The 288,358-nt window shown below is 40.1% G+C and overlaps 1 protein-coding gene and 1 long non-coding RNA gene across 8 annotated transcripts; one reads left to right on the top strand and one right to left on the bottom strand.

Annotated features, from left to right (window-relative positions):
- Window positions 1-45,685: 45,685 nt before the first annotated feature.
- Aoah (acyloxyacyl hydrolase) lies at window positions 45,686-287,031 on the top strand. 7 transcript variants are annotated; one of them, XM_087591331.1, is made up of 22 exons: window positions 45,688-46,119; window positions 76,417-76,512; window positions 77,720-77,780; window positions 98,776-98,842; window positions 109,755-109,854; window positions 140,795-140,854; window positions 145,992-146,062; window positions 150,325-150,385; window positions 151,464-151,534; window positions 152,399-152,447; window positions 155,178-155,226; window positions 157,300-157,394; window positions 206,343-206,434; window positions 233,404-233,486; window positions 248,057-248,093; window positions 255,470-255,544; window positions 260,986-261,158; window positions 264,535-264,593; window positions 264,795-264,854; window positions 266,977-267,073; window positions 274,924-275,000; window positions 284,651-287,031. In XM_087591331.1, exons 5-22 carry the CDS (start codon window positions 109,768-109,770, stop codon window positions 284,777-284,779), a joined length of 1,425 nt encoding a protein of 474 aa, XP_087447457.1. In that variant the 5' UTR covers window positions 45,688-46,119; window positions 76,417-76,512; window positions 77,720-77,780; window positions 98,776-98,842; window positions 109,755-109,767; the 3' UTR covers window positions 284,780-287,031. The 7 variants fall into 7 exon arrangements, with proteins under 7 accessions (NP_001178869.1, XP_087447457.1, XP_087447461.1 ...); XM_087591335.1 differs by having other exon boundaries at window positions 155,178-155,325; NM_001191940.2 differs by lacking the exon at window positions 77,720-77,780 and having other exon boundaries at window positions 45,686-46,119; window positions 284,651-287,027.
- LOC148000159 (uncharacterized) lies at window positions 108,741-115,754 on the bottom strand. The gene is made up of 2 exons (XR_015641685.1): window positions 115,590-115,754; window positions 108,741-109,267 (listed from the first exon to the last, which is right to left on the bottom strand). It is a non-coding gene; the product is annotated as an uncharacterized LOC148000159 (long non-coding RNA).
- Window positions 287,032-288,358: the final 1,327 nt, after the last annotated feature.

The raw sequence follows: 288,358 nt of genomic DNA, 5'->3' as shown, positions 1-288,358 counted from the left end.
TTAAATTCTAAAAAGTTTTTAATTTCTTTCTTTATTTCTTCCTTGACCAGGTTATCGTTGAGTAGAACTTTGTTCAACTTACACGTATATGTGGGCGTTCTTCCCGTATTGTTATTGAAGACCAGCTTTAGGCCGTGGTGGTCTGATAGCACGCATGGGATTATTTCTATCTTTCTGTACCTGTTGAGGCCCATTTTTTGACCAATTATATGGTCAATGTTGGAGAAAGTACCATGAGGAGCTGAGAAGAATGTATATCCTTTTGCTTTAGGATAGAATATTCTATAAATATCTGTTAAGTCCATTTGGTTCATGACTTCTCTTAGTCTGTCTACATCTCTGTTTAATTTCTGTTTCCATGATCTGTCCATTGATGAGAGTGGGGTGTTGAAATCTCCTACTCTTATTGTGTGAGGTGCAATGTGTCTTTTGAGCTTTAGTAAGGTTTCTTTTACGTATGTAGGTGCCCTTGTATTTGGGGCATAGATATTTAGGATTGAGAGTTCGTCTTGGTGGATTTTCCCTTTGATGAATATGAAGTGTCCTTCCTTATCTTTTTTGATGACTTTTAGTTGAAAATTGATTTTATTTGATATTAGAATGGCTACTCCAGCTTGCTTCTTCTGACCATTTGCTTGGAAATTTGATTTCCAGCCTTTCACTCTGAGGTAGTGTCTGTCTTTGTCTCTGAGGTGTGTTTCCTGTAGGCAGCAGAATGCAGGGTCCTCGTTGCGTGTCCAGTTTGTTAATCTACAGACATACAATTCTTAAATTCCTACCAAATTATATTCGGTCGTATGTAAAGGGAATCACATAGCACAGCCAAGTCTACTTTATTGTGTGGAAACAAGCCTATTTAAAAGTCCATTTGAAAAAAATACAAGCAGTATGAGTGATCATTTGGACAGAAAACACAAGATCGTATGAGTTCATACTTAAAATCCTTGACAAAGTTCAACATTCATGATTTTAAAGCTAAGAACATGTCTAACATTGATTAAGCAATTCCACAAACACATGTCTTAAAAAGCATTAGAATCCTTTTTTTTTCCCACTTTGGGAATGCACAACCCAATTACTAGAAATAATGTACATTTTCCGAAGCAAGGTACTGTTAAAGAAAACACCAGAAGATTTTTCATGTTTAAATTCTCATTTAAATAAGAAATGTAGTTGTTGACATGAGGAAAATTATTTCTGGAAATATTTAAAAGAAAATAGTTTATACACATTTATGAAGAATATTTTTATTTTAAAAAGCCATATGCATAAAATATCAAGAAGAATATATTGAGCTGTAAATTATAGTTATACTCACAATAGACTTACTAATGAGGGTGTTTGAGAACATGCTGACTAGTTTTTTTAATCTTTGAGTAATAGAATGATTTACTATATAATACAGTTTAAAAATAAATGAAATTTCCAACCTGAGTATTATTTATTACTGAAAGCTAAGATTTGAGAAACTTAAATTCAAAGTCAGAGACATACTTAAGTCTAAAAAACAGAGGGGCTGGGGATTTAGCTCAGTGGTAGAGCGCTTACCTAGGAAGCGCAAGGCCCTGGGTTCGGTCCCCAGCTCCGAAAAAAAAGAACCAAAAAAAAAAAAAAGTCTAAAAAACATTTATTCCCCTCCCAAAAGCCAGGTATGGAAATTTATATTACAATGGTAATTCACAGTTGCTTAAATAGTATAAAATCCAGAGTATGAAAATTTGTTTTGATTTATGAATTTGACTGTGATGCCAATGTGATTTTAGTGTGGATTAGGTTAATTAACACATAGAAAATACCTTTAAAATTAAAATGGCATATTTACATGAGTATACACATCTGCCAAACCTTATCAAACTGAAGTTAAGGTCTGAATATTTTGCTATATACAGCATAACTCAAAGAGGTGAAGGCAGACAAAAAGCATGCATATAAATGACACAAATATCCTTCCTTTCTGTTTAAAATTTCCATGCATTTCTAAGTCTACTATATTGATTCCATTACAAAGTAAGAGCACTGAGAATTTTTCTTCTGACTGTGATGGAATGGTTGGTGCCTCAGGAACATTCCACTGGAAATAATTACGAAGACTGGGCAGAAGAAAACAGCTCACCTTAAGGTATTGGAGAGACATGAAGGAAGCTGAGTTTCCTTGGCTCTGGTTGAGGGAAAGTCTTCTGAGAAAAACGTCCCCCAAGATATTGACGGTCTTTAAATTTTGAGACTATATAAGAAGAAAGTGACTTCTGAAAGGGCACATATTCAGCAGAAATTTCAATTTGAGATGCATTGGAGAGGGAAAAGATGTGTTGAAGATATGAATGCTGGACGGGGCCCTGCAACGTTCTTGACTTCTGTTTGAAACTCTCAAAGGATGCCACCAGCAAGAGAAGGCCAACGCCAACACTAACCTGTAGGCAGAGGACTTCTCCCTCTCATCTGTTTAACAAAGAACAGAAGAAAACAACAGCATGCAGAAAATCACCATTTTCTACTTTTATACAGTTCAATATTAGTGGGAAAATTAGCAAGCGTGGCAATAGGAAGTAATCATGCAAATTTACAAGATTAAAAAACCCAGAAAACAGAACAACAACTAGAATACTGTCAGTATATAATTTATCAAATATCAACTTTGAGGTAACTTTAATGTAAAACCAAACCAAACCAAAATGAATTATATAAGGCTCCTCACAATATCAGAATGTACGTGTAAACTCAAGTGGAATCCTTGGAATGTGGACTGGAAATTCATAGGCTCTATTAGTTCAGCAGACTACAAAAGAGACTAAGTTTACTAAGATAGCTGATAATGAAGAACGAAGCAGATACCAAAAAGGTGGCCAGCAGAATATATCCAAACTGAAAAGGAAACAAAGGGAAAAAGGAATAAAAATTAGAAAAACAAAAACAACAAACAATCAAAACCCCCAAACCTTAGGAAGTATAACTAATGTCAAAAACTGCAGAATAAGCACAGGCAGATACAATATTTGAGTACATTATCAAAACTAACTTCCAAAACTGATGATAAAAAAATCAAACATCAACAACACAAGTAAAAATAAAAAATAAAAACAGGTTTTCAAAGTCCAGCAGCCTCTGAGTAGGATTTACACAATGAAAACCAGCTCCATACCCATACAAATAAACTATAGGAAACTGTAGACATAAAAACATCTTCACCGCAGTCAGAGAATAAAAGTAGCATTCCATCCAAGTGAAATACCACTCGCCTGTAGCTTTTTCAATAGAAACTAGAATCCAAATTGCAATGGGATAATATCATTAAAAAGCTGAAAGAAAATAACTGACAGCTTAGGACATTTCTTTCAACATAGAGAGTAAAACAGCATTGGTGGGCATGCAAAACCGGGTAGAATCGACACAAGCAGGGTAAGCTTTCAGGCAGAGTACAAATGATTCCATAGGAATATTAATAAAGGCAGAAGGAACTGAATTCAGGTTAACCTCAATAAGTATTATAGAAATTAATGTTAATGTTTATGAAATTTAATATGTGATATATATGAAATTCAATATATTATATATGATATGTAAGGCAACAGACTTAACAAAGCATTTAATGGGTGTCCTTGAGACACTAAAACAGGAGGAAGGAGGAGTCAAATTGGGTTAGTAGCGTAAACTGTCCTTATATCAGATGAAACCTGACATCAGTAGGAATTAATGCATAACATAATCTTTAGATCAATAGCTCTCAACCAAGGGCATGTTTGCTCTTCATGGGACATTTTGAAATGTCTACAGACTGCAAATGTCACATGTAGTGGTGGGAGTAGTGAGATTTCAGAGGGCATTTACTGGGTAGAGGTACAAGGTGCCACTGAACATCCTGTAGAGAACACAGCAACCCCTACCAACAAATTCACCTGGCTCAACATCTCAGCATTCCTTGGGTTGAAAAAGAATTTATTCACCCAAAAGAAAGGGAAAAGGGTTTCAAAGAAATAATGCTGAAAAGAAACACAAAACAAGAAAAACATATTAGTATCAAAATGCTGATTCATCAGCAGATAGAATCTTTCCAGTAGCTTCATCTTAACACAGGCTCATTTCCACCTGGCTCTGCTCATCATGGGGGAGAGCTGAAGGAGCCTAGAAGAATGGATCTCAACTTGAAGTCTGTGAGCCCTTTGGGGGCCGCATACAAAATGCCCAGCATGTCAGTCATTTACCTGATGATTCTTTTTTTTTTAATTGAATTTTAAAATTCACATCTCAAATGTTATGCCCTTTCCTGGTTTCCCATCCATAAGCCCCCTATCCCATCCTCCCTCCTCCCCCAAACACTCCTCCCCCTAGCATCCTGCCCTGACATTCCGATACTGGGATTCTAGTCTTGGCAGGACCAAGGGCTTTTCCTCCCATTGGTGCCCAACAAGGCCATCCTCTGCTACATATGCAGCTGTAGCCATGGGTTTGTCCATGTGTAGAATGGGAATGGTGGTTTAGACCCTGGGAACGCTGGTTTGTTGGTATTGTTCTTATGGGGTTGCAAGCCCCTTCAGCTCTTTCAAACCTTTCTCTAACTCCTCCAATGGGGAGGAGTTTTCAGTTCAATGGTTTGCTGCTAAGCATTCGCCTCTGTATTTGTCATACTCTGGCTGAACCTCTCAGGAGATAGTTACATCAGGCTCCTGTCAGCATGTTCTTCTTGGCCTCATCAATATTGTCTACATTAGGTGGCTGTATGTATATGGGCTGGATCCCAAAGTGGGGCAGGCTCTGAATGGTCATTCCTTCAGTCTCTGCTCCAAACTATGTCTCCATACCTCCTCCTATGAATACTTTTGTTCCCCCTTTTAAGAAGGACTGAAGTATCTACACTTTGGTCATCCTTCTTCAGCGTTTCATGTGGTCTGTGGATTGTATCTTGGATAATTTGAGATTTTGAGCTAATAGTTAATGCATACCATGTGTGGTTTTTTTTTTTGTCATTGGTTTACCTCACTCAGGATGATATTTACAAGTTCCATCAATTTAACTATGAATTTCATGAAGTCATTGTTTTTGATAACTAAGTAGTATAACAATGTGTAGATGTACCACATTTTCTGTATGGATTTCTCTGTTGAAGGGCTTCTGGGTTGTTTCCAGCTTCTGGATATTATAAATAAGGCTGCTATGAACATAGTGGAGCATAAGTCTTTGCTGTATGTTGGAGCATCTTTGGGTATATGCCCAGGAGTGGTATAGCTGGGTCCTCAGGTAGTACTATGTCCAGTTTTCTGAGGAATCTCCAGACTGATTTCCAGAGTGGTTTTATGTTCCTCTTTCTCCATATCCTCAACAGCATCTGTTATCACATGAGTTTTTGATCTTAGCCATTCTGAGGTGTGAAGTGTTTTGATTTTCATTTCCATGATGACTAATGTTGAACATTTCTTTAGGTAAATCTCAGCCATTCGATATTCTTCAGCTGAGAATTCTTTGTTTAAGCTCTGTACCCCATTTTTAATAGGGTTATTTGGTTCTTTGGAGTCTAACTTCTTGAGTTATTTGTATATATTGGATGTTAGCACTCTATCAGAAGTAAAATTGATAAAGATCTCTTCCCAATGTTTTGCTTGCCATTTTGTTCTAATGAGAGTTTCCTTTGCCTTACAGAAACTTCGCCATTTTATGAGGTCCCATTTGTTGATTCTTTATCTTAGAGCATAAGCCATTGGTGTTCTTTTCAGGAAATTTTCCTCAGTGCCCATGTGTTCAAGGTTCTTACCCACTTTTTCTTCTATTAGTTTGAGTGTATCTGGTTTTATGTTGAGGTCTTTGATCCACTTGGACTTAAGCTTTACACAGGGTGAGAAGAATGGATCAATTTTGTTTGTTTGTTTGTTTAAATGTGAGTACACTATAGCCGTCTTCAGACACACCAGGAAAGGGCATCAGATCTCATTACAGATGGTTATAAGCCATCATGTGGTTGCTGAGAACTGAACACAGGACCTCTGGAAGAATAGTCAGTGTTCTTAACTGCTGAGCCATCTCTCCAGCCCCGAAATTTCTCCCTATTATTACGTGAGGTGCAATGTGTGCTTTGAGTTTTAGTAAGCTTTCTTTTATGAATGTGGGTGCCCTTGCATTAGGAACATAGAGATCCAGGATTGAGAGTTCATCTTGGTGGATTTTTCCTTTGATGAATATTCAGTCTCTTTCCTTATTTTTTGATAACTTTTGGTTGAAAGTCGATTTTACTCAATATTAGCATCACTACTTGTTACTTGTTAGAATGTGCTTGTTACTTCGGACCATTTGCTTAGAGAATTATTTTCTGAGGTAGTGTCTGTCTTTGTATCTGAGGTATATTTCCTGTATGCAGCAAAATGCTGGGTTCTCTTTACATATCCAGTCTGTTAGTCTATGTCATTTTATTGGGGAATTGAGTCTAGTGACATTAAAAGGTATTAAGGAATAGTGATTGTTGTTTCCTGTTATTTTTATTGTTAGAGGTACAACAATGTTTGTGTGGCTTTCTTCTTTTGGGTTTGTTGCAAGAAGATTACTTTCTTGTGTTTTCTAGGGTGTAGTTTCCCTCCTTGTGTTCGAGTTTTCCATCTATTGTCCTTTGTAGGGCTGGATTTATGGAAAGATAGTGTGTAAATTTAGTTTTGTCATGGAATATCTTGGTTTCTCCATCTATGTTAATTGAGAGTTTTGCTGGATATAGTAGCCTGGGCTGGAATTTGTGTTCTCTTGGGGTCTGTATGACATCTGCCCCTCATCTTCTGCCTTTCATAGTCTCTGGTGAGAAGTCTGGTGTAATTCTAATAGGTCTGTCTTTATATGTTTCTTGACATTTTTCCCTTACTGCTTTTAATATTCTTTCTTTTTTGTGGGTGTGTTTGGTATTTTGACTATTATGTAATGGGAGGAATTTCTTTTCTGGTCCAATCTATTTGGAGTTCTGTAGGCATCTTATATGATTATAGGCATCTCTATCTTAGGTTAGGAAATTTTTTGTCTATAATTTTGTTGAAGATATTTATTGGTCCTTTAAGTTGGGAGTCTTTACTCTCATCTATACCTATTATCCTTAGGCTTGAGCTTCTCATTGTGTCCTTGATTTTCTGGATGTTTTGGGTTTTACATTTTCTTTGACAGTTGTGTCAATGTTTTCTGTGGTGTCTTCTGTCCCTGACATTTTCTCTTCTGTCTCTTGTATTCTGTTAGTGATGTTTTGCATCTATGACTCCTGATATCTTTTCTAAGTTTTCTATCTCCAGGGTTGTCTGTCTTTGTGATTTCTTTATTGTTTCTATTTCCATTTTTAAATCCTGGATTGTTTTGTTCAATTTCTTCACCTGTTCAGTTGTATTTTCCTGTAATTCTTTAAGGGATTTTTGTGTTTCCTCTTTAAAGGCTTCTACTTGTTTACCTGTGTTGCCCTGTATTTCTTTAAGTTATTTAAGTCCTTCTTAAAGTCCTTCATAAAGTCACATCATCATGAGATGTGATTTTAAATCCAAATCTTGCTTTTCCATTGTGTTGGGATATACAGTATTGCTTTGGTGGGAGAACTGGGCTCTGATGATGCCGAGTGTCTTGGTTTCTGTTGCTTAAGTTCCTGTGCTTGCCTCTTGCCATCAGGTTGTCTCTGGTGTTAGTTTGTCTTGCTGTCTCTGACAGTGGTTTGACCCTCCTGTAAGTCTGTGTGTCAGCACTCCTATAGATTTGTTTTCTTACAGCTGGATCTGGGTACAGAGATCTGTGGAACCAATTCATCTCTGGGTGCCTGCAGAAACCAGAAGGGTCCTGTCCCAGACTGCTCCTGGGTTTGTGTATCTTGAGGCCTGCAGGAGGGTGGCTCAGTGCACAAGAGTTGGTCTTACTTCTGCTCTCAGTTGTGTCAGCACTCCTACTGACTGGCTTTTAGCTCTGGGCACAGGCAGAAACCATACCTGATGATTCTTCATAGTAGCAAAATTATAGTTAAGAAGTAGCAATGAAAATAATTTTCGGGTTGAGTGTAGAGAAAATCTCCTATATACTGTGCAGATACAACACCTCTCAATGGTAGCTAACTGTAGCAGAGACAGGAAATAGAATGTGGGCCATCCAACAGGAGTAAGGATTCTAGGACAGAGGTATGCATGGAAGGAGTCAACCTTCATAGTGAGAAGGATTGTGACATTCAGCTCAGGATCAGGAAATTAGCCAAATGGCAGAACTTAGATTAGGATGAATGGGTGATTAACTTAAGAGCTATTGGGGAACTATACAAGACTAATTGGCCAAGGTATTTGTTAATGTATAGTTTGAATCTCAGAGTTGTTATTTCAGAAGCTTGAGGCCAGGAGGCAAACTCGGATTTAGAGTTGGGGGCCAAACAACATGAGGAACTGTATGAAAGGGTTGCAGCACCAGGATGGTTGAGAACACTTGGAAGCTATAATTTATGACCTCACTTCTTACTCCACATGTTACTGGAAAGCTGCAGCCTGCCTAAAATCTTCACTGAAGATTCTTTTTTTTCCCCTCCCACAAGCATGAAGATTTTCATTTGATATCATTACAAGCTAACAAAGTTAAACATATAGGCTATGTATCAATTAGTTTTTGTTTTTATAAAGGTATTATTAATATTTGTGATGACAATTCTTAATTAAATATGCTATATAGGTAAAATGATTAAAATAAGCTAATATATCAATCACCTCACCTATTACTTTTTATCTAGAGACATATGAAATTTGTTCTAATTATTTTGAAATAAATGATAATCTCTTATTTACTAATATCTTTCTGTGAAAGTCTCCACTCATCCATATGAACTACTCTGCTAGGTGATTACCACTCCCTCCCTCTCACTTCAGCTCTTAGTAACCATCATTCTATTCCTTACTTGTCTGTCTAACCTGCCTGTCTCCATGCCTTGTCTCCATGCCTGAAATCATGTATAATTTACCTTGATCCTTGGCTTACTTACATTCCTCAGGTTCACTCATATTGCCACAAACAATAGGCTTCTCCCTCTTAAAGACTGAATAGTATGCCATTGACTATTTCTACCACACTACCTTTAGGGATTGATCCATTGATGGACATTTAGATTGTTGTCATAGCATGGACCATGTGATTAGTGATGCAATATACATGGAAGCATAGGTATCTCATTGGTGAACTACTGTTATGGTGTGAGTGAGGCATGTCACAATTGGTAACATATTTGAACACTTGCTATCTAGTTGGTGGTGTTTAGAGAGCTTATAGGAAGAATTTATTTATTTCTCCACTAATTTATTTATTTACTTTATAACCTGATCAAAGCCCACCTCTCTCCACTGCTCCCAGTCTCACCCTTATGCCCCTTGTTCCAGAGAATAGGAGGCCTTGCATGGGTACCCAACTCTTGGTACATCACATCACAGCAAGCCTAAGCATATCTTCTCCCACTGAGGTCAGACAAGGAAGCCCACCTTTGGGAAAGAGATCAAAAGAACCACAACAAAGTCAGAGACAGCCGCCCCCCCCCCATTATTAGGAAACACATATGAAGATAAAGCTTCTCATCTACTACATATGTGTAAGGGGTCTAGGTCCAGCTTATTCTTTGGTTGGTGGTTCAGTCTCTGTGAACCACCATGGTCCCAGGTTAGTTTATTCTGTAGATCTTCTTGTGGTGTCCTTGACCCTTCATTCCTTCCCCTAACTCTTCCACAGGACTCTCCAAGCTCTGCTCACTGTTTGCCTGTGGGTCTTTGTATCTGTTTCTATTAGTTACTGGATGAATTCTCTCAGAAGACAGGCTAAGCCCCTACCCCATTTCTGTTCTCTATCCCAGCCCTCCCCTACCCCCACATCTGACCTCCACCCTGTTCCCTTCTCTACCCCTTCTCCTGTCCAGTTCTTTCCTTCCATCTATTTTATGTGACTGTTTAATTTCACCTCTGAGCGATATTCAGCATCCTTCTTTGGTCCCTCCCTCTTACTTCACTTCTTTTGTTCTGTCTATTGCAGCATGGTTAACCTGTACATTATGGCTAATATCCTCTTATCAGTGAATACAAACCATGCATGTCGTTTGGGTCTGGCTTACCTCACTCAGGAATGATATTTTCTAGTTTGATACATTTGCCTGCAAATTTTATGATGTTCTTGTTTTTAATAGTTGAATCGTATTCTGTTGTGTCAAATATAACACATTTTCTTTATCCATTCTTTGTTTTAAGGACATCTAGTGTTGGGTCCAGGGTGGAAGCTAAGAAAACTCACTTCAGAGATAAAAGCTTGAAATAAAAGGTTTAGTTTCTGTTAGAGCAACGAGACAGAGATGTGAACTGCACCCCCAAAGGGAGATTGGACTGCATTTTTAAAGGATGGGAACACACAAGACAAGGGGGAACAGGGTAGGATATTGTGAGGTTAAATTGGTGACTGGGCCTTATATGGGTCACCTACTTTCAGGGTCCTTGAGTCAGTTTTTGCAGTTAGGTCTTGGACTCTGACCTGGGATCTAGAGTGATAAAGGAACAAAGGAATGGGCAAGCAGCATGTAGTCAGTTGAACCAAGAGACTCAGAATTCAGAATGATAAGGGAAAAGGGGAGTGGCCAAAGTACATGTAGTCAGTTAAGTCAAGACAGGCAGCTCATTTATGACAGAGTCTTACGTATGTAACAGGATAACAGCATCTTCCTTCTTTGCATCCTTTACTGGTTAAAAGACAAACATGAAACATCTGAAGAAGCAGGATAGAAGTTGAACTCCAGGGCCTAGGAATATGAACTCAGTTTTGTCCCCGCCAACAAGGTGGATTTTTTTTTCCTGAGATGGATGAACTCAGCAAACTATCTCCTAACACTAGGTTGTTTCCAGTTTCTGACTATTACAAATAAAGCTGCTTTGAACATAGTTGAGCAAGTGTCCTTGTGGTATGGTAGAACATCTTTTGTGTATGTGCCCAGGAGTGCTATAGCTAGGTCTTGAGATAAAATTTTTCATGATTTCCTGAGAAACTGACAAATTGATTTCCAAAGTAGTTGTACAAATTTGTATTCACCTTGATCCACATCCTCACCAGCATGTGATGTCACTTGAATTTTTGATCTTAACCATTCTGATGGTATAAGATAAAATCCCAGAGTCTTTGATTTGTGTTTCCCTGACGACTAAGGATTTGAACAGTTCTTTAAGTCTTTCTCCTACTAAGGATTCCTGTCTGTTTAGCTCTGTATCCCATTTTTAAATTGGGTTATTTGGTTTGTTGGTATAATTTCTTGAATTCTTTATTTTGGGTATTAGCCCTCCATCTGATGTAGGGTTGATAAGGATCTTTTCCCATTCTGTAGGCTGTCTTTTTGTGCTAGTGATAGTGTCCTTTGCCTTACAGAAACTTTTTAGTTTATTTACCGTTGATCACTGTGCCTGAGCTCTTGATGTTCTTTTCGGTGTATCTGGTTTTATGTTGAAGCCTTTGATTCACTTGAACTTGCATCCACCAGGAAGAGATGCAAAGAAGGAAGTTACCATTATCCTGTTATGTAACCAAGGCACACAAGTCAAAAATGTGCTGCCTGTCTTGACTTCATTAACTACATGAAGCTTCCCCACTCCGTTGTCCCCTTATCTTTCTAATTCAGTGTGCAGACTGATAAATATGATGGTCTGTTTTCATTTTTCTACAAGAAGATATCCCTTTTAGATCAGCAATATGCACTCATTTAGTGAAGATGCTCTCATGAACTTAGTGGAGCATGTGACCTTGTTATATGTGGGAGCGTCTTACACTCTTACCCTCTTCCCTGTTTCTTCTCTCTCAACGTGTTCATGGCCAGCCTCTACTCTTCTCTCTCTCTCTCTCTCTCTCTCTCTCTCTCTCTCTCTCTCTCCCTTCCTCCCTCCCTCCCTCCTCCAAAATGAGGCACCCCCTTTGCCTGCATCATACTGTGACCCTACCAAGCATATCCCTGGCTTTTATTTTCTTTTTTATAAAACGCAACATTGGTGTTAAGTGACTCGGATTTGGAAACTTGAAGGTTCACATCCCCTGCTACCACATGGACAGTCACTGGATTGATTGCAAGACCTATCCACCCAAACTTCAGGTAACTGGTAAGTTCCCTCCACCTACTGGTCAGCATAAATATCCCCTGGTCCCAAGGGAGAGTTATTGAGCTCACAGCCATCCTTGTGCCCTCCTTGAGAACAGAGACATTCAGTCTTTATGACTGGTCACTGATCTTCATTCTAGGAACTCTGACCACTCTTCCTCTCAGAAGCAGGTTTTCTCTCTGCCCACCCAGCCACTAGCTTCCATGTGATGACTCAGCAACTCTAGACCTGACTGCTCATTCTCATTATTTTGTTCTTGAGACACTAGTAGGAACATTTTGATAACATCCACAACCAAAGGGAAGATCTTCACTTCCTTGTATCTACTTACTGGGATATCTCTAGGTCTAATGCACAGTACCCAGCAAGTCATATCTCTACATGGCCACTTAACTGGCACTTTAAAAAACAACTCTCTCACTAGTGATCTATAGGCTTTTCCCTTCCCCCTTGATTTACCCTCATTCCTGGTTCCCTACCCCATTGATTCTGCCTCATGGAAAAAGTGGCCATTCCACCAATGCTCTTGTGCTCTGCTTGGGACTCTGATCTGCCAATCCTCTCCTCCGTTTCTTGTTCCTGCTCCTGAGGCTCCTGCCTCAGCTCTCCACATTATCTCTAGTCCTCATCCCACTCAATCTAGCTGTCTGGTGTTTCATGGCATGGACATGAACTTCCTTGCACTCCCTTGAGACCACTCAATAGGGGAACCGAACATTACTTTAGGCACTTCCCTTCCTCTGAATGCCATGGATACAGATGAACTGGGCCTGGGATTCTTCAAGGAGGGAGGGAACTCAGCCCTGCGGTACCAGCCCAGAGTTGCTCTGAGCACAACCCAACTTCGTGAGGTATTGGGCCACAATTCAGGCTTTAGCTCTCACCTCGGCCTGCTGTGCACATTTCAGATTCCACGACTTCGATTCAAGTGGATGTTCGGATCTGTTGGTCCTTTCTAAGATACTTGGACAACTGTCTCATCTTCTCTTGCAGTTCGTCCTGTGCACTTGCTTCTTCTGCCACTTCTGCTCTCATGGCACAGGAATTTCAAGGAAGATGGTGCTAAGGCTGAGATTTCTAAACAGGAAAGAGTTAAAGATCACTGCCTTAAATATAATGCTTAGCCTTGTTTTTGCTACTGCCATTAAATTACAATCAATGTGCTCTCTTTGTGAGATGCACCTAGAACAAGTACTTAAACAAATACAGGTTGTCTAGCTTGATTACACTTAATAGACCTGCTCTCAATCTTGTCAGAAATCTGCTCAACATAATAATGTATAATCTTAATGGCAGATAGAAACTTCCAAAACCTAACAGTAAGCACCCCCCCCTTCCAAGTCTCTGAGAAGATAATGGGCACAGAGATAAGACTGGGTGGATTGTGGTATGATAACCACTGAGAAACACTGCTCTATGCTTTGCCCACTGCCAGGCTTGGCCTACACTGTGAACAAACAAAGTATACCCAGAGAGTTAAATGTCTCATATTTCCCAAGTCAAGGTGGGTCATTTTTCTTGCATTTACCTATTCCACTGGGAAAAAAGCTTTTTGTCTTTGGCCAGACTGACTCTACCCAAGTGGCCATGGAGACAACAGGGTCTTGGGAACTGTTTAGGGAGTGGACTATAGAGCAGCCTCTGTCATTTTAACTAATACATGACTCCTAGATTTTAATTTATTCTTCCCAGATTTCTGATTACACTGACAGCTAAGTTAACTGCAGCTTGATAGCTAGAAAACAGACTTAGCTCCTTGCCCTAAGGTAATCCATCACTATATTAGCTCATTAGTCAATTTGTTAATTAGCTAAGGCTACCAGATTGCTTATCAAAGTCAGATTGGTTTGCCTTAGTCATAGACTTCATGATAAAGGATACACAAGTTCAAATGTAAGTTTTCACATATGTAACCCTCTGTTACTTCCTTATCTAAACACAGTTCCCACTGACTAAATGCTTCATATTTTCCTCTCCTTACTATGCCATTGTCCTAACATTAACCAATATAGTTCTTATAAATTAGCCTAACCCAAATAAAACTTTGCACAATATGATCCAACTATATAATCATACATTCAAATTTTAAGTTTCCTTTGATTGCCTTTTAAGATAAAGTTTTTCTCATGCTGAATCTATACTATCAGCTATGTCATACTCAAATATGAGCTTCCTTTGGTTGTCCTCTTAACTATAGACTTAAGGTGTTTCTCATACTAAACTATATGGTCAACTATATTCACAAGGTCAAAGTTTTTCATTTCCTTTGTCTTTTAAATGTAAACTTAAAATTGTTTCTCATTATGTTAAATTTTTGTATATTCAGTCTCCTAGACAGGAGAACAAAGCCCTTCTTGGTCCTTCTGCTCCACAAAAGTTTTTGTCTTCCCTAAGCTCATGTTAAAGACTGTTCATGTTGTTAACAAATTTATCTCTTTTGTAAACTTATAAGCTACAGGAAACCCACTCAGATCTACCTCTCATGGACCAAATAGACTCCATCCAGATAAGTACACCTGCCAATCAATAGCCTAATGTCCCACTTGCTACCTATTCCAGAGGGTGGGATTCCTTGCCTGTGCCCTGGGATTGGGACTTCCCTCACCCCCAACTACCAAGACTTAAGGGTTTCAAATGTATACCTAAAGAAAAAAAATTTCTACCAAACGTACTTAACTTTATTCTCTACTTGTAATGTGTGTGTGTGTGTGTGTGTGTGTGTGTGTGTGTGTGTGTGTGTGTATGTTTCAGCATCTTGTCAAGACCTGACATTTACTACATCCAGGACAACTCCAGAGAAGCAACTCACAGATGCCAAATCTTCTCTCACAGACACAGATACTCCTTCTAGACCTTCTCCTTCTTACTTATCCACAGACCCTGGACAGCAAGGAAATAGTCAACTTTCCTAAGACTGGACCAACATCCCCATACCCATTTTCTTGGGTATCCCAGAGACATGTCACCCCAAAGTCAGCAGGAAGTAGCTAAAGATCATGATGACCACATTCCTGTTTAACTATCACCTCTTTCTAAATTTTCCTTTTTCAATCAATCTAAAAGAGGGGAATGTTAGCATTTCTTCTAGGAATGTTAGCCTCACAGTTACCTAGTAACAGCCAGGTGTGCCTGACTCATGTTAAAAGGGGCTGCTTGCCCCATCCTTAGTATATTCTCTTGCACTCTTAACCCTCTTCCCTCTCTGTCTTCTCTCCTGATTCCCCCCACCCACATGTTCACAGAGGGCATTTACTCCTCTATTCTCTCTCTCTCTCTCTCTCTCTCTCTCTCTCTCTCTCTCTCTCTCTCTCTCTGCCTTTCTGTCTCTACTACCCTGTCAACTCCCCTCCCCATGTCCTAAATAAACTCTATTCTATACTACACTCTTAGTGTGGCTGGTATTCAGGGGAAGGGATGTCACGGCTTGTGTCTGCAGAGACACTTCCTTCCCCCGAAGTGTACCATGCCTCTACCAAACATATTGCTGGCTTCTTTTTCCTTTTTAGAACACAACAGGCCTTTCTTACCTCTTCCCTTTTCCTAACTCCAAGGCCTGCTCCAACTCATGGACTTCCCTCCCCCTGCTACTTATCCTCCTTATAACCTACTATTCTCCACTATTCACTCTCCCTTGCTCTCTCACCACCTTGCTATTCTCTCCTTTTCTTACCATCACTTGCTAGTCTCGGCTATCCTTGCTTGCAATAAACCCAGACTTGTCCAGTCTGTTTCTTTTTCTCTCTGCTTTGCACTCTTCCAGATACTCAGGATATTCTCTCTCTCTCTCTCTCTCTCTCTCTCTCTCACACACACACACACACACACACACACACACACACACACAGTAACACACTCACAATAATGGAGTGAGCATTTCAATAGTTTCTTGACTATGCCTCTCACATACAGTAATCGATACTCTAGAGTTCACTGAACATTCTTGAAAGAGGAAAGAGAAGTTTATCTTTAACTGTTCTGATTTTGTATCCCTCACTCTAACTACCCATGACTATACAGCATCTGCAACTGCCCTTCAGAGAAGCATCCCTTAAATTATTTCATTCTAGCACTACCCAGCCTCTGGCCTCAGCTTTGGACAATGCCCCTTTACTTAGCATGAAAATGTGGTTTCCTTAGCCCTCAATACCTACCATCTGCTGATAATTGCTTTCTTTTTATTTTTCTTTTTTCTTTTGTACTGGAAATTGAACCCAGGTTATCACACAGGTTAGAAAAGTGATCTCCACTGAGCTATGTCTCCTGACCACTTCATATTTTATTTGGATTCAGGGTCTAAGTTCTCTAAATTAGCCTTGAATTTATTGTAGCTCAGGTAATGGTTAAAGTTGCAATTCTTTGCCTCTGCCTTCTGAGTAGGTAGAATTGCAGGTGTCCCACCACATGCCATGCACTTTTAATAAGCTTTACATTTATGGTGAGTTGCATATAACCTGAAAGTTACCATTTTAACCGTGTTTAAGTCTCCAACATGTTGTTATGACACATTGCTCATTTTAGCACAACCATTGCCAGCTTCATCTCAAGGATAACTTCTTTCCCAAATGAAATTCTACACTAGTTCATAACTCTCCTCTTTCCTTTTTCAGCATTCTATCTGCCTGAGCATTTATCTGTCCTGTATATCTCCTTTATCTGAACTCATATATGTGTCTTTTGTGACTAGCTTATGTCACTTAGCACAATGTCCTCAAAGTGCCTATATGCTATAACATTGCCATTGAAGTGATGGGACATTCCCTGTATGGTTATTCTGCACTTTGTTTCTCTATTCAGGAATCAATGACACTTGTCATGACCAGTGTCTGGCTGTTAAATACTGGAACTATTAACTGTTAGTGTGAATATGTAAGTATATCTTAAAGATCCCACCTCTGATCTTTTAGGGTATACCGAGAATGGTGCTGTTGGATCATGTGCCAATTTTACTCATAGTATCTGTACTACTTTACATTCTTCTCAGTTTACAGTGGCCCTGATTCCTTCACATTCTTTCCAGTAGCTGTTAGTTTTGTTTTCTTAGCATATCAACCCTGCAGTGAGTGTGTAGTAGTATCTCACTGTTGTCCTCCCAGCTATTTGGTTGGCTCACTTGCCACAGGATACACTTCCAGGAAGGTATCTTGTTGGGACTCCAGAAAAAGTCTGAGTGGAAGGAGACAATAATTCTTGGAGTTCATTCCATGTCCTTGACATTGTCATCTGTTGAACTGCATTGTTTGTTAGGACTAAGAACATCTGCCACACACCACTATAGGATTTTGAAGGAGACGATGAAATGGCTTATGGAGCAATAGGAGTTTCTGAATGAGAAATGTGAGAAGGAGGCTATGTGGCTTTAAGTCTATTTGTGTTACACACTGGGATTTCAGAAGAATAACCATAACTACCCAGAACAACAACAACAAAAATGGTGACATTAAAAAAAAAAAAACAAACCTTTGGCAGCTAGCCTGGAGTAGGGGGCAGTGAGAGCTAAGAATAAGAGTTTGATGAAGCAGAAGCTACAGTTTCAAAAACATAAGCCCCACTCAATCACAAAAGATGACTTAAGCAGATTACAGGCACTCTAAATCCCAAAGTCCTTAAATGCCAGCCTGTTTAGACCTGGCTCCAACGTAGGACCTGAGAGTAATTGATTCAGTGGCTCCTGCACACAGTCATACACAGCAAAAATGGGATCACTTGCTTTCCAGAAAGCCTAACTTATAAAACTTGTCCAAACCATGCCAACTAACACCGCTTGCCTGATCCTCTCTTTGAAGATTCCCTGAGCTCCCTCAGTGTATAGTGGACCTTGCAACTAGTTTAATAAGTCTAACTTTATAGACTGAAGGTATGTTCCAGATAGTCTTGGCTGAAGGGTACTGATTGCCTAGGACACTTGAAGTCAGCTCTCTCAATGTTATGATTCTGGAAATGATCAAAGCCACTCTTTCTAGCCACTTGTTCCTTCTCCTTTATTATCACCTTCTCCTTTCCCATCCCCTAAGATCTTTAAATGCCACACTGGACACTTAGGTACTTCACTTCTATTTATATGTTTTTCTTATAGAAATGAGTAATTTAGTATCATAAAAAAGTTCAAGCTGACCTAAGAACTAAGCAATCAAAACTACATTAGAATAAGAATTTCTCCCCTAAGACTCGTTAATGAGATGAGAAGAAATCAGTCTAGACACCTATTGTCAAATCCCAGTGTAAGGGTTAAACAATTTTCTGCTTTTGAAATAATATATCCACCATTTGTTACCTTTTTCCTTGCAAATTTCCCTTAATTTCTTTATTATAATATAATGAAAGTGTGACAGAATTGGGCACAGTGAGCCAAGCTGCCTCTCCTCCCCTGATAGATCCCTTTCTTGACTAAAAACCCAGGAGAGTGCTGACTTAGCTCTCTTAAATTCAAGTCCAAGAAGAAGAAGGTCCCAGATTTCTTCTCCTTATGCCCACTCTCACTTCTCTTTCTAGAACTTGTTTAATGCTCCAGGGAAAATGTCAGCCCTTTTGAGCAGGCTGGTCAAGGAGGATAGACTCCCTAACTCATGCTCTATACCAGCTTTCCCCCCTATTCTCTAAGAGCAGGCTTGTACTCTTGGAGCCCCTTTCTCCTTTCTACAGTTGACCAGTGTCACAGAGCCCAAAGAATCTCTTCATGAGAATTTTGAACTAAGACTGAAAACATTGGCCCTGAAACATATAAAAAGTTACAAGCTAGTGTGTCCCAAGCATTAGATAGTTCAAAGTCTAAGAGAAAAACAAAACAGAAGCTCCAAGAAAACACGTTGCTTTGCTCAGCATTGTGACAAAAGACTGAAAAAAAACCAAGTTAAGGAAAGAAGGGTCTATTCTGATTCATGGTTTGAGGACACAATTCTTTCTTGCACAGATGTGCAAGTCCTCATGACAAGAACAAAAGGCAGCTGTTCATTCTGCACTCACTGTCCAGAAGCAAAAAGAGATGAACATCTGTGCTCCGCTCACCACTCTCATTTTCTATAGCGTGAACCCTTGGTGTTACCCATGTTTGGATTTTTTGGATTGGGGAGTCTTCTTTCCTCAATTAAACTTCTCTGGAAATCACACACACACACACACACACACACACACACACACACACACACACACACACACACACACACACACGTGCACACCCAGATGTGTATCTCTTAAGTATTTCTAAAATTCATTCACACTGACAATAACAGCCATCACAAGCACCCTCATTGCTAACACCCAAACATCATTTTTAAACCTTTATATCTCACTCCTGCTCCCATAGTAAAAATGATTTTATTCCTATTTCAAATCCAGGCAGTCTTTCACAGTGGTCATAAACCTCCCTAATGCTGTGTCCCTTTAATACAATTCCTCATGAAGAAATAACCTCGACCATAAAATTATTTCTGCTGCTACGTCATGAATTTGGTACTGCTATGAATATTTATATAAATATCTGATATTCAAGATGGTCTTAGGTGACCCCTGTGAAAGAGTCATTTGACGCCCAAAAGGTAGTGACCCACAGGTTGAGAACTCCTGGTCTAAACATTTCAACACTGATTATAAGTCCAAAGTCTCTTCTGAGAAGTCCTGTGTTTTCTTATAAAATAAAAATTAGAAATCATATAATTCTAATATATATATATACGTATATATATATAAACACAATAGACTTCCTGATTTACAAAAGGGAGGGTCAGAAAGATAGCAAGAAAAACTAGACTACATCAATATTGAACAAAGCAGAGAAAATATCAAACTCTTCAGCTCAATATTGGATCCAATTCAATGCTGGATGCTTATGGTGGCACCATCTGGACTCCAATAGGCTTGGGTATCTCTGCCCTTCCAGTTCTACTTCCTGCACTACATATAGTCTCCTCTTGAGCCAACTGCATTTGGTGCCTTTAGCCTTTCTCAAAAGACCCCTTTGAGTCCTAATATTTTCAATATTATTGTGGTCTCCATTGCAATTTGGGGCTCACTCTCACAGGTTTGTGCAAAATGACCTCTCATAGCTTTCCTGCAGGGAATTCAACTCTGCTACACATTTCCTGGCCTCAGTGTCTTCCTTAACTTTGTCCAACCCTCCATGAGCTTGTATTCTCTACATTTGGCATGTATGCATAACTGTAAGGATGATGCTACTAGGTTTTCTGCTATCTCAGAATGTTGTCTAGTCCCTTTCTACAATAGCTATAACTTTAATTTTTTTCAAACCTTATTTTTAATGATGGTTCGTAAATGCTTAAACCTCCCGTTTAGCCCACCACCCACTAGAGGTAATAGGAAAGAAAGGATATGGGGAATTGGACCTGTTTAGAAAGGTTCTTTGGAGCAACTCCCATCTGTGTTGTCTGGAAATCAGCAGTTTAGTTTACAGGTTAGCAGCAGCAGCAGCTTAATCCACTCACAAACACTTTATAGATACACCACTAGTCCAGTTCAGTAGAGTCAAGTTAGCAACAGTGGTGAAACAACCTAGCGGAGACAGCCAGGTCTCAGCCTCAGCTTGAGTCAGCATGAGGGACCAATAGGAACACTAGAAAGGAGTTCTCGACTGTGCCTCTCTTGGGGAAGGGAAGATCAGCAACCCACAAGTGCTGCATAGTTAGCTCTACATGCAAGCTTAGCTCAGCCTCCATCACTGTGTGTCAAGTCCTATTTATACCCTCCAAACATTGCTTGTCCTCCACAGTTCTTGTCTCAGGATCTGAGTCTGTCTCAGCTGACATCACTCTATCAATCAGCCCAAGTCTTTGGAACTGGCAAGAAACTACAGCATACCACCAGAAGCTTTTTAGTGTGTTTCTCTCTGTGAAGTCCTGACAACTACACAATGTAAGGCAGACCAATACATACATGTTGTTAGCAAGGAACCCTTCATCATATATCTTTTTAGGTGTTTGTTTTAGCAGAATATATTTTCCTGTGTCTGCTTTAGCTAAATGTTTGTTCACAAGTTTGCCACAGCAAAATACCATCTAACTGACTTTCCAAAGAACCCTTCAGTTTATACTTCAAATAGCCACATTTGCCTCTATGTGCCTTACCAGCTGCATATGGAAAACAGTTGCCTAAGGTGTTGTTTTGAGCGGGGTAGCATTGTCTTTGTTGTCAAATAGATTTGACACAGGGGCTTTGAAGGATGTTAGGCTTACTCTTAAGGAATCTTTACTATTGTCCCAGTGCAGATGATAAAGTGTCCTTTTCATGATGCTGATGTGTGACTTTCCCCGGGAAAACCTGAATAAATCTCTATTTACACTGATATTGCACAAGCAACAGACAATAAATAAGGTGAATAAGCCCAAACTTGAGTTTATAATAAAGAGACCCTAATGTAATTACATCAGCATCATCTCCTTGGTGCTCTTCTGGAGTTCACAAATGCTTCCTGGGACAATACCTACAGAAACATGGGTGGGTCAAAGATCGCTGTCTCACTGGAAAGCCCATCCAACATAGATGATAACACATGAGAACTATATCCCTGGATATCCTCTCAGGACTTGCAGACAGTTTGGCTGTGTGTCTTCTCTTTTCAACACCTGTTAAATATTTGTACAACCTTGGGGAAAAAAACCTCATGAATTTTGTATGTTTCAGTAAATTCCTGAAACTTGTGAATTTTGTTTACTTCCTGAGTCTTATTAGCCTCATTTTTCCTCTCTGGAAGTAGATGTTTCATTTAAGAGGAAATCACTTATCAAATGGATGCTAACTCTTTCATAAGTACATCTGTCACTTGCCTTATATGCAACTTTAAACTTGCTTAAACACCCTTTTAACAAATCAACTGCACATTTTTTTCATATATTTTGCTTCTTTTCCATGTAACTCTGACCAAACACAGTCAGCAGCAAACATGCCACAGCCTGAACACTATTATTCTTATCATTCCCTCTGCCAACAACTTAGTCTATTGCTTTTGTATTTAGCCTCAATCAAACTCTCAGGACATGGTCAAAGTACAGCCAGTGTTGTTACTAGAATATAACCTAAATGTCTCTTAGCTCAGTTCCTAAGTCCTTGTTCCACACTAAAGCCTCATGAGACAGGGCTCCAATGTCTAGATTTCTCATACAATTCTGGCATTTTAAATTCCTACCAGGATGGTCATTTAAATCTGTTCACAATACCTATGGCCTCTCTATTCCACAACCTCAAATCTTTCCAAATTCTTCTCTCAAAGGTGCCCCAAAGGCTTATGAGCTGTACACAATGAGCTTTACCATAAAGGAGCGCCACTCCTTGGTATCAATTTTCTGTATTAGTTTCTTTCCCCGTTGCTGTGACAAAATACCTTCAAAAAGAAACTTCAAGAAACAGGTCTCATTTTGTCCCACAGTTTGAGGTTGTGGTCCATTGTTATGGAGGGCAAGGTATACTTGCCAGAGTGTTTACAGCTGGAGCAGCAGGAACATGAGCATGATGGCCACCCTGCATATGCAGGTAGGAAAAGAACACACTTGTTCTGCCTGCTTTCTCATTTTTCTTCAGCCCAGGACCCCGGCCCAATAAGCTGCTGTTGTGCCCTTTCATGGTGGATTAACTCATACTGTTCTTGGATAATTCCAGTCCCATGCCTCCATTAGGACTGAATGATCTCTCTGTTCTTGGAATCCCTGAGTTTGTGTGTCATTCTTCGACTGAGATTTCAGTTTTCCTAAAACACTGCTTTTGTAACTTGCTAATGGCATGCCTGGGAAAGGTTCCAGGCTTCTGCAGCTAGATTTAATATTTTAGAAGATGCTCACATTCACAAAATTTGAGAATGCTCCCTGCTGAGTAACCCAGCCATCCTCTTTGGGTCTCTTCCTACTTACCATTTCCTGAGCTGAACAGCCTCTCCTGGCTTTGTTCCTGTCTCTTTTTGCAGGTTTCTGTCAGCACTCGACTCAGTCACTCAGAAGTGTGGTTGAAATTAAAGGAGGGCAGGCACAAGACAAAACAAGGCCTATGATTGGACAGTAAAAAGTAAGGCAGGGAAGAATTTTGGAAAGGGGAGAGAGGCCAGGAGAGAGGGAGAGGCAAGATGGGGGAGGAAGAGGAGGATCATTCTCCATGTGGCTTTAATTAGACACAGGTAGCTATGAATATCATGTAAGGGATGGGTTATTATAGGATGGTTTGTCTAACTGAGCAAATCATATCATATCAATTGGCTCTGACTTTATTGTGTAGGCGTTTTGTGGGGTGTAAACTTACTGAGATAAATTACTGAGATAAATCTGATTGTTAAGTTACAAACTTCTAGAGTTTTGATTTGGTTGGGCTGGTGTGGGTTGTGATTCCCAGGGGGTAGTTGCTGGGAATGTGAGCAGAGTTTGGCAGCAGAGCACCAGGAGGGCAACTGCCTCTGGGGCCAGGGAATAACTAGAGGTAGCATGGAGTGGTACCCTAGAACTAGCCGCTGCTGAGATGAATATACCCTTCTAATGCCATATGGCTTGACAATATATGGCTAGCGAGGGTTTGTGGGTTTTTTTAATATTTAAGGCTAAACAGAAGTTTTATCAAGACACACCCCTTGAGGACAGGGTTTATCCGCTCTAGATCCCTTATTTTTGTCTCTATGTGTACCGGGCTCAGAAATTCTACAAATAGCCTGGCTGCTTAGGTTAATAAGATGTGACTTCTTTATTTCTTTCTAATGATTGAAGTCTTTTTCCATCTTTTAGAAAGGTACACTTCTAAATGGGATATAATAACATTTGTTATCAGAAATTACTGTGAAGGCTTTGTTGGACTCTGCTATTCATTAGGAATATATTAAGGTCTGTGTAGACATTTTGACAGCACTTTGCTATTCATTCTTTCATCATCTACTTTGTCAATACTAATTGAACATGATCCACATAGCAGCCTGAGCAAGGAGGAGCCCAGATACCCAGTAGATAATGAACAGCCCTGGGAATCTCTGAGTCTGAATCCTGTCCCTGTGATCTTGCAGGTTAAACTGTCTGATCCTCATTTCTTCATCCATGAAATGCTGTAATGACACCCATTTGGTCTTACTTCTAGTTTCACCTTTCATCCTTATGAAATTAGATCAATGACCATATTTTTTTCTGTTCTTATTATAATAAATTACAAAAGTATGCTAAAACTCAAACTTTTCATTTTATACACTTGGATGTCTGAAATCCTAAAGGCTCTTGTACACCAAAATCAAGGGATTGGTAGATCCATCTTCTCCTGGGAGGTACTCTGTTTTTCAACTTTTAGAGGCCTCCATGTTCCTTGGCCTACCGCACCTTCTTCTTCATGCTCCAAAGTCTGTTTTTCTGGCCACGTTTCCTGCTTACTGTGGCTCTTCTGCCTCTTTTAATAATGCCAATTATACTGCTGCTGTGGCTCAGTGGTAGAACTCCTATCTAGCTTTTGTAAGGTCCTATGTTTTATTCTCAGAACTGCTGAAATAAAAACACTTAAAATGGATAGATCCAAGGTAGTCTCCTGACTTCAAGACAGAAATTAATATAAAATCAATAAATAAATCTTTTTTTCCAGTATAGTAAATAAATGTCTTCGGGGAACCATTGTATAGGTTCTCACATTGATCAATAACTTTCATAATCAATTATAAATTATTTCATCCTCAGAAATCATCCCACACAGAACCAGGGAAACTGAGACAACCTATAGTGGTAGGCAGGTACCAACAGTCAGTAGATTTTTCTCAAAAACAAAACGAGGAATACAAATGCACAAGAGTATATTCAAATATGTGCAGCAAGTATACAGAAGAACGTTTTTTATTACCCCAACTGAGAAGTAAAACTGAAGTGAATGCACCTGCAGGGCATCTAGCTTACAATAAATAAATAAATAAATAAATAAATAAATAAATAAATATTAAAAGAAAAGAAGAAAACAAAACAAACAAGATCAACAACAAACCTTTGGACTGACAATAAACCATCTCCTCAACAAACACATCACCATGTGCTATCTGGTGGTTCTGCTCAACAAGAAGGGACTATTCCACAATCGAACAGCATTCCAAGGAATTTTACACAATGTCTTCACTCAAATTACTAACTTTAAAGAGAGGAATTTTATTCATGGAAGTTTCATATCTGTGACACAGAGGAAAGATGCTTAAAGTAAGGCCTTCCAGGCAACAGTTCTTACCTAGGTGAGAACTTAGACCAGTAGGGTGGGTTGGAACCCCTTTGGGGTTCATATATCAGATATCCTGCATATTAGATATATCATGATTCATAGCAGTAGCAAAATCACAGTTATGAAGTAGCAACAAAATTATTTTATGATTGGGGGTCAACTCAACATAAGAAAGTATATTAAAGACACCCGCGGATCCCGGCCCGCAGCAGCTCTCTGCTCCCAGACCCGGTGAGAGAGAGACCCAACCACCTGGTCAGGTGGGCACTCCTGAGGCTGCAGAGCAGAAGAGACCACCAACTCTGCTCACCCCTGCCCACATCCCTGGCCCAAGAGGAAACTGTATAAGGCCTCTGGGCTCCCGTGGGGGAGGGCCCAGGAGTGGCAGGACCCCTGCCTGAGACACCGCCAGAACCTGAAAGAAACAGACCGGATAAACAGTTCTCTGCACCCAAATCCCGTGGGAGGGAGAGCTAAACCTTCAGAGAGGCAGACAAGCCTGGGAAACCAGAAGAGACTGCTCCCTGCACACACATCTCGGATGCCAGAGGAAAAAGCCAAAGACCATCTGGAACCCTGGTGCACTGAAGCTCCCGGAAGGGGCGGCACAGGTCTTCCTGGTTGCTGCCGCTGCAGAGAGCCCGTGGGCAGCACCCCACGAGCGAACTTGAGCCTCAGGACCACAAGTAAGACCAAATTTTCTGCTGCAAGAAAGCTGCCTGGTGAACTCAAGACACAGGCCCACAGGAACAGCTGAAGACCTGTAGAGAGGAAAAACTACACGCCCGAAAGCAGAACACTCTGTCCCCATAACTGACTGAAAGAGAGGAAAACAGGTCTACAGCACTCCAGACACACAGGCTTATAGGACAGTCTAGCCACTGTCAGAAATAGCAGAACAAAGTAACACTAGAGATAATCTGATGGCGAGAGGCAAGCGCAGGAACCCAAGCAACAGAAACCAAGACTACATGGCACCATCGGAGCCCAATTCTCCCATCAAAACAAACATGGAATATCCAAACACACCAGAAAAGCAAGATCTATTTTCAAAATCATATTTGATCATGATGCTGGAGGACTTCAAGAAAGACATGAAGAACTCCCTTAGAGAACAAGTAGAAGCCTACAGAGAGGAATCGCAAAAATGCCTGAAAGAATCGCAAAAATCCCTGAAAGAATTCCAGGAAAATATAAATAAACAAGTAGAAGCCCATAGAGAGGAGACACAAAAATCCCTGAAAGAATTCCAGGAAAACATAAATAAACAAGTAGAAGCCCATAGAGAGGAGACACAAAAATCCCTGAAAGAATTCCAGGAAAACACAATCAAACAGTTGAAGGAATTAAAAATGGAAATAGAAGCAATCAAGAAAGAACACATGGAAACAACCCTGGATATAGAAAAACAAAAGAAGAGACAAGGAGCTGTAGATACAAGCTTCACCAACAGAATACAAGAGATGGAAGAGAGAATCTCAGGAGCAGAAGATTCCATAGAAATCATTGACTCAACTGTCAAAGATAATGTAAAGCGGAAAAAGCTACTGGTCCAAAACATACAGGAAATCCAGGACTCAATGAGAAGATCAAACCTAAGGATAATAGGTATAGAAGAGAGTGAAGACTCCCAGCTCAAAGGACCAGTAAATATCTTCAACAAAATCATAGAAGAAAACTTCCCTAACCTAAAAAAAGAGATACCCATAGGCATACAAGAAGCCTACAGAACTCCAAATAGATTGGACCAGAAAAGAAACACCTCCCGTCACATAATTGTCAAAACACCAAACGCACAAAATAAAGAAAGAATATTAAAAGCAGTAAGGGAAAAAGGTCAAGTAACATATAAAGGGAGACCTATCAGAATCACACCAGACTTCTCGCCAGAAACTATGAAGGCCAGAAGATCCTGGACTGATGTCATACAGACCCTAAGAGAACACAAATGCCAGCCCAGGTTACTGTATCCAGCAAAACTCTCAATTAACATTGATGGAGAAACCAAGATATTCCATGACAAAACCAAATTTACACAATATCTTTCTACAAATCCAGCACTACAAAGGATAATAAATGGTAAAGCCCAACATAAGGAGGCAAGCTATACCCTATAAGAAGCAAGAAACTAATCGTCTTGGCAACAAAACAAAGAGAATGAAAGCACACAAACATAACCTCACATCCAAATATGAATATAACAGGAAGCAATAATCACTATTCCTTAATATCTCTCAATATCAATGGCCTCAACTCCCCAATAAAAAGACATAGATTAACAAACTGGATACGCAACGAGGACCCTGCATTCTGCTGCCTACAGGAAACACACCTCAGAGACAAAGACAGACACTACCTCAGAGTGAAAGGCTGGAAAACAACTTTCCAAGCAAATGGTCAGAAGAAGCAAGCTGGAGTAGCCATTCTAGTATCAAATAAAATCAATTTCCAACTAAAAGTCATCAAAAAAGATAAGGAAGGACACTTCATATTAATCAAAGGAAAAATCCACCAAGATGAACTCTCAATGCTAAATATCTATGCCCCAAATACAAGGGCAACTACATATGTAAAAGACACCTTACTAAAGCTCAAAACACACATTGCACCTCACACAATAATAGTGGGAGATTTCAACACCCCACTCTCATCAATGGACAGATCATGGAAACAGAAATTAAACAGTGATGTCGACAGACTAAGAGAAGTCATGAGCCAAATGGACTTAACAGATATTTATAGAACATTCTATCCTAAAGCAAAAGGATATACCTTCTTCTCAGCTCCTCATGGAACTTTCTCCAAAATTGGCCATATAATTGGTCAAAAAACGGGCCTCAACAGGTACAGAAAGATAGAAATAATCCCATGCGTGCTATCTGACCACCACGGCCTAAAACTGGTCTTCAATAACAATAAGGGAAGAATGCCCACATATACGTGGAAATTGAACAATGCTCTACTCTACTCAATGATAACCGGGTCAAGGAAGAAATAAAGAAAGAAATTAAAAACTTCTTAGAATTTAATGAAAATGAAGGTACAACATACCCAAACTTATGGGACACAATGAAAGCTGTGCTAAGAGGAAAACTCATAGCGCTGAGTGCCTGCAGAAAGAAACAGGAAAGAGCATATGTCAGCAGCTTGACAGCACACCTAAAAGCTCTAGAACAAAAAGAAGCAAATACACCCAGGAGGAGTAGAAGGCAGGAAATAATCAAACTCAGAGCTGAAATCAACCAAGTAGAAACAAAAAGGACCATAGAAAGAATCAACAGAACCAAAAGTTGGTTCTTTGAGAAAATCAACAAGATAGATAAACCCTTAGCCAGACTAACGAGAGGACACAGAGAGTGCGTCCAAATTAACAAAATCAGAAATGAAAAGGGAGACATAACTACAGATTCAGAGGAAATTCAAAAAATCATCAGATCTTACTATAAAAACCTATATTCAACAAAATTTGAAAATCTTCAGGAAATGGACAATTTCCTAGACAGATACCAGGTATCGAAGTTAAATCAGGAACAGATAAACCAGTTAAACAACCCCATAACTCCTAAGGAAATAGAAGCAGTCATTAAAGGTCTCCCAACCAAAAAGAGCCCAGGTCCAGACGGGTTTAGTGCAGAATTCTATCAAACCTTCATAGAAGACCTCATACCAATATTATCCAAACTATTCCACAAAATTGAAACAGATGGAGCCCTACCGAATTCCTTCTACGAAGCCACAATTACTCTTATACCTAAACCACACAAAGACACAACAAAGAAAGAGAACTTCAGACCAATTTCCCTTATGAATATCGACGCAAAAATACTCAATAAAATTCTGGCAAACCGAATTCAAGAGCACATCAAAACAATCATCCACCATGATCAAGTAGGCTTCATCCCAGGCATGCAGGGATGGTTTAATATACGGAAAACCATCAACGTGATCCATTATATAAACAAACTGAAAGAACAAAACCACATGATCATTTCATTAGATGCTGAGAAAGCATTTGACAAAATTCAACACCCCTTCATGATAAAAGTCCTGGAAAGAATAGGAATTCAAGGCCCATACCTAAACATAGTAAAAGCCATATACAGCAAACCAGTTGCTAACATTAAACTAAATGGAGAGAAACTTGAAGCAATCCCACTAAAATCAGGGACTAGACAAGGCTGCCCACTCTCTCCCTACTTATTCAATATAGTTCTTGAAGTTCTAGCCAGAGCAATCAGACAACAAAAGGAGATCAAGGGGATACAAATCGGAAAAGAAGAGGTCAAATATCACTATTTGCAGATGACATGATAGTATATTTAAGTGATCCCAAAAGTTCCACCAGAGAACTACTAAAGCTGATAAACAACTTCAGCAAAATGGCTGGGTATAAAGTTAACTCAAATAAATCAGTTGCCTTCCTCTATGCAAAAGAGAAACAAGCCGAGAAAGAAATTAGGGAAACGACACCCTTCATAATAGACCCAAATAATATAAAGTACTTCGGTGTGACTTTAACCAAGCAAGTAAAAGATCTGTACAATAAGAACTTCAAGACACTGAGGAAAGAAATTGAAGAAGACCTCAGAAGATGGAAAGTTCTCCCATGCTCATGGATTGGCAGGATTAATATAGTAAAAATGGCCATTTTACCAAAAGCAATCTACAGATTCAATGCAATCCCCATCAAAATACCAATCCAATTCTTCAAAGAGTTAGACAGAACAATTTGCAAATTCATCTGGAATAACAAAAAACCCAGGATAGCTGAAGCTATCCTCAACAATAAAAGGACTTCAGGGGGAATCACTATCCCTGAACTCAAGCAGTATTACAGAGCAATAGTGATAAAAACTGCATGGTATTGGTACAGAGACAGACAGATAGACCAATGGAATAGAATTGAAGACCCAGAAATGAACCCACACACCTATGGTCACTTGATTTTTGACAAAGGAGCCAAAACCATCCAATGGAAAAAAGATAGCATTTTCAGCAAATGGTGCTGGTTCAACTGGAGGGCAACATGTAGAAGAATGCAGATCGATCCATGCTTATCACCCTGTACAAAGCTTAAGTCCAAGTGGATCAAGGACCTCCACATCAAACCAGACACACTCAAACTAATAGAAGAAAAACTAGGGAAGCATCTGGAACACATAGGCACTGGAAAAATTTCCTGAACAAAACACCAATGGCTCATGCTCTAAGATCAAGAATCGACAAATGGGATCTCATAAAACTGCCAAGCTTCTGGAAGGCAAAGGACACTGTGGTTAGGAGAAAATGGCAACCAACAGATTGGGAAAAGATCTTTACCAATCCTACAACAGATAGAGGCCTTATATCCAAAATATACAAAGAACTCAAGAAGTTAGACCGCAGGGAAACAAATAACCCTATTAAAAATTGGGGTTCAGAGCTAAACAAAGAATTCACAGCTGAGGAATGCCGAATGGCTGAGAAACACCTAAAGAAATGTTCAACATCTTTAGTCATAAGGGAAATGCAAATCAAAACAACCCTGAGATTTCACCTCACACCAGTGAGAATGGCTAAGATCAAAAACTCAGGTGACAGCAGATGCTGGGGAGGATGTGGAGAAAGACGAACACTCCTTCATTGTTGGTGGGATTGCAGACTGGTACAACCATTCTGTAAATCAGTCTGGAGGTTCCTCAGAAAATTGGACATTGAACTGCCTGAGGATCCAGCTATACCTCTCTTGGGCATATACCCAAAAGATGCCTCAACATATAAAAGAGACACGTGCTCCACTATGTTCATCGCAGCCTTATTTATAATAGCCAGAAGCTGGAAAGAACCCAGATGCCCTTCAACAGAGGAATGGATACAGAAAATGTGGTACATCTACACAATGGAATATTACTCAGCTATCAAAAACAACGGCTTGATGAAATTTGTAGGCAAATGGTTGGAACTGGAAAATATCATCCTGAGTGAGCTAACCCACTCACAGAAAGACATACATGGTATGCACTCATTGATAAGTGGCTATTAGCCCAAAGGCTTGAATTACCCTAGATCCCTAGAAATAACGAAACTCAAGACGGATGATCAAAATGTGAATGCTTCACTCCTTCTTTAAATGAGGAAAAAGAATACCCTTGGCAGGGAAGGGAGAAGCAAAGATTAAAACAGAGACTGAAGGAACACCCATTCAGAGCCTGCCCCACATGTGGCCCATACATATACAGCCACCCAATTAGACAAGATGGATGAAGCAAAGAAGTGCAGACCGACAGGAGCCGGATGTAGATCGCTCCTGAGAGACACAGCCAGAATACAGCAAATACAGAGGCGAATGCCAGCAGCAAACCACTGAACTGAGAATAGGTCCCCTGTTGAAGGAATCAGAGAAAGAACTGGAAGTGCTTGAAGGGGCTCGAGACCCCAAAAGTACAACAATGCCAAGCAACCAGAGCTTCCAGGGACTAAGCCACTACCTAAAGACTATACATGGACTGACCCTGGACTCTGACCCCATAGGTAGCAATGAATATCCTAGTAAGAGCACCAGTGGAAGGGGAAGCCCTGGGTCCTGCTAAGACTGAACCCCCAGTGAACTAGTCTATGGGGGGAGGGCGGCAATGGGGGGAGGGTTTGGAGGGGAACACCCATAAGGAAGGGGAGGGGGGAGGGGGAGGTTTGCCCGGAAACCGGGAAAGGGAATAACACTCGAAATGTATATAAGAAATACTCAAGTTAATAAAAAAAAAAAGGAAAAAAAAAAGAAAGAATATTAAAGGGCTGCATCATTAGGAAGGTTGAGAACTACTGTCTTAAAAGATTTTTAGAATTCATGGGTTACTTTGGCTGCAAGACATACAGCAAGCAAACGGGAAATTATCTGGGCACTTCCTCCTTGCTGGTAGCTTTCACTGTGCCGAAGTTCCTATGCAGGCCACTAAGGAAGAAAAACTATCTATGGGTTTACTCTGTGGTAGATGCCAAATGCAAGAATGCTACAATATTTACCTACCAGTCAAGATGTCTACCAGTAAAATTGTACATACATACATTATAGGCATAACCAAACATTTTCTGATTGAATTTGAAGCTCATTCCACAGCAGTAAGTTCATTCCTGGCTGGTACTATAAGTTTTGCCCAAGAACTCATGGCTGGGAAAGTCATAGGCTCTATGGGAGAACAAATGCCTGTTGTTTTGTCACACAGACATGTTGCTTGGGGGTCTGGAGGAGAACCACAAGAGAGAGAAGGAGGGGGAAGGAAAGACCACAATGGGTCAAGTGTGTTCATGAAAATGTGGCCCTGAGAGCTGGCCAATTGGAGTTAAGAGCAGCTCAGACGAAATACAGCAAGTAATAACTCAAGGTTATTGATAGGAAATAGATTTAATAACATAGAGGGTAGATAGTTGCCCAGCTCTTGTGCTGTTTAAAGCTTATTGTAAATATATAGGTTGTGTGTGTGTTTTATCCAGGAAGTGAATGATCAAAGGAGGGTAGAAACCCCAGATATGGGTTAAACAAGTTCTACAACAGTAAATATTTAATGTTAGTCTCAGATTAGTACTGTGTAGCCTCAGACAGAGAAATTTCTTTTTTACAGTGGGCAGTAGTTAATGCAGAGACTCATAACTGGTCAATGCTGAGAAAAAATGACTGTTGAGTGCTGAGCCCTAAATCACCCAGAATCTTAGGGAGCATCATAGAAGAGGGGGCAGAAAGAGTGTAAGAGGCAGAGGATGGGCAAGAGTAATGTGGAAAGCTTCCTCCTAGATATAACATGATCATTGCAGCCATGGACTCACAGTCTCTATGGTGACATGCATGAGACTGAGTCCATCAATGTTCTGTCCTGGATGGGCGGAGGAGTATGTGAGGCCTCACCCTTAGGCAAGTAGCTATTGTAGTTAATAATGCTTGGGAGAAGATGAATAAGTTTACTTCAGAGATGTAGCCCATGATCCAGTAAATAACCTCACAGCCATGTACTTACTATAAATTAAACTCCATGGGTTATACTTTTATAAGACACAGAAGAGGGGATATGTGTTGAAATGAGGCCTACAGAAAGAGTAGGAAGGAGAGAAGAAAATGGAGAGAGCAGTGAATATAATCAAAATATAACAAATAACTATAATGTTTACATGCCATTTTATACATGTCTGAAATTGTCAAATAACTTGAAAATTAATATTTAATGTGTTTGTAGTATGTTCATTTTTTTCCAGAAGGAAGACAGATAGCTTTCATAATATTGTCAGAGTGAGTGGTTTGTGACTACAATATAAGATGCTTTTCCTGAATAATTATGAATACATTAAAAAGTCCAGAGATTAGATTTTCCTAGGAGGTTGTTTTGTTTTATTCTGGCTCATGCTGCAACATAGGAATAATCCTGTTCACAGGTACTAGAGGCCAGCCACAGTCACAGCAAAACATACTGACATCTAAATTCAGCTTTCTGTTTATGGCAGCAGTAGGCTCTTGTCTGTCCCTGGGTCAGGCTTTGCATGCAACTGTCAGCTCTGATCATGTGGCTAAGTAGTGACAAAAATGCAAAAGTGACTCAACTACATTTAAATGAATCAGTTTGCCAGATGGCACCGCTAGTAATGGCAGACATCTACGCAAATTTTCTTAACTTTCCTGCCTGTGACAACGCCTACCTGGAGATATTCAATAAGTTTGCATTTGGGTGAATGAGTCAGTACAGACTGTTGAGCCAACTAAATTAGGCCCATTTCATGGTTTGTTTTCCCATTAGTAATAGATAAATAGAGTCTTAGTCAGGGTTTCTATTCCTGCACAAACATCAGGACCAAGAAGCAGGTCGGGGAGGAAAGTGTTTACTCAGCTCACACTTCCACGTTGCTGTTCATCACCAAAGGAAGTCAGGACTGGAGCTCACGCAGGGCAGGAAGCAGGAGCCGATGCAGAGGCCATGGAGGGATGTTACTTACTGGTTTGTTTTTCCTGGCTTGCTCAGCTTGCTCTCTTACAAAACCCAAGACCACCAGCCCAGGGACAGCACCACCCACAATGGTCTGGATCCTCCCACCTTGACCACTAGTTGAGAAAATGCCTTACAGCTGGGTCTCATGAAGGTATTTCCACAACTAAGGGTCCTTTTCTGTGATAACTCCAGTTTGTGTCAAGTTGATACACAAAACTAGCCAGATAGATAGATAGATAGATAGATAGATAGATAGATAGATAGATGATAGATAGATAGATAGAATATACACATAATACATATATAATACTTAAAAGCTACATACTGACATTGAACACAAAATTACAAGTTTTATTCATAATAAATAATTTTAATCCTGTAAGTCTGAAAGCTGTCCACTGAAACATATTGATATTTCAATGTACAGTGTACAATTCCCTAGGATTTATACTAAAAATTCACAGGTGAAAAAAAATGAGGGGGAAAAGGTCAGTTCTTGTTCTTTCCATTAATAACCTAAATATAAGACATGTGACCTAGTAGAAAACAAAATGTAAACATTTTGAGTTGTCAATGACAGGATAAGCGTCTGTGCTGTCAGAACATTCTACCTTGGTACCCAGGGGCTGCTAAGCATACAGGTGTCCAATCCTGCCAGTGCTGAGCTCTGAAAGTTGAGATTAGGCCTTTGGGGTAATTGGTAGCAGCTGGTGTAGATTGCTTCTCCACATGTATCTCCATGTAGGTCCCTCCAAAAGCAGCCTTCCAATCTATATTTTTTTGAAATCTAAGCAATTCCTCATCTTAAAGAATGGCAGGAAATCTTTTAAACCCCAAATAAGATTTCTTATTTTACAGCTGAAGCCTCAGGCATTCTTCAGTGGTACAGAAGAAAAGTCTTCTCAAATACCTGAATCGAATTTCTGGTTGGGTATTTTATTCACCATGCCCAGTTTGCAGGGAGACATCTTCCTAAGAGTCATTCTCTAGAAAACATTGGGTGAATTGAACCATTGTCTTTTGGCATGAGCTATGGAGCAGGAAGTCACAAAGGCCACAGATCAAGGGACAGAGCATGGCTTTGGCAGGCTACAGCACTCCCACAGTATTCTAGCTGTAACATTAGCATAAGGATGACTTAGTTACCATAAGTCACCAAAATGATGATGGTTTTTCAGGCTTTACTACAAACTCCAAATTATGTCTCTAACTTGCAGTGACTCCAGTGTTTGGAACATCCCAACTCAGACAGTATGAGCTTCAAATAAACAGTCAGAAAATCCAGGGATCACCTGGACTTCATTTGTGAAGACCAATGAGATGAAAAAAATATCACAAGCCCAGGTAGACAAAAAACAGGCCACCTCAACACTGCTACTGAGATGAGGCTCTATCAGAAAAAAACATACAACATGACACAGTCATGTGTTATCTGAAGGAGCCTCCATTAAGAGTTACCTAGCTCAGACTGCCCTGTAGCCATGTCTGTGGAGCATTTTTTAAAATGTTAATTGATATAAAAAAAAAGCCCAGCCCACTGAAGACAGTGCTACCCTTTAAGTAGGTTCCTGGGCTGTATTAGGAAGCCAGAGGATAAGTCAGTAACCAGTGTTACTCTACAGTTGTGCTTCGAGCTCCTACCCTGAGTTCTGGCCTTGGCTTTTCTTAATGAAGGACCAGGATGTAAAAGTTAAATAAACCCTTTCCTCCTCCAACTTGGTTCTAGAGGCTTGCTCGTGGTGTTTGCCACATCAACAGAAAGCAAACTAGAACACGTGCAAAGTTGGGTGTGCAGGAAGGTGTAGTCTGAGAGATCAGACCACTCCAGTGAGACTCCAGGAACACTTGTGGTAGAGGGTAGCCACCCTAGCTTCATGGGAAAGGACAAGAGCTCTATGGTGGCATAAATATATTAACAGGAGGATTGGGCCTGATTGGCAAGAGCTGAAGCAGTTATTCCCAGGTGCTGATTCAGCAGGTAGAAGCTTCCTGCAAAAAGACTGACCATCTCAGACCTCTCTAGCATGAATATCTGATGTCTTCCTGCTCTGGGGTAACTGAGGGCCAGAGGCTGTCTTTTCCTACAGCTGACTAACCAGTAAGGCTGAAACCAAACCTTGACTTTTGCCTAGGTACAAAATTCCAACATAATGGCCACATATTTGGAAGCAAAAGAAAGGAAAAAATTCAGTAATTGTTTTAACAAGGCATACCACAAGAACTTTACCACTTGTGAAATCTAACAAGACATACCACAAGAACAATTTTGCAAATTGTGAAATCCAGCATCCACACAGATACAAAAAGCCTATTTCGTTGTGATTATAACTTGACATGTGATTTTTTATTCAGCCACTAGTTTTGATATTACTTTTATATCCTCTTACAAAATACTTATTCAATCGAAGTGTGAGTGACTAATATCATAATGGTCTTTTGGGAAAAGTGAGAAGTGATAGCCCTGGAAGGGACATGAGAAGACACAGCATGTACTCTAGCTTCAGAATGAGGACCAGGGCTCCCAGCCAGCACTTTGGCCCTAGACAATCATCCCCTACTCTCTAGCATCTGTTCCTGTAGTACTCTGCCCATGTTTTCAGCTGCTAACTTGATTCAGGAGTCATGGTCTCCTTGAACTCTGGAAAGAATGGAGTTAAGGCAAATGCCTCACTTGCCAGCTTAGAGATGGTGCGCCAACTTCATTGTGACTGTCCACTCCAGCTGCAACACGCTTAAACAGCCCTCTCTGGTCAGGTGACTTTGTGACCCTTCTCTCTCCCTTCCTGGTACCCACTGCAGTAATGACAAGCACTAGCAGTGCTATTTGGAGACTGGATAGGTAAGAGATCTGTTGGACAGTGTCTTTGGAGGTCTATATATGTAGTTCTTTCCTTAGTCTGACCTATCATCTCTGTGGGACATGCAAGGTCACCTCTGGTCACTAGACATGGCCTATGTTTTGGGGTTTCTTTAGCACAACATTAAATAGGCCAGATTGAAGAAAACTCTTAATAACCTAGATCTGGCACAGACTGGTGAACCCTATCTAATTTCAAGGCTACAGCCCATCCTCATTATCTGTTGTTACACACACACATTCCCAAAAGACAGGGATATAAAACAACCCCCAATTTTACATTGTATTGTGTTATCTGAGCTCAACTGTGCGATTCTTGAATTCTATTAGAATTATCTAGGGACCTGAACTGTATGTCCTGGCAACTCAGCAAATCTAGAGAGCCAAAAATGGATTCTCTCTGGTCTGGGAGGTCAAAGGTGGAATTCAATCACACAGCAGGTTCCCTTGGAGGCACAGTGAGAGATCAGATCAGCATGCCCTCTCCTTTTTCCTGTCACCTCAGAGTCCATATGATCTCTGAAACAGACAGACTTCACACACAGAGGTCTGCACTTCAAAACACCAAGGCAGGGGCTTCTACTTAGAATGACAAGGCCACAAACCCAGGCATTTGGCTGCAGGCCTGTACAGACTTGGGGAAAGTCAAATTCCTAGTAGGAATACACATGGTGACAGATTCTGTTCTTTACCAAGGGTAACTGGGACTCCATCTCACACCGCCACCATGGCCTAAGGCCAAAGTCAAAGGTAGCTCAGATTCTGACACCACAAGTCTTCGTCCCTAGGGCCACCTTAACTAACTGCTCACTTGTTCTCTTAAGTATCCACCTAGGAAGAATCAAGGCTGCATGGAGAATTTGTTTTGTTTCAGCTGTGACAGTGTCTGCAACAGAGGAGAAGACATTGGAAAGTGCTGGTTAGCATAGCAGATGGACTCCATGTGGACTGGACTCCTGTCCCTTTGGTAATTTTTTACTTCCCTGGTTCTGTCAGCCCTCATCTTCATCCTCTGACTCCCCTTACTCTCTTTTTAAAATGCATTAGTACAAGGCTAGAGATAAAAGCAGTGCCAGAGCACTTGCCAATCGGGCACAAGGTCCTTGATTTCACCACCCATGATACAAACATTCGTTTATCTCTCTCACACACACACACACACACACACACACACACACGCAAAGAATTAAATGTCTCAAGATAAATAAAAATAAAAATATCTTTGACCTATACCTTGAAATTGGATTTAATTTATATTGTGCCCTATTCACTGATCAAAACCTGTCCTCCATTGATTCTCTTGAACAAACATGTTTAAAAACTACAGTAGGTGCTAGAGTGTCTTTTTTAAAGTTCTCTTTGGGGAGAGGGTGGGAAATAGTCCTCTCAGATCAACTCCAACCCTTTCAACAGGGTGCCACCTGGGTCTCAGTTAGCCACTCTCTTCTACCACACATGACTCTCATGTCAATTGAGCACAACACATGTCATAAAAACATCTCTATGCTGAAGGGGACCTGCACCTGCAAGTCTACATATCTAGGCCACCGTTTCTTCTTTCTCCAGACCAGGGATCAGCCTGCATGCCACCTTCCAGCCCCACAAGTAGCTTGAATTCACAGGGTCTGAGCTCAGCACAGTGTGAGCGGGGCTGCCTTTCATCCTGCCTGGACTGACCAGGTACAAGTCTTTAAGGAAATGAACTTTGCCATCTTGATACAAATAGTGTGACAGACCTTGAGGAAATGATGAAACTTTGGACTTTATCCTCCTGCGCTGCTGCACTCTGGCTTCCTGTTTTCTCTCTGCACAGAAGTTGGGGCAGCCTCTGGAGTCCCCTGTGGAGTTCCCTGTGGAGTCCCCTCTTGATGCTCAGCCTGTACTGCCTCCAGTGCTGACCTTTTTCTTAGTATTGACTCAGCTTTAGTTCTGAGGCCCAAATTTACTGTCTCAAATCTTTTTCTTTTAAATAATACTCCCCCAAACAAAACAAAGCAAAAAACCAGAAACCTCTTCTCCTGCTTTGCTGACGGCAATACCTAACATATGTATTCTTTATCTTGCTCTTTTCGCTTTTGTCCTACTAACATTCCCTGAGTGTCTGCCTAGAGTCCAGTACATGCACTGCAGTGATGGTGCCAAATCCGCTGCTATCCAGGAACACACAGCTACTGCGAGACCCAGATGTACGCGGATGCCAAAGCATCTGGGGAACACTGAGATTGGAGCAAAGAAGGCTTACCCAAGGACAGGGAGCCCTTCTAAGAAAAGTGAGCTTGAAGGGAAAGGAGCAGTCTGCAGGGAAAGGTTATTACAGGGGGGGAGGCACATGCAGAGGCAGGGAGACATGGGCAGCTGGTCATAACTTGGGGCATCAACATGTTGTTATGTATGAGGCAGACATAAGTCTTTATGGACACAAGTGTCATATGCAAACATAAGTCTTTATGCAAACATATATTTATGCAAACATATACTCAGTAAGTAAGTCGTTCCATATGATCAGAATGCAAAAGACCCTAGGGATGATTAGAAACGTGAGCGGAAACATAAGCAGGTTCCAGATGACTCAGAGGTCTGTGAGACTCTCTGAAACCTTCACTCTTGATGCAATGGGCACCAGGGAACTCTGGGGTCCTAGACAACAGACTGAAACACCCATTTTTCTTTCACTCCAGTGCCATCTCTAGCTGTGTTCCTGTGGCTTTCTTTTTCTCAGAGTCTATGTGATCTCAGCAGAAGGTCACATGGGCTGATCTTTGTACTAGATATTGACTTCCCCAAATCTAGGAGTTTATCATCCCTACCCCCACTTGCTTCAACTTTTCCTGCCAGTGGAAACACTGGGGCTGAGATGGAACTTAAGTTCTGCATTTTGACCACCTGCTCTCTCTTACCCAATATGCAAAGCAGTTTTGTGACCATCTTACTCTTTCTCTTCTCTAAATCCAATTGTAAGGACTTATAAAGCCAGGAACACAGCCCGAGACCAACTGGTCTAAGCTCTCATGAGCATTTGAACAGATGGAGTGAAGTAGTCACTGCCCACTGGAGTGCAGACATGTCCTCATCACTGTCCACTGGAGTGCAGACATGTCCTCATCACTGTCCACTGGAGTGCAGACATGTCCTCATCACTGTCCACTGGAGTGCAGATATGTCCTCATCACTGTCCACTGGAGTGCAGACATGTCCTCATTTATCTGGAGGCCGCATGGCCCAAACCCCTTGACCACCACCACTCTGGCCAACTAATTTAAGGATCCCATACAATTTCGGGGTTCTATGTCATCTACCTGAAAAACAGAGCATTTTCTAGCTTTCTGTTAATTCTTAATTTCCAGCTTTCTGTATAAACATATTATCAGGAAGTATGTAGGTTTATTTTTTGAACTGTAGATGCAAGTCCCCAATAAGACAGGGACCTACTTACACATAAGACCCTACCCAGTTGACCCTCAACAGTCAGACTTCAGCTGAGGTTGTCACCTGGACTTTTGACAGCTTCATTTCTGTGAACAATCCAGGATCTGGGTTAAAATGCTTTGGAGAGTACCAATATCTGCCCATCATTCAAAAGGGAGGAAAAAAAAGATATTCATGCTTGCTTCCCTTGCAGTTGTAAGTAAACATGTGACTCCATTTCCCAGCACCCTTTGTAACTAGGTGTGGCTAGTGAAATGTAAGCAGAAATGTTGAAGGAGATCTTGCTCCTTGGGAACATGTGAGCTTGCTCTTTTCTGCTTCTTTAGTCTGCTAACCTGTAACATAAACACAATGTCTGAGTTGCGAGCAGCCATGTGAAGCCACTACTGAGGACAAAAGCCCTAGGGTAGTAGGATAACCTCTAGATTTCCTTTCTCTAAGATGAATTGAATAAACCCCATTCTTAATAAAGCTGCATTTATTTTATTTAGTTATGAGCATTCAAATTTACCTTTATAGCTCAGCAAGGCAGGTGAAGATGATTAAAGCCGGCCTAGTCTTTGTCTGACACATATGAGGGTCTGCAGGCCTCCTAAGTTAGTCAGTGAATCCCCGAGGACTGTGTTTACATAGCTTGCCCATCTCTGTACTTGCTTCTGCCAGTCTCTCTTAACTCCATCTTTCTCTGTTCCACACAGGAAACTCAACTATTCACCAATCTCCACACACTCTACACAAGGCCAGGGCACCTCATCTTCTCTCTAACACATGCAAAGTAACATCACAGATCCATCAGACAGACTCCTGTCAGCGTTGACCCTTTGCCACGTTGCCTCCCACTGCCACATCATGTCTGTCTCACCAACAGCACAGCGGCACAAGTGTGTCCTCCACCCTTGCTCTCCTCCTTCCGCTCTACCTCAGCTCCTTTCCTTAAACTAATGCCGAGGAGATGAAAAGGCCTCTATTTAATAGAACTGATCCTCCTTATAGACAGTTTGATCATAAATGGCTCACTTTTCTTATAAATATATTTCCAGGGAGGTATATGTGCATATGTGTGTGAGAGTTTACACACACAAAAGGAGGAAGATATTGAGTTCTTTCTCTACATCCTAGCTTTTGAGATACAGTCTCTCACTGAAGCTGAAGCCCCTCCCTCACCCCCTGCCTTTTTTGGCTATGCCAAAGGTCATCAGGTCCCCAACATCAGCTGGTTATATCCATCTGTCTCCCAGTGCTGAGATTCTAGAAAAGCATAATTATATGCAACTTTCATATATGTGTTGAGGATTTGAACTCAGGTCCTCTTGCTTTCACAGCAACCACTCTTACCCACTGAAACATGTCCCAAGGTTCCTCTGATGTGTGTGTGTTTCTGAAAATTGACCAAAAGCATCATAAAATTCCATTTTTTAGAACTCTAAACAAAAACTCCATTCTAAAGCTCTAACCTAAAACTCAAGTCTAAAGCTTTAACCTAAAACTCCATTCTAAAGCTCTAACCTAAAGCTCTAGAATCTCAGTGTGAATGACTGGGTGAGTAGTAGGTCAGAGGGAGGGACAGGAATATCAGAGCACAAATCCTATTGGCTAGTTTTCAGGACCCTCAATCTACTGCTACATTTACAAGGTGTGGAAGAGCCCTGGCTCATTCCTGATAACTGGCTCTTAACTGTTATGCCTAAGAGAAGTGGGTTTCTCTGGTCTCCACATTTTTCTACCAGTAAGAGTACCCATAGTTGACATCCCATGAACTCGTCAATAAGAATTCACCTTTTAAGCATGAGGGTAACTAACACTTACTGAAACATATTTCTCTTGGCCTTTCTGAATCCCTATTAAACATCATGGTTTTGATCCTGTATTATTAAAGCAAAACTTTTGAAGTTCTGAGTTAATGTGTAAAATATTAGAATTCAGTATATGACTACAGAAAGGCAGTGCTGATTCATTGCCAGCTCTACATTTTAAAAGAATGAATTTTTAATTGATGCATAGCACTTGTACATACTTGTGAGGTACTATGAAACATTTCAATATGTGCATACAGTGGGTGATGACCACATCCTGGTAGCTGGCACGTTTATCACCTCAGGTCTTTGTCATTCTTTTTTGATCCATTTACATTTAACTACCGTTAAATTTTAGGGTTTTAAAATACACTCTCTTAATCCTCATTATCTTGCTATAATATCGTCATGATAAGCAGAATTTTGTAGTTAAATAAAGGGTTGGAAAGATGACTCTGTAAGAACATTTGTTACTCCAGAAGAAGGCCCAAGTTTAGTTCCCAGCACCCACATTAGATGGAGAACAACCATCTGAAACTCAAGGAATGCAGCACCCTCTTCTGATCTGATACATAGTGTTCATATGTATTCAGGCACACACTCATATACATAAAATATGAATAAATATTTATAGTTAAATAAATAGATGGTTTCAGGGTACATAGTTACTAAGCAGGAAGCCATGGCAATGGGTTACTTCCCCATCTGACCTCTGGAGCTCTTTTAGAAAATCCACATGCTTCCTGGTCAGGATAAATTTACCAGCTCCTGAGCAGAGCAGGCATGGTATAGAATGGGGCTCAGACCAGGGAAAGTGCACTCTACAGGGGGTCTGGGTCTAGCCAGTCAGCTAGGACAAGTCTGCAGCCAGACCAAGGAGAGAGCAGTATAAACCCAGGCACAAAAAGAAAAGGCCAAACCCAGGAGCTCCTTGTAGCAACACTAGCTTCTATCCTGTCTTTCTTCACCTACATTTTTGTCTACTTCTTTTCTCGATGAAGATCTTGGTATGAATGAGAGGTAGAGGCAATTGCTGCTCAGATGTAATTCCTGATTCCTGCACACAAGCCTGAACCGCAGTTGCAGTTTTCAGGATCACAAATCCCCAGCCTTCCTCTGCAGAGAGAAAGCCTGAGGTTTGCCTCTGAGCAGAGAAACAGAGTGCAGCAAGGAACAAATCTAAGGAATTCTCAGGAATCAACTTAGAGAAAATCAAAATGGGAGCATCTGACAGCAGTGCTTCTCTGGGGGTATCAAGCAGGGGTCTGAGTTCTTATAAACCTCAGACGACCCCAAGATTTTTCACCGGTTTGGTCGGAAGTATAAGCCATTTGTATTCAGTACCTAAAGAACAAACGGAGTTCTGGTCGGAAGTGTAACCACCCTTCTGAGAGCCTTGACTTTTGTGACTAGGACCATTGAGGTTTGGTTTCAGGGGGTTGGGGGAGGCGGCATGTATATGTCACTTCTAGTGTCAGTAACACCGCTTGCTAATTTCTGTGTTCCTTTGATATTGCCCAGTAAGAACTCAGTTGTCAGGTGTGAAAAGCCGTGTATTGAATTCCTGCTAGATAGTAGGCACTTCGCTGCCATACCTCTCTGAAGAAAACTCTCCTCTTCCAGCAGAGGTAGGTCACCCACAGAGAGGGTAAGGGACCTGCTTACTGCTGAAGAGATACAGGGTCATTTACTGTGACAACTCAAAGCCCAAACTTACTGGATGTATTCAATGCCCCCAAGGTTGCAGGTGCAGCAGACTGATCACACCTCAGTGGTGACGAATATACAACTTGCACTGCCCCTGACCCTGAGGTTGTCCATGTTGAATGCAGCTGTGCATTCTCAGGCCTTGAGACTGTTCCAAATGCTTTTCTGGAACATTTCTTCAATCTCTGGGTCAGACAGACCTGATCATGCACTTGTGAAGATTGACTTGCCCAGAAAAGATGTTCAATAATTTCTGCCTTCTAGTGTTTTTGTCATTTCCCCAAACATTACATGTTGCCCTGCAACTATCATAGAGCCTTAGAATGTCACCTTTGCCCTGGGCAATAGATGTTGTCACATCTCCACGTAGGATATAGCCAGGTTGTGAATTTACTATACCTTTACTTCTTGTCTGGCATGGTGCTTTGGGTTCAATGTCACCTGAATCCTCATAGTAACCCTATACAGTAATACTACCATTACCCTAAAAATTTGAGAAAAATAGAGAAAGAAAATTGGCTTGCTTGCCTGTTACATTCCCCATGTAAAAGTAGATAGGAGAGTCAAACACTTTATTTTTTCAGTCACTCCACCATTCCATCTAAAGCTTCCCTCAATCACGTCAAAGATCAAAAGCAGCAGCGCTTGGTCAAACAAAGCACCTGCACTCAGATCAAGTCATTGTCAACTGGCAGGGCTAATTGTCCTTGAGAGAGGGCAGTGAGGAGAGGACATATTAGGGGTGACCACAGAGAGTCTGTATGGAGTAGGGATTGAGGACAGGTATGACGTATTGAATACATGTGAAACTGTAAAAAAAAAAAAGCTATTCTATTAAACAAAAAATGCTAATAAATTTAACTAACTTGAATAATTCTAAGTCTGCAGTAAGTTTTTCTCAGAGCCAAAGCAAGAAGGGACAATCATATGACTCTTATCTGGACTGAGGTACTTTAGCCTCTGAGCTCGACTTAGTGTTGCATGCAACTTTGGTATATCCTATTGAAAAAATGCCAAAACATTCCAATGTATCTTTTATTTTCAAGTCCTTCTCCCCAGATTGCTTTCCTCAGAAAAACAGTGCCAAATGCTGAAAAATCAGTCTCTTAAATGTGAGCAAATGCCCCTCAGGTGGAAAACATAAACACATCTTCAAATTCTCAAGGAAAATGATGCAGCTTGCCCAGGCAAGTCAATACGAGGTAGCTAGCTCTCACGTTTTCCCTTCTTATTAGATTGAGGATCTAGCCCTGCTGACAGTTCACTGTTTTCTGCATATCAAATAGAAGACTTTAAGAAAGCTGGGTCCTGCAAAGAATATTCTCTATTTGTCTGAGGAACGTCACCACTGACCAGAGGGTTCTCTGACAAAACAAGGAGTCCATCCTCACATATGCAGCCAGTTAGAAGAAAGTTAATAAGTATAAACATAATTCTGCATTACACTTTATAATCTTAATTGTTCTACATTACAACTGTAACTTCTTCACTATGTGGGTGCTGCCAATCTGATTGCTGAAGGGCTGTGTGCAGGTGGTGTTATGTTTCTTCTTAGGTTTTAGTTTTTATTTAATTTCATTTTGCAAGAATGAAAGGGGAAGGGCCTCTCTCTTCCAACCCAACAGGGTGCTTCGGGCAAACCTCAAGGTTCACGTGGTTTATGGTCACTGACTGCAATCAGAAGCCGGAAGTGCTGTCGCTGTCAATGTGCAACTTGGGTATTTCTTTTTCCTGAAGGCTTTACTCAGAGGGACTGTCCACCAAGGACTTCTCTAGCTCTTCCCAGATCTGGACATCTGAGCCTTTCTCCAACATCTCAGAATTGCCTCAGTGTGTGTGTGTGTGTGTGTGTGTGTGTGTGTGTGTGTGTGTGTGTGTGCGCGCGCGCGCACATATGCACATGCTCACTTGCATCATACTTGCTGCACAGTGTGTTCATGGCAGTGTGTATCAGGGTGTGGTAACTACAGAGGGGCCAGGCAGGGTTGAGAAGTAGCGTCATCTTGTAGCCAAGATCATAGCTCCTTGTACACAGCTCAGGATGAAGCCCCCCAGGAAAGTCTTCAAGACCACCCTTCTGTTTCTTCTGCTCTCTCACTCATTGGCCTCTGTGCCCTATGAGAGCCAGCCGGGTGCCAGCTCCTCCCACGGCCAAAACTGTGTAGGTATGTACATTTTAATTTTTTTCTCTGTGTTTGTGACAGTGAGTTCTGATACTTTGCTTGCACAATAATTCCTCAGCATCAAAATTAGATGTGGTAGCAAGTACCTGTCTATATTCCTAGCACTCAAGGAGATGAAGCAGGAAGATGACCAGATAGAAGATAGCCTGGGCTACATAGTGATACCCTGTCTCAAATGTAAACAAACAGAAACGCCTCTTCTGTGCTTGAGAAGGTTTTCTTTTGGATCAGCTCCCTTCATATCTGAAATTCTCAGTTCTCGACATGGTACTGAATTCAGACATCTGGACTGGATTACTGTCTTCTTTCTCTTCCTCTTGCTGATTCTTCTGCCCTTTACCTAGCCTTCTCCCTACCCTGTGTTCTCCTTAGTCAACATGGATAATAACATGTCCTTCACTGGGGAACTGACAACTAAGACCCTGCATGCGTGTCTATGACATCTGTACACAGTAAGAGTTCAGTCCCTCAGCTTCCTTCATTCTTTAGGGAATTTAGCTATAGTGACCTGACAGAAACTCTGAACACTGACTGAGATATGGCTTTGTGGCTTCTTCATAAAAACTTTTTATTTCCAAATTCTCTTCATATTTGCTTTGTATCTTCTGAGGACAGTGGGGAATAAGGTGAGATCTTCTATGCTGGCCAGTTGTATGCCAATTTGACACAAGCTGAAGTCACCTGAGAGGAGAGAACCTCAATTAAGAAGCCTCCATCAGATTGTCAAGCCTGCAGGGCATTTTCTTAATTAAGAATTCATGGAGGAGAGCCTAGTTCATTGTGTGTGGGTTGTTTCCTGGGCTTGGTGGTCCTGGGTTCTATAACAAAGCTGGCTGAGCAAGCCACGAGGAGCAAGCTCCCAGAGTCCAGATTCCTTCCCCATTTGAGTTCCTGCCCTGGCTTCCCTGAGTGATGGATATTAGCTGGAAGTGTAAACTGAGATAAACCCTTTCCTTCCCAAGTTGCTTTGATCATGGTGTTTCATCACAGCAATAATAACCTAACCAGGACAACTTCTATATTCATATTATACATGGGACACGTAGCAGTAGAGAGAGCTGAGATGGCATGGGCAGTGGAATCACATAGACTCAGAACAAAGAAATAATTACTAGTAAACAGACTCAATATGGACTCCTGGCCAAAAATCACTCTAGAAATAACCGTGATTGACAAGTATTACACACAGAGAACCTGGCACATGTTCTCTACCTAGGGGTTCTATGTAGAGGCAATAACAAAAAGTCTGACTTAGTCAGGTTTTGACAAAACCATGATCTTATTATGTACGTCAGGGAACACATCTTTAGAGACAAAGCCTTCTTTTAAAAATAAAACTCAAGGAACCTGATTCATTGGTTCCTTTGGAACCAGATCTAGAAGGGGGAGAGGTCATCTTTACTCAGTCTTTAGTTTTCTAAAATCACAGCTTACTGACATTCCATTTTCTCGCAGCAAACCTGCAAGCCTATCAAATGAAATGCACCAGGGAAAGTCTCTGAGAGTCACTTCTGTTTCCAGGGGGCTACAAAGGGACTTTGTGGGGTTAGTCTAGCAATCTACTGTGATGTCCCCAGATCTTCACACCAGGAGAGTAGACACAAGGTTACCATTTCTTTCCATGCCAGTTCCCCAGCAAGGCTATAGTATATTGGAAGCTGTGCTAAGAGAATTCCAGGAATATGCTCTGTATATTTACTGTTGCAGAACAAATGAAAATAATAACCATCTGTTGCAGCAGGATTTTTTTCAGTAAGGAATTTGGACACAGCCTGGATGGTGATTTTATGTGTCATGTAGGTAGGGACACTGGGTTGATGGGTCTGAAACTAAGATAGCTTCTATGCGCGTGCACACACACACCCACACACCTGGTCCTTCCCGCTTCCATCTCTACCTGCCCCCAGCCCACCATCAAAATCTACTCTATTTCCCTTTCCCAGGGGAGTCCATGCATCCTTGCTAGAGTCCTCCTCTTTACCTAACTTCTCTGAGTCTGTGGGTTATAGTTTGAATACCATTTATTTAACAATTAAAATCCAATTATAGGTGACTATATCTTATATTTGTCTTTATGGGTCTGGGTTACATCACTCAAGATGATTTTTGTATAGTTCCATTCATTTAACTGCAGATTTCATCATGTCATTTTTTAAAACCACTGAGTAATACTCCAGTGTGTAGATTAGCACCTTTTCCTTATCCATTCTTCAGCTGAGGGACATCTAGGTTTTTTTCACTTTCTGACTATTATGAATAAAGCAGCAATGAACATGATTGAACAAGTGTCATTGTGGTAGGATGGAGCATCCTTTGGATTATGTCTAAGAGTGATATAGCTGTGTTTTGGAGTAGACTGATTCTCAATTTCCTGAGGAACGACCATATGTATATCTATAGTGCCTGTACTAGTTTGCACGCCCCTAGCAATGGTGTACAAGTATAGTCTGTGGTCGAACAAGTTTGCATGCCCCTAGCAATGGCATACAAATATAGTGGCTGTACAAGTTCGCATACTCCCTGCCCTGCATCCTCACGAGCTGTCGCATGTGTTATTGATCTTAGAAGTAGCTGTCTTCCAGGAAGTTACTGCCCAATTTAGAGAAACATCTAGAGATTGCTCCTTTTCTGCAGCTCCCAGCACTTCAAAAAATACATGTCCTGTGCATATATTTATAACATATGTAATTTTGGGTAAATATAAAAATAATGACTCCTATGTCTTTTTCCAAGGCTCCTTAATATATTTATCTGTCCTTCCTCCCTCTCTTTTTGTATTAACTTCCATCCTCCCTTCCAAGTTAAAGCCCCCCAATTACCCATTTCTCCCTTCATATAACCTATGTCCTGATGTTCCCCACTCTCTAGCGCCCCACTTCTTCGTTCTTTTTTACTTTCCTAGTTCCAGTGACTATGCTAGGTTTCCTATTCACATCCCAGAGCCAAGAACCACAGATGAGAACCTGCAGTGTTTGCCTCCTACAGTCTGAGTTACACCACTCAGTACAATATGCTCTACTTCCATCCATTTACCACTGAATGCCATGATTTCTAATAGAGTTTTCTTTTTGAGCTTCATGTACAGGTCCCACGTCAGATGACATCTGGTGAACTATACATGTTTTTCTCTAATCTGTGTGTTTCTCTTCACTTTTATTACAGGGTCCCCTCTAGAAAAAAATTGTTTTACTTGATGAGTCCCTATTTTTTATCTCTTGTGCTGCTGTATCTAATAGATCCATTTTAAGTTGCTTGTGTCCATGTATTACTCTATTTTCTGCATGTTTATTCCTTTATCTTTGTTCCCAGACACTGAACCCCTAAGCAGCACATGGCAACCAGGCACGTGATCCCTGTTAAGACTGTAAGTGAGAGGAGTCAAATCAGGCCTGAGACAAGCTCAGGGACTGGATGCATGGATGGCAGGTGTGTAGTCCTAGATTTGATTCCCACTGCTCCCAAATAAATAAAAGAATCCAACTGATTTAAGATGAGTATGAAAAGAAGAAACATTTCTTAGGGTAGTCTAAAGAATGTGGCTTAGAATCAAAAGTCAGAGAAGTCATAAATCCTATAAATCAAGCCAGGAGTCAGGAAACAGTAAGCTCTAGAGACCTGGACATCATCGTCTCTTCTGACCTTTCAGTGCTCGCCCTGAGTCTGTTCTGCAGATGAGCTGTTTTCCGAGCTCTCTGAGCTTCGGTCAGCTCTCTGTGGCAGTACTCCATCTGCTTACCAATCTCAGATTTATAGCAGAGAATACCTGGGCTGTCATTATGCACTGAATAAGAGGCAAATGGGAACAAGGAAAGATCTAGGTGCAGATACAGATGCCAGAGGGGGCAGGGCTATTGCAACTGAGCAGATACTCCAAAAGGAATCATCACAGAAGGTGCCAGGCTACTGAGAGACATCCCATCACTGGTGAACTCCCATTAGCCTTGTACCATGGTATCAAACACTATACCTGGGAACACAGGTCTTGACTTCACCCTGAATCAGAGCTAGCTGTGGGAATTCCATGTCATTCACTAGCTGTCCCATTTGCCCTCTGGACTACGTGTTGCCTTACCAAAGGTCATAGAATCAGTAATAAGCCAGGTTCCATTTTGTAAAACATTAATTTCAGTCTGGGATGATTTACAGGCCACATAGTCCTTCTGCCTTTTCATTGATACTTAAATTAATTCACTGAGTTTTGAGGGTTTTAAGGTACTATTTAAGTCTTAGGTAGCCATAAGGTTTTTAAAGCTTCATTCATGCTCTTGTTCATGTTTTGTTAAGCATGTTCTCAGAGTCAGGCCATCTGCCCTCTGGTACACCCACAGAGGTTTCAGAAACTTTGGTTGGAATAAGAGACAAAGGTGTTTCTGTGGTCTTAAAATAGTATAAATGGGAAAAGAGTTTCATCAACAGAAACCAGAAAGGTTTAGACAGAGCTGGCAGGGAAGGTTGCAAATTCATGGTCACAATTTGGGTACGCACAGACTACAGTCTGTTTCTCTGTAACTGGGCAGTAGTTCACAGACATAGTTCCTGTGGGTAGCAGAAAGCATTTCCTTTTGCCATTCACATTTCCTGTGGATAGCAGGGGCTCTCCTCTTCCATCCCTCCCCTCTCAACAGTGACTTAGTTCTCAAATTATCACAATATTCCCAAAGGTCAGACTTGGAGTGAGGGATTCTCACAGCTCATGGGAGTCCCCAGAGCTCCATGAGCAGCAGCCAGGGCCTCAAGGCTGTAGAGTTCACAGGGCCATCTGCAGCAATCCTATGTCCCACCCTGCTGTTCTGCTTCCTGCCTGCAGCTCAGGACTTCCAGACCCTCAGAGTTTAGCAGATCACTCTGGTTCTGTGGGGGCCTCTCTGCTCGGTCCTCACTCTGGTAATCTTGCAAATCCTCTTCTCCTGAGTGCTCTGCCTTCGGTTCTAAGTTATCACTGACTTCAGTCCAATCTTTATTCAAATGGAAGCTTCCCGATCAGTTGAGTTGTTCACATCCTGTCTACTTTCTTTTCTCTGAAGTGTCTTAGAGTCAAAATCTTGAAAAGAAAAAAAAACAGATAAGTACAACAGAAAAAAGAAAGCATCTGTGACTTTGGGACAAGGTTACATGGTGAGCATAATTTCAGAAAATGGATAAGTTAATAATAATTGTTTACTCTTTATGAAAGTTCCATGGGAAAGAGGAAGGAAAAAGAGTTGCAGAGTATTAAGTAAAATCCCCTGTGGTTACAATGCGATCTACACTCTCTGTAGATCCTCCTAGACAGACTGAACCCAGAATTGTCTGTTACCAGTGCTCTCACAGTTGTCTCTGGATGCTGAGATCACTTGTGGCCTGTATTTTCTGTCCAGCGTTACTGAAAGTTCTAGCTATTCACATGGAAACAATTAGAAGAGAAAGGAAAGAAAGTCTAGGCTCTTAGACGGATGAGTCTGGAATCTGCCGCTCTGTACATGTGGCATTGGAAACATTGCTAAACCCTCTGCCCCTTCCTTCCCAGCAGGATGAGAATCACACAAGGTAAGGGATCAGGTTACACATAGCGATGCCACATCACGAGTACTCAGAAAATCAAAAATGAAATATGCCAAAATTGTGTTCTAAAATGCCCTGAGATTAAACCTATTGCAAAGCAGACACCAAGGAAACTGAGAGCACATGTGGAACATGCATGGTGTGTAAATCTGAGGGGTCTGAAGCAGAGATTCTGCTACAAAGAAAGATTTCACAGTGTTTTCTGGAAGATGTGAATGAGATATAGATGCAACATCCTTGAGTCTCCAATGGAAAAACTGAACAGTTGTGGTAACAGCTGCCTGAAGAGGTGGGAGATGGGTAAAACTGTAGTTTCATAGCTAAGCAAACAGGAAACTTCACAAATCCAGGCTCTCTTTTGGAAGGATTCTCACAGTCTGGGGAGCTTCTCCATTGCAGTGAGAGGAAGCAAGGAGAGCCTCTAAGACAGCTCAGGAAGTCCTTGAGGGACTCACCGTAGCAACGTTACAGTCACCACAAGGTGAATGAAGGCAGAAGCTTTGCAGGGCAACCGCAAATCTCCCCTAGGCACTCAGCAGAAATGCTGAGGAAAAGATGTTTTTAAAGAGACACATCTGCCAGGGAAGGCAGCCTGCAGTTTGATCCTCAGAGACCACATGCTGGCAAAAGAAGATGTGATTGATATGAGTTTTCCCCTGACCTTTGTACACAACTGTGGTATGAAAACTGACAGCACAGTTCTTACTCTTCAATGAACACACACTACGGAATTTTTCAATTAAATAATAAAATGTTTTCATTGCATGGCTTTCTATAGATACGTAATAAATTGTTCTCCACTATTAAGCTCGAATTTACAGGTATTTGTTGTCTCACAGTTTCTGTATATCAGAAATCTGGACATAGTGTAACTGGGTTCTTTGCTCAGGATTGAAAGGCTTGAAATCAAGATATCAGATGGGTTTTGTCTTAGATACTGGTCTATCACTGTGAAGAGACACCATGACCATAGCAGCATATAAAAGAGAGCATTTAATGCGAGACTTGCTTACAGTTGCACAGGGTGAGTTATGACCTTCAAGGCAGAGAACATGGCAGCAGGCAGGAAGGCATGGAGCTGGAGCAGTAGTTGGGAGCTTACATTTTGATCTGTAAAGAGAGCTGCAGGTTGTGATAAGGGCTTTTGAAACTTGAAATCCCACCACCTGTGATGCAAGTTCCCTAAAAAAGGCCACCTCTCCGAATCCTTTTCTAACATTCAAAAATGTGAGCGGGAATTGGGAGGAAATGGGGGTGAAGTGAGGATTCTCATTCAAACCACCTCAAGGCTGAACTCTCTCTCTCTCTCTCTCTCTCTCTCTCTCTCTTTTCAGTTTGAAAAGTTCTAAATTTTATTACTGGACAAACTAATTCAGACACAAATAAGTCTCTATGTTAAAAATGTTGAAATCCATCTGGTCAGACTGATCGACGACCTCAATTCAGTATAAATCCTCAGTCTTGCCATAGTGTGACTCCTTATAGACTATGGCTTCTCTTAGAGTTGTACCTGATTTTGTTACCAGTTTTCATCCAAATCCATTGAGGAATAGTTCTTACGGCCTGAACTCTCTTTTAAGACTCATTTAGGTCCGAACTTTCACTGGTTGCTGACCGTATTGAACAGCTCCCATTTGTAGAATCAGGGTCCCTTTGCTTAAAACCACCAGCAATAAGTGACTAAAGACTGCTATTCAGTGTAAAAAGTTAGTAGCACACTGATTTCTTTTCTGTCCAGCACCATCTAGAGAAAACTCTCCATTTAAAAAGATTTGCTGATTATTTCAGGCCTACTCAGGAAAAAATAGTAACTCAAAGTAAATTGGCTATCATTCCAATTACATTCACAAATCACTTTGTTATTGTGAACAAAGTAACATCAAACACACCAACCCTCCCTCAGAGAGCTACACCAGGAGCCCTGTGAAACTGTAAGCAAGTTGCCAATTAAATGCTCTCTTTTATAAGTCTGCCTAACAGACATCGAAATGCCCAAAAGGTAGGGGAAAGACCACCAAACTGAATACTATGGTATTATCACATAAGAGGATCTCTGACTTATGCCCAAAGTCATTCTCCAAATAGACATTACAGCTTAGAATATGTAATAGAGATCAGAAAACAGAGAATGGTTTCTCTCTGGATAAGATTTACTCATGGGTTGGGGATTTAGCTCAGTGGTAGAGCGCTTGCCTAGCAACCGCAAGGCCCTGGGTTCGGTCCCCCGCTCCAAAAAATAGAAAAAAAAATTCTTAAGATTTACTCGTGAGATTTCTGTATGTTTTATGGGCTTTTTTTTTCTTTTCAGTTTCAGACTGTGTTGACTGGTTTTGTGTGTCAGCTTGACACAAGTCAAGAGTTATAAGAAAAGAATAAGCTTCAGTTGAGGAAATGTCTCCACAAAGTTCAGCTGTAAGACGTTTTCTCAGTTAGTAAACTGTGGGAGAGCCCATTGTGGGTGGTGCCATCCATGGACTGGTGGTCCTGGGTTCTATAAGAAAGTCGGTTAAGCAAGCCAAGGGAAACAAGCCAGTAAGTAAGTAGCACTCTCTTATAGTTTCTGCATCAGCTCCTGCCTCCAGGTTCCTGTCCTGATTGAGTTGCTATTCTGACTTCCTTCAATAATGAACAGCAATATCAAAGTATACACTGAATAAGTCCCTTTTGCTTTTTGGTTATGGTGTTTAGTTGCAACAATACCAACCCTAACTAAGATGGGGCTATTATGCTAAAGCTTTTTTTATGTTAAAGCTTTTATGAATAAACTTCATTCTGCAAATTTGGAAAGAAAAACAAATTGCTCCAATGCCATAGCCTTTTGCTGATAAGCTTACTGTTTACCACTCTCAAGTTGTGAACAAAACTCCTAGACAGAGGCTATGTCTGCAGAGACTGATTGATTAAAAGTTCAGTACTATGGGGAAATTGGAAAGTTACAAGTCCAGAGGCTAATTGCCTTATCTTGAACTAGGTTTAGCAAGAACTTGAAAGTAATCACAGAAATCCATAGGAAAGAACTAAATTGAAAGTATTTTGCTGACGTTCAGCAAATTGACTTAGAACAGACACGTAAGATGATAAGAAAGGGCCACATGAGAAGTCTAGACTTGGAAAGCAATAATAATTCACTAGATGGGCCAGGCAGATTTGAATTCTCAGAAGAAAAAGTCCTTGAGCACAGATCAATGGAAATTATCCCCGACAAAGCTAAAGGAAAACAAGACTTGAAAATAATCCAAGCCTTGGGAACCAGTGTTATGATGTCCAGTTTCTTAACATCTGTGAAATGGGTGTGCTAAGAGGAGAGGAAAGAGAAAGAGGAAGTTTGTAAAGCTGTCTGAATATAAGGTAAAAGTCAACAGCACTTTAAAACACAGAAAATATTAACCCACAAATCCAAGACTCTTCATAAACTTCGAGCAGAATAAATTCAAAATGAATCCTGACACCTCATAGCCAGTCTCCCGAAACCAAATACAATATGAAGCCCTTGAACGCAACAACAGAAATGAATGATATCTTCTACACAGGAAAACTGTATAGCTGATGGCTTGCCTCATTTCAGATCTGTGCAGGCTGAAAGAGGTCAGATGACATAAGGTACTGAGAAAGGACAAAAGTTAGTAACCAAAATTCTATGCCATATTAAACTACAACTTAAAATGAAGAATATAAAATATATTAATATACATGTACATGTGTATATGGTATGTGTACATATGAGCGATTTCATATATGCACACAAATGTGTGTAGAGGCCAGGGACTGACTTTGCCTGTCTACTTTGATTGTGCTCCACCTTATATGTTGAGGTAGGGTCTGATTAATAAAACTGAGAAGCAATTTAGTAAGAAGTACTAAAGGGGAGCTGGAAAGATGTCACAGTGGCTATGAGAACTTACTGCCCTTGCAGAGGACCCAAGTTCAATTTTCAGCACCGACATGATGGCTTACATTCACATAGACAGACAACAGGTACACACACACACACACACACACACACACACACACACACACACACACAAACTGCACATACATACATGCAGGCAAAGCATTCATACAGGAAAAATGAATAAATAATATAAAATAAGTACTATAAAGACTACAGAGTTGCTCAGTAAGTAAAACCCTTGCCACATAAGTGTTAGGACCATCATTAGCCTCTAGTACACAGGTAAATACTGGGCAAGTGTGGCCTTTAATCCCTCTGCTTGGAAGACTAGAAATCCCAAGAACAAGGTGATTACCTATACTAGCCAAATCCTTGAACTTGTTCATATAAGAGACCCTACCTCAACATATAAGGTGGAGCACAATCAAAGTGGACAGGCAAAGTCAGTCCCTGGCCTCTACACTGATTTATGTGCATATATGAAAATGCTTATACACACACATGCCATAAACACATGTACATGCATATATTCTATGCACACATACACATATATTAAAATTTTAAAAGGACTAAAAGAAGTGTTTTAAACAGAGATAAAGCATACTGTATTGTAATTTGGAGTCACAGGAAGAGATGGAAAGCATAAATTATGGTAAATAAAAAAGGAGATAATATATTCATATACACAAATATGCTTTTGAATATGTGCAATGAGACTTCTTAAAACAGTATTGTCTAGTCTACAACATGAAAGAATTAGCCCAAAGGAGAGGGGAAGAAATAGAACAGTATAGGAGCAAAGCTATAAACTTGTGTGCTAATTAAATTGCTATTAGCTTGATATACATTTTGATAGGTTGAAGCTATACATTATAATTCAGGAACCACAAGGAAGGCAAGCATTCAAATAAAACTCTAATTTTAAAAAGTAACTAGGGATAAAAGGGACTACCCTTGTTTCCACACATAAAAAGAAAAAAAAGCAGTAAAGATAGAAGACCAAACAAGAACACATGTGAACAACACAGGTAGCTAGAAATCTCACAGAGCAGCATTCTCTGTGCGGACCACATATGCCACTGTAAGGTCAAGATAATCAAAACTAGGTTGTTCTTTCTAAAGTAGAATCCAACTAGATTGTGTTACACTGAAGACATGCCTAGATTTAAAGGCATAAATAGGTTGAAAATACAAGGATGGAGAAAGATTTGACAAAAAGAAACTACAAGACTTCTTACTTTGTGTTACAGAATAATGCTTTAAGCTGTAGAATAGTATAAAAACTAAGAGGCATATTTTAAAATAATAAGGGAGCCATTATACTGATAAGAGTTAAGCTATTATATATTTCTATTGTGTATTGTATTGTCCCTATGTATGTGAATTTAATAGAGGCCTTAAAATATAAGATATAGTCACAAAATTGTAAAGAAAATCATGCAAATCAGAAATATACCTTAAGATTTAAACAGTTCTTACATCTTAATCCATAGAATTAAACAAAAATGAAGACTATGGGTCTGGACAGCACAAAAGACCTTGACAACATCTCAGAGTCCTCCACCTAATGACAACAAAAGAGATGTGCTTTAGTTCCTTTTGCGTTTGATTGTTTGTTTGTTTGTTTGTTTGTGTATAACATGGGTTTTAGGGGTCAAACTCAGGTCATGCTTACCCAGCAAGCACCTTACAAACTTAAGTCATCTCCCCAGTTCCATTTTTAATTTTAAACATTTTTCTTAGTTCTTTGAGAATTTCCTAAAAAACGTTTAGATTATTTTCACCCTTCTTACCTTAATTCTTCTAGATCAAGACCCTTCTCAACCTACCCTTATATCCTTTTCTTTTCTCTTTTTTGAACCCATCAAAAAATTTGTGTTGCCAAAACATTCTTGGATGTGTGGTCATCCACTGACCAATGTGCCATGGGGCTATGCTCTTAGAGAAAGCTTAACTTTATTTGTTCTTACCATTTGCCAATGCCTCCACAACGAGGAGTAGAGTTTCATGTCCAACTTTCCTCTCCGTGATCAAGTTCAGTGTTTCTTTGACATATAAAGGACTTATGAATGCTGTTCACAACTACTGTGAGTTAGTGTGTGCTTTTGCCCTTCCGTTTCCAAAATATACTTATAATCATCACCCATATCAGGCTCAAAATCTCCTATCATCCCCTTTTCATCAATGATCCCTATGCCTTGAAAAAGAGGTCTGGTAGATAGGTTACATTCAAGGCTGAGCACTCTGGCTTGTGATTCCTTGTTTCACTTCCTCTCTTGGGTGTCCAGGCTCCACTTGACACTGGTCTGGAAGGATGGAGCATAGCTAGGAACGTGTGGAGTCTGCAGGATCATGATCTGGCTATAAGTGCTGTGGGGAGAAGGTATGCCCCGAGAATTTCAACGTTACAGCTCTTTTGGATGATATTCAGTGAAATAGCTTGTGTACATACACTTTATTTGGGGTAAACAAGGGCTATATATAAACCTTGGAAGAGTGGGAAGTGGTTTTTAGGGTGAACATAAATCATTGACTGGAGGCTAAAGTACTGAGAAATGCCTCATTTGCATAAAGAGGCATCCCAGGGAATCCCAGGTACTTGCTGGGCAGGTTCTTATCAGGAAAGAGGAAGTTGAGTTTTGCTAAGGACTCCATGACCTGCCTAAAGTAGTGGGTATGGGGGTCTGACCCCAGATACAGCCAGACAGAGAAGAGGAAACCCTGATGGAAAAGAGAATCTTCCATTTTGTTCTGAGCTCAGAGGAGCTATCTGGACATAGTAGACTGCAACCTTAAATAGCAGGGTTTCCCAACACTGGCCAATTGTGGATATCCATGCCATATGCTGCAAACAAAAGATTCTATGCTGAGGACTGATAGATGCATTATTCTACTAGTATAATGATAAATCATAGATATCCACCTAGCAGCATAATGTAGTAAGGTCTTTCCTATGTCCTATGAGCTGTCTAGTCATAGGGTCTTGACCTGATAATGGTTCAAGGTATAGGTTTCACCTTGTGGATCAAGGATAAGTTAAATCAGAAAGTGCTTGGGTACTCCCATGGCATTCATGCCTCTGTTGTACCAGTGGCATGTCCTATCAGTGCTGTACGCCACAGAGCTCACAGCTGAGTAAAATTAGTGATTATTTTCCTCTTCCGGTAGCTTTTCTAGCACCGTCTAGCACTATGAAAGCTAGTGCTTCCATCCCCAAACATTCAGGATGGAACATTCAGGTCTGTAATAGTTTGACTTTTCCATGTTCTATGATTCAAGTATACAGTGTCTTACCATTTCGTTGTAGAGGATAACCAAGTACATTGACAATAGTTTGTGTAATTTGTGTGTGTGTGGGGGGGGGTGGTGGTCTATGGTACGTTATTGGCCAACAGCCCTATCATAAAAGCAGCCCATTCTTAGCACTGGTCTTTTCAGTGATTAGTCTCTAGTGTCTAGTAGCAGCATTGTTGCCAAATTATAAGGTAACTTTGCCTTAAAAATATTCATATACATATATGTGTGTATATGTGCATACATATGGAATAGTACATTTCATATGCCATGTTGAAAGGTCTTTAGCATTACTGATCCCTCTCTATACTTCCTCTTCTACTTTGTTCTCCTCTCAATGAAAAATTAACTCTTTCTATTCCACTATTCCTTTTTAACCCTTACACCACTGTGCCTTATATCCTCTTACTTGAAAGCCCTTCCCTGTAACCTGTCAGTGGTTTTCTAATCTATATGGGTATTACAAATGAAACACAAGTATTTGAAGATTCAAAGCTAGCATCCAGCATGAAAAACTATAATGTTAATCTTTCTGAACCTGTGCTACCTCATACACAATGATTGTTTTCAGTGCCATTCACTTACATAAAAATTCCACAATTTTTATTAAAAGATAAATGATAGTGTATTGTGTAAATATACCACGTTTTCATAGTTTATTCATTAGCTGATGGGCATCTAGGCTGTTTCAATTTCCTGACTATTGTGAATGAGGCAGCAGTGAACATGGATGGGCAGGAATCTTTAGAGTAGAATATGGAGTCCTTTGAATAATGTCCCAGAGTGGTATAGATAGATTTTGGAGTAGATCTATTTGCAGCTTATTGAGCAGCTTCCACATTGGTTGCCATAACAACTGCACTAGTTTGCATTCCCACCCATATATGTTCCCCTTGAACTACAACCATGTCAGCTTTTGGTGTCATTTGTTTTTAATCTTAGCATTCCGACTGGAGAAAGCTAAAATCTCCAAGTAGTTTTAATTTTCATTCCTTTGATAGGTAGAGATGTTGCACATTTTCAAAAATGTTTCAATGCCCCAGTTTTTAATTAGCTTGGTTGTTTTGTTTTATTCTGTTTTTGATGCTTAGTCTTTTAGGGGGTCTTTTTGTTTGTTTGGTTTGTTTTTTGTTTTGTTTGTTTAAGGCTTTTTTTATATAGTTTAGATACAAACCCTCTGTCATATAGATGTGGTAAATATTTTCTTTTCGTATTCTGCAGAGTGCTTCCTCACTGAAATGATAGTTTCCTTTGCTGTACAGCTTTTTTGTTCCATGAAGTTACCATTTTGTTGTTGATTGTTAAGCTTGTGCTATCAGGATGCTATTCAGAAAGTTATTTCCTGTGCCAATGAGTAAAAGGATATTGCCTACTTTCTTTTTTTTTTTTCATTTTTTTTATTAACTTGTGTATTTCTTATATACATTTCGAGTGTTATTCCCTTTCCCGGTTTCCGGGCAAACATCCCCCTCCCCCTCCCCTTCTTTATGGGTGTTCCCCTCCCCATCCTCCCCCCCTTGTCGCCCTCCCCCCAACAATCTAGTTTACTGGGGGTTCAGTGTTAGCAGGACCCAGGGCTTCCCCTTCCACTGGTGCTCTTCCTAGGATATTCATTGCTACCTATGAGGTCAGAGTCCAGGGTCAGTCCATGTATAGTCTTTAGGCCTACTTTCTTTTAAATTCAGAGCATCAGGTCTTATGTTGAGGTCCTTGATACATTTGCAGCTGAATTGTATGCAGGGTAAGAGATAAGGATCTAGTTTCATTCTTCTACAGGCAGTCTCCAGTTTGACCAACTTGATATACTAAGGATGTTCTCTATTTTTCCAATGTATTGTGACTATAGTATTGCGGATTCATAAAATGTGTCCTTACTTCTATTCCATTGGTCAATGTGTCTGTTTTTATACCAGTACCATGCATGTTTCATTGTATTCAACTCTAGTATAGCTTGAAATCTGGAATGGTGATACCTCGTACAGTTTTTTTTGTTTGGTTGGTGTGTTGTTCAGGATTGCTTTAACTATCCTAGGCCTTTGTATTTCCATATTAAATTTAAGATTATGTTTTCAATTTCCATGAAGAGCTACATTGGAATTTTGAAGAGAATTCCATTGAATTTGTAGATTGGTTTTGGTAGGATGGCCATTTTCATCTTAGTTCCATGAATGTTGGAAGTTTTTTCTTTTCTATTTCTTTTCTCACTAGCTTTAAGTTTTCATTGTACTCCTTGGTTACATTTATCCTGGGATGCAGTTTTGAGGCTGTTGTAGATGGTATTGTTTAAGACATTCTTGTGATAAAACACAGGTTATTCAGGAAAGTAAGCATACATTTATTTTAAAGGATTGAAATCATATAGTTATCTATCAAATTATAATTCAATAATGAAAAATGTGAAAGTAAAGTAACATTTTATGTCTAAAACATGAAAAAGCTGACTTTTAATACCAGCTAAATTATGCGTAGAGAGCAACGTAATTTTCTTTAGAAGAAAGATTTAAAATCAATAACCTGCATTCTACCTCAAGAATCCCGAAGAAACAATGTTTCAGGCCCAAACTATGTAAAATAAAGAAAATAAACAACAGAATAAAAAGTAATAAAATAAAAACAAGTGCACTAATGAAAACCAGATACTGTTACTGGAAGAAATACACAAGATCAGTGAACTTATTTAAAATTGATAAAAATAATTTTCAAAAAGTTCAACAAAAGCATCACTACATACCCCAAAGAAACTAAAATGATTGTAATAGAATATTGTGTTATGAAACATAATGTGGTAAGCGGTGCTTTTGGTGATCTAAGCCAAGGAGCATCCCTGAGAAATTATGCCATGCAACAGACCTGGTGTAAAGTGGGCTTATTGGGGAAGGGATAAAGCAGACGAGTAGATACGTAGACAGGGAGAGAGTGAGAGAGAGAGGAGAGAGAGAGAGAGAGGAGAGAGGGAGAGAGAGAGAGAGAGAGAAAGAGAGAGAGAGAGAGAGAGAGAGAGAGAGAGAGAGAGAGAGAGAGAGAGAGAGCAGAGCTGCCGGTGGGTCTTTTTTATTACCCCCATCCCGACACATACACACACGCACGCACGCACGCACGGACGCACACACCACACACGCACCCGGGGTGCCAGGTGGTTGGTTGCAGAGGCAGGTCATGACATAAGCAACTGCTAGGTCCCTGAGGGTAGTCCAGTGGAATTGCCTGTACACTAACATTATGGGCAATTTTGTTTTATGAAAGTCAACAATTAAGATACAATGGGGGAAAAATGTAAAGAGGACCGGAGTACTGAAAGATTACTTAAGAAATAAAAGGCCTGAATGGACCCGTATTAAATTAATAATTAGAAATTATATTAGTGTTCTTGGGCGGCAAACAAAACAATAAAACTACCACAATTAGACTGACTACAAACACAAGAATGAATTCTCTCATAGTTGTGGAGGTTGGGGTCTGAAGTCACTTATGTTTGTCTCCTGCCGTCTAGGGTTGCACGTCTTCCTGTTCTTTGTCTTACAGCTGCATAACCCCAGCATTCTTAGTCATGTGACCTTTCTTCTCTGTGTGTCAGTGCCTTTTCTTGTGAGAACACTTGCTTTATAGACTATGGGCCTGCTCTAGTCTAGCATAACCTTATCCCCACTGATTGCACCAGTAATACCCCATTTCCAAATAAGGAGTATGATCAAATTCCAAGAAGAACATGAATTTAAGGGACATTAGCCAAGTTCACGAGATCTCAAGACTTGCTGTTTTCATCAGCGAGTTCTATAAAATATTAGGAAGGAAATAATTTCAATAAAATGTAATTAATTCCTTTCATAAAATAAAAGAGAAGGGAATATATACCAGTTTGTGTTATGTTTTGCTCATGTTAAAGTCAGACAGACACTCCAAGAAAGAGTTAACAGTTCATGCTGTTACATAACATTATTGTAAGAATATGGATTTTTAAAAAAATCTCTTAAAACACAAAATAAATTCACCAACATATAAAATTAAACGAAAACTGGGTACCCTCTGACCAAATGGTATCTTCGTTAGAAATGTTCGGCTGACTTATTATCAGTATATTGATTAATAGAATGCACTAAATTAGCAAAATAAAGGAGATACATTATCAATCCAGCAGAAATGTGAATTATTTGATAAGATCTCTTAGGATATCCCTCGGATCCCGGCCAGCAACAGCTCTCTGCTCCCAGACCCCGTGGGAAAGAGACCTCACCGCCTGGTCAGGTGGGCATTCCTGAGGCTGCAGAGCAGAACAGACCACCAACACTGCCCACCCCTGCCCACATCCCTGGCCCAAGAGGAAATTGTATAAGGCCTCTGGGCTCCCGTGGGGGAGGGCCCAGGATCGGCAGGACCCCTGCCTGAGACACCGCTGGACCCTGAAGGAAACAGACCGGATAAACAGTTCTCTGCACCCAAATCCTGTGGGAGGGAGAGCTAAACCTTCAGAGAGGCGGACAAGCCTGGGAAACCAGAAGAGACTGCTCTCTGTACATACATCTCGGATGCCAGAGGAAAAAGCCAAAGACCATCTGGAACCCTGGTGCTCTGAGGCTCCCGGAGGGGCCAGCGCAGGTCTTCCTGGTTGCTGCCGCTGCAGAGAGCCCGTGGGCAGCGCCCCGTGAGGGAACTTGAGCCTCGAGACCACAGGTAAGACCAACTTGTATGCTGCAAGTGACCTGCCTGGTGAACTCAAGACACAGGCCCACAGGAACAGCTGAAGACCTGTACAGAGGAAAAACTACACGCACTCTGTCCCCATAACTGGCATAAAGAAAACAGTAAAACAGATCTACAGCACTCCTGACACACAGGCTTATAGGGACAGTCTAGCCACTGTCAGAAATAGCAGAACAAAGTAACACTAGAGATAATCTGATGGCGAGAGGCAAGCGCAGGAACCCAAGCAACAGAAACCAAGATTACATGGCATCATCGGAGCCCAATTCTCCCACCAAAACAAACATGGAATGTCCAAACACACCAGAAACGCAAGATCTAGTTTCAAAATCATATTTGATCATGATGCTGGAGGACTTCAAGAAAGACGTGAAGAACTCCCTTAGGGAAACACAGGAAAACATTAATAAACAAGTAGAAGCCTACAGAGAGGAATCGCAAAAATCCCTGAAAGAATCGCAAAAATCCCTGAAAGAATTCCAGGAAACACAATCAAACAGGTGAAGGAATTAAAAATGGAAATAGAAGCAATCAAGAAAGAACACATGGAAACAAACCTGGATATAGAAAACCAAAAGAAGAGACAAGGAGCTGTAGATACAAGCTTCACCAACAGAATACAAGAGATGGAAGAGAGAATCTCAGGAGCAGAAGATTCCATAGAAATCATTGACTCAACTGTCAAAGATAATGTAAAGCGGAAAAAGCTACTGGTCCAAAACATACAGGAAATCCAGGACTCAATGAGAAGATCAAACCTAAGGATAATAGGTATAGAAGAGAGTGAAGACTCCCAGCTCAAAGGACCAGTAAATATCTTCAACAAAATCATAGAAGAAAACTTCCCTAACCTAAAAAAAGAGATACCCATAGGCATACAAGAAGCCTACAGAACTCCAAATAGATTGGACCAGAAGAGAAACACCTCCCGTCACATAATAGTCAAAACGCTAAACGCACAAAATAAAGAAAGAATATTAAAAGCAGTAAGGGAAAAAGGTCAAGTAACATATAAAGGCAGACCTATCAGAATCACACCAGACTTCTCGCCAGAAACTATGAAGGCCAGAAGATCCTGGACTGATGTCATACAGACCCTAAGAGAACACAAATGCCAGCCCAGGTTACTGTATCCTGCAAAACTCTCAATTAAAATAGATGGAGAAACCAAGATATTCCATGACAAAACCAAATTTACACAATATCTTTCTACAAATCCAGCACTACAAAGGATAATAAATGGTAAACCCCAACATAAGGAGGCAAGCTATACCCTAGAAGTAGCAAGAAACTAATCGTCTTGGCAACAAAACAAAGAGAATGAAAGCACACAAACATAACCTCACATCCAAATATGAATATAACAGGAAGCAATAATCACTATTCCTTAATATCTCTCAACATCAATGGCCTCAACTCCCCAATAAAAAGACATAGATTAACAAACTGGATACGCAATGAGGACCCTGCATTCTGCTGCCTACAGGAAACACACCTCAGAGACAAAGACAGACATTACCTCAGAGTGAAAGGCTGGAAAACAACTTTCCAAGCAAATGGTCGGAAGAAGCAAGCTGCAGTAGCCATTCTAATATCAAATAAAATCAATTTTCAACTAAAAGTCATCAAAAACGATAAGGAAGGACACTTCATATTCATCGAAGGAAAAATCCACCAAGATGAACTCTCAATCCTAAATATCTATGCCCCAAATACAAGGGCACCTACATACGTAAAAGAAACCTTACTAAAGCTCAAAACACACATTGCACCTCACACAATAATAGTGGGAGATTTCAACACCCCACTCTCATCAATGGACAGATCATGGAAACAGAAATTAAACAGAGATGTAGACAGACTAAGAGAAGTCATGAGCCAAATGGACTTAACAGATATTTATAGAACATTCTATCCTAAAGCAAAAGGATATACCTTCTTCTCAGCTCCTCATGGTACTTTCTCCAAAATTGACCATATAATTGGTCAAAAAACGGGCCTCAACAGGTACAGAAAGATAGAAATAATCCCATGCGTGCTATCGGACCACCACGGCCTAAAACTGGTCTTCAATAACAATAAGGGAAGAATGCCCACATATACTTGGAAATTGAACAATGCTCTACTCAATGATAACCTGGTCAAGGAAGAAATAAAGAAAGAAATTAAAAACTTTTTAGAATTTAATGAAAATGAAGGTACAACATACCCAAACTTATGGGACACAATGAAAGCTGTGCTAAGAGGAAAACTCATAGCGCTGAGTTGCTGCAGAAAGAAACATGAAAGAGCATATGTCAGCAGCTTGACAGCACACCTAAAAGCTCTAGAACAAAAAGAAGCAAATACACCCAGGAGGAGTAGAAGGCAGGAAATAATCAAACTCAGAGCTGAAATCAACCAAGTAGAAACAAAAAGGACCAAAGAAAGAATCAACAGAACCAAAAGTTGGTTCTTTGAGAAAATCAACAGGATAGATAAACCCTTAGCCAGACTAACGAGAGGACACAGAGAGTGCGTCCAAATTAACAAAATCAGAAATGAAAAGGGAGACATAACAACAGATTCAGAGGGAATTCAAAAAATCATCAGATCTTACTATAAAAACCTATATTCAACAAAACTTGAAAATCTTCAGGAAATGGACAATTTCCTAGACAGATACCAGGTACTGAAGTTAAATCAGGAACAGATAAACCAGTTAAACAACCCCATAACTCCTAAGGAAATAGAAGCAGTCATTAAAGGTCTCCCAACCAAAAAGAGCCCAGGTCCAGACGGGTTTAGTGCAGAATTCTATGAAACCTTCATAGAAGACCTCATACCAATGTTATCCAAACTATTCCACAAAATTGAAACAGATGGATCACTACCGAATACCTTCTATGAAGCCACAATTACTCTTATACCTAAACCACACAAAGACACAACAAAGACAGAGAACTTCAGGCCAATTTCCCTTATGAATATCGACGCAAAAATACTCAATAAAATTCTGGCAAACCGAATCCAAGAGCACATCAAAACAATCATCCACCATGACCAAGTAGGCTTCATCCCAGGCATGCAGGGATGGTTTAATATACAGAAAACCATTAACGTGATCCATCATATAAACAAACTGAAAGAACAAAACCACATGATCATTTCATTAGATGCTGAGAAAGCATTTGACAAAATTCAACACCCCTTCATGATAAAAATCCTGGAAAGAATAGGAATTCAAGGCCCATACCTGAACATAGTAAAAGCCATATACAGCAAACCAGTTGCTAACATTAAACTAAATGGAGAGAAACTTGAAGCAATCCCACTAAAATCAGGGACTAGACAAGGCTGCCCACTCTCTCCCTACTTATTCAATATAGTTCTTGAAGTTCTAGCCAGAGCAATCAGACAACAAAAGGAGGTCAAGGGGATACAGATCGGAAAAGAAGAGGTCAAAATATCACTATTTGCAGATGATATGATAGTATATTTAAGTGATCCCAAAAGTTCCACCAGAGAACTACTAAAGCTGATAAACAACTTCAGCAAAGTGGCTGGGTATAAAATTAACTCAAATAAATCAGTTGCCTTCCTCTACACAAAAGGGAAACAAGCCGAGAAAGAAATTAGGGAAAGGACCCTTCATAATAGACCCCAATAATATAAAGTACCTCGGTGTGACTTTAACCAAGCAAGTAAAAGATCTATACAAGAAGAACTTCAAGACACTGAAGAAGGAAATTGAAGAAGACCTCAGAAGATGGAAAGATCTCCCATGCTCATGGATTGGCAGGATTAATATAGTAAAAATGGCCATTTTACCAAAAGCAATCTACAGATTCAATGCAATCCCCATCAAAATACCAATCCAATTCTTCAAAGAGTTAGACAGAACAATTTGCAAATTCATCAGGAATAACAAAAAACCCAGGATAGCTAAAGCTATCCTCAACAATAAAAGGACTTCAGGGGGAATCACTATCCCTGAACTCAAGCAGTATTACAGAGCAATAGTGATAAAAACTGCATGGTATTGGTACAGAGACAGACAGATAGACCAATGGAATAGAATTGAAGACCCAGAAATGAACCCACATACCTATGGTCACTTGATTTTTGACAAAGGAGCCAAAACCATCCAATGGAAAAAAGATAGCATTTTCAGCAAATGGTGCTGGTTCAACTGGAGGTCAACATGTAGAAGAATGCAGATCGATCCATGCTTATCACCCTGTACAAAGCTTAAGTCCAAGTGGATCAAGGACCTCCACATCAAACCAGACACACTCAAACTAATAGAAGAAAAACTAGGGAAGCATCTGGAACACATGGGCACTGGAAAAAATTTCCTAAACAAAACACCAATGGCTTATGCTCTAAGATCAAGAATCAACAAATGGGATCTCATAAAACTACAAAGCTTCTGTAAGGCAAAGGACACTGTGGTTAGGACAAAATGGCAACCAACAGATTGGGAAAAGAGCTTTACCAATCCTACAACAGATAGAGGCCTTATATCCAAAATATACAAAGAACTCAAGAAGTTAGACCGCAGGGAAACAAATAACCCTATTAAAAAATGGGGTTCAGAGCTAAACAAAGAATTCACAGCTGAGGAATGCCGAATGGCTGAGAAACACCTAAAGAAATGTTCAACATCTTTAGTCAGAAGGGAAATGCAAATCAAAACAACCCTGAGATTTCACCTCACACCAGTGAGAATGGCTAAGATCAAAAACTCAGGGGACAACAGATGCTGACGAGGATGTGGAGAAAGAGGAACACTCTTCCATTGTTGGTGGGATTGCAGACTGGTAAAACCATTCTGGGAATCAGTCTGGAGGATCCTCAGAAAATTGGACATTGAACTGCCTGAGGATCCAGCTATACCTCTCTTGGGCATATACCCAAAAGATGCCCCAACATAGAAAAAAGACACGTGCTCCACTATGTTCATCGCAGCCTTATTTATAATAGCCAGAAGCTGGAAAGAACCCAGATGCCCTTCAACAGAGTAATGGATACAGAAAATGTGGTACATCTACACAATGGAATATTACTCAGCTATCAAAAACAACAACTTTATGAAATTCGTAGGCAAATGGTTGGAACTGGAAAATATCATCCTGAGTGAGGTAATCCAATCACAGAAAGACACACATGGTATGCACTCATTGATAAGTGGCTATTAGCCCAAATGCTTGAATTACGCTAGATGCCTAGAACAAATGAAACTCAAGACGGATGATCAAAATGTGAATGCTTCACTCCTCCTTTAAAAGGGGAACAAGAATACCCTTGGGAGGGTAGAGAGAGGCAAATATTAAAACAGAGACTGAAGGAACACCCATTCAGAGCCTGCCCCACATGTGGCCCATACATATACAGCCACCCAATTAGACAAGATGGATGAAGCAAAGAAGTGCAGACTGACAGGAGCCGGATGTAGATCGCTCCTGAGAGACACAGCCAGAATACAGCAAATACAGAGGCAAATGCCAGCAGCAAACCACTGAACTGAGAATAGGTCCCCCGTTGAAGGAATCAGAGAAAGAACTGGAAGAGCTTGAAGGGGCTCGAGACCCCATATGTACAACAATGCCAAGCAACCAGAGCTTCCAGGGACTAAGCCACTACCTAAAGACTATACATGGACTACCCTGGACTCTGACATCATAGGTAGCAATGAATATCCTAGTAAGAGCACCAGTGGAAGGGGAAGCCCTGGGTCCTGCTAAGACTGAACCCCCAGTGAACTAGACTGGGGGGGGGAGGGCGGCAATGGGGGGAGGGTTGGGAGGGGAACAAGCATAAGGAAGGGGAGGGGGGAGGGGGATGTTTGCCCGGATACCGGGAAAGGGAATAACACTCGAAATGTATATAAGAAATACTCAAGTTAATAAAAAATAAATAAAGAAAAGAAAACAAAAAAGATAAGAACACACACACACAAAAAAAGATCTCTTAGGATAGTTCAACAAATTATGAAAGAAAAGTGGGTTTCCTCTACTTGATAAAAGGCGTCTATAAAGGCTCTGCTACTCATTAAAGGTTTGATATGGTTTCCTTCCCAGTTCAGGGGCAAGGTGCCCCCTCACCATTTCTAATGCCACACATACAAAAGTATTTGTTAAGGTCATATATATAAAATGAAAGGAAAACAGAAATATCTCACTTTCTTATTTTTTCAGTTTTAACAAGTATAAGCAAAATAGTAATAATTAAAAGGAAAATGTTAGTTAACTTATGGGTATATTTATCAAAAAACAAAAAACGTGAAAGACTTCATTGATGAATGACACATCAATTTCAAGTCAATTGATTTTTAGTTCTTTCAGAAAAACTAGAGAAGACAATAAAGTTGTCAGGTTATAGATCATTTCAAGTAATTTTCAATGATATATCATTCTAGATTTTTGGCGTGTAACTCTGAGGAAATTCAAATGACTGAGTGATTTTTCTATATGAAAATTATTACCTTTACCATTTATTTATGTAAATATCTTTCTTGGCACTTGCATGTGTAAAAATGAAAACAGACACATATGTTATATGGGTAAATAATATTCATTATCAGATATGTGTATTAATTTAGGAGACCAACCATTTCATTAAGAAATAGAATTATTATAAAATTTTACCTTATCATTCAGTAATTTCTCATATGTTGGGAATGCATTTTGTTTTTATGTTAGCTTTATTAATTTTAAGTCACATTTATTAAAATTTTAATTTTTATTTAAATTTTTATAAAAAATTCATGTAAAATTATAATAATTAGTTCAATAAAGTTTTTAACCATTGAAACTTATTACACTGGGATAAAATTTTTAATGGTAGGAAAACCAAATAAAATAGAGCTGCAATTGAAAAAGAATCCTAGGTATAGAATTATCAACACTAAGTTGAAAGGAGAACTTGGTTGTATATTTTTAAGCAAATGTGTATAAGTGCAAATCACTGATTCATGCTTACTTATATCTCCACGGGGCCTAATTTTTCTGGTTGCCTTGCTTGCCTACTGCTTGCTCTTCAATGCCTCAAGCTCTTGTATTCACCAGTAACTACGTAATATGGTGCTCTCTGTTGCTAATGTTCTTGGCACAGTCAGCAGTTTGAAACTTGCTGGACATTTTCTCATCGAAAGCAATGTTCGAAGTGGCAGTTAGGTTAAGGATCCTTAGAATCTACCCAATTGTAGGAAAAGGTTTGATATTTGCAACAAAAGTAAATTCCGCCCTAGAAAAGACAAAACACTCTTAATGTCACACATTTTCATAGATAAGATTCTGAACTTCCATCTCAATAAGTATTCATGAAATGTCTGTCTGTCTGTCTGTCTGTCCCACATGGCCGCCCCAGCAGATAGGAAGGGGAGTAACATTTGTTAAATGTGTCTCTGCTGTAGGCACTGTGTCCATGTTATTGGCTGTATCACTGTAGCTCTGCACCCCTGTGGTATAAATACATGGGAATCATTTACTTGCTCAGGATTTTTGGGTTAGGTCTCACTGAATGACTGCAACTGAAAAGCTTGGGAACACGTGGGAGCTGTACATAACTGGTAGATGGAAAAATGGTAGGAATGGATAATCTAGAATGGCCTCATTCATAAAACTGTTAGTTGGCAGGCCTCTGGCTGGGGTATCCTAATTCCCCTCTGGCAGGTTAGCTCCTACTTGTGGCTACAACCTAAAAGAGGTCAAATGTCAGAGAGCCACAGAGCCTCTTGAGGGATGGGTTCCATCCCAAGTCATTGTCACTTCCTGAACATTCTAAAGGTCTATGAAATAAGTTTCACCCTTCTTGAGAAGCAGATTTGTTGATCTGGTCAATATTCCTACTGTACTACACAGGCAGAATTCCAGGTCTCAGTGAGCTGTCTGCTTATGGTACAAGGCCAGAAGTGGACCCCTGTTGCAGGTAGTTATACTCAAACCCATTAGCTCCTCTCCTCACTAGATTGGGGGTGTCTGCTTCTGTTACATTATTTTCAGACAACAGATTAAAAAGGGATTTTCTATAGATGCAATCTCAGAGACCACTGAGTAAACTGTATAATTCTCCTGTGTCCTCATTTACAAATTCAACACTCACTTCAACAGAGCCAGGCCTTTTATTAGTGGCCAGAGAGTAATCTGTACTGGGAGAGATTACTCAGCACACATGTCTCTCCAGGAAAACAATCAGCTTGTCGAGGTAGTGAACTCTCTTATTAGACTGTAGGTGAGCTCTCCATGCTTTCAATGGTTTTTCAAGCATAGTATCTTTATTGATTATTTGGGAATTTCATACAATGCACCATGGTCACACTTTCCATTACTCCCAGGTCCACCCTCCCACCCTTGTGTGCCGCCCCCGAAATGCACCAAGTATAATCTGGTTGCTCACATACTCAATGGAATATGGTCAAATTCCCAGTGACCAGTCCCTTAAACATAACTCAGTCCTTTCCCATCCCTCCATTCTTGCTGCTGAAGAATGTGATGCATTCACCACAGACCCCAAATTAATGATTCAACTGGAAGGGAGTATAGGCTACTGGAGGGAGGTGGAGATGGACCTCTACATCAAAGCTGTTTCCAGCCAGTGTGTTCAGTGCTTCAAACCCCATTACCTGCATGTCTGTGGGGTCCTTTTGATCACAACTCTTCACTAGGCAAAGTGATGCGTGTAGGAGGATTTGCTGGCACTTCAGAGACAACTGGCTTTTATTGTTCTCTATCTTTTTTCTCCCCTACCCCCGGGGCCTGGTTCCTTTTTATATACCTAATGATTTTCCAATTTTAGCCAGCAGTGCTAAGGCACTGCAACCGTCTGTCTTTGATGGAATTTCTCTAAGTCCAAGTCAAAAGGAAAGCCTGTACCTATACTACAAAGAAGCAGACTGCTCTCCAGGAGCCCAGGGCACTTTGTATACATCCTTTTAAGCCATGGTTTAAAACAAATGCAAATAAGCGTTGGAGTGGATCTTTCAAGAAAGAGAAATCCCAATCTGTGGGTCCACTGGAATGGACATTCTGAAAATCAGACTCCAAAAAGTGTCCCTTTGAGTCCCATGTTCCCCAACAGTCATGCTGATCTCACTGATGGTCTGGTTTCCACACCTTGCATCCTATCCTGTCTATTAGGCCATTAATTATAACAAACTATAATGTTCAATTATAAAGGAGAGAAAGAAAATCTGCTGCTAATTAAATTGTGAAAAACACAGAGTCTTCTGTCACATTCTTTCAGGCTACAGGTCATGATTCTTTGTGGAGAGTGCTTTTTCTCCCTGCTGCTCCGTATGGTCTCTTGCAAAGTTGCCTCTCACTAGTTCTTCAGCTGCTAATTACCTTAAAATTGTTATAAATTTGGAAAGTATATTGTGGCTGCCCCATAGATAGGGGCCACACTGTTTATCTGGGAACCCATCAAGTTCCAGGTGTTTGTTTGTTTGTTTTTGCCTAGGACAAGTTTCTTTAGTTGAATGCATGTTACCTCTGTTAAAGCAATGTTACCAGAGTCTTCTGATTTGAGAGACTCTGTATGCAAATTTTGTCATCTCCCCTCCTATGCTGGCCCAATACTTGGAGGGAAGAGAGGAACATGAAGTAGTTCCTCTAGCCACAAAATAACCCAATGTAGGTTTCTCATGTAAGTCTTCTTTGAGAGGCAGTCTATTACCCACAAGTGCTAAGGATGCTTCTAAGATTTTCTTTACTTCCTCTTTTAGTAATCATATGTGGTGCTCTTTCATGGTGCCCCTGAAATGGAAGAAAAATGAAACTATCTCTTCTCTCTCCAGGAAGCTGGTGTCAGAGCAGTAGCTAATGCCAGTCCAAGGTCACTAGTACAGTGGGCCCATATGTCCATGGCTCACTGACCTGTGTATTCAAGCAACCTCTGATCAAAATGTATTATAATTGTCTCTCTTGAACATGTACAGACTTTTTTTTGGTCCCATTCCCTGAGCAATAGAGTTTAACAAGTATTTGCAAACTATACAGGTCACATTAGGTACTATAAATAACGAAGAGGTGACTTAAAGGATCTAGGAGGGTATATATGGGTTAAGAGTCTTGAACATCTGTAGATTTTGGTACCTGAGTGGGGTCCTAGAAGGCATCTGTCACAGATAAGGAAAGATGAGAAAAAGAAGAGTGTGTGGTTACTGATTGGGTAGAGAGATGAAGAGACCATTAACAAAGGTGGGGGGATGGAAAACAACTTACAAAACCAGGGCCTTTGAGAAAGGGGTGGGACCAAAACAAGCTTACTTCATGATAGAGATTTATTGGAGGGGAGTAACATGCTAATTTTGGATTCCTCTTAAAATTCATCATCTCAAAGAAAGGTATCTTAAAGGAAACTGAGGCAGCATGACAATTCACAAATGTTTTTATATTCCTTTCTCACCTTATTTTTAAAAAAGAAACCATTATCAAGGTAAGATAGTTCTTAACCATTATTCCTTTCATAAACATCTACTCTACCTTTGCAGGCAATCTGGTCTAACTTCTAAATTCAACACTGCAGTCATGAAAATCACCCATAGTTCTTTGTTATCTGCTTAAGGGTTCAGACTGAAAATATTTTTAATGAAAACTATAGCAAATTATTTTGTGGGCAGTAATGGCATTTCTTTGTATTTAAGGTGTTTGGAGTCACAATAGCAGCAAGCTGAGTATTGGAGACAATTCTCAATGAAGTCTCTGCTTGGTGACAGCATATCACTCATATCACTTCTGAACCCCATGTGCACCCTGCTTTGAGTCCACTCCAGCCATCAGTCAGTGCAGCTCACTGATGAGCTTCCATAAGAAGCGATCCAGAGCAGTGCATGCTGCTTTGATGGAGAGCTGAGCATTTGAGCATGTTTGAGCATAGAATCTGCTTCAGGCTCAAGGGAAGCTACCTGTTGCCCAGAAGTGGGAACTGAAATAGACCAATAAGATAGCAGAGCTGGTAAGTAGCTGTAAATGTAGGCATTAACCGTCAAGGCTCACTTCAAGCAGGGAAACAATTCTTGCTCCTATTTTATGAACCAGACCCTGTTCCAGTCACAAAGAAAGTGAGACTCCATTCCATTGTTAAGGAACTTGGAATTCACTTGAAACTCAAGAATAAAGTTTCAAAAGGTAGGCAGATCATTCAAGGTCACAGCATTTGCAAACGGCTGATCCAATATTTGAACCCACGCTTTGCCTCATTCAAAGCCTTTTTCTTTTCAACTGCATTGCATCAAAACTACTTCTCATGTTCCATTTGCACTTTACCGTTTTTCATATACTTGATATACTCAAAAGGAAGGTGCAATTGGTCATAACAGATAAATTGAGCAGTTGCTGTACTGTTTCATATTCTGTTTTCTAAAATGAGATTTCATTGTGTTTCTATTTTAAAAATAGAACAAATATACATGAAAATGCTTTTTAGGCCAGAGAATATTAATCAGTACCAGCTACTAAATTCATGGTGATAGAAGAAAACCCTCAAAGGTAGTGAATTCATTAAAAATCTTGACGGTTGATGTTACCGAACACACCAGCAAGTAGGTTCTATCAGCACAAGAAGCTGTCAGCTACACAGGTCTCAGTATCTCATGTCTAGTGGGCACTACCTCCCCAATCTGAGGAGAGAGAACGATTGTAAGCAAAGTGCTATCAGGCACTTCAGTCTCTATAGAGAGGTGGATAGCTCTCATTTCTTCATCTCCTTTCATAGAAGGTTTTATTTCTTTCTGTCCAGAAATGCCCAGTTTCATTGTTCACCTTCTCCTGGGGGCCATGGTGGGAATTTGGTTTTAACAGCACTCATATGTAAGTGGGGGTCCTGCTTACTGATCTTCTTAGTTTCACTTTTAATCAGCTTCTTCATATGGAACTTCTATGCTACAAATCTGCTAACATATGCCCACTTTTCTTATATGAATGAAGTCTAGCAACTTCTCAAACACTTACATATCTTGGACCAAAACAATACATTTTATACAAAGAAGGAGTCTCTTCTTTTAAGAAAGAGGATGTTTCTATCTCTCTATCAGTTTGCTAGATTGAGGTAAGTAACAGAACTTTCTAGCAAAGTGGTCTTAACAACCCTGGGGAGTCATACTTATCCTATGCTAAAGTAAGAGAAAGAATATATTCCTACTGTGCCCATGTTTTCTTCTTGACACTCAGCATATTTGGTCCATACTTAGTAGTGTTAGCTTCATGGCTTGTGGTGTTTCACGGGGTGTCAAATTTCAAGGCACACTCAGTTGCATTACCGTTCCTATTAATCAGAACAGTTGCACTTGAGAAAATATCTTATTTCCTGCTTCATAAGGAAACAAAGGCTTAATTAAACATGGGAGATATTGAGTCCTGGCAGGACTCAATCCCAGGTTTTCTGAAAAATTTCCACTACTGCCACAAAATTAGAAATATGACTCTAGGTTCCAGGTCAGGATTTTGTGGGCTAAGATAATGAAAAGAAGCAAGTGGAGATTTGAGAAGTTAGAACCTATGTAGTATGTACAACTTTTCCTTGCCCTATCTCATGCAAACACATTTTTTTCTCTTAATTTCTATCACATTTTTTCTCTTAATTTCTCTGGAGGGTAAACCAAGTTAATTACTACCCATAGGTCACATAATTCACTAGTAACCAAGCTACTCTGACACCCCTAACTTTCTGAGCCCTCAACCCAGTGTTCTCAAAACATTTCTCATTTCTCTGTAAATCCCAGTGTATTTAGGTATGCAATAGATATTTAAAAGCAAAATCAAGGGAAGTTTTGCACCTCACTTCATGTTCTTAAGCATCCAGCCTTTCTACTTTCCTACTCTAGACCCTCCAGCCCCTGACGAACTGCTGATATGTTCTTCTGCTCCCCACAGGGTGTGTGGTGGTGATATCATTGATTGAGCAACTGGCTGAAGTTCACAACTCTTCAGTTCAAGTGGCAATGGAGAGGCTCTGCAGCTACCTACCTGGTAAGTCCGAAAGGGCCCTGGTGCTGTGTCTGCTTGTCTCCTCCTCTGTGAATCACCAAGAGGGAGTTTGCACCCTGTGAAGTCTTATGGAGAAGAATTTGATTGTGCTGTCCTTAGATTGCTATTTCTGTGGCATTTATAAAGACTGAAATAAAATGTCCACTCTAGGTAGTTTCTGTCTGACATTTCTCTATCGTGGCAGACATCGCTGTAGCTATTTAGGGAGAAAATGTTAAATGACTAATTATCATTAGTGTATCGCAATAATAATGATTTCGCACCTGATGATAATCATCTTAAATATTAAGAAGTCAAAATAATAAACAATTCTATGTTTGCTTATACTCACATTCACAGACACACACAATTCTACCAATACAGGCTGAAAGGATTCCTGATCTCCAAACCCCAAATTCGAAAGTGTCAGGGACACCCAGCTTCTTTCACCTGGATCTCGATTAACCATCTCATTCATACTAGAAACCAAGACACCGATAAGTGCTTTTAGAAAGCTGTATTTGTGTTTCAGACTGAGTAGAAAGAAAATATTTACTCTACAGTTATGTATTCTTTTTCTTAGCAGAAACTAATTCATCAAGAAGGCTGAAGCTAGTTTTTCTCAGTTAAGTACGGTATTGTGCCTAATGGTGATTGTATCTTTGAATTATTTAGTACCCCATGTCAGTAGAAAAAAATCATTTTCTGAGAATATTATTGTTCATAATGTGAACAATACTATTCAAATTTACACATTTACATGATAGAATATTTAGAACTCAAAGAGAAAGGCTTAGAGAGAAGAGCATACACCTGCTTAAAATGTCCTGAGTGGACTATTGTCTATCCCAGTACTAGTTTCTACCAGCTCCCTAGAAGGAGCAATGAACCTAATGTATATTGGTTTTTGGGGATTTAATATTTACATATTGACTCACATGAATCTATAAGTAAGTTGTAGTTATTTTGTTAATTTTTAAAACCTTTCTGCCTAAAACAAAACATGTAGAAACTACATAAAGCAAATGCGTAGTGTTCCATTTTTGAAAGGTAAGCTCCTGTGTAAGTAGTCCAGGTCAGAAAGAAGAGAGAATTATCCCACTCAGATGTCCTATCTATGTGCTTCTTATAGCCAGGGCTCTTCTGCTGACCTGCAAAAGAAAAATCTGAATTTTGTAATAGTTTTTTCTTCTTTTTTTCTTTTTTACAGTTTTAACGTAACTATCTTCTTGTCCTCATTTTGCATTTCTGAGGTCTCCTACAATCTACAGGTTAGCTTTTCATCTTTTCCTTTCTCATAAAATTTAGCTGTGAATTTTGTCCTGTAACATTTTCTATATCCTGGAATTGACTTACTTCATGTATGACTACAGTGTAACAGAACATGTTTCTTCTGAGCTTTTCAGTTTCTCAATTAAACCTGGGTCCGGAGCCTTGAACAGAACACTCCAGTTTGATTCCTTTACCAAATGATACATGATGTTCTCTCTCTCTCTCTCTCTCTCTCTCTCTCTCTCTCTCTCTCTCTCTCTCTCTCTCTCTCTCTCCTCCCTCTCCTCCCTTTCCTCTCCCCTCTCTCCCCTCTTTCTCTCCCCTCTCTCTCTTTTCTCCCATCTTTCTCTCCCCTCTCCCCTCCCCCCTCTCTCCTCTCTCCTCTCTCCTCTCTCCTCTCTCCTTCCCTCCTTTCTATAATTGTAGTGGCTGTTGATGCTTCATGGTTGTTGATGCTTCATGGTGAAATGTATCAACTTATTGAATGGTATATCACTGGATATTTCAACTGATCTTTTCCTAATTGAAGTACATTTGACCTGTCTCCTCATCTTATTTTAATATGTTCCTACAGTACCTAGTTCAATTTTAAAAATCAGGATAAATTATTCTTTTTCTTTACTTAACAATTTTCAAGAGAGTACATTGGTTTTCTATTACCATCCCAAAATACTCATTTTTTAAATGCTATACCAAGTCATGATTTAAACACACCATGAAGATTTCAGTCAATTGCAACCATTATCCTATTGAAGCACAAATAACCTCTTCTTCCACCAGAAGGTCAGAATCTCCTCTTCAATTTGATCATGAGCTTAAATAACCTCGAACATCTTTCTCAGTAACTGGAATAGTCGGTATTCCAGCCGTATCTGGAACATTCCTAAAGCTTGAAATCAGTTGTTTTTCTTGAGAATCTATTTTTTGTTGTGCTAGTATTTCGGTTTTTGCCTGTTTGTTTGTTTGTGGCCAGTCCTATATTAAGACTAAAGCTGGATACTTGGGGATTTTAATTATACTGAATAGTTAATCTTTCTAGGCCTATTCTGTGGACACATATATACACACATGTACATACAACAAATAAACACATATATACGTATAGACAAAAAATTCCTTGGTATATGATTTCTTCCCAAGAAACTCTTAATTATCAAAAGACCTAATATGGAGCTGGAAAGATGGCTCAGCAGTTAAAAATACATGCTGCTCTTGCGGTGGACCCAGATTTCGTTCTCAGAACCATATCAGGTAGCTCATAACTGTCTGTAACTCCAGTTTCAGGGGCTCCAACCCCTCTTCTGACTTCTCTGAGCATCAAGCACACACAAGGTACACATACATACATTCAGGCAAAATTCTCATACACATAAAACAAAAATAAACAAATATTTTTAAAATAAAAAATAAATAAAAGGCTTAATGTCAGTCAAGTCTTTTTCCTTCAGGTCAACTGCTGTGCTTACCAATCATTTCAAATGATACTTTTGGTTTTGTTTTCTGTGAAAGTTAGTTATGTAGAGAAGTGTTTCAGTGTTCATTATTGAGTGTTCAAGTTCTTTTTGTGGGGAGCAGCAAGCTTTATTCATGGTATTCAAGAGAGTAGGGAGGGCTCCCCAGGCCCTTCCTATTATTATGGGGATCTGGGGTGGAAATAGTGATGGAGATGTTCAGTGTTGGGGACCCAGGTGGGATAGGGACTCCTCAGCAACGAAGGGCCTCTCTCTTGCACTCAGTATCCTTTCTGGGGTGGATGGTCCAGGGTTTCTTACTTTTTGGAGGCCATGTAGGCTATGAGGTCTACCACCCTATTGCTGTAGCCATATTCATTGTCATGCCAGGAAATGAGTTTTACAAAGTTGCCATTGAGAGCAATGCCAGCCCCAGAATCAAGGGTAGAAAAGTGGGAATTGCCATTGAAGTCACAAGAAACAACCTGGTGTTCAGTGTAGTCCAGGATACCCTTTAGTGGGCCCTCAGATGCCTGCTTCACCACCTCCTTGATGTCATCATACTTGGCAGGTTTCTCCAGGCAGCATGTCAGATCCATAATGAATACTTTGGGGGTAGGAACACAGAAGGCCATGCCAAAGAGCTTCCTGTTCAACTCTGGGATGACCTTGCCCACAGCCTTGGCAGCACCAGTGGATGCAAGGATGTTGTTCTGGGTTTCCCCATGACCATCACACCACAGCTTTTCAGAGGGGTCATCCACAATCTTCTGAGTGGCAGGGATGGCATGGACTGTGGTCATGAGCTCTTCCATGATGCCAAAGTTGTCATGGATGACCTTGGCCAGGGGTGGCTAAGCAGTTGGTAGTGCAGGCTGCATTGCTGACGATCTTGAGTGAGTCGTTATATTTCTCATGGTTCACACCCATCACAAACATGGTGGCATCGGCCGAAGGGGTGGAGATGATGACCCTTTTGACCCCACTCTTCAAGTGAGCCCCAGCCTTCTCCATAGTGAGGAAGATGCCAGTAGACTTCATGACATACTCAGCACCAGCATTACCCCATTTGATGTTAGTGGGATCTTGCTCTTGGAAGATGATGGTGGGTTTCTTGTTGATGACAAACTTCTCATTCTCAGCCTTAACTTGGACTTGTCATGGGTAGAACCATACTGGAACATGTAGACCATGTCGTTGAGGTCAATGAAGGGGTCATTGATGGCAACAGTCACCACTTTGCTTGACCCAGAGAAGGCAGCCCTAGTAACCAGGTACCCAATATGGCCAAATCCGTTCACACCAACCTTCACTATCTTATCTACAGGACAAGGCTGACACTGCTCAAGAAGATGTAGCTGTCTCTAGAACGGGGAGGAGCAGAGAGCTGAGTGCTCAAGTTCTTGGGCATGTAGTAGTTTCAACTATATGGGTTTCCTAATTGAAAGAAAGGCTTTTTATGTTTTCAATTTCTTTGGTTTGGGTTTCTTCAGGGATTTCCTTTTATCTGTATTACTTTTTCATTGCCTGATACTTTACCTCCCTCTTGAATTCCTTCCCATCTCTGTGCATGGGGGTGTGTGTTGAGTAAACACCCAGGATAGCATGCACACTAGTGACGTGTTCTCACTGCACTGTAACACCCACTTTGATGTCATATCTTAAATCTCTTCCTCCTTCATCTTTATTTCTCCGAAGACAATGTATATTCTATTTGTTCTGTGTTCATTCTAGTTTAAACTTCATTTCTTTTATAATTTCTATTCCTTCCTGATTTCTTTTATTCCTTGTTAGAGGCTTCCTAACTTGGATTTCTTCCCTTTTTTCATGTCTTATATCATTTTATTAATGACTTCTCTCATTTTAAATGAGAGTTTTAATCTCTTCTTTGGCATGATTTCTGGCATGCCTTTACTATCTGTAGGACTGTTACTCTTTTTTTTCTTATAATAGCTTTGTATGGGAGTTGACCTAGATACATTTCTGTTGCTTAATTTTTTGTGAAATTAGTCTTCAAAAGCTCTTAGATAGAGGTGGCATAGTGTTCCTGAATGCTCGGAGCACCATCTCTGTTGCTTATTGCTCAAACTGTGCATCTTTCCCCTGGCCGCTTTCACCAGGAGCTTCTTTTAACACTATTTTTTTCTTGTTTTTTTTAATATTGGATATTTTATTTGTTTACATTTCAAATGTTATCTTCTTTCCTGGTTTCCCTTCTGCAAACCCCCTATTGCACTCTCTCCCCTGCTTATATGGGGTCTTGAGCCTTCACAGGACCAAGGAGCTCCCCTCACATTGATGCTTCAACACTATTTTTAAGCAGCTAAGCCACTGATTGTGGGCCCTGCTCAGAAGGGATCTGGAAGTCCAGTTCCCATAGTTTATGGGTATCATATTTCTCTAACTCCCTTATCCTAACCTTAACTGCTGTGGCTACATTTCTCCTGAGCTCAGTTGTCATCTTCTGGTTGGATCACTAAGCACCTAACACCATTGGTCTCTCCTTGGGAGCATATACAGATAGGTCATCTTTATATACATTCATGGAAGTTCCTAATTTTAACTGTTTACTGTGTTAACTGCTAGCTAATCTCTCTCTGTCTCTCTCTGTCTCTGTCTCTGTCTCTGTCTCTGTCTCTCTCTCTCTCTATTCTCCCCCACTCTCCTTCCCCCTCCTTCCCTCCCTCGGTGTGTGTGTGTGTGTGTGTGTGTGTCAGGGGTAGGAGGGGGTGGTGGTGTGCTGGGGTGCCACAGGGCTCAGAGAGATTCTGAAGCTCCACTGCTTCCCTCATTACCTTTTCAGTATTTTCCCTTGAAGCTTTTAATTTTACATCAATAATTAGGCATCACTTTGCAACATCCTGTTTTCATTCAGCATTATGTTTTTAAGATCGATATTCTTTAAGACAATGCCTCAATTGTTTATATAGCCATGTCTTTGATTTATACTACTATTTTTGGAGATTCAGACTCTACCCAAAGTCTTGCTTCTATAGTTTGGGGATGGTTTGAGTGTGTCTTGTACTGGAGGCTTGGTTTCCAGTGTGGTGGTACATTACATGTCACAGCCAAATACAGATGATTCAGCTGTTGGCATCACCCTGGGAAGCTCTGATATTATGGAGAGAACTAGCACCTAAAAATTGTTAGAAAAAAAGAACAGCTGTACTAGGCATTTTAGCATATATCTGAGCTGTCTGTTATTTGGACGGTTGAGGTTGTAGAAGCCATGAGTTAGTTCTAACGCACCTTGTGCACTATGTTAAAATACTGCTACAAAATAAAAAGCAAGTGGAAGCCAGTGAGATGGTTCAGTGGGTAAAAGTGCTTTCAGCACAAGCCTCACAATCTAGTTGAACCCCTAGAAGCCACATGTGCACCCTCACCTCATGTACCTACATGAACACGTACAAACACACACACACACACACACACACACACACACACACACACACCACTATACACATCAACAATAACAACTCTAAAAAGCAAGTAAGCAAGTTCCGGTCTATCTGTGTAGGTGTTGACTCCTTCCTATTCTATTGTGTTGCAGAAAAGAGACAGAAATGAATAGATGAGGCTACCCTATCTTAACCTCCTGCTCCCAAACAGAGATCTGGGCAAAAATGTCTCTCCACAAAGTATATACCACCATGTGTTGATTAGAGTGACACATTTCACATCTCTGGGTTAAAGAGAAAAACACTGCTACTGTTTTCTGAAGGAGGAATTGGTAGAGTCACAGACATCACTAACCCTGTCTGGCCACTTGACTGTTTCCATGTAACAGGTCTCCATGTAACATAGAACCATTTACACCTTGAGTTTGATTTTTCTAGGAAAAGCTCTTGTCCAAAGGTAAGAGAGTGAAAGCCTAATGAACAGAAAGCCTACCTATCACAGGAGGAAGAAAAGCAGACTATGGGGTTTGGACGGTTGTGTTTCCTACTCAACAGGAGAAACTCCAGTGAATAAAAAAGGCTTTGGGAGTCATTTGATCTTATCAGAAAATGGTGGACTTTTGGATGGAAACCAGGTGCTCCTGTTCAGCTTAAACAGCTGCACCACTTGATAAACTTAAAGGAAGGCTGTACATTTTATTCTGATTTAGTGACTATGCAAAACCTGCATAGAATAACTACGTGAATTATACAGAATAATGAAGAGACTGTCTCCTAGCTAAATATTTCTCCTAGAAAATGTAATAGGCCCAGCCTATAGTGTCTCCTTGGGTCTAGTATTGGCTTCTGCGTGATATAGCAAATGCAGAAGAAACAGATGATATCATGCACATAAAACACACATTCATTTAAAAATTGATTTCTAAGTATTCTTTTTGCCTCTAAAGCTAAACTAACACAGAATCCCAGCCTTAATGGTCATAACACAAGAGCCATGCTCTGGAGAATAATCTCTGCATTGATCACATAGCACTTTCGATGCCTGAGAGGACCAGTGTTTTTAAATTGTGCAACATCTTTCTGACCTTCGCTTCCACATGAGTTTTTACCTATGATTTGAATGAAAAGAAAAAGAAAAACAATTAAAAAATGAAAAAGGCATGATTGGTAGTGAGTTTCAGAACTAGATGAATGAAAAAAAGAAAAAGAAATAAAACAGGAAAGGAACATGACAGTTCCTAGGTTGATGGATGAGAAGGTTTATCATAGACCTGTGAGAGGGCACAGCCAGAGGCAGGAACATCTGGAAGAATCCAGAGTGGACATGACCACACTGAGCTGTGCCATGTGGGGAATCAGGAAAGGGAGAGAGCAGGGGAACTGCCTTGAGGTCCAAAGGCACAAGACGGCAGGTGACCAGAATGATTAGACTATACAGGGAAGACCAGACCAACCCCCTGATGAAGAGCTAGGATTAGGGATTGAGGTATGCCATTTGGGAGGGCACTGAGGGGCTGAGGGATACAGGAAGAATCTGGCAGCCATGTTCACTTTGATATGTTAAAGATGCACCTCAGCCATTTGTCCCAGGTTTGACACCTAACATGTTTCTCTTTAGAATGATCTGAGAATCATACATGGGGAATTAATTAATGGAATCTCTGTGACCAGCAGTCAATAGAACTTCACATTTTGAGTATCATACAAGAACTTCACTTCCCTTCTATCTCCATCAAATATGATAGGAAAGAACTCATATAATCTTAAAAGGAGCAAAGCAGCACATGCATCCTGGAATATGCAGCCACAGTGGGACTAATTGGCCTCTGTCTGTGTGCTTCAAGGTACTCACTAACAGTGATTAACAGTATCTGCTCTGCCTGAGATCGTGAAGGTATCAGACAAAATGTCCTTAGCATATTGAAATGTACACTACAAATAATATTGGCCTTCAGAATCTTTAGGAAGGCCTTTAAGAAAGGAAGTCTTTAACTTCTGCTGGACTGTTACTGAGCAAGGCAGTGACGGCCAATGTGAGCGTGACTGATAGAAGAGGTTTCATTTGCAAATACACATGTGTTTCTAGTGCATAAGGACTGCACAGTGATCCTTTGAAAGCCCCCCTTTGACTTTGAAATGACCATGTGTTTTTTCTATTATTGATGTGCTCATTCTCTAGATCTGTAGAAATATTTTCCTATCTGCTAGCTCACAAACATGATCCAATAGTAAAGGTTCTGATGCAGATCTTATCTTCAGAGTTAGGAATGTAGCTCAATAATACAAAAATGTGCCTAGTATGCACAAGGCCCTGGGCTTGTGTCCCATCAACACACACACACACACACACACACACACACACACACACACACACACACACATCTATACATGCACACGTATACCCACCTGATAGCATTTGCCTAAAGTATCCTCCACTATCTGGTGATACTAATACAGGCTAGAATGGACAGACATATATTTGTCTCAGAGTTGTGGAAGTCCAGAATCCAAGGGGATGAGCCAAGTGTTATGCTCCCTGCTGTGCCACCCCGTTACATGGCATTAATCTATTCACAGGGGCAAGAACGTCTCATTAGGCCCCAGAGACCAACACCATGGCATGAGGACAAACTTCTTGACACAGGAACTTCAGGGACACATTAGAACCACAATTAATTCCTATCAAAATTCCTATGGCAGTCACCACTTGGGTTGCAGTGACAATTGGTACCATCTAATTGTAGTTTCCTTGGTAAATCTATCTCTTGCCCAGAGGTTTTACATGTTTCTGCTCCTCATTCTCCCACGCTGAGCTTCTAATTTAGCTCTGGGAACATCCTCTTTTTTCCCACATGTAGTACTGCTCCAGGGGCCTCCTGAGTTAGCAGAATCACAGAATCCAGTTGAAGAAAGAGATTGCAGAGGGGCCTGCTCCAAATGAGAACCCTGCAGCTATTCGCTTTGAGTGGAGGAACACAATCACAGAAACACACGCCTACCGCTTCTCATCAAACCAAAGGGAGATGGATTGTCTCTGCCTCTTAGCCAGTAATGCAAGTTAATCAAAGAACACACTAATGTCATTTTTAAAATTGCTTTGCTCCAGGCTAAGCTACTTCAACATTAGCATTACTTTAAACATTTCCAGGCTGCCTCCCTCCTCATTTAATTATGAACTTCTCTTCAAAACATTCTTTAAACCATATGATGCTACAGTAAACACCACCAAACACCATGGCCACACTTTCATTTATTTCTTTTGTTTTTTTGTGAGACAGGGTTTCTCTCTGGGTGTTTTGGAATTAGCTGTGGAGACCAGACTGGGCTCAAGTTCATAGAGACCCATCTACTTCTAGCCCCTGAGCAATAGGATTAAAAGTGTGTCCCACCATGATTGGCCTGGTCACATTGTCAGACAAAGAAGGCAAAGTCTGTAAGGGGGGGGCACTTTACCAACTCTGAGGTCAGAGAGCTGGTGGTAGAATTCACGTTTCTTGAGTTCAGTGACATCAGAACATCTAGACCCTCTCCACAGTGGTAACCCCCAAAACAAACAGTATGGAAAAGGACAGTGGATATTGACTATTATGTTGAGATAAAATTCACATGTATTACAATTCATTGATTAAACCTGTAATAACAGTGGTTTTCTATATGTTCAGACTTATAATCCATCACCATGATTTCAGAACATTTTCACTACACCAGTGTTGTAGGCAACACTTCTAAAAGATAATGTTTATTTGGGGACTTGCTTACAGTTTCAGAGATTTAGTCCCGAGACAAACTGGATTTATCAAGCTCACCCTCACTTCCTGCAACAAAGCCACACCCACTCCAGCATGACCACACTTCCTTATCCTTCTAATCCTTCTCAAACAATTAGTCCCCTGGTGAATAAGCATTCCCATTTATAAGCCTATGGGACCATTCTCATTCAAACCACCATAAACTATACACACCCCTTAGCTATCATGCTCTAACACCCATCCTCCCCAACATCTAAAATCCACTCGTTTACTTCCTGTCTTTTATATCTATCTGTTATAGATATTTTATATAAATTGAACCACATAATGTTTGCTCATTTGTGATCAAGTGATTTCTGTCACTTCGCATAATTTTAAATATGATTTTAGAATTACATTCATGTGACATGCATCAGAGCTTCGTTACTTTTTAGAGCTGAGTAGTATTCCAGTGTATAGACATCAATGTTTTGGTTATCTGCCTGTTAGGTCACTCCAATGTTTGAACATGTATTCTGGTTTCCATGTAAGAGTAGAATTTCTGGATCCTATCAAAGCTTTTCTAACTTTATGCTAAATAATTTATGGAACTATGTGGTTAGTCACTAAAGCGTCTGCATCATTTTACACTCCACTACTGTATAATACTTTTTCACTTTGATTCACTTTCAACACATATTTTCAATTTATATTGTAACACATGGTAGATATGAACTGTATCTCACTTGAGTTTAGATTAAAAACAAGCATATTTGTGTATCTTTAAGAAAACATCTATTTAGATGCTTTTCATATTTTTAATTATACTATTTATCTTCATTATTAAATTACATTAAACGTTTATCTAGAAACTTCCATGCCATTTATAGCCAGCTAACTTACTTCTTCTTAATCTTGGGTGAACTGTTTATTAAACGAAGCTATCCTCCAAATACAGCAAAACAGTGTGTCCGTTTATTAGGTTCCAACTGTACAAATGTTCTAATGTGGCTAAATGTAGATCCTAGAAAGTCTTGGGTGTTACCAAACCTCTATAAATAACACTTATCATAGTATTAGCAACAACAAGGATTAGAGAACTTCATCTTTCCCAGACAAATATTACTATCAATCAACCTTTGAATCCATTCATATTCCTACAAAACCATTTATTCTGAGTATTTTTAAAGCTTTCTGATGTATTTTACTCACTTCAACAAGAGAGTAGAGTCAAGGAACTCTTGCCATTTTCTGGACCTTTAGGAATGTTTGGTTTTGGACCCCAGGACAAGGGACTATGGTGCTTTATTTTACATATCAAAGCAAACCTGGTATCCAGGTCCTCCCAGAATCCCTCAGTCCCCACCTGGCATACCCTGTCCCCAGCCCTGAACTTTCTATCCCAGAGGTTGGATGTCCCTCCTCCAAAGGCTTCTCCCTAAATAATCCAGACATTTGACTTCCTTCTCCTCCTTGTCCTTCTCCTCCTTCTCCTTCTCCTTCTCCTTCTCCTTCTCCTTCTTCGTCTCCTTCTCCTTCTCTTCTCTCTCTGCAAGTGTACCCTTTGTTTCTTTCCCTAACCCTCCTTCCCCATGGCAACTCTCCTTGCTTTAAGCCTTGGGGCTAGTGAACTTGCCTGAGAGCAGCTTCTCAACAAACCTGCCTTTAATATGATCTAATCTGGCTTGAACTTGCTTATTTTACCAGCAAAGACATAACCTATCATTGATTACTGCCCTAAACTGCTATTAGCTAGTTACCTGTTAGGTTTCAGTACTAAAACCATCCCCTGCCAAGACATTGAAGAGCTGAGTAGGAATGCTTTGCTACTATGACGAACAGTCAGAGAAGAGTGCGAGTCCCGCATGGCGTCTAAGGAGCTTCCTGACACCACTCTACCCCTGGAGCAGAGCCAGATGGATGTGGATCTTCATGAGTGCTGATGATTGCTATTGGCATGAGGCTTGTTTGTATAGTAATGTGCATATTTTCATGTCTTTCCTTCAAGGAATGCTCTTCCTGTTAAGCTTAATGACTGTGATAATTAGAAACATGAGTCTGGGAGGTGAGGATGTATTTACATTCCTTAGTGCTATGAATTTTGGGACAACCCTTAAGGCTGTGGGAAGGAACTCTGAAAGCACAAGTCAAAAACTATATAATTTCTCACCTGTGCAAAATATAAGGATGCAATATGAATTATATGTGAGTCTCTCTGGCCAAAAGAATGAAGGCAGCTGCACTAATGAGCCAGCTTGTCAGAAAGATAAAAGACAGACAGATTTCTGAGTTCCAGGTCAGAGTAGGACAGAACAAATTTTGATCCTGGTGTGACGGAAATAGTGATCTTGGAGCCAGATCTCAGAGTTTATTGTCTGTGCATACAAAGGCAGGCAGATTTCTGAGTTCATCTGCAATGTTTTTTGTTTTTTCAAATATGTCAGCTGCAGCAGCCATCTTCCAGAAACTCACCAAAATGACTAACACAATGGGAAGCGGGAGGAGTACTCACTGTATGTTCTCTAGGCTTTTTAAGAAACATGGAGTTGGTACTCTCATCATATACATGTGAATCTACAGGAAGGGTTATACTGTAGATATTAAGCCCCTTAGTGGTACCACAGAAAAACGAAGAGTCTACAATGTCACCCAGCATGCCATGGGCATCATTGTAAACAAGCAAGTTAAGAGAAAGATTCTGACCAAGAGGATCAATGTGTGTATTGAGCACATCAAGCCCTTGAAGAACAGAGACAGCTTTCTGAAGCAGGTGAAGGAGAATGATCAGAAGAAAAGGGAAACCAAAGAAAAGGCCAAGAGGGTCCAGTTGAAGCATCATTCTGCACCACCCAGAGAAGCACAGTTTGTGTGGACTAACACAAATGAGTCCGTTCCATACAAATTTATGGCCTAATATACAAAAAAGGAATAAAGGACCTGGACTAGAAAAAAATGTACTTGCCGTCTTTTCTAAGAATCAAGGGGCTAGGGTCATAAAATGCTGGTTCATGAATAAACAAAAGCAATGGGACTGACAATTGAATTAATATGTAACTAAAAGACTGGGCTTTGGTCTGTAAGAGCTGAGCTATCCAAAGGGAACTGCTTGGAGTACTGTCTAGGGCAGAGGGCAGTCAAGCAGAGAGCTGCCTCGGGCAGAGAGCTGCCTCAGGCAGAGCTGTCTAGAACAGAAATCTATCTGGAGAGTCATCTCAAGCGGAACACAGGCTATCAGCTTGTACCGAGATTTTCAAATCATTCTTTCACCGATCCCAAACATCCCTTCCTCAGGAATCTTTCCAAGCTGAGGCTGGTTCTTGGTAGAAGAGGCTTCTCACATAGACCCTGGGTCATTGAAGAAGCTTTCAAGGACAGACTCTTCCCTTCTTCCAGGTACAGAGAGGGAAATAACATTACAAGTGGACATTTCTTTTGTAACTCTTGGAAACAGGAATCTGGAGGGCAGGGCAAAACCTCTGAAGGCAACGAAGAAGTATGTAGTTTGGCAGATAGATGAGAATTGAGAAAGGTTGTGCTGTCAAAGAATTTCTATGAGAAGCAATTAATCAAAGCTCTAGTGCTAATTAAATTAGCTGATCATTGCCTAGGGAATGAAATCTCTGAAGAGTCCTGTGGAGGTTTGAATAGGTCTGGCCCCCATAGACTCACGTATTTGTTTGTCCCATAGAGAGTGACACTATTAGGAAGTGTGGCCTTGTTGGAATAGGTGTGACCTTATTAGAGTAAGTATGTCACTGTACGGTTAGGTTTTGAGGTCTTAATATGCTCAAGCTATGCCCAAAGTGACACACAGTTTCCTTCTGCTTGTAGACCAAGATGTAGAACTCTAAGCTTTCCAGCGTCTTGTCTGCCTGTATATTGCCATGCTTCCCACCATGATGATAACCTCTGAAAGTATAGGACAGACCCAATTAAATGTTTTTTTCTTTGTAAAAGTTGCCCTGATCATGGTGTCTCTTCACAGCAACAAAAACCCTAACCAAGGCAAGTCCTTTGGGGAGTCTCTGACTCTCTTATGATGTACCTAGAGAATAAACAACTTCATTTGGATTAAAATAGCCCCACAGCAGCAACCTTGATTCCAAGATAAGTTTCCCATTTGCAGTCTTTGAGTTGAAAAATTATTTCTAGACTCCTTACATCAAGATGAACTTCAGTGTTCTGTTTACCTAAGACAGAGAGTTGTAGACTCCTTCAGTCCAAAAGATCCCATGATTGTCTCCCTCCTCTATATGCTGTCTGAATTTCAAATGTTATTCTTGTTCTTTTAAACCCAACTCAACTTCTGTCTGAACTGGTTAGATGCCATATATACTTCAAGGTCATGTGCTCTTTTACGGCATTGATAAACCTTCAATATGGGTTCAATGCACAAAGAAAGATTTATTTCTTTATTTATTATTGGAGAATCACTTTCAAACACACTTTGAATTTTTAAAAAATTGTTCAAACAGATTAGCTCAAAGCATGAATTCATAAAGTCTCAGAATTCCAGAGAGAACTTACTCATGATCCCTTGAGGCAGCAAACAGTCTCAAGAAGCTGTTCCTGGTTACGGGGTGGGTATTCCTTGGGTCACGAAGTTCTGCTGTGCTGTGGATCCCACTGACTGAAGAAAAGTTATAAAAACATCTATAAAGAGGAAAATACTTCATACCTGTTAAATTAATAGTTTCCTTGGGCAATTATCTACAAAAAAGAATAAAGTAAAACAGAATAAGTAACAATTCATGAATCGGCATTCAGAACTAAAGCTAGTTCAGAGGTACTCATCTACCAGCCTTTACTGAGAGTGGAAAGAAGCAAGGTGGGGTTGGGGATTTAGCTTAGTGGTAGAGCGCTTACCTAGCAAGCGCAAGGCCCTGGGTTTGATCCTCAGCTCCGAAAAAAAGAAAAATCATTAGGGAAAGAAGCAAGGTGAAGAAACAATTTATTGGATAATTGGCCATAGTGCATCCTATGCATAACTTAGGTTCAGATATTGTACTCAGCTCCATGTTGATTTTGGTCTAATGAAGTTTGATGTAGGAGCCTGGTGTATATCAATTGATTTCCATGAGTTTTATCTGTCAGCTGTCTATTTGATATTTCTTGTTCTCTTGATGTTATCTTTGAGGAAATCCTGTCTAAAACAAAAGACACAAAGATTTATACCCATGTTTTCTGTGAAGAGTTTTATCATTTTAGCTCTTACGCATAGGTTTTTGGTCCATTGGGATAATTTTGTTTGTGTACTAGTATGAGGAGGATGTGTTAGTTACTTTTCTATTGCTGTATATAAAAAAGCACCATAACCAAAGCAACTTAAAGATAGACTGGTTTATTTGGACTTAAGTTCATGAGGGCTCAGAGTCTAATACCATAATGGCAGCAAAGTGTGGCAGCAAGTAGGCAGACATGATCCTGGAGCTGTAAGTTGAGAGCTCACATCTTAAGCCACAGCCAGGTAGAAAGGACAGTGAATTGTGAGTAGTGCATGGCTTTGAAAACCCTGAAGTCCACATTGAGTGGTGTACCCCCTTCAGCAAAACTATTGTCTTAGGGTTACATTACTCTGAAACATTAGGGCCATGGCAACTCTTATAGAGGAAAACATCTAATTGTGGCTTGCTTATAGTTTCAAATATTTAGCCCATTATCATCATGGCAGTATTCATGCAGGCATTGTGCTAAAGAAGAAGTTGAGAGTTCTACATTTAGTTCTATATCTAGGTTAACAAGAAACAGGAAGTAAACTGGCTTGAACTTCTGAGACTTCAAAGCCTGCCCCCACAGTGACATACTTCCTCCAACAAAGCCCCACCTATTCCAACAAGTCCATACTTCCTAATAGTGCCATTTCCTACAGACCAAACATTAAACACATCATTCTGTGGGTACCATTCTTATTCAAATCACTACAGCTTTACTTTCTAATCTACCCAAATAATGCCACTAACAGGAGATCAAATATTCAGATGATCAGGCCTGTGGGGGACATAATTTACTTTCTAATCTACCCAAATAATGCCACTAACAGAAGATCAAATATTCAGATGATCAAGCCTGTGGGGGACATATCATTTAAACCACCACAATGAGTAACTGCATTCATTCTTCTGCTTATAGCTGTGAGTTTTTTCAAATTCTCCCATCAAAATTGTCTTGGCACATTTAAGTCTTAACTATAGACTCAAGATTTCTAGCCCCTTCATTCTATTTCATTGGTCTACATGTCTCCCACTTTAATACCACACTGTCTTGTTGACTATAGTTTTGTAGGTTGCTAATTGTGAAGCATGAGACTTCTAACTTTGTTTTTCTTTTCAAGATTTAAAGCAAATCTATTCTGTGTCACGTATAGTTAGGATCAGTTGATCAGTTTATGTAGAGAAGTTACAATTGTTTTGGAGTAAAATTGAACTAGTAGTTCAGAATAAAGAACATTGCCATCTTAATACAATTAACCATGAACTCACTGATCCATCAACATGGTATGTGTATCTGTTTATTTTGGTCATCTTTAACTTCTTTGGATAAAATCATTTCAAAGAATATATTTGCATGTTTTTAAGAAAGTGTCTCATACAATAGCCAGGGTAGCCTGGAACTCACTGTGTAGCATAGATTGACCTTAAAATTATGACATTCTTACTGTCACGGGCTTCCAAGGTCTGGAATTACTGGTGTGCAATACACACCAAACTGTTTTTGTTTTTGTTAGTTTGCTTCCTTGTTTTTTCTTTTCTCAAATTTATTTTTTATTTTGTCAAATTTATTTCTAAGTATTAATTCTTTTTGATGTTATTATAAACAAAATAATTTTCTTAATTTCATTCTTATTTGCTCATTTCTACTTCAGAGAAAAGCAATTAGTTTTGCATTATTGGTTTTTTATTGTGCAATGTCATTAAATTCACTTATTGGTTCTCAACTTTTATTAATGGGTTCCTTAGGGTTTGCTACCTACATAATAAAATCATCTGTGTAATAGCTCGTTTGTCCTTTCTAATCTGGGTGCCTTGCATTTCTTTTGGTTAACAAGTTATTGTGGCTAGTATTTCCACTGTAATGCTTATGGGGAAAGGGTTCTGGCTCTTGTCATTAAATATCATGTTAGTAGTTTTGTGAATAGCCTTTATCAAATTGAAGACTTTCCCTTTACTCATTGTGTTCTTTTGCAGGGAGTGGGCGTTATCAAGCATGTGTCTAGTGTTCTGTCATATATCTTCTTCATCTATTGATGATAATGTGAGCTCTGTCCTTTATTGCTGTAGTGTGATATGATAGCTTATTTCAAATGTCACACCTTGCATTTTTGGAACAAATCTCACTTGGCCAATGTACAACTTTTTCTACATTGTTGTATTTGATTTGTATCATTTCTGTTGAATATCTTTGGGGTTATATTTACAAGAGATGTGGGGCTATATTCTTGAAGGGATATATTTTGATAATAGTCTCACAGAAGTTAAGAAATATTCTGTATCCTTCCATTTTTAGAACAGATGTGGTGAGTGAGACTTTACTAGTAGAGATTGATCATTATTTCAGAGGGTTTTTTTTGGAGAAGTTTTAGATTAATGTTTAAGTCGCTTTATGTGCTATATGTTTACTTAGTCTCAACACCAATATGACATTTTTCTCTATTTCTGATGATATCTCCTTACTCCATCTAATTTTTTCTTTATTGTCATATAATTTTTTTCAGTTCAGGGTTCCTCTTGTAAGTGTCATGTTAAAAAAAATCAGCCAGCACAGAAAGTATTCTTATTACTAGACATGAATATGTGTTGTGTGTGTTCTTAGACATTGATGCAGTGTAGCAACCCCTATGAGACTGGGTCTTCTTCTGCTCTGTAGCAAAGACTAATTGTTGAAGTTGAACTCCTCCTCCAAGTAAACAACAGAAAGGAATATAAGCTGTGTTTCTTTTTAACTCCAAAAGATAACTTTTTAAAAACAATTATTCACATTTTTTCATACAGTTAATTTTGATCTTCATATATCTTCTCCCCCTACTCCTTCCAGATCCTTCCTACCTTAATACCCAGGCAATTTCAAATCATCCTAAAAACAACAACAACAACAAAAACAGAAAAAAAAAAAACAACTACAACAAAACAGAAACCTCATAAAAGAAAATTAAGAGAAGCTTAAAAAGGAAATAAATATGATTTTAAAAGTAATAAAAGAAAACAAAAGGTGTGTGTGCTCATGCACACACACACACGCATGCATGCATGCATGCATGCACACACACGCATGCACACACACGCACACAATGTAAAGTCGAATTTGTATTGGCAAACTACTTCTGGGTACAATATCTTTCCAAGAGTCAAACTTCCCAGTGAAACCCCAATGGAGAAAACTGATATTCCCTTTGCTAGAAGATATTAATTGCCAACAAAGCTTGTAAGTTAGAGTTGGGACTTTGTTTCTACTTCTTCTTCTCCTTGCTGTGATTTTGTCTGTTTTGAACCTGTAAGGGTCTTGTGTGCTATCACAGTCTCTGGGAATTTATATGTGTATCAGTCCTGTTGTTCCTGGAAGACATTGTTTCCTTAGAGTCACCCAGCTCTGGTTCATACAATCTTTTCGCCTCTTCACGGAGCCTTAAGGGCAGGAGTGTAATAAAGACATCCCATTTAGGGTGGGGTTTTCCAAGGACTCTCACTCTCTGCATATCATCAAGCTGTGAGTCTGTGTATTAATTACCATGTATTACAAGAAACTTCTCTGATAAGCATTGGGTGATGCTCTACTCTGTGTGTATACCAATATGTCACTAGAAGTCACTTCGTTTCTTTGTTCATTTAGCAGAAGAATAGTAATATTGGTTTGGCTCTAGGCTCATGTTCTAAGTAGTGTTGGGTTCTTGGCCACTTTAGTAGTGTCATATATGGGTTTCATCTTATGCAATGCACTTTAAATTCAATGAAAAAAGTGTGTGATTACTCCCATAACATTTGTGCCACTATGCGACGCCATTATATGTTGAGACAGGTCACTGTTGTAGGACACAAAATGGTTAGCTAAGAGAAATTGTTTACTATTTTCACCTTTTCCTGCTCCCATTTAGGGGTCAAGCTTCTAGTTGTGGAGCGGCTCAATTTCTCCATGTTTGATAACATAAGTAAATTGTGTCTACACTAATAGGGTCTTACTATCATCTTGGAAATAACCTGTGATATTTGGATGAGACTCTATGAGACCCCTTTGGCCAACAATTCCACAAAATATAACCCTGGCACTGGAAATTTTACTTGGTGGCATATGCTATCTAGTTGGGGCATTGTCTTTCACATTATATGCTGACTTCACTTACTTTCTTTTAAATATGTTTATATTTTAGGAGGCTTCTACAGTGTAGGTTTCCATACCACGTAAAAAAAAAACTGTGTTAGTGTTAGTGGCTCCCTCCATTTCCTCCTCTATCATGCCCTCCCATCCCCTTGCTATGTAGTCTGCCTATCTAGTTTCCCCTGTATCTATTTATGACACTATACTTTATTACTCCTTCCTTGGAAGATTCCTCCTCCTTCTTGGTCCCTTACCTAACCTCTGTGGTTTTTGAAATTGAAACACTTATCTCTAAAATTTAAAACTGACATCCACATATGAAATAAAACATCTACTCTTTGAGTTTTCTTTGGGGGTTTTAGATCACATCACTCAGGATAATTGTTTCTAGATGTATCCACGTATCTGAAAATTTCATAATTTCAATTTTCTTTATAACTGAATAAAGTTGATGGATATCTAGGGTATTTCAAACTTCTAGCTGTTAGGAATAGAACAGCAATGAACATGAACGAGAAAGCATCTGTAGCAAGTCATTTAGGTGTACTGCCTAAGAATGTTATAGCTGGTTCTTGTGGTACTTCAATTTTCAGCTTTTTAAATAACCTTCTCACTGATTTCCATAATGGATACACCCATTCACACTCCCACCAGCAATGAATAAATATTGCTCTTTCCTTACATCCTCAGCATCATATGCTGTTATTTAGTCTGTTGATCTTGGCCATTCTGACTGAGAAAAGAAGAAATATCAAGTAGTTTTAATATATATGTATCTTGTGTGTGTGTGTGTGTGTGTGTGAGAGAGAGAGAGAGAGAGAGAGAGAGAGAGAGAGAGAGAGAGAGAGCTTATTGGATATTTTATGTATTTAAATTTCAAATGTTACCCCCTTCCCCTCTCTCCCAGGCCCTCCCCCTCTCCCCCAGCTTCTATGAAGATGCTTTCACTCCCACCCATCCACTTCCACCTCAAAACTCTGGTATTCCCCTATAGTTGGAAAATGAGGCTTCACAGGACCAAGGGCTTCTCCACCTATTGATGCCAGACAATGCTATCCTCTGCTATATGTACCTGGAGCCATTGGTCCCTCCATGTGTACTCTTTGGTTGGTGGTTTAGTCCCTGAGAGCTCTAGGGGGTCTGGTTGGTTGATATTGTTGTTCTTCCTATGGGGTTGCAAACCCCTTCAGCTCTTTCAGTTCTTTCTTTAAATCCTCCACTGGAGTCCCCATGTTCAGTCCAATAGTTAGCTGCAAGAATCCTCATCTGTATGAGTAAGGCTCTGGCAGAGTCTCTCAGGAGACATCCATATCAGGCTCCTGTCTGCAAGCACTTCTTGACATAAGCAATAGTAACTGGGTTTAGTGGCTGCATATGGGATGGATCCCCAGGTACGGGAGTCTCTGGATGATCTTTTCTTCAGTCCCTGCTCTACTCTTTGTCCCTGTATTTCCTCCTGTGAGTATTTTCTTCCCTTTCAAGAAGGACTGAAGCATCCTCATTTTGGTCTTCCTTCTTCATGAGCTTCATATGGCCTGTGAGTTGTTTCTTGAGTGATATATAATTTCTTGATGGCTAAGGATATTGAATATTTTGTGTATCTCAGTCATTCATGTTTCAATTTTTGAGTACTCTGTTTAGTTCTATACCTCTTTTAAAATTGGATTGTTTTCTTGATATTCAGGGTTTTAGTTCTTTGTATTTTCTAGATATTAATCATTTACCAGATGAGTAATTAATAAAGATGTTTCCCATTCTGTAGGCTGCCATTTTGCTCTGATGATGGTGTTCCTTTGCTGTACAGAAACTCTTTAGCATCATGAGGTCTCACTTATTAGATTTAATACCTGTGCAATCCATGTCCTGTTCAGAAAGTTCTTTCTTGTGACAATGAGTCCAAGTGTATTCCCTACTTTCTCTTCTATCAGGTTCAGAGCCTGGTTTTATGTTAAGGTCCATGGTCCATTTGAGATTGATTTTGATGTACAGTGATAGATATGTATCTATTTGCATTTTTATACATGGGTACATTTTTATCAGCATCACTTGTTCAGAATGCCATCTTTTCTCCAACATGATTTTCTTCAACTTATGAAAAATCAGTTATCCATGCTGTGTGGAATTACATCTTGGACATTAATTCAATTGCATTGATCAATGTGTCTGTTTTTATGCAAATACCATGCCTTTTTATTACTACAGCTCTTTAGTATAACTTGGAATTTTGTTATTCAGGATTGTTTTACTTACCGTTTGTCTTTTTTTTGTTTGTTTGTTTCCACATGAGATTTTTGTTTTTCAATTTTTGTGAAGAATTATGTTGGAATTTCTTGTGGGAATTGTCTTGAATTTGAAGACTGTTTTGGGTGGACGGCCATTTTCACAATGTTACTCCTACCAATCCCAAGCAAGGGAGATCTTTCCATCTTCTGGTGTATTTTTTAATTTCTTCCTTTAGTGTATAAAAGTTTTTATTATATAAGTTTGGTATTCATCCACTTGAAATGCTGACATTATCTTAAGATATTTCATTTTTTGAGGCTATTGTAAAAGCTTCAAATCAAAGTAGTTTCCCTTATTCTTTCTCAATATGTTTGTCACTCAACAAAAGAGATCTTAGCCAACATTTTTATATTCCTCTCTGTAAAAAATGAAATCTACAATTTTATAAGAAACTAATTATCTTCAAACATCTGGAGAAAAATAGTATTCACACAAATATCCTATGAAAAGGGTTACTTCTTATAGGTCTGAATATTTTACCTATGTGCATGTCTGTGTACCACTTATGTGCCTGATGCATGAAAAGTCCAGAAGTGGGTATCTGATCCCCTGGATCTGAAGCTACAGATGGACGTGAGTCAGAATGCAGAGCCTCTGGTCCATTGCCCAAATCCAGAAGTGATACTTTAATAGCTGTGGTAACTTTAAAATTACCAAATCATTGCTTTTCAGCCTTTTGGCTAAGATCAAGTGTAAAATTACCAAACCCTCAAACCTAATACTCAGTACTAATCATTTAATCTTAGTTCTTTATAAACACTGACTCATGTTCTAAGCTATGATAATAGATAAAATTTATTCTATTTACCTTTTCATTTTTCTTAGAAAAGCTGTTCTTGAAGCCCTCCTGCTATTTCTTGGTTCAAACATTTGGCTCAGACATCATAAAACTGTGAGTATAGTGTATAGTCATATATGATTATAGATGTATAGTATGGAATCCGGCTCTGTTTCTTCCCAAACACTTTGCACATAAGATTTACAGACAGCACCACCAACAAATAACCCTGTGCTATCCACTGCCTAAGCAGGTGGCTGACTCTGTCTCTGAGCCACAGTATGCTTCTCTCTTCCAGTAGCTTTCAGCCCTCTGTCCTCCAGAGTTCCTAGCCTATTCGCCTCAGTGCCTCTGTGCCACCTTTGTCTGCTTGCTTGCTTTCTTTCTCATTCTTTTCCTTCTGCTTTGATCACTCTTTGCAACACTGGATAGGATAAGAGGAATCATGTTCATGTTCATGACAGTCTCTCAACAATGATCCATATTACTCAACTTGAGGTTACAGTCTGTGCCCCAGTGCAGTCACTGGTCCAGACCATCCATCTCCAAGCCAATTAAAATGGCCAAGTTAATAGTAAAGAAGTAGAAAGGGAGGTTTGTTCAATGTGGCCACAATGGGAAGAGGAAAGAGATGGTAGCAATGCCCTCCAGTTCATCTTCTGTTTTGAAATGAGACTAAAGTTTAAATAGAGGGCCAGCGATGTGGACATCTAAGCCATTGACCCATCATTGTCTGGGCTTCAGTTTCATTCTGTGAAGCATTTTTTTTTATTAACTTGAGTATTTCTTATATACATTTCGAGTGTTATTCCCTTTCCCGGTTTCTGGGCAAACATCCCCCTCCCCCCTCCCCTTTCTTATCGGTGTTCCCCTCCCCATCCTCCCCCCATTGCCGCCCTCCCCCCAACAATCTAGTTCACTGGGGGTTCAGTCTTAGCAGGACCCAGGGCTTCCCCTTCCACTGGTGCTCTTACTAGGATATTCATTGCTATCTATGAGGTCAGAGTCCAGGGTCAGTCCATGTATAGTCTTTAGGTAGTGGCTTAGTCCCTGGAAGCTCTGGTTGCTTGGCATTGTTGTACATATGGGGTCTCGAGCCCCTTCAAGCTCTTCCAGTTCTGATTCTCTGTGAAGCATTCTTATAGGTGGTGAAAACTGGGAAATCTCTTTTCTAGGAAACAAGTTCCCCTCTGGCTACATCCAGGCTTCCAGTGTTTTCATTTTCCCAGCATGGGATTCCTGGGGAAATTTGCATTATCGAGATCCATTTTTAAATAATCTGATATGACAGTAAGATTGAGTGACACAAGTGTCTCTTTAAAATAGTTTCATTTCTGCCATGCTTACATCCATACATCCATATATGGTTTTCTCATGTTTGTGACTTATTTACCCAGTCTGAATTATATAACACGCACCCAAAACCATGCCACAAACAAATCATAGGACTGTGACAATAAACTGAGTCTAACCTTATAAACTCTTTTATCTTGCCTACTCCCAAGAATAGCATCTTAGGTTCTGTTCTGCTTTGTGTCCTCTCTCTCTCTCTCTCTCTCTCTCTCTATATATATATATATATATATATATATATATATATATATATGAATGACAGCAAGATGACTTAGCAGATAAAGGTAGTTATCACACAAGCCAGACCACCCGAGTTCCTGAGACCCACGTAAAGGTTGAAGGAGAGAACTGATTCCACAAAGTTGCCTTCTGAGCTCCATACCTGTGCCACAGCACATGCCTTCTTCATCATGCACACACAATAATAATAATATATACTATATTACATGATATGTATTATGTATAATACTTTAAAGTATATATTTTTAGTGTTATTATGTTTCACTTTTTATATATGTCATTTATGTACATTTATGATCACCTATATAGCTGCCATCACTATAGCACATTCACTGTGTCTGAATGATACTGAACTGTGTCTCTAAGTTGCTATTCATGTACTCACTCACTAATGGCCATGTAGGTTGTTTTCTGGATCCCTCCACATATATAGTACTCCTTTGAATACCTCTATAATGAATGTGCTTTTAGCCTGAGAGTTGGGTGTATAATGGTAAAGCTCAAAAGACAATGTCAACTCCTACAATAGCATAACCTAGAGCCAGAGAAGTTTAAAAACAGAAGCGTAAAATCATGCAGATCTGAGAGATGATCAGTGCACCTTGTGTGCACCTGTCTCTATTAATACAGAACTCATCTGTTACTAGAAATGGTTTATTCTGGATTCTGACTATGAATGCAGAAGGAACCCCTTTACCCAATACCCCAATTATTATTATGATCTATGAATTAAAGTCAGGCCATGGGCTTGACAGTTGTCCTTACATTTCAAAATCTACCAATCTATCTATTTTTACAGGAAAAAAATAGTGTGTTTTTAATGTAATCCTAACTATGGCATCACCTTATATAGTATTCTTTAAGATCTGCACTTCCTTCTCAGGATTCTAACTCCATACACGAGTCTTCATGAACTGGCCCTAATAGCCCATCCAAACATATCCCTTGCTACCTCCCAGCATGCCACATTCCATAGTGTTTTGCTCACACTACAAGTTGCTTCTGCCTAAAGACCTTTACAATTGTTTCCTGTGTTTCAGACACCTAAAACCTATCCCAGACACATCATCCTACTTCTTTGGACCCCTAGCTCTTGGTCACCTCTTCTGGAAGTTTCCCTGATCCTCTCCAAGCTAATATGAACATTCCACTCTTACCACATACAAGAAAATTAGCACACACACATTCACAAATGCACCAACAACATGCTGTGCAAATCTCCAGAACAGCACTTAGGACTTGTGTTTATCATTTAATTACCACTCTACTATAATATGGAAACTTTTGTTTCTTTGGAAAGTAAGTTAGGTCAAATGATGGTTTGCTGGGGCACACAGGTTAAAGGATGTCTTGCTAACACAAACACATCAAAGACTGTTTTCCTGAAGCAGATACACAGGAAAGGATGTTTTGATATAGCAAACATGTGAAAGGACCAAGGATGAAGGAGTATAAATATAAGCCCACATACAGTGGAAGACAATCATTGAGCTTTGGTTTGGTTTGCTCTGCCTTGCTATTCTTCTCTAAAGACACACATTTAACATAGCGTTGTTGAGCTCAATTTGTGATAATTTGCCCAAGAACTCATGAGATTCCTGAGGCAGCTTGTCATGTCTGCGGCCTCGCCTCAGGCTAGTTAGTGAGCATGGAAGTTTCTTCAAGATTGAACTACACCTGCCTGGTGTCTGTTTGCTGTAAAGACTGAAGTGTAGCAGCTAGTTAGTGCCTGGAGTCTGCCTGCATAGAGGACTGTTCTGCAGCTGCTAAGTCGTGTTTGCTGTTTGCTACAGGACTGAACTGCAGTCAAAGAAGATCAAGTTCACCCCCAAAGAAATATTGCTGAACAGATCCACTTCCCTTTTATCCTAATAACTTTTCTCTTCCACTATCTTTGCTGGATGGTGGGGCTAGAGGAAAGGTTAAATCCTTATTAAAAATAGGTTCCAAAAATGTATGCTAAACTACTGAGTTTTGACATATATATATATGTCAAAAGAAGAAGGATGCAAATAGGATGGAGGAAAGGAAGGAAGCAGAGAAAGATGAAGGATAAGATTGTTTTGGAGAAATACAGTTGTGATGACTGGGTTTGTTCACTACCTGTTTGCCCATAAAGGCATATTATCAGTGCCAGCACCTGCATCTGTCAGCTCCAGTGCTGTATCAGTTCCAGCCTGCTGTCAAAACCAGCATCCTGTAGCAACAGCATCCCTTCAGTGCCAGCACCCTGCCAGATCCATGCTGATAGGGATCTCTCTGTTCATCCTTTTCTTGAACCTTGTTTTAAATAGTCAGAAACTGCTTTGAGTTGATTCAGGTCCTGAAAATGACAACTTCATGATTTAATTTTACCTGAATAGCCACCTTCCAATATTAAATACATTTCCTGACCTGGAGGGCACCCTTCCTATTACCTCATACTAGTCAGTTCTCAATAATTCATGGACTAATTATACAACAATTGAATTTCTATCATAGCCATAGCCATGGCACGCAAAGAGGGAACCTGAGAAACAGACATTCCCTCCAAAACTTGCCATTTAGTGTCTTGATTTGTTTTAACTTTTATATAAAAACACCTGACATTGAAAAATTTAAAAACAACAGAAATTTACCACTTACGGATCTAGAGAATTGGGCTACAGGATCAAGGTGTCAGTAGACTAGATGCCTGCTAGGGTCCACTCTTTGCTCTATAGATGCTACCTTCTTCCCCCTAAACTCATGAGACAAAATCAGCAAAAAAAAAAAAGTTCCTTGAGCCTCCTTTATAAATGGGCACTGATTCTATTCATAAGCACAACCTCTTCCTACACTCTTAATATACTTCATGAAGGTTAGGTCTTAACATGTAAATTTTGAGAAGTGTATTAAGGGACTTTCTTATCTACCTTATATGCAGAAATTCCATTTAAGGCCATATACAGATACAAGGTCTCCTGTCTGCTCCTGAACTCTGTTGTTCTCAATGGTGCTTCAGAAAATCCAGCTGCTTCCCCTTTTAGTCTATTCGCACTTCCTGGTACTCCCTGTTGCTCCCCTGTAACACATAAACCCTGCTTTTCAGGTGCAGTAGCCTTCAGAGATCAGGAAAGGACATTTTCATAAGAAAACTAAAGAGCAGAAATTATAATAATTATAACACAGCTTAAACATAATAGCTTTTATTGGCATAAAAAGTAGAAAGCATTGTAACACTGTTCTTCACAAAATAATTACAGAATTGATTAAACTCAAACTGGATATACGGGCTCACACCTGTAGTCCCAGCTCCTACAGAGCAAGGCAGGCTCCCTCTGTGAGATCAAGGCCAGCCTGGTCTACATACCAAGTTCCAGATCACGAAGGTGATTTTCTCAGGGCAGGGCTTAGCAATGAGGATGTGCTGAGCCCTGAGATTTCCTCAAGTGTGGGAAATCCAATTGCATGATTTGTGAACATGGAGAAAAATTTTTACCTCATCCTTATTTTTAAAAAAATTAAAGATTCATTATAAAGACCCATAAAAGAGTAAAGGCACCCAAGTACCTGCTGCAGGCACTGTTATGTTAGATGAATGTGTGGTGGAGCAATAGGAAAGATAGAGTACATGGTGAAGAGAAGGAAAAGAAAGCAAAATGGAGGGTTTGTACACAGTGGAGAAAGTTGGAGATTTGATAAGAACACGATGAAGTCCTGGCCCAGGGCTGCTACCAAGGGCCATGTCTGGGGCTGTGGTCCTGCTACAACCATGTCCGTGTTGATGTCTGTGGCCCAAGTTACCACCAAAACCCAAAGGGATATTTATGGTCTGGGATGCCAATGGAGACTACATGGATATCTGAGGGCCATACTGCTTGGTGGGGGAGAGGGAGGTACAGGGTGAGGGAGTGGGGGATCATGCTGATCTGAGAGGCCTGCACTGCCACATGAGGCCACAGGAACATCCAAGCTCATGCTGCTGCTGGGGGCCATATCTGAGTCTATGGTTCTATGGCAGCTGGGCTCTGTTTTATGTTCCAGGCCCAGGTTACCAGGAAAGGCCATGAGATGTCCCTGGTCTGGACTGCTACCTCAGACACTATATTGAGCTGGCCCCACCCCTTGCCTGGGTAGCATAATAATGCTAATCCTGACACCTGGGGAACTGATAAGCTAACCCCAAGGATGTGAGGGAGAGCTGAACCACCTCTAGTCTGATGGGGGTGTCTTGGGCTAAGGAGAAATGCCCTTATCTCCTTGCTCATTATTTCCTGAGGCAAGTAGCCTTCAGGTCAAGAGAGTGGAAGAGTTGGTCCTGCCCTTCACCAGCCTCAGCACTTGAGGGAGAAGACCTTGCACCTCACCCTAACAGTACAGTACAGCTGGACCTGGAGGTGGAGGAGTGAGGGACCTGGACCCAAGGGTGTGATCTCAGGAGAGCTGGCCCTGTACTTCACCTCGGCAGCACAGAAGAGCTGATCATGGTGGCAAAGGTACAGGTGAGCCTGCCCTAAGTAATTGAGAGCAGGAGAACTGCCTCTGCCCTTGCCAACTGTAGCATTGGATGAAGTAGCCAAACCAGTGCTGGAGAGCTCACCCTGGTGGCTTGGGCACAGCAGAATTGACTGTCCCAGACCTATATCCAGGATTTTGATTTGGCACACCCCAACATCCATCCCATCTATAATCTGCTGGAGTACATGAAAGGACCAGACCTACAGAACCAAAGCGGCATGATCTCCATGACACAGGGCAACAACAAATTATCCTAGAGGAATCCTCATGAGGATCCAGTATAGATAGTGTAGCAGAAGCCAGAGTCCTCAAAACAGATCAATGACTCATTGCAATGAACATTTGCAAGTAAGGATGTGTGGACAAGTTGGTATACTGTGTTATACCCTATGACACACGGCAGCTTCCATGACAAGATATTATTATCATTCTACCCTTTCTTTGGATAAAGGGAGGTTGCAAAAGTAGAAAGCACATAGAAAGGGAAGGGGAGATGAGTGGGATTGGGGTGCATAATGTAGAATTCACAAAGAATCAATAAAAATTGAGAGAGAGAGAGAGAGAGAGAGAGAGAGAGAGAGAGAGAGAGAGAGAGAATGAATGAGGCAGGCTTTCTCCCCTCTCCTGTTGTTCCCTACTAGCTCAGCTAAAGGATGCTTCTCAGGAGCTCTGGCTCAGACACAATGCTTCATCCCTGTCCCTTCCATTCTTTCTGCCTTCTCTTCTGCATAAGTCTCTAGCCTTGAGGAGAGGGCTTTGATAAAGATATTCCATTTAAGATTGAGTGTTCCCAGGTCATTTATTGTCTTTGCACTGTCTGGTTGTGGGTCTCTGTGTTAATTTCCATCTACTGTAAGAAGCTTCTCTTTTTAGGATTGATTGGTGCATTGAACCAGTAACAGTGAATGTTTAATGAAAATCTTTAACATAAATGGCCTTAACATATGAATTAAACATGTAGAGTGACTGGATGTAATTAATGTTTTTATTCATGAAACTCACAAAATGAAGTAGGATGTCCAAAATAAATGAGAGTTAAGTGTTGGAAAACAACCTACCAGGCAAATAGAAGCTGATCTGATTCTCATGTCTGATAAAGTGAACTGCAAAGCAAAATTAATCAAGAGAGATGAAGATGGCCGCCACACATTAGTAAGAGGAACAATTCACCAAGATGATATAATTATTATAAACAAGCAAGTACCAACTCAAGGTTGCCCATTTTAAAAAAAAACTTGAACACTAAAAGGCATAAACTGCCATGTGTCCTAATATAATAACTGAAGCCTTCAAAAACCTCACTCTCACATTTAGATATGTCTTCAAATTAAAATTTGGAAATAAAATTTTATAAGTGTACCCCATATCAACAATCTTTAATAAATATCTATCAGATATTCCATGCCACAAGTAATAAATAAACATTCTTCTTAGGGACACAAAGAATACACTCCAAAATTGTTCCTAATAGAATTCACAAAGCAAGTCTTATGATACATATAATAATTGAAATACTTCCCTGCATCTTACAAAACTACAGCAGATTAAAACTAGAAGCACTAGCAGTGCCAATCTCAGACAATACATAAATACCTGCAGACTGAACAATATAATTTTAAATAACCAATATGCCATAAAGGAGAATAAAAAACAGATGTTTTTTAATTCCTAGATTAAGTGGAAATGAGAATATAGCCTACCAGAAGCTCTAGGATATAGAAAGGTAACTTAAAAGGAAAGTTTGTACCTCTAAACGTTTATATTTCTTAAAAATCAGAGAGCTCTAAAAGATAATCTAATGTTAAACATTAAGGCTCTAGAAAACTTAGAAACACAGTATATAGAAAAAAATAAACATCGACATGGGAGAAATTAGTGGATGAGAGACAGAAATAACAAACAGCATTATGCAGAGTTTGTTCTTTAAAAATATTAACAAGGTTTACAAATCTGTAGACAAACCAAAAGAAAGAGGAAAAAATGGCCAAATTAATGCAATGAAAGACAAACAGGGAACTGTTACAACAGATCCCAAAGAAGTCCAGAAGATCATTGAAGAATACTTTGAAATCTTCCATCCAAGACAATGGAAACTATAAAGGCAAAGGTTAAATTTCTAAATGCATATTGCCTACCAACTTTTAATGTCTGTAGACACAGTTTAATAGATCCATATTAAGACTAGGGCAACTATTAAACGTCTCCTCCAAAAGAAAATCCCAGAACTAGACAGATTCATGTTGAATTCTAACAAACATTTAGAAAGATCTAAAGAAAACACTTCATAAATATCATCTGTGCCTCGGTGGAGTTGACTAGCCTTCAAGTATCATTACCGCGACAATTGTGACTTCCCACTTAGATCAACCTCTACACAATAGTGCTTATTTCCTCAATAAATGTCACATGCACCATATTGGTCTCTTCCATGCCCTGGAGACTCCAGTGCCAGTTAGGCTTTACCTCCATCACTTCATGAACAGCTTATTCATGACTCTACACTCATAATCTGACTCTACTATTTATTGTCTGACCTTGGCATCCTTCTTTTTTTTTTTTTTTTTTTGGTTCTTATTTTCGGAGCTGGGGATCAAACCCAGGGCCTTGAGCTTCCTAGGCAAGCGCTCTACCACTGAGCTAAATCTCCAACCCCCACCCCTTGGCATCCTTCTAAGGTATTGTTACAAGCTTTTATGACTCTGTAGCTCTTATGTTGTGCATATGAACAATGCAAATTTCTGTTGCCATTTTAAAACTTAGTCTTGGCCCCTGGTACCACAGATGTAGCAGTATCTAAGAGGATGGCTGAACCTAGAAAAATATTTCCCTAGTCTGCCCTTGTTTTCAGGATACTGACCTGATGTCTCTAAGTTTCAGATGTCTTCTTTTAAAATTAATTTACATTGTTACTCCATGGAGCGTTTAATAGGAAGGATATTTATACCTTTCTTGATGTCACCATGAAACTCGTATTTTATCTTCAATAGCTTCAATTGCTATTCTGACAATTAAAGATGCTTTGTCAACAACCACCTTGTCTTTAACCATAAACTTTCTAATATTCCTTTACTCACCACCAGAACATGTTCCAGAGCATTTTGCTTTGAACTCTAAACCTCTCTAAATGAAGAGCATAACAACCATGTCACAGCCTGAATGAAATAATGAAATTTCTCTCACAAAACAATGTATTTCACTACTTTTGAATTCAGTCTCACTCGGATTTTTGAGGGATGAACAAAACCCAACCAGATTATTTGCTAGAATACACTATAAATTATCTTTAATTTCAGGTAGTACTTATTCCTCTTTAAAATCTTTTAGAGTCCTTTCTGAATTACTTCTATAAGCATTCTTGTCATTTGAACTCTCATAAGAATTACCCATTATTCTCTGTTTACCCAGACCCACAGCTCTAACCTCTTCTACATTTCTACTATAAACAAGTTCAGAAGGCCTATGAACTATATTTTTGGAAAGTCACAGTAATGGACTCACTTCTCCATAATAATTTTCTGTAATAGTTACTCTTCTAGTTGCTCTGACCAAGTATCTGGCAAGAAGCAACTTAAAGAAGAAGAAATTATTTTCGCTCATGATTTGAGGGGATACAATTAATAACTATGATGAAAGCATAAGTCAAGGTCATGTTACATCCTCAATTCATAAGCAGAGGGGGATTTGCTCTCTTAGCGATCATCAAGCTTTCTCCTTTACTGTCTCTCATTAAGCCTGGACCACAAGCCCATCAGATAGCACCACTCTATGACCTCTCTGTGGATGCCCTCATGGAGGATACTTCTCCTAGATTGTTTTAAGTATACTAAACTTGACAATGAAGATGAACCATTCTTCATGTTGTAACTCTTTTGAGTACAGACACAACCATAGTATTTGAATATCCCTGTCCTTCTGGCATCTACTAGAAAAGAAACAAATCAACATTAATGTTTTTTTTATTTACAAGACTAAAAGATATGTTAATTTAAAAGGGAAGAGGTGATTTAGATTATCTCTAGAATAACCATACTTTTGGGCTACTTTATTGAGTTCTTATATCTTCCACCCTTCTCCATCCTAATGCCTTTCAACTTCCCAAGGTAAGTGAGAAAGAAGGTTAGAGGGGAAAAGGGTTACAAAACTCTTTAGACTTCTTCCTGCTGATTGGCAGTGTTGAATTCCTTGGTGTAAGTCCAATCTTTGTCATCAGTGTATCTCCAACAAGCAACCAGCAATCCAGCAAACAGCAAATGCAGCAGCAGGAACTATCACCAGCAGCAGAGGCAACAGCAGGGGGAGCAGCAGGCACTGCCGCCCCTCAGAGCTCTGGCATTTTTCATACCCTCTCAAGAGTCCCCAGAACTCAAACTGAAAATTATCTTCAGCTGGCAGAATCATGCCCCCGCCAGAGCATGAGACAAATCATAGTCAGCTGTGGACAGTCTGAAGAAGCCCCATGTCCCAGACCTGGGTTAAAACAAAACATATTCACATAGCATAACTGAGTTTTTAAAACAAAAACAAAAAAACCCCAAAATTTGTAATAAATCTAAAAAAACAATTTTAAGTGTATAAAACTACATATAGCAATATAGTTTTTCCTATTAGGTCCAGTAAACTTTAAATGTTTCTCCCATCTAATTATATTCTTTCTGTTTTTCCTTTCCCAGTAATTTTTGTGGCTTCTCCTGAAAACACTGGCATGTTCTTCTGAGGGGCTAACTCATAGCTCAGTAATTGTGTGCACTGTCCGGTTTTCAGGACTTCATGCAAGAAACAGGAGAGAGAAGGGTTATAGGAAATCACAGTCCAGTAGATGGCCAGGTGATATTCTAAGGCCAGGTTGTGAGAGCATCAGAATGCATCCTGGGGATTTAACTTTCCCTGATAGAGCTTCTGCTTCCTAATTCCTGAGAGATCTTAATAGGTTTTACTTTGTTCCATTTCCTGCCAGACTCGGTGAAGCTATGAAGGCTGATGTGGTGTGCTATGCTCTGGAATTTTGCAAGCAGGATGCTGTCCAATCACAGTGTCATCTCTACTCACTTCCCCAGGTGAGTGGGGTCTGCTCTGAATGCCACTTTCCAGGAACCTCTTCAGACACTGGAAATGCTATAAAGGGAGACTGGGATTTGTGTGCTCAGTGGTTTGTGGACTGGCAACTTATGTATACACTGCCCTCAGTATCTAAGGGTTCTCTTCTTTTCACATCCATAAGTTTGTTGCCATTTGTATCATGATCATGGCTTTTCCTTTTGCTATGTATGAGGGATACTGATATTTATATAAAGATTGTGTATCCTACTTCCTTATTGATAATGTTTATCAGATAGTATCTTCAATTATATAAAACATTTATCTTACTTCATCTTTGATCTCTCCTCCCATTAGAAAAAGCCTAGGTTATTCCACTATTAACAATAATCTTGAGCTGTATTGGTAATAGATAGGAGAACCAAATAAATAAATCAGGGATTTAAGCCCATCTTTACCCATCAAAAAACAAATGAATTACACTTATAGGACAACTAACTCACCTTAAGATGTCCAGAGCATTTCAAGGGTCAGTATTAAAAATTCCACATCCTAAGAAAATCTGACCAGCTGATTGCTGTCCTCTGAGCTTATCTTCCTTACTCATAAGATGACTATAATAAAGTATTGCCCTCACAGGTTTCTTAAGTAAAGCAAGCAAATAGATATACAATGCTTAGCATATCAACAATACTACACACAGATAATGCATTAAAATATTACTAAAATGACATCTAATAAGATTATTTTCACTGTCATGATTATTTGACATGGTTTTTGAGAGTATCCTGTGTCATATCATTTTTGAAAATTTTTAGTTCGATTGTGGTTAGGCAAGGCTGTAAATGTTGACCTAATTATGTTCACACACTGTAGATCAGAGTACAATATAAAAGTAGTTAGGGCTCACAGTATTGATTTTCATGAGCTTCCTATTGAAATAATTGTATACCCCTTTCCCTAGAATTATGACTTTCCTGTATATAATAACAAGTTTGGATTTTTAAACATGTTATTTGTGTTTAAATAAAGCCAACTATAATACTTTGTGGCTTAAACAATACACATGATTTTTCGGAGTAAAAGTATTAATTACTAGGGGTTGGAGAGATGGCTCAGTTAGTAAAGCATTTGCCATACAAATATGAGGGCCTGTGTTGCAAACCCTGGACCCATATATAAGCTAAACATGGTGGCACACAATTGTTCTCACTGTTCTGGCAGACAGAGACAAGCGAATCCCTAAAGCTTGCTCTCCAGCTACCTTCCCTAATCAGACTTTCAGCCCAGTGAGAAACTGTGTTAGTTGCAGTTTCTCTTGCTGTAATAATATACAAAGAAAAAAGGAATTTGTGAAGGAACAGGTTTAATTTATCTTACAGTTTGTTGTCTAATAACCAGGAAAGCCAGGACAGAAACTCAAGGCAGGAACCAAGTGTTGAGAACTGAAGCAGAAGCCATGGGGTAGTGCTGCTCACTGGTTTTCTTACCATCTGCCCAGGGTATCACTACTCACAATGGTCTGGGATCTTCCACATTAATCATTAGCCAAGACAATGCTCATAGACTTACCAACAGGCCAATCTTATGGAGATACTTTTTCAGTTAAGATTCCTTCTTCCAAAATGACCTCATTTTTTATCAAGTTGACATAAAATCTATCCATCACAGAGATCCTGTCTCAAACAAACCAAACCAAACAAACAAACAAACAAAAAATGTGAGCTGCATCTGAATAGCAAAACCTAAGGCTTACTCCACCTCTAAAAAGGGAGGTGGGGTGGAAAGGAGGGAGGGCAGAAGAGAGAGAAAGAGGGGCATACCACAGAACTGGAGTTTTGTTTTTTTTATTAAGAAAAATTAAAACAAATGCCCAGGACACATGTTTCATGCTTCTTCTGTGATTGACTGTCAGTGAAATTTTCTTAATTCCTCCAAAGAAATTGTAGATTCTACTGGTTTTTAGAAAAGGAAATTTTTAAGTAGAAAAAAATTCTAGTGGTCAAATAGCCCATTAATATTGTCTTATCATAGCAACTATTTGGTATTGGAAGAAAGCAATGTATCTCTGTGGAGGACAGCAAACATATTAGTCAGCTTTTATCAGGTTGACAAAAGACCTATGAGAAGCAACTTAAAATGAGGAAAGGATTGCTTGGGCTTATAGTCCAAAGGTTTCAATTTATGACTACTTGGCTTTGTTCATGGGTTTATGGAGGGACAAGACACCAAGATGCGGAGTTGGGAGGGGGAAGTGCAAAGCAACTCATTATGGTGATACATAAGCAAAGAGAGAAGGGGCCAGAGGAAGGTTTCCTCCCTCAAGGACTCTCTGCCTTCAACTAGATCAGGGATTTTCTTCACTCTATAGTAGCCTGTCAAGTTATGAGCTCACCAGTAAGTGGATTCATTGATGAAGTACAGCCCTCATGATTGAGTCACATCTCTGAAGCTCCAACTCTGAGCATTACCTTGGGGGACAAAGCTGTCAGCTGACAAGTCTTTAGGGACATTTCTGATTTCAATCCTAGCAGCAAGTGATTTGGGTTTTAGTGACATCCACAATCACCATGATATATATGTACCTTATCCACAGTTATTCACACAATGTTCAACTTGATCTGATCATAAATAACATACCTGATTTAAACATACTGTCTGCAGTTATTTTATACACCAGATTTCATTTCTTCCTCTCCCCCAGTTTAACCTCTTGCCTTTCCTTGTGGTGCTGCAATTTCAACCTTGGGCCTTTAAAATGCCAGCCCTCACCCTCCATTTTAGCTGCTGATTTAGGAAAATTTCAGCAACCCTTTTTGGCTGTGGCTGAACAGGAAGGATTTCATCTAGAAGTGCCCAGCTTCCACTCATTCTGAGCTGCTAGTCAGCCTGAGCCCCTGGCTGCAGCTGTCTCAGAAACTTTTTCCACTCTCCTCAGGGACTGCTCCAGATTGTCTCCCTCCACCATAAATGTCTATCACCAGCATTTCTGCAGGTAATCCCGAAATACGGGTTATTCCCTCCAGATTCACAGTTCTCTGCATTAAACTTTTCTTTGACATCAATAACTGGCATGTCCTGAGGGCTTGCCACAGACTCTGGGGGAAGAGGCTATGCTTCATCTTGTCTAGATGTCTACGCAGTCCTAAGACACAGGCTCCATTAGCACCTCTTGCTCACAGGGAGGAAGTGGGACACTGAGGGGTTTAGTAGAGTGCTTCAAGTCACCACCCCAAGAATTAGCAGAAGTAGGACTGGCAACCTTGCCTCACCCATCAGAGATGCAACTGTTGTTTCCACACCCCTGACACCAGTTGGGTTTTTGAAGCTGCTATGTGTGTTTCCAAAACAACCAACTGGAATCCTGTCACCGGGAACAAATAGCATTAAAATGATCACTTAATTTTAAAAATTAGATTACACTGCAATGTTCCCATAAATCTGCTCTTTTATATAAAATTTTATTCTTGAATTTCATGTTGGTGGAATTATTCAGAACAGATAGATGACTCTCAACTTACTTAAATTTCCTACTTCATCATAGTAAAAAAAAACCAATATTCAGTCAGTAGAAATTGAATTCTAGATCTTGAATTTTTTTTGTGTGACTGTCCCTCCCAATTGGCTATGCAATCATGAAAGGAAACACTACTATCGTTCTTTGTCACTAGCAGATGTGTGTGCGTGGTGTTTTCATATCTCCTTATGTCTACAAAACACCCATCCTTGTGTATACAAGATACTCAGCCCCAAATTATACAGCAGGCTCTGGTTTAGACATCTTTGCCCATTGTAGGCACATATAAGTCCCCGGAGATTCTTAAAATGATGAAACTAAGTTTGAATGCTGAGTAAGGTAGGGTATATATAGCACATGCACTGCAACCTTCTCTATAAAACAATTCCTAACTCTCCACCTTAAACTGCTGATTATCTTCTTAAGCACCATCATAAACTAACAATAAATAAACTAACAATAAACTTAAATGTGCTAATGACTGACACAAGTGTTTCGTATGCATCAATTCAGTTGATCATATGAAGTAGGTATTGTTGTCTATATTTTATAGACTGTGATAGTAGTTATATGGATTTCCTTATTAGGATGTAAGCACATGGGAAGTGGCTTGGGTATAAGTGATTGGTGAAGGGGGAATGAGAGAAGGCAGAAGTAAATAAAATGAGCTGGTCTGCATTGCGAAGACCACACGGACAGTCTTTTAGGGGTGTATTCCATCACCCTTTCTTTGCATTCAAAACAAAAATACAACTGGCATTGTGGGGTGTGTGTGTGTGTGTGTGTGTGTGTGTGTGTGTGTGTGTGTATGCTTGTGTGTACAAAGCCTCCCTCTCATGCCACAGTTTACAAACTAATATTCAACTGTACCTCTTCCTACCCCAACTGTACCCTCTGGGATCTTCAGTCCAGAAACTCCTAGCAGACTGTCACCTTTAGTAGACCAGTCTCAATTACAACCACTGTAAATGTGCTACAGACACCTTTCACATTTACCAACATACCAAATGCGCATGCAAGTTTGACCTCCTTGTCCCCTGACTCCAATCCACATTAAAAGAAAATTACATTTAAATAGCACACCTTCACCACCTCCATGGAGCTATGTCCTTCTCATTCTCTGCCTGGAAGAAGCTCACTGTCTTAGGAAGCAGGCAGACTTCCAAGAAGCTTCCATGGTAATTCTGTTTCACAGGAGCCAGAAGCTCTTGGGTACTGAAAGGATGAAGTTGGGTACACAGGGAGTTCTTTTGGGATCTCGTTTCTGAAACTATGGCATACATTGTTATGGGGAGGAGTGAGTCTGAACTTCAATTATATGAAAGTGACGTGATAAATTCTTGCGTGGCTGGAAAATAAGCACATTGCCTGAGGACTTTATTTTATGTGCAAATATAGGCTATCTCCTCTAATTCAAGTTCTTGGGCGGCACAGACTTAGGACTAAAATCAGAAGCCTAGGGCAAGCAAGATGTAAACCTTAGGAGCTCCCTGGGGAGGGAGATGGAGAAGAGAAGAGAGAAAGCCATAGCACTTGAGTTAGTCCTGGAATGCAGTAACCAAACATTTATTTCCAAGCACATTCTACAGATGAGACTGAAAGTCTCAAATCAAGTTGTGAGTAGGAAGTGAACCCAGCTTCCCTGTGTTTAGCATAGACTGGAACATGTTCACAGTAGTGGCTGCTCAGGGCCAGAGGCAGCTTTGGCTTTAGTTATAAGAAAATAAACTGAAGAGCTTAATGTTTAGTAATTTTACACAAGCATACCAATATACCACACTCATCAGTCTACTCGCCAGTTATCCATTTAGTCATGCTTCAAGGAACATTTCTTGAGAACTTACCATATACCTGGATGTTGATCCGGTTACACTGATATCTCCTTAACCATAGTCAATAGCCAGGACAGTTAGGATTTCTGTTTCATAAAGACTTCTCAAAAGTCTCTTAGCTTCTAAAGAGTAGTCTTTTCTTTTACTACAGTCAAAAATTATTGATGTAAAAGGAATTTTGTAGAGCAGTATTCCTCAGACAATAGAGATGCAAATGGCTGTTGGAGGGGGCTGCTAGTAAATATATAGAGGACAGACAGTTCTTTCAAAAGAGTTCAGGGAGGAGAAGGAGCCTGAGAGGAAGGATAAGCTCCAAGAAAGTAAGAGAGCTGCCTGCTGAGCTCTTCCACAGGAAGCCAGAGATCTTAGAAGAAAAGTAGAAATTGCCCTCTTTCCTCCACCTTACCTGCTGTAATAGAGTTGAAGGGGATGGTCCTCTGTCTAAAAATGTCTCTTAGCTCCCAGTTTAGAGGATACCGTGTCCTGTAGCTCTGTGTTAAAGTACTCCATCTTCATCCACCACCAACCAGACCAGTCTGATTGGGAAAGGTCTCCTTTTCATCTCCTTCACAGCGGCATCTTAAATCTTTCACAGTCTGGAGGTGGGAAGATGTCTTTCCTCCTCACTGTCTCATTCCTGGCAATGGTGACCTGTAAGCATTTTGCAATGTTTGTTGATAAACTCAATCAGATAGGAAGAGCAGTGCTGAATAAATGTTTGCTTCTTTGTGAGGATTACTCCAGTCTTGGTAGAATATTCCAATGTTCAAAATAGTCAGCTTACACTAGAATGGGAATCAGGTTTGGGGCCACATCTCAGGGCCTACAGCCCCGTGTTCTGACTCTTGAACATCACTAAGTGTCTTCCTTGGCACTCTATCTGCAGTCTACACAGCTTTTTCTGAGCACAGAAAGGTGAGAGCTGTTGTACTGGAGCCTAGGTTTGAAAGCTATTGTTGACGACTTGAAAGCATTGTCCCTTTCAATATCCTTCCTTTTGTTTATTATCTGCTAACATTCCAGATATCCAAAATCAAATCTTCACTTACCCTCATCATCCTTTCCCCAAGCCATTCCTTGATTTCCACTCAATCACGAAGGCTTTGCCAAACTCTTCCTAATCCTTCCTTGAACAGTTCTAGTGGCTTCCTAATTGTTAGATGCTGGGTTATGAGGGTGTAAGGCTGGAGCTATACCTGTTCAGCTATGTGTCTCTACTGTCTAGCATGAAATGGCACACTAAAGATACCCCCATAGGTAAATATTAAATAAGTGGGCTACTGAACCCAGAGTTATCTGCAAAATATGAATACCCAAGCTTTCATGTTGCTTGTATTTCTCTGCTTCTTGCTCAAACATGTTGGTGTTGGTACTCCCAGCACATCCTGCATTTTCATAGACTCAGTGTGGCCCAGAAAATGTTTTCATTGCAGTCTTAGATTTGTGCCTTCCTGCAGCTAAGCTCCTAGAAAATCTATGACCATCTATTCTTCCCTTTGTAAGAATGACTTTTGTGAGTCATTTTGACCCAGGCCACAGTTAGGCCTTCAGAGCCTATCTCCTTGTTATTTTCCTGTTGTGGTATCCAGTGCACTGGGAAGCCTACACTTGAACAAGAACTTTCTGAAGCATATTCACAGAGCTGCAGCAGCTCTTAGAATCTAATAGGTGTTCAATAAATGGTGATTGGAGAAATGAAGCCATGGATCAAAAAATAAAACAAAATTGGCAAGGATTGGAAAATACTATTCTGCTTATTCACAACCAAAGACTTTTCTAGTAATCAGCAATTGTTCTTTGTTCTGAATCAAGAAAATGTATCTCTGATTCTAATATCAGTTTTGGGACGTGTGTGTGTGTGTGTGTGTGTGTGTGTGTGTGTGTGTGTGTGTGTGTTTCTTTAACTCATGTCTGTTTTCTAAGACCCAGTCTCTCATGTTTGCATGTGTCCTTTCATCACTGTAATCAGGACTTTCCATCTTGTGATAGATGCTGAGAAAAAAATGAATTAAATGTTCTCAGCTTAACATAATCCCTATGTCAAGGAAACAGAATCAATTCTCTCATCAACATCACACTGGAAGCTGCATGACTTCCCTACACACAATCTAAAAGATAATAGCTCTAACCCCAAACTAGACAGAATCATTTTCTCTGTCCTGTTTGATATTTGATGACCCTCTCTGACTTCTATTTGTTTTGCCTTTAACTGTGCACAATGACTGAGGAGGATTTTCTTATGCATTGAAATGTGAAAATATACACTATTAAGTATGAAAAAAGCTAAGTATCTGACCATCAGCACTGGAGTTTCTTCATGTGTAGTAGCTGCTCACTACTGTTGGCAAAATATTTTAAAAAATCCAATGACATTTCTAAAAGGAAGAGAAAACATAATTTACAACCCTTGGACTTCATTTGGTTCCTTAATATTCTAGCAGAGTTAGTGTTTCAAATTAAATTGGGCCGAATTAACTAAACCCATGACTATGCCTGAATGCCTGCTAGACCTCTGGGTACTGAGACCAGAAATAAGACTAATCGAAAGCATATTGGAAGAAGCCAACTGGTTTCAAGACATACATGGTGACATTTTTTTTCATATAATGGACATTTCCAAAGCTGTTACTACACAATAGGTACACATTAGGAGTCAATAATAAGAGGCAATCCAACCTCTGTTTATCAAAATCTTCCATAAGGTTTACAGTGCCCTAATTTGACATGTGAAGAAAATGTTGAGAAAGTTGTTTGCTGTGTTTTAATTGACAACATTTTAAAACTTCCCAAGTATTTTAAAACAATGTAATAGACAAAGAAATGGCATTTAGAAACAGAAGGTCAGCCTAAAATAGAACAGAATATGGTGTCCAGAACTAAATCCCAATATGTTTTGGATATCTTTTTATTAAAACAGCATTTGAAACCAATGGTAAAACATGGACTCTTTACTTACATCTTAGAATTAAATACTAGATGTGGTGTGTGTGTGTGTGTGTGTGTGTGTGTGTGTGTGTGTGTGTGTGCATATGTATTAGGGTAGCATTAAGTTATATGTTTACTTGTTCATGATACCAAAACAAATTCCAGATAATCCAAAGTTTGAATGAGAAAGTTTGGAGCCATACCATAAACAAAGAAAAACCTGAGAAGTTTTACTTATATTGTGTGACCAAGAAGTCTGAAAGAAAAATATTAATATATCTACCATATACGCAAAGCCAAAGGACAATTGGAAAACCTGAAAGATGTTTTTATAATATGCACAGAAAGAAATATTTTTCTGTCATCCAAAGCACTCTTAAAAATCAGTAAGAAGCAAAATGGCTAAGTACCACCCACAGGTCATTTATTGGAAGAAAAAAATTCAAAGAACCAAAACTTAGAAGAAAAAATTCATTCACTTTTTTTTCCATCATTAAAAGGCAAAATTTAAAATGAGAGTCCCTTTGTTTCTCATGTATTTGCTGCCACATAAGTCTTTGATGATCATTAAGCAATACGTTATCTCAGAAATACCAAAAGCTACTAAATTAAACTGTTCCATAAACATTTGAGGAATGCTTGTGACACAGCAAAAAAACACTGGTGGGACATGCTTCACTCCTCAATCCTTTCTCTAAGCATCTGAGGGATCTCACTACAGAAGCCAAGACGGATTTTTTTTTAAATCCAGATTTGGAATTTTACAGAATTTATCCACTAAGATTTCCTTACAGGCTTATTTGGATGTCACTAAACTCAGGAAAATGTTAACAATCTTGGAAGAAAAACAATGATACCAATAATTTATCCTTGACTTCATGTATGTACAAGAAATCAGAAGAACTCAGGGGAGAAAGTTTTTATGTAATATTCAAGATTTTTCTAAAAATCATTTCTTGTTTTGACTCATAATTTTGGTGATTTCAGTCCATGATCAATTGACTTTGTTGCTCTAGGTTTGTGGTGAAAAATCATGACTAGAGCACACAGTAAAGCCATATGATGGCCAGGCTGTCACAGGGTCCTAGAGATCAGGGTCCTGCAATCATCCCTTTCAAGGGTATGTCCAAAACCACCTAAAACCACTCATTATATTCCAAGTCTTTAATACAGTGCTCTTTAGGGGTATTCTACAACTAAGTGTAGCAGCACTTGGTTACAATTCTGAGTAAATTGCTAAGTACTGGTAATGCCACAGTGTCAAATAGAAAACACTCAAGAACCAGAAGACATAAGAGGAGGTCACCAAATCTATAAAACGAAATGGTAAAAAGTAAATCCTAGGTAGTCAAGTGGGGCATGACTCCAGTACTCCAGAGGCAGAGGCAGGCAGATCTCTGTGAGATCAAGGCCAGCCTGGTCTTCAGAGCAAGTTCCAGGGCTACACAAAAAAAATCTCTGTCTCCAAAAACCAAAAGAAAAAAATAAATCCCACCTATATCTGAGAAGTGAAAGTATAGTTTCCATAACCACTGTGTATACATTACTGGAAGGTATGATTGTTTTTATTTGTAGTCATTGTGAATGTAATAATTGGAAGGCATGATTGTTTATAGTTGTAGTCACTGTGTACATATTACTGGAGGGACTTTACTATTTTTACTTCTATGTGAATAATAAAAAGACAACATCTCATGAAGGAAAAATGTTCCTCTCTTGTTCTTGAGGATTTCAGGAATGAAAACTACCTCTAAGAAAACTGTTTCCCTTCTTAGCTCCAGAAAGCTTATCACCATGATAAATTTGAATAGTTGTAAAAGATCTTTTGAGCCTTAGAATTTTAATGACTTCTCTTGTTCCTTGTCTTCTCATGGCGAGTCATCTACATTTGAGTTCCAATTGCTAATCATCTCCTCCTGGAAATTTATTCTAAAGCACCAAGTAGAGCCAGGTCCTGTGTGATACCTTCCCATTGTGTTCAGTCTACCTTTCTACCACTTACTAGGAATGTATTAAGTAATCATGTCATTATTTAACATCTGTCTCCCATTCAGGTATAAACTCCATGAGAAGAGGCAGTCTAGCTGTGCCATTTCTAGCAATTTCCTAACACAGTTCCCTGAATATATTAACCACTCAACAGTTATTAACTGAATAAAGAGCAGGGTAGAAATGATAATCCCCTTTCTGTACCTCCATGAAGAATCCGTACCCTAGTACATAGAGACTGTAAGTATGGTGCATTTTATGGAAAAAGGAAAGTTTTGGATGTGATTTAGATCTCTGGATAGGAGGATTATCTTGGATTATTTGTGTCAGTCCAACATAAGCACAGGATCCTTACAGGAGGCAAACATCAGAATCAGAAATGCTTGCCACATAAAAATGAAAACTCGAGAATGCATGTAAGGCCTGGCACACTACGGCTGCAATACGGTCACGAAAGAGGCAAGAACAGTGGTTCTCTGGTGATCACTGACCAGGAGGCCTAGTCTAATCAGTGAGTGCCATCGAATAAGAGACCTTGTCTCAAAAGCCAAGGCAAATAGCTTCTGAGACCAGGCTGTCCTCTGAGTCTACATGTAGAGACACATGAATAGGCACACATACATGTATATATACACATACAAGAAAAGAAAAAAAAACAGAGACTAGAGAAGGGGAGGAAAATGGGTCAATAGAGGTAGGGAATGAAGTGATGAGGTCATCAGACAATATGTCAACACTAATAGCTGGAAGAACTAAAGAAAAGGTTCTCCTTGGGTCTGACAGAAGGCACATGCCTTGCTGACACTCTAACTTAGCCTGAATTTCAGACCTCAAAAACTTCAAGAGAATAAATTCTCATTCTTAAACCACATTTAAGGTAATTTGTTACAGTAGCAATAAATAAATAAATAAATAAATAAATAGCCAGAGTGGTAGGTCAGCTGGTAAAAGTTCTGGCCTCCAGCCTGATAACCCATAGGACCCACATGGTAGAAGAGTTGAACAGACTCCAACAAGTTTTCCTCTAAACTGTACATATGTACCTTGACAACTGCTCATACGTACACACACGCACACACGCACACACACACACTCACACGTGCACGCGCACGCTCCCACACACGTGCGCTATGTACAAAGCTTAAGTCCAAGTGGATCAAGGACCTCCACATCAAACCAGATACACTCAAACTAATAGAAGAAAAACTGGGGAAGCATCTCGAACACATGGGCACTGGAGAAAATTTCCTGAACAAAACACCAATGGCTTATGCTCTAAGATCAAGAATCGACAAATGGGATCTCATAAAACTGCAAACTTTCTGTAAGGCAAAAGACACTGTTGTTAGGACAAAAGGCCAACCAACAGATTGGGAAAAGATCTTTACTAATCCTACAACTGATAGAGGGTTTTTATCCTAAATATACAAAGTACTGAAGAAGTTAGACCACAGGGAGACAAATAACCCTATTAAAAAATGGGGTTCAGAGCTAAACAAAGAATTCACAGCTGAGGAATGCCGAATGACTGAGAAACACCTGAATAAATGTTCAACATCTTTAGTCATAAGGGAAATTCAAATCAAAACACCCTGAGATTTCACCTCACACCAGTGAGAATGGCTAAGATCAAGAACTCAGGTGACAGCAGATGCTGGCGAGGATGTAGAGGAAGAGGAACACTCCTCCATTGTTGGTGGGATTGCAGACTGATACAACCATTCTGGAAATCAGTCTGGAGGTTCCTCAGAAAACCCAGCTATACCTCTCTTGGGCATATACCCAAAAGATGCCCCAACATATAACAAAGACACGTGCTCCACTATGTTCATAGCAGCCGTATTTATAATAGCCAGAAGCTGGAAAGAACCCAGATGCCCTTCAACAGAGGAATGGATACAGAAAATGTGGTACATCTACACAATGGAATATTATTCAGCTATCAAAAACAATGACTTTATGAAATTCATAGGCAAATGGATGGAACTGGAAAATATCATCCTGAGTGAGGTAACCCAATCACAGAAAAACACACATGGTATGCACTCATTGATAAGTGGATATTAGCCCAAATGCTTGAATTATCCTAGATGCACAGAACACATGAAACTCAAGAAGGATGACCAAAATGTGAATGCTTCACTCCTTCTTTAAAAGGGGAACAAGAATACCCTTGGCAGGGAATAGGGAGGCAAAGTTTAGAACAGAGACAGAAGGAACACCCATTCAGAGCCTGCCCCACATGTGGCCCATACATATACACCCACCAAACTAGATAAGATAGATGAACCAAAGAAATGCAGGCCAACAGGAACCGGATGTAAATCTCTTCTGAGAGACACAGCCAGAATACAGCAAATACATAGGCGAATGCCAGCACCAAACCACTGAACTGAGAAGGAGACCCCCATTGAAGGAATCATAGAAAGGACTAGAAGAGCTTGAAGACCCCATGTGAACAACAATGCCAAGCAACCAGAGCTACCAGGGACTAAGCCACTACCCAAAGACTATACATGGACTGACCCTTGGCTCCAACCTCATAGGTAGCAATGAATAGCCTAGTAACAGCACCAGTGGAAGGGGAAGCCCTTGGTCCTGCCAAGACTGAACACCTAGTGAACGTGATTATTGGGAGGAGGGTGGGGAGGGGAAACCCATATAGAAGGGGACGGAGAGGGGTTAGGGGGATGTTGGCCCAGAAACCAGGAAGGGGAATAACTATCGAAATGTAAATAAGAAATACTCAAGTTAATAAAGATAAAAAAAAAGCAAAATCGTCCTATTCCTCAATGGATTATGATGAAAATTGATAATAAAACAAAACAGGTACAAAAAAAAAAGAAAACAATAAGCACACAAACTGCTTAATTGTCTAACAATAGGCAAGGTTTATTTAACAGTTTGAGGGCAAATAGAAAAATGGCATCATCATCATCATAATAATAATAACAAAACACTACTATTGGAAAACTATAATGGATCATACAATCTGATGACCTGTTTTTTTTTTACCAGAAATCATTTGTTTAGGTAACATGCTAGCATCCTATCAATATGGTTAGACCTTGGAGTGAAAAATATTTGCACTGGAGAGTTGTGTGTATGCTCAAACAGTACAACAGAGGGACTCAAAGGAAACAGATATTGTCTATAAAGCCTTTAACAGCTTCCTTGGCAACACTGGGTCTTCGTGGTCTCATTTACAAAGTGGTGTTGAGAATTGTTTCTTCGGACTTTGTAAATTTAATATATCTGACTTTATAAAGTTTATCACTAAGTTTAGTAATAAAATATATGCCATGTTTTCTATATAACAGGAAGTAAGGTCTACAAGATGATATGGAAGCCCGATGACCCAAGTTCGATCCCTAGAATTCATAGTGGGAGGAGAAAACTAACTTCCAAAAGTTGTCCTCTGACCACACATGCACATGCCACTTACATACCTGCCTCCATATACAAATCACACACACACACACACACACACACACACACACACACACACACACACACACACACACACAGTATACCCATACACATAGAATTGAACATTTTTTTAAAGTCATGAAAGTGGGGAAGACAGTCTATCACAAAGTAGTACTCAGTCGTACTGGTGGTTATATTACCTATTTTCTCCTTGAGATATGCTTCTCCTTGAGGAAGAAAGGGGTAATTTTGGCTCATGGTTTGAGAGGATAAGGCCCATCCTGGCATAGAAGGCATGACAAGTGCAAGCATGAGGTAGCCTGTCATTCTGTCATCAATCAGGAAGCAGAGAATCGAATACTATTGCTTATTAGGTTTTATCTTTTGTTTTAGTCTGAGACCCTACCCAATAAGAATACCCACCTCCACTACTCAGTTAAAACTCTGAAGAAGGGTCCTCACAAACACCCTAAGATGTGTCTTCTGGGTGATTCTAAATATGGTCAGGTTGACAATATAGATTAACCATTAACCATTACAGTGGTATTAGTGGTAAAGTCAATGAATAGTTTAAAAGAAGGAGGGTCGATAAAGTGCTAATTAAAATAATTTTAAGGCACTGCTTAAGGAAAGAAAGCAATAGCCAAAATTAAATATGCTAATGGTACTCATAGCTATCAATACAGTACAATATGGGCAGCAAAGAAGCAAATATAGATATTGATGAAATTTGTATGAAGATGAAGCATTGTGCAATGATGAGAGAGCCCTTTGAAAGAAGTGGCCTTTTGTCTTATTTTTATATTTCTTTATTCTGGAAACAAACAACATGAATCTGACTCCCTTTTCTATTTATATTAAAGCTATAAATGCCTTTCAGAACTGGAAAATGTCAGAACATAAAACTTGGCTTTGTCGAAGCTAAATCCTGGTTATTGGCAAATAGTCCCTGTGTGATACCATGGAACACAGGTGTAAATATACCTGAAAATTCCACCCAAAGGCTGGGTTGTCTATATGTGATGGAAATTCAAAATCAAAAAGTATATAATGCCTTTTCTTCATATTTCTACTTACTGGAAATCACCTCACAGCTGTTTTGTAGTTTTTTGGTTGGCTTTTGGGTTACAACTTGAGGTTTTTAAAAAATGTATAATTGTATATATGTATAAAGTTTACAAAGAATTAAAACTATCATGTAAAAGTATTATACATTATAAATAACAGAAACCTTCTTTTTAGTTGTGTAATCTAGAAGTCATGTATCAAGATAGCAGCTCAGAAGGACTGGGTCTTAACATACAGATTCATTTTGCATCATGTTGGAGAGAGTAAGGTAGCTTGATGAAATGTTCTTCAATACTATTTGTTTGATATTGTTCTTTTAAGACAGGTCCTTTCTATGTAACACAGGTTGGTCTCAAATTCATGATCCTCCTTCACCTACCACCTAAGTGCTGAGATTACAGATCTGAGCCACTATGCCTGAATGCCTTCTTCTTGAATTACAAAGTCTCATGTCAGCTGCACTCTCATGACTTAATCACATCCATAGAGCCCCACCACCAAATTGGCATAAGAGTTTCAACCTGTAGACTAGAGGAGAGAGCACACAAGCATTCAGTATACTGAGGTGCACTATGCTAGTATTATCTATGTGCTTATCTCTTCAAGGGGACAGCAATGACCTTGAACACAGTGTCTTCTGAATGTTGCACCATTTTAAAGGTAAACTTATATGTTGAATTTGAAAAAAAATTTCAAATTTAGAAAAAAATTCAGAATAAATGAATGATCATTCCCCATCCCCCAAATCTCTTCTTTCCAACATTCTCTTGCCAAAAAAAGAAAAAAGAAAAAAAAGAAAGAAAGAAAAAGAAAAAAAGTTAGCCATCTCAGTTATCATCACTTCTTGTCCTAGGAGCTTTCTTCTTTGTGGAAATCTTTCATCGCTGTCAAAATCAGGAAGAGAACAAAAGGCATTTTGGGTACTTTTCAAATCTATTGCTGCTATGATTGATAGCACAGAACTAGATCACGAAAAACTGTGGCTGTAGAAACTTGTGCCTAACAACACTATTTGTCTTTACTTCCTTCACTCTCATACTCCAGAGTCTAGGTCTTTAACATCATGGAGTATAAGAAGAATGAGTTAGAGACCTAATCTTCTCCAATTCACCAATGCTTTTACAGTGTCAAGGAGCAGAATATAGATGCCTAAGAATCCCTAGTCACTGTCTTCTCTTCATACTTCCCCATCACAGTTGATGAGGCCAAGTGCTATTGGGTGAAACCTTCCAGTTAGGGAAATACTGCATCTATACAATATCTATCCCTACAAAGCAATGCAAAACAAAAACAAAACATATGCCATGACTCTTTAGGAAGAGGATAGGGTTACCAGAGTTCCTAAACTTGCTTTCATTATTTTGTTTTAGCTCACCTACTAAGATCTCTCAGAGCAAATGAAAATCATGGGTTATGCACAAAGGAAGTCTGAATAGAATTTGGACTGTATCATTCATCATTTCTGTGACTTTGGATAAAGTTTTATTCACTCTAAGTCTCAACTAACTTCAGATATAAAATATAATACTAACATCACTACTTACCACTTTCTGAAGTGTATTCTAATATAGTTCACTGTCAACCTCACCCCATAGTATAAAATCTCAGATGTACCATTATGGCCACAATATACAGTTTGTGAGACAACATAGCATAGATCCAGTAAATATATTTAAGATGGGCGAATACAGTGACATAAGAAATGACTGGTAGACAGGAAGCTGTGTTCCTTCCACACTCATCCACGAGCTTGCTGCCACATCTGCATTTGGATCACATGAATTTCTATGCCTGGTGCATAGCTTCTTGACAAAAGAAACCAGCCTTCTCCCTTGACTATGTGATCTTTTGCATTAGACCCTTCTTACTCCCTGGGAGTTGCATTTGATATTCATCATATTTTAATGAAACCTCATTGGTCTTATTTTTTCCTAGAGTTAAAATGTCAGCTAAAATTTTATCCTTGAAAAACAGTATGGTAGTGGTGGGAAAGATGCTGGGTATAGAGACCTGAGTGCCTCTTCCCACAGAAAGACACTCATTAAATTATGAAATCTTTCTGTCTCTTTTTCCTCATTTGTAAAACATGAACTATAGTGCTGGTTTCTAAGTAGCTTCAGGATCATTGGAAAAAATATCATGAGTTTACACAGATTGACATAATTGTCTTCTTCCAGTTGTATATTGGTATCCTAACAATCCAAAATAAAAACCACAGTTGTCATTAGGACTGATGCCAGATTAATGTCATGTTTTCTATCTTGTTCTTATCATCTCCAGATTACAGAGGAAAAAAATTGCAGGACAAGACACTAAAGTTTCTTGCCCAAGAATCCATCCATAACTAGCCAGCGATAAGACTCAAACTTACAAGCACTGCTGCTCCAAATTCATGCTAAATGCAAATTACAATGGAATCCTGGTCTCTGATCAGTAGGGTGTCTTTAGTTTCCAATGAAGATGTGAGCTTGATCACCCTGGAGCCTAAGATTATACCATATGCTTTCCCTTCTGCTCCCATTCTTCTGTAGCTTGTCAGAATCTCAACAAGCTGCCTTTCTGCCCAAGACACTGATGGTAGTAAGCCTAAGTTCCTGCCTTCTAGTATCCAAATTCCTCTTAAATCAAGATCAAGTGTTCTTGGTTATCATCACACAGGAGAGTGAGACAAGCTGTAGCCATATTCTGGGGCTGCCATGGCACATGTAGTAGCTTAAACATCAGGAGTTTTGTGTTTCACAGTTTGGAAGACTAGAGGTCTACGATTAGAGTGTCAGCAGCATTAGCCTCCTGAGTAGAGTGAGACATGGATTTCCCCCTCCCCCACTCTAGACATTTGCCTTCAATCTATGGTGTTCTTTATAGATGGATGCCATTCTCCCTGTGTCTTCATGCCATCTATCCTGTTTATGCCTTTCCTCTTCACATGTCCAAGATATAAGAACACCAGTAATATAGAAGGGTCCATTATACTCTAGTATGGCCTTACCTCATTTTAACCAATTCCATTTACAGTAACCCTGTTTCCATATAATGGCATATTTTGGGAAACTGAGAAAGAGATTAGGTCTTGAATATAGGAATTTAGATTAAATGCAATCTAACTGACATCAATCAATAATCTCAACACCCTTTTGTCTGAAATCTTTGAGATAGCTCTAATTTGGATTGATAACTAAATCATATTAAACAATATGTTTTAGAAAACATTAATATATGCCCTGATAGTGAAACAATGGCTCTTCCTCTATCCTTTCATAGATCATTGGTGTTCCAGGTCAGGTTGCCCTTCTCTAGTTTGCCAGCACTTGAGTATAGATGTCCAGTCTATATATCCACGGCTCTTTGAACCATATGTTGTCTAAAAGCTGAGCTTTGTGAGTTTATGTGAAGTTTTCCTCAGCAAAGCAGGAATAAAGATATTAAATAAGTAGAAAAAGAGGGTTTGAAGCCAGAGTGAGAAAATATAATAACCAAATGAATAGAATAAAGAGGATTTAAAAAGATCTGACCATACCTAACACCAGAATCAAGTAAATGCTCAAATGGAGAACCATATCCCTTGTTGCTGGCATAGAATTTGTTTATGTTGTCCAATAAATGCTGTAGCTGGGTTGGAAGCAGCATTCTGGATCCCTTCCACAATTTTCCTATGTGGCCACTTTTCATGCCTGACTTTCTCTTCAACTACTCATTAGAATATCCATTCTACTCTAAAGTCTAATTTTTCAAACTATGAAAAAGCAATCTTCCTACTTTATAAACAAAGACAACATCCAAGGGTTACCAAGGACACATATTTTTAGCTTTCTTTACAGTGTACTTGTCATTAGAACAAGTAAACTAATCTGCTTTCTTAAATGTCTCTGATGAAAATAGATGTTATATTAAATTTCTATTTTATTTTGGCAAAAGTTTAGTTTGAGTTACTAAGTATGAGAGACTATGATACTTTGATCTTTCTTCATTTTAATTTTTAACAATATTTTATTTTATGGGTATGGGTGTTTTATATGTCTGTGAACCACATGGGGTACCATGTGGACAGTGGGAACTGAATTAAGGTCCCCTAGAAGAGCATCAAGTGCTCTTAACTGCGGACCCATCTCTCCAGGCCAATGATTTTAATTCGGGTTTGTCATTAAACCCAATACACTATTTTTTTCAGGATTTGTTTATTACTTAGTTTTGAAATTATAATTTAATTACATTTTTCCTTCCCTTTCCTCTCTGTGAACCCTCTCAGATGTCTTTCCTTCTTCCTTTTCAGATGTATGACCTATTTTTCACTAATTATTATTCATACATGTATATGTTAGTATGTACATATATATTCCTAGATATAACCTGGTCAGTCTGTAAAATGTTACTTGTATGTATTTCAAGGCTGACCATTTGACACTGTTATTTATGCTTTTCCCTGAAAAAGTCTACTTCTCCAGATCCTAGTTTTCCTTAGTTATTTATATTTCTATTATATTATAGTTCTTGAGACCTCATGGACTTTTCTCCATCCAGTTTGGCATGATCAATGGTGGCATCCTTGTTCAGATCCCTTTGGAGCAATCATGTTGATGAGATTCTGCAGGAATAGTTTTTGATATTACTAGGAGACACAATTTCCCAGCAAACTTCTTAATCCTCTTCTACAATGTTTCCTAAGCCTTGAGTGTAGGAATGTTTTCTAGATGAATTCATTTTAGGACTGGGATCTACAACTGCATTTTGATTGGTTTCATTTTTTTAGTGATCTTTTTTCTTTCTTTCTTTCCTTCTCTCTTTCTTTTTTGAAAAAACCGTTTCCTTGATGAGGGGTGGAGATTATACTTTCTGTGGACATAAAGACAAATGTTTTCAGATTGTTGTTAAGGATTATGTGCATTTAGTAAATTAGTGATTGTAGATTCTCCTCCAGAGACCATAATTTCACAAGCACTGAGTAATTATCTGTTTCCAGTACCAATCATGGTCTCTCCTCTGCTGAGTGTGTCTTAAGTCCTATTAAAGAACTTTTGGCTACTGCCAATGTCCACATGTCATCACTGAACCCTTGGGGTTATAGTGTTATATTTATCGTTGATGAGGCTCATAGGCAGCATAAGCACGTAGAACTGTTGGTTGTCTCTCTCTTTGGAAGCTTGCATGGGACCTTCTGGTACCATAAAAGTAGCTCTTCAGGGAGGGCCTTTCAGGTCACTTCCAGTCAAGGAGTCTCTGCACTGTTTCTTAATTATATGTTGTCTTCAGCAATAGACATTTTTTAATCTTTATTAACTTGAATATTTCTTATTTACATTTCGATTGTTATTCCCCTTCCCAGTTTCCAGGACAACATCCTGCTAACCCCTCCCCCTCCCCTTCTATATGGATGTTCCCCTCCCGATCCTCCCCCCATTACCACCCTCCTTCCATCAATCACGTTCACTGGAGGTTCAGTCTTCGCAGGACCTAGGGCTTCCCCTTCCACTGGTGCTGTTACTAGGCTATTCATTGCTACCTATGCAGTTGGAGCCCAGGGTCAGTCCATGTATATAGTCTTTGGGTAGTGGCTTAGTCCCTGGAAGCTCTGGTTGCTTGGCATTGTTGTTCATATGAGGTCTCGAGCTCCTTTGAGCTCTTCAAGTCCTTTCTCTGATTCCTTCAATGGGGTCTCCTTCTCAGTTCAGTGGTTTGGTGCTGGCATTCGCCTATGTATTTGCTGTATTCTGGCTGTGTCTCTCAGGAGAGATCTACATCCGGTTCCTGTCGGCCTGCACTTCTATGCTTCATCCATCTTATCTAGATTGGTGGGTGTATATGTATGGGCCACATGTGGGGCAGGCTCTGAATGGGTGTTCCTTCTGCCTCTGTTCTAAACTTTGCCTCCCTATTCCCTGCCAAGGATATTCTTGTTCCCCTTTTAAAGAAGGAGTGAAGCATTCGCATTTTGGTCATCCTTCTTGAGTTTCATGTGTTCTGTGCATCTAGGGTAATTCGAGCATTTGGGCTAATATCCACTTATCAATGAGTGCATACCATGTGTGTTTTTCTGTGATTGGGTTACCTCACTCAGGATGATATTTTCCAGTTCCATCCATTTGCCTATGAATTTCATAAAGTCATTGTTTTTGTTTTTGTTTTTTTTACTTTTTTTTTTTACTTTTTTTTTATTAACTTGAGTATTTCTAATATACATTTCGAGTGTTATTCCCTTTTCCGGTTTCTGGGCAAACATCCCCCTCCCCCCTCCCCTTCCTTATGGGTGTTCCCCTCCCAACCCTCCCCCCATTGCCGCCCTCCCCCCAACAGTCTAGTTCACTGGTGGTTCAGTCTTAGCAGGACCCATGGCTTCCCCTTCCACTGGTGCTCTTACTAGGATATTCATTGCTACCTATGAGGTCAGAGTCCAAGGTCAGTCCATGTATAGTCTTTAGGTAGTGGCTTAGTCCCTGGAAGCTCTGGTTGCTTGGTATTGTTGTACATATGGGGTCTCGAGCCCCTTCAAGCTCTTCCAGTTCTTTCTCTGATTCCTTCAACGGGGGTCTCAGTTCTCTATTCTCAGTTCAGTGGTTTGCTGCAGGCATTCACCTCTGTATTTGCTGTATTCTGGCTGTGTCTCTCAGGAGCGATCTCCATCCGGCTCCTGTCAGCCTGCACTTCTTTGCTTCATCCATCTTGTCTAATTGGGTGGCTGTATATGTATGGGCCACATGTGGGGCAGGCTCTGAAGGTGTTCCTTCAGTCTCTGTTTTAATCTTTGCCTCTCTATTCCCTGCCAAGGGTATTCTTTTTCCCCTTTTAAAGGAGGAGTGAAGCATTCACATTTTGATCATCCGTCTTGAGTTTCATTTGTTCTAGGCATCTAGCGTAATTCAAGCATTTGGGCTAATAGCCACTTATCAATGAGTGCATACCATGTGTGTCTTTCTGTGATTGGATTACCTCACTCAGGATGATATTTTCCAGTTCCATCCATTTGCCTATGAATTTCATAAAGTCATTGTTTTTGATAGCTGAGTAATATTCCATTGTGTAGATGTACCACATTTTCTGTATCCATTCCTCTGTTGAAGGGCATCTGGGTTCTTTCCAGCTTCTGGCTATTATAAATAAGGCTGCAAAGAACATAGTGGAGTATGTGTCTTTGTTATATGTTGGGGCATCTTTTGGGTATATGCCCAAGAGAGGTATAGCTTGGTTCTCAGGTAATTCAATGTCCAATTTTCTGAGGAACCTCCAGACTGATTTCCAGAATGGTTTTACCAGTCTGCAATCCCACCAACAATGGAGGACTGTTCCTCTTTCTCCACATCCTCGCCAGCATCTGCTATCACCTGAGTTCTTGATCTTAGCCATTCTCACTGGTGTGAGGTGAAATCTCAGGGTTGTTTTGATTTGAATTTCCCTTATGACTAAAGATGTTGAACATTTATTCAGGTGTTTCTCAGTCATTCGGCATTCCTCAGCTGTGAATTCTTTGTTTAGCTCTGAACCCCATTTTTAATAGGGTTATTTGTCTCCCTGCAGTCTAACTTCTTAAGTTCTTTGTATATTTTGGATATAAGCCCTCTATCAGTTGTAGGATTAGTAAAGATCTTTTCCCAATCTGTTGGTTGCCGTTTTGTCCTAACAACAGTGTCCTTTGCCTTACAGAAGCTTTGCAGTTTTATGAGATCCCATTTGTTGATTCTTGATCTTAGAGCATAAGCCATTGGTGTTTTGTTCAGGAAATTTTCTCCAGTGCCCATGTGTTTGAGTTGCTTCCCCAGTTTTTCTTCTATTAGTTTGAGTGTATCTGGTTTGATGTGGAGGTCCTTGATCCACTTGAACTAAAGTTTTGTACAGGGTGATAAGCATAGATAGATATGCATTCTTCTACATACTGACCTCCAGTTGAACCAGCACCATTTGCTGAAAATGCTATCTTTTTTCCATTGGATGGTTTTGGCTCCTTTGTCAAAATCAAGTGACCATAGGTGTGTGGGTTCATTTCTGGGTCTTCAATTCTATTCCACTGGTCTATCTGTCTCTGTCTGTACCAATACCATGCAGTTTTTATCACTATTACTCTGTAATACTGCTTCAGTTCAGGGATAGTGATTCCCCCAGAAGTCCTTTTATTGTTGAGGATAGTTTTAGCTATACTAGGTTTTTTGTTATTCCAGATGAATTTGGAAATTGTTCTGTCTAACTCTGAAGAATTGGATTGTTATTTTGATGGGCATTGCCTTGAATCTGTAGATCGCTTTTGGTAAAATGGCCATTTTTCCTATATTAATCCTGCCAATCCATGAGCATGGGAGATCTTTCCATCTTCTGAGGTCTTCTTCAATTTCTTTCTTCAGAGGCTTGAAGTTCTTATCATACAGACCTTTTATTTGCCTGATTAAAGTCACACCGAGGTATTTTATATTATTTGGGACTATTATGAAGGGTGTCGTTTCCCTAATTTCTTTCTTGGCTTGTTTCTCTTTTGTGTAGAGGAAGGCTACTGATTTATTTGAGTTAATTTTATACCCAGCCACTTTGCTGAAGGTGTTTATCAGGTTTAGTAGTTCTCTGGTGGAACTTTTGGGATCACTTAAATATACTATCATATCATCTGCAAATAGTGATATTCTGACTTCTTTTTTTCCAGTCTATATCCCCATGTGTCCAAATTAACAAAATCAGAAATTAAAAGGGAGACATAACTACAGAATCAGAGGAAATTCAAAAATCATCAGACCCTACTATGAAAGCCTATATTCAACAAAACTTAAAAATCTGCAGGAAATGGACAATTTCCTAGACAGATACCAGGTACTGAAGTTAAATCAGGAACAGATAAACCATTTAAACAACCCCATAACTACTAACAAAATAAAAGAAGTCATTAAAGTTCTCCCAACCAAAAAGAGCCCAGGTTCAGACGGTTTCAGTGCAGAATTCTATCAGACCTTCATAGAAGACCTCATACCAATACTATCCAAACTATTCCACAAAATTGAAACAGGTGGAGCTCTACTGAATTCCTTCTATGAAGCCACAATTACTCTTATACCTAAACCACACAAAGACCCAACAAAGAAAGAGAAATTCAGACCAATTTCCCTTATTAATATTGACGCAAAAATACTCAATAAAATGTTGGCAAACCAAATCCAAGATCACATCAAAATAATCATCCACCATGATCAAGTAGGCTTCATCCCAGGCATGCAGGGATGGTTTAATATACGGAAAATCATCAATGTAATCCATTATATAAAAAAAACTGAAAGAACAAAACCACATGATCATTTCATTAGATGCTGAGAAAGCATTTGACAAAATTCAACATCCCTAATGATAAAAATCCTGGAAAGAATAGGAATTCAAGGCCCATACCTGAACATAGTAAAAGCCATATACAGCAAACCAGTAGCTAACATTAAACTAAATGGAAAGAAACTTGAAGCAATCCCACTAAAATCAGGGACTAGACAAGGCTGCCCACTCTCTCCCTACTTATTCAATATAGTTCTTGAAGTTCTAGCCAGAGCAATCAGACAACAAAAAGAGATCAAGGGGATACAGATTGGAAAAGCAATAGACATTTATCTTCCACCTCTCAGACGTAATGCCATTAGGCTATAAATAACCCTGTAACAACTCAAAAGAGTTGTTCCTGAGCCTTGAGTGTAGGAATGTTTGGTACTGGTGTCTGGTACTGATGTTTTTGTCAAGTGATCTTTGCTCCTGGAGCCCAGATGAAGAAAGTTTATTAAAACTACATATGTATAAATACCAAATTGCATGTATTATAGGTTTTTTAGTCAACAGTTAATAGTATAATTCCTGTGGCCTTCAGATCACTTCTATCAAGATGGGAGGTGAGTAAAAAGGAATAGAAGAATGTCTTTTTTTTTAACTCACAATAGCCAACATCTAACTCAAGAACAAAGACCATTATATAGCTCTAGTATTCATGCTAGCCTTGAACTCATGGAGGTCTGCCTGCCTCTGCCTCCCACATGTTGGGTTACAGGCATAAGACACTTATGCCCTAACATTTCCCACTCTCTATCTATTATGGAGTTGTCCATGTTTCTTTTGTAGCCAAAAGTCTGGATTATTCAACATATTGGACCCTTGTAACATTTCTGGTAACTAAAATACTCAATGACTTTCTACCCACTTTTACCAGTGAAAACAAAGTGTAAGCCTGCTTCTTCCTGAAGCCAACTCACCATTCCTCTTTTCCCAGTAGAAACATTCTTTCTGGTTTCCTTTACTTTCCTCATTGTCACACACTACAGTGTATGCATTTATGTATGTATGTACGTTTTATTTCCTAATGAAATGTCACAATTCAAATAAATGGGGAGCTAACCATTCCTTTTACACTACCCTCCAACTCCGCACTGCTTATCTTAGTACCTGCTGTGTTGCCTTCGAAGCACTATCCTGCAATGTACAATGTGTTTCCTGTCTCCATTTAGTAATCTTGATCTCAATCAATCATCTTGTGATTTATTTCAACATGTCTTTGTTGTCCTACTACTAATGACATCATGGGAGACCCAAAGTGATAGCTCTGAGCCATCAAAGGTAGGAAACATTAGTTCAGTTCTGGGTACCATCCAGAATGACAATTCTAGATGTATCCTTTTGTATCTATGGTTTTTCTACCAAAACCCAGAAACTTAATTGTTGTCATCATTGGTGAGACTGTAGAATAGGAAAACAGCTAATCTAGAGATGATGAGGGATTTGAGTAAGGGCCCATCTTAATCTTCAAGGCCACTGAGAAGCCCTCTCAAGTCCACAGTGTACTAATGTAAACAGTCTGCACTCCCCTGAGTTTTCAAGCATTACACACAACTGTCCTACCCCTGGAAGCAAATGGCAGGTTTATTCATCCATGCACTCCATGCCTAAGCCTTATCTAGGGCCCTCATCTGTGCTATAAATAGTCAAGAGGGGGCTTCTCTGTCCCTGGATGATGTCCAGGGGTAGGGACCACAAACTTCCCTATACTCTTCACTTCGTTGCTGAATAAAATAACTTGTCACTGTTTGGAACTCATGAAGAAACAACTATCAGAGCCATTAGTCACAATAGTCACCCAGAATCTCCAGGAACACTCTCTGTCAAGAGACAGCATGGATACAATAGGGTCCCTGGCCCAGCAGACTTAATCAGAGGTTCTGTCTCCAGGTCACTATAGCACTGAAGCTTGTACCCTATGCCCTCTCTTCACACTCCAAGCTAGGGGTGCCTCTTGAGTTCAAGCCTAGGTCCCTCGTGGGAGGGTCACAGAATCAGCACAGAACTCTCTGGAGATGGGAGCCTTTAATGCAGCACATACTTTGTCATACACAGGGACAACAATAATAAGCAAGTGCTGATGGAGGGTCTTCATTCTTGAAGTTAGCACAGAAAAGAACAAGAAAAAGTGTTACCCCCATAATGACTGTGGTATATTCCTTTGCTTTTCTGTATCTGTAAAATCAGGAACTCCATTTTCTTGTTTAAAATAATAGTGATACTTTTTAAATAGAAAAAATAATAGTATATATTAATTGTACACAGTAATATGTGACTTAAGGGCATTTTAACACAAGTATGTGTCGTGCCCACCTCGGCCAGCAAGGAAGACGCAACACGGTCGGATTCTTCTCAACAGCCTTTATTGCAGGACCACCTTCATTGCTGATACGGGGACCTCGAGCGGCAAAAGCACTCGCCTTATATACACAATAGGCTGAGGCTATGCTAATTGTCCTCCAGGGATTGGCAGAGCATGTATCACCCCACCGTCACCCCTGCTACTTGTCCTCCAAGGATTGGCAGAGCATGAATCGCCTCATTAGCATGGTACTGCCTTGGCCAGACTGATGGCAGGTGCAAAACCCATGCATGTGCAGTACTGCTGTGTCACAGGAGGGCGCCGGATCACCTCATTATCCTACAGCTGCCCTGGCAAGGGGACAAGCCTGTGCATGTGCGATAAGTTGTTTACACAGGTGGGACTGGATGTCGGCGCCATCTTTGCTCCACCGCGCCACTCCCCACAAGTATGGATTGCATGTTGACACATTTGTTTTCCCATGCCCCTGTGTCCTTCCCTTCCCCCCTCCTCACCTTTTATATTCCCCATTGTTCCCCTACGGAGTCTGACTTCTACTGTCTTGTCGTCATGCATGATTTGTGAACCTGCTTAAAATCTAGGAACCACCTGTTAATTTCTAGTTGTATCTATTTTCCTCCAAATAATATAACTTTACTCTTTTATGGCTGAAAACAATCTTATTATTTCTTGATCCAATTCTCTGATGGCTAGGTAGACTGTTTCTATAGCTTAACTGTGGTGACTAGCACTGCAGCAGGTGCTCAAGCATCTCTGTGATGTGTTTGGCTTGGAGTCCTTGGGCCAGGTTACCCAAACTTGTATAGCTGGGTCACACTGAAGGTCTGTTTTGAGTTTTCTGCTAAATTTCTATTCGGAGCTCCAAAGTAGCAGAACTAGCTTGTTTCCCACAGCAGTATAAACAGATTCCTTTTGCACAGATCATTGCCAATGTTTTTTTTTTTTTTTTTGGTTCTTTTTTTTCGGAGCTGGGGACCGAACCCAGGGCCTTGCGCTTCCTAGGTAAGCGCTCTACCACTGAGCTAAATCCCCAGCCTGCCAATGTTTTTCTTTTGTTTTCTTAATAACTGTCATTCTGACACCAGTGAGATAGGATATCAATGCAGTTTTAATTTGTATTTCCCCAGTGGTTAAGGATATTAAGCACTGTTAAAAGCCCTTATTGGCCATTTGGTTTTTGTTTTTCATTTTTCTTTTTACCTCCCAATTCATAGTTTTAGCCTATTGGTGACTGGGTAGTTTGTTTTCTTATTAATTGGGTTTCCGAGGACTCTCTGTAGTCTACATATTCTCTGTCAAAAGATTTTCTCACATCCTGCAGGCTATCTCTCAGCCAATGATTTCCTTTGTAATACAGAAGCTTTTCAGTTTTATGCAGAACTATTTATTAGCCTTATTTTTTTAGGCAACTAGACTCCATTCAGATAGCCCTTGCCTGTGTCTGTGTCTTGGAAATTTGACCTACTTTTTCCTCTAACAGTTTAAAACTTTCCACTGTTGCATTGAGACCCATCTGCACTTGAGTTTTGTACAGGATAAGAGATATGCATCATTTAATTCTTCTACATCCATCAGCATGTAAACAATTGTCCCAGAGTCATTTACTGATGAGGCAGTCTTTACTCCATCCATAGTTTTGACACCTTTATTAAAATCAGGTGGTTGTGTCTACAGAGGTTTATATCTGAGACTTCTATTCCATTATGTTTCTGCCAGCACCATCTTATTTTTGTTGCAGAATAACTTGAGATCAGATATGGTGATGCCTCTGGCAGTATTATTTTTGTTTACAGTCATTTTATTATCCAGAGTCTTTTGCATTTCCATATAAATTTTAAGATGGTCTCCTATCTTTGTGGATAATGGCTTTAGGATTTTGATGGAGATGCCACTGAACCTACAGATAGTTTTCTGGCAGTACAGTAACTTTCCAAATATTAAGTATTCCAATCTATGATTATGGGAGGTCTTTCCATCTTCTAACATCTATTGTTTTTCCTTTGGTAGTTTAAAGTTTTCATTATGAAGGTCTTTCACTTCCTTGTGTAGGGGAGAAGCAGAACTAATATAAGACCTGGAAGCCAGCAGGAAGGGCTGTGAAATGTTAGTGACTGCTGGGGATGAGGGCTTCATTTTCTTCAAAGCTGTAGCCACCGATGAGATTCCTTTGCTTCAGTCAATAACTTCCCACCCATGTGCTGTCAAGAGCTTCTAGTTAAACTAAATGGACTTAATCAAAAGAGAGAACATAGAAGAAAAAACACATGACAGAAGGAAGGGCTTTGTTGGGAAGATTCAGCAGAGAAGGGAGGAATGAAAGATGGAAATGGGGGTGAAAGTGACTAAAATTCACTATACAAAAGTATAAAACTATCAAACAACAAGGAACTTTAAAATAAATAACAGGATGTCTCCAGGCTGCTCTGGGCATGTGCCGAGGGCTCTTTTCTGATGCATCTTCCCTTCCTTAGAGGTTGCCAAAGATAGCAATTCTCCCTCCCTTTCCTTTCCTCCCCCTTTCTCCAATTACTCCCCCGCTCTGCTCCCTCTCTCCCTTCCCATCCCTCCTCTTTTCCTCTCTCTCCCTTCCCTCCCCTCTCCTTCCTTCTCCCATCTCTGTTACAGAGAGTACTGTCAACATAAAAGTTTTCCCTTGAATTTTATTACAATATCTTTTGAACACCTGCCATGTGAATGAGGTGCTGTGTTGAGCCCTGTAGATGTTTAAAGATGACTCAGCATGCAGGGGAATCCATCCCAGAGGAAAGCTGGGCATGAGGGAAAAAAATGCTTTCTATGATTCACACGTAGAGAATGAGCTTGAGCCCAACAAGAATTGCTAAAAAAGAAATCAGCATGCAGATCTGGTGTCTATTATCCTGGCCACAACCAGAGTGGATGACTTTAAATAAAGGTATGATTTCCAGGGTCTTCCAGAATTCCTAGAAAAAGTCCAAGGTAATTCAGTAAGGTTAGTTTTAGAGGCCATCCTCTAATCAGTCTTTCTGTCAGAGAGATAATTGTTAATTCTATTGTCCCTGCTGCCCACAGGCAGAAATGAACAGTGGGTATGGCATTGGCACACAGCATAGAGAGGCCTACTCTATGGTACCATCACACTAAAGCCTTGGCCAACCTATCACAAGCAGGTTGGGATGTCCTATGGGCTAGATGGCCAGAGGAATAGCAGAGAACATGCTCAGCACCTTGGTGTTTTAGGGATTTGTTTGTTTGTTTTAATGCACAGTGGTGCTTTAGTTTTCTAAGAAGCGTATCTTTCTGGTTCCAAGACCAAATGAAGAATGTCATCTTTCTTCAAGCCATTCCTGTGCACTCTTAGCTACCCACCAGCCTGTTGCCTTTAACCTAAGGCACATGCTTAGTGTCCTCTGAACTTGAGCCAAAGGAACATGATTTCAGACAGATACCAATGGGGTGGGGTTGGGGGTGGGATTCAGTGTCCACTCATAGAGAATGGATGGAACTGACTTCTTTGAGAAGGTTCACTCTGACTGGGAAGTCATTTCACTCCTCTCCTGCCACCCAACACACAGGCCCACACTGAAGAAAAGGAGCTCATAAGAACAACAGACGAGTTAAACAGTAACTTCCTGAATATCTGTTAAAAAATGACAAGACCCATATATCCCATGAGACTTTGCCCTTGCTATTGCTTCCATCTCAGAAGTCTCCTTCCTTCATATGTGGTCACTGCTTCAAGACAAGGATAGATAACCTTATCAGTGACCAAAAGAGGTGTTTACTCAAGCTGCAGATGGGCACAAGGAAGGGTAAGAAATGGCTTTTTCCAAGGAATGTGTCACTTACTGAGCATGAGATTTTAGAGCTGCCCAGGGGCCGGCCGAGGATGGGAACACTGGGGCTGAGTATCGGATACCAGTCCTGGGAAGCAGTTCTTGCAGCAATCCTTCCCCACATCTCAAGTTGTACCTCTCTGCCTCCTACAAATACAGTGGTCCTTTAGAATTTTTTTCGTAGCCATTTTTATTGACCATGAGTTAATTCTCTATATTTGCAATGTATGTACATTACTTCTAAGGTACAGTTAAATTCTCAAGAAATGGATGGAAGAGAACAGCAAGTATAGAGCCAGGAGAGGAGCAGGTAAATGGAATGTGTTCCCGTGGCATTGGGCGCACCTGCAGTGCTACAAGATTCCACAGGGCTGTTGCTGCCCTGCTGAGGACAGAATTTACAGAGGGACAGAATCACTGAGGCATGTCACTGCACCATGGCTGTCAAGGAGCAGAAGTTCAGGATGAGTGTGTGTCAGTCCTCCTTACTGACCTGGAGCCAGCTTCTTTGCTTTAGTGCATTTGCCTTCTTCTAATGCAGTAGTCACATCTCTTGGGGCTGTTACTACTGCACAAGGTAATGTTTGCAAGATAATTAGCATAGCAAATGGTAGAAAGTCTCAATGAGGGCACCTAGTGAAAAGAAATTGCCTTTCTATAAATTAAGTTATCAAAAATTAGAGGGACGACTCATGTACTGTGTATTTGTAGCCCTTGATTGGGATTTTAGAAAAGATGCAAAAATCACCAGTGAGACAGGACTTACAGTGTGACCTCATTCTGCTTCCATAGGAGGCCTGGAAGTCCTCACTGGAGAAGGCGAGACAAGTCCTCAGGAAGTCCTCTACCATGGTAAGCAATCAGCTGATAGCATGCCAGCCCTTTCCTCGTCCTGCTCGCGTACTCCAAAAGCCAGAGGCTTCTCTGGACAAAGCCCAGGGATACTGTAATTGCTTTGGACCGAAATAGGAGCATGAGCTCATTTCCATTTTTTTCTCTTGTCCCTTCCCCCTGCCTCTGAGTCAGGCAAGATCAGCCCCAGGATTCTGACATTCAGGACTGGCTCCTCTGTAGTAGCTGTCATGCGTTTGGTGGCTTCAAACACTATCAAACACCGTGTCTACCCACTGAATGTCTATCCCTCCCCTGATGTGATGACCAGAGATGTCTCATGACATCACCAAGTTGAAAACCCATGCTTTCTGACAGACCATTATAGTAAAAGTTATGGCATCATCTCTTCCACTCTCTAAAGCACAATAGTATCAGGCAGTGCTTCATTTCACTGAGCCTCAGGTTTCCTGGCTGTGGAATTAGGACAATGATAGTCTCTCCTGTAAAAGGACTAATGGTCTTATATAGTCAAAGCACCTGCTACCTTGCTGAGGACTTCATCCTCAGTACCCAGTACCACCACTGCCATTTGTCCTCTTCGTAATAACTCTTTCTCAACAGACAGAAGAATGCTTAGTAAGAATCAGCCACTTAAGTATTTGACTTAGACTTCTTTTCTAAGAAATTACTGGAATTCTGCCTCAGCAATTACACTTTTAATTCTTGTAAGTGGAGCAAGTCAGTCCCAGTTAAAAGGGATGCAGGAAAGTAGGCTGGCTGCCGAGGCTGGTGACAGCACTCAGCAGCCATGAGAGTGCGAAGGCTTACCTCATCATTCACCATCAGGAAATGTGTCCATGTGTTATTGATTGAGCAGCAGTTAAACAAAGGGGAGGGAAATCACTTATCTCATAGCTGACCAGACTCAGCAAATAAAAATTATAAGATGCTCCAGTTAAATTTAAATAATAATCAGATTTACTCTGTGTGTCATATGAAAGCTTGCAGGGATCCTATGAGTTTTGAAGTATAAGGCTGATCTGAGTTAAATGGTAACACAGAGACATTTCTACGTAATTGATTAATCAATCATGATGTCAGCTTTGCCACTCACTGCCTAATTCACTCACTGAAAAATTAAAGGTTGGTAGTAGCCAGTTCATCTAGTCTGCTTTATATGTAGACTAAGAAGTTGAAACTACAAAATCTCCATGACCAGCACCTTCAGAGATCTGAGCAGAATTGAGAAAAATACAAGTCTGTCTTTTGTTCCTCTCGGTGACGGCTTAAGACTTATTTTAAGGCATTGTTTATTTTACTAGCAAAAACTGCCTTGGCACGAACTCAAAGGCTAATTAGGATTTTACATTTTTAAAATTTCTGTCACTAGTCTTGAAAGCATAATTGGTGAGACAGAAGTCTAATTTTAAAAAGCAAAAAAAAAAATCTATTAAATGTTTCAACAATTAAGAAAACATCTCAGAGGGTTGGGGATTTAGCTCAGTGGTAGAGCACTTGCCTAGCAAGTGCAAGGCCCTGGGTTCAGTTCTCAGCTCCGGAAAAAAAAAAAAAAGAAAAAAAGAAAAAAGAAAACATCCCTGAAGCTTCTCCCTGAGTATTTCCACTCTAGTTTAAAATTATCAAAGAAAAAAGTGTGAGTGCCTTTGAGTGTCTATTCAGGGGAGAGTGGCTGTAATTGATTCTACATGATGGTTAGTGGAATTACAGACCTACTAGCCACGACCCAGAGAGCAATGTGCAACATTTCATCTTCGCAGCCTTCTCCTGTGCAAGGAGGGGCAGGAGGGAGCAGGAGATATGGCTCAGAGGTTAAGAGCAGGTACTGCTCTTGCAGAGGACTGTAACATGGTTCCCAGCATCCCTGTCAGACAGCTTAAAATCTCCTGTACCTCCAGCTCCAGGGATTCTAACAACCTCCTTCGGCCTGTGAGGACATTGCACTCTCAAGTACAAACCCATACATAGACATGCATAGAAAGACAAAGCTAAAAACAAAAGGATTAATCTTTAGTAAAGGAGTTATCTTTTTAAAATTTTGGACTGGAGAAAAGTGTTTCACTGTCAAAGGAATCAAAAGCTTCAGAAAAGGTGTGGATCTCAGGGAAGCCCATGGAGGTCCCTCTGGAGCTTTTCATATATGTAAAAGAGAACATATATGTCAATTGTTTAGAATACCTGCTGTGGATATCTTGTTTAATTCCCACCCAAACAAACTAGATAGAGCTTTTCTCCTCGGTCTCATTCTAGAGAAGGCTGAGACACAATCATTTTCTCTATGTAGCTAGTGCATGAGCAATGCATTACATAAATCCAGAAATAGCTCTTTTTACATCCAATCACATCTGACCAGGCCTCCTCAGTGCTGAACATGAGCAGCACCTTTGTATTGGTCTCTGTGGATGTGAAATTATACTGGGGACAGCCTGTGCAGCTGTACACAAAACAATAAGCAGAGGCCTTTCTGGCCTAGTCACCTGGGAAGCTAACAAACGCCTCTGTTCAAATGTGTTCAATACCCAGCCCAGAACAATTAAATCCAGGTAATACAAAACACACAAAGTCAAAAAAAACATTTGCCGTATGAGAAGTCAATTTCAGGTTAGCTGTGCATAGAAAAATGGTTGAATTTCTCTCTCTCTCTCTCTCTCTCTCTCTCTCTCTCTCTCACACACACACACACACACACACACACACACACACACACAGAGAGAGAGAGAGAGAGAGAGAGAGAGTGACCTTTCATCCTTTCATTGATGCCGTTCACCCCTATGTATTTCATTCAAGCCCCATTTGCTGCTCTGCATCACTTACCCTCTCTCTGATGAGGGAAGCTGGTTAGATTGCACTGTCCCCAGGGATTGCCTAGATTCTACACCTTCCTTTCAGACAGGTTTGAACACAGCCAAATGCAGAATTTTAAATCCATTTCTGCATTACTAACAGCCCTCCTGTCTCACATTGAAAGGAGGAGTCTGGCAGATGTGTGAGAAAAAAACGTCTGCAGTGTGGCTCACATGTGCATCTTGGTTTATCTTTGCAAGCATATTGTCTGCAGTTGGGAAGGTGGCCTGGGGCCAACTGTCTATCTCTTATGTGATACAAAAAAATCAAATAAGAACAACCCAGTCTGGACAGCAGAAGCAGAAGGACTCTGGACACTGCAGACTTCCTGACTCCACTGTCTGCTGGATGAACATCAAAGGCAGCTGCAGCCTTCCAGCTGCATTCTGACAATGAACAGTTGTGCAATTATAAAATTTCATTCTACTGTACCTCTTTGTAGTAATTATAAGATTTTGCATAATTTTTAAGGGTTGGTTTTCATCAACGTTGAACTACACATTGTCATTAGAATAATTAGACAGGCTTTCAGAGTAAAGTGAATACTAAGAGAAGGAGTGCCAACATTTGAATGCACCTGACTTAAGGCTCAGAATATGTCTATGCTTCCAAAATGTCACCAATGTTTTGTATAAGGCCATGCCGGTGCTTGCTTTATTGCGGGTCTATAGTTCTGATCTCCATCATATCCTCCATCTTTGACTTTAAACTTCTAAAGCATCCCTTCTTCCACTTCTACTGCCTTGCGCTCCTTTCATATCAATATGGTTTCTAACTGGTATAGTTTTGTTCTTCACCTCCAGCTCAGGATAGGGGTCACTTGGCACAGTCTAGAGACTGATTTGTGCCGCTGGCATCTAACAAGCAGAAGCTGTCACATGGTATACAAGGCAGCCTATGGCTAGGAAGCACAGACTTGCATCTCCAACGAGCTTTCCCCCTTCTTGCTCCTCAAGGCAACCCATCCCTAGGTATCCTTTTGAGATACAAATATAGTCCTCTGCCTGACCATTTTGAGGATTCTTCACTGTCCTCAGAGTGATAGAAAAATGCCTCCTAAGTTGTTATAATGCCTTATTTCTTGCATTGTTCGTGGACTTCTGTGGATCCCAATGCTCCAGCAACACTGAAATGTTTTATCATCCCCTAACATGACAAGACTTCACATATGTTCTAAGCATGGGGTGGCATGCTCCCTGAGTAGGGATTGAGACTTATTCAGCTTTGGTGTACACATCAAAGATCTTGTTGAAATACAGACTATCTTGCGATATGTGTTGGGAAGGGCTGTGCATTTTGCAGGGTTCCCAGGTGACACTGACACTATGACCATACCTTGAATGGCTAGGACCTGAAACAGTTTTCTTGAGACTTAGTGGGCAGCAGACTGACTCAGGAGAATGGACATGAAAATAATATTTAAAAAATGAGAAAGGACAGACTTCCAGGATTCATCCTGGAGTGTCCAATTCAGTACATTTTGGATGCATTTTTGCATTTCACATAGGCTATAGACTGTATCTTGAGTTATAAAGCCTCTTGCATGCCTGCCTTACTTCCTACCGTCCCCTTTCTGTCTAATTTCTAAGTCATTAGCACTCTGAAGGGTTTTTAAAGAGCTCTATTACTGCCTTCACTTTGGACCCCACAGATAATACTAAAAGCAGGGACCTCCATCAATCTGGTGAGCTGAAGACATCTTTGTGCCTTGAACAGACATGGGGGTTACTCATCAGGGTTACTCCTGTATTTCTAGAATGCTGGGAAGGTATCAGAAAGACCTATACAATACCTCATTTATATTCTGAAAAGTTTTTCTAGTTCTTTTTGGACAGAATTAAAATAGCATTACTGCCCACAAGTACACCTCATAGCTAACTGAGGGATTATAGGCTGGTGGAATCAACTATCTCTTCCTCTTTATCCTAGTAGGATAGAATTATTTTATTTGACAGTGTTCTCAAGCCTATTTTAAAAGCATTCCAGAAGAGAAATGCTTGAGTCAAAATGCTTTGAGTCAAAGAGGGCAAGACCCACTTGGGAAGAAATCTGAGGATGGCTATGAAAGTAGGAGCAGAAGGGGAAACTGGGTTTCAGTCACAGGAACTAGCACACACCACTGTATAGAAGGCAGAATGAATATGGGACATAGGAACAAGAGCAAGCACTACATCTGGATAAACAAAAGGGAAACAGATTCGGGTCCAGCCATAAGGACCACAGAGGGGTCTTTTGATGGGAACCATTCCTAGAGTTAACCAACTCTCTTTTTGTTGTCTTTTTACCTCCCCAGAAATATTCTAGAAGTGGTCATAATATTTGTTCGCTACCATTTTTCACCAAGATCTGCCAGAAAATTGAATTGTAAGTATACTGTTTCTGCTGTTCAGATAGGACATCTCCTTGTTTGTCCTTTTATATGGCGCCTAAACTAACGTTCATATTTAAAGGCATCTTCCTGAAATTAATCATGTTTCTTGCTCAAAACATGACTTGTGGAGAAACTAAAAGACAAGCCTGCTTTGAATAACTTTGGAAATGTATCACAGGCCATCTCAGCCCCAGCAAGCAGAAGCCCAGTGAGGCTTTCAGGCAACCACTGACATGCAGAAAGAGCTCCTTCTTGCCACACAACATATGAATGAAGTAGGTTGCCAAATTCTTCCATACTTTCAAGGACTTTACCTGACTGGGATGGTGAGGGAACAAAGAAAACCAAGCATACAGAGAGACAGAAAGAAAAGCTGGGGTAGGGTTAACCTGGCTGTCTGATGGAGAAGCCTCAGGACAACTAATGCTTAGTGTGTTCATTATATAGAATTGAACAGAGGTGAGGCTATTGTATACAACTGAACAAAGAAGAGGGATTATTACATACAGTTAAACAAGGAGGTGGAGTATATAGCTAGATCAAGGTTTAGGTCATCTCTATAGGAGCATAGTCTGTAGGATAGTAGTCTTCAGGCAGTAAACATCAAGGTGGGGAAAAGGATGGTGGACATCTTCTGCACACACAATCAACATCTACAGATGGCCAGAGAAAGACTTTACTATGTTTCTGAGCCTTACCTCCGGGAGAAGGTTTTGCCACTTTCCCATGGGTCCTTTACTCAGCTGTACCATGTCAGCAGCATGCACTTACTGAGGACTTCTCTCACTCAGAGCTTCTTCGACGTCCCACAGTCAGCAATGGTCATCTCTGTAACCACAGAAGGACATTTCCAAAAATTCCGTAACCAGCCCAACACACACTCATGTCAACGCTGTTTCCCAGGCTGAGAGATGATGCTCAGTAGTTCATTATTCTAGCAAGCATAGAGGCCTTTGTTCAGTCTCCAGTGTTGTAAAAGACAAGAGTAAAACTATCCCAGCTTAGCTTCACCCTATATCTGGGCTTAAACTAAGCATCATAGAACGAATATCCCCAACAGTAAGACAAGTGGTGAGTTGAGGAGCAAAATAATCTAGCTTTCTCTTGATTTTCTGTGTCAGTGAATAGAGGGGACCACTCTTGGGAAAATAAACACCAGCCAAAGACCAACTCTTGAGGAGAGACTTCTGATGGGGCCCCATCCAGTCAACCTTTATCAGTTTCACTATCTGGCAACCAAGTCTTCTACACAGAAGCCTCTGGAGACATTCTATCTCTGAAACATAACACTAAGCCTTAAAGAAGTACTTCCCCTAGGCCATGAGAATCCAACCTTCTCACCCTCCCCAGGTGTGTTTCGTTCCCTGCATTCTTCATATTTGTTTTCAGAGATTTTATTTTCTTAAGCTAATTTAAAGGAATTGAGCCACTTAATGCCTTTGGACCTATTTTACTTTATCTAAAATCAAACTGTAAATTGAATCCTTACTACCTCAGAACCATCTACCATCCTTAAAAGCCAAATCCCTTGGCCCCAGTCCTATCAAGAAAGCACTACATTTTCTCAAACACTCTCCCGGTGAGTCAGTTTGTTCCCAAATATGTCCCCTGATTACCTATGTCCAATAATTTCAGGAGACAGAGCTAAAATACTGAATGTACAAATAATGCTTTAGTGAATGTGAGCCACTCATTTAGACCACAGAAACATCTTACCTAGCACCTGTCCTCTTGCCTTCCTGTGGAAGTTCTTGTGACTTTATTCCATTCTGATCCAGCTTACTGACACAGGAAGAGAAGAAGAGACAAGAGAATACTCATAGGTACAAGAGACAGGTTGGTGGTGTGCTCTGAGGGGCTGTATACGTTTCCTGTTGCTGCAGTAACAAAATGTCACAATGTAAACTCTCTCAGGCCTGGAAACTAAAAATTCAAAACCAAGGGCATTGGGGCTAGACTCCTCTGGCAGATACTGTGAGTTGTAATATTCCCCACCTCTTCCTGGATGCTGTGGTGTCCATCGATTCTCCTTCTTCACTTTTCAGTCTCGTTTTTCCCCTGGATGTTTGTTTTACCTCTTGGAAACTGTCAGTCACATTTGATAAAGGCTCATCCTACAGACCTCATATTAACCTGATTACATCTTCAAAGACCTATTTGGATTAAGTTCAGGTTCACAGCTATTGGGAGTTGAAGCTTTAACTCTTTAACTTACATTTTCGATAAACATACTTCAAGCCATGTTGAAAGCGCTCCAGAGCTCCCGCCATCCATCATCTCTTGAGCTTTGTGATGACTACATTTACTGAAGATCTCTAAGCCACTATTAGGATAGCCAGAGAAAAGGGGAAGCAGCTATGATTCTGACCTACATTTAGAGTCTCTTAAGAGTCAAAGCGCTACAAACTTTTTCTAGCTCATCTGCCAACAAGGGCCATGCAGCCAGCTGGCCTGAATCCCAGTAACTTCACCCCTTTCTGTGGATGGGGTTAGGTGCAAGGAGCCTCTGGTTATAAGAGGAAGGGAATGTCAGGCATGAAAGAAGCTTTGAAGCCGAAGTGCATCCAGCTCCCCAGGTGTCCAACCATTGCATCCTGCCCAGCTCAAGCTGATATGAGACCCCATCCCTTCTTTAATGGCATCATTGAAGTTTCCAATGATATCCAAATGACAACTCTATAATTGAACCACCATTGGATTTTTGAATTCAGGAGCATCTGGAACCATGACCCAACTTAAAAAGAAAATTATTCCTTTCTGGTAAAAAGGAAATAGCAAGTTTTAATCCTTTTTTAAACAAACTACTCAGTGATAATTTGTAGTACTATACCATAAAATATTTGGCGATTTACTGCTTACAATGTACACAGAAGTGCAGCCTTCTTTGTTCCTTAAACAACCTGTGGTTCAGAAATCACCATCATAACAAAATTGGCTGGTGCTTTCTATGCATCAAGAATGATTGTATATGTTGAAGCAGGCACTATTATTGATCCCTTTCAGACAGGTAAAGTTAGTCTCCAGAGGCCACAGATCTGGTACAGGATAAACCTGATGGTTGGATTCAGCTCTGCTCTCATTGTCCCTCAAGACTTCCAACCCTCTTCTTAAGGTGAATAGATTGTAGTTTTCGACTGCACTTGTCTTGAGTTCTATTCATTTGCCTCAAAGCTCTCAAATCTACTTAGATGCCCTTGATTTGGGAGACCATTTACAAAATCCAAGACAGTCCTCTGTTACTAAGTCTAAATTTTAGGTTCCAGGATCAGCCTCATCCTGGTCACTGGTTGCATTCTTCTTCTGTCCTAAATCTAATTCTTCTCCAAATGAGAGTTGTGCTGCCACTTTGAAGAAGGAAGTATTCCTCTTATAGCAAGGCACAAGGATGTCCTTCCTCTCAGAGTATCCATAGGTTTGATCTGATTTATGTTGGTCATTATGCCTATGTTCTTGGCTGCCCAGTCTCATCAGGAGTATCGTATGTTACCAGCTAATGCCCATGAAATATACAAGATTCTTAGAGGAAAGATTTCCTTGATGGAGTATGTTAAGGGCACAAAGACAGTTTAGAGATGTATTGAGGTTCTCTCTGTGAAGAATGCCATGTCCCTAAGAACTCTAATAGAGGAAAGTGGCTTGCTCACAGGTTCAGAGATTTGATGCACTGTTGTGTCAAGGAGAGTTCTGGAAAGCAGCCAGACATGGTGCTGGAGAAGTTAAGAGTTCTACATCTGGATCCACCAGCAACAGGAAGAGAGAAAGACACTGCACTTGGCTTGAGCATTTGAAACCCCAAAGTTCACCCCACCTGACACATTTCCTCCAGCAAGGCCACATTTCCTAAACTCTGACAAGTAGTGTTACTCCCTAATGATCCAGGATTCAAATCTCTGAGCCTATGGGGGACATTCCTATTCAAGTTGCCACAGTAGTGCCAGTTCACTGAATAGACTCAAGGCGTAGACTCCTATTTCCTGGGTTCCAATAACATCAATATCCTATGTCCCCTACAACTCCAATTCATTTATTCTACCTCCCCAAATGACTCAAGTTAAACAATAGATAAAAACTGTCCTGTTGAATTAAGAACAGTGATTGGCCAAGTGCTGCAGATGCTCTCATATGCCCACAGACTCCGGGCTTTATTTTTAGATCAACTTCTGTCACATAAACAGCCTGCCTCTGAATGTGCTTATTTTCACAAACATCATTTCTTTTTTCCTTAGCTCACCAGGTGTTTTGTTTTCCTTTCTAGATCTATGAAGAAAGCTGTGCCATTCAAGGATGGAGATTCAGACAAATACAGTGTTTTCCCAGTGAGTATTGCTGTGAATGAACAGCTGTTCACTACACACTTTAATTCATCTATAAACTTCTCTCCTTTAATAAGACAAGACTGAACTTTGCTTATGAACACACATCAGTTCACAATTGTAAGGGTTTTTTTTTACTTCATAAAGTCATCAGTCATCAGAGTAAACCATACACCTAGTTCTGTTCCCTGCTCTTCCCAGCCCAGCTACAGTTCTCTCTAGGACTATCATTTTGTAAAAGGGTCATGGACTTTTATTTTGAAAATTCATAAGCCAGCTTGAGCTTACTCATTAAAGTATGTGCATGTGTGGGTTTTGTTCAAAGTTGTTACAATGACAATGAGGTTTCTGGGAACACAAACAAACAGGTGTCCTGCCTGGAATTCCCCAAAGGATGAGAAACCTCAAGAAGGAACATTATATGATAAAATAGATTTGATCTGATTTATGTTGGCCATCATGCCTGTTTATTTGCTGGTTGTTTGAAGCTATTCAACAACATAGGAATCTAAATGGATGGCTGTTGGCATAGATTATTCTTAAATTAACCAACAAAAGATTTAGTACTGGCAAAATAGTTAAATTATTTTATACCCTGAGAGCCTGGTGGTTAGTAGAACAACTTAGGAATGTATTCTAAGAGTATACATAAACACAAACACAAACACACACACACACACACACACACAACACAGAGAGAGAGAGAGAGAAACAGAGACAGAGACAGAGACAGAGAGATATACACACATATACACACGAACACACACACATACATATGTATACATAAGTACATATACATGCATACACCGTAACACCTCCATACAGGCACACAGCCAATGTCACCCCTAAACATACATTCATTTAAACATATACTCCTACCTTTTTGTGGGGTTGGTATCATGTTACATTTTCCCTCAGACACCTCATCTTGTACTAATCATAATTTCTCTACCCATCTTCAATATTTGAGTTATAAATTGCACATGTCAGTATCTCTTACACAACCCTGATTAACCTAACCGTCACTATGGGCAGCATCAAAGCAGGCTAAGCCCATCCTGTATGTGTTCTTCAATTTCAGACTCTGCGAGGCTACCACTGGCGAGGGCGGGACTGTAATGACAAAGACAAGACAGTGTACCCGGGCAGAAGGTAACTCTTACTGGAATGAGACCCAATGGCTTTCCCCAACCTGGGGAACCCCAGTTGCTAGAGAAGGGTCTTGCATTCATTCATGCACACAGCTGTTTGTCCAAATATGCTTACCATAACCCTGATACTTACAAAGCACACTGGGTAATGTTAGGCACTAAACAAAAGTTGTCTCTTCTAGTGGGAGAAACAGGTTATACAAAAAGGATTATAGACACTGACACAAACCCCAAGTGAATTCTTCCAGTCAGGCCCCGGAGTTATGTCCTGTCCTTTTAGAGCAAGGTGTGGACTCCATGTAATGTGACACATATCCTGCTTGAGTCCTATCTTGATGGCCAATAAGCATAGGCTCACAATGACCAAAGCTGTGCCACCCATTGCTGACACTAATCCCAGTGTTTAAGAACTGTAAGCTGATGGGTGCGTCACAGCTCACAGCTCACAGCAGTATTGGTAGCTTCACCTTGCTAAAGAAAATAGTCTGCAGATTTATTTCTTATGCTCACCACTTCACAACTATATCGTTCACAGGAACACTCAGTCTTTGAAAAGACCAGCTTTAAGACTAGGTTTCCGGTTGGGGATTTAGCTCAGCGGAAGAGCGCTTGTCTAGCGAGCGCAAGGCCCTGGGTTCTGTCCCCAGCTCCGAAAAAAAGAAAAAAAAAAAGAAAGGCTAGGTTTCCACAAATCAAGAACACAGAGGCTAAGAGGAGGCTTTTGTATGTCACAGCTCATTTAGGGTGCTCTTGAAGAACACTGTTATCTTACAGTGCCATTTCATCTTCCAGTGACACTCTATTCATGGGACATTCACTGAGCATTCTGTATATGCCAAAAATCAATGCTGATGCTTTTTTGTAGGCCAGACAACTGGGATATCCATCAGGATTCCAACTGTAATGGCATCTGGGTAAGCAATGATTTAAAACTGAACACTATGTCTTACTTTCTGCCCTCCCCATATATATTTTCTAGGGCCATGTCAGGAAGATGAGAGCCTATAGGAACTGTTCTTTGCTACTTTCATGAGAGATAGAGACTTTCTGACACACAGGAAGAGCATCAGTGGTGATGTCAATCTCCCTCAGTCACAGTCCATCTAAGCCGCACGATGGTAGCCCCCATCGAATGCCTCCATTCTGTTTGAGCAGTGTGATAGAAATGTAATTAGCAGTCTTACAGCACACACACAGCTGTTGGAGCCATTTTGTTACAGCCATTTGTTTTCTTTCATAAGCCTGTCACAGAGCATGGGAATTACCCTGCATACACCATTCACTCCCCAAAGCTTCTGATTCTGCTGCCCAGTTCTCTACACATAATGGGCTTGTAGCTTTCAAGAAGAGAAAGGGGGAAAAGGAGAAAGACGACCTTATGCTTGCCTGTGGGCAGCAATGACTGCAGATGCATATGCTACAGTCATCTTAAATTTACATGATTTGAGGATCCTTTTGGAGAAAAAAGAAACCAATTTACAAATACAAATTCAAGTATGAAAGTAGATAATTACTTAGAAACATGATAGAAATCCTTACAAATCACCAGAGTCTTGGAAATTCAAGTTAGTTCCATTTGAGGTCATTTTTCTCACAAGCCTAAACTGCTTATATGGGTATATAGCCTATTAATGACAGCATGACCTCTCTGCTCTTCCTAGAACACTGGTTCTCAACCTTCTGAATGCTGAGACCCTTTCACTCAGTTTCTCATGCTGTGGTGACCCCAGACCATAAAATTAATTTGTTGCTACATCATCACTGTAATTTTGCTACTGTTATATTGCTCATAACATAAATATTTGATACACGGGGTATCTGATATGCCATCTCAAGGGGGTCATGACCATGGGTTGAGAACCAATGATCTAGAATGTTCTCAGCCAGTCCCATCACTCTCACAGGTAGGAGTAAACAAGGAGTATTGAAGATAAAGATTCCTGCCTTTGAAGGAAAGTGTTGCTTCATTCTTCTGCTTAGACAAAGATACGAAACTTCCCATAAGCATTGTTCTCTCACAAGAACACCAGTGGCCCAGGCTTGCACCAGCAATCTCCTCCAGTGTGCATCAGGGTCTGTGGATTCTGGGATATAGATAGCATGGCAGATAACTGTACCTACATCCAACACTCTACCCTCAGTCATGCTACCTTTTTATGAGATAGAATATCAGCACTAGAGCTTTACAGTATAGAGGACCCAAGGTAGCTCTTTTTGGGATAAACCTGAACTTCATTGTCTTACCTCAGGACAAAGGATTAGTATGTGAGAATGCTTTCTTTGTCTCTACTCTTTGTCACATAGTATGCCATCTCCATAAAGAGATGGCCAAGCAAAGACAGGAGGCAACAAGCTCATTATTCCTAATTAGAGAGAGACATGATCTTCAGATCTTCACACCTGTCCCTTTCTGCAGACAGGTCTCAGGGTCACAAAGTCTGGAACAAGGAGACTGTAGCCATCAAGGCTAGTCTTTATTTCACAGTAGCCACTGGTTCCAATGTTGACTGTGGTATGTGTACATACCTGATTTGCTGTGTGTGTGTGTGTGTGTGTGTGTGTGTACATGTGGTATGTGTGTGAATGAATGTATGTGTATGTTAACATGTGAGTGTGAATGTGTATGAGTATGTGTGTATGTGAATGTGTGTGTGTCTTCATGAATGTGTGTAAGTGAATGTGAGTGGTATGTGAGTGTATGTGAGTGCATGTGTGTGGTATATGACTGTGTGGAAATCTGTGTGTGGTATTTGTGAATATGTGTGTACAAGTGTTGAGGGTGGCTCTTGTCATTAGTTAAGAACAGGAGGCACAGGGCAAACAAAGCTTGGTACTTCCATTTCCTTCTGGACTTCCCAGAACAATGCTTCCATATGTAGATGGAGCTTTCAAGACCAGGAACAAGAACTTACTGTTTCTATCCTATCCTGGCCACCATGCAGTTCTGTCTTAAAAGACTACCAATGTCTCTTCCAGGAGACAGGTGCTCCACTGACTGTCTCACTTCACTTTGGATGTTTGATTGTGATGACTTAGTCCCACTCATGACTAACTTGACCTTCTTGGCTTTCTTAACTCCTGGAGTTGCTAATGTTTGAGTTCAACATATCATCTTATAAACTGTAGGGTATTTTGCAGATTCATATGCTGCTGTTCACAAGGTATCAAGAGTATGTCATTCCATTCTGACAACCACAGTGTCTCCACTCTTCTTTAATGTCCCCTGGGATGAGTATGGGGTGAAAGGGTGAAGTGATTGAAAATTAGTGTTCCCAAGATATCTGAACACTTTGATCTCTAGCTTAGATGGTAGAACATACCCTTGACTATGTCCTCAAGACTCAGGCAGCCTTCAGTGCTTCAAGAAGAGTCACTAATGACCAGCTTTTCTTCTAAATGGTTGGCCCAGATTGCTTGAAGCAGTGGGGTCTCATTTTCTGTTATTTTTCTGTACTATCCCCAATTTCTCTTAAACCCAGCTCATTACATAGAGAATTGCTGTGCTGGATTAGGGGCCCAAAAGGCTTCAATGGGTTTTAAATATTGATTTGTTTTTGCATGTTAAATTCAATTGGGAAGGATTTAGTGTATGTGTCTCATACATTTAAAACCACATTGCTAATCTCTTCATTTCTCTTTTAAAGGGTATTGATCCAAAAGATGGAATTCCATATGAGAAGAAATTCTGTGAAGGTATAAACTACAAGTCAGCGTTTTACTACAGTAGATGCTTCTTTTCTAGTTGTGTCAAACGAAAAAAGAAATACATATCCTTATGCAACAGTGTCTGAGGTTAGTAGCGACTTTAAAGTACCTAATTTATATTAGTTTTCATAACTGACCAGAAAAAGACAGGAATAGAAGAGAAGGCAGATCTAGAAGATGAAGAATGTAATTTGTTTAATTGGCTCTTTGACTTGGGGACTGGAAACCTTAATGACAACATTAGGCAAGACTGCAGGGTGGAAGACAGAGTAATCAAAATCTGGGACCTTTCCAAATAATGATACAGGAAGTAATATTTAATCATTTGCATGTCCTTTTCAACATACATCAAGGTTAGTCACCCTATACTGGGGAGACAGTCTCTAAAGATGAATATCTGAATGACCTAAGAGAGAAACCAAGTTCCAGCCTGCAGATTCTTCCAGAAATAATAAAGCAAAAACTTCCTGCTATAAAAGCCCAAATGCCTGGGCATCTGAGCCACCAGTCTGAAAAACCACTCCAGAGGGTAAACAAAAAGCTAAGGCATTCTCCACATGCTGTCCCTTTTATGTTATTCGATACTTTCCCCCTTCCTTGAAGATGCTTTTTTGGTCAAGCACTCATTCAACAGGTATTACCTGGATAACTACTCTAATTTTATCCCAAGGGCTACACTTGATCAAAGTACAATTGACAAAGATCAACCTAAAACCTAATTGTTTCTAAGTTCTCAGGGTGCAAAGCAAAGGATAGGAAATTGAAATTTGCATAATTATACAAATTAGAAATATTTGTTGAGTGAGAAAAAAATAAGTTTATAAACAAGCCTGGTGACAGAAGTCTATAATCTCATATACTCAAAAGTATGAGGCAGAAGATTCAAGTCCTATATGGGCTACAGGGTGATTTCAGACTGCTCTGAGGATGTTAATGAGACCCTGTCTCAAACACTGAAAGCAAAAAGATGACTGGGATTGTAGCCTAGTGAGTGCTAGAGCATTTGCTTATCATGCACTGGGTCCTAAGTTTAATCCTCAGTACTATAAGAAGCAAAAAGGGAGATAAAGTTGAATAAATCTAGAATTTGGGGAGTGGCTCTGTGGTAAAACACTAGTTTAGTATGCATGAGGTCCAAGGTTCAATCTCCAGGACTGCAATAACAACAAAAATAGTAATAAATAAGTCCAGACTTAGATGAAACTCTAAACCTTCTGGGCTAGTGAGCCTAGGAAGGAAGAATCCCAAATCTCTACCTCATCTTCCCCTATGTCCTAGACTCTTTTACTCGCCATCTTATGATCCAGGGGCGGCTAGCTTCCTTAGAAGCCAAGACTAGGGAGCCACTACAGCAAGGCTCTGCCATCTTCTGCCTCAATCCAGTGGTTTGGGGATAGAGGAAAGAGATTTATCTGACTGTGGATGATTTGATTTTTCTAGGCATTTAAGTGGTTAGAAGGGTGTACCCACCAGTAAGTGATTTGTGTAGACTCATCTCAGAATCTGACTAAGTGATTCTGACATCCAGACATGCAGGCTGCGCAGAGACCTTTCTATCTCCTTCTCTCTATTAATCAGCCAGAATTGTCCATTCAGAGCCTTTTGTGTATGTGAATTTAAAGACTTTAAGAGACCATCACATCTTTAGACTATCAAAATTGCTCCATGAGGTCATTAGCTTTTAAAGAGAATCGCCATGTTCACTAAGAAAGCCATTTCCAGAACCAAAATGTAAGGCGTATTTCTGAGCTCAGATCAAGCCTGATTCATGTGTCCATCCATCATTCACTCTGGATGTTGGGCAGCAGTTGCTGTTATGCTGAGCCAGGAAGCACACCTATGTTTGTGCAGCTTAGCTAGCAGTTCCAATAGCTGAGAAATTCCATCTGCCTCCTAAATGCTCCCCTCACACTCTCCAACACATGAAAAGTGACACTGTATCACTGTTGGGATGTACTGTGCATTCGATACATACCACGCTATCTGCTCACATAGTTACTCATTCTGGAGGCTGCCCACTGCTTGAGTACATAAACAATGTAAATGAATTGTGTTTCTTAGGTTCACAGCCCAAGGGAATCATTTTGCTGGGAGACTCAGCTGGGGCTCATTTTCACATCCCCCCTGAATGGCTGACAGCTTCGCAGATGTCTGTGGTAAGTAATTTTGGAAGTACCCATTCTGGATGTGCTGGCCTTTGCTTTTGTTCTCTGTGTTCTCAATGTGAAACCAGCTCCAAACAGGTGCAAATTTCCCTTTGCAAAATCACTACTGCTACTATAATAGTAGTGGGGGTGGGAGGGCATCTCCACTGTCAGTTCCAGGCAAGTGAAGGCGAAGGGTTTCTCCTCCTTACCTTACCAGCCTCAACCCAGCTCACATCAGAAAAACAGTAAAGATGGCAGTCAAGCCTAGCTGGTATGCAGAAGGAAAACAGTTGTGTGTTAGATTCTCCTGGAAGTCAGGAGCATGGGAAGTCTTTCCACCTTGAACGCTGTCTATAAGCAAGATACAGCTGGGCAAAGCAGGCTACCTGGGCTCCTGGTAGCCACTCCTGTGCTCCATGGGAGAGCATCAGTAACAGAGAAACCTCCACTCTTTCCTGAAGAACAGAAAGATCATAAAAGGTCTTTTTGAAAGTACAAAACATGATGAAACAGTAATCATAAATGATAGACTCACAGACAACAGGGAGAGGAGGAAGACACCAACAATCACTGACCCTATCAAACACTGGGCAGTGTGAGAGGGGTCTTCATGTGTTAGATGATCAGATCAGGAATACAGGCAACCACCCATCTCTGCAAGTTCTACACACACAGAATCAGCCAACTATAGATAGAAGCTGTAAGCAGGTTATGCTGACAGCATTTGTAATGGACATGCACAGACTTTTTCTTGTCATTATTTCTTGAACAATATAGCACGTTAACTATTGACATAGCGCTCATATTATATTTGGCATTATAAGTAATCCAGAGGTATTTAAATGTGTTGAGAGGGAGTATGGGTCATATGCAAACACTGTTCTGTTTTATATAAGAGGCTTAAGCATCTAAAAAAATTGGTATTCAAAGTACTCAGAAACCATTCCTCACAAATGCCAAGGGCTAAAATATGGTGTGAAATAGGATGACAGTGGATTGTTCTTGGGTTATCACCTGAGCAGACACCTGCCAACTTATCAGGAGGGCCATTATCTTCCCCCAGTTGAACTGTGCAAGCACCAGGACTTATGTGACAAAGGATAAGACCAAGAGGGCAGAGAAAGGCAGTCTGAAGGTGCCAAACAAAGGGCAGATTTGTCAGCTTCCTAAGGTGGGAGTTGTCATGAGAGAATGTGCCAACACCTGTACTGGATCCATCTACAAAATAAAGGTAGAGATACTTTTTAGAAAAATGAAAAATAGAGATGTGCATAATAGTATAAATCCATTGTCTAATCATTTGTGGAAAGCATCAGAAATTAAAGACAAGCCTTAGGTACATATTGAGTTTCTGTGCCTGCCTCTGGGAACATACCCAAATACCCCCAACAAGGTGGTCACAAATATTCAGTAATGTAGCACAGTACCTGGAACTGAACCTGCTCATTGCAGACTCTGCTTCCCCCTCCTGAGTCAGGCAGGCAGCAGCATCTAATGCCACCGAGTGAGAGGAAGCCTGCTCTCACTGCTCCCCTCTGAGCAAGGTGCCACACTCTATCAGTTTTTTCAATATTTTGATTTAATATTAAAATTCTGTGGCATCTGGTCATCCCGAGTTGAAAAGTTGACTATAATAAATAAGAGATCAGGACCACTGAAGTAAAAACATTTGCTTTATTGGAACAATTGGTGCTGGCTAACTGACCCTGAGTAATTATGTGATTAAAAAGAGAACAGCATCATTCAGGGTCATAAATCTTGGATGATTCCCTCAAGGTCAGCACTCAGAAGCTACAGTCCCTAGGGGACCAAAGCTGCATGCCATGCTGGCCCCAAACTTGGTTGTATAAAAGTCACCCAAGTGGGGAAGTCCCACACCCGCGGATCCTGGCCCGCAGCAGCTCTCTGCTCCCAGACCCGGTGAGAGAGAGACCCAACCGCCTGGTCACGTGGGCACTCCTGAGGCTGCAGAGCGGAAGAGACCACCAACACTGCTCACCCCTGCCCACATCGCTGGCCCAAGAGGAAACTGTATAAGGCCTCTGGGCTCCCGTGGGGGAGGGCCCAGGAGCGGCAGGACCCCTGCCTGAGACACCCCAGAACCTGATAGAAACAGACCGGATAAACAGTTCTCTGCACCCAAATCCCGTGGGAGGGAGAGCTAAACCTTCAGAGAGGCAGACAAGCCTGGGAAACCAGAAGAGACTGCTCCCTGCACACACATCTCGGACGCCAGAGGAAAAAGCCAAAGACCATCTGGAACCCTGGTGCACTGAAGCTCCCGGAAGGGGCGGCACAGGTCTTCCTGGTTGCTGCCTCTGCAGAGAGCCCGTGGGCAGCAGCCCATGAGCGAACCTGAGCCTCGGGACCACAGGTAAGACCAAATTTTCTGCTGCAAGAAAACTCAAGACACAGGCCCAAAGGAAGAGCTGAAGACCTGTAGAGAGGAAAAACTACACGCCCGAAAGCAGAACACTCTGTCCCCATAACTGACTGAAAGAGAGGAAAACAGGTCTACAGCACTCCTGACACACAGGCTTATAGGACAGTCTAGCCACTGTCAGAAATAGCAGAACAAAGTAACACTAGAGATAATCTGACGGCGAGAGGCAAGCGCAGGAACACAAGCAACAGAAACCAAGACTACATGGCACCATCGGAGCCCAATTCTCCCATCAAAACAAACATGGAATATCCAAACACACCAGAAAAGCAAGATCTAGTTCCAAAATCATTTTTGATCATGATGCTGGAGGACTTCAAGAAAGACGTGAAGAACTCCCTTAGAGAACAAGTAGAAGCCTACAGAGAGGAATCGCAAAAATGCCTGAAAGAATCACAAAAATCCCTGAAAGAATTCCAGGAAAACATAAATAAACAAGAAGAAGCCCATAGAGAGGAGACACAAAAATCCCTGAAAGAATTCCAGGAAAACACAATCAAACAGTTGAAGGAATTAAAAATGGAAATAGAAGCAATCAAGAAAGAACACATGGAAACAACCCTGAATATAGAAAACCAAAAGAAGAGACAAGGAGCTGTAGATACAAGCTTCACCAACAGAATACAAGAGATGGAAGAGAGAATCTCAGGAGCAGAAGATTCCATAGAAATCATTGACTCAACTGTCAAAGATAATGTAAAGCAGAAAAAGCTACTGGTCCAAAACATACAGGAAATCCAGGACTCAATGAGAAGATCAAACCTAAGGATAATAGGCATAGAAGAGAGTGAAGACTCCAAGCTCAAAGGACCAGTAAATATCTTCAACAAAATCATAGAAGAAAACTTCCCTAACCTAAAAAAAGAGATACCCATAGACATACAAGAAGCCTACAGAACTCCAAATAGATTGGACCAGAAAAGAAACACCTCCCGTCACATAATTGTCAAAACACCAAACGCACAAAATAAAGAAAGAATATTAAAAGCAGTAAGGGAAAAAGGTCAAGTAACATATAAAAGGAGACTTATCGGAATCACACCAGACTTCTCGCCAGAAACTATGAAGGCCAGAAGATCCTGGACTGATGTCATACAGACCCTAAGAGAACACAAATGCCAGCCCAGGTTACTGTATCCAGCAAAACTCTCAATTAACATTGATGGAGAAACCAAGATATTCCATGACAAAACCAAATTTACACAATAGGTTTCTACAAATCCAGCACTACAAAGGATAATAAATGGTAAAGCCCAACATAAGGAAGCAAGCTATACCCTAGAAGAAGCAAGAAACTAATCGTCTTGGCAACAAAACAAAGAGAATGAAAGCACACAAACATAACCTCACATCCAAATATGAATATAAAGGGAAGCAATAATCACTATTCCTTAATATCTCTCAATATCAATGGCCTCAACTCCCCAATAAAAAGACATAGATTAACAAACTGGATACGCAACGAGGACCCTGCATTCTGCTGCCTACAGGAAACACACCTCAGAGACAAAGACAGACACTACCTCAGAGTGAAAGGCTGGAAAACAACTTTCCAAGCAAATGGTCAGAAGAAGCAAGCTGGAGTAGCCATTCTAATATCAAATAAAATCAATTTCCAACTAAAAGTCATCAAAAAAGATAAGGAAGGACACTTCATATTCATCAAAGGAAAAATCCACCAAGATGAACTCTCAATCCTAAATATCTATGCCCCAAATACAAGGGCACCTACATACGTAAAAGAAACCTTACTAAAGCTCAAAACACACATTGCACCTCACACAATAATAGTGGGAGATTTCAACACCCCACTCTCATCAATGGACAGATCATGGAAACAGAAATTAAACAGTGATGTCGACAGACTAAGAGAAGTCATGAGCCAAATGGACTTAACGGATATTTATAGAACATTCTATCCTAAAGCAAAAGGATATACCTTCTTCTCAGCTCCTCATGGTACTTTCTCCAAAATTGACCATATAATTGGTCAAAAAACGGGCCTCAACAGGTACAGAAAGATAGAAATAATCCCATGCGTGCTATCGGACCACCACGGCCTAAAACTGGTCTTCAATAACAGAAAGGGGAGAATGCCCACATATACGTGGAAATTGAACAATGCTCTACTCAATGATAACCTGGTCAAGGAAGAAATAAAGAAAGAAATTAAAAACTTTTTAGAATTTAATGAAAATGAAGATACAACATACCCAAACTTATGGGACACAATGAAAGCTGTGCTAAGAGGAAAACTCATAGCGCTGAGTGCCTGCAGAAAGAAACAGGAAAGAGCATATGTCAGCAGCTTGACAGCACACCTAAAAGCTCTAGAACAAAAAGAAGCAAATACACCCAGGAGGAGTAGAAGGCAGGAAATAATCAAACTCAGAGCTGAAATCAACCAAGTAGAAACAAAAAGGACCATAGAAAGAATCAACAGAACCAAAAGTTGGTTCTTTGAGAAAATCAACAAGATAGATAAACCCTTAGCCAGACTAACGAGAGGACACAGAGAGTGCGTCCAAATTAACAAAATCAGAAATGAAAAGGGAGACATAACTACAGATTCAGAGGAAATTCAAAAAATCATCAGATCTTACTATAAAAACCTATATTCAACAAAATTTGAAAATCTTCAGGAAATGGACAATTTCCTAGACAGATACCAGGTATCGAAGTTAAATCAGGAACAGATAAACCAGTTAAACAACCCCATAACTCCTAAGGAAATAGAAGAGGTCATTAAAGGTCTCCCAACCAAAAAGAGCCCAGGTCCAGACGGGTTTAGTGCAGAATTCTATCAAACCTTCATAGAAGACCTCATACCAATATTATCCAAACTATTCCACAAAATTGAAACAGATGGAGCCCTACCGAATTCCTTCTACGAAGCCACAATTACTCTTATACCTAAACCACACAAAGACACAACAAAGAAAGAGAACTTCAGACCAATTTCCCTTATGAATATCGACGCAAAAATACTCAATAAAATTCTGGCAAACCGAATTCAAGAGCACATCAAAACAATCATCCACCATGATCAAGTAGGCTTCATCCCAGGCATGCAGGGATGGTTTAATATACGGAAAACCATCAACGTGATCCATTATATAAACAAACTGAAAGAACAGAACCACATGATCATTTCATTAGATGCTGAGAAAGCATTTGACAAAATTCAACACCCCTTCATGATAAAAGTCCTGGAAAGAATAGGAATTCAAGGCCCATACCTAAACATAGTAAAAGCCATATACAGCAAACCAGTTGCTAACATTAAACTAAATGGAGAGAAACTTGAAGCAATCCCACTAAAATCAGGCACTAGACAAGGCTGCCCACTCTCTCCCTACTTATTCAATATAGTTCTTGAAGTTCTAGCCAGAGCAATCAGACAACAAAAGGAGATCAAAGGGATACAGATCGGAAAAGAAGAGGTCAAAATATCACTATTTGCAGATGACATGATAGTATATTTAAGTGATCCCAAAAGTTCCACCAGAGAACTACTAAAGCTGATAAACAACTTCAGCAAAGTGGCTGGGTATAAAATTAACTCAAATAAATCAGTTGCCTTCCTCTATACAAAAGAGAAACAAGCCGAGAAAGAAATTAGGGAAACGACACCCTTCATAATAGACCCAAATAATATAAAGTACCTCGGTGTGACTTTAACCAAGCAAGTAAAAGATCTGTACAATAAGAACTTCAAGACACTGAGGAAAGAAATTGAAGAAGACCTCAGAAGATGGAAAGATCTCCCATGCTCATGGATTGGCAGGATTAATCTAGTAAAAATGGCCATTTTACCAAAAGCAATCTACAGATTCAATGCAATCCCCATCAAAATACCAATCCAATTCTTCAAAGAGTTAGACAGAACAATTTGCAAATTCATCTGGAATAACAAAAAACCCAGGATAGCTAAAGCTATCCTCAACAATAAAAGGACTTCAGGGGGAATCACTATCCCTGAACTCAAGCAGTATTACAGAGCAATAGTGATAAAAACTGCATGGTATTGGTACAGAGACAGACAGATAGACCAATGGAATAGAATTGAAGACCCAGAAATGAACCCACACACCTATGGTCACTTGATTTTTGACAAAGGAGCCAAAACCATCCAATGGAAAAAAGATAGCATTTTCAGCAAATGGTGCTGGTTCAACTGGAGGGCAACATGTACAAGAATGCAGATCGATCCATGCTTATCACCCTGTACAAAGCTTAAGTCCAAGTGGATCAAGGACCTCCACATCAAACCAGACACACTCAAACTAATAGAAGAAAAACTAGGGAAGCATCTGGAACACATGGGCACTGGAAAAAATTTCCTGAACAAAACACCAATGGCTTATGCTGTAAGATCAAGAATCGACAAATGGGATCTCATAAAACTGCAAAGCTTCTGTAAGGCAATGGACACTGTGGTTAGGACAAAACGGCAACCAACAGATTGGGAAAAGATCTTTACCAATCCTACAACAGATAGAGGCCTTATATCCAAAATATACAAAGAACTCAAGAAGTTAGACCGCAGGGAAACAAATAACCCTATTAAAAAATGGGGTTCAGAGCTAAGGAAAGAATTCACAGCTGAGGAATGCCGAATGGCTGAGAAACACCTAAAGAAATGTTCAACATCTTTAGTCATAAGAGAAATGCAAATCAAAACAACCCTGAGATTTCACCTCACACCAGTGAGAATGGCTAAGATCAAAAACTCAGGTGACAGCAGATGCTGGCGAGGATGTGGAGAAAGAGGAACACTCCTCCATTGTTGGTGGGATTGCAGACTGGTAAAACCATTCTGGAAATCAGTCTGGAGGTTCCTCAGAAAATTGGACATTGAACTGCCTGAGCATCCAGCTATACCTCTCTTGGGCATATACCCAAAAGATGCCTCAACATATAAAAGAGACACGTGCTCCACTATGTTCATCGCAGCCTTATTTATAATAGCCAGAAGCTGGAAAGAACCCAGATGCCCTTCAACAGAGAAATGGATACAGAAAATGTGGTACATCTACACAATGGAATATTACTCAGCTATCAAAAACAACAAGTTTATGAAATTCGTAGGCAAATGGTTGGAACTGGAAAATATCATCCTGAGTGAGCTAACCCAATCACAGAAAGACATACATGGTATGCACTCATTGATAAGTGGCTATTAGCCCAAATGCTTGAATTACCCTAGATCCCTAGAACAAACGAAACTCAAGACGGATGATCAAAATGTGAATGCTTCACTCCTTCTTTAAATGAGGAAAAAGAATACCCTTGGCAGGGAAGGGAGAGGCAAAGATTAAAACAGAGACTGAAGGAACACCCATTCAGAGCCTGCCCCACATGTGGCCCATACATATACAGCCACCCAATTAGACAAGATGGATGAAGCAAAGAAGTGCAGACCGACAGGAGCCGGATGTAGATCTCTCCTGAGAGACACAGCCTGAATACAGCAAATACAGAGGCGAATGCCAGCAGCAAACCACTGAACTGAGAATAGGTCCCCTATTGAAGGAATCAGAGAAAGAACTGGTAGAGCTTGAAGGGGCTCGAGACCCCAAAAGTACAACAATGCCAAGCAACCAGAGCTTCCAGGGACTAAGCCACTACCTAAAGACTATACATGGACTGACCCTGGACTCCTACCCCATAGGTAGCAATGAATATCCTAGTAAGAGCACCAGTGGAAGGGGAAGCCCTGGGTCCTGCTAAGACTGAACCCTCAGTGAACTAGCCTATGGGGGGAGTGCGGCAATGGGGGGAGGGTTGGGAGGGGAACACCCATACGGAAGGGGAGGGGGGAGGAGGATGTTTGCCCAGAAACCGGGAAAGGGAATAACACTCGAAATGTATATAAGAAATACTCAAGTTAATAAAAAAAAAAAAAAGAATGGATCAATTTGCATCTTCTACATGATGATTACCAGTTGAACCAGCACCATTTGTTGAAAATGCTGTCTTTTTTCCACTGGATGGTTTTAGCTCCTTTGTCAAAGATCAAGTAACCATAAGTGTGTGGGTTCATTTCTGGGACTTCAATTCTATTCCATTGATCTATCTGCCTCTCCCTGGACCAATACCATGCAGTTTTTATCACTATTGTAATACTGCTTAAGGTCAGGGATAGTGATTCCCCCAGATGCTCTGTTATTGTTGAGCAGAGTTTTTGGTATCCTGGGGTTTTTGCTTTTCCAAATGAATCTGGGAATTGTTCTTCAAACTTTATGAGGATTGAGTTGGAGTTTTGATGGGAATTGCATTGAATCTGTAGATTGAGTCTGGCAAGATGGCCATTTTTACAATATTAATCCTGCCCATTCATGAGCATGAGAGATCTTTCCTTATTCTGAGATCTTCAATTTTTTCTTCAGAGACTTGAAGTTCTTGCCTTACAGATCTTTCACTTATTTGGTTAGAGTCACACCAAGGTATTTTATGTTATTTGTGATGATTGTGAAGGGTGTCTTTTCCCTAATTTCTTTCTCAGCCTGTTTATCCTTTGAGTAGAGGAAGACTATTGATTTTTTGAGTTAATTTTATACTCAGCCACTTTGCTGAAGTTGTTTATCAGACTTAGTAGTTCTCTGGTGAAACTTTTGTGGTCACTTAAGTATACTATCCTATCATCTGCAAATACTGATATTTTGATTTTTTCCTTTCCAATTTGTATCCCTTTGATCTCCTTTCGTTGTCCGATTGCTCTGGCTAGGACCTCAAGTACTAAGGAGAGAGTAGGCAGCCTTGTCTACTCCCTGATTTTAGTGGAATTGCTTCAAGTTTCTCTCCATTTAGTTTGACGTTGGCTACTGGTTTGCTGTATATTGATTCTATGTTTAGGTATGGGCCTTGAACTCCTGATCTCTCCAAGACTTTTAAAATGAAGGGGTGTTGAATGCTGTCAAATGCTTTCTCAGCATCTAATGAAATGATCATGTGTTTTTTTTCATTGAGTTTGTTTATATAGTGGATTACATTGATAGATTTCCATATATTGAACCATCCCTGCATCCCTGGGATGAAGCTTACTTGATCATGATGGATGATCATTTTGGCATGTTCTTGGATTTGGCTTGCAAGAATTTTATTGAATAATTTTGCATCAACATTTATAAGGGAAATTGGTCTGAAGTTCTCTTCCTTTGTTGGGTCTTCGTGTGGTTTAGATATAAACATATTTGTGGCTTCACAGAATGAATTGGGTTGTGTTCTTTCTGTTCCTATTTTCTGGAATAGTTTAGACAGTATTGGTATAAGGTCTTCTACAATGACCTGATAGAATTCTGCACTACACCTATCTGGTCCTGGGCTTGTTTTCGTTGGGAGACTCTTAATAAATGCTTCTGTATCTTTAGGAGTTATGGGGCTGTTTAGATGGTTTATCTGATCCTGGTTTAACTTTGACACCTGGTATTTGTCTAGAAAAATTGTTCATTTCATCCATATTTTCCAGTTTTGTTCAATATAGCCTCTTTGAATTTCCTCAGATTCTATTGTTATGTCTCCCTTTTCATTTCTGATTTTGTTAATTTGAATACACTCTCTGTTCCCTCTGGTTAGTCTGGCTTAGGGTTTATCTATCCTGTTGATTTTATCAAGGAACCAGCTCCTGGTTTTGTTGATTCTTTGTATAGTTCTTGTCTTTACTTGGTTGATTTTAGCCCTGAGTTTGATTGTTTCCTGCTGTCTACTCCTCTTGGGTGTATTTGCTTCTTTTTGTTCTACAGCTTTTAAGCATGCTGTCAGCTGCTTATGTATGCTCTCTCCAGTTTCTTCTTGGAGGCACTCAAAGCTATGAGTTTTCCTCTTAGCACTGCATTCATTGTGTAACATAAGTTTGGGTAGGTTGTGCTTTCATTGTCATTAAATTCTAAAAAGTCTTTAATTTCTTTGTTTATTTCTTCCTTGACCAAGTTATCATCTTCCATGTATATGTAGGCTTTCAGTCATTTTTGTTGTTATTGAAGACCAGCCTTAGTCCATGTTGATCTAATAGGATTCATGAGATTATTTCAGTCTTCTTGTATCTGTTCAGGCCTGTTTTGTGACCGATTATATGGTCAATTTTTGAGAAGGTACCATGAGATGCTAAAAAGAAGCTATATATATTTGGTTTTAGGATGAAATGTTCTATAGATATCTTTTAAATCCATTTGGTTCATAACTTCTGTTAATTTATGTGTCTCTATTTAGTTTCTGTTTCCATGATCTGTCCCCTGAAGAGAGTAGGGTGTTGAAGTCTCCCACTATTATTGTGTGAGGTGCAATGTGTGCTTTGAGCTTTAGTAAGGTTTCTTTTATGAATGTAGTAGGTGCCCTTGCATTTGGAGCATAGCTATTCTAGATTAAGAGTTCATCTTGGTGGATTTTTTCTTCAATGAATATGAGGTGTCCTTTATTATCTTTTTTAATGACTTATGGCTGAAAATTGATTTTATTCAATATTAGAATGGCTACTCTAGCTTCTTTCTTCAGACCATTTGTTTGGAAAATTGTTTTCTAGCCTTTTACTCTGAGGTAGTGACTATCTTTGTAACTGAGGTGTGTTTCCTATAGGCAACAAAATGCTGGGTCTTCCTTATGTATCCATTCTATTGGTCTATTTTTCATTGGGTATTGAGTCCACCTTTTTCCCTTACTACTTTTAATATTCTTTTTTTGTGTATTTGATGTTTTGACTATTCTGTGATAAGAGGAATTTCTTTCCTCATCCAATCTCTTTGGAGTTCTCTAGGCTTCTTGTATGTTTATGGGTATCTCTTTCTTTAAATGTGGGAAGTTTTCTTCTATAATTTTGTTGATATTTACTGGCCCTTTAAGTTGCTCTCTTCTATACCTATTATCCTTAGGTTTGGTCTTCTCACTGTGTCCTGGATTTCCTGGATGTTTTGGGTTAGGAGCTTTTTGTGTTTTACATTATCTTTGATAGTGGTGTCAATGTTTTCTATGGTATCCTCTACCCCTGAGATTCTGTCTTCTATCTCTTGTATTCTGTGAGTGATGCTTTCATCTATGACTCCTGTTCTCTTTCCTAGGTTTTCTATCTCCAGGGTTGTCTCCTTTTGTGATTTCTTTATTGTTTTTATTTCCAGTTTTAGATCCTAGATGATTTTGTTCAATTCCTTAACAAGTTTGTTTGCGTTTTCCTGTAATTCTTTAAGGGATACTTTTGTTTCCTCTTTCAGGCCTTCTGCCTGTTTAACCTGTGTTGTCCTGTATTTCTTTAAAGGAGTTTTTTTAATGTCCTTTTAAAAGTCCTCTATCATCATCATGAGATGTAATTTTAAATCCAAATCTTGCTTTTCCTCCTGTGTTATTGTCTCATCATCTGTTTGTCTCTGGTATTAGCTGGTCTTGCTGTCTCTGACGGTGGCTTGACCTTCCTGCAAGCCTGTGTGTTAACACTCCTGGAGACCAGATTTCTTCCAGCACGATCTGGGTACAGAGAGCTGTGTCACAGGGTCAGCTCCAGGTTGGGGCAGAATCCAGAAGGATTCTCTCCCAGACTGCTTCTTGGTTTCTGTATCCAGAGGGTTCTAAGCGGGTTCCTTTTGGGACAGAAATGTGAACAAAAGTGATTGTCTCTCCTGAGTCCTCAGGATTTTCCACACTTCTGAGAGTCCAGCTCTCTCTGTCTCCTATATTTCTTTAAGGGAGTGTTTTTTTTTAAATGTCCTTCTTAAAGTCCTCTATCATCTTCATCATGAGATGTGATTTTTAAATCTTTTTTTTTTTTTTTTTTTTGCAGATTTTGCCTGCCTTTCATTTTTTTTTTTTTTTATTAACTTGAGTATTTCTTATATACATTTCAAGTGTTATTCCCTTTCCCGGTTTCCGGGCAAATCCCCCTCCCCCCTCCCCTTCCTTATGGGTGTTCCCCTCCCAACCCTACCCCCATTGCCGCCCTCCCCCCATAGTCTAGTTCACTGGGGGTTCAGTCTTAGCAGGACCCAGGGCTTCCCCTTCCACTGGTGCTCTTACTAGGATATTCATTGCTACCTATGGGGTCAGAGTCCAGGGTCAGTCCATATATAGTCTTTAGGTAGTGGCTTAGTCCCTGGAAGCTCTGGTTGCTTGACATTGTTGTACTTTTGGGGTCTCGAGCCCCTTCAAGCTCTTCCAGTTCTTTCTCTGATTCCTTCAACGGGGGACCTATTCTCAGCTCAGTGGTTTGCTGCTGGCATTCGCCTCTGTATTTGCTGTATTCTGGCTGTGTCTCTCAGGAGCGATCTACATCCGGCTCCTGTCGGTCTGCACTTCTTTGCTTCATCCATCTTGTCCAATTGGGTGGCTGTATATGTATGGGCCACCTGTGGGGCAGGCTCTGAATGGGTGTTCCTTCAGTCTCTGTTTTAATCTTTGCCTCTCCCTTCCCAGCCAAGGGTATTCTTTTTCCTCATTTAAAGAAGGAGTGAAGCATTCACATTTTGATCATCCGTCTTGAGTTTCGTTTGTTCTAGGGATCTAGGGTAATTCAAGCATTTGGGCTAATAGCCACTTATCAATGAGTGCATACCATGTATGTCTTTCTGTGATTGGGTTAGCTCACTCAGGATGATATTTTCCAGTTCCACCCATTTGCCTACGAATTTCATAGACTCGTTGTTTTTGATAGCTGAGTAATATTCCATTGTGTAGATGTACCACATTTTCTGTATCCATTCCTCTGTTGAAGGGCATCTCGGTTCTTTCCATTTTCTGGCTATTATAAATAAGGCTGCGATGAACATAGTGGAGCACGTGTCTCTTTTATATGTTGAGGCATCTTTTGGGTATATGCCCAAGAGAGGTATAGCTGGATCCTCAGGCAGTTCAATGTCCAATTTTCTGAGGAACCTCCAGACTGATTTCCAGAATGGTTTTACCAGTCTGCAATCCCACCAACAATGGAGGAGTGTTCCTCTTTCTCCACATCCTCGCCAGCATCTGCTGTCACCTGAGTTTTTGATCTTAGCCATTCTCACTGGTGTGAGGTGAAATCTCAGGGTTGTTTTGATTTGCATTTCCCTTATGACTAAAGATGTTGAACATTTCTTTAGGTGTTTCTCAGCCATTCGGCATTCCTCAGCTGTGAATTCTTTGTTTAGCTCTGAACCCCATTTTTTAATAGGGTTATTTGTTTCCCTGCGGTCTAACTTCTTGAGTTCTTTGTATATTTTGGATATAAGGCCTCTATCTGTTGTAGGATTGGTAAAGAACTTTTCCCAATCTGTTGGTTGCCGTTTTGTCCTAACCACCGTGTCCTTTGCCTTACAGAAGCTTTGCAGTTTTATGAGATCCCATTTGTCGATTCTTGATCTTACAGCATAAGCCATTGGTGTTTTGTTCAGGAAATTTTTTCCAGTGCCCATGTGTTCCAGATGCTTCCCTAGTTTTTCTTCTATTAGTTTGAGTGTGTCTGGTTTGATGTGGAGGTCCTTGATCCACTTGGACTTAAGCTTTGTACAGGGTGATAAGCATGGATCGATCTGCATTCTTGTACATGTTGCCCTCCAGTTGAACCAGCACCATTTGCTGAAAATGCTATCTTTTTTCCATTGGATGGTTTTGGCTCCTTTGTCAAAAATCAAGTGACCATAGGTGTGTGGGTTCATTTCTGGGTCTTCAATTCTATTCCATTGGTCTATCTGTCTGTCTCTGTACCAATACCATGCAGTTTTTATCACCATTGCTCTGTAATACTGCTTGAGTTCAGGGATAGTGATTCCCCCTGAAGTCCTTTTATTGTTGAGGATACCTTTAGCTATCCTGGGTTTTTTGTTATTCCAGATGAATTTGCAAATTGTTCTGTCTAACTCTTTGAAGAATTGGATTGGAATTTTGATGGGGATTGCATTGAATCTGTAGATTGCTTTTGGTAAAATGGCCATTTTTACTATATTAATCCTGCCAATCCATGAGCATGGGAGATCTTTCCATCTTCTGAGGTCTTCTTCAATTTCTTTCCTCAGTGTCTTGAAGTTCTTATTGTACAGATCTTTTACTTGCTTGGTTAAAGTCACACCGAGGTACTTTATATTATTTGGGTCTATTATGAAGGGTGTCGTTTCCCTAATTTCTTTCTCGGCTTGTTTCTCTTTTGTATAGAGGAAGGCAACTGATTTATTTGAGTTAATTTTATACCAAGCCACTTTGCTGAAGTTGTTTATCAGCTTTAGTAGTTCTCTGGTGGAACTTTTGGGATCACTTAAATATACTATCATGTCATCTGCAAATAGTGATATTTTGACTTCTTCTTTTCCGATCTGTATCCCCTTGATCTCCTTTTGTTGTCTGATTGCTCTGGCTAGAACTTCAAGAACTATATTGAATAAGTAGGGAGAGAGTGGGCAGCCTTGTCTAGTCCCTGATTTTAGTGGGATTGCTTCGAGTTTCTCTCCATTTAGTTTAATGTTAGCAACTGGTTTGCTGTATATGGCTTTTACTATGTTTAGGTATGGGCCTTGAATTCCTATTCTTTCCAGGACTTTTATCATGAAGGGGTGTTGAATTTTGTCAAATGCTTTCTCAGCATCTAATGAAATGATCATGTGGTTTTGTTCTTTCAGTTTGTTTATATGATGGATCACGTTGATGGTTTTCCGTATATTAAACCATCCCTGCATGCCTGGGATGAAGCCTACTTGATCATGGTGGATGATTGTTTTGATGTGCTCTTGAATTCGGTTTGCCAGAATTTTATTGAGTATTTTTGCGTCGATATTCATAAGGGAAATTGGTCTGAAGTTCTCTTTCTTTGTTGTGTCTTTGTGTGGTTTAGGTATAAGAGTAATTGTGGCTTCGTAGAAGGAATTCGGTAGGGCTCCATCTGTTTCAATTTTGTGGAATAGTTTGGATAATATTGGTATGAGGTCTTCTATGAAGGTTTGATAGAATTCTGCACTAAACCCGTCTGGACCTGGGCTCTTTTTGGTTGGAAGACCTTTAATGACTGCTTCTATTTCCTTAGGAGTTATGGGGTTGTTTAACTGGTTTATCTGTTCCTGATTTAACTTCGATACCTGGTATCTGTCTAGGAAATTGTCCATTTCCTGAAGATTTTCAAATTTTGTTGAATATAGGTTTTTATAGTAAGATCTGATGATTTTTTGAATTTCCTCTGAATCTGTAGTTATGTCTCCCTTTTCATTTCTAATTTTGTTAATTTGGACGCACTCTCTGTGTCCTCTCGTTAGTCTGGCTAAGGGTTTATCTATCTTGTTGATTTTCTCAAAGAACCAACTTTTGGTTCTGTTGATTCTTTCTATGGTCCTTTTTGTTTCTACTTGGTTGATTTCAGCTCTGAGTTTGATTATTTCCTGCCTTCTACTCCTCCTGGGTGTATTTGCTTCTTTTTGTTCTAGAGCTTTTAGGTGTGCTATCAAGCTGCTGACATATGCTCTTTCCTGTTTCTTTCTGCAGGCACTCAGCGCTATGAGTTTTCCTCTTAGCACAGCTTTCATTGTGTCCCATAAGTTTGGGTATGTTGTATCTTCATTTTCATTAAATTCTAAAAAGTTTTTAATTTCTTTATTTCTTCCTTGACCAGGTTATCATTGAGTAGAGCATTGTTCAATTTCCACGTATATGTGGGCATTCTTCCCTTATTGTTATTGAAGACCAGTTTTAGGCCGTGGTGGTCCGATAGCATGCATGGGATTATCTCTATCTTTCTGTACCTGTTGAGGCCCGTTTTTTGACCAATTATATGGTCAATTTTGGAGAAAGTACCATGAGGAGCTGAGAAGAAGGTATATCCTTTTGCTTTAGGATAGAATGTTCTATAAATATCCGTTAAGTCCATTTGGCTCATGATTTCTCTTAGTCTGTCGACATCACTGTTTAATTTCTGTTTCCATGATCTGTCCATTGATGAGAGTGGGGTGTTGAAGTATCCCACTATTATTGTGTGAGGTGCAATGTGTGTTTTGAGCTTTAGTAAGGTTTCTTTTACGTATGTAGGTGCCCTTGTATTTGGGGCATAGATATTTAGGATTGAGAGTTCATCTTGGTGGATTTTTCCTTTGATGAATATGAAGTGTCCTTCCTTATCTTTTTTGATGACTTTTAGTTGGAAATTGATTTTATTTGATATTAGAATGGCTACTCCAGCTTGCTTCTTCTGACCATTTGCTTGGAAAGTTGTTTTCCAGCCTTTCACTCTGAGGTAGTGTCTGTCTTTGTCTCTGAGGTGTGTTTCCTGTAGGCAGCAGAATGCAGGGTCCTCGTTGCGTATCCAGTTTGTTAATCTATGTCTTTTTATTGGGGAGTTGAGGCCATTGATATTGAGAGATATTAAGGAATAGTGATTATTGCTTCCCTTTATATTCATATTTGGATGTGAGGTTATGTTTGTGTGCTTTCATTCTCTTTGTTTTGTTGCCAAGACGATTAGTTTCTTGCTTCTTCTAGGGTATAGCTTGCCTCCTTATGTTGGGCTTTACCATTTATTATCCTTTGTAGTGCTGGATTTGTAGAAAGATATTGTGTAAATTTGGTTTTGTCATGGAATATCTTGGTTTCTCCATCAATGTTAATTGAGAGTTTTGCTGGATACAGTAACCTGGGCTGGCATTTGTGTTCTCTTAGGGTCTGTATGACATCAGTCCAGGATCTTCTGGCCTTCATAGTTTCTGGCGAGAAGTCTGGTGTGATTCTGATAGGTCTGCCTTTATATGTTACTTGACCTTTTTCCCTTACTGCTTTTAATATTCTTTCTTTATTTTGTGCGTTTGGTGTTTTGACAATTATGTGACGGGAGGTGTTTCTTTTCTGGTCCAATCTATTTGGAGTTCTGTAGGCTTCTTGTATGTCTATGGGTATCTCTTTTTTTAGGTTAGGGAAGTTTTCTTCTATGATTTTGTTGAAGATATTTACTGGTCCTTTGAGCTGGGAGTCTTCACTCTCTTCTATACCTATTATCCTTAGGTTTGATCTTCTCATTGAGTCCTGGATTTCCTGTATGTTTTGGACCAGTAGCTTTTTCCGCTTTACATTATCTTTGACAGTTGAGTCAATGATTTCTATGGAATCTTCTGCTCCTGAGATTCTCTCTTCCATCTCTTGAATTCTGTTGGTGAGGCTTGTATCTACAGCTCCTTGTCTCTTCTTTTGGTTTTCTATATCCAGGGTTGTTTCCATGTGTTCTTTCTTGATTGCTTCTATTTCCATTTTTAATTCCTTCAACTGTTTGATTGTGTTTTCCTGGAATTCTTTCAGGGATTTTTGCGATTCCTCTCTGTAGGCTTTTACTTGTTTATTAATGTTTTCCTGTGCTTCCCTAAGTGTGTTCATGTCTTTCTTGAAGTCCTCCAGCATCATGATCAAATATGATTTTGTAACTAGATCTTGCTTTTCTGGTGTGTTTGGATATTCCATGTTTGTTTTGGTGGGAGAATTGGGCTCCGATGATGGCATGTAGTCTTGGTTTCTGTTGCTTGGGTTCCTGCGCTTGCCTCTCGCCATCAGATTATCTCTAGTGTTACTTTGTTCTGCTATTTCTGACAGTGGCTAGACTGTCCTATAAGCCTGTGTGACAGGAGTGCTGTAGACCTGTTTTCCTCTCTTTCAGTCAGTTATGGGGACAGAGTGTTCTGCTTTCTGGCGTGTAGTTTTTCCTCTCTACAGGTCTTCAGCTGTTCCTGTGGGCCTGTGTCTTGAGTTCACCAGGCAGCTTTCTTGCAGCAGAAAATTTGGTCTTACCTGTGGTCCCGAGGCTCAGGTTCGCTCGTGGGGTGCTGCCCACGGGCTCTCTGCAGCGGCAGCAACCAGGAAGACCTGTGCCGCCCCTTCCGGGAACTTCAGTGCACCAGGGATCCAGATGGTCTTTGGCTTTTTCCTCTGGCGTCCGAGATGTGTGTGCAGGGAGCAGTCACTTCTGGTTTCCCAGGCTTGTCTGCCTCTCTGAAGGTTTAGCTCTCCCTCCCACGGGATTTGGGTGCAGAGAACTGTTTATCCGGTCTGTTTCTTTCAGGTTCCGGCGGTGTCTCAGGCACAGGGGTCCTGCCGCTCCTGGGCCCTCCCCCACGGGAGCCCAGAGGCCTTATACAGTTTCCTCTTGGGCCAGGGATGTGGGCAGGGGTGAGCAGAGTTGGTGGTCTCTTCCGCTCTGCAGCCTCAGGAGTGCCCACCTGACCAGGCGGTTGGGTCTCTCTCTCACCGGGTCTGGGAGCAGAGAGCTGCTGCTGATTTTTAAATCTTAATCTTGCTTTTCCAGGATGTTAGAGTATCCAGTACTTGCTGTGGTGGGAGAACTGAGTTCTGATGATGCCAAGTAGCCTTGATTTCTGTTTTTGTGCTTGTCCGTCAACATCTGGTTATCTCTGATGTTAGTTGATCTTGCTTTCTCTGACTGGAACTTATCTCTCCTGTGGGTCTGTGAGCCTGTGCTCTTAGATGTGTCAGCACTCCAGGGAGACCAGCTCTCTGGATGGTAATGGGGTTCAGAGAGCTGTGATCTTAAATGTGTGAATGCTCTTGGGAGACCAGTTCTCTCTGGGAAGGATTTGGATATAGAGGGCTATGGGACAGCCTTAACTATGGGGCACAGATAGAGTCTAGAAGTATTCTGTCCCCATATGCTCTGCAGTTCCTGTGCCCCGTGCATTCCTGGTGGTCCCTCTTTGGCCAGTTATTGGAGCAAAAGTGGTGGTCTCACCTGTGAGCTTAGGAGAGACAGCACTCTTCAACTTTCAACATTTTAAGACTGTTATTTTTGATGGTTGGGATATTTTATATTGTGATGCTAATAGTAACACATCCTCTTGGGGATAAGTTGAAATGGAAAGGTTCTAATTGAAAGAAAGTGTGTTTAAGTTGAAAGTAGTCATTTGTCCTCATTAGTTTTGAGTCAGTTTACTACATGTTAGAGCGATATTGAGAGAAGAAAACTTAACTGAGAAATGCCCCATTGTATTGTTCTGTAGGCAAATCTATAACTCTTTTTCTTGATTGATGATTGTTGTGGGAGGGCTTAACTCACTGTGGTTACTGCTACTCCTGGCTGATGTTGCTTAGCAGTAGATCTCAACCTTCCTAATGCTGCAATGCAGTTCCTCATGTTGTGGTGACTACCAACCACAAAATTATTTCAATGATACTTCATAACTGTAATCTTGCTACTTTCATGAATCATAATGTAACTATCTCATATGTGACTCCTGAAGGGATGGGGACCCCAAGGTTGAAAAAAACTGCCTTAAAGCTATTAGAAAGCAAGCTGAGCAGGCTGTGGGAAGCAAGCCAGCAAGCAGCATTCTTCTATGTCCTCTGCATCAACTTATGCCTTTAAGTTCCTGCCCTACTAGAGTTCCTGCCCTGACTACCTTTAGTAATGGACTGTGATACAAAACTACAAACTGAAATAAGTTCTTTGCCCTTCAAGTTGCTTTTTTACCACAGGAATAGAAACTGTAACTAAGATAGTTTCTAAACTCTGAGGTTCTCTTCTTTTCATTTTCTTTGGCAATGTCCTCTTTGACATGGTGATTTTCATTTGCCATTAAGCACTCTAACAAATTTTAAATCTTAAATTACCAGCATGAATACCCTGTTCACCTTTATATTATGCAATGCTGTTTTTACATTCAATAGAAAAAGTATTGAACTATTAATGAGATAAACAAGCAGAGTGATTAAAACTAGCTTGAAGATCATGAGCTGGGGCTTACATAGCCAATGAGGAAAGTATGATAAATAAGACTTATATCCTAGGGGCTGGGGATTTAGCTCAGTGGTAGAGCGCTTACCTAGGAAGCGCAAGGCCCTGGGTTCGGTCCCCAGCTCCGAAAAAAAGAACCAAAAAAAAAAAAAAAAAGACTTATATCCTATAGGAAAAAACAATATTTGCACTTGAATTATGAATAATCATCAAAGTAATTTATAGATGCACAGATGAGGAAGAATAAGTCAAAAATAAAAGAAGAAAATAATTAAAATTGATATAATTTTAATATAATTTTTATGTATTAAATTCATAAATTATATGTAGTGTATTAACCTAATATATTAAAACATATATCTATACAATGGAGTATTGCTCAACTATTAAAAACAATGATTTCATGAAATTCATAGGCAAATGGATAGAACTAGAAAATATAATCCTCCGTGAGGTAACCCAAACACAAAAACACACACATGTTAGGCATTCACTGATAAGTGGATATTAGCCCAAAAGCTTGAATTACCCAAGATACAATCCACAGACCACATGAAGCTCAAGAAGAAAGATGACCAAAGTGCGGATGCATCAGTCCTTCTTAAAAGGGGAAAAATATTCATAGGAAGAAATATGGAGGCAAAATTTGGAGCAGAGACTGATGGAATAGCCATTCGGAGCCTGCTCCACCTGGGGATCCAGCTCATATACACCAAACTCAAAAAATATTGCTGATGCCAAGAAGCGTATGCTGACAGGAGCCTGATATAGCTGTCTCCTGAGAGGCTCTGCCAGAGCATGACAAATACAGAGGTGAATGCTAGCAGCAAACCATTGAATAGAGAATGGGGTCCCCATTGGAGGAGTTAAAGAAAGGATTGAAGAAGCTGAAGGGGCTTTCAACCCCATAAGAATAACAATACCAACCAACCATAGCTCCCAGGGAATATACCACTACCCAAAGAGTACACACGGCTAGACCCATGACTTCAGCTGCATAGGAAGCAGAGGATGGCCTTGTTGGGCACCAATGGGAGAAGAAGCCCTTGGTTCTGCCAAAGCTAGACACCCCAGTGTAGGGGAATGTCAGGGCAAGGAGGCAGGAAGGGGTGGGTGGTTGGATGGGAGAACACCCTCACAGAAGAAGGGGCAAAGGGATGGGAAAGGGGATTTATGGACAGGAAACCAGGAAATAGGATAACATTAGAAATGTAAATAAAAAATATCCAACTAAAAAGCTCATATAAAACACATATTAAAACATATATATGACCTTAATACATATTAAAACTTTTATAAAATTATATTTGTTAATTGATATATTTATTGATAAGAAAATATTTGTAGCAATTTGTTGGCATATAAACCATGATACAAAATGATTTATATGAACCATTCTGAACATGCAAATATGTAGGTACAAATGAAAATTAATTGGAGTGTGGGTTTAGAGAGCAGACTGTTAGCATTATCTACATTTAGGTGGTAAAAGAAACTGTAGTTCTAATCATCCTGGACTTGGTATTGTTTATGAACCAAACCTTAAAATTCAAGACTTTGAAGACTTTCTTTTCTGTTGAGGCTTATGTAAAGCAAATTGCTAAGGAAAGTAGCTTTGAAAACACTGGCTTATTTTTCTATTTAGTCTTTGCATGACACTGTATGGTAGGCATTTTTAAAATACTGCCTCATTTTACAGACAACTTGCATGTTATTCTCAAGGTCACTCAAGTAAAAGTACCAGAATCACTCCATCTCTATGATCTGAATGAGTCCTTTACCTGAAGCTTCTGCACAGTGATAGCTCCTATCTTAGGGAAGCCCATGTGCTCCACTGAGCTAAGGGCTATGAAAATGTTCAGTACATGTATGTTAGATTCAAACCAGTGTGAGGATATTGGCAGAGGCTGACATAGGAATTGGGGTGCTTAAGGCTGATCCGTGTCCTTCCTATTATCCTCATACCTCCCACACCTGATCTCTCTCCAGAAGCCTAGGAGGGTCACCTTATCAGGACTCTCCAGGAGTGTTCCCTGCAGAAAAGAGGAGACACCAAGAAGACTGTTGCAGGCTTGCACTTCATCAAGGCTGGCAGTAACCTGGAAGCCTAATAGTTTGATGTGGGCTGTCATGGTCTTCACCTGCTGTGTGCAAAATCTGATTAAATGACTGCACAGTGCCGATTGTCAGGGTAGATTTGGATTCCACACCCTACCAATAAGTATCTTTGAGATATGACTCTGGAAAATGGTTGATGAGTTCTGGCTTAGTAGTGTATGCCTTTCATGTTAGCTCCCAGAAAGCAGAGACAGGCAGATCTCTATGTGTTTGAAGCCGGTCTGGTCTACATAGAGAGTTCCAGGTCCCCTACAGTTACACAGAGAGGTTGTCTTTAAAGGCGGAGGGCAACATGCTGAGGTAGAAATAAATCAGGTATGAAAGTAATCAATATTTACAAATTTTACCAACATGGTCACAATACTGTGGGTAGAAAGAAACCAGTAGTATTTTTGTGTCTTTTACCCATCTGTTTTAGCCCACTGCTATTTCAGGGTTCTGAAAAAGATCTTCAAGTTAACTTCCTCTATAGGCTAAAAACAGCCCAACCACTGGCATCATGGACCAATCATATGTATAGTACACCACTTGGTAAAAAATGAAGCCAGGACAGGACAAAAGAAGTTTCTTATTTAGTAAGTTGATATTAAAAATACACCTTTGACACCCAGTTATCACAATAACCATCAACCATTACAAATTGCCAGTGACTTAAAACCACAGTGATTTCTTCTCAAACAACCTGCTGTAGGTCAAGTGTGTTGGTTTTAGACCCAAGCTCCATATAGACCTTAGTCAGGTCTATATGTCATTCATCTTTCATAGATAGACAATATGTCCTGAGCATACTCTTCTCAAAATGATAGCAAGTGCAAAAGGTCAGGACACCTGAAACATGACCCCTCTACATCATGTCCTCCACTAAACCAGTTTGAGCATAAATCACATGATGGTGGTTCCCCTCAAAGGAGAAGGAAGTATATCTGCCTAAAGTGGGAGAGGGAATGGAGTAAGGAATTGCTTTGTTTCTTTTATTAATTATGTCAGGCTGGAATGACAACTCTACTGTTGAGAGTACAGACTGCTCTTCCAGAGAACTCTGGTTCTATCCCAGTACACATAATGCTTCAGAACCATCTATAGCTCCAGTTCCAAGGGTTTTGAGGTCCTGTTCTGGCCTGTGAGAGCACTGAACTCATGTGATACATAGACATACAGGCAGGAAAAATGCATATACATATAAAAATTAAAATCAGTAAAAATATATTTAAAAATTGTAAATGTTAAATATGTAGTGAATAAAAGATAAAAACAAACATTATTAAGAACTTTCTTTAAATGATTTCTTTTTTTTTTTTTTTCTCGGAGCTGGGGACCGAACCCAGGGCCTTGCGCTTCCTAGGCAAGCGCTCTACCACTGAGCTAAATCCCCAACCCCTAAATGATTTCTTTTTTAACAAAATCTTTTTTTTTAATTTTCATTAACTTGAGTATTTCTTATTTACATTTCGAGTGTTATTCCCTTTCCAGGTTTCCTGGCCAACATCCACCTAAGCCCTCTCCCTCCCCTTCGATATGGGTGTTCCCCTTCCCATATCCCCCCATTAGCGCCCTCCCCCCAACAATCACGTTCACTGGGGGTTCAGTCTTTGCAGGACCAAGGGCTTCCCTTTCCACTGGTGCTCTTACTAGGCTATTCATTGCTACCTATGCAGTTGGAGCCCAGGGTTAGTCCCTGGAAGCTCTGGTTGGTTGGCATTGTTGTACATATGGGGTCTCAAGCCCCTTCAAGCTCTTTCAGTCCTTTCTCTGATTCCTTCAACGGGGGTCCCATTCTCAGTTCAGTGGTTTGCTGCTGGCATTCGCCTATATATTTGCTGTATTCTGGGTGTGTCTCTCAGGAGAGATCTACATCTGGTTCCTGTCAGCCTGCACTTCTTTGCTTCATCCATCTTATCTAGTTTGGTGGCTATATATTTATGGGCCACATGTGGAGCAGGCTCTGAATGGGTGTTCCTTCAGCCTCTGTTCTAAACTTTGCCTCCCTATTCCCTCCCATTTTAAAGAAGGAGTGAAGCATTCACATTTTGGTCAACCTTCTTGAGTTTCATGTGTTCTGTGCATCTAAGGTAACTCAAGCATTTGGGCTAATATCCACTTATCAATGAGTGCATACCATGTGTGTTTTTCTGTGATTGGGTTACCTCACTCAGGATGATATTTTCCAGTTCCAACCATTTGCCTATGAATTTCATAAAGTCATTGTTTTTGATAGCTGAGTAATATTCCATTGTGTAGATGTACCACATTTTCTGCATCCATTCCTCTGTCGAAGGGCATCTGGCTTCTTTCCAGCTTCTGGTTATTATAAATAAGGCTGCTATGAACATAGTGGGGCACGTGTCTTTGTTATATATTGGGGCATCTTTTGGGTATATGCCCAAGAGAGGTATAGTGGGGTCCTAAAGTAATTCAATGTCCAATTTTCTGAGGAACCTCCAGACTGATTTCCAGAATGGTTTTACCAGTCTGCAATCCCACCAACAATGGAGGAGTGTTTGTCTTTCTCCACATCCTCGCCAGCATTTGCTGTCACCTGAGTTTTTGATCCTAGCCATTCTCACTGGTGTAAGGTGAAACCTCATGGTTGTTTTGATTTGCATTTCCCTTATGACTAAAGATGTTGAACATTTCTTTAGGTGTTTCTCAGCCATTCGGCATTCCTCAGCTGTGAATTCTTTGTTTAGCTCTGAACTCCATTTTTTAATAGGGTTATTTGTCTCCCTGCAGTCTAACTTCTGTGTTCTTTGTATATTTTGGATATAAGCCTTCTATCAGTTGTAGGATTGGTAACGATATTTTCCCAATCTGTTGGTTCCCATTTTGTCCTAAGAACAGTGTCCTTTGCCTTACAGAAGCTTTGAGGTTTTATGAGATCCCATTTGTTGATTCTTGATCTTAGAGCATAAGCCATTGGTGTTTTGTTCAGGAAATTTTCTCCAGTGCCCATGTGTTCGAGATGCTTCCCCACTTTTTCTTCTATTAGTTTGAGTGTATCTGGTTTGATATGGAGGTCCTTGATCAACTTGGACTTAAGTTTTGTACAGGGTGATAAGCATGGATCGATCTGCATTCTTCTACATACAGACCTCCAGTTGAACCAGAACCATTTGCTGAAAATGCTATCTTTTTTCCATTGGATGGTTTTGGCTCCTTTGTCAAAAATGAAGTGACCGTAGGTGTGTGTGTTCATTTCTGGGTCTTCAATTCTATTCCACTGGTCTATCTGTCTGTCTCTGTACCAATACCATGCAGTTTTTATCACTATTGCTCTGTAATACTGCTTGAATTCAGGGATAGTGAGAATCTTTTTTTTAAGTTTATTTATTTTTTTGTGAGTACACTGTTGCTTTCTTCAGTCAAGCACACCAGAAGAGGGCATCGAATCTCATTAACCTGATGGTTGTGAGCCAGCATATGATTGCTGGGAATTGAACTCAGGACCTCTAGAAGAGCAGTTAGTGCTCTTAACTGTTGAGCCACCTCTCCAGTCTTTTAAATGATTTCTTTTTTTTTAATTCTTTTTTTTTTATTAACTTGAGTATTTCTTATTTTCATTTTGAATGTTATTCCCTTTCCCGGTTTCCGGGCAAACATCCCCCTAATCCCTCCCCCTCCCCTTCTTTATGGGTGTTCCCCTACCCACCCTCCCCCCATTGCTGCCCTCCCCCCAACAATCAAGTTCACTGGGGGTTCAGTCTTAGCAGGACCAAGGGCTTCCCCTTCCACTGGTGCTCTTACTAGGATATTCATTGCTACCTATGAGGTCAGAGTCCACGGTCAGTCCATGTATAGTCTTGAGGTAGTGGCTTAGTCCCTGGAAGCTCTGGTTGCTTGGCATTGTTCATAAGGGGTCTCGAGCCCCTTCAAGCTCTTTCAGTTCTTTCTCTGATTCCTTCAACGGGCGTCCTATTCTCAGTTCAGTGGATTGATGCTGGCATTAGCCTCTGTATTTGCTGTATTCTGGCTGTGTCTCTCAGGAGAGATCTACATCCGGCTCCTGTCGGCCTGCACTTCTTTGCTTCATCCATCTTGTCTAATTGGGTGGCTGTATATGTATGGGCCACATGTGGAGCAGGCTCTGAATGGGTGTTCCTCCTGTCTCTGTTTTAAATGATTTCTTAATTCTACCAGCTAGACAAAAGTATCCTAACATTTAAATATCAAACAAGTTTTCAAATATTTTAAAATATTGTATTAGAAAAGAGGACATGATGACAATAGGACCGATTTTGCAAAGTCATCTATCACCCCATATCTCAGATTTCTTGCTATTTCTCCTCTTATTTTCAGTGTGTTCTCACCATACATATATCTACATCTATGCATATGTATGTGTTTAGTCACTGGAAATTTCCAGTTGTTCAGTTAGCACTCATTGTTGTCCTTATCCATGTTTGCATTTAGTCTGTAGGGGAATAATTTTGTTAATGCTTCGCAGTGCCCTTTTCAGTAAACATGCAGCACTGTACAAAACCATCAATGCATAACTGGATGTTTCATGTTTGCTTTGGGACTATTATGAATTATGCTCCTTTAAATAAATACTTCCTCTTTTAAAGAATTATTATGTACATAATTTCAACATTTATGATAGAAGTCAGCTTAGATATGAAAAATGTCCAGTTGATATGTGTGAAATTTGTTGAGCTCAGAGGTCTCAGGTTTCTGTGGTTCGGCTTTTAGTGATTGTGGCATGTGTTGACTGTATCAACTACATCTAAGCTGTATCTCTAGAGCCACACTAGGCATGTACTATCCATGCATTATTTAAATCAACAGGCACTAATATAGAGTCTACACCCTGAGCCCTGTGTTCGAAGAAGCCAGATCCTCACTGAGCCTTTGTCGCTCATAAGAAAGCACACACCAGCAATGACAATTCCCAGGCGATCCATGGGGGGAAGTGCACCTGTCCCACACTAAAGGGCTTCATGGAGGGAGGAACCCATCTCTTAAGTGGAAGAATGGTTTTTGGGCAATCACATGCTCACAGAACTAGAAGTGTCAGACTCAACAGTCAAAAGACTGCATGGACAAAATATTTGAAGCAGCAAGTTTGATGACTGAAAACTCACCAAACATGGGTAAGAAACTACAATCAGAGCTAGGGAGGTATGTGAGAGGTAGATCTCCAAGAATTAAATTCATAGTTCATCCAGACCAAAGGGCTTAACACTGAGAAATGTGCTGGTCAGATTTGAATTGCAGCAAATTCACTGGATTTAAAGGACACATTAGTTTAGACACAAACTTCAACCAACTAAACTCAATCTAGGAGGCTGTTAGAGTTGTAGAGAAGTGTTCTAAACTAGGAAAACAGGTAAGAAATCAAAGAAACAGACCACTCAGATGCCATTTAGAATCAGAGCAGACACATATCCAAATGACAACTGCTGCAGAGGTCACTGTGTTAACCAGTTTTTGTCACTGTAACAAAATGCCCAGAATAACTAACTTGTAAGGAGAAAAGGTTTTAGATCATTTCAGATCTTCCAGTTTAAGGCTGATTAGCTCTGTTGCATTAGGCCTTTGCTTAGACAGTTCAGAGAGACCATGTTACAAAGCAAAACCATATACTGCATGACCAGGAAGCAAGTCATCAAAGGTTCTTACAATCTACCTTGGGGTCATACTTCAGTGACCTGAGGACTTTCCGTTAGTCCCTCTTTTCCAGGAGGCTACAACATTACAACAGCACTGAGCTAAGGACCCAGCATTTAACACCTAGTACTTTAGGGAACATATGCACATGTGTATGTAGTGTCTTTCATAATAGAAGCCATCCCTCAACCCCTGAGAAGCAAGTAAAGGCTACATCAACAATGGTCTATACTGTTATGAGAATCACTTGGACTGCCCTGATCCATCATTTGAATGAAGTTTTCTTGTGCCTGACACTGGGGGCTTCTATTAGTCTATGGTTCTTGTGGAGAGCACTGTCAACCCAAGGGGTATAGTTTCCATATATAGATAGATAGATGATAATACATAGATATTTATTGTGCAGAAATTTAGATAAATATAAAATGATATGATTCCCCGAGGCTTTACCAAACAACCTTGTCTTACTTATCTCTTGTCGCTCCTCCTTTTAAAACCATATACACACAAACAACAAAACCTGACTCAGCCAGTTGTATTTATGCATATGCATATATACACATATACACATATAATGTGTGTATGTAACATTAATAACCAAAGAATGAGAGCTATCAGCTTAAAAGTGGGTTAGGAAAATGGGAGGGAGTGCACTCAAGGGAAAAAGGGAGGGGACAAATTGGTATAATTCTATTTCAATTAAAAACATATTTAAGATTAATAATGTATTTGAAAAATGTTTGATAATGTTGACAATTCTATAGAGGACCAGGAAAAAGAACATTTAATATTTTGGGATACGATAATCTCTACCACAACTACATAGCTTTGCTGTTATCATATAAAAGCAGCAACAGGCAATATGTAAGTTAATTAATGTGGCTGTGTTCTAGTAAAATGTATTTCCAACATAGAAAGTGGGAAGGTTCTAGCTCATGGGCCATAATGTGCTGATCCCTGTTCAATAAATAATTTCCTGTAAGAGGAATTAGGCATACATGCTATGGGAAAGCAAGCTATTCTGTCTCTTATGAGATCATCCAGCATGCCTTGCCTTTGTCTTCCAATAAAACAGAAAACATCCGATCCCAATCTCTCCACTGGTAAGTATCCACTGTAGCTTTTCTCCCTGCAACAGACTTTCCACCCTGAACTGCCACTCTCTAGTTAGGCAGCCCTCAGAGCCCTGTTCACAGTAAATCAGAAATCAGGTTAGGAGTGTATTCATCTGGAAAGATATTTGTAGCTCAGTAAGGAAAGTATCCAGTCGGCTTCATGGATCCGGGCATCATTCCCCTGAGGGCCAGAAGATGGTACTGTCTCTTCCTCCCTGGATAAACAACCTTGGCTTTTCTCCATCACATCCAAACCTTAATGATCAGGTACAAATCAAACTACTTGTCTCAGAGAGGAAGGCCTCAATTTAGAAAGATTTCAAAGAAAACCAGAGTAAATCAAGGAACAAAGATGGTATTGTTTGGATTTTTCTGTTTTTCCTTTTAAAGAACAATAACAGCTTGAGTTGCTTTATCAAAAAAGAATGCATGGCTAAAAGATCATGGAAGCCAGCAATGGGCACCTCCCTCCTGCTTGCTTGCCCATCTGCTCAAATACTATTTTCAAAATATTAAATGCAGCCTCTCATTGAACTGGAATTGCATGATGGGCTGGGGAAGAAAGTGGAGGAAGAGAAGAGGTTTTGAAAAAGTCAATTTCTCAAATGTTTGTTCTGCTTGTGGATCTGTTGCCTGTCCTATTATAACATCTTAGCATGACCCCTGCTAGGCTGTTGTCTGTAAGGTAAGGAGCACAGATTGAATTTTGTGCTGTGTCAAGGACAAAAGGAATCTTTAACCTGGCTGCATAAAATGCATATTCATCTGAGAGCTTGCAGTGAGGTCTTTTAAGCCCTATGTGCTTGATTCCTCTTTGAGATGACTCTGTGTCAGCTCACAACTCTTCATTAGACCACAAACAATGCAGACAGGATCAGGGCTCCAGCTTCCCCTGGCTCGAAACTCCCCCTGCTTCCTATACTCTGGATTTATTGGATACTTCAAAAGCTTCCACCATGCATAAAGACATATTTTCATGGTGCCCATAAAATATGGAAATTCAGTCTGAGTTAACTTCATGTCCACTCCCAAAATATCTAAGCATTTTTAAGTTCTTTTTAAAATTATTTTTTAAGACGAGGCAATGCTGCTGTGTGATAAGAACTGAATAAAATTCCATATCTTGCTTGTCTGACATGTTGCAGGGCAGCAGGTAAAAGATGCTAAATGGTGAGAAGGAATTCTTCAGCTCTAGTTACCACTCATTTATTCTGGCAGAGAAAGGCAATTGTGTTAGCCACAGTGAGGTCCTTTCTGTAGCAACCATCACAAGATAAAGAACACTATTCTGCTCCCTTCCTTAATCTTGAGCATGGACAACATGGCTCATTCCTGGCTTCTGTGCCCTCCTCATGATGCTCAGAGCAAGGAGGTCAGTGGATCTTTCCTTCCAGTAAGGGTGAAAATCTAGACTCAATATTTCAGCCCCCACTTCCTTCTGAAAGGATTAGAATGTCGGGTACCCATGGTTATGAAAATCTGAGAGATGGAATTATTTTAAGGTCCATACCTATGAAAGGAAAGGCATTTATAATTACCCAGCCCACATACCTGTTCTCCCAGCCATCAGGTGCCAATTTCCATAGGCACTTAGTGTACCAATCCATTCCCGTGCTACCCAATGAGCTCTAGGACCAGAGAACAATCCCTTGTCATCAGGTTACTCATGTCTACACTTGGCTTCACTCACCTCCAAATCAACCACTAAATGGATCCCATTTAACTAGTGCATATCAGGGAAACCCCCAAGGATCTCAAATCCATCGAGACTTAGAAGGAACTTGGCCATTTAAAAAAATAGTAATTTGATATTTGAAAAAGTGCTTGACCTCCTTAGCCATCTGAGAAATGCAAGTTAAAACTTCTTTGAGATTTCATCTTGAATTCTTGCCTTCCAAATCAGAATGGCTGTCATCAAGAAAACCACCAACAAGTATTTTCAAAGAAGAGGATAAAGAAGAATCTGATATACTTTTGACAGGACAATAAGCTGGTACAGGCTCTGTGAGTTCTGATGTGGCGCCTACCTCTGTCCCTTCATAAGGCTAGGCCTCCTAAATTCTTCCTCCTACTACACCATCTCTGTTGGCCTTTTGCAGTTCATAGAGTCAGCTAAACCCTGAGTCTCCCTCAGAGTCCATCCTACCCTGAGTCCCTCTCAGAGTCCTCTCTAGACTGTTCAACTTTCCTTCCTTGCATGTCCTTTTCTGTGTTATCACCTACTTTGTGTGTATGCTTCTCTAAAGTGCACTCAACCTGCTAGCAATATGGAGAGAAAGCCTCTACATGCTGTTTTGCTGAACAGATATGCCAAGCTGCCTTCTAAATATTTACGTTTTTACTGATATATGTGTAATGTTCTTAACCTCGGTCAGAGAAGCTTCTCTTTGTAGTAGGGAACAGTCATTGAAGAGAGTCAAAACTGGTCAAAGTTCTAAGAGTAAGTGACTGTTGAACTTCAGCCCTGAATAGTGTATCTGTACCTATCCCTGCAAAGCTTAGAAAATATTGTGTCAGAGGAGACAGAAAGAACATAAAAGCTAGGGGGTGAGAAGAGTGCTATAGGATGCTGTCTTCTGGATAAGAGATGGCTGTTGTACCAATGAGCTCACTGTAGTTATGGCTAGCTGCATAAGACCTGGACAAGATCAAGCTAGTCAAAAGTCCCAGCATGAGCCTCTGCCCCTAGCAGAGGAGTTATTGGTAATTGATTGGTGCTGGAGGAGAGCAGTCCTTTTTCTTTAGGGATGTGGCTATTCATGGGGTTGTAAATATGCCTATAAGCAGCACTAATTTGACTCAATGACTTTAAAAAAGAAAAGACATGTTAGTGGAGAGGAACATTTTGGGGGTACTCAAGGGAAGTGTAGGAGGGCTAGTTTGGGTGGATATGATCAAGATAAAGCATACACACAAACACACACACACATATACATATATATATATACATACATACATACATACATACATACATACATATTTGCTAAATAGCAAAATAGTTCTCTCCTTCACCAATCATTAATCAGGAAAATGTTTTACAGACTTGCCTACAGGAAATCAAGTGAGATTCATCTCCTAAAAATATCTAGATTTGCATCAAGTCAAAAACCACCATAGTGTGCAGCAATATTTTGTGGGATCCTATAAAATAATAGAAGGGAAGAATGATGTGAGGGCATTGTTTTGATCAGTAGAGTAGGGAGAAAGAACCCAGGTCAGGTGGGCATGGTTATTAGGTGGACGAGTAAGATCTCTTACTCCTCTAACTTCAATGGAAATTTTCACTCATCTGGCCTCAAATTCCAGCTATTATCTAGGATGTTGGGGTTGGATTAGGACACCCCAGACAATGAAAGTAAAGCTGTTTTAGAAATAACCAAACCTGAGAGAGGGCACAGAGGTTAAGAGTACATGCTGTACTTCCAGATGACCCCTATAGTGACTCACAACCATCTATATCTTCAGGTTCACCCTGTCTGATGCTCTCTTTTTACCACTGCTGGCACAAAGCACACAAAAATAAACAAAACTAAGATTACAAAATAAATAACCGAACCTTTACAAAGACCAAAATATGAAATTTTTATGATGAACCATTTTGATTTATTTATTTATTTGACCTTTGAAGAATTTATTTTCCATTTATGAAAAGAATCACTCACTCCATAAAAGAACTAATTTACTCATTCATTCATTTATTGCATAAAAGAGGGACTGTTTTGGAATTATTTGCCCTTTTTTTCTTTTAGTGGATATTTTATATTTTAAATGTTATCCCCTTTCCTGGTTTCCCCTCCAGAAACCCGCTATTCCATGACTCCTCCCCTGCTTCTATGAGGGAGCTCCCTCACCCACACACCCACTTCCTCCCACCTCCCAACCCCGACATTCCCCTACACTGGGGTATCAAGCCTTGACAGGACCAAGGAGCTCTCCTCACATTGATGCCAGACAAGGCCATCCAAAGAGGAACATTTTTAAACTATTGTTTTCATGCTTTTATGAATCTGGATAAAATTCTCTAATCACCCTTTAAGTAACAAAAACACTGGTGAAAGGAATGGAGCTTGGTGGCGTCCAATTGTATGATGGTCTTACTTGGTATGAAGCAGTTATGTAAATGTATCCTTCACCTCATCAATTGGATAAATAAACCATAGGGTTGGAGCTTAAATGATAAATAGTTAAAAAAGAAAGAAATCTTGCCACAAGATTTGACAAGGTGAAAAATGTAATTAGGTAAGATATTGAAAGATTAAATGTTCCCCACCATCCTATTTTCTTCATATTTTTCATCTATTTTTACTGTCATCTTCAGTCATGGGATGAGAGAGAAGACTCTGTCATTGAAGTTTCAGTGGGCATCATGATGGATGACCTACAGTTGAAGTTGTAATGGACATTATGATAGATGCCGAGCTACTGTTGCTATTGGTTGGCTTAACCCTAGAATGTTTTAAGCTAACAAACACCAGGACAATTTGGTGCACTAGATTTGTTGGTCTTTGCACATAGTACAATTCATTTAATCTTGTTTTACATCTAGCACTGCCAATATTTGAACGACTTTCCCTGTCTCCCTCTCCCTCTCCCTCTCCCTCTCCGTCTCCCTCTCCCTCTCCCTCTCCCTCTCCCTCTCCCTCTCCCTCTCCCTTCCTCCACTCTCTCTCTCCTTATAGGACTCACTGCCTTCATCTGTTCTAGCCACTGTAACAAAATATCTTACACTGGGTAATTCATGAGAAATAGCAACTTATTGCCCATAATTATGGACACTGAGAAGTCCCAGATCAACACACAAGATCTTTGGTGTGGTGTGTGTCTGTTTCAAACATGGTGCTTTTAACTGTGTTCTCAGTTGGTGAGAGGAAAAAAAGCAGAATGTGGCAGCTTTTCTTATAAAAGCACTAACTCCATTCACAAAGGTGGTGATCCAGTGACTCATTCACTTTCTAATGGCTCCAATTCTTTTTTTTTTTTTATTAACTTGAGTATTTCTTATATACATTTCAAGTGTTATTCCCTTTCCCGGTTTCCGGACAAACATCACCCTCCCCTCTCCCCTTCCTTATGGGTGTTCCCCTCCCAAACCTCCCCCCATTGCCACCCTCCCCGCATAGTCTAGTTCACTGGGGGTTCAGTCTTAGCAGGACCCAGGGCTTCCCCTTCCACTGGTGCTCTTACTAGGATATTCATTGCTACCTATGGGGACAGAGTCCAGGGTCAGTCCATGTATAGTCTTTAGGTAGTGGCTTAGTCCCTGGAAGCTCTGGTTGCTTGACATTGTTGTACTTTTGGGGTCTCGAGCACCTTCAAGCTCTTCCAGTCCTTTCTCTGATTCCTTCAAGGGGGACCTATTCTCAGTTCAGTGATTTGCTGCTGGCATTCGCCTCTGTATTTGCTGTATTCTGGCTGTGTCTCTCAGGAGCGATCTACATCCGGCTCCTGTCGGTCTGCACTTCTTTGCTTCATCCATCTTGTCTAATTGGGTGGCTGTATATGTATGGGCCACCTGTGGGGCAGGCTCTGAATGGGTGTTCCTTCAGTCTCTGTTTTAATCTTTGCCTCTCCCTTCCCTGCCAAGGGTATTCTTTTTCCTCATTTAAAGAAGGAGTGAAGCATTCACATTTTGATCATCCGTCTTGAGTTTCATTTGTTCTAGGGATCTAGGGTAATTCAAGCATTTGGGCTAATAGCCACTTATCAATGAGTGCATACCATGTATGTCTTTCTGTGAGTGGGTTAGCTCACTCAGGATGATATTTTCCAGTTCCAACCATTTGCCTACGAATTTCATAAACTCGTTTTTGATAGCTGAGTAATATTCCATTGTGTAGATGTACCACATTTTCTGTATCCATTCCTCTGTTGAAGGGCATCTGGGTTCTTTCCAGCTTCTGGCTATTATAAATAAGGCTGCGATGAACATAGTGGAGCACGTGTCTCTTTTATATGTTGAGGCATCTTTTGGGTATATGCCCAAGAGAGGTATGGCTGGATCCTCAGGCAGTTCAATGTCCAATTTTCTGAGGAACCTCCAGACTGATTTCCAGAATGGTTTTACCAGTCTGCAATCCCACCAACAATGGAGGAGTGTTCCTCTTTCTCCACATCCTCGCCAGCATCTGCTGTCACCTGAGTTTTTGATCTTAGCCATTCTCACTGGTGTGAGGTGAAATCTCAGGGTTGTTTTGATTTGCATTTCCCTTATGACTAAAGATGTTGAACATTTCTTTAGGTGTTTCTCAGCCATTCGGCATTCCTCAGCTGTGAATTCTTTGTTTAGCTCTGAACCCCATTTTTTAATAGGGTTATTTGTTTCCCTGCAGTCTAACTTCTTGAGTTCTTTGTATATTTTGGATATAAGGCCTCTATCTGTTATAGGATTGGTAAAGATCTTTTCCCAATCTGTTGGTTGCCGTTTTGTCCTAACCACAGTGTCCTTTGCCTTACAGAAGCTTTGCAGTTTTATGAGATCCCATTTGTCGATTCTTGATCTTAGAGCATAAGCCATTGGTGTTTTGTTCAGGAAATTTTTTCCAGTGCCCATGTGTTCCAGATGCTTCCCTAGTTTTTCTTCTATTAGTTTGAGTGTGTCTGGTTTGATGTGGAGGTCCTTGATCCACTTGGACTTAAGCTTTGTACAGGGTGATAAGCATGGATCGATCTGCATTCTTCTACATGTTGCCCTCCAGTTGAACCAGCACCATTTGCTGAAAATGCTATCTTTTTTCCATTGGATGGTTTTGGCTCCTTTGTCAAAAATCAAGTGACCATAGGTGTGTGGGTTCATTTCTGGGTCTTCAATTCTATTCCATTGGTCTATCTGTCTGTCTCTGTACCAATACCATGCAGTTTTTATCACTATTGCTCTGTAATACTGCTTGAGTTCAGGGATAGTGATTCCCCCTGAAGTCCTCTTATTGTTGAGGATAGCTTTAGCTATCCTGGGTTTTTTGTTATTCCAGATGAATTTGCAAATTGTTCTGTCTAACTCTTTGAAGAATTGGATTGGTATTTTGATGGGGATTGCATTGAATCTGTAGATTGCTTTTGGTAAAATGGCCATTTTTACTAGATTAATCCTGCCAATCCATGAGCATGGGAGATCTTTCCATCTTCTGAGGTCTTCTTCAATTTCTTTCCTCAGTGTCTTGAAGTTCTTATTGTACAGATCTTTTACTTGCTTGGTTAAAGTCACACCGAGGTACTTTATATTATTTGGGTCTATTATGAAGGGTGTCGTTTCCCTAATTTCTTTCTCGGCTTGTTTCTCTTTTGTATAGAGGAAGGCAACTGATTTATTTGAGTTAATTTTATACCCAAATGGCTCCAATTCTTAACACTCCCAGCATCAGGTGTGAGTTTAATGTATTAATTTTGAGAAAGTCACTTAAATGTTAGCATTCACAGTAGATATATGCTTCCAAGATTCCTTCCTATGCCCACATTTGACATAAGCTTGCTTTCCAAGGACTGCCATAGTGTCCTGGACTTCCCTAATTTTCAATGAATGGCTGTAAAGTAAACTACATGCATGTATATCTTCTCTAAGTATTTCAACCAACCAGTAGATACCATTATTAAATTTTGCTTTATTAGTGATACAATTGTAGCACAGAGGTTAAAGGAATCTCTTAAAAGATAGGAGATATTCTTTGAATCCTTCATACAATGAATTTCATAAAGTGGCAACTCTGGTATGATAGATAGATAGATGATAGATAGATAGATAGATAGATAGATAGATAGATAGATAGATAGAAGGATAATAGAATGATAGATAGAATGATAGATAGAATGATAGATGATAGATCTCTCTCTGTGTGTGAGTGTGTGAGTGTGTGTGTGTGTGTGTGTGTGTGTGTGTGTGTGTGTGTAGTGTATTCTAACTCTATAGCATGAAACTTCTTTCAGTCTCATGTATCTGGGAGTGTATAAAGCAAACACAAAGTTAAACATCTTTGTTGATATTTAAACATCAAAATGTTATTTTATCACAACTGTGGTACTTAATGGACCCTGAGATCACAGAGAAAGGAATCAGGTAATATATTATCTTTCTATTCTTCTAGAACTCCATGCTCTATCACCACCTCCACAATAACATGTACACTGTTCAAAGTGCTTCCTGCTCCCATCAGATGCCAGAACAGATCCTGAGCACCTGAAGGTGGGGTCTGTTTGATGCCACATAATGTTTTGGTGTTTTTCCCCAAAATACTCATTCTGCACTCTTCCTATGTTAAATGTGGCCTCTATAGAAGAGAAATTGAGATGAGAGGGCTGATTGAGCTCTGTAAACCAAAACTCAGACTGGCAGAGCATTGAAGGCAACCAAGAAATCTTGTTTTCAACAACTAGCACTCCAATTCAGCTGATTCTGATTTCATAGGATTTGGAAGCTTGTGGGGAAGAGCAAGAGCCATATACACAAATGAATGCTAAGACAGAATATAGTAAAGATCCTATCAACTCCAAACCTTTCCCTTCCTAATTCTATCCAGCCCCATTAATTATCAGCTCTGTTGCCTGGGCATACCATCCAAATTGCCTCCAAGTCTTGTTCAGCTGAGCTCTTGCAGGACCTACACCACTTGCCATAAGGGATTTTTTTTGACAAAAAAAAAAGAGCTATAGAAATCCTTCAAGGACCACACCAGCAGCCACAGAATCCAGGATGGAAAGGGACCCTTCCCACACTTCTCATTCATTAGTGATTGGACCTCAATGTACTACTATTTGGGCACCTTTTCAGAAAGAAATATTGAGCACCAGAAACATGGTGTTGTGTTGCTCACAAAGTTCTCCTCCTTTTCCTTTTTGCTCTGGTGGTGGTGATGGTGATAGTGGTGGTGGTGGTGGTGGTGGTGGTGGTGGTGGTGGTGGTGGTGGTGGTAGTGGTGGTGGTGGTGGTGGTGGTGGTGGTAGTAGTGGTAGTAGTGGTGGTGGTGGTAGTGGTGGTGAGACGGAGGGTCAATGAAGCCCAGACTGGCCTCACACTCTTAATCCTTCTGCCTGGGAATACAACTATGATCCAGCAGACCCAGATGAGATGTTCTAGGAGAGGGAAAGGGATGGGGGGAGGAAAAAGGAGAAGAAAATTCTTCTATTATTGAGTTAAAGAATTTGTGCATATTTTCTGTCTGGTTGCCCGGCATGTAAGGTGAATTCTCTGATAGTTACTTTACTTACTTTGTCTGGAAAATACAAGTATCACTTAGAAAACATGGGTACCATTTGACTACAGAACGAGTTAATGGAGCAAAGCCTAAAGTAATAGGGTCAGGGCAGGGAAGTTTGCAAGAAAGTAAAGGAGGCTCTAAAAGTTAGATACTTTGGTTTGTATAAGAAAAGACACTCCAGTTCCCTACTACTAAACCGCGTAAAAGAGAGACCTCACTGCCCAGACAGGTGGGCACTCGTGAGACTGCATATTGGGAGAGACCACCAATACTGCCCACCCCTGCCCACATCCCTGGCCCAAGAGGAAAATGTATAGGGCCTCTTGGAACCAGAAGATAGGGGCATTCAAGCGGCAGGTCCCCTGTGATCCAGAAACCAGCCGAACCTGAAGGGACCCAGTCAAAAGCTCCCTGCACCCAAATCCCTTGGGAGGGAGAGCTAAACTTTCAGAGGGGCAGACACGCATAGGAAGCCAGAAGAGACTATACTCTGCCCACATTTCTGACTTAAGAGGAAAACACCTAACACCATCTGGGACCCGGGTTAAGGGGGCCCCCAGGAAAAGGCTGCGCAGGCCCTCCTGGTTGCCGCCCTCATGGAGAGCTCGAAAGCAGCCCCCCAGGAGCAACTTCAGCCGTGGGAATACAGGTAAGACCAATTTTTCTGCTCCAAGCCACCTGCCTGGTGGACTCAGTACACAAGCCCACAGAAACAGCTGAAGACCAGGAGACAGGAAAGACTACATGCCCGAAAGCAGAACACTTTGTTCCCATAATTGGCCAAAAGAAAACAGGAAAACAGGTCTACAGCACTCCTGACACACAGGCCTATAGGACAGTCTAACCACTGTCAGAAATAGCAGAACAAGGTAACACCAGAGACAACCTGATGGCTAAAGGCAAGCACAGGAACCCAAGCAACAGAAACCAAGACTACTGGCATCATCGGAGCCCAATTCTTCCACCAAAGCAAACAATGAATATCTAAACACATCAGAAAAGCAAGATCTAGATTTAAAATTACATTTGACCATGATGATGGAGGACTTCAAGAAAGACATAAAGAACTCCCTTAGAGAAACGCAGGAAAACATAAATAAACAAATAGAAACCTATAGAGAGGAATCACAAAAATCCCTGAAAGAATTCGAGGAAAACACGATCAAACAGGTGAAGGAATTGAAAATGGAAATAGAAGCAATAAAGAAAGCACAAAGGGTGACAACACTGGATATAGAAAACCAAAGGAAGAGACAAGGAGTCACAGATACAAGCATCACCAACAGAATAAAAGAGATAGAAGAGAGAATCTAAGGAGCAGAAAATTCCATAGAAATCATCCACACATCTGTCAAAGATAATGTAAAACGGAAAAACCTACTGGTCCAAAACATACAGGAAATCCAGGACTCAATGAGAAGATGAAACCTAAGGATAATAGGTAGAGAAGAGAGTGAAGACTCCCAGCTCAAAGGACCAGTAAATATCTTCAACAAAAGCAAAAACTTACCTAACCTAAAGAAAGAGATGCCCATAAACATACAAGAAGCCTACAGAACTCCAAATAGATTGGACCAGAAAAGAAAATCCTCCCGTCACGTAATAGTCAAAACACCAAATTCACAAAACAAAGAAAGAATATTAAAAGCAGTAAGGGGAAAAAGGTCAAGTAACATACAAAGGCAGACCTATCAGAATCACACCAGACTTCTCACCAGAGACTATGAAAGCCAGAAGATCCTGGACAGATGTCATACAGACCCTAAGAGAACAAAAATGCCAGCCCAGGTTACTGTATCCTGCAAAACTCTTAATTCACATAGATGGAGAAACCAAGATATTCCATGACAAAAGCAAATTTACACAATATCCTTCTACAAATCCAGTGCTACAAAGGATAATAAATGGTAAAGTCCAACATAAGGAGGCAAGCTACGCCCTAGAAAAAGCAAGAAACTAATCGTCTTGGCAACAAAACAAAGAGAAGAAAAGCACACAAACATAATCTCATATCCAAATATGAATATAACAGGAAGCAATAATCACTATTCCTTAATATCTCTCAACATCACTGGACTCAAATCCCCTATAGAAATACATAGATTAACAAACTCGATACGCAATAAGGACCCTGGATTCTGCTGCCTACAGGAAACACACCTCAGCAACAAGGACAGACACTACCCCAGAGTGAAAGGATGGAAAACAACTTTCCAAGCAAAAGGTCAGAAGAAGCAAGCTGGAGTAGCCATTCTAATATCGAATAAAATAGATTTTCAACTAAAAGTCATCAAAAAAGATAAGGAAGGACATGTCATATTCATCAAAGAAAAAATCTACCAAGATGAACTCTCAATGTTAATACCTATGCTCCAAATACAAGGACACCTACATACATAAAAGAATCCTTACTAAAGCTCAAATCACACGTTGCACCTCACACAATAATAGTAGGAGATTTCAACACCCCACTCTCATCAATGGACAGATCATGGAAACAAGAATTAAGCAGAGACATAGACAGACTAAAAGAAGTTATGAACCAAATGGTCTTAACAGATATTTATAGAACATTCTATCCTAAAACAAAAGGATATACATTCTTCTCAGCTCCTCATGGTACTTTCTCCAAAATTTACCATATAATTGGTCAAAAAACGGGCCTCAACAGGTACAGAAAGATAGAAAAAATCCCATGCTTCCTATCACACCAACAATAAGGGAAGAATGCCCACATATACACGGAAGTTGAACAATGCTCTACTTAATGATAACCTGGTCAAGGAAGAAATAAAGAAAGAAATTGAAGACTTCTTAGAATTTAAGGAAAATGAAAGTACAACATACCCAAACTTATGGGACACGATGAAAGCTGTGCTAGGAGGAAAACTCAAAGCTCTGAGTGCCTGCAGAAAGAAACAGGAGAGAGCATATATCAGCAGCTTGACAGCACACCTAAAAGGTCTAGAACAAAAAGAACCAAATATAGCCAGGAGGAGTAGAAGGCAGGAAATAATCAAACTCAGAGCTGAAATCAACCAAGTAGAAACAAAAAGGACCATAGAAAGAATCAACAGAACCAAAAGTTGGTTCTTTGAGAAAATCAACAAGATAGATAAACCCTTAGCCAGACTAACGAGAGGACACAGAGAGTGTGTCCAAATTAACAAAATCAGAAATGAAAAGGGAGACATAACAACAGAATCAGAGGAAATTAAAAAACTCATCAGATCCTACTACAAAAGCCTATATTCAACAAAACTTGAAAATCTTCAGGAAATGGACAATTTCCTAGACAGATACCAGGTACCAAAGTTAAATCAGGAAAAGTGAAACCATTTAAACAACCCCAAAACTCCTAAAGAAATAGAAGCAATCATTAAAGGTCTCCCAACCAAAAAGAGCCCAGGTCCAGATGGGTTCAGTGCAGAATTCTATCAGCCCTTCATAGAAGACATCATACAAAGACTATCCAAACTATTCCACAAAATTGAAACAGATGGAGCGCTACCAAATTCCTTCTATGAAGCCACTTACTCTTATACCTAAACCACACAAAGACCCAACAAAGAAAGAAAACTTCAGACCTATTTCCCTTATGAACATCAACGCAAAAGTACTCAATAAAATTCTGGCAAATCAAATCCAAGAACATATCAAACCAATCATCTATCATGATCAAGTAAGCTTCATCCCAGGCATGCAGGGATGGTTTAATATATGGAAAACCAACAATGTAATCCACTATATAAGCAAACTGAAATATAAAAACCACATGATCATTTCATTAGATGCTGAGAAAGCATTTGACAAAATTCAACACCCCCTCATGATAAAAGTCCTGAAAAGAATAGGAATTCAATGCCCATACCTAAACATAGTAAAAGCCATATACAGCAAACCAGTAGCTAACATTAAACTAAATGGAGAGAAACTTGAAGCAATCCCAGTAAAATCATGGACTAGAAAAGGCTGTCCACTCTCTCCCTCCTTATTCAATATAGTTCTTGAAGTTCTAGCCAGAGCAATCAGACACAAAAAGGAGATCAAAGGGATATAGATTGGAAAAGAAGAAGTCAGAATATCACTATTTGCAGATGATATGATAGTATATTTAAGTGATCCCAAAAGTTCCACCAGAGAACTATTAAACCTGATAAACACCTTCAGCAATGTGGCTGGGTATAAAATTAACTCAAATACATCAATAGCCTTCCTCTACACAAAAGAGAAACAAGCCGAGAAAGAAATTAGGGAAACGACACCCTTCATAATAGTCTCAAATAATATACAATAGCTTGGTGTGCAAGTGAAAGATCTGTATGATAAGAAGCCTCTGAAGAAAGAAATTGAAGAAGATCTCAGAAGATGGAAAGATCTCCCATGCTCATGGATTGGCAGGATTAATATGGGAAAAATGGCCATTTTACCAAAAGCGATCTACAGATTTAATGCAATTCCCATCAAAATACCAATCCAATTCTTCATAGAGTTAGACAGAACAATTTGCAAATTCATCTGCAATAACAAAAAAACCCAGGATAGCTAAAACTATCCTCAACAATAAAAGGACTTCAGGGGGAATCACTATCCCTGAACTGAAGCAGTATTACAGAGCAATAGTGATAAAAACTGCATGGTATTGGTACAGAGACAGACAGATAGACCAGTGGAATAGAATTGAAACCCCAGAAATGAACCTACACACCTATGTTCACTTGATTTTTGACAAAGGAGCCAAAACCATCCAATGGAAAAAAGAGAGCATTTTCAGCAAATGGTGCTGGTTCAACTGGAGGGCAACATGTAGAAGAATGCAGATCGATCCATGCTTATCACCCTGTACAAAGCTTAAGTCCAAGTGGATCAAGGACCTACATATCAAACCAGATACACTCAAACTAATAGAAGAGAAAGTGGGGAAGCATGTTGAACACATGGGCACTGGAGAAAACTTCCTGAACAAAACACCAATGGCTTATGCTCTAAGATAAAGAATCGACAAATTGGGGGGTTGGGGATTTAGCTCAGTGGTAGAGTGCTTGCCTAGGAAGTGCAAGGCCCTGGGTTCGGTCCCCAGCTCCAAAAAAAAGAACCAAAAAAAAAAAAAAAAAAGAATCGACAAATTGGATCTCATAAAATTGCAAAGCTTCTGTAAGGCAAAGGATACTGTTGTTAGGACAAAATGGCAACCAACAGATTGAGAAAAGATCTTTACCAATCCTACAACTGATAGAAGGCTTATATCCAAAATATACAAAGAACACAGAAGTTGGACTGCAGGGAGACAAATAACCCTATTAAAAAATGGAGTTCAGAGCTAAACAAAGAATTCACAGTTGAGCAATGCCAAATGGCTGAGAAACACCTAAAGAAATGTTCAACATCTTTAGTCATAAGGGAAATGCAAATCAAAACAACCCTGAGATTTCACCTCACACCAGTGAGAATGGCTAAAATCAAAAACTCAGGTGACAGCAAATGCTGGCGAGGATGTGGAGAAAGAGGAACACTCCTCCATTGTTGGTGGGATTGCTGACTGGTACAACCATTCTGGAAGTCAGTCTGGAGTTTCCTCAGAAAATTGGACATTGAACTACCTGAGGATCCAGCTATACCTCTCTTGGGCATATACCCAAAAGATGTCCCAACATATAACAAAGACACATGCTCCATTATGTTCATAGCAGCCTTATTTATAATAGCCAGAAGCTGGAAAGAACCCAGATGCCCTTCAACAGGAATGGATACAGAAAATATGGTACATCTACACAATGGAATATTACTCAGCTATCAAAAACAATGACTTTATGAAATTCATAGGCATATGGATGGAACTGGAAAATATCATCCTGAGTGAGGTAACCCAATCACAGAAAAACCCACACGGTATGCACTCATTGATATGTGGATATTAGCCCAAATGCTCGAATTACCCTAGATGCACAGAACACATGAAAATCAAGGATGACCAAAATGTGAATGCTTCACTCCTGCTTTAAAATGGGAACAAGAATACCCTTGTCAGGGAATAGGGAGGCAAAGTTTAGAACAGAGGCAGAAGGAACACCCATTCAGAGCCTGCTCCACATGTGACCCATACATATACTTATACAACCACCAATCTAGATAAGATGGATGAAGCAAAGAAGTGCAGGCCGACAGGAACCGGATTTAGATCTCTCCTGAGAGACACACCCAGAACACAGGAAATACATAGGCGAATGCCATCATTAGACTGCTGAACTGAGAACAGGACCCCCGTCGAAGGAATCTTAGAAAGGACTGAAAGAGCTTGAAGGGGCTTTGAGACCCCATATGAACAACAATGCCAACCAACGAGAGCTTCCAGGGACTAAGCCACTACCCAAAGCCTGGTCTGACTCTGGGCTCCAACCTCATAGGTAGCAATGAATAGCCTAGTAAGAGCACCAGTGGAAGGGGAAGTCCTTGGTCCTGCCAAGACTGAACCCCCAGTGAACGTGATTGTTGCAGGAAGGCGGTAATGTGGGGAGGATGGGAAGGGGAACACTCATAGATAAGGGGAGGCGAAGGGATTAGGGGGATGTTGGCCCGGAAACCAGGAAAGGGAATAACAATCGAAATGTAAATAAGAAATACCCAAGTTAATAAAGATGAAAAAAAGAAAGAAAGAAGGAAAGAAAAAAAGAAAGAAAGAAAAAGACAGTCCAGTGGCTACGTGGATGGAGAACTTGAACAAGTAGTCTGATGACTGCTAAGCCTTTAGTATGATAATCTCACATGTACCCACTTCAGGATGATGACGGAACTGCAGTCCAGTGGAACTCCCAGATCTATGGTCTTAACAGTTTTGATTCTGTTCATTCAGACTTGAGGTTCTGTTATCAAAACACCAGCACAACAGCTACTTATATTTTTCTAAAGAAACAATCCCTCTTTGTATTCTTTAACAGTTTCATTCCTGGTAAGTAAATACAAATGACCTATTTAACTGATACTTTTATATCCTTTTCTGATAATGGATACCTGCATATCCCTTCAAATGATAATGTACTATTTGAAAAGAGTACAGTCATATCTGATATTGCTGTATTCAAATAATCTGGTCTAACCCAGTAGGCACGTTAGGAAACAGAACACACTGTGAAAGCTGCCTATGGTCTTGCAGGATGCGGAAAACCAGTCAGCAAACCAAATACCACTAGAAAGCTTCCTCTGACATTGGAAGATTAAAAGAGCAGATAGCATGCGATTGATGTCATTGTTCGGACTTGGCAAAGCTCAAAGGAGCTCAAAGGAGCTCAATACTCTTTAAAAACTAGTCGTGAATCCAAATTATTGTATTTTTAATGATTATTAAAAATAAAACAGTGCTTTTCTCAATATGTGAAAACACACACAAAACATTGTTAAATGAAACTACTACACAAAGTAGTAGACGGATGTCAATTATGATATATAAGTTCAGTCATGTCTTTGGAAAACACAGAGGAAAACTCCAACCAGGGCAATAATTTGCCTGATTCTCACTGAGCATCATGCGTTCTTTAAACTGTAATTTTTCTTGGTAAATATAGTCTTTTCACATATATGATTTAAGATACATTTAGGAAACTTTTGAGAGCATCAATGCTCATGAGAAATAAGCAGGATTTGATGAGGCATGCCATCCATTTGTGGTTAACTTCATTTGTGGTTATCCTGCTGAAAATGCCTTGGGTATAATGTTGCATGAATGTGACTTTTAGTGCTTAATATGATTTAAATGTTCTCTTTTTGTTAAGGACTTTCACACATTTGTTATTAATGGCTTTTGCTTTCATGTTTTTCTACCAAGTTTACTTAAGAAGGCAGGGGGTAGGGGGAATCTGTGGAGGCTGCTGTTGAACTACTGAAATGGTTTCTGTTATCTAACAAGAAACTACATCTTTTGAAGTCTGGGATGATCTTCTTCAAAAGGGGTAGCCCATCCTAAGCACATGCTTTGCACTGTGTTGGTCCTTCAGTTGGCTACCCCATTCCTTTGCTTAATCAGTACATACTGAACCTGAGGAACTGCTATCATCTTCCTGACAAGCTTCTGGAGAAACGCCCAGGCCTTGCCAAATTGCCAAGAGTGAAATCTAAAACATTCAATGAGGAAAACATATCTCTGCATTATTTTGAAGTAATTCACATCACCGAGGTTAAATGGGTGCATCTAGTCTGGACTACAGAAAGCAAAAGCACTGGGGTTCCAGCTGAGATTCAGCACCAGCTGCTGTGTATCACAGCTTAATGCTAATTGAGCGACCTCAGAGCAGATTGAGCTTCTTGCATACGAGCAAAGATTTCAGAGACTATGCAAGTAGTTGAGGCCCAGTTCTTCAGAGAAATGAGTGGAGGGAATGTTGGGGCCTTGAAGATCCCAGCTCCAAAAAACGCTATGAACTGCCATTTCTCTATCCATCCCACACTTCCCCTCAATGTGTCCTCTTCCTCCATCACTTGACAGAATAGTGCCCACATGAAGTATGGAAGCCATGCCTCATGCTATCATGCTATTCATATCATAGAGTTGTGTTGCATTTGTAGAACCGGACATGGAAGACAGATCTGGTTCCTAGAGTAAAGCCCTTCCATTGCTGGCATTTTCCGAATGCCCTTCTCCTTCACTGTTATTTTAAGACAGAGTACTAGACAGGTCTCCCTATGGTAGCAAACTTCTCATCTCATTTCTTCCTTTAGAAGAAAGAGCAGCTCCATTAGTTCCATTGGAGTTTCCAAGTTGGAGTCACCACTTTATGGGCACAGAAATGGGTGAGAGAGTAAGGGAGTAGAGTAGTATATATAGCTCTTAATTTTTAACAAACCTATGGGTAACCAGCTCATAAATTCTACATATATCTCACAAGCCATTTGCTTACCCATATTTCTGCTTAATACAGCTTAAGAGCTTTATGCATTCTATTTGCCTTTCATGCAATTCAATTCTAGCAGAATTGAATATTCTCAAATCCAACAGCAAACATACATTGTAAGCAAAAAGATATAGTGGGAAAACACAACAGGCAGAGGAAGGTTTTGTTCCACGGTGGTAGAAGAAATAAAACCATAACGTAGAGTAGCTGAATCACAGTAATACAACAGTTCAGAGAAGAAAGTGTGCCAGCAAAGCACCAAAGGGCATCAAAGTTTTAGTTAGGGATTTCATGCTCTCTGAGATAGCCTCAAAGCCTCAAAGAATTCATTTCTGTGCCTATAAAACTGTTAACTCACAATCAGGCCAGGTGTATGTCAAGAAGCCAACCTTTCTTGGCCATGCCCTTCCTCTCCCATCCCACCCCCACTCCAACCCCATCTCTACACATTGCACTGGAAATGCCTTGAGGTAAATGTCAGGATGCAACACAAGAAATATGCAACACAAGACAGGCTCATGGCTGTACTTAAACACCTGTTTGTAACTTGGTAATTTTGGTAAAACAATCAACATAGTATGCTTCCAATACCTGTTTAGGTAAGCATTTTCTAAAAATTAGGTCCCTAGAAGGATTTATGCTAGAAGCCATTTTTAAAGGACTAATAAGCAGTCATACCTGGACGCCATTTTCTTCCTCAAGTTCACACCAACAGTAGAAATGTGACTCAAATGAGCATTGCTGTATCAACACTCCAGACCACATGCTCTCAACATGTTGCAATAGCCACAAGGGGGCATACGTCGGTTCTCTATTGCTAATAACTGCTCTGCAGACAAGCTACACTGTAAAGAAGTTGATTTTAGTTTCTGTCTCTGGAGGCTCAAGGTCTAGTGGCTACATGTGCCCATGCTGGCAGTGCTGAGGTGGTGTGAAACATCACATGATGATCGAGAGCATATGTGTGTGTGACTCTATGATGACCGTGTGTGTGCCCCTACTTATACAGTTGACAGCATTCCTCCCTAGAGGCCTTATCAGACCCCAATTACCTCCTGAAAATTTTACCTCTATACACCATAGTCTGTCCGGCTGTTTTGTTTTCTAGATGCCTCACCCTAGGGATTCGATTCAAATGTGAGTTTCAGAGGTTACAAACCATATTCACATGACAGCAGGTATGAAAATCTATAGAAATGATAGTGAGAGAAATGAATCATGGGTCACTAGAAAATGACTACAAAACCTAAAGTATTTTGGCTAGAGAAAAGCTTTAGTTCTGCAGAAATATAGCCATGCCAAATCAAGCAGGCAAGTGCATCCAACAGCAATTTTTATTCCTAATTCAGAGAAGTCCTGGGCCTCACTCTGAGTGGTCAGAACTTGACCTCACACTCTTATGTGGTTGGCTAACTCAAAAGAGTGCAGCCAAAAAGAATGGCATGCAGCCTTGAGCACATATTTTGATTTCAAAATGTGCCTATGAGGGAAGAATTTGAATATTTGCTGTGGTTTCTTTGTAATTTTTAAAGTAGAGTTCTGTCTTGTTTAACCCTCTGATGGAAAAGACAGCACATTTTGTTTCCAATTCCCACAGTGGGCCACATTGAATCTTATGAGGAAAGAAGCCACAATCTGATTCTCAGAAGTGCTTCAGACTCCGAGGATCAGATGCATCACCTTATTGAGTAGGGACATTCTTGATTGACTTTTACTATTATTTTTCAGGGCAATTACTTTTTAAACTGTCAATTGTTGGAAGGCTTCCTGTCCCAAAGCATGTCTCTCAGTTGTGTGGGACACCACCTGCTCCTCTTGCTCCACAGGACCAATGGCAGCTAGTGATTCTGACTATTGTGGACTCTCAGATGGCAGGCACAGGTGAACCATCTTCTTTAAGTGCAGAAATAAAGTGTCGATTGGCTAATTGCTGCTTTATTATTTTTTCCTTTAGAAATCCTTCTCCAACTTGCCATCAGCACTTACTGATGAGCTCAACTGGCCCCAACTCTCTGGCGTTACTGGATTTCTGGACTCCACGAGTGGGTATGTTGGCACACTCCCATACTGTGTCCACACCCTCATGCTGTAGTTCACCTGTATAAGGAGAGAAGTGGATCTGGAGCTTGCTTCCAAGATATTGAAATGGAAATTATGACACATACAAAACCTGCCAGTGACATGGTTCACCCACTGCAACAGGGTCTGGTCTACTTTGAGGAGGGAATATCCCTACTGGGGACTACAATTTCCACTCTGTAGAAAATATTCAAACACATCAGTGAATTTTTCTGACTTCAGAAACAACAGTTTACTTGACGTTTGATTCAAGAAACTAATAGTAACAAAAATAATAGATAAAATTAATTGGGAAGTCATGGTTCTGTGAATTATCCTAGTTTCAGTGTTCTGAATTTGAAAACAGGCCATGTCCAATAAGTCAGTTTGCTATGTATTATGGATGTTGACTGAGAACTCAAAGTGTGTATGAGATGTAACATCTCTCCCAACATGCCAATATTTACAATTGGCAATAATCATAGGGAATATTGCCATGTTGAGAACATTCTATGTAAATAGAAGAGAAGGGTGAGCAATGGCAGCCATTTCAAGCTCAGGCAACAGCCCAGAGAGCCAGAGGGTACCAGAAGTCAGGGTGTGGTAATAATAGGAGGATAAATGTGAACATGACTCATTTATCCAAAGGGAAAACAGTATAATTTCAAGAGTCTGCCATTTATAGTTTTAACAAGTCATTTTTTTGGCTTGACAAAAACTATCACTTCTTTTAAGTAATGTGCTTATTACCTGTATTCATTCACTTAAAAAATACTCATTAAACACTTATCACCAATCAGACATGGATACCTTAGGAGTTTTGACCTTTGCTACGGTCAACTACAATAACAAGGTAGATGAGACAAGAGAAATATAATGACAGCACAAGGTAGATACACCAATGCAGGTTTGGCCCCAGAGCTCAGTGGGAAAGTGCTCATAAAAGTGATCAATAACTTCTTGAGGTCCAAGGCAAGGAGCCCAGTCTCCAAAAGACAGGAAACCAGAAAATATAACCAACTTTTAAGAAAACACACTCATGATTCTATAAGACCTTTCTGTGAAGATAAGAAATGCAGAGTTGTCTTTTCAATTTGCCTCACTGTCAAACTTAACTGTTTTTAAAGCTAGTTCTTGTCATCCATGTAGAATTTCTAAAAATTAGTAAATGGTGCTAATAAAAATTAACCCTTATGACACATAAGGTAAGTATAAGAAATATCCTGTTTCTTTCACTTTGCAGTTAAGGATCTAAAGTTAAGGTAGGCATATTACGAAGCTTGCCAAGGTCACACAGCTAATACAAGTGGGTAAGGCAGGAAGGGCCCCAAATTCAGAACTCCCACCATGCATACTACTTTCATCCTGTGTGCATGAATGTGAGTTTCTCCAGCCAGTCACTTTGACTATATGGTCTTGGGAAAAGTAAGTAAAGCACAACTCAGTCCAGTTACCTGAGTATGGAAATTTTCCTTAGTTGCACTTTGTATGTTAATAACAGAAAGAACTGATTGGGTTTCTCATCCTTCACATGCAAATTTGAATTCTTAGAGAAATACTGTAAATTTAAGCCATCTTTTAACCTCGGGAAGTTGCCAAGAAAGAAATGACAGGCTGATGTTTAGCATTAAGTTTAACATTAAAGTTTACATCTTTACTAAACCTGTAGGAAGTACAGCTTAGAGAGGCGTTGGAGAAACCAAAATTCTTAATTATTCTGTCTTATCTTCTTCAATGGAAGGAAATGAATCCTCGTCACCTGACTGCCAGTAAAAAGCAGTCAAAGAGCCTGGTGATCCTTTGCTATTCTACAGAGCCAGCTCCACCTGTTTCCCCCAATATCCTGAGCAATTTTTAGTGCCTAATACTGAGCTTTGTCTCGTGGTGACTAGAACCTATCCCTATGAAAGAGATCCCATGTGCTTTTCATCTTCCACCTCTACAATCTATACTTATGCTTCTCAGGCAATAGGATTCTTCCTTATTGTAAAGGTCACAGGTACGTTGTTGTCTTGCTAAAGAGTTTCTCTGTAACTCTGCCTAAAGCTTTATTGTGATAAAATTGCCATGTGAAAACATTTTTCAAAACTCTTGCTATGCTTGAATGTGTAAGAAGAGTAAACAAGGAGCTCAGTCTTTGGCAGTCAGTCTCTGCAAGTCTTGACCCAGATCCTGCAAAGATGGTACGACTCAAGTTTCACACTTCACTTTGTGCATATTGTCTCTATGCTGACTGGGAGATTTGTGAGGCACCCCAAAACTAGACCCACTCAGAATGTGAAATGAAGCCATTTTTAAAACTTTCTGTGGAGCTAGCCATCAGATGCTACCCCTGGGCAGAAAGCAAACTAAGCAAACCGTGAGGAACAAGCCAGTATGTGACATTCCTCTATGGCCTCTACTTCAGTTCCTGCTTCTGGGTTCCTGCCTTGAGTTCCAGGAAAATGTATAAACCTGTTTCCTCATCTCCTTCCACATATAACTCAAACACACTAGCAGTTACTTTTCCTAAATCTAACTACACAAATGATACTACATTTTGTTTTGTTTTATCTTATTTGTTTATTTTTAGGACAGTAGTATTTGGTTTCACCCTATGTCTCTGGGCTACTAGTCTCAGGTTCTTGGTTACCCAAGCAGTGTTATGTATGAGTTCCATCTCATAGAGTGGACCAGATATTGGTTGGTTACTCCAACAAGCTTTGTGACATCATCGTATCAGAACATCTTGCAGGCAGGACACCATTGTAGATTAAAGGTTTGTGACCTGATTGATATTTACATTTCTCCACTGGTACTTGTTAATCCCAAAGAATGAGAGAGAAACACCACTAACCTAAATCAACATGGTCAAACAATTAAAGCAAGCTATTTTATTTGTGTACACAGGATACCTCTCCCTAAACCAGGGTTTGAGTGGTCAGCCTAGGATGTGAGGAATGTTATGGTATCAAAAGTCATGAACTAACACCAAGATGTTGCAAGGCAAACTTTTTTTGACAAGGTCAAGCTTACAGTCCCCCTTAGTAGGAGGATGAATTGGCATCCAAGCTATAGCAGAGGAATTCTTATATATGTCCTTCATGACTTTTGCAAGCAAAGCAAAACTTAACAGAAGTGAAAGTTTTGTATATATTTAGTATATATTTTGTATATATTTTGTGTATATTTAGTATAAACACACTGTTAGTTTTTTAATATCATTGTGGAAAGCCATTTTGGAAAGCTACTTTTTTCAAGTCAAATCAACCTTGTTTTCAGAACATCTTTATGGTCTATTGGTTTGAAAAACAGTCTATACCATAGGAACATAAACCTCTTTTTACCTGAGAAATACAAGTACAAATGCCAAGACTTTGGAAACAAGTCTACAAGCTGAACAATGGAGATAATGGAGCCTTGTTAATATTCAAACAATATTAAAATCAATAGTGAAATCAGAAATAGGGGAGTCATCAAGGAAGACAAGGTTTTTATAACTCAGTGGTAGGGGATTTCCACATGGAGAAATTAGGCAAGATTACAAGAGCACACAGACCCCAAACAGCTTGTCAAAACAAGGTAATCTCAACAGGTAGTTATAGCAAGGTATTTATAGGTGCTCAGATAACCTTTATCACCTTTTGAAACAGACACAGGGTTACAAAATGGTTATAAACAACTTTTTGAAACAATAATTGTCATTCCTAGAACATGCAGTACAGAATCAGTTGTAGTTAAGGTTACATGGAGGACCCAAACCTTGAGGAACAGGGATTTAATCATAAACAGGAATGAACCCAGTTTTATCTTTACTATAAGATGGCTTTTAAGCCTAAAATCGAGGCCGGCTGGTTCTTCATAGTGTGCAAAGTACCTCTGTTTACCAAAGACTCAAGAAGTAGAAGTAAAAGTTCTCTGTAGGCTCCAACTTGAATTCTGCATGTTCGATGAAATGCTTACATGTTGTCTTCAGTAATGGGGCCTTGCTGTCAGTTTCTGGGGAGCAACCTATATTCTAGGAAAAGTCTATGTTGTTCGAGGTTTGCCTGGGAAACTTTTGGCCAGCAACTCAACAAGATGTACCCAGTCCCAGTTCTGAACGCTTCATTTGGTGACGAGATAGCCAGTTGAAGCTCTGTCTCTTCATTATTTGGCTTAATTTTAGCTATTTCTCCTTGCAGTCTCTCTCTTATCCCCTTTTTCCTTTCCCCTCCCCACTTAATCCTCTATTCCAGTCCCTTATTTTTCCATCCTCTTCTAAAATATACTTATTTCTCATCATTTAGGAGGCCAGGAAGTCCAAGGCAAGGGAGCCAGCTTCAGTGGCCTTCTTATTGTGTTCTTATGTGGCAAGGGAGGATATCACATGACTGGTCCCAGGCAACCTAGTAACTCAATTGTCTCTTCCTCTTCTTATAAAGCCACTGATTCTACCACAGCATGTCTATTCTCGTGACTTTACCAACCCTAGTTATCTCCATAAAACACCTTCTCCAAATACCATCAACAAATGATTTGGGGGATTAAGTTTTCAGTCCATGAACTTTCTTGGAACACATTAAACCCATAGCAACATTTCATTCTAGAAATGCCACCCAGCTGTGACTTGTGTTAAAGTCATCCTTGTTCTCAGTATTGTTATCTATGAAAACCTGTCTGCTTGGGCGCTTTGCTCAGTGGGATTCTATGTGTTGTCTGTCATATTTCTAAGGCAGTGGAAGACGCACTGCACAGCTGGCTATTCTTGTGCTTTAAACTTGTGCCTCTGTGCACGGTGGGTCCTCTAGCTATCTTTTCACTAGCTGTTCCTAAGCACTACACCTGTGGTTCCTGTCATTCAGCTAAAATGATAAACAGGCTAACTCTTATTTATTAAAAAGAAAAATTCTCTGCTTGGAGTCTCAGTTACAATGGATTCCTCCATTAAGGAGAAACATTAAAAGCTGACACTCTCTGTGTGTATCACCATTCAATACACCCCTCATGGATGGCATTACTATTAAACCATCTTAAAGGCCATCATGCTGCTTATGCTTGCAGATAATCTATGCTAGAAAACTATTATGACGAATCTAATAGAAGAGAAAATGGGGAAGAACATTTTTAATTTTTTTTGATAATTCCTTTTTTAATTTGTATGTGCATTCATGTTTTGCTTGCATGTATATTTGTGTGAGAGTGTCAGATATCCTAGAACTGGAGTTATAAACAGTTGTGAGCTGCCGTGTGGTTGCTGGGAATTAAACTAGGGTCCTCTGGACAAGCAGCCAGTGCTCTTAACTTCTGAGCAATGTCTCCAGCCTTTGGACTGTTTGTTTTATTATTATAGAAATGTTTAAAGAGCATATAAAATATCCAAAACAAATTAATGTATGGTCACTCATTTACCTAGAATGTACAAGTTTCTGAGAGACCTGGCTGATATTTTGTCATCTTGGCACAAGCTAGAGTTGTCTGGGAAGAGGGAACCTCAATTGGTAAAATTTTTCCATTAGATTGCCTATAAGCAAATCTATAGGACATTTTCTTCATTGATGTAGAAAGTCCCAGCCTGCTGTTAGGGCTCAGGGGCTCGGTGCCATTCCTGGGTAGGTAATTCTGAGTTGTATAAAAAAAAGGCTGAGATGGTTATGGAGGGAAAGCCAGGAAGCAACATCCCTCCACGGTCTCTGCTTCAGTTCCTGCCTCAAGATTCCTGCCTGGAGTTCCTATCTAGGCTTCCCTCAGAGGACTGTGACTCTTTCCTCCCCAAGCTGCATTTGGTCAGTGTTTACCCACAGCAATAGAAAGCAGACAGTGACACTGTGTCTGATACCTACCACCACAAAAAAATAAAAAAAATAAGAAAGAAAGAAAGAAAGAAAGAAAGAAAGAAAGAAAGAAAGAAAGAAAGAAAGAAAGAAAGAGAGAGAGAGAGAGAGATGCTCTCTGGCATCTCCGATCAGCCTTGCAGCATGAGTATGATCATATTTAACAACTACCTCTTAAAAGCACACACATGCAGCTCATAGGAGAAGCTGGCTCCTGTCCTTTCCTTCTCTGCCAACTGCTTCACCCTCTCAGAACATTGTCTGTCATAGCTCAAGACAAATGATAGCCTTGACATACCTCAAACCCAAACATGACCCCTGAGTCTTATGAATTTTGAGTTCCTTTAATTGTGTTGCTAATAACAATATCTGCTCCCCTGGCCCACACTTCAGAAATTCAGGAAGCAATTGACCTTAGAATAATGTGATTTTTCTTTTTTTCTCAAGTGTGATTCAAGAACAAGTTATGTAAACAGGATAAGACAACTGCAGAAGTTGGCAGCTTGACTGTGGAAAGGAGAATTAAAAGTGTGAACAGAAAGTATAAAGATAAAAAAAGACTACCCAAGTTCAGATAACTTTCAAACCCAGTTTGGGGGGGGAGGGGGAGGAATCCTATCATTAGGATGAAAAGCAACACCAAAACATCCACTAGTGGGGTGGGAGGGTTCTTATTTGAAAGCAACATCTAAAATCCCCAACCACCCATAGCAGAGTGCAACAAAGCCTGAATTCACTCACTGTTGCAGGGTGCTCCTCTGTATCTCTTTCCCAGGATGGAAACGCTGCCCTCTTGGCCTCTGCTGTGAGATAAAGCTGAGTTGGGCTGGAGTTCTCCCAGCATGCAAGTTCAGTAATGACGGGATCCCGCTGTATGTAAGGGCTTCAGCCCTTCCTGGGCACTTCTCGAGGAAAGAGACTTCTACACACGTCTTCTTCAAGTCTTAACCAGCCCGTCCTTTTTTAAAAATTTTATTCTTTAATCTCTCTCTCTCTCTTTTTTTTTTTACAGTCCAGACTTTATCCCCCTCCCAGTCCACCCTCCAACTGTTCCACATCCCATACCTTCCTCCCAATCTCCAAAAGGATGTCCCCACCCCACCCCCAACTCCACCAGACCTCCCCACTCCCTGGATGTGGTGGTGCGTGCTTGTAATTCTGTGGGGAAGGCAAATTCCTAAAGCTCACTGGCCAGCCAACTTAACCTAATAATCCCCAGGTTCCAGTGAGAGATCTTATCTCAGAACTTACATACACACACACACACACACACACACACACACACAGAGAGAGAGAGAGAGAGAGAGAGAGAGAGAGAGAGAGAGAGAGAGAGGAAATAAAATTTTTCAAAAATCATAAAACTTTAAAACCAATTAACAAATATCAGACTCAAGCTAGATAGAGTGGTAAGAAGAAAGGCCACAGATTAGGTGTGGTGGCAGACACCCTTAAACCCAGAACTGGGGTATGGTGGCAGAAGGATGGCACACCTAAGACCATAGCAAGACTCCATCACAAAGAATGAGGTCAGTATAAATGAATCAAACCAGACCAAGTTGTCTAGTTTAACTGTTGTCCCCTCTGCTTCTGGCTTAAGTTTACTATATTAAATTAGAGATGCAGTAAATGCTTAGAACAAAGCAGAGAAAGCCATTGTTATAATCGTGCCATCCAAAAACACTTTTTAAAATGAGAGGTGTCCTAGAATCTTAGAGTTAAAGGTTATTTATTCTCTCCATTCCACAGACATTAAAGGAAAGAGCAATTATGAAAAAAAGATGCATCACTCTAAACCAGGTCACTTGGGGAGTAAAATTGGAGAGTAGGGATTTACAACTAAAATTTGTTAACCTAATTTCATGGTTAAAAAAGAAAGAAAGAAAGACAGGTAGGCACTAAAGACTAATGGGTTTAATAACCTTATTAAGTCTATTATTCACAAATTACAAGTGATACCACTGCAAATGATTAGCCCTGTCATTATTATGCTCATATGTTTAAACAAATGATTATCCGTGGAACTGGCCATTTGTGTTGTGTGACTGATGGGCATGTTTCAGAAGCAGCAATTCTCCAACTGTGGCCTGTGGTTGCTAGGACCTATTACAGGGGTCACAAGGTACAGCCTACTTTCACAACAGTCTTAGAACTTGCCTCTGCCATGTAGCCATTGTACAGATGTTTCAAATCAATGGGAGGTAAAATCCAGCAATGTCTAAGAGTGAACCCTGCACCAGCCAGTTACATTCATAGCCATTGTGTTCTCTAACCTGCACTTCCCAATTTAGGACATAAGGGTCTTGTGTTCCCATAAAAATGTCACCTATGGGGCTGGAGACTTGGTTTTGTTGGTAAAGTGCTTGCCTAGCAATCATCAAGCCCTGGGTTTGATCTCCTGTTCCACATAAACTGGGCATGGTGGTGCACACCTGTATTTCCACTGCTCAAGAAGATCTGAAGTGCGAAGTCATCTTTGGCCTTACAGTGATTTCAAGGCTAGCCTGAGATACATGAGACCAAGTCTCAAAAGCAAAAACAAAATCACCTGTGGAGCAGTAAAACTGCAGTGCTATTTTATGATTTTTATCATTTAATCTTATAAAAACGTAAAGATGGACGAGGACTTCTACTACATATAAGGTGTTAGTGTCTAAAGGAAAGCATACATGCAAGTAAGCCGAGAGATGAATTTACTTTTCATAGAACCCCATTTCTTTTTAAAACAATGTGTATTGCTGGATGTGTGGTACTTTAATCCCAGGAATCAGAGGTAAGTGAATTCTATGTATTCAAGGCTAGCCTGTAGTGAGTTCCAGGACAGTCAGCATTAAATAGAGAAACCTTGTCCCCAAAAAAGAAAACAAAATTTTTTTAAAAAAAAAAAAGAAAAATGACTGTATAATGAACTATGATTTTCAGACTTGGATATATGGCAAACATTTAATCTAAAATAAATTAAATAAGCAGGTCACTTCAAAAAATTCCTAACAATATTAGCTGTTAGTCATAAAATTTTAACTTAAAAGAAAAAACTTAATTACAGAAAATGTGTATTTTTTCCTAAGAGGTGCCTGAGTCCTAATATTTAGACTTTACTTAATGAGATATGTGACAATATTGAAAAATAAAATTTCTTAAAGATATCATGAAATGTACCATTATTTATAATATTTTTATAACTCAGTGAGTCAATATTTTTCCAGATAACCACAATATAATGTGTAAAATCTTAACAGGGGTAAAAGATCGTTAAAACTACAAAATAGGCCAAAGCATTTTAATGGGATATGGTAGAAAAGGCTCACTAATGTAATTTCGTATTACACATTTCACTTGACCAATCTATAAGAAACTACCACTTGTTAAGTGGTGATGCAAAATTCAAATGTTTATCCACAATTTTCTAAAATACATATTAAACTGCAGCTCCACTTCCAGCTGCACATACGCTGGGCCAGAATTTCTCCATAGACTTGCACAAACAACAGCTCATAATGACTGGATAGCTATGGAGAGCTGGAAGCAATGAATCCAGTGATTGTCTACCAAGCTAGCCAGGAAAGACATCGGCAAACATATAAAAAACAGAAGTTATGCCAGCATGTAGTGGACTCTTTATTGTTATTTAAACATCATTAAAGGTAAATGTTCATTCAAATGTTCTCACAAATAGTGACCGGTCTAATGCATACCAACGACTCTGGACAGGAGCCTCAATCATTTTAAGAGTGTACGTGACTCTGATCTCAAAACTTGGAGGACTATGCTCCAAGGCAAGAGTGAAACAAAGCAGTAAGGACAGAGGTTAAGACAACCACAGGAGCAGAAGATGATCTAGGAGCAGAAGAGTGAGCAGGGACAGACCACAGGACTAGCAAGGTATTTAGAGGACCTTAGGTAGAGAAGGTGCTTCTGAGGACCTGGCTATCAGGAAGAAGCACCTGGCTGTTAGGAAGAAGGCGAGGGTGTAGGAAGACCAGATGGGTAGGACAGTGGGTGCTGAGGCCCTCAGAGTCCAGTATTCCATCAGGGTGAGGTGGGAGGACAGGCTGCTTGGAGAGAACAAGTCGGGAGGCGATCATGAACACATAGATGGGTTGTTTTGATACTAAACAAAGTGAGTAAGAGTTGGAGTGGGGATCTTAAATTAGGATCTCTCTCTCTCTCTCTCTCTCTCTCTCTCTCTCTCTCTCTCTCTGTCTGTCTGTCTCTCTGAAATTCTGTAGCATTCTTGTAGTGACAGGTTGATCTGAAAGCCAGAAAGAAAGGCAGAGCTAGGAATGAAACCCTAACAAAGACAAGAAGGGCAGAATCCAGGCACACCAAGGTGCCAGCTGGGAAGATGCTCTGTGGCTCCAGCTGAGGCCCTACCACGTCCTGCAAATCCTTGCACTTACTTCCCCTAACCTTGACTTACTTATAAATTTCCCTTAGTTACTCAGAATATGATACAATTTTGATTTACAAAAAGTTGCTGAGAGTAAAAAATGAAAGTATCCCTTCATGTGTGAATTGGCATGAAGACTTTTACCTCCTCCTAGAAGGAAGTGCTGAGATCAGTGTAATGCAATTCCATGCAGATGCTTTCAAGCTATTCCCGTGCTGACATTTGTACTCAATTAAGTAAGTGTGTTGTTACAATTTCTCCATAAATGATATGTCGTATATAATATACTAAACACTGTTTTTCTTTAACAACACATTGAACCTCCTTTATTTTTTTCTAACAGTACATAATGTTTCATAGTATGGTTCCTTTCTTTTGAGGACATTTTCTTTTGCATTATCCTCAGTAATCTGCAATGAGCATTCTGTACTGCCACCTTACAAATGCACACAAAGATTTCTATAGGGAAGGTTTGAATCAAACTATGTGCATTATTAATTTCATGAGCCTTCCAAATTGGGATTTACCAATTAATATTCTCACAGATGTGTGAGAACATGATTCCACACATTCTGACAGTACAGTATATTGAGTTTTTGTCTTGGTTCATTTTTTGGTTGGTTGGTTGGCTGGTTTTTTGTTTTTCTTTATTTTTTGTTTTGTTTTTAGTGCTTTCCCAATCTAACAATATTTCATTATTGTTCTAATTTTCAGTCTCTTGATTATGAGGGAGCTTGAGCATGTTCCCATAAACATCTGCCCCACCTTCGTCCCAATTGGTTACCCCCTGCCATGCATCAACTCTTCCTATTCGACTGGATGACTCCCATTAAGCTTCTAATTTTTTTTATTTTTATTGGACAGTTTATGTATATACATTTCAAATGTTATCCCCTTTCCCAGTTCCTCCCTCTCCCATCCCCCCTTGCCCTGGTTCTGTGAGAATGTTTCCCCTACCACCTACACACTCCCACCTCAACACCATGACATTCTCCTGCACTGGGGAAATGAGCCTTCACAGGACCAAGGGCTTCTCCTCCTATTGATGCTGGATAACCCAATCCTCTGCTACATATGCAGCTGGAGCCACAGGTCCCTCCATGTTTTGGTGATTTAGTACCTGGGAGCTCTGGGGGGTCTGGTTGGTTGATATTGTTGTTCTTCCTATTGGTTGCAAACCCCTTCAGCTCCTTCAGTCCTTTCTCTAACTCCTCCATTGGAGTCCCCGTGGTCAAGCTGATGGTTAGCTGCAAGTGTCCTCATCTGTATCAGTAAGGCTCTCAGGAGACATCCATATCAGGTTCCTGTCAGCAAGCACTTGTTGGCATCAGCAATAGTGACTGGGTTTGGTGACTGCAGATGGGATGGATCCCCAGGTGGAGCAGTCTCTAGATGACTTTTCCTTCAGTGTCTGCTCCACTCTTTGTCCCTGTATTTCCTCCCATGAGTAATTTGTTCCCACTTCTAAGAAGGACTGAAGCATCCACATTTTGGTCTTCCTTCTTCCAACTTCATATGATCTGTGAATTGTATTTCATGTATTCCAAGCTTTTGGGCTAATATCCAGGCTTCTATTGTGTGTCCAGTGTCAGCATCGCCTGACTTATCATAGCTATCTACTCATTATCTTCAAGCCCACCTGCCCTCTGCACAGACACTGCATCTCAAAGGCTGAAATCACACAACTTCATTTTGTAGCCTAAGCACCTGAAATAATGTCTACCATACTGTGGGTACTCAGAAATCCCAACCTATGGATAGAGAGATGGGTTAGTGTTAGTAGTAATGACCACTTTTGCAGAAAACCTAAGATTAAATTCCAGATCCAGTATTTGGCAGCTCATGACTTCCTCTAACTCCAGTTTCAGAGAGTCCAATGACCTCTTCTGGACTCTGGGGACCCCTGCACTCACATGTACATACTAATACATATACATGCACATGTGCACATAATTTAAAGTAATTATTAAGTATTAAAAGGAATTACCCACCCAGTTCATTATATCACTTTGCATTTGTTCCATGCTTTATAGTCACAAAGCTCCTTCATATGCATTTTCTTAGATTGTCCAAATCAAACCAGATTTTCAGGAATTAGCATTTCAGGCAAAATGATAGGGCAAGGGAAAAGGAGCATAAACAGGCTCAGCTGAATCACCAGCTGCATAATGAGAGTTGTGCCAAAGTCAATCAGCATCTCTTTAACCCCTGGACTTCCAAGTGTATCCTATAAGCAATGTTGTGTAAGAATTAGCAGCATTGAGCCAACAGTATGAGAATAGTTACCAGCAAACGTGAGGAAATGAGTTTAAAGGACAATTACTAATTCAATGGCCAACTAGAAAGAGTAAAAGAAAGGGCATATTTGTTACAGGATGAATCAGGTCGATATCAAATTATGCCTCTCTTTGAACTTCTATAGAGAATGGTGTGCTTTTTAGCCCACAGTGATCAAAATATGAGACTTTTCGAGCATCCCAATGTTCAAATACAGAATCCATAAATTTTCTTCAAAAATTATTCTATGAAATACTAATTCTATTAGATGACAAAGGCCATTACATGTATTTTATTTACACAAGGTATTACTATGTAGCTATGTCTATCCCAGAACTTGCTATGTAAACCAGACTGGCCTTGAACTCATAAAGATACACTTGTCTTTACCTCCTGAATGCTAGAATTAAAGGCTTGCAATTTCATTTTTAAGTGGTATTTATAGTTTCATTTTGTTATGCAGAGTTGTATAATGTGATTACCATGCATAATGTATTTTAAGTACAGCAGCCCATAGCACACCTACTCTCCCCCTTCTTCTCCCTTCTTCCATTTCTCACCTTTGCTCCCAGACAATTTCATTAATATTTTTACGTCCTCAGTACTTACGTAATTTTATGTATTTATGCTGTCTAGGACCTATAATAAGAGAAAAGATACAGTATATGTTCTTCTGTGATTGACTTAATTTGAGTCCAATTTGTGCTAATTATATTTACTTGGCCTTCCACTGGAGTATGATCAAATGTGATCAAAAGAGCTATTTTATATATATATATATATATATATATATATATATATATATATATATATATATATATACACTCCCTCTGACAGTGGCTATCTTGCTGTCTTCAACTTTGGATGGAACTTCCTGCTTACCTCCCTTCTCCATGAGCTTGGGCAGAGTGTGTGCATGCTGTCACAATGATGTGAGTGCACATGCACTGCTGCCCTGTTGTTTCCAGAGGATACTGTTTCCTGGTAGTCATCCATCACCTGTGAATTTTACAATCTTTCCACTTTCCGCAATGATCCCTTAAACCTGGCAGAAGATGGTTTGGTAGACATGTCCCATTTAGGCTTGAAAATTTTGCACTTTCTTATGTGACAAAAATGATATAGAATCTCATAGCTCTTTTCTTTTTTGCATTCCTTTGATGGCTAGTGAGGTTGAACATTCTTTAAGTCTGTGTTGACCATTGTACTGCATCTTTTGAGAACTATCTGCTCATTTCGTTAACCCTCTTTTAATTAGCTTGTTTAACTTTTTGATATTTAATTTTTTGAGGTCTTTGTTTATTCCATATGTTAATCCTCTGAGGTGTATGCATAGCAAATATTTCTCTCCCATTCTGTAGGATATCTCTTCACCTGGCTATTTGTTTTCCTCCTTAAACATTATGTGCATTTTTCTAAAAATCTTCATAATTCAAGCAAGCTTTGGAAATGCTAGTTTAAATAAAGAGAAACATATTCATTGACTATGGGTCATTAAATATGCCCAAGACCTTTGTATATATTAAAAATCAACATAGTCTATTGATCTGTCTTTGCTGCTGTTGTGAGATATTTCCTAAATACATGTACATGCAACAATGTAGGACTGTGTACTTAAGAGAAATATGCTTCTTAAGAAGCTGCTGCTCCATGAAGCATCCTCTAAGAGACACTGTTAGATTAAAACAATCTTTTCTGTCATGGATGAGGTTCATAAGCACCCACACTGTTAATGCTCTCATTTTTATCATATTTTAGTGATCCCACAAACTTAGTAGTGTAAATTGTTTAAATCTGGGGTGGAGAAAAGCCAGGGTGATGAGAATTGTAACTTCCCCAACTCACAAAACAGTAGAGGAGAAAGAAATGTTACTGGGAAGTTAATCTAATAGATATGCTGTCTTTCTGAGTCCAGCTGCTCATGAATATTGAATATAAGGCCCATAAAATCTATTCCACATACAAACTCAAAATGTATCTGTTGATCTTTTCTTGTCTGAACCCCAGCATCTCCTCTCTGTAGCCACCTCTCTTCTCTGCAGAATTAATTACCCCATTGCCAGTCTCTGAATACTCAACAAGTCATATCTCCATGTCTACACTACTCCAAGACTGAATCTTGGTGGCTCTGTGATTCGGCAAGAAAAGTGAGGATTCTGAGATGTGACTAGTATGGAAGGAAAAGAAAAATTTGTAAAGCTCTCTCATCCATTTTCCTTAAGCTCCTAGTGGCCTGACCTCCATCCACATCCGATAATAAACGATCCACCCTTTCCCCCAAAATTATCTAGTAGAAAAGCCTCTTCCTCAATACAGCCAGCATAGTCTCCAAGTTGTCCAGTTTTATCCTAACTCACTCCTCTACCCTGGTCTTCACATCAAACATTGACCTTTATCTCTTCCCCAGTCTATTCCTAGCCTTCTCTGTCATCTCTGGAACTTATTCCCCATGATTTAACTTAATATGACCTCAAAATTTACATCCAACATATTTGTGTTTGTGGAAAGAATACAAAATGGTCCAAGACTACCTGTCTCTTGGCAGCTGCAGAGCTCCTCCTTATGAGAGCCAGTCCTCAGACTTCCAGGTCAGTTTCAGCTCAGTTCATCCAAGTCTGTGTTTAAAGTGTGTAGTGTCCTCAGTAATAGGGTCTACCCTCAAGTTCTGGGAAACAGCCAAGGGCAATGGCAAGAGCTTATTTTTTATGGGAGGCCCTTGCATTCCTCTAAAGAACAACTCAATGGGAGGTCTCCCATGCCTGTGACTAGGGGTTTATTAGATAATGCACAGTTTTTGGGGTTTTTTTACCCAGCTGTAAAGCCTACCAACTACATAATTTTGAAAATTATGAGCTCTCATAAAGGTTGTCCAATCTCAAGTGCTCACTGATGGACACATGTACATACAAGCAATGCAGATGGACTCAGTATTTTATATGTGTGTGTGCATATATGTATTATATTACATATAGTATATTGTTATACATAATATTATATATAGTATGTTACATATATATGTAACAATAATAATTAATGAAGAGACCATGAATTTGTGAGGGAGAGGTAGGGGCCACAGAAGGAGTTGGAGTGGGGAGAGTCAGGAGAGATGTAGATGCTGTCTTCATATATGAATTTCTCAAAAATAATTAATGCATAAGAAAGATTACCAGTGCATGATAGATGGCTGTTGCTTGAAGCTCAGCACATTTGATTTTGATAAATCATATTTGATAAAGAGCTCTGATGAGCAACTAATATTTTGGGAAATTGTTCTTTCCCTTCATTAAGTAACTCTACTTGAAGCAATACAAGATAATTTTCATACATAAATCTGTACTTTTATCTGCATTATTATTGAGTTTCATTCTTGAGTTTACATTGTTTTACTTGTTTTTTTCATTGCAATGTTTCATACAATATTTTTTGATCATGTTTTCCTCTCCTTCAGCTCCTCCCAGGTTCTCCCAACCACCTGACTCACATAACTATGTGTTTTCATTTTATCTCTTTCTTTCTCTTTCTCAAAATTTAAAAACAAAAACCAAAAAACAAACATACAAAAACTTCATTGAGCTGAAAAGCAAATTTAATAGTGAAAAGACCAATAAGACAAAGGAAAAGAAAGAAAAGTAAAGAAACAAAGAAAGAAAAAAAACAAACAAAAAGTTTACAAAACTTGAGTTTGTTTAGTGTTGGGCAACCATTCCTGGGCATTGGGGCTGCCCTGGAGTGTGATTGATATGCTGAGTGACACTCCACTCGAGAAAATTGATTTTTCTTCCAATTGATACTCAAGTATCAGTTGCAAATAGCTTGCTGGTTAGGAGTCAGTATACTTCCCCCTCAAACTGCTAAGACCTGTGGCTTGTAACTGTGCAAATCTTGAGTGTGTCCTCACAGTTTCTTTAAGTTTATATGTATATCAGTCCTGTTCTGTCTGGAAGACACTTTCCTTGGAGCCATTCATCACCTCTTGCTCTTAAAAATTTTTCCCATCTCCTCTTCTATATAGAACCCTGAGCCTTGAGAGGAAGAGCTTGATGAAGACATTCCATTCAGAACTGAGTGCTCCAAAGTGTCTTGCTCTCTGTACATTGTCTTGCTGTTGGTCTCTGTGTTAATTTTTTATGTACCCATGAAGAAACTTCTCTGGGTTAATGAAGGTGCTCATCTATGTCTTGACCCGGTGTTGCCATGGGAGTCCCTGGTAGAAAACATTTCTGTGGGCTGGGAACTGACAAAAAAGAATGATATAGGCTATGGGAGTGAAAGGAGGGCTGGGAGAGTCCATGAAAAAACCTAGGGCAACCCTGGGATTGCACCAAGAGGTAGTCCCCAGGGAATGGAGGTAGAGTGAGGAGGAGGGGCTTTGTATGTTTGATTTTAATGGAATGGGGGCTCCTGGAAGTCTCTTGGAGAAGTAATTTTGTTACTTGAGCAGATGTTGGGGAAAGCAACTGGAAACCATTCTATTCTGCATGTATCTATTCTTAATTTAGTGCTAGAATCCAAAATGGGACCCTACAAAGCCAGCACTACCTGGCCATCCAGTACATGGAGCTGACTAGAAAAGCATCCTGATGTACTTCTCTACACCTGGTTACCATGTGGAGAATGCCAGTCAGTGCTGCAGGCAGTAGGTCAAATGTGGGACAACACCAAAATTAAGGCATGAAGCAATCACCTCTTCTATTAGTGCGCTAGCCTTGGTTTTGTAGTATAATAAAATAAAAAGAACTGAACAAAAGTTCACACCAGGGTATTTGAATCCACTCAAACATCACAGAACAAGACAAGAGCTTTGAAATGAGAACAGTCTTTGTAGTCTAGCTTTATCATAGTTAACACCCTAGTTACTGTCCTCAAACTGTAGTTCAGCTCTCCCTGCATAAAGAAAACTCCTCATCAGCAATCTTAACTTGTAGGCATTTCAGAAAATTGTTTTCACCACCCCCAAATCTTTCAAAACTCCAGGGAAATTCAATTTCTCAAATTTATGAGGAAAATTACTTATTGGAATGGCTATGAAAGAAGATAGTACTGCTTATTATTTAAATACTCCCAGGACGTAGTATAAAGACTTTAATCCAAAAATTATAGATGCTAATTTTAGTCAATAATGTTAATGAATCTATCAGTGATTGCCAAAGATATCTGTATTCTAATAATGAACACCACAAATGACTGTATCTCTAAGACTCATAGCCATGTTTTTGTCTCCATGAGCTGAATATGCCATGCACAAAACAATATTTCAGTACATAAATTTCATTTTTAGAATTATTAAAAATATATTTATGACTAAATGTTGGTAACAATTACTTTCCCAGAGAAAATAAGCACTCTTTATTGACCGTGAAATTATTTTAGCATTGAACTCACATCTAATGTCCACTTCCCATATGTTTTCACAAAGTATAATAAAGTAGTCAAGGCAGAGGGCATAAACCACACAGTGTTCATTTCAGGCTTCTGGATGAGCAGGCTGCTCCGAAACAAGCAGTCTCTTCTCTCCCCGAGAAGCTTTACACCAAGAACAGTAAATGAATTCATCCACAAGGACAAAAAGGATATGAAGAGTCAACAGCCAGAGACTGTTGGCAGCCAGAAAGAAACACCACAAATAGGGGACTCATGGTAGATTCCGGAGTGCTGCATTCCAAGCTGGTGAGAGGGGCTGTTGGCCCACAATCCCAGTTTACAGTATAAAATTCCTCAGGACTGGAGGATTATCTATACAGGTGGCTGTAAAAAGGAAGGTGAAATCTATAAGCAGAAATAATTGGCATTGACTGAAAATGCAGCACTTTTAATCACTTAGCTCTACACAGGTGGCCAACTGTGCTATCTCACCTCGGAGAAGGCTAGAGATTTTTTCCTTCAGAGATCCTAAGGTCAACAGCCTCTGGACTGGGAAAATCTTCCTCCACTCAACCCTCGCAACAGCAATCTGGCATGTATTGTCATGACTACAGACCAGACCAACCTTCCCAAGTAATGAGAAGAGAGTCCCAAGGACACTAAGAGCAAGAGTTCTAGTTTCGTCTCTGGTGCTGTGATAAAATACCCATCAACGAGCGATTTAGGGAAGAGGAGAGGTACACTTTTGTAGTAGTGACGGTCCACCACTATGGGAAAGACAAACACTCGGAGAAGGTTGTTACAATAAACCCACAGTCAGCAGCAGAGAGAAGCCATCACACGTGAGGTTCTGGCTTGTTTGGTTTCTCCACTCTTAAGCAGTTCATGAACTGTCTTAGAGAATACCACCATGCACAATGGTTGATTTCCTACATCATTATCGTAATTAATACAATACCTAACAGACCTGCACACGGGCCAACATAAGATAAACAGTCACTCAGACCCACCCAGCTCATTCCACAGACAATATACAGCAAATGGATTTAGCAGCCCCATCCCCAGGCGACTAGTATGCAGAAGGTTCCAGTGTTGCAATATAATCAAACAATTCAAGATCGTTAAACATCTGACAACACTTCAAACATGGAAAGAGATAGGGCAGGGGAGGAGAAGGGAGGGCACTAAAGAGGAAATTGTTTTTCATTTTATCTTTTATATGTTGAGATTTTTTAATTTTTTATTTCATGTGTGTGGGTGTTCGGCAGTGCCTGTGGAGGATAAAGGAGGGTGCCAAGTCCCAGAACTGGAATTACAAAGGTTTTATGCTGCCATGTGCATGTTGGAAATTGAGCCCAGGTCCTCTACTACACACCTTTAATCCCAGCACTTAGAAGTAGGAGGCTGGTGTGTGTCTGTAAGTTCCAGGACAGCCTGATCTACAGATCAAGTTCCAGGACAGCCAAGGCTACAGAGGAACCCTGTCTCAAAAAAAACCAAAATCCAAACCAAAACAAACAACCAAAAAACCTAGAACAATTAGAAGATCAGTTGAGATGAGCTTTTATCCAAAATATAGTTCTAGGGGAGACAAAAGGAGATAGAAATATTATCTTTGAAATAACTCAAGAATAAATCTCAGAACTGTGCAAAATGAATCTCTAAGTTGAAAGGTCTTTTGAATGTCTGATACTGTACATGAAAAGAAATTCACACCAAGCTCACCCTGCAAACACTTCAGAATAGTTGACACAAAGTGGTATTCCGGATAACTAAAATACACAAGACACAATTGCTTCATATTCTATGCTAGGAGGCCTGAAACTCATGAGGAAATTCCTTTCGCCATCTAAGGAAATTAACATAATCTAGAACTCCATAGTCATCTGTTCTAGGTATCACATAACAAAGTACTCTGAACTTGGTGGCTTAAAACAAGGGTTTTTTGGGGGGGGTTGTTTTTTGTTTGTTCTTTGTTTGTTTCGTTGGTTGGTTGGTTGGCTGGTTGGTTGGCTGGTTGGTTGGTTTTTTTTTTCTTTTTAATACTTAGGGTCTTTATTCTCCCTCCGTTTCTCCCATTAACAGCAAAATATAATCTTCTTTCATGCTGAGTAGCTGATAACAAAAACTGGCTAGCATGAGAATGCCCCACTGACTTCACAGTCGGCTTCACAGAGCTGAGCTGGAGAGAAATAAATGCAACTATTTACTGTCTCCTGAATTGTGGATTTTAGAGTAGTGTTTAATAGAGAAAAAGAATTATTTAAAACAACTCCATTGAATTCTGCACATGCAGAAAACGAACAGGTCACTGGAACTGATAACAGATTTTGTTGGGAGAGTAAAATTGAAATCTAATGATAGCCGGGGGGGGGGGGGGGGGGGGGGGGGGTCTACCAAGACAAATCCCAGCACGGCCTGCATGCTAGCAACCTGGGCAGTATAATTATATTTTTAAGTGGTTAATTTTTTTTTGGTTGTTTTTTTTTTTTTGTTAACTTGAGTATTTCTTATTTACATTTCGAATGTTATTCCCTTTCCCGGTTTCCAGGCAAACATCCCCCTAATCCTTCCCCCTCCCCTTCTTTATAGGTGTTCTCCTCCCCACCCTCCTTCCATTGCCTCCCTCCCCCCAACAATCACGTTCACTGGGGGTTCAGTCTTAGCAGGACCAAGGGCTTCCCCTTACACTGGTGATCTTACTAGGATATTCATTGCTACCTATGAGGTCAGAGTCCAGGGTCATTCCATGTATAGTCTTTAGGTAGTGGCTTACTCCCTGGAAGCTCTAGTTGCTTGGCATTGTTGTTCATAAGAGGTCTCGAGTCCCTTCAAGCTCTTCCAGTTCTTTCTCTGATTCCTTCAGTGGGGGTCCTATTCTCAGTTCAGTGGATTGATGCTGGCATTCGCCTCTGTATTTGCTGTATTCTGGCTGTGTCTCTCAGGAGAGATCTACATCCGGCTCCAGTCGGCCTGCACTTCTTTGCTTCATCCATCTTGTCTAATTGGGTGGCTGTATATGTATGGGCCACATGTGGGGCAGGCTCTGAATGGGTGTTCCTTCTGTCTCTCTTTTAATCTTTGCCTCTCTATTCCCTGCCAAGGATATTCTTGTTCCCCCTTTTAAAGGACTGAAGCATTCACATTTTGATCATCCGTCTTGAGTTTCATGTGTTCTATGCATCTAGGGTAATTCAAGCATTTGGCCACTAATAGCCACTTATCAATGAGTGTATACCATGTGTGTTTTTCTGTGATTGGGTTATCTCACTCAGGATGATATTTTCCAGTTCCAACCATTTGTCTATGAATTTCATAAAGGCATTGTTTTTGGTAGCTGAGTAATATTCCATTGTGTAGATGTACCACATTTTCTGTATCCATTCCTCTGTTGAAGGGCATCTGGGTTCTTTCCAGCTTCTGGCTATTATAAATAAGGCTGCTATGAACATAGTGGAGCACGTGTCTTTTTTATATGTTGGGGCATCTTGTGGGTATATGCCCAAGAGAGGTATAGCTGGATCCTCAGGTAGTTCAATGTCCAATTTTCTGAGGAACCTCCAGACTGATTTCCAGAATGGTTTTACCAGTCTGCAATCCCACCAACAATGGAGGAGTGTTCCTCTTTCTCCACATCCTCGCCAGCATTTGTTGTCACCTGAGTTTTTGATCTTAGCCATTCTCACTGGTGTGAGGTGAAATCTCACGGTTGTTTTGATTTGCATTTCCCTTATGACTAAAGATGTTGAACATTTCTTTAGGTGTTTCTCAGCCATTTGGCATTCCTCAGCTGTGAATTCTTTGTTTAGCTCTGAACCCCATTTTTTAATAGGGTTATTTGTTTCCCTGCGGTCTAACTTCTTGAGTTCTTTGTATATTTTGGATATAAGGCCTCTATCTGTTGTAGGATTGGTAAAGATCTTTTCCCAATCTGTTGTTTGCCGTTTTGTCCTAACCACAGTGTCCTTTGCCTTACAGAAGCTTTGCAGTTTTATGAGATCCCACTTGTCGATTCTTGATCTAGTTGGTTGGTTTTTTGATATCTCATAGTTTTGAGAGGTGGGAGTTCAGGCTGAGCTTAGCAGGCCATTTTTGTTGTTGTTGTTGTTGTTAATTGGTTTATTTTCAAGATAGGATCTTAGAGTATAACTCAGGTTTGTTTGCCGTTACCTCCTCCCCCCTCCTCCTCCTCTTATTCTTTAATCTCCAATCTTTGTTTACAGTCCAGTTGCTATACCTCTCCCCTTCTGACCTCTAATTCTTCCCCCATAACCGAGAGGATGTCCCCACACACACTCCCCACACCCCCCACACCCTGACAGGCCTCTTCATTCCCTGAGCTTAAGTCTCAAGGGTTAGGTGAGTCTTCTCTCATTGAGGCTAGACCAGGCAGTCCACTGCTGTATATGTGTTAGGGGCCTCAGATCAGCTAGTAATTGATGGCTCAGTGTCTGAGAGATCTCAGGGGTACAGGTTAGTAGAAACTGCTGGGCTTCCTATTGGGTCGCCCTCCTCAACTTCCTCCAGCCTTTCCCTTATTCACCCACAGGAATCACCAACTTCAGACCATTGGTTGAAGTAAGTAACTGTTTCTGTCTCAATCAGCTGCTTGTTGAGCCTCTTGGAGGGCAGCCATTCTGGGCTCCTGTCTATAAACACACCATAGTATCAGTAATAGCATCAGTAATAGTATCAAACCTTGAAGCCTCTCCTTAAGATGGGTTTCAATTTGGGCCAGACACAGGACTTCCTTTCCCTCAGTCTCTTGTCCATTTTTGTCCCTGCTCTTCTTTTAGACAAGAACAGTTCTGGGTCAGAGTTTTTGATTGTGGGATGGCAACCCCATCCATCCATTTGTTGCCCTGTCTTTTACTGGAGGTGGACTCTACAAGTTCCCTCTACCCACTGTTGGGCATTTCATCTAAGGTCCCTCCTTTGAGTCTTGAGATTTTCTCACCTCCCAGGTCTCTGGTACATTCTAGAGAGTTCCCCTACCTCCCACCTCCTTAGGTTGTCTGTTTCCATTCTTTCTGTTGCCCACTCAGGGATTCACTCCTGGTTATCCCTCCACCACCCTCCGCCTACCAAGTCAATACCTGATCATGTTCCCCTTTTCCATTGCCCCTCTCCTCCTCTCTGAACCACCTCCCTCCCTCCCTCTGCCTTCTGATTTCTTCTCTCTCCCAACTGGATTGAAGCATCCTCACTTGGAGGAGGACATTTTTTTTCTGCCATATAATAGTGACCTTGAGTAGTTAGTAGAATTCACCAAACTGCTATGCTGGGAAGGGCAATTCAAGAGAATCTCATTTGTATGGCAAAGTACAATGGAATTACCCTCCCTTTTTTCACTAGAGCCCCTTTTATAGACTTTTTAAATAGTAATTTTAAAAATCATAATTATATAATTTCCCCCATTCCTCCTAAAAAACCCTCCCAAATACCCAACCTCGCTCTCTTTCAAATTCATGATCTCTTTTTCTTTAAGTATTATCACATGCAAACCTAAGTACATAAATACAAGCCATTCCCTCTGTATAATGCTACCTGCATCCATAGGATCTCATGACTGACCACTTGTTATTGGATAACACATTGGGAAACTTCCCTGGGGAAGACCATTTATCTTCATCTCAGCATTCCCAGATGCCTATAGTTCTTTGTTTAGGGTTTAGGTCCCATGAGATTTCTTCCAGCCATATTAGCCTGTTCATTTGTGTCATTGCTGATCAGGACTTGTTTAGGCTGCCATGTTAAGGAGACTACATGCTTTGAGATTTCTACAGCCTAATAAAAGCCAGCAGAGTGACTCACATAAAAATACAGAGACATCAGACAAAGATGGATACACAACATGCCTCAGAAACTGCTTGACTCTGCTCTTTTAAATATGAAACTAGTTATGTACTTGACCGAAATTTGTAGCCTCTGTCATTTCTAAGAGATATAATCTCACAGCAATTGTCCTGTTCCTCTGACTCTTACACTCTTTCTACTCCCTTTTCTACAGTGTTCCCTGAGCCTTAGGTACAGGAATTATGTAATAGATGTTATCAGTAGATACTGAGTATCACATGAACTCTTGTTCTCTTCATTGTGATCAGTTGTGGCTTTCTATAGCAATCTCTATCTGTTGAAAATAGAGGTAAGTCTCTTTGATGAGGGTGAGAAAGTATCTGTGAGTATAAGGATAAACATTTAGAACATAGAAAAATCGTGCTATTTTAGTGCAGTGGTGTTTATTGGCTTTCTTCCAGGATCTTTGATTTCATTATACTGTGTAGTTGGTTAGGTTCAGTACCAAGCATGGTAACCCTCATATTGAAAAGACCTTTAGAAACTTTACAGAGCTGTGGTTACAACAACAATAATAGCAACAGTAATAGCCTATAATATTTGGGAAGTTTCTTCTATAACCTTGACTAATAACCCAAAAGAGAGCTTCTTATGCTTAGTATTTGAATTTTATTAGGTAGCTTACTTCTTTTTAGGGAGACAGTTGTCAACTCAGGTGGGAGATTCCCTTTAAACTATATATGTATGGGTAGAAACAGAATTATAGGCATGCTCAAAGAACTTAACTGGTCCCACAGCTCTCTGTATGCAAATCCCATGGGGGAGAGAGCTGGACTCTCAGAAGTGCAGACAATCTTGAGTGCTCAGGGGAGACCACCACTTCTGCTCACATTCCTGGCCCAAGAGGAACCCACCTAGTGCCCTCTGTGCCTTCTGGGCACAGGAACCTGGGAGCAATCAGAGACAGGATCCTTCTGGTTTCTGCCCAAGCCCAGAGCTGAAAGCGAGTCGCCAGGAGTTCTGACACACCTGAGAGCAGAGGTAAGACCAACTCTTCTGCTCCAAGCAACCTGCCTGGAGGCTTCAGGACGCACAAACCCAGGAGCAGCTCTCTATTCCCAGATATGGCTGAAAGAAAACAGATCTACAGAAATGTTGACAACACAGGCTTACAGGATGGTCAAGCCCCTGTCAGAGACAACAAGACAAGCTAACACCAGAGACAACCTGATAGCAAGAGGCAAGCACAGGAACCTAAGCAACAGAAACCAAGACTACTTGGCATCATCAGAGATCAGTTCTCCCACCAAAGCAAATACTGGATATCCAAATAAACCTGAAAAGCAAGATTTGGATTTAAAAATTGCATCTCATGATGATGATAAAGGACTTTAAGAAAGACATTAATAATTCCTTTAAAGAAATACAGGAAAACATAGGCAAACAAGTAGAAGCCCTTAAAGAGGAAACACAAAAATCCCTTAAAGAATTACAGGAAAACACAACCAAACAGGTGAAGGAATTGAACAAAACCATCCAGGATTTAAAAATGGAAATAGAAACACTAAAGAAATCACAAAGGGAAACAACCCTGGAGATAGAAAATCTTGGAAAGAGATCAGGAGTCATAGATGAAAGCATCACCAACAGAATACAAGCGATAAAAGAGAGAAGTTCAGGGGCAGAAGATAACATAGAAAACATTGACACAACTGTCAAAGATAATGAAAAATGCAAAAAGCTCCTAACCCAAAACCTCCAGGAAATGCAGGACACAATGAGAAAACCAAACCTAAGGATAATAGGTATAGAAGAGAGCAAAGATTCCCAACATAAAGGGCCAGTAAATATCTTCAACAAAATTATAGAAGAAAACTTCTCTAACCTAAAGAAAGAGATGCCCATAAACACACAATAAGCCTACAGAACTCCAAATAGATTGGACCAGAAAAGAAATGATCCTTACATGGTTTTAGTATTAGCATGAGACTGTCTTCATAAGAGTCTGGGAGTGATCTTTCTCTTTATTTTATTTTTTCTTTTTCCTTCTCCTCCTCCTCCTCTTTTGAATAGTTTGAGAAGTAGGTCTTCCTGAATGCTACTTTCAGTGCATCCTGAAAACCCAAACATGATTCCTATTTACCTTCCTGAATGATTTAAGACAGTTACCAAGTACTGCAATCCAATGAGTTTAATTTTCATAATACTTAAAAGACAGGATGATTATATGCAAGGATGTTAAATATGAATTTATGAAGATGGAAATGCATTTTAAGAATAATGGAATATTTATGAGTTAAATTATCATTCATTAGTTTATATTTAGTCTTCTTTCAAAAAGGCTTTTAGGAAGTCTATAAAAATACAGACAATATAACATGAAATTACATTCAAATTAAATTAAAATCTTGGCAAAACAAAATAGAAAATCAAAGATAGTACAAAAGGGAGCCAAGAAAATTGCTTAAAATTTCTATAATTATAACCCAATACTCATGTCAAATTTATCTCCAAGCTATGTGTCCATTAATATTAGATTAAGCTCCAAATGAGAGATTTAATATATGGATTGAATAAGATAAAAATTGAGTTTACTTTTCTTGCACAGAAAAGCTCAGAGCCATGCAATTTAAGACTAGTATTAAAGGTCAACTCTACCCAGGCTCCCCAGGGATACAGCGTCCTCTAGCTTACCCCTCTGTCTTTCTAAGATGGATCTTTGACTACACTATCCAAAACAGTAGTGTTCCTATTCTGGGCAACAGAATACTGGTAGGGAATTAAGAAAGAACAAGTGTTGTCTTCAGACTGTTCCCTAATAAAGATCCAGAAATGCCACTTCACACTTCTAGTTCAATTGCATTATCCAGGATTCAGTCAGACAGTATAGGCACAGGGAAGCAGGAGATGGAGTCATCATTCCATGGGGACACAAGTATTTCTTCAAGCTCTGCACGCAACACACACGTGTATAGAAGAGAGCAGACCCCAAGACAGGAGCATCTTCCATACCCTTACAGCGGCTAAGAAAGGGAATGCCTTCCACTTTTAGAACAGAAAAGAAGAAGCTGCAGTAATCATTCTTGGTGGAAAGATTAGAAAGATGTGACTTTGCAGAGCTCCATACAAAAGCAAAACTTTGATAGCAACAACATCCTTCCTATATGTGTGTGCCTTGTGTCCAACCAGCAATACTTTCACAGTATAAAGAAACTGTATCAGTAAAGCTTGGGTATGCTGAGTTCATTTTTATTGCACTTCTAAGAGCATTACAGAAAAATGTCTCTTTTAATATAAATGTTGAATATATGGACATTAAATATATATTTATGTACTTGTTTCAGAATTGAAGAAAAATCCATTTACCATCATTTGAGAAAAAGAAACCATTGCAATCACAGAGACTACCAGAGTATCTCAAAAAATGGTATGTAGCCTGTCACTTATGCTTTCTCCAAAGCACCTGTAAGAACTGACTTTATTTGGGAATTATTGCAATAATTAGCATTAGAAAACACAGTGAAGTCACCCTTCCAACAGCACTACTCTTTCTGAGCACAGTGCTCTGGCCTGCCAGACATTTATACATAGAAAAGAAAGAAAGAAAGAAAGAAAGAAAGAAAGAAAGAAAGAAAGAAAGAAAAGTATGCAGACAAGAGAATATGGAGGCCAGATCAGTTAACCAACAGTGCAAAGGGGTCTAGCAATTCTCAGTCAAATGCAGATATACACAGCTCAAGAAGCACACCCTAAATAAGGGCATACTAGGGTCACTGCAAAAGCTCTCCTCTGGCCCAGCAGAGCATTCTCCCACACTTCTTCAGCAGTCAGACTTTTAAACTTCATTCATGTGAGTCTGCCCTCCACTCTGATGGAATATTGGTTTAAGAGGATCATAATACCCCTGTTTAAGGAGCCTCAGCCTGGCTAAAGCCCATGAGTTACCCTCTCTCACTGACTAAAGATGTGTAGAAATTGTCTAAGAAGTAAGCGTGTTAACTAAATGTGTTACTCACAAATAATATATTCCTTAACATAAGTACTCTACGTAGAGTGAATGCCCTGCTCTTCTAATAAGACAAAGATGTTTTAACTGTTTAATGGTAGCTGGCGTTTACTCAACTCCTACCAAGTGTTGAGAATCACATTTCACTTTAAGTATGTATCCGTATGTATATTTCAGTTAATCCTGTACACAACAAACACTGTCAGCAAGTATTTATTGCATTTTCTTGGAGCTAGGATATCATTGATTGCAGTCCCTCTGGGAGTGTTATGGTAGGAATAGGAAAGAAAACTTCTAATGTACACATTGACTACAGCACTCAATTCAATTAACCGATATGTTAAAACATTTTTCTCAAAATGAGAAAACTATGGGGCTATCCACATTGCTGCAACTTAGGAAAAGGAGACATGGGCAGGTCAAGAGCCTTGTCCCATGTCATAGAGATAACTTCTCCCCACCTTGTGTAAATCTACTCAGACATCAATGAAGGTCAGGCATCCTTCCTGCCTGAAATCTTTGGTGGTCTGTAGAGAACACAACTAGCAGGAAGTGAACAGTGCACAAGAGATTTGCTTGTGAATCCCCACAAGAACAAGCTCCTTACTTCATTTCTCTGCTGTTGTGAGAGACTCAAAGATTCCCCCAGTGCAACAGAGACTTGCTTTCAATATAGACTGGAAAAATAACAGAAACTCATTTGTGGAATACTATGCAGTTCTAGGACATTAGGACTAGTAGTCTATTTTTTAAACAGGAAAGAGGAAATATAGACTAAATAAAATTAGACCATAAGGTGAATGTTATAGTTCAAATTTTACCATAGTTTTAAAAGGAAATGGGAAAGAGCTATATCTAAGAAGAAAGATTAGTAGGACGTACCTAAGGATCATTGTTTGAGACATTTTGAGTGATTGTTTTCTTTCCTCCCTTTAACTCTACTTTTTCTGAAATGTTTCATATATATAAATTGAGTCTAGAAAGCGTAATGGGATAAATGTATGCAGTTAAGGCAGAGTGATGAGCAGTCCAACTCTTCAGACATGCATGTTCTAATTGTTCTCTCTGTATGTGACTTTAGAGTCAACATTTCTATCTATCTCATGACCCAAATATGTCAACATTGCTTTCCCACCCAAAATCTTGCAATCTTTTGACAAACTCATGATGACCAGAATGAGATGCTCCGAAGAGTACCCCCAGCAACCAAAGTTAGCCAGTTCTCCTTGTGTGTTCTGCTGCCTTAGCTATGCATACTCCTTTGAAATCCAGGGTGTCCACAACAAAAGGCTAAGGGAATTAGGAGACACTCATCACAAAGAATGCACAATGAGCCCAGTGCAAAGTCCCAGCTTATGTCTATGCAGTGAGTGGAAGCTCAAGAGAAAGGGATAGTTCTCTTTCTTCGATCTGCATTCCTTAGAATTATACAAATGTTCACCTTGTCTTGAATTATTGCTTCTCTGAATACACGTCTCATCAGATCTTCTAAGAACGGAATTCTAAGCGGATATTTTTAGTTTCCCATAGTTACCCATTATCTAATGTCCTGCTTTTATTCTCCAGCTCCTCTTCCTATTTTCTGGTGCTTTTCCTTGCTGTGCATTTTCTTTTGATATTATGCAGCATGTAACCTGACTGCCCACACCAAGTTATTTCAATTACTCCCCAAGGTTTTTATTAGATATCGGAAAAGTCAGCTCTCGGCATTCTGCATATTTACAGCTGCTTTTACTTTTCAGAACCAGTAAGAAAGAGAAAAGGGGGAAGAAATAGTTGAATAGAATAGTAAAGAGTTTCTTTTAAATTTAGTGGTACAAATTAAAGGAACAGTTCCTATTTTCATCTTGACCATTATATAAAAGATTTTTTTATGTGTCTGCAGATACGTGCAGAGCCTTTTAAAATGTGAAGTGTGGGAGTCACTATGATTCTAGGAATAATGCTTTGATGTGAAGCTTAGGAAACAGCAGCCCCACCCTATCTTCTCCATAATCAGCAAGGGAGGTGGTCTGCAGTGGCCCCTTCAGTTCCAACCTGCTGAAACAGATAAGGCAAAAGGTGACCAATACACTGCAGGGTGTTGTGTTTTGGCTAGTCCCTTATCTTACCTCTCAGAGAGGGGAGTGAGATCCAGGAAACAGGGCAGAGGCCTCCCTCTCTGGTTAACTTACAAAATCTTTCCATACAGAATAAAAATAGAATGGGCTTTAGGATTGGACCTGGGACATGATACCAGAATCTTGACTTGCATGGCCTAGATGACAAGCCTGCTTGAGTGGGTCATCTATACCCACTCTTCTTTGGAAAGACATAGAATCCAAAGTCAGTGTAGCAATGAGTGAGGATAGTCCCTTTAGCTACTGCAGTTTTAGCTTCCTGCCATGTTATTATTATACAAGCATCATAAAACCTGGAGCATGTTTGACCCAGATAGGACACCATACATAAAAGAGATACCAGCAGCATCCTTGAGTGCCACAGGGCTTGGTGAGGAGAGATGGGCAGTAGAAGGATCAGGAGACATGGCTTCTTAAACATTTGCAAATGTCCATCAGCAAAGCACCATAGACACAATGGTGGCCAGTCCCATCTGTACTATTATTTATCCAGTAGTTTTAAATCATCAACATTTCAATGTCAAAGGTTTTAAAACATAGCAAATAAATGGAAAAGAGGTATGTCAGTGATATGAACCAGGACTCTTAAAGATGAAGCAGCAGTGCCTGGGCTGGGCATTCAGGTCCTTGCAGACACTGGCAGGCAAGAAGGAAAGAATGAGGCACAGGAGCAGCAGAGGGATCCAGGAAGAAGAGGCCAGGAGGGGAGAGGAATGAGAAATGACAGGAGCTACAGATGACAAGTCTGCGGTTGAGAGCAAGAGCTAAAGGTAGGGAACAGAGAGATGAGCCAGACAAGGAAAGGAGTCCTTAGGATAGGAAGTCCTTGGGCTACACCCTGCCAGGAATGGGAAGCAAGAGGGTTATTCCTCAGCACTCACCAGTGCTGGAGGCAGACTGGAGGGGTGGGAGGTAAATTCCAAAGGATGGCAGGGCTGCTGAGGGGAGGGGCTGGAATAGAGCCTTGGCTACTTGAGCTCAAGACCATGCTGAGGGCTGAAACTTAATAAACTGGAGGAGAACTGAGCTTGAGATGTCACCCTGACTCTAACAAAGAACTCATTGCATAGAAACTAGACCATCTGGTAGATAGTTAGCACCCATCTATGGAAGCTGGCTTAGAAACGGTGGTGCCCTGTCTTACCCATGCATGTGCTCCACTCTTCGCATCTGAGTGTTCACTCAGTCCTCAGGATTCATGCTTAGAGAGGATGCAGAAACTAGGAGTTCAGCCCTTTGTGTTATTGACTGATTCAGGCCCTCCTTCATATCCAGGAGAGCCAAATTTGTCACACAAGTTCTTTGTCAAGGTTGAAGTTGAGCTTTCTTGGGCTTAGGGTTGGGTCATTTTCTTTAAGTCTAGTTCCCAGCTGAACAGGAATCAGAAGGCATGTGAGACCAGTAGCCAGAGGCTTAACACCGACCTTAGCTAGCATTGGTAAGCAGGGACTTGTCCATCTTCTTTTTTTCTTTTACGTAAAAGCTCTCAAGTTATTTTTAACCTTTGAAGAGGATTAAAGCATGGATAATGGTCCTTTACAACTAGAATACAGTTATTTCCTTCCTTTAATATCAAAGGTAGAAACTACTCTGAGATACCACCTCATACCTACTGAGATGGTATATATATATATATATATATATACACACACACACACACACACACACACACACACACACACACACACACACACACTAATGACAAGGATTGACTTGGATATGGAGAAATCAGAGTCTTGTATTATTAGAAGGAATGTAAAGTCATCTATCCATTATAGAAGGTAGCAGGATAATTCCTCTAAATATGAAAACTTGAATTACTGTATTACTAACCAATCCCACTTATGAATATTTATTCAAGGTATTAAGAACAGGATCCCAAAGAGATACTGGCATTACATCATCAGTTATAACAGCTAAGGTCCACCAACATGTAAATAGAGAAAATATAATATATAAATACAATGCTATACTATTCAACTTTTTAAGAAGGTAGCCTTGCCTTACCTAACAACATAAAGGAACCTTGAAGCCCCTGCTTCTATGAAGCATCTAAATTAGCCAGAGTTACAGAAGCAAACGACATTTGGTGATTACCAGGGACTAGGGAAAGTGATATAAACTATACTTTTAAGTAAATAAAAATCTATTAAGTCATCTTCTGAAGTAAATAAGACTCCTGTGCTTTTAAAAACAACTAAACCCTATTCCTGAACCTCAATTGCCTACTACTCCAGCTCACAGCCCACAGAGGAAAACACTGACAGGTTTACAGGATACTCCTGAGCCCTCCTTTTGGATGCCAAATGAGATTTTATAAGCCTGGAATACTCTGCACTGACAATCTTTCTCATTTTGTTTTTGCAAGTCCAGCAATTTTTTATATAAACACCTGGATTAGGTGGTTTTGCTTTCAGAAATGCTCAAATATTTATGATATGTTTTTCCCTGAGATCAAGCTTCCCATTACAGAGGGAAAGGGATTCTTTCCCCATGTGCCCATTACAGAGAAAGTGGAGAGCAGGGATCCCTGTGAAGAGCCAAGATTAGTTCCTGGAGACTATAAACTGCCAAAGTTCAAGTTTGCATCTTCACCCACCTACTACACCTACCCGCCTACTACACCTACCCGCCTACTACACCTACCCGCCTACTACACCTACCCGCCTACTACACCTACCCGCCTACTATACCTATCCACCTACTACAACTACCTACCTACTACACCGACCCGGCTCCTTGCTGCTTCTTCACCCACCTACTATACCTACCCAGCTCCGTGCTGCAAAGCTAATTGGGTTATGAACCTCTTATGTTCTCTACAAACACCATGAACTCCACACTCTGAAGAAACTTCACTTGGTCCTTCCTCTGGGTTTGGTTAAACCTCTGAAGAATGAGAGTGAATAGCAGAGACCTAGAGAAGCTAGCTAGAGAAGCTAGAAAAGAGGCAAAAGTCAGGCCAGCTTGGGAAATACAGACTCAGGTCATCAACATAAGCATTTGGCATGCAAGCCTGATACCAAGAGCAGAAGCAGAGATCGCCACGCAAATGATGAAGCACCCCTACTTGCACATGCACACACAACTCACATAGTCACACACATGCTCACTGTACTAGTCAGGGTTCTCTAGAGTCACAGAAGTTATGGAATATCCCTATATATTAAGGGAAACTATGGAATGCCATACTGTCTGCAGTCCAACTAACTCAACAATGGGCAGCTATGAATGTGAAGTCCCAGACATTAGTAGGTGCTCAGCCCCATAAGGCTAGGTACTTCTGTTGGTCTTCTGTATGAGCTGGAATCCTGAAGCAATAGGTTCCAATAGGTGCGAGTAAGCGCAAGCAGGAGAAGAAGAAAGACTTCCTTTGCCAAGAACCAGCCTTGGCTTGGAGAAGGGCTCTGAGGAAGGGGTGCTTTGGACCCGTTAAAAAAAAGTGAAAGCCTTGTAGCCTGCTTGAAATGGCTCCTTTGACAGCTCTCTGTAGACAGCACTTGACTCTGTAGTCTGCTTGAGATAGCTTTCTGCTAGAGATAACTTTCAGCTCTTTCATGCTCTAAAAATTCTAAAAGCTCTCTGGTTAGCTCATGAGTTTTCTGACCAAAGTCAGAGAAGCTACTAGGAAAAAAAAATTGGATTCTCTAGGAAAAAATCTAAAAGAGCTGTGTTCATTCTCTAAGCAGTTCTCTCTTGGTAGCTGCTAGGAAAAAAAAATTCTGAAAGAGCTGTGTTTGTTATCCAGAGATCTCCAAACACCTCAACTCTTGCTAGGAAAAAATTCTTAAAAACAAAAACCAAAACAAAAAATACCAAAAAACAAAAACAAAAACACATTTTCACACACACACACATACACATAAACTCACATACACACAAACTCATACACTCACACACTCATACTCACACACATACATTCATACACTCACACACAAATAACAAAAATCACTTAAAAATAAAATATATTTAAGAAAGTGTTGAGAAGATCAGGTAAGCAGGGTCCAGAGTAAAAAGACTGAAACAAGGAGGCTGAAGGGAGAATTACTTAGTGGAGCTGAGGAAGGAGGCCCTGAAGTCAGATGAATGGGGGAGTGAGGGACAACAAAGGTGATTTCTCCACAGAATGAGAAACTGTCTTTGGAAGCTACCTGATGCTAACAGGTCACTCTTTGAGTGGCCACTAAACTATGCTCTCCTGGCACACCACTACCCTTGAGGTAGGGTAGAAAGACAGGAAAACATAGAGAAACATAAGAAAGAAAAGAAGTCAGATAGAAGACTGGCTAAAAGTCAAGAACTATCACACAGCTAACCAAATTGTCTACAAGGCAGCCAGGTTCCTGTTTTGGAGGAAATTCTCACACATGCACACATATGTGCACACATGCGAGCCATATTGACAGTCAAAACATGTATATTGAGTTCCTTGTGACCTCTGGACCTAAGAACTTCTTTGACCTTTCTGACTTATGTTTTCATACCATTAGCATTCCTTTCTATATACCTGTACAGAAATACTACATGAACTACTTTAAAGTTTACTAAAGAAAAAAATCATTAGCCAAAAATAAATATATCAAAACAGTTTTATTTAATCTTTTGATTCTATACGTTGAACAACATAAATTCAAAAGCTACACACACTGTATTTACATGCTTTATTTTAAGAAATTTAGAGCCACTCTCTCCACAGGAACATGCATCTACTCTTGGGTATGTACTTCTGTCCTTTTTTAAACAAAAAATATTTTTTCTTAATACTGACTTAATCCAGAAATTATTTTCCATAAGGTTAGTCTACATCTTTGCTTCACCCAAGTAGCTGTCTATATCAATTATCCTCAGACTGAACAGCTAGCAACAATGAGTTATGTTTCCTGCCACCAATGGCATACCACCAGTAGACAAAGTGGCCATCAACAAAGCATATAGGACCATATCTGTAAACCACAACCCAGGACACTATGTCATCTCCTATCGCATGAATCCCTACCTTGGGCATACATTACCATACCCAGCAACTGATTGTTTATCTTATTTCTCACTGATACTTAAAATTCAAGGGGAGAGAAGTACCAGTTCTAAATACATGTGCTCTGTTCTCAGTGAATATACAAGCAACTCTATTTTCCAGATGAGGAAAATGTGGCTCAGAAAGTTATATAACATTCCCATGATCCATTACCTCACCAGTGATAGACTTTTAACCATGTCTGTCTCCTACTGAAAGTCACATTCTTGAAAGTCATGCCACACTTTCCCCTTTCTAGACTATGGCCTAAAAAAATGCCATCTTTCTGTCTTGAATTGTCTTGGCGATCCAGAGGGAATTGTCAGAATTAGATACCTTAACTCAGCATTCTGGGCTAGTTTTCTTTGTCTACTTGGGAAGGAATAAAAGCAAAAGAGAAAAGGATAAAGAGACAAACTATAATTGAACTATAAAAAGTATATTATTGCAGGCTAAGCTGAATTCATTTACACACGTAAGGACTCCTTATTTTTAGACCTCCCATGATCTCTATTCTGGAATAAAATAAGTTTTGTACCTTAAGCTAACTGAGCTTCTGGTATTGTATTTTTGCCAAAATAATTGCATAACCTGAGTTTAGTCATGAGGAACATTAAGACAAACCCAAACTGAAAGCCACTTAAGAATTAGCCAGTAGCATCAAAATATGTCAAGGTCATAAAGACATAAAGTAATCTTTCCAGATTAAGGCAGACTAAAGAGGCCTGAGATCCAAGTAGAGTGAATTAAACCAGGCCAAAAAGTGGTCATCAGTGACATTTAAGTTAGGTATTCAGAATAGACAATAGTACTGTACCCATGTTAGTTTTGTAGTTTTGATCCTTGTAATTATTGTAGATGTGTATTTTTAGAAAAATCTAGGTAAAGGATGTGTATGTATCTTTGTCCTATTTTTATAGAATTTTAGCAATCATTTCAAAATGAAAATGTTTAAAATACTTTCAAAAGCCATAAGAACAGCACTGTAGGAAATTTCTGAGGTCACCTGTGTCACACTGAAATAGGACCCTGAAAGCATGTGGGGAGCATCACTATTGGATTGAGTATTTGATCACAACCCAAAACCTTGAAAGGAGATGGGAGAGATTATTTATAGCAAAACATCTAGGACGTTTCTGTTTGGGGAGCCTGAAATAATGTGGTCAAAGCACTAGAGAGAATCTTTAGTATCCAAGTCTTAAATACGTGATCTGAAAACAAAATAATATAGAAGTACTCAATGCCTACAGCTCAAAATTGTTTTCTTATAAGAATCCAATATATCTTGAAGATACAGTATATTATAATAATAATAATAATAGGAACTTTTAAGAGAATAAAATTCAATATGACACGTATATCATATAGAAGAAAAATCACTGTTTTATATGTATTAGCTTTTCACCATGTTTAATTTTTGCAAGAGTTTGGAATTCAACCAATCCCTAAACAATGGAGACATTCTTATTCAAGTAGAACTATTTCTTTAGATTTATTCAAACAACCTTGTGATGGTTAGTATTAATTGCCTACTTGACCAAATCTAAAATTACCTGGAAGATTGGTCTCTGGTCATGTTCAGGGTGGGGTGTTGATTCCATTAATTGAGGAGGGAAGATCCATCCACTGTGAGTAGCACCATTCCCTAGGCAGGGAGCCTGGATTATACAGGAGTGGAGAAAGAGAGCTGAGAACTAGCATGCATGAATTCATTTTCTCTCTGCTTTAGACTGTGGTTGTAGTGTAACTCCCTAAACCCCCACCCCTCAAGTTCCTGTTGCCTTAACTTACCTAACATGATGAGTTTTGCTTTGAATTGTAAGCTGAAATAAATTCTCCCCCCCAAAGTTGCTTTTGTCAGAATATTTTATCACCTCAACAAAAAGAAACCAAGACAAACTGGTCCAGGAAAGAGCAAGGCTCATGACAGTAACCATGTAAGGAATCCAGGTCCCGCTGTTCGTCAAAATTTTCACCAGCCTAGAACCAGTGCACTTGCACTGCAAATTCTTTACTTCAAGTAAATGTACTTATCAGTGTACAGGTGTAGGTCATCTCCTTTCAATAATCTGTTTTGTTTAGAGGTTCAGATAAAAGATACCAAAAGGAAAGCGATCTGCTATGTCTACTGACATCTTAAATGCTCTTGGGATTTATGTAAGACTGGATGTGCCTTGGCTTTGGTCTTTACTTTCTTCCTGTTCAGTATTGCAACATGTTCTAGAGATAGGAAGATGAACAGGGTAAAGACCCTACCTCCATGGAGTTTGTAACCAAACCAAAAAAGAGGAAAAACAAGAAAATAATCACACTCATGTTGGAATGTCACCAGACAAAAGTAAGTTGCACCCTCTGGAAGTGAGAGATACCTGATTCTGGAAAAGTAGATTTGACAGAAAAATTAAAGTTTGAGCAGTATCCAAAAGGTATAAGAAAGGGGACAGTAAGTGCAGTAGGTAGGGCCTGGAGCAAAACAGCTTTGGGGAAATGCTATCAACACAGGGGAAGAGTGCTTGCCAAACACTGTCACTGGGAGGTAGATTACAGTCACAATTGGAAGCATGTACTACCCTATTCAATTATTTTTAGGGAATTTATCTTGTTTGTAACTGAAACATTTGTAATGTGAAACATTCTCAGTAATAGAAACAGTATCAGGAACTGTCACAACATATGACTGTTAACTGCTTGGGATCTGAGGCTTAAAATCAATATCTTAGTCTGAATGATTCTGTTTATTGCAAACAAACACTTTTAGAAAAGAAAAATGTAAAATTATCAAGGTTTTTCCAACAAATTATTTTTCTGAAAATTCTTGATGAATTATAAAACTGTAAGAAAAATCTACATCATTTAAAATCTAGTTTGTAAAGAAAGGAAGTTGCAGATGATATGCATGCATGGTCTACTAGAATAGCCATGAAATGAATTGGAGAAAACATGATACAGAAGAGGTGGGTGGTGTCTGAATAGCCTGAATAGCTTTAAAAGCAAAGAGAAATGGGGAACCTCATGAAGGAGGAGGAAAAGGCCAGAGTCCATTCTTGAGTGAATGGATGGTTTGGAGCATTCTCACTCCTGGTGAGAAAGAGCAACAGTGACTGATGGCAGGAGCCATGGCTTAAGATAGGCTCAGAAAATCAACAGTGTGCTCTCAGTAATGGACGTTTTAAAAAGCAGAAAGGAGACAAGGAACCGTTTCAGTAGGTAAGTCCTTACTCTGCAAGCATGAGTGCCTGTGTTCAAATCCAGAGCACGCATATAAAAACCTAGACATGATTGCTTGTGCCTGTAAGCCCAGGATTCAGTGGGGGAGCAGGGTTGGGTGTGGAGTGGGGGAGGCAGGTAGATATCAAGAGCTTGATGACCAGGTAGACTAGTGAAAATGGCCAATTTCTGGTTTAGTGAGACACCCTTTCTTAAGACAATTAGGCAGAGAATGGTAAAGGGAAACCTCCAGTATACTCCTCTGGCCTCCACATTTGCATGCAGACACACATATCTGCACACTCACTTATAGACAGTACACAAAAAAGAGCAGGAAAAGAAGGAGGATCCAGACAAAAGGTGGTTAAAGCCTCACTGACAGGAGACATCTAGAAAAATCTTGTGTTCCTAACATTTTGTGTCATATTGGAATGACCATAGAATGCAACGTTTTAAAGACCTTTCATGGGTGGTTTGATGGTCCAAGACCCTCTATGAGCGACATGCTTGAGAAACTCATAGCAAGTGTCACAGCGATGTATGCTGAAACATTTTCATCAGAATTTCTCTAGGCTCTAAAGGTTGTAACCAGTCATGAGAGGTTCCATCTGTTAGAGACTGACACTGATGAGACTGTTATTATCTTAACTGTCTCCAAAGAAAGGCTCAATGGCAAGAAGAACATCCCTAACTCCTGGAGAACCACCAAGACCTTCAAACAGAGTACTTGCAAAATTTTAGCTTGGAATGGTGGCATGCATCTATAATTCCAGAGCCATATTGTTAGAAAGGAAAGGAATAAATATCATTGTTTTAATCTTAAGGTTTTAGAGTAGTGTCTTCTGTTATAATACACAAACAAAAATCTGGGGTCTTAAAGTTATTCTGAACAAGTAGATGCAGTTTTATCCTGTACATGAGAGGGCTCAGGTAGGCAGAAGACCCACATGACCCACAGCTGTGTCTTGTTCTGTACATACTGTAGTTTTCTTTGCAATACAAGTATTTAATCTGTTACAGATATAAAAACTAATATGTATACATGTGCATATATTTATACATATATGTGAATATATATGTACTAGCCAAAACAAAAGTGGGAAGAAGTCATAAAATTTTTCTAGAAATGGCAATCCAAATGTTTTCACACACATGGAAAAGATATATCTTCACATGAAATCAGAAAGTGCTGTTTATGTGATGCTTTGCTTATTTCCTGAAGATTTATTTTTATTTTATGTGTCTGAGTATATTTGTCTCCACATGTGTCTGAGCACCATTTGGGCCTATTACCTGAAGAGCCAGAAGGGGCATCAGATCCCTGGAACTGGAGACATAGATGGCTGTGAACTGCTCTGTAGGTGCTGGGAAAGAACTTGTGGTTGAGTCCTCTGTAAGGGTAGCGAGTGCTCTTAATCCCTGAGACCCAACATTTTGTCCTTGACATACATGCTTTCCTGTGGTTCTATCAATAATCAAATCGCTTTGAAACCTAACCTGTATGGGGTTTGTATCATGAAACAAAACATTTTTTTTGGTTCTTTTTTTTAACAAAACATTTTTTTAGAATCATTGGATTCATTGCCAAAATCTATGATCAGTACATTTTTGGCAAAAGTTTCATATTTCCAACTTCCATTTTGAAGACAAGTCTAACAATAGGGACACTCTTTCTAGACAACACAAATTCATCAGAGCTGAGTAATGGCTGTTCTTTCTAGGTTGGGTAATTAACACTGGACCTGGACTATGGGCAGGGCTATGTCTTTTCAATTCACTAATCTATACCCAGAACCAATTACAACACCTAACATAGTAAAACATCATTGTTTTGCCGAAGTAATCATTTATTTCATGAAGACTTATTCTAGATATATTTAAAAATTCTCTTTATATGAAGAATTTGGAACCTACTGTCAGGCACTAAGTTTAACAGTTCACTTAGAAGAACATCAAAATTAATTTTGACGTTGAGAGAATGCATAGAATGTGAAGTACTTGACAGTATGGTCAACACCAACCCAGCAGTGGGAACATACATTGAAATTCTGTTAGGGCAGGCTAACTGAGGCTGAAGTCATATCTTTTGATATGATACACACTAAAGGATTAAAGGATGCTACAGGAAAGTATTTTAAGGTCTATATGAACTCTTCTTCTCTTAACAGGGAATGTGTAGGTTCTCCACTGGATCACCTTAATAAATAAAAATCCTCTATCCCAGGGTCAACCTGTTCTGTTTCTGTGAAACTATAATTGCAGGGTACAAAATGTATACGTTTTTCAAATACTTTCCTTGTTCTGCCATGTCCCAGAGGCAAGGTGATGCCTGTGCTGCTTATTACATACCAGCTGCCATTTCTGCATTTTCTCCAATGGCAGACATATCAGCAGTGAGCAGCTGGAGAGAGAAACTTTCAGAAGAAGACAGTAGAGATTGGACAGAAGAAAGATGTGGAGGTGAATCTGGCCAAAGCATAGCAGAAATGAAAACTGAGAAGATGAGAGAGTAGAGAAGGAAAAATACAAACCACTTAGGTAAATTTGTAAAACTGAGATTCCACAGGAAATGAAGAGGATGAAAAATAATGAGGACTTTGTACCAGAGAGAATTCTGTACAGGAAAAAAAATAGGCATTAAAAGAAAGAACAAGTAATTCCTTGTTTCTTTTTTGTGGTTATTTTGGGTTTTGTGGGGGCTTGTTATTGTTTATTCGTTTGTGTGTTGAGACAGGACTTCACTACCCAGGCCAGACTGGCCCTGAACTCTTTACTCTGCTTCCAGGATGCTGGTATATTACAGGTGACAACCACCTCCAGCTGTGGTGAATTTTTAAATCTACTATGACTACTTTCATACAACGGCTTGGCAATCCTTGTCCTGAATAGACAAGGGACTTAGATAATATTGCCTCTGACTACTTTTCACTCTTATTCTCCTGAGGTTGTGTGGTGGCCAGAACATCAAGTTCCCATATGTACTCAAGGTTGGCTGGACCTGGTCCTATAATTTTAGGATAACAAAAGTTTGAGCTTTCCTTGATTTTTATTTATCATTATGAAAAACATTTAAGAATGATAACACTTCTTGATTATTATCCTAAAAATGAGAGATTAAGAGTCTTGGAGAAGAATTGAATGAAGGGCCTAGCAGATATGTCAGCTTCCATAACACAACATCAGCACTGGGTTGGCAAGAGCTTGGGCATTTCTTCCCTCTAGAAGCCAGCAGAGAGCAATTGACTGCCCAGAGAGAGTCTCTATTTTAAGGACTCATTATTCTGAATGTAAGGATCTTAAATGGGGGCTTCCAGGAAGATGTCTCTCCCAGAGAATCCTTTTCTCTGTCTCTCTGATCCTTTTGGGATAGTTTGTCTCTTTAGAGACAGATAGATACTTTTCCCTCACATCTACTAAATTATTTACTCATCTATGACAACACACCAATCCAAGGGGTCTTGGGTTCTGTTAGTACAACGCCAAGGAAGCAGAGAACCCAGGAAGGTGAGATCCAAGATAACACACCACAGAAAATCACCAGAAACAAGCAATCCCCATCACCAGTGTGACTTGGACATCCAGTCATACTCTTGCATCAATGGTGTCACTGAAACACATTAACAATTACTTTCTTAATTGTTATTGTTCAGGTGCATCTTCCAGAAATCTGAAGAATTTTATCGAAAGGTCAGTGGAAGATATCTAAGAAATGATTTTAAATTTGATTAACTTATCTTTTTTTATTAATTTATTAATTTATTAATTTTTTATTAATTTCTTATATACAATTCGAGTGTTATTCCCTTTCCCGGATTCCGGGCAAACATCCCCCTGCCCCCTCCCCTTCTTTATGGGTGTTCCCCTCCCCAACCTCCCCCCATTGCCGCCCTCCCCCCAACAATCTAGTTCACTGGGAGTTCAGTCTTAGCAGGACCCAGGGCTTCCCCTTCCACTGGTGCTCTTACTAGGATATTCATTGCTACCGATGAGGTCAGAGTCCAGGGTCAGACCATGTATAGTCTTTAGGTAGTGGCTTAGTCCCTGGAAGCTCTAGTTGCTAGGCATTGTTGTACATATGGGGTCTCGAACCCCTTCAAGCTCTTCCAGTTCTTTCTCTGATTCCTTCAACGGGGGTCCTATTCTCAGTTCAGTAGTTTGCTGCTGGCCTTCGCCTCTGTGTTTGATGTATTCTGGCTGTGTCTCTCAGGAGCGATCTACATCCCGCTCCTGTCGGCCTGCATTTCTTTGCTTCATCCACCTTGCCTAATTGGATGGCTGTATATGTATGGGCCACATTTGGGGCAGGCTCTGAATGGGTGTTCCTTCTGTGTCCGTTTTAATCTTTGCCTCTCCCTTCCCTGCCAAGGGTATTCGTGTTCCCCTTTTAAAGCAGGAGTGAAGCATTCACATTTTGATCATCCGTCTTGAGTTTCATGTGTTCTGTGCATCTAGGGTAATTAAAGCATTTGGACTAATAGCCACTTATCAATGAGTGCATACCATGTCTGTTTTTCTCTGATTGGGTTACCTCACTCAGGATGATATTTTCCAGTTCCAACCATTTGCCTACGAATTTCATAAAGTCATTGTTTTTGATAGCTGAGTAATATTCCATTGTGTAGATGTACCACATTTTCTGTATCCATTCCTCTGTTGAAGGGCATCTGGGTTCTTTCCAGCTTCTGGCTATTATAAATAAGGCTGCGATGAACATAGTGGAGCACGTGTCTTTTTTATATGTTGGGGCATCTTTTGGGTATATGCCCAAGAGAGGTACAGATGGATCCTCAGGTAGTTCAATGTCCAATTTTCTGAGGAACCTCCAGACTGATTCCCAGAATGGTGGTACCAGTCTGCAATCCCACTAACAATGGAGGAGTGTTCCTCTTTCACCACACCCTCTCCAGCATCTGCTGTCACCTGAGTTTTTGATCTTAGCCATTCTCACTGGTGTGAGGTGAAATCTCATGGTTGTTTTCATTTGCATTTCCCTTATGACTAAGATGTTGAACATTTCTCAGCCATTCGGCATTCCTCAGCTGTGAATTCTTTGTTTGGCTCTGAACCCCATTTTTTAATAGGGTTATTTGTCTCCCTGCGGTCTAACTTCTTGAGTTCTTTGTATATTTTGGATATAAGGCCTCTATCTGTTGTAGGATTGGTAAAGACCTTTTCCCAATCTGTTGGTTGCTGTTTTGTCCTAACCACAGTGTCCTTTGCCTTACAGAAGCTTTGCAGTTTTATGAGATCTCATTTGTCGATTCTTGATCTTAGAGCATAAGCCATTGGTTTTTTGTTCAGGAAATTTTTTTCCAGTCCCCACGTGTTCGAGATGTTGCCCTAGTTTTTCTTCTATTAGTTTGAGTGTGTCTGGTTTGATGTGGAGGTCCTTGATCCACTTGGACTTAAGCTTTGTACAGGGTGATAAGCATGGATTGATCTGCATTCTTCTACATGTTGACCTCCAGTTGAACAAGCACCATTTGCTGAAAATGCTATCTTTTTTCCATTGGATGGTTTTGGCTCCTTTGTCAAAAATCAAGTGACCATAGGTGTGTGGGTTCATTTCTGGATCTTCAATTCTATTCCATTGGTCTATCTGTCTGTCTCTGTACCAATACCATGCAGTTTTTATCACTATTGCTCTGTAATACTGCTTGAGTTCAGGGATAGTGATTCCCCCTGAAGTCCTTTTATTGTTGAGGATAGCTTTAGCTATCCTGGGTTTTTTGTTATTCCAGATGAATTTGCAAATTGTTCTGTCTAACACTTTGAAGAATTGGATTGGTATTTTGATGGGGATTGCATTGAATCTGTAGATTGCTTTTGGTAAAATGGCCATTTTTACTATATTAATCCTGCCAATCCATGAGCATGGGAGATCTTTCCATCTTCTGAGGTCTTCTTCAATTTCTTTCTTCAGAGTCTTGAAGTTCTTATTGTACAAATTTTTTACTAGCTTGGTTAAAGTCACACCGAGGTATTTTATATTATTTGGGACGATTATGAAGGGTGTGATTTCCCTAATTTCTTTCTCAGCTTGTTTCTCTTTTGTGTAGAGGAAGGCTACTGATTTATTTGAGTTAATTTTATACCCAGACACTTTGCTGAAGTTGTTTATCAGCTTTAGTAGTTCTCTGGTGGAACTTTTGGGATCACTTAAATATACTATCATATCATCTGCAAATAGGGATATTTTGACTTCTTCTTTTCCGATCTGTATCCCCTTGACCTCCTTTTGTTGTCTGATTGCTCTGGCTAGAACTTCAAGAACTATATTGAATAAGTAGGGAGAGAGTGGGCAGCCTTGTCTAGTCCCTGATTTTAGTGGGATTGCTTCAAGTTTCTCTCCATTTAGTTTAATGTTAGCAACTGGTTTGCTGTATATGGCTTTTACTATGTTTAAGTATGGGCCTTGAATTCCTATTCTTTCCAGGACTTTTGTCATGAAGGGGTGTTGAATTTTGTCAAATGCTTTCTCAGCCTCTAATGAAATGATCATGTGGTTTTGTTCTTTCAGTTTATTTATATAATGGATCACGTTAATGGTTTTCCGTATATTAAACCATCCCTGCATGCCTGGGATGAAGCCTACTTGATCATGGTGGATGATTGTTTTGATGTGCTCTTGAATTCGGTTTGCCAGAATTTTATTGAGTATTTTTGCATCAATATTCATAAGGGAAATTGGTCTGAAGTTCTCTTTGTTGGGTCTTTTGTGGTTTAGGTATAAGAGTAATTGTGGCTTTATAGAAGGAATTCAGTAGTGCTCCATCTGTTTCAATTTTGTGGAATAGTTTGGATAATATTGGTATGAGGTGTTCTATGAAGGTCTGATAGAATTCTGCACTAAACCCGTCTGGACCTGGGCTCTTTTTGGTTGGGAGACCTTTAATGACTGCTTCTATTTCCTTAGGAGTTATGGGGTTGTTTAAATGGTTTATCTGTTCCTGATTTAACTTCGGTACCTGGTATCTGTCTAGGAAATTGCCCATTTCCTGCAAATTTTCAAGTTTTGTTGAATATAGGCTTTTATAGTAAAATCTGATGATTTTTTGAATTTCCTCTGATTCTGTAGTTATGTCTCCCTTTTCATTTCTGATTTTGGTAATTTGGACACACTCTCTGTGTCCTCTCGTTAGTCTGGCTAAGGGTTTATCTATCTTATTGATGTTCTCAAAGAACCAACTTTTGGTTCTGTTGATTCTTTGTATGATCCTTTTTGTTTCTACATGGTTGATATCAGGTCTCAGTTTGATTATTTCCTGCCTTTTACTCCTCCCGGATGTATTTGCTTCTTTTTGTTCTAGAGTTTTTAGGTGTGCTGTCAAGCTGCTGACATATGCTCTCTCCTGTTTCCTTCTGCAGGCACTCAGAGCTATGAGTTTTCCTCTTAGCACAGCTTTCATTGTGTCCCATAAGTTTGCGTATCTTGTACCTTCATTTTCATAAAATTCTAAGAAGTCTTTAATTTCTTTCTTTATTTCTTCCTTGACCAGGTTATCGTTGAGTAGAGCATTGTTCAATTTCCACGTATATGTGGGCATTCTTCCCTTATTTTTATTGAAGACCAGTTTTAGGCTGTGATGGTCTGATAGCATGCATGGGATTATTTCTATCTTTCTGTACCTGTTGAGGCCCGTTTTTTCACCAATTATATGGTCAATTTTGGAGAAAGTACCATGAGGAGCTAAGAAGAAGGTATATCCTTTTGCTTTAGGAAAGAATGTTCTATAAATATCTGTTAAGTCCATTTGGCTCATGACTTCTCTTAATCTGTCTATGTCTCTGTTTAATTTCTGTTTCCATAATCTGTCCATTGATGAGAGTGGGGTGTTGAAATCTCCTACTATTATTGTGTGAGGTGCAATGTGTTTTGAGCTTTAGTAAGGTTTCTTTTATGTATGTAGGTGCCATTGTATTTGGGGCATAGATATTTAGGATTGAGATTTCATCTTGGTGGATTTTTCCTTTGATGAATATAAAGTGTCCTTCCTTATGGTTTTTGATGACTTTTAGTTGGAAATTGATTTTATTTGATATTAGAATGGCTACTGCAGCTTGCTTCTTCTGACCATTTGCTTGGAAAGTTGTTTTCCAGCCTTTCACTCTGAGGTAGTGTCTGTCTTTGTCTCAGAGGTGTGTTTCCTGTAGGCAGCAGAATGCAGGGTCCTCGTTGTGTATATGAATATAACAGGAAGCAATAATCACTATTCCTTAATATCACTCAACATCAATTGATTCAACTCCCCAATAAAAAGACATAGATTAACAAACTGATTATTGCTTCCTGTTATATTCATATTTGGATATGAGGTTATGTTTGTGTGCTTTTCTTCTCTTTGTTTTGTTGCCAAGATGATTAGTTTCTTGCTTCTTCTAGGGTATAGCTTGCCTCCTTATGTTGGGCTTTACCATTTATTATCCTTTGTAGTGCTGGATTTGTAGAAAGATATTGTGTAAATTTGGTTTTGTCATGGAATATCTTGGTTTCTCCATCTATGTTAATTGAGTGTTTTGCAGGATACAGTAACCTTGGCTGGCATTTGTGTTCTCTTAGGGTCTGTATGACATCTGTCCAGGATCGTCTGGCTTTCATAGTTTCTGGCGAAAAGTCTGGTGTAATTCTGATAGGTCTGCTTTTATATGTTACTTGACCTTTTTCCCTTAGTGCTTTTAACATTCTTTCTTTATTTTGTGCATTTGGTGTTTTGACTATTATGTGACGGGAGGTGTTTCTTTTCTGGTCCAATCTATTTGGAGTTCTGTAGGCTTCTTGTATGCCTATGGGTATCTCTTTTTTTAGGTTAGGGAAGTTTTCTTCTATGATTTTGTTGAAGATATTTACTGGTCCTTTGAGCTGGGAGTCTTCACTCTCTTCTATACCTATTATCCTTAGGTTTGATCTTCTCATTGAGTCCTGGATTTCCTGTATGTTTTGGACCAGTAGCTTTTTCTGCTTTACATTATCTTTGACAGTTGAGTCAATGATTTCTATGGAATCTTCTGCTCCTGAGATTCTCTCTTCCATCTCTTGTATTCTGTTGGTGAAGCTCGTATCTACAGCTCCTTGTCTCTTCTTTTGGTTTTCTATATCCAGGGTTGTTTCCATGTATTCTTTCTTGATTGCTTCTATTTCCATTTTTAATTCCTTCAACTGTTTGATTGTGTTTTCCTGGAATTCTTTCAGGGATTTTTGCGATTCCTCTCTGTAGGCTTCTACTTGTTTATTGTTTTCCTGTGTTTCTCTAAGGGAGTTCTTCACGTCTTTCTTGAAGTCCTCCAGCATCATGATCAAATATGATTTTGAAACTAGATCTTGCTTTTCTGGTGTGTTTGGATATTCCGTGTTTGCTTTGGTGGGAGAATTGGGCTCTGATGATGCCATGTAGTCTTGGTTTCTGTTGCTTGGGTTCCTGCGCTTGCCTCTCGCCATCAGATTATCTCTAGTGTTACTTTGTTCTGCTATTTCTGACAGTGGCTAGACTGTCCTATAAGCCTGTGTGTCAGGAGTGCTGTAGACCTGTTTTCCTGTTTTCTTTCAGCCAGTTATGGGGACAGAGTGTTCTGCTTTTGGGCGTGTAGTTTTTCCTATCTACAGGTCTTCACCTGTTCCTGTGGGCCTGTGTCTGGAGTTCACCAGGCAGGTCACTTGCAGCAGAAAAGTTGGTCTTACCTGTAGTTCTGAGGCTCAAGTTTGCTTGTCAGGTGTTGCTTATGAGCTCTCCGCGGCGGCAGCAACCAGGAAGATCTGTGCTGCCCTTTCTGGGAGTTTCCGTCCACCAGGGTTCCAGATGGCGTTTGGTGTTTTCCTCTGGCGTCAGAGATGTGTGCAGAGTGCAGTCTCTTCTGGTTTCCCAGGCGTGTCTGCCTCTCTGAAGGTTTAGCTCTCCCTCCCACGGGATTTGGGTGCAGAGAACTGTTTATCCAGTAGGTCTCTTCAGGTTCTGGCAATGTCTCAGATGCAGCGGTCCTGCTGCTCCTGGGCCCTCCTCTACGGGAACCCAGAGGCCGTATACAGTTTCCTCTTGGGCCAGGGATGTGGGCAGGGGTGGGCAGTGTTGGTGGTCTTTTCTGCTCTGCTGCCTCAGGAGTGTCCACCTGACCAGGCGGTGAGGTCTCTCTCCCACGGGTTTTGGGAGCAGAGAGCTGCTGCGGGCCGGGATCTGCGGGTTTAGGACTCCCAGTAAACACCGGAAGTGCCCGGTCCTAGAGGAATTTTGCCTCTGTGTGACCTGAGTTCACCAGGCAGGTCTCTTGCAGCAGAAAAGTTGGTCTTACCTGTGGTCCCGAGGCTCAAGTTTGCTCATGGGGTGCTGCCTACGAGCTCTCCGCGGCGGCAGCAACCAGAAAGCATGATTAACTTATCTTAAAAGTAATGAAAACCCTCATTTATTACCCCATTATCATTTCTACTGAATATCAACAGTTCATTAGTCACTATCATCCCAATGGGGATCATCTTCTTGCGCCAGTAATCTTGGAAAATGTATGTTCTCAAAGGATTATAAAATGGATCTGAATTGAGTAAAATTTTGCTCTGAAAGGAGTAACTGCAAAACCATGATGATCACATCATAGTTTGGCTTTATAAATAAGAAAACTAATCTTTTTTTTAGTTTTTTGTTTCTGTTTTTGAGACAAAGCCTCATGCTGTAGACCCCAAAGTAACTATGCCACTTAAAGTCATCTCAAACTCATGTAATTCTCCTACTATGGCTTTCTAAGTGCTGATATACCATGCCTGTCAAGTTAATATTTTTTTTCTCTGTTTGGGTATTAAAATTCAGAAGTGAGGCTGTGATGTCCTAAACAGAAGCCTTGGGAAGCCTTGGCCTCTGTGAATTGAGTAGATCCCACAGCTCTGAGAATTTTCTATGTAACTGAGCATAAGCAATTCAACTGACTCACCTAAGCTTGTGGATAATGTTAGTGCTCTGAATGTTACAAAGGTGGTAGTGGGTCAATTTAGCTGGGATTTCGATCTGTTCTTCAATATTATGCATTGATGTACCATTTCCTAATAGGAAATTGAATTGAGATTATACCCTTTGTTTTCTCAGTTTGTCTAGGAACCAGGCACTGGACCATCCAGCCATTGTTATTTATGCCATGATTGGAAATGATGTTTGTAATGGGTAAGTCATTGAGAGGGATGAGAACAAAGCTGGGAAGACATCAATGGGCCTATTTAGCTGGGATTTAGCTCTGGCTTTCTCCCTTTTGCACTCTCTACCCCAGTCTACTCTGCTATAATGTGCCAACACCCAATAAGTTTATCTTAGAAGAAAGTCCTGGTATGAGAAATCAACAGGAACAGCCTATGAAATTGAAAAACTGAATCAGATCCATTAGCTCTCAATTCTGACATCACATCAAAATGAATGCCAGAAACAACCATGGGTTATAACACACACACACACACACACACACACACACACACACACACACACAAATATGCTTCACTAAGAACAAAGACTTAGAATACATGATATTCTCAACAGCATAGAACTGTAGCACATAGTCTTCTCACAAGAACACATGCCACACACATCTTCTCACAATAACACGTGCCACACAAATACTACAGTCTTGAGCAGAAAAGACAGCATAGACATGCATTTGTAAAGAAACTACATGTAAATTGCACTTGCTGTGTCAAGATCCATTTATAACCCTAAAAATATGCTGCACATAGGCAGCTGACCTATGGTTGTGGCCAAAGGTAAACAAAGAGTGAGAAAGTCTCTGGAGAAACTCCCAGTAGCTGTATGTGTAGTATTTTAGAAAAACATGAAAGACAAGCAATGAAAAGATATGACTTGCTTAAGAACCTAAAAAAAATTTCAACATCCTTAATCATCAGGGAAATGTAAATAAAAACAACACTGAGATTCCACCTCACACTAGTCAGAATGGTTAAGATAAAGAACTCAGATGACAGCAGATGCTGGCAAGGATTTAGAGACAGAGAAACACTCCTCCATTGTTGGTGGAATTGTAAGCTTGTACAACCACTCTGGAAATCAGTCTGGAGGTTCCTCAGAAAATTGAACATAGTGCTACCCTAGGAACCAATTATACTACTCCTGGGCATATACCCAAAAGATGCTCCAACATATAACCAGGGCACATGCTCCACTATGTTCATAGCAGCCTTATTTATAATAGCCAGAAGTTGGAAAGAACCCAGATGTCCCTCAACAGAAGAGTAGATACAGAAAATGTGGTACATTTACACAATGGAATACTACTCAGCTACTGAAAACAATGACTTCATGAAATTCTTAGGCAGATGGATGGAACTAAAAAATATCGTCCAGAGTGAGGCAACCCAAGTCACAACCAAAGTCACAAAAGAACACACATGGTGTGTACTCACTGATAAGTGGATATTAGCCCGAAAGATCAGAATACACAAGATACAATTCACAGACCATATGAAACTCAAGAAGAAGGGAAACCAAAATATGGATGCTTCAGTCCTTCTTAGGCAGGGGAAGAAATTACTCACAGGAAGCAATACAGGAACAAAGAGTGGAGCTGGGACTGAAGGAAAGGCCATCTAGAGGCTGCCCCACCTGGGGATCCATCCTGTGTGCAGCCACCAAATTTAATCACTAATTGCTGATGCCAAGAAGTGCTTGCAGACAGGAGCCTGATATGGATGTCTCCTGAGAGCCTTACTGATACAGATGAGGATGCTTGCAGTCTGACCACGGGGACTCCAATGGAGGAGTTAGAGAAAGGACTGAAGGAGTTGAAGGGGTTTGCAACCAATAGGAAGAACAACAATATCTATCAACCAGACCCCCCCCCCAGAGCTCCCGGTGACTAAACCACCAACCAAAGTGTACACAAGGAGAGACCCATGGCTCCAGCCGCATATGTAGCTGAAGATGGCATTTTCTAGCATCAATAGGAAGAGAAGTCCTTGGTCCTGTGAAGGCTCATTTCCTCAGTATAGGGGATTGCCAGGGTGTTGAGGTGGGAGTGGGTGGGTAGGAGGGGGAGCATCCTCATAGAAGCAAGGAGAGGAGGATGGGAGAGGGAGGAACTAGAAAGGGGGATAACATTTGAAATGTAAATACACTAAATATCCAATAAAATGCAAAAAAGAGATATGACTTGCTCTAAGTAGCATAGCTGATTATTGGCCAGATGGAGGTCTCCCTTCTCACATACCTTCCCCTTGTCCTAGACATTCACTGAGCACCCCAAGCCTGTGTTGAGAACAAAGCCCAATAGGAATAAAGCTCATTCACTTCCACAAAAATCTAAATGAAGTACAGATTAATCAGTTCAAAGCAGAATATGCCATTCTATGATGCATAGTTGCTCATGGGCCAGTTCCTGCCTAGTTCCCTCCAGGACTCCAAAGCAACTAAAGATACATTATAAGGACCTAGGTCCCTGCCTCTATGATGAGCCATCCAGGACTTTCCAGTAAAGACTGTACGCTCCTTAAGACCTGATGTGCCTAGTCCAAGATACATATTCCTCTCTTCATTTCATCTCTGTAGCAACCCAAAGAGGCAAATATGACTGTCTGCCTGCTGAGGCTCACAGATGAAGAAGCTGAGGCTCACAAAGTAAAGGAATCTGTTCTACTGACATTTAGTAGCAAAGCTAGGACATGCAGGAGCCAAGTACTAGGTCAGGCTCTGGAATCCAATGACAAAAGACCCGAGCCCCTGACCTCAGGAAGCTCACAGCAGAGAAATAGATATGCCTTCCACCCTTCACTGCACACAAGAACAACCTCTGGTCCAGCCAGATAATGTCTCTTCAGTCTCTGCATCAGATTCCTTTGGGTACAGACAGCAAACAGGTTACAACTAGATAGAGTGCCTGCAGAGGGGATCTCCCTCCAAATGTCAGAATCACTGAGTGTGTGGTTTTCAAGATGTCCCTCCAACCCATTCCTTGCTTTCCTTTTCCAAAAAGTCAAAAAACACATCAGCTAGAGGCCCATGCCAACCTCTCCTGGGCCAGGATTTATCTGGGCAGAAAAGCAATCAGTGTTTGAATGAAGTAACTGTGTCCCTGCAGTGCCCACTTTGCTTTGTCCTGTGGAGGGGTTAGAAAAATAAAGACAGATGGCAGAACATCAAGGTAGAGTAGGTAGGTATCCCAGAATGGACAAAAGACTTCCATGCAAAGCCCAAGCCAGAGGGTTGCATAACAGGTCTCTCTGGGACTAAGGTTCAGGAGTTTGGTTTGTCCCTTAATTTACAACTTCAACTTTCTTTTTTTTTTTATGACATTGCTATCTCTTCTTGAAATAATGCAACCACATGATTCTCAGTTCTCTAATTGCATGTGGCTATGCAGTAAGTACTTGTAAGTGATTTCAGGTCATGACTGGAAGGCAACGTTTAGCATCAGGAATTCAGGAAAAAAGGCAAAGTGGAGGTACCTAGCATTTCCACTATGGTGCTATTTCACTTACCTTGAGTTTATCTATGCCTGTCCTTGAAAGTCTTTAATGTGACATAAAAGTAGAAACACTCCTTAAAGAGAACAACTGTGTGTGAGCTACAGCAGCAGAAACTTTGAACGGTCGGTAAAATCCTATTGGGTGTATAAGGTACGTTTTTTTATTCCTTAGCTGATGGACACTTAGGGTGATTAGCAGAAACTTTGAACGGTCGGTAAAATCCTATTGGGTGTATAAGGTACGTTTTTTTATTCCTTAGCTGATGGACACTTAGGGTGATTCTGTTCCTTGCTATTAAGAAAAAAACATCGAGTGACAAAAATGTAAAATATTCCTGTGGTAGGATACAGAGTTCTTTGGGTATATGCTCAGGAACGGTATAGTTGATTCTTATGATAATTCTATATTTTTTGAGATGCTCCAATATAAATTTGCCACAGGGGCCACACCTTTTTACATCTCCAGAGAAAGGGAATACCAGTTTCTCCCTTACATCTTTACCAGTATCTACTGTCATTTTTGTCCTTGATTATATCTTTCTACAGCTGGGATGAAATAGAATCTCAAAGTAGTTTTCATTTACATTGCTCTGGTAGCTGAGAATGTTGAGCACTTTAAAAAATATTTATTGCTTATTTCATTTAAAATTACTTAATTCCTTAGGCCAAGTTAAATTATGTAATTATTGTATTTATTAATTTGCATATGTCAAGCCATTTTTGCATCTCTGGAATGAAGCCAACTTGGTCAGGCTGATCACATTTTTTATGGGTTCTTGAATTTTGTTTTCAAATATTTTGTTGAGAATATTCCCATTTGTTTCAATCATGGAGATTAGGGCATAGTTTTTCTTTCTTTTGTAAAAGGCCTTATATAGAGTGTAGTGGATTCATAAGGGAGCTTGGAAGTTTCTTCCTTTACTATTTTATGGAATAATTTGAGAAGTGTTGATGTGTGATCTTTCTGAAGGATGTTGGACTTTTCTTTGTTGCATAACATTCTACTACTGCTATAATATTATTGGTTATAGATCTGTTTAAATGATTTGTCTCATCTTGGTTTAACTTTTATAGGTTATATATATCTAGAGATCCATCCACTTCTTTTAGATTTTTTTAATTCAGTAAAACACAATCTTCAAAGTATAGCCTCATGATTTACTAGATTTCATTGTAATCTGTTGTAACAGCTCCCTTTTCATTTGTACTTTATGAATTTCAATCTCTTCTTTCTTTTTTTCAGTTAGTTTGTCTAAGGGTTTGATGATCTTGTTAATTTTGTCAAAGAACCAAATCTATGTTTCAATGATTCTTTGAAGTTTTGTTTGTTTGTAGTTTATTTCTGCCTTGATCTAATTATTTCTATCCATCTACTACATTCGGGGTTAGCTTGTTTTCTTTTTCCAAAGCCTTAAGATACATAATTAAATTGTTTGATATTTCTCTAATTTTTTAATATGCTCTACAAAGAACAACTACTACCAAACAGAGAACAACGGTGTGAAATATCATTTTTAGTAAATACTGCTGTAAAAATAAGCAAAGGATTGTAGTATATCAGAAAAATGGTAAATGCCCAAATTCAGGACAAAAACTGAGAATAAAGGGTGAAGAGAATATATGCACATAAAATAATGCCATCCCTCAGTGATGCTCAATCTCACAACTCTTGTCTGTACACAATGTTTAAAAAGCAAATGTAGGTCTCAAAGTTTCAAATAAATCTTAAGTAATACCAGGCCCTCTCCAGTAGCCATGAGTCAGGGTGGATGAGCTTATGCTCCAAAACAGAAAACCCTCTAAAAATCCTCTAAAATCTTAGTAGTACAAGTTGTAATATCTCTCTCTCTCTCTCTCTCTCTCTCTCTCTCTCTCTCTCTCTCTCTCACTCAAACTGGTGACATAACTATCTGGAACACTGTTTACACTAGCAATATAGTCAAAGAACATTCAAGAGACTCTTATACCACCAGTTACATAGCTTACTAGACTCCACAGGAGTCGTTAAATGTAATCTGGCTATGTGCCAGAAAAGTACTCATAAGTAGTTTGCCAAACATTATAAGTAACATCACATACAGTGTATTTTGTATGTTACTCTCCTAATAATCAAGATGCTTCCTGTTTTTTCTACCAATAGGAGAGCTGACACAATACCAGGAATGACCACTCCTGAACAAATGTACGCCAATGTCATGCAGACTCTGAAACATCTAAATTCCCACCTGCCCAATGGCAGCCATGTTATTCTATATGGCTTACCAGATGGAACTTTTCTCTGGGATAGCTTGCACAACCGATACCACCCTCTAGGTATATTATGTTTGCAAATTCTTTTCCTCTTAAACTATGTGTATAAATGTGCAGATATGTGTGTATGTGATATATGTGCAGTGCATAATATGTGTGTATATGCAATGTGTGAATGTATGATGTGTGATGTGTTTGACATGTATGCAAATACATGCAACATGTGTTATAGGTATATATGAATTTAATACAGAACAAATTTGAAGTAGTAAAATTTATGCTACAAAGGACTTGCTAAAACAACTTGCTTAGGAAATATTAAGTTACACAAGGGAGAATTTAACCAAAGAGCTGCCTCCAATACAACCAGAAGATAAGTAACCAGGAAGTGTCTGGAAATAACTGAAAAATATACTAACCAGGCTTCTTAGAAACCATGAGAAAGAAAATTTGTACTATACTGAAGTTTAGGGATGCTGGTAAAGTTTCTGTTGATGTTTAATCTCAAGTTAGACTCAATTCCCAGAACAAAAGAAGACAACTCTGACTTAGGACCAGCCATTAGTCCCATCCCCATATCAAAGAACATGCCTCCATGCTCAAGGGGTCAACACAAGGTCACAACCACCTTTATGTCCTGGCCTGCAGTTAAGTCTCCTGTGCTGTTATCAGGAGAAGAGTTCTGTCAGGTGGACAAGATGGAGCACTCAAGTACAAGAGTGGTTCGGAGTGCTTATGGTGGACTTAAGAAACAGTAGACAAGATCCCCCACAGTCCAGACACCGCCCGGACCTAAAGGGAACCGGTCAACAGTTTTCTGCACCCAAATCCCGTGGGAGGGAAAGCTAAACCTTCAGAGGGGCAGACACACCTGGGAAGCCAGAAGAGACTACACTCTGCCCACATTTCTGACTCCAGAGGAAAACATCTAATGCCATTTGGGACCCCGGGAAAAGGCAGTGCAGGCCCTCCTGGTTGCCACCATCATGGAGAGTTCAAAAGCAGCTCCCCATGAGCAACTTGAGCCATGGGACCACAGGTAAGACCAACTTTTCTGCTTCAAGCGACCTGCCTAGTGGACTCAGGACACAGGCCCATAGGAACAGCTAAAGACCAGTAGACAGGAAAAACTACACGACCGAAAGCAAAACACTCTGTTCCCATAACTGGCTGAAAGAAAACAGGAAAACAGGTCTACAGCACTCCTGACACACAGGCCTATAGGCCGGTCTAGCCACTGTCAGAAATAGCAGAACAAGGTAACACCAAGACGACCTGATGGCTAAAGGCAAGCACAGGAACCCAAGCAACAGAAACCAAGATTAAATGGCATCATCGGAGCCCAATTATCCCACCAAAGCAAACATGGAATATCCAAACACACCAGAAAAGCAAGATCTAGATTTAAAATCACATTTGATCATGATGCTGGAATACTTCAAGAAAGACATGAAGAACTCCCTTAGAGAAATGCAGGAAAATATAAATAAACAAGTAGAAGCCCATAGAGAGGAATCACAAAAATCCCTGAAAGAATTCCAGGAAAACACAATCAAACAGTTGAAGGAATTAAAAATGGAGATAGAAGCAATAAAGAAAGCACAAAGGGAAACAAACCTAGATATAGAAAACCAAAGGAAGTGACAAGGAGCTGCAGACACAAGCATCACAAACAGAATACAAGAGATAGAAGAGAGAATCTCAGGAGCAGAAGATTCCATAGAAATCATTGACACAATGGTCAAAGAAAATGTAAAATGGAAAAAGCTACTGGTCCAAAACATACAGGAAATCCAGGACTCAATGAGAAGATGAAACCTAAGGATAATAGATAGAGAAGAGAATGAAGACTCCCAGTTCAAAGGACCAGTAAATATCTTCACCAAAATCATAGAAGAAAACTTCCCTAACCTAAAGAAAGAGATGCCCATAAACATACAAGAAGCCTACAGAACTCCAAATAGATTGGACCAGAAAAGAAGTCAACTCTACTTTTCAGTGTAACTTACCTAATGTACAAGTAAAAAGTAAAGCTCTATTTCCTATGATCTTTCTCTTTTCTCTGAGATGCTCTATTATCCTCTTAATTTTTAAGAGCATGAGAAGTGTTTAATGGATATAGCATCATCTGTTCATCCTGGAGATTGATGGGAGAGTTGAATTTTATGTCAGTCACAGCATGAAAACTAACTGTATCTGGGGTAGTAAAGATGGAGAGGGTTCAGCATTGAAAGAAAGAAGGTATCTCAATGGCTATAGTTAGTGTTTCAAGTTTCTAGATGGACCCCAGGACTTTTCACCACTGTGACATAATATCCAAGTAAAATAGTATGGAGGAAGAATTGTCTATTTGGGCTCATAATGCAGAAGATTGGATCCCTAGGGCTTGGTTGTCCCATGTACTTCTGCAGATGGAGGTTTGTGAGAGGGTAGGGGTTCTTTACCTGATAGCTAACAGGAACCAGACAGAAAGAGGGAGACTAGAAACCAGGTATAACCTTTAAAGATATATTCTCAGGGACCTACAGCATCTACTTAGTGCCCCCTCTTAAATTTCCTGGACACTGTGTTAGGAATAACAGTGTCATTGGCTAGGGAACAAGTGTTTCAGACATGGGATGGAGTGGATTTCATATACAAATTATAATAATCTATGATAATCTATGCAGCATTTTCCCCTACAATCTTATGCACTTCTTTAACCTGAACAAAAAAATAACCATAAGGAATATTTGCTAACTAGGACTCTTAGCCTACTATCACAAAAAATTGAGAGACAAAAAATTGGCTGGCATCTCCTTCCCACCCAAGTGTAATTGGGCTACCCCAGCCTTATTTAAAGGGGTTTGGTTCAGGATTTCAGACATTCTGAATGCCAGTTCCTCAACAGGGAACAACTGTATCAGACCTAAGTGTTTCATAAGCCCAGAAAGGAAGATTCAGTCAGTTCCCTTAAATTTGGCTCTTAGCTTCATAGAAACTTGTTTTTTTTTTTTTTTCGGAGCTGGGGACCAAACCCAGGGCCTTGCGCTTGCTAGGCAAGCGCTCTACCACTGAGCTAAATCCCCAACCCCCACAGAAACTTGGAATTTGATAAACTTACCAAGAAGAAGGTGTTGTCTGGTGATATACATTGTTCAGGCCACACTGGTCCACTTGGAGTTGTAGGAGACTCTATTCCTTTCTCTAGAGATTTAGATGAGGCTATCATTCCAGTCCTGTCCTCCCTGAGACTAAGAAGTGCATGGTCATAGACTCCTTAGGATCCCCTCTAACTGTGCTCAGATAGAAGTAAAATACAAGCCTTCCTCAAAGCTATGCTGAATGACAAATCAAACCAGGACAAATGTGACAATCAGAAAGGGAGGTGGGGTCTCTACTAATGTCTTTGACAAGTGCCATTTGATTCCACATAACATATCAGACCTCTGTTTTCCAGGTCAGCTAAATAAAGATGTGACCTATGCACAGTTCTTCTCCTTTCTAAGCTGCCTCCAGGTGAGCCCAGGGGTCTGTTGGTCTGTTATACACACACACACACACACACACACACACACACACACACACGTGAACACACACACGCACACACACACACGCACACACGCACATGCACACACTCACACACGCATGTGCATGTGTGCACACACCTCCTACTGCGGCTCTGCCTCTTTAATCAGTGTGCTCTTTCCCTTCTTTCAGGTCAGTCCCTGTAATGGCTGGATGTCTTCCAACAAGACCCTCCGGGCTCTCACTTCAGAGGTAGAGTTGCTGCCCCTGTCCTTATATTTGTTGCAGACTTTTCCTCAGGTTGGGCTTCTATAGCATAATGGTCACCAACCTGGCAAATAACAAAATCTCATGTTTAGGGAGTCAGAAAAGCCAAAAGAATATGTGTGTCCTTCTGCCTCCACCTTTCTCTATGCCTACCTCTCTTGCCATCTACTTGTGAATACACATGTCTCTCATGTGTGAAAATGTGTACAACACACACACCTTCTTAAATAATCTGAAGCCATGAACTGGGGAGCTGAGGAAGATAAACTGTACATATGACTTGGCACACAGAACTGATCACGTCACATGTCTGAAAGAATCCATTTTCCAAGCAAAATGTCTTATACTTTGTTAATAGGCAGTAAATTACCTTTATAAAGATTGTGGGAACATTTGTGGGATTTTTTTAAGCCTTGCTATACAGCCCAAATTTGCTTTGAACACACAGAAATTTTCTTTCTTGCCTCAGTTTCCCAAGTACTGAGATTGCAGGCATGACCCACAACCTGCATATTTTGTTAATAAAATTTTATTGTAGAGAACCCGCAAATAAAAAAAACACTGTGAGATAAAAATTAAAAACATATACTTCAATATTGAAAAATGAAATATATAAAATCTACAAAGTACAGCAACAAAAAATGGGGCTGAAGACAGTTGTGATACTACACGCTATTGATAGGATATGCTAAATAGACAGAGACAGGAGAATAACAAGCCTAAGCTATAATTTTGGGTCAAGGAAGATGGCCCAATAGCTAAGAGCATTTGCTGCACAAGTTTGAGGGCCTGAGTTCTAATCACTAGCATATACATAAAAAGCTGGGCGTGACTGCACACATAACTATAATGTTAGAGCTCTGGGTGACTGAGATATACCTGTAACATCAGCGCTCTGGGAGACAGAGACAGGATCACTGGTTTCCTATTAAACCTAGCTCAAGGTTCAATAGGAAAATTTGTCTCATGGTAGTGGGGCAGAGTGACAGATCAGGACACCAAACATAGACCTCAATGACTGTGTGCTAGAACACACACACACACACACACACACACACACACACACACACACACACATGCACACAGCACATATAATATATACACACAAAATTTCAGGCTGGGAAGATAGCTTCAGTGAGTGAAGTGCTTGCTATGTAATCATGAGGACTTGCATTTGATCCCTGTTACCCATGTGAAACAGTCGAAGCAGAGATACACCTTAACTTCAGTGCTGGGAAGGTGAAGTCAGGAGAACCCCTGTGGTTCACTAACCATCCAGACAATCTAACCCAATGAGGAAGCCCAGGTCAATGAAGGTCTCTGCTTCTAAAACCAATGTGGATGGATCCTAAGCAGTATTGTCTGAGGCTATCTTTTTCTCCTCTAAACATGTACATATACATGGACATATACCTACAGACATGTGTGCACACAGAGAAAAACATCATCCATGTATCAGTATATGAGTGTCCCTTATCATTTCTATAGATAGGTATCTTGGGGTTTACCCTCTAGATTGAGATTACACAATTGTTTCAATGTTCATAAATTGTTTCTCCACATGAAAATGATACAACTAGTCACAGTGTCCAGCATATGGATGTGGTGTGATTTATTCCATCCTTTTGTGTAGTTAGATACACAGTTGTTTCCAATTCTTCACCAGGATGAATAACAAGATGTATGTTTTGTGTCATCTCTATTTCCTATATGCGAACTGCTAGAAGACATATTGGTCATGTTAAAGAGTTGGTTCATATTGCCGAGCTGTTGTCTAAATAATGAAACCAACCAATGTTTTCATTCATTCAGCCTCTGACATTTGGTAATATCAATGTTGTTTGTCTCATCTTTGTCAAACCCATGCAGAAAAGTAAGCTCTTATTACATTAATTTATACTAGTCTGACTCATAATGAGTAGTAACATTTCCATGTTCATTGGTCATTTGCACATGAATACGCTGTAATGTGCAGAGCTGTCTCTGCTGATGGCTTAGACATAGCAAAGTGGAGTGGTGTATGAAAGATCGATTTCTTTTTCTGCATGAATCATCTCATGAAAGTCAAAGTTGAGGTTTCATGATATTCTGTTTCCCTTGCATTCAGCGAGCAGAACAACTCTCCAACATACTGAAAAAAATTGCAACTACCAAGACATTTGCAAACTTTGATCTTTTCTACATGGATTTTGCCTTCCATGAAAGTAAGTGGCTTGTTTTCATCTTGACAATAGGCAAGCACAGTAGGGAGCGGGGGGTGCTGTGGTAGAAAGCACACAGAACAGACTAGGGAGGGTCAAGCCCTGACTCTCTGACATAACTCTCAGCGTTAAGAAAAGGCAAAAGCAAGTTGAGACTCAATGTCACCTCCTCACTTCATCATTGAAAAGTCTCTGAAGCAACTGTTGGGATTGCCCAACAGTTCTTGCCAGATTAGCGATGCCTTATTTATATGTATGCTAAAAATAAAGGTGACAGAAGAGAAGAATGAGGCCATGCCTCCTCTAATGGAGTGCTAGACTACCTTGAACACTCCTAGACCTGAAACTAACCAAAACCTCTTAATGAGGGGCGGTTTTAAAAAAAAGTGCCATTTGAAAAGTAAACCCAGGTTCCAACACTCTGAAATTTTTTTTTCTTTTAGAGCATTCTCTCCAGACATGAGAGTAACTGACAAGTAGCCATACAAACTCAGGCTTGCTAAGAGGAGCCAGTATACATTTTGACTCTCTAAAAGAAAACCCTACTTATTGATTGTAACCCTCCCAAGATTCATTTTCATTGTTAAGCAATTCTTCTATATGAGAAAAACCCCTGTTGATTGACTGCCAGCTGAGATGCTGCTAATGAAATGCTTCAGTGTGTGCAACAGAGGGAATATTTCTCATCTCTGTCCCTCACTCCTAGCCTCCCAGCCCAGGCATCTGGAATGGAGCAGATGGCCATCATGAATTATTGAATATTACATTAGCTGACACATTTTGCATTACAGACTCTAATACTTCAGCTCTGGACATCCTTTTAACAAGACTGATCTGTCTTTACTAGATCTCCTGCATACATGACACACATCTCCCTCATGGGGAGAGACATTTTTGATAAATAGCCTCTCATTAAAATGCAGAGTTAAAGACTTATTAATGAATTATTGGTATAAACAAATGAACCACTAAGTGATCTTTGATCATTATCATCCTTGAATGTGAGTAAAGTTATTAAAAATCTAATAATGTCTAACATCCATGTGGGACAGTTCTTTATTGTCCAAAGTGATGTCTACAACTGTCATTTATTATCTTTGGTGCTCCTGGCAATTTTCTAGGTATCTCTAACCTCTCCAGTTCCAAACTTCCAAGAGGGGATTTCTTTTTAAATGTTTTTATTAGCATATATTAATTATACATAATAATGGTTTCATTATGATATTTCAAACATGCACATGATATATTTCAGTCTGTTACTGTCTCTGTCTGCTACTGTCTCTTGTCCTCCTCCCACATCCAATTAATTCTCTTCCATTTCCCTGCTAGCCCCCCTTTATCTTCATGTTTGTGTCTACGTGGGGTGCAATGGTTTCATTAGGGTTATTTACAGATGCATGGGTAGGAACCACAAGGGGAAAGAAGAGTGCAGGAGGAGGAAGGAGAAGCCACAGAATGTGACCTTGAGGGCTGCTCAACTGGAGTTAAGGGCAGCCCAGATGAAACATAGTAAGTAATAATTTGGGGTTATGGATGAGGAAAGTAGATTATAACAACAAAGAGGGTAGTATCTGCCCAGCATTTATGTGCTTTAAGGTTTATTGTAAATAAAAAGGTTGTGTGTGTCTCTCACCAAGGAACTTAAGTAGCTAAGGTGGGATAGAAACCTTGGGTTGGGATTTAATACATTTTATTACAATTATGGACAAATAAAAGACAGAGTGGAAGCAGAGAACAATGTTCTGGGACCGGTCTGCATGAACACCTCACACAGCACTCAATCACTATGTCCTGTATGTATTTCTGAAAAGGACAGAACTCTCATCACCCTTTCAGGAACTATTATGTCTTGACTTGCAGCCAAGTAAAAACATTTTAGACTTGAAATCCTAGAATGTATCATAGTGAGTAGAAGGATTAACTACTCCAAATCCACCTCTGGGAGTAACCTCCAACCCTAGAAATCACAGCAGCATATCACACTGAAAGTCTAGCCCTAGTGCTTGTAACTTGAAACTGTAAAAAGAGCCCAGAATTGATAGTCTTATTCTTATCTCAGTTCTGACACAGATCATAGGATTGTAGAATAGCGAGGCATTCGTTAGCTGGCATCATCCACTGGGCTCCATAACCATTGAGTGTAAAGCACTCTGTACGCTCATCTTCATAAGTTTTTCCTTTCAGAGTCCAACCACCTACAGACATCATTCATACCTAAGGAAATGTTTCCCCAAGTTCCCTGAGGAAGACATGGTATAGATGTAGCTCATTATCACCCAGATCTCCTTTCATCAGAAATAAAAGCCCAGTAGAGGCACTAAACCCAAATTGTGCAGTCCTGTGAAAATCATCCTTGTTTTCACATTGTATTAGAACTGATGACACACCATGAATGCTCTCCTTTCTCATCACACTGAAATACACAATTTCACATTCTTATGACAGAAACATTCATAGCTGAGCATCCCTGTCACCTGAAGCTAGGCATAAGACCTATTTCCTTTCTACTGTGACAACATGGGTCCAGTACTGAAAGGTTCATTCCCAGATGTCCAGTTTTTCTGTTGTTGGTGGTACTGGTGGTGATAGTGGTGGTGATGGTGGTTTGGTTGTTTTGTTTTAGTGTTTCTTTTTGTTTTTGTGTCTTTTTGCTGACTCATTCTCTCATTAGCTATGAACTAAACATAAGTAGCAAATTTACCACCAAGAAATGTCAATTTGAGCATGTAACATTCTTTTCTTTTCTACCCCACCTCCCCAGCTGTGGAAGGAAAATCCACTTGACTGATAAGACCATTTTCACATAGATAGCTTAAACATACCTCCTGCAGCCTTTGGCTTCAAAGACAGCCCAGCTGTAGTAAACTTAGGCTCTTTGTTTCTTCTCCTGGATGTCTGCAAAAGCAGTCAGTGACCTCATGGTGCTAATCAGAATGCAGATTTCTATTTTAAATATATGCTAGCTTGCTATTCATCAAAGAAAGAGCTAGCACATACCCTATAAATCTTCCTCCACTGCTTCTGCGGATCTCTGAAAAGATGGCTGTGAGTGGAATTTCTCTGACTTATAGATAAAGAAAATATATCATGCACAAAACCCCAACAGATGCTCCATGATCATTCAAGTTGCTTAATTTATTTCTTCCAATGCATAAATAGGAGGGACTGGGGAGATGGATGTGTTGATGAAGGGCCAGTCACAAAAACATAGGACCTGAGTTCAGATCCCCAGTACCCACATACAGTGGTATGTGTCTGTAATCCCATCACTGGCCAAATACCTGAAACTCTTAAGCCAGACAGCCAAGACAAATTGATGAGCTCCAGGTTCAATGAGAAGCCTTGTCTTTATTTCTAGCCTACACACACACACACACACACACACACACACACAAACACACACACACACACACACACACACAAATTGAAAGGACCAATTTGCCACATTGATCTTGATGGGGCTTCCTACTCTAAAATCAATTCAGGAAAAATTAAATGCCATGTTGTCTGTTGCAGTTCTTCTGAAAAACATAAACTCTTATCTGAAATTGTCGCAAGGAATCATTCCATCTAGTAATAGTCAAAGTACAAATAAAACCTCATAATCTTGCCTGAGAGTTACCCACCCTTAAGTTTTATAGGTCGAGTGGCTTCTTTTATGTGGTAACAAGTACCTTTGAAAACACAATAGTTGTGTGGGAAAAAGTTTCCCCTGTGGATTGACTGACGGTGTAACTGGTAACTCTGTGTCGTGTTCCATTAGTATTGACTATTATTTCATATGATAAACCAGTTAATCTGAAGTGTGGCCTCTGCTATGGTAGTCTACTGTAATACAGAGTTCAAACAGACTTTGGAAGAATGGGAAAGTGTCCCTGCAGGGATGAATATATTACTGTTGATTCCATGTAGAACTGCTTGAGTATGGTGATAACAAGACGTTCTTGGCTGGGGTAGCAACTTGGTGCTAAAGCCCTGTCCAGTGGGCCCTGGACTCTAGCGCCCTCATCAACACACCACAAGAACACAGCCCCTTCCTACCTACACTACAGCTCTGTTCCATGGTGAAGCTTAGCAAGCAAGTATGCTCCTCCTGTGCCTATATATTCTGCCACCATGTTTCCCTTTCATAATTTCCACAGCTGGATTCCTTAGCATTCAAAGGGAGTAAGATGGAATAATTGCCATCTCTGTGCATTTTGAAAAGGAATACCAATTCTGATGATTAAATTTTGTCTATTTATTCTGTGAAGAGATCCGTCAACATCTCCTCATTCCTTTGAGGGTTCAATTCCAGCTGCTCTAAATTTCCTTCTGCTTGTCATCCTGTGGGCTCCAGGTTGCCTTTTGTGACTGTAGGGCTGCCTGTCTGCTGAAGTTTCGCAGTTCTTGGTACATATAAGATTAAAATTAAAATGGAAATATTTTAGAACAAGTTTAAACCTTAGTACCAAGATTAAAGCATACTAGTAGAAACTCTACATAAGAGAAGCTGGCCTCTTTAACAAGGAATCCTAGCAATGGCTTCTCCCAGGAACCACATGTTGGCTTAAAACATTTCTTTAACAAACTCACATTTGCCTTCCATTGTAAAATTTCCTGGCTTCCCAATCATGGCAATTCTTTCATTGATTATCTTTTGGCCACTGAAGTAAAAGTTTTGTGGGTTTTTTGTTTTTCCTTGAAACATGTATGATTTATTACATATAAACTACTCATTAATAACACTAAAAACGAATGTGAAGGACTTCTATGTCTAGCTGTTGCTTTACTTTCAGAGCCAGTTTACAAACTGCACTGAAATTAGCCTTGTTAGTTTTAGTTCCAGTTTCATTCTTGAGTTAAATATTTTTGTTAGTACATATTAATTATACATAGGAGTGGGAGAAGGAACCATCTTAGCTGAACTTGTCAACTTTCTCTGCAAATATGGATAGACAAAAAGTCCTATGTGAGGCTTCCTACACCAGCACACAAGAGAAGCCTGGTAGATCTGGGTCAAGTCCACAGCTCACGATAAATCACAACAGAGACAACAGGTCTCTGATCATGATTTTCTTCACTTACCTCTTACAATTTTCTAGCAGACTGTATCTGAGGTCTTGGTTTAGCTAAGCTACCCTCCTGGTCTTATTAACACTCCCTATATATTTCAGTACATCTATTAGTATTCCTGAACTACTATATTATAGTACCATAGCCTGTGTGTCCCATAAACAACAGAGTTTTGTTTATTCAGTTCTAGAAGATATAAATCCAAGATCACAGTGCTTACACAGTTGAATTCTGATTTCTGAACTATCATAATGCAAAAATTCCCTGGGACTCCTTTATTAGGTCACTAATTCCATCCATGAGGGCTGCACTTCATGGTCTAGCTAGCTAGCAAAGGTTCCACCTCTTTTCACCAGCCATCTCAGCAGGGTTAGGCTCTCAGTGTATGAACTTGAGAATGACCCCAAAATCAGTCTATCCAACATCCTGTTGGAGATCATCATTATTCTTTCTTCTGTAAATATCTACACAGCAGAAAGTGACCTAAAAAATGGAGGAAGTTATGGGGCATGAGTGAAGAGAAAGGACACAAAAGAGTGAATGCAATGACACCTCTGATGTCTCAAGGACTAGAGGCTGAAGTCTGTACTAGGTAGAATCCCTGCCCCACCCCATCCTTGTAAATCTCTATGGCAGTGCAAGAAGAAAGGAGATGGAGAGACACCATAGAAGTATAAGGAGCACTCAAAAGTCTTTAGGTGTGACCTCAGCTCTGCATTTACAGAAACTTCAAATTCCTGGCTTTTTCATTGCAAGTAACTTGTTGGATACTCAGGCCGGAGTTGGGTTTGATAGACAATCAACATAATGCTCAAAAATTGAAAAGCAAGTCCCAGAAAAGGGAAGAAAACTGGCTTATTCCCTGCTGGACAAGAAGAAAGCAAAGAGGCTAAGACAAGCATGGGCAGATTGCACAGCAGATGAGCAGGCAGAGTGGGACTGGGCTAGAAGCATTCCTGAGTGTGCAGATGCAGCCCTGCAGCCAGGAAGGATGACCAGGAACCCACAGGAGCCTCAGCCTGATGTGCAGAGGGGAATTTAGAGTAGGAAAATTGAACCTAAAACAGAAAGTCTCATTCCAAGTTTGTGCTCCCCAAACAGGCAACTGGAAACAGAGGCAGGCCAGCTTTCTGGGCCACTGAAAGGCAAGAAACAAATGGTTGAGGGGTGCAATTTATTTTAGAAGAACCAACTGAGCCTTCTCCTTCATAAAATTGAGTATGGCTTGCTTATTAGTGCAGCTCTTAACTCTCCATTGAAAGAAAAATCCATACCATTCCTCAAAAACAGGACCCTTCTCTATCAGCATAAATTGATTTGGGTTTCTATATGAGGAATACAGCATAGCAGACAAGTCCTCTTATATCTTACAAGAAATGCAAATGCTACTTGCCAGCAACAGCTTCTTCTACCAACTACCAGTGAAACCCAGGAGCACACTATAATAGATTCCAAGGAGCTAGGCATGTGGCTAGTACTTGGGATATAGGGATGGGAGAATCAGGAGTTCAAGGCCATTCTTGGATATCTAGGAAGTGTGAGGGCCACCTTAAAATATACAAAAAGAAAAAGAGCCACACTGCCCAGGAATAAGCTAGGGGACCATCAGCATGACATATCCCCCTGAACTCTGAGAAGAGAATCATTATTTGTCACCTCAGGGACAAGGGTTGAGCAGTAAGAAAGGATGGCATCTCTGCAGTAATTAGAAAAATGACAGAGGATTGATTCAGTCTCATGCCTGCGAGTTCACCAGTGTCTCCATCTTTCCCTGGGAGGAGAAGGGAGTAGCACAGTCCTTTGGCACAACCTTTGAAGTTGGGGAGACTTGGAGAAAGAAGTGAAAAGAACAATTGGAATTGTAGCTACACTGCTGGCTTCTATGAACACCAGGAAAGTAAGGTGTTGTGCCAGGAGCAAAAGTCTCTGATGGTTCTGCCTGAAGGCTCTCTAGGGACTGCAATTTTCATAAGGAATTTTTACTAGCTTTGTGATATTACAACATAGAATTAATTGCACAGCTGCCTTGGAGGAACTGACATGTGTAGTGTGTTATCCCTGTTGATGGACAGTTTTATTACTTTTCATCACTTTGGGGCTCATAATATTTCCTCTGTAGCCATGCTCTTTCTAAATGCAACATTGAGATAATTTTATGCAATTATATTTCTGACATGCTGTGTGATTGTTTGAGATGATTGCTTGACACACGTAGGCAGTGTCTGCAAATGGCAGCACGTGAAAGGGGATGTTAGCAAAATGTCATCCTCACTTCTGAAAATGGCCTGTGCCACAGATGAGGAAAAAATCAGACGGACCTAAATTGTCATTGCTCATATTACTGCTCACTTGATTTCCTCTGCCCTCCCTGCCGCATGAGCCACATTTACCCAGCACATTCACACAGGCCCTTTCCGACTTAGAAAAAAATCACGCAATGGATAGATCATTACTGTTCTGAAATCTCCCAGCCCAAGGCACAGCTCAGAGAAAACTGTGATGAGATAAAACAAGGACTGGAAGTGCTAGAGAGATGTCTTGGTGATTAAGAGCACTAGCTGCTCTTCCAGAAGACTAGAGTTCAATTCCCAGAACCCACATGGTAGCTCACTACCATTTGTAACCCAAGGATCTTATACCCAGTTCTAGTCTCCACTGTCACCAAGTACATAGATATGCAGACAGGCAAAACACACACAAGAATTAAAGAAAAAAGCAGGGGACACCGACATCACATGAGCTCCTTGTCCTTGGTGTGATGACATTCACCAGTAATCCTCCAATTATGTGTCTTTCAGTAATAGAGGACTGGCAGAAAAGAGGTGGTCAGCCATGGCAGCTTATTGAACCTGTAGACGGATTCCATCCCAATGAGGTAAGTATCACCACATAGTGGTCACTGAGCCTATCTGCTTGGTTTTCTAAAATATATGTATGCATTCATAAAGATTTATTTATTTATTTCAAGTATGTGGGTATACTGTCACTGTCTTCAGACACACCACGAGAGGAGATCAGATACCATTACAGATGGTTGTAAGCCACCATGTGGTTGCTGGGAATTGAACTCAGGACTTCTGGAAGAGCAGTCAGTGCTCTTAACCACTGAGCCATCTCTCCAGCCCCGTATTGTTTTTTAGTCCTATTTAGCTCCCTGAAGAACTTTTAGATAGTCTACACATATTAGTAACAGAAATTCAATAAAATAATGTGAAAATTAGAAAGAAAGTAAAATAAAAGAAAATTTGCCAGAAATTTTGATGTGGTTTCTACTGTTGATAGAATCTGTGCAGGGCAGTCCTGAGAAACTGTCCCAGGAGACCTACAAAACCTGCTGTGCGTTCTCTAGTGGCCAATTCGAAATGAGCCATCACCCATACCTTCAATTTAAAAAAGTCAATACCTGGAAAAAATAATGATTTCAAGATATGATCAAAATACATTATATACGTGTATAAAGTTTTAAAAAATAATAAAATGTATTATATTTAAAATAGTAATAATTGCAAGGATTCCTGAAAGTGAGATGTGTGGAAATTGTATGGATGTCTCTAAAAGAATAGTGCGAGAGAACAGTGCCTTTAGCAAGGTCCTGCTCTAAAAGCTTTTCCTCCTCTCAGATTCCAAGTAGGACATATGAAGTGGCTGTGCTCTGGCTTCTGTACAACACATGGGAGCTCAGGTCTAGGACTCAGCAATGCTTGTCCCACTCCCCTCCCATTATCCTGCCTTTAGCCATAGAAGAGCCACTTTTATCTGTCCCATATACTTGACTTGCTTGTGACATTTCTATTTTAAAAAGAGAAGAAAGCATGGGGGAGTTCTTTTGCCATTTGAAAATCCTGAAAGCAGGTTATCCACAGGGAGGGATGGTCGTTTGCCTCAGGCAGTCCTCTGTAACCATAGGTATTCTGACCCAGTGTGCTATGGCAATGACAAGGCCCCTAACCCCTGGCTGAGTACAGGAAGAGACCGACATGCCCTTAAGAATCTGACCCAGACCTGGCTTCAGCAACTGTTCATGGGCATGGTGAAAAATTACCTCAAAAGGAAAAAGTAAAAGAGGGGGCAGTGCTGCCTAATGGATGAATGGCAGCAAAGACATCGTCTAAAGTGGACATCAGTGGCTTACCATGCTCAAACCCTTCTCCTGATCACATATGTTGAACTGAAAAGTTTAGACTGGCAACTTTCCATACAATAGTATGTGTTGAGTACCTACCCAACTGGCAAGCACTGTAAGACCTCCAAAATGAAAAGAAAACCACTTTTGTTGTTTAAAATTATAGCATACAGCAGGAGAGAGATGAAGAAATGGATAATTAAATATAATGTGGTAACTGTCTCCAAGTGTGTAAACAAGAATTCTTTCATGAAGGATAAGACAAGAAGATGGCAGAAGATGACGTTAGGAAAGGATTTCTAGAGAATGAGATAACAGAACTAAGTCACTGAAGAGCAAAGAAAATGGAGGAGGCAGAAAATAGCTGCAGGAAGTGTTATGAGCATAGGAAAAGCACAAACAATGAGGATAAGAGAAAGCAGAGGATGCTGGAGAGGGGTCTCTTGCACAGAAAGAATGGGAGCAAGATGGAGAGGAAAGAAAAAGGCATTCAAAGCAGATGCTAGGAAGCCTGCATGACTAGGAATGAAGCCAGTGGGAGCTTACAAGCCAGAAATCAGACATATTTCTAGAAGGTTATCATAGTAGGATATGACTATAGTTCAGCCTAGAGAAGATGAAGTCCTGAATTGGATGCCCTCATCATATCTACATCTATATCTATGTCCATAGCTACAACTATATCTGCAGTGGCAATTTGGGCAGTGCTTTGATGGAGGGAACTGGAAAAAACTAAAAAAAAAAATAAATTAAAATAAAATAAAAATAAGCAGAGAAAATATGTTACAAAGACCCAAGACTTAGATTCATGACCTGGACCCCACATAGCTCAGCCTTGTGAGGCATCTGCTTGAGAGTTTTTGAAGTTACATCTGAAGAGTCACTTAAAACATGGCTGGGCTCAAATTCAGATGACAAGAATCAGAAGGTATTGAAAGAGCCACAAGCATTCACCAGACCTAGTTTCTCCTAGGTCCTCCTCAACACCTTTCATGCCTCAAGCCCTGAAAACCTTACCTATGCCACCCTGCAAAACAACCTCCTCCAGCCCATCCTGGCATTTACTCAGAGCCTCCTTTTTAAACTCACAGGCAACATCTGACTGTCTACAGATCAACCATGTTAAAGAAGTATGAGACCCGTGAGACATGAGCAGGATACACAAACACAGTTGTGTATGTCCAGAGATAGTCTCTATCCAACTGAGGAAAAGAGAAAATATTTTATTAAAAGCAAGGCAGTTTCCATAAATTAAGACCTTCATTTCTCTTCAACCCAGTACACGTCCACTGCCAGAGACACAAAACACAGAACCAATGGGTGAGTTTAAAAAGCTGAGCAGCCTCCAGGTCTCCATTTGCCTCAACTTTATAAGCTCATGAGACAAAAATCCCTGGGAAGCCTTAAGGAGGCCGCACATGGCAATTGCGCAGAGACTGCGGCTGGAGGATGGAGGCAGGAAGGAGAATAGCCTTGGCTAGTGAACTAATTTCCCAAGCAGTCACCTGGTCCTGTTGGCAAACCAGCAACCACCATGTATCTAATTTACTGTTTTGCACAAACAACCATCATCCATTTACCACAGAGTCTGAAGCTGTAAGTTAAGTTCCTTCTTAAATGGAAGTGTTTCAGTTTTCAGTTTGTAGATTTTAAATCAGTTGTGTCCACACATGGCCAGATCCAAGAGACTGGGTTTGGGGGCAAGTTGAGGAGGTTGAGGAAGAGAGCAATGGCCTCCTCCAGCAGAGGGTTTTGGCCACTGACTTCGCTACAGAGCTCTGAGTGCTTTCACTTCAGAGAAAATACAACCAGGACAGATTTTCACTTTTGGTCCGGTAAAGCCTACATTAAATTTAGCCACAGTTCAACTTCAAAGGCATCAAAACATTTTAAGTTTTCAAAGAACTCTATATAGTCCTGCTCTCAATTGTATTCGCTCTTTTAAAAATATTACAGACAGTTATTTTTGCTTAGTATTTACCGCTATGGTTATTTCACTACAAAAAAAAAAAAAAAAAGACAACAACAACAGAAAAAATAGGTCAGAGAAGAGCTGGAGGCTTCCGAATATCTCCAGTCAAGGTTGCTGCTGGTATTCTGTCCTCCCGGTGTTTCTTAGTCAACTTTGGGAGGTAAACAGATGCATTTGCTTGGGGGAGGAGGGGTCAAGCACCTCCTGAGGAAGTGCTTCTGTCAACAGCAATTCAGTTGGCCCATGAAGCATGGCTTTGTTTGAGGATTGTCATCTGTGTGAGGAGGAATTTGAAAGCTCTAGGTAGGCTACAAGTTCACCTCCTCCCTACCATTACCATCCTCACCCTGTGTGATAAGTGGTTGAGAGTAAAAACTAAAAGAGACATTCCACTGAAAACTCACACAAGACAATAGAGGGGTAAGTCCTCCTGCTTTGTAGAATCTTCTAAGAGAATTTTAGGGAAGAACAAAGAATTTTCAGTGGATCTGGGGATATCATGGTTTAACCAACATTTGGGCTTCTGAATGACAGCAAGCAGGAGCTCCCGCTTTACCTTGGAGTAGGAGCCAGGTACACAAACAGCCATAAACATACAGTAGTGCCCATGAGGCAGATGACTGGCCTCTGTACGTATAGTCAAGACCTTGCAATATCACAGAGGCAAGGAGGCAGTGAAATGGTGTCTTCACTGCTCATGACTTGAGTCTAATGCCATCGTTGTCAAGAAAGCATGAGGGTTTTTGTGAAGTCTAACATTCTTAATACTTTATTCAAAATCTCCTGGCTGAAATGGGCTCATTTGCTGAGCTGATAATGAAATCCAATCAAAGCCACCACTACTGGGCTCCTAAAACTACACATTCAGTGCATGTGCACAGCAAGCCTCAGAAGCAGTGTTTCTTGGGAATAGCATGAACCAGAATTGTCTAGGGTAAGATGGGAAGATGTAACACTGTGCATCTTCTGTTCTTCCATAGTTCATCCTGTGGGTTGTGTGTGTGTAAGCTCAGAGAATGTGTTCTTTCAGAAAGACTTACGTTGAAAGACATACTTTTAGGACTCTTGTCCTAAAGCTTTGTCCTTCCTAATAAATGTATAAGGTGTTCTTATTGTAAAAGAAAAGGACAACCTCATATGCATATTGCCCTGTGAAATCTAAATCAGTGTTTCTCATCCTGTGAGTCACCAACCCTTAAGGTCCAACAACCATTTTATAGGAGTTACCTAAGACCATAAGAAAACATAGACATTTACATTATAATTCATAACACTAGTAATATTATAGTTGTGAAGTATTAAACAGAAATAATTTTATGGTTGAGGGTCACTACCACATGAGGAAATATATTAAAGGGTCACAGAGTTAGGAAGTTTGAGAACCACTCATCTAAATCTTGGGGAAAGGGAAAACTCACTTTGAAAAGTTTCTCCTGGGAGGGAATAAATAGAGGAAGTAAGATTTCCTTGCCAACCTTTGAGCTAACAGTATTTTCTGTTTTTAACACCAAACTCAGCAAGCAAAGAAGAAAGCAGAGTAAGTTCTTTATCAGTGAGATGTTCTTGAAGAAACCCAATGCCAGTATCTCCTGGGATTGATGTCAATTTTTCCCAGTCCTCTCAAATTCCAAGCAATGACCACAGACCAATAGGATCCTTGACATAATTCCAGATCATCAAATAATTAAATCAAAAATCATGTTCTACTGCAGGAAGCTAACTTGAATTCAGAAACCACTTCTGGCTTCACTGTGCTCTAAATTGCAGATGTTCATGTGCATCTGTTATGACTTGAATATGAAGTGCCTTCCACAGGCTCACGTGTGAGAAAGGTTGTTCTTGGGTAGCACTGTTGTTTGGGGAGGCTGGACAACCTTTTAGACTGTCTCTAGCTGGCAGAAATAAGTCACTTAGGAGTAGGTCACTTTGAAAGCTACATCTATCTCTGGTTCTAGGCTTGAGTGCTCTGTTCCCTGGATTGACCTGGGATTTTACCCACCACAATGTGAAGAGGTTGTGTCACAAGCCCCTACTAATACAGATGAAATGGTCCCAGTAGTTACCATCCTTCCTTGCTATGATGGACTGAAATCCTCTGAAACATGGACCAAGCAGAAGCCTAGCAGCCAGAAGTTGTTACCAGATACTTTGTCACAAAAGCAAGAAAAGTAACTACAACATATGAGCAAGGAAGTAGACTCTAAAAGGTTCATGAAAGAAAAGACATGGACTTAATCCAGAGAACCCAGATAATAGAACCCACTCCCTTGTCTTCTATTGGACAGAATTTAGTTCCATGAATGTGTTCAGTGTTTCAGTGACTGAGCCAACAGCCTATGTACCCTCCTGCACTGAGATGTGAATATTGTCAGAAAAGGAATCTCTCAAATACTAGGAAAATTTGTAATGAAGTTTGATCTGTAAAAGAAATGCAGCCTGATGGAGTACGGTGTGTGCATTGGGTAAAGACAGTGACATAAATCTGCATTTACAATGATATAGCCCAACGTGGAAATGTGATGATAATGGAAAGACAAGTAAGTATAAGGACAATATCCCAAGTCTGTGCCTCTGTCACATTCTAGGGACTGTCGCCAAAAAGAATTAACATTGTAGGTTGTGCATTACACTTTAGGAAAAACATTTTAAAATGCTATATAGATGAGCATGCCTTTGTATGCATGTGGTGTGTGTGTGCGTGTGTGTGTGTGTGTGTGTGTGTGTGTGTGTGTGTGTGTGTGTGTAACCTAAAAAATCTATACCCAATGCTAGGAAAAGATTTCTCCATTCTAATTACAAAAAGTTTTTATTCTCTTTTTCTGTTTGCTAATTTTTTGTCCTGGAATGACAAGATATTGGATTAATATTTTAAACAATTAATACAGACAAACAAAAGACTCACACTATGCTTAAGAAACAACTGGCTTGAAATAAAGGAAGTGAAAGATACCTATGTATCTCCCTGTGTGGTGGTGCATCATGGGAGTGGTAACAGACAATGAATAGAGGAGTAGCATGAGAATCAAATGAGTGAATGAACGAATTAATGAATGAATATAGTAGATCATTTCCTCACAATTCTCTAGCATATTGACATGCCAGTCTCATAATAGACACAGTATTTCAGCAGTGCATGCTCCTAAATACATTCATCTCTGTTAGAGTGACAGCCAATTAGTTGCTTTCAAACCAGTCACCACAAGCTCAAATCTGAGCTCATTCATTCTCACTTTCTTCTTCCTTCCTTCTCCCCTATCTCTTCTCTTATTAATGTCAGGGAAATAAATGCCCACAAAAGCCTTGTTTCCACATAATCATTAAAAAGACAATTTAAGTGTGTCAGGTTGAAAGTTTTCAAAACAACCCACACCAGCAACTTTCCACAGACCTGGAAGCAGTGGCCTTTCCTGAGGAGTGCCAGGAAAGGAAGCCAGAAGACCAGGCCCCTGTCCTTAAAGATAGCCTACATATTGCATGAGAGAACATCACAGCCAGCCGGGTAGTCATCCTAAGCCTTGCTCCTGCTTTTAAGTACAAAGTAGAAAGTGTGTGTTCTGTCAGTAGACTGAAATGTGTGTGCTGTGTGCATTTGGTTCATGTATATGTTTTGTGTAATATGTTGCATGGATATGAACAAGGTTGTGTATTTATGGGAACATAAACTAGTACAGCCAGTGAGGACATCAATATGGAGGTTCCTCACAGATCTAAAGCTACCCTGTGATCCAGCTGTACAATTCTTGGAGTATTCCTGAAGGATTCTGAGTTAGCACACCACAGAGACTTTCACATTCATGTTTACCGCAGCCTTACTCACAATGGCCAATATATGGAGGTGACCTAGATGCCACAAAAGAACACATGAAGAAGATGTGTTATTGTCCTCAATGGGGTTTTGTTCAACCATAAAGAAGAATGACATCACATCATCCATCGAAAAGTGGATGTGACTGTAGACCATCATGTTAGGGGAAATATATGTGAACAGGATTTGCATAATTTAGATTTAACTATATATGTCTATGATGAAAATAGAAAAAGGGCTATATGGAAAAGGATAGACCCTAATTGGAGGGTGGTGGGGAGACAAGAAAGAATATGGAAAGGAAAAAAGGAGACAGACCTCACATTCTTATTCATATGCAAAAGAAGGGCATCTTTTCTGGGAGAAGAGACCAGAAGGAGGGGAGAAGGGAGAGGGATAGGATGAATATGTGAGGTGTAATGAAACATGTGTATGAAATTTCATGAGGAACCCCAGTATGTATGCTTACTAGAAAGTCAATAAGAAACAAAGTGATCACATGCTTGATTGGATAAGTGGCTGGGGTGAGCACATGATTATAGTATTTGGCATGCACAAGGTGGTATTGAGTTTGAACCATAATACCTGAAAGTAAAAGTCTGATTGCATGGAAACATTTTACATCCACTTCAGAAGGCTCTGGCACTTCATAAAGCCTCTAGAGCTGATTAATGCAATGACTCAATCAGCTTTGATTTTTTTCTAACAATTACTAACATTTTATGCATAGTTTAGACCTAGAAAGAGCTTTTGGTCATTGATTCCATTCTACTTACAGTGAACTTTGGCCCCAGAGTGTCAAAAATCTACCCAACATTACAGAGTGCTGTCAAGTGGCATGGTGAACTGCCATGAGGGCAGTATGCCTCCCTCCCACAGTATGCTCCCCTCTCAGGCCCTCAGCAATCACTTCTGTCATTTTCAGCACTGCTGTTGAGATACAACCATTTGGCCCAAGGACCAGCCAGGCCCATTTGCTAACTACATCATTTGCCGAGAAAAAGCATCCTCATCCAATGCATAGGGGATGACAGAGAACTGGACAACCAAGACTAGCTCCTGCTACCACTAGGGACAAAGCAAACCTAGCATAAAGCTACAAAAGCCAAAAAAAAGTGGCATTTGGCAGGAGAAACCATGCTCATCCTGCTTAGATTCCAGCCAAGCAATGCACGGCCAGTGTCTTTTTCAGTCTCTCTGTCCACCCTCATCTTCTGGGAACCTGTAGCTTCCGGACCACATCATTGTCCTTCCCATGGGCTATGGGTCATCTGTATATACCTTAGCCTCTGCCAGGTGCACAGCTTCCCCAAGAAACATCCAGAACCTACCCTTAAAAGTTCAGCTTCTGCCAAGAGGGCCTGTCTTTTCCCTTCCATGCAAAGTTGGTATTTCCTCCCTTTTGGATTGTGCTTCTCCCTCACAGCCCTCCAGGTGTGGGTCATTCCACTTGTCTGGCTCCCAGGCTAGCCAGGAGCTCTCCAGAGAAGGCCTCCTCTAGTCATTAGCATCCAGGCCTTAGGCCACCAGAAGGACTTGTTAGCTGTCTCTGGAGTGCAGGAGTGGGTTTTTTAGAACATGTACTTATTCTATGTTTATAAGTCACAAATGTAGGAACTTAAACCGATATGCAGTTTTTGATAGTCATAACCCGACCTAGTCCTGCCCTTAGGATGTCACAAACTACAGTCAAGATGTGTTACCCAGGCTCTGAGATCATCCAGAGACAAAACTGGAGGAAACAGCATCATATTCACCCGAGTTGACAGAGTTGAAGTTGGACCGAGAGAGTTGCTGGACCTCAGCTGGGGGCTAACATCAGCTCACAGTACCAGAGTAGCAGGACCAAGTTCTATTTTAGGAGACACAGTCACTGAAGCGACATCTGTTCATCACCACCATATGATTAGGACAAGGTAATAGGTCCCACCCACCACAGGGGAAGGAATTGAAACACAGATGGAAGCAGGGATCTCAGGAATGGTCCTCAGGTCTTCCCACCATGGAAGATGCTGAGCTTTAAACATGAAATGCCCCCAGACTCTAGTGTTAAATTCTAGGCTCTCCAGATGATGGTGCTTTTGTGAGAGAAGAAATAAACCTTGGGAGATGGAACTTGGATGAAGCAATGAAGTCCCTGACTTTTTAAAACATCTTGTCACTGACCTCAGCCAGTCTCCTCTTTGTTTCCTGTTGCCATGAAGTGGACAGCTTCCCTCTACCATGATATATCTGTAGCCCATGGGCAAAAGAAACTCTTTCTCTTTTAAATTGTTTCTCCCAGATAATATTAACATTGATATGATACAAGGTTTTAGAAATGAAGAATTGCTAAATTGTGCTGGTCAATTTCATTGTTATGTTGTTGTTTGACAAAGTCTCCTGTATTTCCAAGCTGACCAGAAACATATCATGTAGCTCAAGGATGAACTTGAGCTTCTGAGCCTCCTGCTGCTATATCTTGAGTGGCAGAATTAGGCATGTGCCTCAATGATCTGCCGTGTGGTGCTTAGAGAAAGCTTGAGCTTCTCTGTGTTAGGCAAGCCCTCTGCCCACTGAGCAGCATCCCACGCCCACTGGTTGTCCCTTATCATTAAGTATCTCCTCTCTCTGGCTCTCTTATAGGTGGCTTCACTTCTGCTAGCAAATCGTGTCTGGAAGAAGATACAGCTCCAATGGCCTCATGTCCTGGGGAAGGAGAATCCATTCAATTCTCAGATTGAAGAGGTGTTTGGAGACCAAGGAGGACACTGAGTGTCCCCAGAAAGAGCATCACTGGGAGAAAGAAACCCTCCCACCTGCCCATTCCTGGGGCTAATATGCCACAGGCATGGAAGACCTCCTTTGGTGACTTCTCTACAAACCACTTTCCTCTCAGTTGGAGACAGACCTTAATGGCAGACTGATGCCCATGCTTCCCACAGCAATTTTCCTCTGCTCAACTCTGAAACACCCTTTAAGAACATGTTTTGGGGATCTTTCCAAGCATGGCAATATCTGTGCCCTTCAGCATTCTATTGTTCCAGAAGAAGCTTCTAGAATAGTAAAGCACCCCAGGGTGTTTAGGGGCTTACCAGGGTCTGCACTACAGATTGAGCCTCTCTCAATTGCTTACTTGAAGGTGGCCCAGGAAGTTGAGACTTCTTCTAGTACAGCTGCAGGCTGGCTATAGGTAGGTAGGAACAATCCAGGTTCCATAGACCCTCCTTAAAAGTAGAACACTTTCCAGTAATCCCAGCAGCCAGTATACTAAGGGCTTTATCAAGTGTACAAACACAAACACACACACACACACACACACACACACACACACATACACACACACAGACACACACATAGAGGAGCTCTACCAAAATTAAGATACTTTTCTTTACAAACTTTTCTTGCATTCTATCTTTTAGCTGCATAATCTGTCTTCCTTTAGTAATGATAATGATTTTGTATCATTTTCTACAGAAAATAAAATGTCTTCCATATTATTGATATTATTGACAGTTTCTTATTAAAATATTTTTGATATATATATATCACATCCGGTAGCTCTCATCCCCCATCCTCTCCTAATTCTCTCATATTCCATTTAACTCCCCTCCTCCCTACAATTTCTTTCCCCATATTCAAGCCTGTTATATTTGTTTTGAAACCCACTGAGTTTAACCAGGGCTCACAATCATGAATTTGAAATCATCCACTGGAGTCTTGTGGACTCATCAGTGGGAACACAATGGAGACAGAATCTCCAATCCCCTCATCATACATTAATGGCCAGATAGTTCCCCAGAGATGGGTTGGTCTATTGATAGTTTTAGGGAATCTTTTTCAGCTACATAAATCTGTATAGGCAAAGTTATGTAAATGTGTAAATGTTCAAGATTGTTATCACAGTAGCATACCTACACCAAATTTCCTTAGGAAGTAGCTACTAAAGGCTCACTGTCTCTTTGTAGTAGTCAATCCACGATGTTTATAGCTTCAACAACTTTGGTCTCATTTCAACTACAGATCAAAGTCATTTAAAATAAAAACAGCTGCTTATTTCCTAACAATGCAATCTAAGAACTCTTTGCACAGCACTCACATTAGATTAGGTATTCCAAGTGCTGTTGATTTGATCTTGAAAGCCTCACAAAGGCCATGTATTATAGGCTTAGTTTGCAGTTTAGTGCTCCTGAGAGACACAGAAACAGAAGATTAGGGCTAGTGAAAGTATGAGTCATTAGCGGCATGGCCTCCCTCAAAAGGTCTTGTCAGACCCAGTTCCTTCTTCTTCTTCTCATTTGTACCCAACCATGAGATGGATATTCCTTAAATGCTTCCCCTGGGATGTACTACCATGAGCCCAAAGCAAAAGGGTGAGCCATGAGCTAAACCTTATAAAACTATAGCAAACCTTTCTTTTTAAGCTGATTATCTTGGGTATTTGTTATAGTAGTGAAAAACTTACTTCACAATAGATATTCTAGAGATGATTTAATGTACATAAAATTATATAGGTTGTATACAAATATTATATACCACCTTTCCACAAGGAACTTGAATGTCCTCAGAACCTGGTGTCCTAGCAAGTCCTGGAATCAATTGCTCACAGAGATGGAGAGAAGATTCTAGTACAGGTTGAGGTCAATATATGTACAGGAACTCTGATCAAGTCTAGCAAACACTTTCTTACCTGTGTCTCACTTTCCTCAGTCATTTCTGAACATGCCACAGGTTTAGTGTTCAGTCTCTGTATGCCCAGGTCCCCCTTTCCTCAGGGAAGCTCAGAGGTATGAGACAGTTAACCCCACAGTGGGCAATGAGGACTAGTGAAATCATGCACAAGTCTCCTTTGTTAGTGGACAGTCTGTGGACTTCCCTGTATTAGCCCCCTTTACTCACAGCAATGGCCTAAACACATTCTTATAGCAATGCTGTCCCACCCTTACAACCCTGATTCTCTTGTCCTGCTTCCTAAATAAACTATCTGTACCCCAGTATTGTCTCAATAAAGACAAAGTTCTAAGGTTGGTGTGGGCATAATTGTGTCACTATCAAGAGTTCGTGATTCCAGCCAGAATACAGCAAATACAGAGGCAAATGCCAGCAGCAAACCACCGAACTGAGAATAGGACCCCCGTTGAAGGAATCAGAGAAAGAACTGGAAGATCTTGAAGGGGCTCGAGACCCCATATGTACAACAATGCCAAGCAACCAGAGCTTCCAGGGACTAAGCCAATACCTAAAGACTATACATGGATTGACCCTGGACTCTGACCTCATAGATAGCAATGAATATCCTAGTAAGAGCACCAGTGGAAGGGGAAGCCCTGGGTCCTGCTAAGACTGAACCCCCAGTGAACTAGACTGTTGGGGGGAGGGCGGCAATGGGGGGAGGGTTGGGAGGGGAACACCCATAAGGAAGGGGAGGGGGGAGGGGGATGTTTTCCCGGAAACCGGGAAAGGGAATAACACTCGAAATGTATATAAGAAATACTCAAGTTAATAAAAAAAAAAAGAAAAAAGAAAAAAAAGGAAAAAAAAGAATTCTGAAGTGGGGGGTTGGGGATTTAGCTCAGTGGTAGAGCGCTTGCCTAGCAAGCGCAAGGCCCTGGGTTCAGTCCCCAGCTCCGGAAAAAAAAAAAATAAGAGTTCGTGATTCATGCTTGATCATTGAATGTATTTATACTGGGCACATTAGAAGCCAAATCTACTTACTAGACACACCTAAGCCTGGATATCAGCATCACCAACTAGCCTCCAGTTCCATATATCTCATATCTTGTTCCTCATCCTTGGCCTATGTGCTGGTTAATTTGTGTCCACTTGACACTAATTGGAGTTATCTGAGAAAAGAGAACCTCAGCTTAAGAATTGTCTCCATAAGATTCACCTCTGGGCATTTCTATAGGAAATTTCTTGACTAGTGATTGATGTGGTTGATAACTGATTGTAGCAGACAAGCCTAGCCCAGTGTTGGTGTTACCACCCCTGGGCAGGTGGTCCTAGGTTATACAAAAAAGCAGACTAAGCAAGCCAAGAGAAACAAGCCAATAAGCACCGTTCCTGTATGTCCTTGCCTTGGCTTCCCATAACAATGGACTGTACCTTATAAGCTAAAAATATTATGTGGGAAGCACCTTGCTTTCACATGCTTTGCAATGCATGTGGACACATTTTGAAGGTCTCTCCTGTGGCCTTGGAAGGGATACTGAGACTTTTCAGTCATCCTAGCAGCCTCAGCACCATTCATGGGTTATTTGCTGGGTTATATGTAAGCTTTGATTGGGGTAGGACTCAATAGCAAACTTTGAAAATGTTGTATCATTCATCTCTCTTACAGCAGCATTCTTGGTT

This window comes from Rattus norvegicus, chromosome 17 (assembly GCF_021556685.1).
Source record: "Rattus norvegicus strain SHRSP/BbbUtx chromosome 17, alternate assembly SHRSP_T2T, whole genome shotgun sequence".
Taxonomy (NCBI): Eukaryota; Metazoa; Chordata; class Mammalia; order Rodentia; family Muridae; genus Rattus; species Rattus norvegicus.
The sequence above is the reverse complement of the archived record's forward strand: the minus strand, read 5'-3'. Positions and strand labels throughout refer to the sequence as shown.

Bases quoted from the DNA above. Each gene is read 5' to 3' on its own strand.
- Aoah (NM_001191940.2), top strand. From the start codon at position 45,996: ATGAAGCCCCCCAGGAAAGTCTTCAAGACCACCCTTCTGTTTCTTCTG. The intron at 140,855-145,991 runs GTAAGCAATCAG...TTACCTCCCCAG, and splicing joins TCAGGAAGTCCTCTACCATG to AAATATTCTAGAAGTGGTCA. The intron at 261,159-264,534 runs GTATATTATGTT...TCTGTTTTCCAG, and splicing joins CAACCGATACCACCCTCTAG to GTCAGCTAAATAAAGATGTG.